Source organism: Odocoileus virginianus, chromosome 17, assembly GCF_023699985.2.
Source record: "Odocoileus virginianus isolate 20LAN1187 ecotype Illinois chromosome 17, Ovbor_1.2, whole genome shotgun sequence".
Lineage (NCBI taxonomy): Eukaryota > Metazoa > Chordata > Mammalia > Artiodactyla > Cervidae > Odocoileus > Odocoileus virginianus.
The window spans coordinates 30,428,697-30,717,054 of NC_069690.1; the positions used below are offsets into that span (position 1 = coordinate 30,428,697).

At 45.9% G+C, this 288,358-nt stretch overlaps 3 protein-coding genes and 1 long non-coding RNA gene across 4 annotated transcripts; 2 read left to right on the top strand and 2 right to left on the bottom strand.

The window, feature by feature from the left end:
- Positions 1 to 73,888: 73,888 nt before the first annotated feature.
- On the bottom strand, positions 73,889 to 77,867 carry LOC139039080 (uncharacterized). Its single transcript, XR_011492243.1, has 2 exons — positions 77,111 to 77,867; positions 73,889 to 75,233 (listed from the first exon to the last, which is right to left on the bottom strand). It is a non-coding gene; the product is annotated as an uncharacterized lncRNA (long non-coding RNA).
- On the top strand, positions 77,362 to 188,863 carry COX10 (cytochrome c oxidase assembly factor heme A:farnesyltransferase COX10). The gene is made up of 7 exons (XM_020878127.2): positions 77,362 to 77,487; positions 82,196 to 82,329; positions 84,071 to 84,392; positions 100,373 to 100,497; positions 158,155 to 158,225; positions 171,716 to 171,948; positions 187,051 to 188,863. The coding sequence occupies exons 1-7, from the start codon at positions 77,445 to 77,447 to the stop codon at positions 187,452 to 187,454; spliced, it is 1,332 nt and encodes a 443-aa protein (XP_020733786.2). The 5' UTR covers positions 77,362 to 77,444; the 3' UTR covers positions 187,455 to 188,863.
- On the bottom strand, positions 173,933 to 177,010 carry LOC110147949 (putative RNA-binding protein 15B). Its single transcript, XM_070479134.1, has one exon. It carries the CDS (start codon positions 176,977 to 176,979, stop codon positions 174,295 to 174,297), a length of 2,685 nt encoding a protein of 894 aa, XP_070335235.1. The 5' UTR covers positions 176,980 to 177,010; the 3' UTR covers positions 173,933 to 174,294.
- A 24,820-nt stretch (positions 188,864 to 213,683) lies between the features above and the next one.
- LOC110127765 (heparan sulfate glucosamine 3-O-sulfotransferase 3B1) lies at positions 213,684 to 257,044 on the top strand. The gene is made up of 2 exons (XM_020878122.2): positions 213,684 to 214,657; positions 253,225 to 257,044. The coding sequence occupies exons 1-2, from the start codon at positions 214,110 to 214,112 to the stop codon at positions 253,841 to 253,843; spliced, it is 1,167 nt and encodes a 388-aa protein (XP_020733781.1). The 5' UTR covers positions 213,684 to 214,109; the 3' UTR covers positions 253,844 to 257,044.
- The last annotated feature ends 31,314 nt before the right edge of the window (positions 257,045 to 288,358 follow it).

Genomic DNA, 288,358 nt, shown 5'->3' on the forward strand with positions numbered 1-288,358 from the left:
AGTTTTTCATTTCTTCTGTATCAGTGACATTTCCTTTCTTATTTCTAATCTTGGGTGCCTTTACTCTTCCTCTTTTTTTATAATCAGGCTCAAAAAGAGTCGATTTATTTTGTTGGCCTTTTCAAAGATCCAGCTTTTGAATGTGTTTATCTTTCATGCTATTTGTCTCTAACTCATTATTTATTTGTTGAACACATAAATGCTAGTTATCAACAAATAGGTGGGTTGAAGACCACTGGGGAGAATACGTGTTGAGTGAGAATGGTGAAGCCCTCTTAAGAACACCAGCATCTTAAGAGCTGAACAAAAAAAAAGCACAAAGATTTCAAAGACTCAATCTGATAAGTGGGAGAAAAAGCAGAGACCAGAGAACACAAGGTCACAGAAACCAAGATAAAAGTGCTTCACAATGAAGAACTTTGTCAACAGTTCTAAATGTCACCCAGGGGGGATCTCTTGCCAGAGGACTTAAACAAGTCCATTTCTAATGCCTGCAAGTAGGTTGCAGATGGTCCTTGCAAAAGCAGTTTTATGGTTTTACGGACTGACAAGAAAAAAAGTCAGATTTCAGTGGCTAAAAGAGTAAGAGAAAAGTGAGGAAGTGAAGATAATAGTCACAGACAACTTAAAAGACCTCTGGCTGAGTGCTTGAAGAGAGCAGGGACAGGACATGGAAGAAGTTAGGGTTAGGGTGGAGAGGCATTTTTATAAAGATGTAAAAGGCTCAAGCACATTTAAATGTTGACAGGAAGCAGCCAGTAAAGAGTTAGGTGGGAGATAAACAGGGGGAAAGCAATGCAGAGCACAAAGGCAGTAATGGACTCATATAGGAGGAATCATATTTTCCTGTGTTATAAGGCAGGAGGCTAGGATATCTGGGGGTGAATGTGAGTACACCCTCTTTTGTTGACCTGATGAAATGAAGTCATGGAACTTGGACTGTAGTTCCTCTAAGAAGTACCTTGGCTGAGTCTTTTGCTGAGAGTAAGTAGGAAAGTGGAGGTTGCAGGTATCTGAAAGTAGAGAAATACTGACACAGTCTCAGGAAGTCCTGGGAGAAAGACCCAGCTTGGGAAGTGTGGAAGAATTCATTGATTGTGTCAAGAGCCTAGTTGAGTTGAAAGTCACATAGTGCAGGGGCACCATGAACAGGAATGAGGCAAACAGATGGGTCTAGGTGATAACTAGTGTTTGTGGGGGATCCTCAAGCCCCGCTCTGTGTCACTCAAAGACTCCTTCCAGCTTTGCTATGGGAAGAAAGGAAATAAGCCTGTGTTAGACTTACTGGAACAAACTCTCTTTCCGTCTCTCAGAGCCTACATCTACATTAGAGAGTAAAGGAGTGAATAGGCCTGGGGTCCGCTTCCTCTTACTCACAAGCAAATCCTTCCAGACAGCACAGAGATAAGCACCTGCTATCAGAACTACCAAGACCAGGGTGAACTAGAGATAAGAGAGACTATGGCCTGATGTGGGTCTTGTAACACAAAAACCACAGTCTACTTTTAGATCCCAACCAAGAGACCCTGGAGAAGGGAATGGTTATCAATTCCAGTATTCTTGCCTGGAGAATTCCATGGACAGAGGAGCCTGGCAGGCTACAGTCCATAGGGTCGCAAAGTCAGACAAGACGGAGAGACTAGCAACTACACTTTTCGAGAGACTCAGAGCAGAATAAACTCAGACATTCTAGCTCTTTAGAGCATATCTCAAATACATGCATCCCTATGCTCATAGCCGCACTATTCACAATAGCCAAGACATGGAAGCAGCCTAACTATCCATCGACAGAGGAATGAATAAAGAAGATGTACATACATGCAATGGAATATTACTCAGCCATAAAAAAGAATGAAATAATACCATTTGCAACAAGACGAATGAAACTAAGGGTCATTGTACTAAGTGAAGTCAGTCAGAAAAAGACAAATACCATACAATATCACTTACATGTGGAATCTAAAATATGATGCACACAAAAAAATTAATAAAATATGACACAAATGAACTTATCTATGAAACAGAAACAGACTCACAGACATAGAGAACAAACTAGTGGTTCCCAAGTGGGAGGAGGGGTGGGGAGGGGTGGAGTAGTGAGTTTGGGATGAGCAGATGCAAACTATTATATATAGGATGGATAAACAACAAGGTCCTACTATATAGCACAGGGAACTATATTCAATGTCCTCTGATAAGCTATAATGGAAAAAATGTGTAAAGAGTATCTCAGTAAGAAAGTGGTTATATCTATTTATCATCTATCTATCTATCCACATATCTACCTCACAATGTCTTTCATTAGCTCCTAACTTCCCTCAGAACAAGAATCACATGATCCTCAACCAGCCAACCTCTTGAGCAGTATTTTAAAAACTGTGGCATTTTAAAATTACATGAAAATGTCTCCCAAAACATGGTCTTGGACTGACTGAATTAGATCCCTGGATAAAAATTCATTTAAAATCCTCCATAAGAATCTCCAGGGATGCTCCAAAGGCAAATACCTGGACTGGATCTCAAATCTTCTAATTCTGAATCTGGGTCATACACAGAATACTCTAAGGAGTATCCTGGGGCATTTTTAATGTGTTATTAAGGAGTAATTCATTTGTGATTCTGACGCACATCGAGATCAAGCAGGCTTTTCTATCTACATTGATTTACCTGTTGAGCTTTCACATAAATTTTATTTTGCATAAGGACTACTTAAAGGAAAGTGTTAGTCACTCAGTCACTCTTGGTGACCCCTATGGACAGTAGCCTGCCAGGCTCCTCTGTCCATGGGATTCTCCAGGCAGGAGTACTGGAGTGCATTGCTGTTTCTTTCTCCAGGGAATCTTCCCGACCCAGGATTGAACCCGCATCTCCTACGTTGCAGGCAGATTATTTACCAGTGATTTACCAGGGAAGTCCTGCTTAAAAGACAAGGGATGTTAGTTGCTCTGAAGCACCCAACAGGAAAATTCAGTGTGGGATGGGGTAGAAATGAGGAGAAATCACCAAGCCTTTAGAAAAGTAAAGCCAAACAGACATGGAGGCCAGCAGAATCGGCACATGCTGCTCACGGACATCTGATGAAGTCTAAGTGGGGGACCAAGAGTTATTTTATAGCCCTCAGGGTCAGTGCCCAAAGATTTCAGCCAAGCAGCAAGTTTGGAGCATTTTGGAAGCCTTTAATGAGCTGTCCAGACAGAGCTGAAAAGACGACATTAGGGTCCCACTGGGACCCTCTGAGGGTCTGTGCTGTTGTGCTATTCGATCAGTTGTGCCTGACTCTTTTCAATCCCATGGACACAGCCCACCAGCCTGCTCTGTCCATGGGATTCTCCAGGCAAGAATACTGGAGTGGGTTGCCTTGCCCTCCTCCAGGGGAGCCTCCAGACCTAAGGATCAAACCTGGGCTCCTTGCATTTCAGGCAGATTCTTCACCAACTGAGCCACAAGGAAAGGCCTTGAAGGTCTATACTTGTGTCCATGACATACCTAGACTGCCCTTAAGAATTTCTGCCTGATCCTCACCAGAGTCCCACTGAGCTGAGGAAAGAGCAAGAGCGAAACCTGAAGCTGGTGTTTGTCCTGCTCGAAGTCTCATATCCTCATCTCTAAAGCAAGGGGATGGGCCGAGTGTCTCCCTGTCCTCCTGCCTGGAGCAGCCTTCTGAGCCCGTGGAAAAGCTGCCAGCCCATCCTAAACCTCAGCATCCATGGATCCCATGTGGGTTTGAGAGCAAAGACCTTTCTGAGTTCATGGAAATCAGAAGAATAACTGGTTAGCTACCTTTTGGAAGTAGAGTCGAGGGGCTTCCCTGGTGGTCCAGCGGTTAAGAGTCTGACTTAAAAAGCAGGGGACTCAGGTTCCATCTCAACCAGGGAACTAAGAGCCCACATGCTGTGGAGCAGCTAAGTCTGTGAGCCGCAATTACTGAGCTTGTGCTCACCGGAGCCCACGACACAACAAAATGTCCCGCACGATGCAGCAAAGATCCTGCATCCAGTAACTAAGACCATATGCAGCAAATCAATAAGTAAATAGTTAACAAAATAAGATACATCTTAAAGAGAACAAAACTAAAAAAAGAAGTACTGTGACAACCTGAAAGTGAAAGTCGCTCAGTCATGTCCAACTCTAAGTGACCCCATGGACTATACAGTCCACGGAATTCTCCAGGCCAGAATACTGGAGTGGGTAGCATTTCCCTCTTCCAGGTGGTCTTCCCAGCCCAGAGATCGAAACCAGGTCTCCCACATTGCGGGCAGATTCTTTACCAGCTGAACCATAAGGGAAGCCCAGGAATACTGGAGTAAGTAGCTTATCCCTTCTCCAGCGGATCTTCCCGACCCAGGAATCGAACCAGGGTCTCCTGCATTGCAGGTGGATTCTTTACCAACTGAGCTATCAGGGAAGCCCTACAGGGGTGGGAAAGGGTGGGAAATGGGAGGGAGGTGCAAGAGGGTGGGGACATATGTACATCTATGGTCAGTTCATGCTGATGTATGGCAGAAATCAAACCAATATTATAAAGCAATTATCCTTCCATTAAAAATAAAAAAGAAGAAGATGAGTAGCGTATCAAGGATGAAACAATGTTTGTAGTCTTGCCTCCATGCATGATTCATTTAGGAAAAGATGACTGCTTTCAAAGACAAGGGGAGATTTCTTTCATGTCATAAAAAGCTTCCTGTCCATAGCGGGGGGGATGGAGAAGGTGGCTGTGGGCCTGTCCAGCTCCGAGCCAACTCTGTGAGCCCGAGGCTCTGTCTTGTAGGAGTTGGCTCCCTGACAGACACAGGCCGCTCCAGGAAGAGCCAGGGGTCTGTGTAGCAGCCTCGGCTTCCTTGAAGAAACCATTTTGCCCACTTCTCAGGAGCCAGATCTGGATTCCAGGGCGATTTTATGAGGTGCTACTATAAGGCAGGGAATAGATTTTAACCAAATGTTCCAGAACTTATCGAAGTGAGTGTTGAAAACACCCCTTTGGTAGAATCCCCAGAGCCTGAGGCAGAAATGAAGCCTTTGAGTGGGATGTGAGGTCGGTTAACAGGCGACAGACAGTTGGAGCCAAGCAAGGTGAATTGGGTCAGGGCCTAGGCCACTTCTTAGGGTCGTGGAAAGGGGAAGTTTCCCTGTAATGAAGACATATCACTTTTATCATATAGCAAAGAAAATTCAAAAGCATCAGCCGGACTTGGTATGTGACTCAAAGTGTTAGTTGCTCAGTTGTGTTGGACTCTTTGTGACCCCGTGAACTGTAGCCCACCAGGCTCCATGGGATTCTCCAGGCAAGAATACTGGAGTGGGTTTGCCATGCCCTCCTCCAGGGGACCTTCCCCACACAGGGACCGAAACTGCATCTCCTGTGTCAGCCCATATAATGTAGGATGATGGAAATATTGTCTGTCTTGATTATGATGATGGCCATACTCGTGTATTTATTTCTCAGAACTCATTGAATTGGATTATATCAATTACTGTCAATCAATAAATTGAAGGAAAAAAATGTCTTAAAAACTAAGGAAGAGGAATAGGTGAGGAAGTTTTGTTCAAGATTCTTTTGATGTGGACCATTTTTAAAGCCTTTATTGAATTTATTACAATATTGCTTCTGTTTTATGTTTTGGTTTTCTGACCAGGAGGCATGTGGGGTCTTAGTTCCCTGACCAGGGATCGAACCCACACCCTCTGCATTGGAAGGCAAAGTCTTAACCACAGGATCGCCAGGGAAGTCTCCAGTGAGGAAGCTTTGAATAGGTGTGTTAGTCGCTCAGTTGTGACCCCATAGACTGTAGCCCACCAGGCTCCTCTGTCCATGAGATTCTCCAGGTAAGAATACTGGAGTGGGTTGCCATCCCCTTCTCCAGGGGATCTTCCTGACCCAGGGATCGAACCCGGGTCTGTCGCATCTCAGGCAGATTCTTTACCGCCTAGGCACCAGGGAAACCCTTGAAAAAGTGAGAAGGCCAGAACTCTGGCCAAGAACTGAGCTGAGATGCCCTGAGGGCCACCTCTTCAGGAGCCATGAGGGCCTCTGGCCGAAGTCGAAGGTAGAGAAGAAACACAGATCACTGCTCCTTCCCCCCTCACAATATCACAGAGTCATGTGTCAGAGCTGGATCATTTTCCTCAAGTATATTCCACAGAGCACTGACTCCATGAGCTCCTCCCTGAATAAAAAGAATCTGAAGTCAAATAAATTCTGGAGACGCTTATATTGCATTCACCTCTCGCATGCAAGATACATGAGACCAGCACCAGCTAACAGGACTACAATGTCGGTCACATTTGTAATTTAAGATTTTTTTAGAGGAGTCGCATTTTGAAAAATAAATTTAAGTTTAATCATATTTTTATGTAACCCAATATATTTAAAATATTAGCAATCCAACATGCAATATATATAAAAATTATTAATGAGATATTTTTATATTCTTTCTCATAATACTAACCTTTTGAAATCTACTGTGTATTTTAAGGTAAAGCACGTCATCTCAACACAGACAAGCCATGTTTCAAGACCTTAATAGTCACGTGTATAAAGAGGCTGCTATATCAGACAGTGCAGCCTTAGAATATTTAGGGCTCCGAGAAGCCCTACAGTAAAGAAGTGTCTTTAAATTTGTTTAATCCAGTGTTTCCAAAATTTATTTGACCACAATATCCTTCCTGGGGGGTCAGTTCCATTTATTAGCATCTGGCTCAGAGGGTAAAGGGTCTGCCTTCAATGCAGGAGACCTGGGTTCGATCCCTGGGTGGGGAAGATCCCCTGGAGAAGAAAATGGCAACCCACTCCAGTATTCTTGCCTGGAAAGCCCCATGGATGGAGAAGCCTGGTGGGTTACAATTCATGGAGTCACAAAGAGTCGGACACGACTGAGTGACTTCACTTTCACTCTAAACAAAGCACTTCAAAAATATCATTCGGTTCAAAGATTGTAAAGTTGAGGTCCCAAAATTAGGTATAATCTAAAGACTGGTTGAGAGGGGGAGATATTCCATGGATGTCCAATAGTTAAGGCACTGATCTTCCATCGAAAGAGGCATGGCTTTTGTCCCTGGTCAGGGGACTAAGATACTGCATGCTGTATGATACAGCCAAAACCTAGAGAGAAAGAAGGAAGGAAGGAAGGAAAGATAAGCTTTGACCTGTCAGTAAAAGGCTTTTGGGTAATCTAAGCTGGCTTTTAAAAATTGCTTGTTATTGTTCAGTTGCTCAGTCATGTCTAAGCAGCCCCATGGACTTTGGCACGCCAGGCTTCCCTGTCCTTCACCATCTCCCAGAGTTTGCTCAAACTCATGTCCGTTGAGTCAATGGTGCCATCCAACCATTTCGTCCTCTATCACCCCCTTCCCCTCCTGCCCTCAATCTTTCCCAGCATCAGGAAAGAGTACTGGAGTGGGTTGACATGCCCTATTCTAAAGGATCTTCCACACCCAGGGTTCGAACCCGCGTCTCTTACATCCCCTGCATTGGCGAATGGGTTCTTTACCACTAGCACCAGTGAGGGAGACAGTCCCACATTCCTTAGGTAACCATTCACTCTTCTTGGCTGGACTTAATCAAAACAGCATGTCCACTGTACAGAACGGACACTGAGAATCTCTGAACAGAATCCCCGTACACGGCATTGGGAGACAGCGCCTCTGGGAAGGAGGCCAGAGCTGCCAGGGTTTTACTGCTCCCATGGGGAAATGCATTCCTCTGAGCATGACTCAAATCTCCTGTGGCTGATGCTTATCTTGGGGCCGAGGGCAACAGCATCCCTTTTTCTTTATAGCAACAATTAATTTCCCCAGGGAGTTTCAGCTACTTTTCATAAGAGAAAATTTACCCAAGAATGTGGAGAGGTGTGCGTCTGCGTGTTTGAGAATGTGTGGGTGCTCCTATACCTGTCTGTGTGTGACATCAAGTAGCCTTGAATGTGGCAAACTGTTTTCTCATATCCTTCGGGACTCCTGCTTAGTGGAAAGCTAGGAAGTGTCTGCAGAATAGAATAAAGGAAAGAGCTGAGGGCTTTATAAAGAGGTGTGCTCAGAGCAGGCTTCCCAGGTGGTGCTAGTGGTAAAGAACCCACCTCCCAACACAGGAGACTTAAGAGAAACAGGTTCGATCCCTGGGTTGGGAAGATATCCTGGAGGAGGGCATGGCAACCTACTGGAGCCTGGTGGGCTAGGACCCACAGGGTCACAAAGAGTCGGACACAAATAAAGCGACTTAGTATGCACTCATGCAAACTCATAGCGCCCCTCCTTTGCCTGAAAAGACAAAGAGCAGCATGCACGCAGAGAACGAGTCATCTGCAGCGGCCTTGCCTGGTCATCTCATGGACCTGTTAGCTAACTGTGTGCAGGGAGGGGGTCTAACAGAAAGATTCAGAAGTAGGGGCTTTCCTGGTGGTCCAGTAGTGAAGACTTCATCTTCCACTGCAGGAGGTAAGAGTTTGATCCCTGGTCGGGGAGCTAAGATTCCACACGCCTCATGGCCAAAACACCAGATCATAAAAAACAGAAGTAATACTGTAACAAGTTCAATAAAGACTCTAAAAACGGTCCAAATCAAAATATATATATATATATCTTTAAAAAGGAAAAGAGAAAAAGAGACACCATTGTTGATGACCAAGGAAGATTTAAGATGCCTTCAAACAGGACACCTCTCCTCCCAGACCCGACATCTGGCTGCGGCTGTCCCTGTCAGCAGGGAGTGGTGAGGGGAACTTAGACAAAGAGCTCGGAAGGGACCCAGTTAGGGATCGTGAGATCAGAGGCACAGAACGGACTGGATCAAGTCATGTGCAGCTTGTGAGCGTTGGACCAAAGCCAAGATCAGAGGAGTCAGAGGAACAGAGTCGCGTTTCTAGGAGGCAGGCTTCGTCTCGTAGATGCTGGGAATTGACCAGGCATTCAGAGAGCAGTCTCGCTTTATCCTTCTCCCTCGTGACAGAGGGAGGAAAGCACATGGGTGTGGGATGGACGTACCCTGGCTTCTTCAGTACGATCTTCTCCTACTTCTTCCTTCCCTCAATACAACAGCAAAGAGACAAAACACAGACGAAGCTACTTAAAATATATTTCTCTATGGTCTCTCTAGTCCTGTCTGTTTTTCCCCATTCAAGCAGAAAGGTCTCTACCCCATTCCCAGCTTTCATATAACTTTCTAAATGTTAAGAGTTTTGCTTAACATTGTACAGCACAGCCATCTCTGGTAGAATCCATATTTCAACCAGGGTCATGCCTTCCTTTTTCTGCATATTGAAGCAGAATATAAAACTATTTAGAAATAAAAACACACAATGGGCTTTAAATTCCTGCCTTATGAAATTGAGGCTGTCAGTTCCAGCTCCCCCTTATCTGAAGGAATATTCGGGCTACGCCAACAAGGAAATGAAGCATCTTGACAGCTCCTCGGGGGTAATGGTGCAGAACTACTAGTATTTAACAGTCCCACTTCGATTCCATTAGCACACTGAACTCAGTTTTCTCGATCTGCCAGAGAGAAGTGGAACGAAAAATCAATATCCCACCAAAAAGCATTGATGAGATTTTTATCTCCTCTCAAATCACAAAGGAATGTCAGGTCCCTTTACAGAGAGACATCCCTGGACAAATTGCGGGTTGTCGCCATGTAAACCAATGTCGTATGAAATTCAGAGTTGAAACAGGTGCCCACTCATTATATTTCTTTTTCCTTCCCTGCAGCATATATTTCATGTTTGCATTAGTGCGTTCAGATGCCAAAAAGATAAGCGCTTTAACAACCCTGAGACAGAAGTCTGTGGAGGCGCTTGTTAATATTAATAATAGCTTCAGAACATTTCCTCATGTTGTAAATTCCAGCTTTCATATCTTTCCAAGAAGTTCCTCCCTCAGTCTCGGCGGTGAATGATCTTGCCAGGAGGCCTGCCCCCAGCCCTGACTCTGGCCCGGCCTTACCAAAGTACAGCTTCCGCTGTAGTGCGGTGCTGGTGATTCAGCTCCCTTGGCAAGGCTGATCCTCTGCTTCTCCCAGTGGAAGACCTGTTCTCCTGGACCCTTCCTGGCCTCCAGGGCCATTCCTGCTTCAAATGCCTTCTCGGACTTGAGCTTGTATTTGCCTGGGCTTCATCAGCTGCCTCACTCTCCTACTCCTGCCCTGTCATCTGTCTGATTCACAGGATCTGCAGACCCCAGCCTCACCTGGAGACATGGCCAGCCCTGCTCTGTCCCTCCCTGCCTTTCAGCCTCACTGCTCAGAGCCAGGGCCTCCGGAGCATGTCCCCTGGGTTTTGAGTGTGTGCTTTTTGTGTCAGAACAGGAGGCAGCAAGCATTTCCTACAAAGGGCCAGAGAGTAAATATCTTAGGCTTTCCTCTACAGATAGATAGAGATAGACTAGATAGATGGATAGATGGGTGGATGAATGGATGGAGACGGATAGATATAGATAGAGAGATAAAGAGAAAGAGATCATTTATAGATAAATACAGATATGTAGAGAAGGAATGAAATGAGTATGAAAAATATCTAACCAATCCCAAGGGACTCTGAAAAATGTCTTTGATCATTTCTCTTTTTAATTCCAGTCTGAAGTTTCACCTTAGGACTCCCCTGCATCCTGTTTTTAACCTCATAAATCCCCCCACCACTCACTCATCCCACAAAGGCCTTCTGAACACCTGCTGTGGTACAAGCAGGCTTGACACCAGCCACCGAGGACAGACCAATGGATAAGAGAAGCCCCATGGGACCCAAGCTCCAGAAGGGGCTCTAAGATACGGACAAGGACTTATATTACATGTGAATGCCCATGAGACAGTCGAGGGCTCTGGTATCACAGGGGCTGTTACCAGTCCAGGAGGAATCAGGCTTCAGGGCAAGCAAGGAAGGTAGAATAAGATGGGGCAAGTGGACCCTCCAGCTTCCATCAAGACAGGACCAACCCCTTGCCTTCTGATCAGATCCAGCCCATGTAAAGCAGATGTAAATTCTGGAATCCTTGATAGGGTTTTTTATGGGATGAATGTCTGATATCTGCCCCAACTCCTATGTTAGAATACTAACCTCTAATGTGATGGTATTTAGAGGTGGGGTCTTTGGGAGGTGGGTGACTCATGAGGGCAGAGCCTGAATGGATGCCCTTTATTAGAAAAGGCAGGAGAAGAATATTTTTCTCTCACTCTCATGGAGATACAAGGAGAAGATGGCATCTATGAACCAGGAACTGGGCTCGCACCAGATACCATGTCTGCTGGTACCTTGGTCTTGGACTTCCCAGGCTCCAGAACTGTGAGAATTAAATGCTTACTGTTGAAGCCGCCCAGCCTGTGGTGTTTTCTTCGAGCAGCCCAAAGTGACCAGAACCTGCTGAGTATTCAGAGCACCTCTTGGAAGTTCCCCGAGAAACCCTCTCATTGTTCATTTGCATGTTCCTCGGTTATAAATTCCAAGGAGAACTTGAGATAAATTTTAATCTGAAAACACATGTAAAATATTTTCTTCAAACAAAGAAAACCCCAGCGGCCATATGTTTCTCTGAAAGATACAGAAAGTTTCTCAAAATGGATGTTTCTCACATGGCCCTTAGATAAAAGTCGGGGAAATGGCATTAAATCTTAACGGAGTGGAAGCATTTCTGAAGGGGACTGAGATAATATGGACCAGACACAGGGCTCACTGAAAAACTAACTCAATACTGACCCTGAGCTCGAAGAATGTGGATGAATGGATGTTTAACATGAGCCCTTGGTGCTCTTGAACACACGTCAAATGTCTCCAACCAGCTTCTGGCAAGTGCCGAATAGGAGCAAATTAATGATGGGTTCTCTGAGGCATTCCTGAAGTATCAGTGGGTCCAGCTTTAAGCATTGGAAAGCAAGGCCAGCCTTCCAGGAAGGTGGAGAAAACCAGGTGATGGGAGAGGCTGGAAGGCCCACAACCCTAAAAACATCTGTGTGCATCCAGGTGCCACAAAGACCATGTGCCCTTCCTGAGAGGGGACCTGATCGCATCACTGCCCTGGTTCAGCTCTCTTCAGGGAACTCCCCTGCCCACATGAACTTCCAAATAGAATCCACACTCCTTGGAGTGATATAAAGAGATCTTCCTTGGGAAAAAAAATTAATAAATTTGCGTTAGATCTCTACCTCATGCTTTAAACCAAAATAATTTCCAGATGGGTTGAAGAGTAAAAATATAAGAAATAAAACCTAAAAAGAACCAGGAAAAAAAAATAGGGAGAAGTACATGTTCTCTGATCTAGGGATTGTAAAGATATACTAAACGTGCCACCTAGAAAAGATGGGTAGTTTGGATCATATAAAAATGAGAAAGGCCTTTTGTATATCGCAGAAGCGAAACCAGTGAAATCGAAAGGCAAGCAGCAAATAGGAGAAGATATGTTGTTATTTGATGAAGAGTTCATGTTTTTAAAATGTAAGCAGGACTTTGCAAAAGAAGGAGAAAAAAAGATAAATGCAGCTACAGAAAGAAAAAAAATGGGTACAGGGCATGGACGAAAGAAGAAAGAGAAATTCAGTGATTTATTCAGCAGAGATTTGTGTCTGCTCCATGCAGAATGCTGCATTCGTCAATATGCAAAAGGCAAGTAGGCCGAGGGTGAAAATGCTCTGCTCTGTCCTCCAGGAGAGCCCAGCCGCTGGGAGCACTGGCTGCCTGAGTGCCTCGGTGGACCTTCCTCCAGCAAAGGCAGCGATCACTCCCAAGGTGGTGTCCCTCCCCTGGGACAGATCGCATACAGTGACTGGTCAAAGGAGGCATTACAACTCATAGGCCCCCTGGCCTTGAGCCAGGACAACTCTGAAGGTGACTCGGCTCTGCCTCCCTTCCTCCGCCCAGTCCTCCTCTGCTTTCCAGCTTTCAGGTGACGCCCCCAGGGTGCCTCCCCAAGTGACACATGGCAGCCAACCCATCTCAGGTCTGTTTCCAGGGCATCTTCCTTGAGACAGGGGTTCAGCTGGAACAGTGATCAAAGAAATAGAATTAAACTGTCTTGATTTCCCTTCCTGCAGAGTGAAAGGAGGGTCCATAAAGGAAAACGACAACCAGGAAAATGTAGCAACGAGTCAGAGATGTGGACAAAAGAGAAAGCTGAAAATTGGGGGTGATGATCAACTGTAATGAAGAATGCAGAAAAGGAGAGGGAGTTAAGGATTTTCAAAAGTGTCCCTTGAATTTACCAATAACAAGGTTTTTCACGACCTGGGAAAAGAGTAGCTTTGGGGGAATGAAAAATGTCAGAGCTTTCAGTGGGGAGTGGGATGTGAGAAAGAGGTGATGACAGGTAAAGGTGACCCCTCCAAGATGTAATAATAGTTTATAAATATGCAGGGGAGCGTTCATGCTCAAGATCACTCATCCATGTGTGTATGTATGTGTGCATGTATATGTAAATGTGTGTGTACATAATGGCCAAGTGAAAGGGTTGGCAAAATTTTTCTGTAGAGATTCAAATAATAAATATTTTGGTAGACCCTATGATCTGTGTCACAACTATCCAACTCTGCCATTGTGGAATTTTTACAACACATCATTTCGTGGTCTTTCATGCATCTCTTTGGAACAGGGATTCTAGAAACATTAGCTTGCATAAAGATCAGCTGGAGGTCTTGTTGAAATAGTTGCTGAGCCCCAACCCAGAGTGTCTGAGTAGGTTTAATTTGGAACCTGAGAATCTGCATTTCTAACACATTCTTAAGCGATAATGATGGGGTTGGTGCAAGGACCATGCCTGGACAAGCAGTGCTCCAGGCATCGCTGTGGATATTAGATCTTCCCACTAAACTGAACGGGCCCATGAAAGAGAACACATTCGCAGTTTCTTTTCAGGATCACGTCACTCTCTCAGGCAATTCCATACAGCTCAAGATGCAGAAAACAAGAGTCCACTGCCCCCAACCCCCGTGTATAACAACCTACCAGCAAGAGGTAAAATTGATATATAAGCATTTACTCTGGGTTTTTTTCTTCCCAGGAGTATGTGAGAAGGTTCCAGCTGCCAGAGCAGAAGGAAATAATCCAAATTCTTCAGTTCAATGATGTGAAGACAAATGTTAAACCACCAGCTTGCAAGAAAGTGTGCTGAATTATTGTCCTTGTTGTTCAGTCACTTCATTGTATCTGACTGTTTGCAACCTTTTGGACTACAGCACACCAGGCTTCCCTCTCCTTCACCATCTCCCAGAATTTGCTCAAACTCATGTCCATTGAGTCGGTGATGCCATCCAACCATCTTATCCTCTGTCGTCCCCTTCTCCTGACTTCAATCTTCCCTAGCATCAGGGTCTTTTCCAATGAGTCAGCTGTTCACATCAGGTAGTCAAAGTATTGGAGCTTCAGCTTCAGCATCAAGTCCTTCCAATGAATATTCATGGTTGATTTCCTTTAGGATTGACTGGTTTGATCTCCTTGCAGTCCAAGGGACTCTCAAGAGTCTTCTCCAGCACCACAATTCGAAAAGATCAATTCTTTGGCACTCAGCCTTCCTTATGATCCAGTTCTCATATCTGTACCTGACTACTGGAAAAACCAAAGCTTTGACTAAGAGAAATCTGCACACCACAGCTGGAGAGTAACCTTTGTTCTCCGCAACTAGAGGAAACCCATGTAGAAGCAAAGACCCGGAACAGCCAAATAAATATAATTTTTTAAGAAATACAAAACTGAAAGACAGCAATTTGACAACTGAGCTTAGAATCTGTGTCCTGTGACTTCCAGCCCAAAGCTCCTTCTGATCAATCACATTGGTTCTTGTGGCCTCAAAGGCAATGTCACTACAACTATTGGGCCTCTTGAACTTTCCTATGACAAGGGCTTGGGGACTCGCGTGCAGGGTTCAGCCCCCTTTACTTCCTTAAGGAAGTCCCTAATGTTTATGTCACAGGAAGACAGACAAGGCATGGCTTTGCTCCCCACCCCCATCTGTGGTATCAATAGTAAACTCTCTTGGAAACATCTTTCTCCTCAGTCTGAAAGAAAATGTTTTCCTGACTTGGCATGCTCACAAATACTACAAAAAAAAAAAAAAGAAGATTAAATTTACTTTTAAGTTACCAAATGCACCATGCAGGTCTGTAATTGACCATGAGAGTGTCGGGAAAATATGATCTATCCTCTATAAATCAGGAAACCTTAAACAGGCTCTCTAATCGTAAATGCCGATCCTGGCAGTGTCCAAAGAGGCTCATGTTTATAAATTGTTCCCTGATGTTTTAAGTAAGTGCACAAACACAAATCATACTAAGGAGTTCAGAAAAGACTTAGCTGTGTGGCAATTTATTATAAGCAGTGTAATTTTCATCAGTCAGGCAGCCCTAGACTATAATTACCTCTCCACCAAAAGAGTTACAATTGCTTTCATTACATTTTCCTAGTCATATGCTCGTCTGGATTGCCACAGAGACACTGAATGGAAAATGCATTTATTTATTGTTAGTCCTCCTAATGGCTTGTTACTTGGTTTCTAAAGATGTTATCAAGTCACTTGCTTTTCCTACCCCTCCCACCCCTACCGGTAGAGGACAAAAGAGGTCCAGCTTGAAAATCTCAACTCACGTGGAACATCCAGGAAGGGCCCAGAGTCTGCTGATACCCCAGCTCTGGCTGAGGAGTCGCCATCAGCCTGGCTAGAGCTCAAAATGCTGAAGATTAATTAAAACCACACGCCACTGAGCACAACGACCAGCCTCCCGGTCACAACTGAAAAGAAACCACATTTTGTTCCCTATAGTTAGAGCTTTACAGAAATGTTTAAAGGACTCAGAAGGTGACCCGACAGCCCAGTCTTCCACGTGGGTGGGTGGGTGTGTGAATTAGAGAGCATGGTTGCACCTTGGACCTCAAAACGAGCAAGAAGCAGCAGACATTTTCATCCCCCCACCATGAGCCTTTTGGTCCCTGATGCCGTGAAAGAAAAATCTGGAAACAGAGATCCCAAATTTGGAGGGTGGACGTGGATGGGAGATGAAGAGACCTGGTCTGCACGGTGACACACGAGTTTTATCAAGACCAAGCATTTCATCAGCAGATCAAGGGTTTGCATACTGCTCAGAGCAAGACTCAACTCCTGGCTGTGTCCACAGAAATCTTCCCACGGATCAGCTGTGTGCAGGCAACGTTGTCACTATGACCTTGTGCAAGAACCTGGACCTTCAAACTCTGCTCCCTGAAGGTCTGCTAAAGAACCAATGACAGGAATTCAAAACTTCGACTCTTTCCACTGTCACATCAAACTCTGGATGCATGAGAAAGGAAAGGGGCCATGCGTCAGCACCAGGAGAATTCCCTTCCGATGATGTTGGGTTTTTTCTTGTCTTCTCTTGTTTAAAGCCATGTCACGACCTAAAGAAGGACCAGCCCTGCCTAGGAACTCCCCGCTAGCCGTGTTGAGAAAGGATGCACTAAACAACCCAGAACCACAGAATGTTAACATTTTCTATCTCAGAAAGATGAGAGCAGGGTGATCTAGTTTGTGTTCCTATTTTACAGATAAGAAAACAGAGGTCCAGAGATGCTCAGTCACCCGTCAGAGTTCCAGAAGTGTTTCAGAGCCAATCTCCCAGTGACCAATCCCGAATCTGTCCCACTGAAATCTGTCTGTCCTTGGAGCACCTGATGAATGGCTTGCTGGGCATCATTAGGGAATGGCATTCCCTCGACTTTGCCCTGCACAATCCGGAGCAGGCACCTTCCTGAGCATGTTAGATGAAGTGGCTCAGGACAGGGGACCCAGTCATTGTTGTTTAGGCGCTAAGTCATGTCCGACTCTTTGGGACCTATGGACTGTAGCCTACAAGGCTCCTCTGTCCTTGCAATTTCCCAGGCAAGAATACTCGAGTGGGTTGCCCTTTCTTACTTCAAGGGATCTTCCCACCCAGGGATCGGACCCATGTCTCCTGCATTGGCAGGCAGGGTCCTATACCTCTGAACCACCCGGGGGGCCCACTGGACCCAGTAAATGCTGCTAAATCTGAATGCCCTGATTTATTTTTCTACTCTTCCTTTAGAATTACTCTCAGGTCTGTATGAGGGAGGGGCTTCCCCTATGGCTCAGCAGAGAAGAATCTGCCTGCAATGCAAAAGACCAAGGAGGCGTGGGTTCGATCCCTGGGTCGAGAAAATCTCTTGGAGAAGGAAATGGCAACCCACTCCAGTATTCTTGCCTGGGAAAGCCCACGGACAGAGGAGCCTAGTGGGCTACAGTCCATAGGGTCGCAAAGAGTTGGACATGACTGAAGTGACTGAGCATGCACTGGGAGAGGAATAAAATCACACTCTTTTCAGTGTGGACAGGCCCCGGAGACGCCATCCAGGGAGTGGGACCCCACGAGTGCAGTGAGTAGGCAGGTGTGTCCACCACATGTCCAGCTGCTGGGAGCTTGGAGCAGCCTCACCCCCATCCTGGACATCTTCTCATGAGAGTGGGGGACAGGCAGAGTTTCATCCCACCCCCAAAGGAGGCCAGGTTGGTTGTGCCACCACTGGTTAAAAACTCATCCAAAGTGCCTCCCACTGACAGCTGGGCACAAACGCATCCTTCACATGGCTGGCTCGCTCTAGGGAGAAATGTGTGCCGTGCACAATTTGTCGGCTAGAAGGGGTCTCGCTTTTGGATGAGCTTGTCACTTCTGCAGAAATCCTATACCCCTCATTTCCCCTCGCTAGCTTGCATTTCACAAATGGCCACATCATTTTGTCAAATTGTGGAGCCACTTGGAAATTGGGCGTAGAGTTTTGCATAATCATTCATGTCATGCCGGTGACACTCTGTGATTATATATAATGGTCTCCGAGGAGTCCCAAGGCAGGGGAACGCTACCTGGCTAGCCTCACAGCCAAGTTCCATTACCACCATTTCATAGAGAAGGACCTCGAGGGGGAAAATGTCTCCTTCTACACCGAGTCCCTGTGTCTACAAGGAGCAAAAGCAGGAGGCTCAGCTTGAGGCAGTGAGTTAGTGGCCGGAAAATGAAACAGTAGTCTTGTCTAAAATCAACCCTCTTGAAAACTATCTCAGTACAACTGACTTCTGAACCTAGATAGCAGAAGCCAAATTTCACTAAAATTTCACCAGGTAGGAGGGGAAAAAAGTCAAGTTTTGCTTCAAGACAATTTTTCTCTCTCTAAAGATAAAGTGGTAACCATTTCTTAGGAATGAAAAGAAGTTTGGGCCTTTTTTTTTTTTTTTTACTTTTCAAGTCTATGTATTTACAAAAATAATTTATATTTATTTTGGACTGCGCTGAGTCTTTGTTGTTGCATGGGTGTTCTCAGGTTGCAGCAGTAGCGGGCTAGTCTCTAGTTGTGGTACACGGGCTTCTCTTGTTGTGGAGCAGAGGCTCTAGAGCGTGCAGACTTCAGCAGTTGCAGCTCCCAAGCTCTAGAGCACCGGCTTCAGTGGTTGTGGTGCTCGGGCTTCGTTGCTCCACAGCATATGGGATCTTCCCAGACCAGGGACTGAACCCATGTCTCCTGCATTGGAAGGTGGATTCTTTACTACTGAGCCACCAGGGAAACCACTCTATGTATTTGAAGTTGAAATACAATTGATTTACATTATTGTGCTAAGAATGGAAAGAGATTGGGGCAGTGAATCTTGGGTGACACAGGTACACAGACATTCATTGCTATTCTCACTACTTCTCTGTTTGAAATGTTTCATATTGAAACGTTTAAAAAGTGAAACATGCGATGTTTCAGTTTGGATGTATTATGAAAACTTTTGCTGCTACTCATCAGTCACTAAGTCATGTCCGAGTCTTTGCAACCCACCAGGCTCCCTGTTCATGGGATTCTCCAGGCAAGAATACTCGAGTGAGTAGCCATTTCCTTCTCCAGGAGACCTTTCCAACCCAGGGATCAGACTCATGACTATGCTTGGCAGGCAGACTCTTTACCACTGAGCCACCAAAGAGAGTGCTGCTGCTGTTTAGTTGCTCAGTTGTGTCTGGCTCTTTGCAACTCCATGGACTGTAGCCGGCCAGGCTCCTGACCATACTATTAAATTCCAGACTGTTAGGGGAAAATATACACCCCCAGGAGATCCCAGAGAGAAGCAAACATCTCTAAAATGGGGCAAGATGAAAGGGGCAGAGGCATCTTTGGGGGGAAGAGTCCCATGTAGGCAGTAAATCCCAGGAAAGAGAAGGCTGTGTGTTATATCAAGGTGCATGCATGCGTGCTAAGTCACTTCAGTTGTATCCAACTCTTTGCAATTCCATAGACTCTAGCCCCCCAGGCCCCTCTGCCCATGGGATTCTCCAGGCGAGAACAATGGAGTGGGTTGTCATGCCCTCGCCCAGGGATCAAATTTGCATCTCTTATGTCTCACTGCATTTACCAGTGGGTTCTTTACCACTAGCACCACCTGGGAAGCTGCCTGTCAGGGTAGATCAGTTTTATACAGTCACACAGAGTTTCCTAGAGCCTGCCTCAGTCAGAGATGCAGAATGGGTCCCCTACATCCCAGAGTGGCATAGACATGATGGAAACACCTGCTGGACCAGCTGGAGCTGTGCAAGGGAATAAGGACTGTCTCAGCAAATGCTGTGTAAACAGGTCACATCAAGAGCATCATTCCCCGGAACCTCTGCAATGCCTGCTTCCTCCTCTCCCCAGGCATCGCATCCCCAATACTCAGGCAATAGAAACGGAAATTAATTGAACTCTAGAAAAGTCAAGTTGCATTCATCACACAGCTGAAATATATAAACGAAGATCCATACCTGCTATGAGCCTGTTCCAGAATGATCCTTTCCCATCATCGTGCTACCGGATTCTGAAGCCTCTGCCTAAAAATCACCCCTTCCACAGACCTTTCCCTAAAGATTCTAATGTGGAATTAGTCCTTAATTCTCTCTCTTGATGTCTGTAATACTTCATCTATGCCCTCCGGTTTTAAGGCTTCTTTATGAGTTGCTTTAGTCACTCGTGTCTTCTGTGTGTTTGACTTACCTGGCATTACGTGGTCTCCTTTTAAAGGCTTCCCCCAGCTCAGCTCAAGACCCGTCTTTACTAGGTGATCATGTCCAATGACTACAGCATTTACCACTCCTGTGTCTAATGTTTTTAACCTCTGTATTACAGTAAACATATTGGGATATTCTTGGCACTCAGCTTCCTTCTTTTATTTTTTGGCCACACCTCGCAGCGTGTGGAATCTTAGTTCCCCAACCAGGAATCAAACCTGTGACCCCTGCATTGGAAGTGTGGCATCCTTAACCCCTGGACCACCATGGAAGTCCCTTGGTTCTCACTTTCTATACCTATTTGGCCTTTCATTATGACAGTCTGTTTCCATGTTAATGAAATTACAGAGCAATAACAACCCCTGTGAGATGCCGTGAAGGAAAGGAACAGATACTTTCATTTCTCTAAGGCTCTTCTTGGCCTCAAACTCGTTCATCCTTGCCCACCTTCATTCTGGATGTGAGAAAAGCTCTTCTATGGCATCTTTGTGCCTTTCCTGACTGCCAGGAGTGGTCAGGAGACACAGCTTGGTCAATGAGATGGAAGAAGCTTGCTGGGACTTCTGGAAAGGCTTTCGTGTGGGCATGCTTAGTCGCTCAGTCATGTCCGACTCTTTGTAACCTTATAGACTGTAGACTGCCAGGCTTCCCTGTCCATGGGATTCTCCAGGCAATAATACTGGAGTGGGTTGCTATTTCCTCCTCCAGGGGATCTTCCCAACCCAGGGTTCAAACCCAAGTCTCCTGCATTGACAGGTGGATTCTTTACCAGTGAGCATCACCTAGCAAGCCAGAAAGGCATTAGCTTTTCCCAATAATGGAGACAAATGTGACCAGTGAAACCTCCTCTTTTCCCATCTTCCTGTCCAACTTGTGGATGCTGAATGTGGTTCCTGAATTTGCGGCACATTTACTAAACTAACTCAAGATTGTCCCTAATCTAGCTCTAAATTGCTTTTCCAATTTTCTCTCTTACAGTTTCCTTCCAGTTGAATCAAATTGACTTTCAAAACTTGTTCTTCTCAAGTCTGAGTTACTTTGGTTATTTTTTGTCTCCTCTCTGCTGAAAGATCCCTAGCCATTTTAACCCAAATTTTCAGACCCAGCCAAATCTCTGCCTCATTGAAAATGCTGCCCTTTAACAGAATCACCTCTTCTACCTGGAGTCTCATAGCCTTTCTGATCCGACCACTTAAATAGGCATTTGCAGAGTCCATACAGTACTTCTTATATTATTGCCTTTCTTTGATATTAATCCATACGAGTGTTGTCTCTCCAATTAGGTTATTAGTCCATTCAGATTGCATGTTCTATTTCTTTGTATCTCTGATAGCATCCAAAATCACTGCAGATGGTGACTACAGCCATGAAATTAAAAGATGCTTCCTCCTTGGAAGTAAAGCTATGACCAACCTAGATAGCACATTAAAAAGCAAAGACATTGCTTTGCAAACAAAGGTCCATCTAGTCAAAGTTATGGTTTTTCCAGTAGTCATGTATGGATATGAGAGTTGGACTATAAAGAAAGCTGAGCGCTGAAGAATTGATGCTTTTGAACTATGGTGTTGGAGAAGACTCTTAAGAGTCCCTAGGACTGCAAGAAGATCAAACCAAAAAATCCTAAAGGAAATCAGCCCTTAATATAAATTAGAAGGACTGATGCTGAAGCTGAAACTCCAATACTTTGGCCACCTGAGGTGAAGAACTGACTCATTTGAAAAGACCCTGATGCTGGGAAAGATTGAAGCCAGGAGGAGAAGGGGAGGACAGAGGATGAGATGGTTGGATGGCATCACTGACTCAATGGACATGAGTTTGAGTAAACTCCGGGAGTTGGTGATGGACAGGGAGGTCTGGAGTGCTGCAATGCATGGGGTCGCAAAGAGTCAGACACGACTGAGCAACTGGACTGGACTGAACTCAATATGTACTTACGGAATGACTGAATGTTGTTATGTTTGCAACATTCTTGCCTCGTCATGAGAAGTTCAAAGGTATAAACCTATCCATCCCTGGCTGGATAGAGAATGGAGGTCTGGCAAATGAGTAGAGAAATACAAGGGTAGTTGGCATGATGAGTTATTAATATGGGTTGTGGACTTGTCTAAGTAGGGTGCTTTCCAAGCCAAGGTGGGACAGGCTACACTATGGTAACATACATTTCCAAAATCCCAGTGCCTTGTAAAAACAAAGGTTACAATATAAGTAAGGGAGGAGAAACAGAGTTTTTGTTCATCAGAATCACTTGGAACTGAGCCAGACAGAGGCTCGGTCTTGCTACATTCACCCATAGTCACCATAGCCCAAGAAGGATAATTGAGAACCTTACACTGGTTCTTGAAACTTCTACCTGGATTGCACTCAGCTTTCACAACCAGAGAAAATCATACAGCCACACTTAACTTGAAAGAAGGCAGGATACTGCCAGTCAACCATATGACCAGGTAGAGGAGAACCAGATTACTTGTGACCAACACAGGTGCTAACCTTGCCTAAAAGTATATCAACCGAAGTTCTTTAGCTGCAGCCAACAAAAGCTGACTCTGGTTAACTTGAGCAAAGAATAAATCTATGGGATGTTGGGGGTGGGGCGTGGGTAGCCCACAAAATTAAAGGAAATGTACCTAGAAGAGAACAAGATCATGGCCACTTCTGAGCATACAGATGAATAACCAGATTGACAGGCTCTTTAGAGAACCTCCAACAATAAGACCCAGCTACAACAATATCTTTGTGTCATTTGTTTAACTGTCAAATTCTTAGATGAGAGCATCTCATGTGCTGAGCTTGGACCATGTGCCAACCTTGATCAGGGATGAGTAAGTACATGGAACAAGAGTCCCACTAAGACAGTGTGCAGTGAAAGAAAGGGTAGCAGTCAAAAGAGAAATAGGACGCTGTGAGAAGAAGGAAGAATAAAGGGAGACAAGAAAAAGCTACTCGTGTCCACTGTGCACAGACAGCTGTACAATAATTTAAAGGCTGGTGGAAATATGGCATGCCTATGCAGCAAGACCTCACACAAGGAGTGAATATCTCTATCCCTTATCCAGACACCCCTAAGACTGTGACTTCCTCCAGGTTCACTTCTCCCAAAGCAAAGTCTACCTCCCACTTTCCTCCTCAAGTGTGAATCCTATCTTAGGACATTAGCAACAGCATAATATGATTGTGGGGATAATTCATGGCTGCAATCGAAAGGCAAAAGTTTAACTGAGCAAAGTCATGTGGCTGACCTGAAAAGCTCTCAGTGAATCCATGGCTGATTTACTCCTGTCTTCCCTGGTAGGAACTGAGTCTGAGCACAGATGATGGGATGTGCAGCCCTCTGTATGACCAGGGAATGGTTTAACAGGTGACAGATCAGCCATCCCAAGAAACTCTTCAGATTTCCAAATGGTAGGAGCAGAAGAAGTAGCTCCAGGGCTGACAACTCAAAGCTTATTCGCCAGAAACAGGAATATTCTGGAATGCTATACATGAAACCAAAGACTCTCCACTTTCGACCATTACCCCCCAAAATACTCTGCTCCAACAAGAGCTTAAATGAAAGAGATACTTTTGAACTGTGGTGCTGGAGAAGACTTGAGACTCTTGGACTGCAAGGAGATCAAATCAGTCAATTCTAAAGGAAATCAACCCTGAATATTCATTGGAAGTTCTAATGCTGAAGCTCCAATACTTTGGTCACCTGATGCAAAGAACTGACTCATTGGGAAAGACCCTAATGCTGGGAAAGACTGGGACAGGAGGAGAAGGGGGATGATAGAGGATGAGATGGTTGGATGGTATCATCAACTCAATGGACATGAATGAGTCTAAGCCAACTCTGGAAGATAGTGAAGGACAGGGAAGCCTGGTGTGCTGCAGTGCACGGGGTTGCAAAGAGTCAGGCATGACTTAGTGACTGAACTGAACTGAAGAGCTAGTCAGTTCTTCTGCTGGGGTCATTCTGGCATCTGCAGTCTGCTGCCCATCATCTAGGCAGCTCTGCCCACAGGGTTTGGCCAGATGAAAGGACAACCACTGGGTCCCTCATCATCCTATGGATGTTTCTGGACTTCTTGTGGTTTCTAAGAGTCTCAGGAGAACAAGCCTTAATACACAAATGCTTTTCAAGCCTTTGTTTGTGTCTGGCTGAGACAAGCCACACAGTCAGCGAGTTCAGAGAGGAGAGAGACAACCTCCACTTCATGCAAGGAACTGAGGTGGTGAATTGCAAAGATATGGAGAAAGGAATATGTAAAAATCTATGGCCATCTTTTAAGCGTCCCTGGTGGCTCAGTGGTAAAGGATCTGCCTGCAATACAGGAGACCCAAGTTCAATTCCTAGGTCAGGAAGATCCCCTGGAGAAGGAAATGGCAGCCCACTCCAGTATTCTTGCCTGGGAAATCCCATGGACAGAGGAGCCTGATGGGCGACAGTCACAAAGAGTCAGACACGACTGAAGTGACTAAACGAGAACAGCAATGGCTGTTTTTCAGTCTTCCCCAGAAGGCAACTTCTGATACTCCATGGACCCAACCTTGGAAATCTCAGACTAAGCTACCCTGATGTGTCCACTCTCCGTCCAGCTGTCTGACTTCTCCACCTGAGTAATACTACAGGAGACAACTATGTCTAAATCTCTTACTACTTTCTGAAGGCTGCTAGGTGAACAGGTTAGCAGACGGATGCTGTGACCCGGCAAAATAGACATTTATCTTGCCTCGCCAGATGTGACCATCTGCCCTGACGCTGCTTGCTCCTTTAAAATGCAGCGTTAGCAGACAGAGACCCCTGTGCCATGCACAGACCTTGGAAAGACAGGCTGGCTTTCCGCGAAGCACATTCTGCTGATGGTGAGGCAGTTCAAAGTGGGATAAATTAAAGCTCTTATGTAACTCAAAGAATTCATTTGTCTTTTGATCCACCTTCCACTCTGACAAATGCTCCCTTCCCTATCACATTCAAACACACACCCCCTTCAGAAGCTGGTAAACGCGTCCCCTGGCAAGGAATGGATTTTCCTCATACTCCGCTATCTGAGTGATAAAAGGGTTTCATGTCCCAGGTTCATTTCTCAGTAACTAACTCAGATACACCAGACGCAGCGAAGCGCCTAAGCTCTTTCTACAGTTATTAAACTGTTATCCCTAATTCCTCTGGAGACTGAACCTAGCAGCGACAACTCTGAGGGCACTTTCCTATTAAATCTGCATTTTGCACAGAGAGATAAAGCAGGCCCATTCGACCCTGTTTACAGAGATGGCGGGAGAGCCCCTGCAGGCTGCTGGTGCTGTCAGCGCTTTTTCTCTGTCAGAAAGCCTGCACGGGGTAGACCCCCATGGCTCATGGCCCAGACACAGCTACAAACTTTGCAGACTTTTCTAAAACTCTTCTGGGCTTCCTTGGTGGCTCAGAAAGCAAAGAATCTGCCTGCAATGTGGGAGACCTGGGTTTGATCCCTGTTCAGGGAAAATCGCCTGGAGAAGGAAATGGCAACCAACTCTAGTATTCTTGCCTGGAAAATTCCATGGACAGAGGAGCCTGGCAGGCCATAGTCCTGGGTTCATAAAGAGTCAGACATGACTGAGCGGCTAACACACTCACACACACTAAAACACTTCCAAGGTGGGAGCTCAGAGTTGCTGGGTATGGTGAGAACATCAGAAAGCACAGCCAACTGTCAGGAGACAGATGTTTCTAGACATATGTGTATAAAGCCGTAAATGACTCTGGAGACAGACAGACAGGCATGGTGTGAGATACAAGCAGGGTCTCCAAATTGTGTGCACATCTCCAGAGGGGGTATAAGACAATCCACTGGTGTGTAGAAACAATACATTAGAATTATTTATTTTTGTTTAAAAAAAAAAGAAGACTTCCCCAGTGGTCCAGTGGCTAAGACTGCATTCCCAGTGCAGGGGGCTTGGGTTCAATACCTAGTCAGGGAACTAGATCACACATACTGCAACCAAGAGTTCTCATGCCTTAATTAAAGATCCTGCATGCAGCAACTAAGACCTGGAGCAGCCAAATAATTAATATTTTTTGAAAAGAAATTAAGGTTTTCTAGTTTCTAAGATACAGATTGCCTCTGGCACTCTCATGAACCTGCTATGTGAAATGGGACAAGTCTCCTAGGACACTGGTGTCCACAACAAGTAGACATCCTGTCCCTCATCTATGCTTTAAGCAGATTTTTCACATTTCACAGTTTACATGAAATGAGTAAAATTAACATAATGACTATGTGATTTATTTTTTATATTTTTAATTAATTTATTTTTAATTGGAGGATAACTGCTTTACAATATTGTGTTGGTCACTGCCATGTATCAACATGAATCAGCCGTAAGTACACGTATGTCCTCTCCCTTTTGAACCTCCCTCCCACCTCCTACCACATCCTGCCTCTCTGGATTGTCACAGAGCCCTTGATCTGAGCTCCCTACGGTAGATTCCCACTGGCTCTCTGTTTTATGTATGGTAATGTAAATGTGTCCATGCTACTCTCTCCATTTGTCCCACCATCTCCTTCAGGACATATATGCAATAGAATATTATTTAGCTGTAAAAAGAATCCATTTGAGTCAGTCCTAATGAGGTGAATGAACTTAGAGCCTGTTGTACAGAGTCAAGTAAATCAGAAAGAGAAAAATAAATTTCATATAGCAACACATATATATGGAATCTAGAAAGATAGTACTGGTGAACCTGTTTGTAGGGCAGCAGTGGAGATGCAGACATAGGGGATGTGATTTATTTCAACACTTGCAAAATAGACCAGTGGCCTAAAAGGATGCTTGCAAAAATACTAGAATTGAAGATAATACTGATTCTAGAATTGAAGATACTACTGATAATGTAGACTTAATAGCAACAGTGGCCAAGCAGCCAGTTTTCCAATTACTGTTTGATCTCTCTGTCACATACATGATGAGGGGGGATAAAAACATGAATGGGGCTAATTAGATTTGACAAAACTTTGAAATATGAGTGTACATGCACTATTGTTGATGACAGCCCTTGTGCAAAGTACCATGAGGTATGAGCTAATGAGGGTTGAAAACCTTCAGGATTAGAAAGACAGTTTATTGCTTATTGCTAATTTATCTCAGCCTCTTCTAATTTCTATTTTGTGCATATCACATAATCTAAATAAAGATGCATATGTTGGAATACATAGTAAAGCATTTTTAACCAATGGGGTACAGAGTCAGAAAGAATTTGGACTGAGACCACATGGATGGACCTAGAGGGCATTGTACCAAGTGCAATAAGTCAGACAGAGAAAGACAGATACCATATGATCTCACTTATGTATGGAATCTAAAATCAAAACAAAACCAAGTTCTTAGATATAAAGAACAGATTGGGCTGCAGAGGCAGGAGAAGGGTGGTGAAAGGGATGAATGGCGTCAACAGTTAGGAAATTCCAGTTATGAAATAAGTAAGTCTTGGAGATGCAAAGTGTACAGCATGGTGACTATTGTTAATAACACTTTGTTCCATATTTGAGGGTTGGAAAGGCCAGTTTAAGAAGAAAGTGAGGACAATAGCCAATATTGGTGTGGCCCAGAGAAAGCTGCCTATGAATTCATAGGTTTTCAAACTCCAAACCTTGTGTATTTCCCACTCGCCATTCAGTCTAAGAAAATGAAATTGAGTGTGGTTATGGGAATTATTTCACTTATGAACTATTATAGGTGTTTGTTTTAATTGAATTCTGTCATCCCAGATCCCCTAAACACTGTTTAGAGACTTTCCAAGAGCAGGTACAAGGTAGAGACACCTACTTCTGATGGTGATAACAACACTATCTCCACCACAACTGTCTTACTGCTTTTTGAGAAAGGGTCCTCTGCTAAGAGCTTGATGTGTATGAACTCACTTGCTTATTTACTCCTCACAATAACACTACAAGGCATAGTGGTGCTCAGACTCTAAAGGTGACCCTAGGACCCCCATCTCCTGGTGTTCATACCTTTGTGCAATCACCACCCCCTGCACCTTTGAGTGGTGGGTAGGACCTGGGACTTGCTTCTGCCCAATGGAATACAGCAGTGATGGTGTGATAACATGTATGTGATCACATTACACAATAGCTTGATTTCCTGAAGCCTCTTTCTCCCTGGCTGGTTTTGAGAAAGCAAGTGGCCTATGGTTGGCAAATGGCCAACTAGAAAATGAGGTCCTTAGTCCTACAACCACAAGGACATCCATTTTGCTAACGTCTTCGGTAAGCATGAAAGGGAATCCTCCCCCAGTCAAATCTCAGATGATATCTCAGCCCTGCCACACACTTTGACTTCAGTCTTGCCAAGGATCCAGCTGAGCTATCCCCGGACTCTTGACCCACAGAAACTGTGGACAAGAAATAGGCCGCTGTGTGTGTAGGACCATTGATCCTCTTCTTGGCAATAGATAACAATTCCAGTGGTGTGGATGTGTAGGCATGCTAAGTCCTTTCAGTTGCATCCAACTCTTTGTGACCCTATGCATTGTAGCATGCCAGGCTCCTCTGCTCATGGGATTCTCCAGGCAAGAATACTGGAGTGGGTTGCTGTACCCTTCTCCAGGGGATCTTCCTGACCTAGGGATCAAACCTGTGTCTTTTACACCTCCTGCATTGGCAGGTGGGTTCTTTACCACTAGCACCACCTAGGAAGCCAGAGACATGGATATCTGCACCCTACTCAACAGGAAGAAGGTCAAATAAAGGTTCACATAGCAAGTAAGAGGCAAGATGAAAAAAGTCTGGTTCTGGACAATCAGCCTTGACCACCGCAGGTCACTGCCTCTGCTAACATCAACTAGCCCACTTGTCTCACTCTCTCTCCCCCTGTCTTGAAACCACACACCTCATTAGAGCACCAAACTCCATGCCTCACAGCCCTGGTGCCAAGGCTTAAGAATGGCATTTGTGCCAGCACCCAAGAGAGGGCAGAGCAGGGGTAATGAGCCATGCATCTGGGAAGGAGCAAAGCTTGGTCGCACACCAAAGGCTCCAGCAGTCTGTGCTCTGAATAAACTCTGCCGGTAACTCGAGCATCCCCACAAATAAAGCAGGACAATAAGTCTGTGGGGGTCACAGAAAGAATCTTGGCGTAGAAGTTCACAGACTTAGGCTCTGATTGCTGTTCTGCCAACCGGGATGCCGTGGGAACCGGAGGAAGTCTCTCGACTCTTCTGGGCTCTGATCTCTAGTCTCTAGAAGGACGGTCTGGAATGGGGCAGTCTTTTGGGTTATTTATTATTTTTCTTTTCTTTCTTTCTCTCTCTTTTTTTTTTTTTTTTTTTGGAGTATAGCTGTTTTACAATGCTGTGTTAGTTCCTGCTGTACCACAAAGTGAATCAGCTATACGTACGCATGAGTGAGTGAAAGTCAGTTTCACCTGACTCTTTGTGACCCCATAGACTGTAGCTGGCAGACTCCTCTGTCCATGGGATTCTCCAGGCAAGAATACTGAAGTAGGTTGCCACTTCCTCCTCCAGGGGATCTTCCCAGCCCAGGGATTGAACCCAGGTGTCCTGCATTGCAGGCAGATTCTTTCCTGCCCGAGCCAGCAGGGAAGCCCATATGTACACATATATCCCCTCTTCTTTGGATTTCCTTCCCATTCAGCTTACCACAGAGTGCTGAGGAGAGACCCCACGCTACAGCCCGCTCTCTTAGTTACTATTTTACTATCTCGTTAGTAACTATTACACTCACAGCAGTGTGTGTACCTCAGTCCCAATCTCATTCCATCCCTTAATCCCTTCCCCTTCGGTGTCCATACGTTTGTTCTCTATGTCTCTATTTCTGAAGCAGTCTTAAAGTCTCCAAAACAAAGCATAATTTTAAGGTACTCTCTGGTTCAAATTTATTCAATGTCTTTCTCCTCCCCCTGCCCTGGACCTGAAAGGGCCTCCTTCATTTCAGTTACCTAATTTATAACCCAGGTAATAGATTTTTCAAAGGAGAAAAAGCTGAGGGGAGAAAAAGGAAATATCGTGGGGCAGCCACAAGGAAGGATGGCACTAATAACCAGAAAGAAGAAATTCTGACCCAAAGCTATGGAAACCCTGAGCCTCCAGCCTGAGCATTTTCTGCCCACCGTTCGCTCAGAAGCCAGGACTCCCTCATCCACACGTTCTCTGGTAGATTGAGTCCCAGCTTGATGACAGTCTTATTTTTTCACTAAATGCATGCAGTGAATGCTAAACCGTAATCTCTTTTGGCATGCCTCAGATCCAAATTCAAAACCGGAGGCGAGAGCCCGCTGTCTGAAGCGGGCGAGCTCTGTCGGCCGCTTCACGGGCCCGGCCAGGCAGTCCTGCAATTGCGCAACTTTTTCCCTGCTTCACACTTTGTCAAAATACATCACACGCAATGCAAAGAAATGGCTGCTGGAAACTCCCTGTTTTCCAATCCTTTTACCCTCTGATTGTTCTTCTTCTCTGAGGCTTGGCCATCCTCAGAATAGGCCAAGGTCCCCGCCTGGGCTGCTTGCATTTGAAATCAGGGTGCCTTCACCCAAGAGTGCGGTAGGGAGGTGTCCATTGTCCTGGGCCCTGGGCTGCCGGAGGTGCTGTTTTCCCACTACTCCAGGCTGTTCCAATACCATTAGTACTTGATCCTTCGAGGAAGGTATGGTAAAAAGAAAGTAAAGCAGGCATGCCCAAGAGAACCCTCTGCTGGCTTCCACTGCACTAGATGGCCATCTGGCTGCTGGCATGGTCCATGAGCCCGGGCCGCCTCTCTTTCTTCACCCCCAGCAGGCCTGGGAGGGGCAGTGCCCTCCAGCCACCCTGGCCATCACGTCCTTCCTCAAGAAAAGGGCTTTTGCACACATGGTTCCTTTGGCCTGAATGCTCTCCCACTGGATCTCTCCATGGCTACCTCCTTCCTTTGTCGTCTGGGGAATGAGACCAGCGAGGTCACCCCTGAAACAGCAGACGCTGCCCTGGTCAGTGCTGGCCGGACACATGGCATCGGTGATTCCAGGCGCTGGCACCAGTGTCTCAGACAGGTGGGATGCTCAGACCCACAGAGCATCTCTGAGCACTGGAGCCCAGTCTGCCCAGATGCAGGGACTGGCTGGACATGCCAGTGAACTCGTTTCCCTAGGAGCAGCCTCAGTGCACACACAGCATCCCCGCCCCGCAGCTCACATAACACTGGCTCCCCAGGACCTGTGTGGTCCTTCCTTTGGCCTCACACCTTTGCCAGTGGCATCCTTCCCTGTCCCACTTCCCTCTTCCATGCTGGTAACTTCCTGCCATGACCTCCCAGTTAGACCATTTACCCACACATCCTCACTGCAGAGCCATCACATTTCTATAGGTACGTCCGCACTCCTGATCCTTCCAGCGGCCTTTCCTATTTTCTTCATGGCTCTTGATCTCTGAAGATTTTTTCTGTGCATTTAATTGCTTGCTATTTTGTATGGACTGATTTCTCTACAATGAGAGAGAAAGCTCCACAAAGGGAGTGTGTCTGCCTACACTGCACTGAGCACAGTTGTTGCTGTTGTTCAGTTGTTTAGTTGTGTCTGAGTCTTTACAATCCCACGGACAGCCACACTCCAGGCTTTCCCATCCTTCACTGTTTCCCAGAGTTTGCTCAGATTCATGTCCATTGAGTGGATGACACGATCTAACCATCTCATCCTCTGCCGCCCCCTTCTCCCTTTGCCTTCAATCTTTCCCCGCATCAGAGTGTTTTCTAGAGTCGGCTCTTTGCATCAGATGGCAAAGTACTGGAGCTTCAGCTTCAGCATCAGTCATTCCAATGAATATTTAGGGTTGATTTCCTTTAGGATTGACTGGTTTGATCTCCTCCATAAATGTTTGTTGAGCAATGAATGAACTCATTTACAGCTCACCATGATTCTGAGCTGTCCTTTCTTTTGATGGAATTTTCCTCTTAAGGTTCAAGTTTTTCTACAAAGCCCTTCTACACATCTGGCACCCCCACTAAAGGAATTTAAAGACACTGGAAAATTCTTCCCAGTGCCTTAGAAATCACACTCCAATGGCCAAGAAGCCCAGTGTCCCCGGCTCTGGGCACCCCAGTCCTGCAGGTAAGACTGAACTTAAAGGGCAGTTAGACAGACAGTATGATAAAAATTAAATCAGTGCTTGAATTCTTGGGACAGTGTAACTGTTGGAACTCTGGACTCTTGCCTCAATCTGAGCTTGTTTATTTCTGGCAGATGAAAAGCATGCTTGTCCCTAGTGGCCATTCTTTGCCCTGCCCGGTTTTCTCTGTGGTTAGCTGGTCTTGCCTGACCCTTTTATCTAAACTTCCCTGGATACAGGGCACCAAAACCTCTCTCTGTTTGTTCTCCAGTGTTTACGGTAGTTACTATACACAATGGACAGTCAATAAATATACAGCGGTTGAATGAATGAATGGATAAATGCAGGAATCTCACTCTTCCCAGAGGGAGAACCACTAAAACCCATCAGAGGAACCCATCGACCAGAGTAGGATCTCAGAAGCCCCTGTGGAAGCAGCAGTGACAATGACTAGCCCACCCAGAGAAAGTCACAGGGTCCAAGGATAGAAGACACACAGCATTTAAGGAGAAACATGGGATTTCCTGTGACTTCTGCACAGGCAACTGTGAGTTAGCCTTAAACAGATGGGCTCTTCCCAAGAAGACTCCAGAATTAGGACCTTACTGCCAGAGCTGGGTTTTCTGCCAAAGAGATCTAAATCCCTTTTCTGACCATGTAGGGGCACATCCAGGCTCCTCTCTTAAAAGGCCAAGTGATGAAGTAGTGGTGAGATTGGGGAGACAGCTTGGGAGAGGTGCTTGGCCCAGAAAGAAGAGGCTGCAGAAACCACTCCAAGAATTAAATGAGATGATCATGGGTGGGGAAGATCTCCTGGAGGAGGAAATGGCAATCCACTCCAGTATTCTTGACTGGAGAATCCCCATGAACAGAGGAGTCTGGCGGGCTACAGTCTATGGTGTCCCTGAGAGTCAGACACAACTGAGCAACTAACACACCACAAGGAGGCATCTTGTAGAACATAGAACTCTTTATCTGCATTGTGTGTTTTGATGATGATGATAAGTACTGAAACTGTGTTCAGAGGATAATTAGTCTCAGACGATGTCCCACTGGGGAAAAAAGGGGGCGGGGGGAGGAAAAATCTGGGCAGTCAGAAAACCAGGGTGAAATCCTTTTAAAATGTCAGATCATGCTACACTCCGGCCCCCGCCTCACTCAGAGACAGACTCAGTCTTCATACCGTGGGCCACAAGCCAGACACGAGCTTCCTGCATTACCTTGAGTATGAGTCCCTCTTAGAACCTCCCTCAAGTGAAATCTATATAAGGCACACAGGAAAAGGTGCTTGACATCACTGGTCATTAAAGAGATGCAAGTAAAAACCACCACAAGTTGCCACGTCACGCACAGCACCAGGGCTATTGTCAAAGAAAACAGAAAGCAGCAAGTGTTGGCGAGGATGTGGAGAATTTGTGCACTGTTGGTGCGGATGTAAATTGATGCAGCCACTATGGAAAACAGTATTGGAGGCTCCTCAAAAAAAAAATTAAAAATAGAATTTCCATGAAGTGAAAGTATTAGTCGCTCAGTCATGTCTGACTCTTTACAATCCCACGGACTGTAGCCTGCCAGGCTCCTCTGTCCATGAAATTCTCCAGGCAAGAATATTGGAGTGGGTTGTCCTTCCCTTCTCTAGGGGGATCTTCCTGACCCAGGAATCAAAGCCGTGTCTCCTGCATTGCAGGTGGATTCTTTACCATCGGAGAATTTCTACATGATCCAATAATTCTGCTTGTGGATAGATACCCAAAAGCAATGAAAACAATGACTCGATACCTGCCCTCACTGCAGCATTACTGACAAGAACCAGGATGTGGTAACAACCTAAATGTCCATCAGCACATGAGTGGATAAAGAAAATGTGGTCTATCCATTCAGTGGACTCTTGGTTGTTGTTCAGTCATTTAGTCTTGTCCAGCTGTCTGCAACCCCATGACAGCAGTAGGCCAGGCTCCTCTGTCCTTCACTATCTCCCAGAGTTTGCTCAAACTCATGTCCATTGAGCCTTAAAAAGGAAGGGAGTTCTGACACGTGCTATAGTATGAACCTTGAAGACACTACGTTAAGTGAAATAACTAATCATGAAAGGACAGGTGCTGTATGCCTGCCCTTATATGATGTCCCTAGTGTTGTCAAATTCCTAGAGACAGAAAGTAGGATGGGGGTATCAGGGGTTGACGGAGTGGGATGGGGAGTTATTGTTTAACGAGTATCGAGTTTCAGTTTGAGATGATGAAGAGTTTCTAGAGATGGATGGTGGTGATGACAGAACAGTGTGAAGGTACTTAATGCCACTGAATTGTACACTTTAAACTGGTTAAAATAGGGACTTCCCCAGTGGTCCAGTGGCTAAGACTCCTTGCTCCCAATGCAGGGGGCATGGGTTCATTCCCTGGCCAGAGAACTAGATCCCACATGCCACACCCAAATTTTGCAAGCTACCATCAAAAGAACATGTATGCCACAATGAAGATCAAAGAACCTGCATGCTGCAATGAAGACCCAATGCAGCCAAATAAATGAATATTTTTAAAAAATGATTTAAATAATAAATTTTTTGTTGTATATGTTTTATCGCAATTAAAAACCAAAAAAAAAAAAAAAAAAAGAACTGAAGAGAGTTGAGGATTCAGCCCAAGCTTCTGGCTTTGGGGCAATAGACGAGAGCAACACGCCACACTAAAGGAAAAACAAAAGAAAAGAGCAGTGTTCCTGATGGCCACAAGCCCCCTGACTGGCGCTGCCTGGAGGAAGGATCACTGCTATGGTCGTGTCAACCAGCCTGCCCAGTCCGCTCAGACACTGGCTCTAATGATTCTCTCAGCAAGCTGTCAGCTTCTTTGACAAAATGAACTCTGCAGACAGATTGCTTGCTGCTGTTTAGACAAAAGCTAATTCTGCCAGAAATAATGAGAGTGGCCTGGCGTGGAAGCATCAGATCATGAATCACGGAAGTCAGAGTTCTCTCCAGTCCGTAGCCAAAAATCCCACCCCCTGGATTAAATAAGGAAGGAGGCACTGATGAAAGCAACAGAATGGATGAGTCTCAGAAGCAATCTGCTACATGAAAGAAGTCAGGATACTGAAGTGGTGATCCCTTTCAAATGAAGCTCTGGGTAAAATGACTCTCTGATGACAAAAGATTGGAACAGTGGTCACCAGAGTGAGGGGATGGAGCCTGGGGTGTGTGGCTAGCTGGGAAGGGCCATCAGGAAACTTTCAGAGATAAGGGACATGTTTTCTATCTTAATAAGGGTTTGAGCTAGATGATTCTATGGTTAAAACTCAAACTATATGCTGGATCTATTCATTTCATTGTGTGCAAATCTGACTTCTTAAAAAGAATGCACTTGGGATGGAGATGTACACTGTATTGTGCTAAGTCACTCAGTCCTGTCTGAGTCTTTGTGACCCCGTGGACTGTAGCCCACCAGGCTCCTCTCTCCATGGGGATTCTCCAGGCAAGAATACTGGAGTGGGTTGCCATGCCATCCTCCAGGGGATCCTCCCAACCCAGGGACCAAACCCAGGTTTCCCTCATTGCAGGCAGATTCTTTACCCTCTGAGTCACCAGGGAAGCTTGGACATGTCCACCCTGCCGTATTTAAAATGGATAACCAACAAGGACCAACTGTATAGCACATAGAACTCTGCTCAACCACATTATGTGGCAGTCTGGATGGGAGGGGAGTTTGGGGGAGAATGGATACATGTATATGTATGCCGGAGTCCCTTCATTGTTTACCTGAAACTATCACAACACTGTTAATCAGCTTTAGTCTGATATAAAAGTTTAAAAAAGAAAAGAAAGAACCACACAAGACATGGAACTCTAGTAAACATTTGTTATGTATGCAGAAGTATTGATGTCTACAACTGACTTTGAAATGAATTTAAAAGTAAGATGAACTGGTATGTTAATATATGGGCAGTGGTGAGACAGAGCAAAACACTGGCAGTTGAGTCTAGGTGGCAGGTGTTTATATTTCTTTCAACTTTTATCTAGAGTTATAAACTTGCATATAAAATGTGAAGGGGAATAAAATTCTAGTTAAGAAACCTTAAAACACTCAGTTCTTAGCACAGCATAGGATCAGAGAACATTAGAACTTCATGCCCATCTGATAACATCTAGAATTATGGTTTTTCTTTTTCTTTTTCTGTTTTTCATTTTTTATTATTTTGGCTGTACCTCATGGCATACAGGATCTTAGCCCCCTGACCAGGGATGGATCCCATGCCCCCTGCAATGAAAGCAAGGATTCTTAACTACAGAACTGCCAGTGAAATCCCTAGAATAGTGGTTGTTAAACTGTTCCCCCACAAAAATGTTTCATGGACTTCTTGCCTTTCAAGAAAAAAATAGCTCTCCTTAAATACATTTTACATATTGGGATTCTGTGTGAGATTTTTGCTTGAAATAAATGCTTCCACTACTTGAAAATGTAGCTGCCTCTCAATCCTGTGTCATCAGCACTTGGGGCTGGCCAGTCTTGCCGATGGCTGCCCCTCATGCCAATGTGTTTGAGCATCCTTCATCTTCAGGCACTGAAAGTCAGAGGCAGCCCAGCCTTATCATGGTAGCAATTAAAAAAAATTACTTATTTATTTTTGGCTGTGCTAGGTCTTCGTTGTGGCTTCAGCTTTCTCTAGCTGTGGTGAGCAGGAGCTGCTCTTTAGTTGCCGTGTGCAGACTTCTCAGCTCGGTGGTTTCTCTTGTTGTGGAGCATCTCTGGGGCGTGAGGGCTTCAGTAGTTGTCCCTCCCAGGCCCTAGAGCACAGGCTCGATAGTTGTGGTGCATGGACTTAGCTGTTCTGCAGCATGCGGGATCTTCCCGAATCAGGGTTTGAACCCATGTCTCCTGCACTGGCAGACATATTCTTTACCAATGAGCCACCAGGAAAAGCCCCGCTGTAGCAATTGTTAATTCCCCCAGTCATCTTGGCCCCCACCCACGCTGACTTGCTCATATCCCCTTGCCCCTACACCCAGCAACTAGCACTACTACATCTGAGAAGCTCAGGTCAGTAGGTCTGCCCTTTGGAGGAGAAAGCTGCTTACAGTAGCACCTTGTCTACAATTCTTCTTGAGTGTGAAAAATGCTAAAGGAACCCTGAGAGGCTGGTTTCTACCATCCAGGTACGGTTCTCCTTAGGAGAAACCATTGTTCTCCCGACTTTCCAGGCTGAGACACTGCTGGTGTCCTAGTAAACAAATGGCTTTAGATACTTTCACATCTTGACTCCAGAAAGAAAAGGACTGTCATGAGCATGCCAACAAATGTACATCTGGTCTACCCACAACTCTACAGACTGTCCACAATGAATAAATTGGTGTTCTGGTAACCAAAAATAAAATTGGAGAAAGACCACCAAGCCTAAAATCCTTGGTGAGATTCAAACAGAGGGGCGAATGCTAAGGCACATCTTTGGCTTATACTTTTGTTTCACCCTCTATGGGGGAAGGTAGCCCTAATAGCAAAGAGCCTGCCTGCCAATACAGGAGACGCAAGAGACACAGGTTCGATTCATGGGTCGGGAAGATCCCCCGGAGAAGGAAATGGCAACCCACTCCAGTATTTTTGCCTGGGGAATCCCATGGACAGAGGAGCCTGGTGGGCTACAGTCCCTGGGGTTGCAAAGTGTCAGACACAACTGAGCAATGAGCACACGCTAAGGGCATAGTGGTCTGGTGGCACCCTGTCTTCTGCAGACAAACTCCTTTCCCATTGTTTTCAAGTAAGAATGTGCAAATGGAAAACGAGTGGAAAGCGGAGTTGTAACAGATGTCTAATATCATTAAAGCTGGCTCCAAAAGAATCCAGATCTCAGATTGGTATATTAATGCTCTATTTATCTTTAAGCACAGATGGATATTTTTATTAGTATTACTTTGTTTATCTGGTTTCAGGAAAGGTTAGCCCAGGGGGCAGATGCCTGCATTACGAGAGCGCATTCCTGCCGAGAGTCAGAGGCGAGGGGTTGCCTTTCACTGGAACTTTAATTAGAAAAGCCGAAGTTATAAATGTTGGCAGCTCTTGCCCAATCTAATGAGGTCAGTTGCAACAACAAACAGAAAGACAAATAGGACATTGGCAAGCCAGTAACTCCCTACCTCTCTTCCTCAGCAACCCAAGAGAAAAACAACATACTACCACCTCATTCCCAGATGTAAAACAGACCAGGACAGAGTCCAAGTTCTCAGAAAACAGACACTTCATAAGCAGCTGTTATCAGCGAGGACAACCAAGAGCAACAAGGCTGTTACTGATGTCCCAGTTACGGATGCATGGACATTCCAGAAGCTTCTGGATGAAGCAATTTCTATTATGGACTTTGTGACTTTTATTATTCAGCAGTGTGGGATCCTGGGGGGAAGACCCAGTGTCCCTGCATGATCATTACCTCTCAGTTTGTTTTTCTCTAGAGTTGATTTCTCATTAGTCTCTCTTTTTAGAGGACTTAGTGGGATTATGGATCCACTTTCACAGGAAATTTCTCACTGGGTTGGATTGTTGTTGTTCAGTTGCCAAGTCATGTCTGCAACCCCATGTTCTATAGCACGCCAGGCTCCTCTGTCTTCTACTGTCTCCCAGAGTTTGCTCAAATTCATGTCCATGGAGTCAGTGATGCCATCCAACCATCTTGTCCTCTGTCATCCCTTCTCCTCCCTCCCTCATTCTTTCTCAGCATCAGAGTCTTTTCCAGTGAGTCAGCTCTTTGCATCTGGTGGCCAAAGTATTGGAGCTTCAGCATCAGTCCTTCCAATGAATATTCAGGACTGATTTCCTTTAGAATTGACTGGTTTGATTTCCTTGCAGTCCAAGGGACTCTCAAGAGTCTTTTCCAACACCACAATTCAAAAGCATCAGCCTTCTTTATGGTCCAACTCTCGCATTCGTACATAACTACATGTACTGTGTATTGACTATGTTCCTCTTCTCATAATAAAGTCCTCGAGGGCAAGTCTGGTGTCTGACTTGCTTTCTGGCCCCGCTGCTTCCCTTCTAATCAAGATGTGCCACCTGAGTACACTCCCCATTTCCGCGAGCCAGGCAGGTCTGGGCATGCCCGGCCTCCCTCGGCCAAGGTGCACAAGGCCCTGAAGAGCCCTCTGGAAGGAGCCGACCCTGAGAGAGGTGAGCGGCTCCTCACAAAGCCTCAGTCACGGTGCTGGGGCTCGGGTTTTGAGAAGAGCACAATGTTGGTCTTTCAGGGTTGCCTCCTTGCCCACCCCAAAGCTGTTTACTAAAAAAATCTAGAAGGTGCTGGAACACAAACAGCACAAATTAAAAATCCCTGGGAAAACACTGTGGGTGAAGAGAAAGCATTCTCCAGCTTCTGAGTGGCTCCCAAGGAGAGACACACGGCTGATGCTCTGGTGCCTTGAGGATCGTTGTTCTTGTTCAATCGCTAAGTGGAGTTCGACTTTTTGTGATCCCATGGACTGCAGCACTCCAGGCTTCCCCGTCCTTCACTATCTCCCAGAGTCTGCTCAAATTCATGTCCATTGAGTTGACGATGCCATCCAACCATCTCGTCCTCTGTCGTCCCCTTCTCCTGCCCTCAGTCTTTCCCAGCATCTGGGTCTTTTCCAGTGAGTCAGTTCTTCGCATCAGGTGGCCAAAGTATTGGAGCTTCAGCTTCAGCATCAGCCCTTCCAATGAATATTCAGGGTTGATTTTAGGACTGACCGGTTTGGGCTGCCTTAAGGACGCAGCTCACCAGAACCTCATGAGAGCAGCAGAAAAGAAAAAATTATGCAAATGTTACATGAGACCTAACCATATGTTAGGGAGCATATTCGAGGTATCACCAGAGAGTGCCCTGGAAGTGATTTGTGGGGAGCAAGGAACTGCAGAGGCTGGGGATGGGACAACAGCAGGTGGGGACAGGCAAATGTGGACGGAAACTCAGATAACACAGCAGGAATAAGGAGATAAGAGAACTGGCATGTTTACAAAAGAATTTTTCAGAGTATATACATCTCTCAGGTTCAGGTCACTGTGATTAATTGGTTCTGTGGATTTCTCTTGGTTGTATAAACACAGTCTCACAATCTTGAGTCTTTTTGCTCTAGGATTAACCTGTCTCCTGGGACCTCCATCCCTTCTTATGTGAAATTTTCTATTTTTCAATCCACCCCCACCTCCACGTATAGCTTCCCAGGTGGCACAGTGGTAAAGAATCTGCCTGCATGTACAGGAGATGCAGATTCAGTCTCTGGGTCAGGAGGATCCCCTGGAGAAGGAAATGGCAACCCACTCCAGTATTTTTGCCTGGAAAATTCCATGGACAGAGGAGGCTGACAGGCTTTATTGTCCATCCATGGGGTAGCTAAGAGTTAGACACAACTTAGCAACTGCACACATACCCCTTTGTATTACATCTATTTGCATCATCACTCAAAGGCTGCTACAAATAAATCTATTGAGCCAAGGGAGCCCACGCCACCACTCGTAAGAACCTTTTTTCACTGTCCATATTGCGAATGTCAGATACTAGCAGAGGATAAATCCCTGATGTCCCTGGCATTTTAAAAGCTGGTGGACATGGCGGCAGGAGAGAGGGAGGGCAACAGAGAAGCTAGACTATCCTATTTAACTGCTCCCCATTTCTCACGCCAGATGATTATTAATTACGTTTGTGCATTGATACAATTTGCTAGTTTTCTGAGTAGGCAAGTTGTGCTTAGTCATCCTGGCGTCCTTAACTATAAATGAAAAATCACCCAGCGCTCCAAGCCAGAAGCGAGAAAGATAAATAACACCAGGAAGCTGGTCGCTGCCCGTCTGTCATAAAATTTCATTAGTTCTGACAGCCTGTACAACATAAGCCGTGAGGGATGCTAACTGGACCTCCTCATCTCAGCTGCTCCCATAAGTCACCGGTGCCGCACAGGCCAGGGGAGGTGCCTCCTGCGGGGGTGCAGAGATGAGGGCCGCGTGAGCCTTGGTTGGCCTCAGGATGGCCACCCAGCAGGGGGATGCCACTCACTCGTGATTCCCACTCTAGGGGGTGAACTCAGAGCCCTTCTAGTCACGTGGATGGGATAGCACTGAGCCCGTGCTGGAGGGCTAGGACTCCATCTTTCCAACACAAGGGAATGGACAAGCCCAGGAGGAAAACATGCCAGGGAAGGGGGAGGAGCCCGGGCCGTGGCTGGCAACGGGCAGCTGCAAGTCGCCACAGTGACCTTGGAGCCTCCTGGGCACTCATGTCCTGGAAATCGGGGACACCCCGGGGGCCCTAAGAGGGCCCTGGGGACCCTGGGGGTCTTGGGATAACTTGGCATAAATTAGGATAATGACACCCTGCTTCCTCTTCCCTCCTCTCCTCTTCCCATCCCGAACAATTCAGTCTTAAAGCCGTCGAGGGGGTCAGAGCGAGGGCCAGTATCTGTGCAGAAACGGGAGGGAAGCTCAGTAGCCAGAGTCCTTCCGAGCAGGTGAGGAGGCCATCCCATGAGGGGAGGCTCAGCCATGGAGGGGAAAGGGGAATGGGTCACACACAGGAGCAGGGATCAGATAAGTAAATCAATTACAGAAAAGGGGGCCCGGCTTCACCGTCAAAGAAGAGGAAAAGGAGAAAGCTAAAATGAACTCTGTGGTGGGACTTCCCCGGCGGTCCGGTGGTTAAGGCTCCAGGCTTCCACTGTAGGGGATTTGATCCCTGATTGGGGAACTAAGATCCCACATATTGTACAGCCAAAAATTAAAAAAAATAAAAGCATAAAAATAAAATAAATCCTGTGCTGTTGGGTTGGAATTGTATGGAGCAAAGCGAACAGGTAGTTTTCAATTATTGAACCAGACACAGAAATAAATACAGATGTATATACATATTCCCTCACTGCATCAATAAGAGAGCTTGGGAGCAGAAGAACCAAATAAAGATAATTGCACCTTTCTTCTAGTGGGATGACAGATAACAAAAGCTTAAAGATGCCTGTGGCATTATTATCAGCATAAAGGAAAAAGCTGCCTGAGAATGAAGTGGATACCAAAGGAGGAAAGCAAAGAAACAGAATCCCAATGACTTCATTTGAACTCCTGGATCCAGCCATGCCTGAAGCTTACACTATAAGAGAACACATTTCTTCTTTCCTTTCTTGTTTAAGCTTTTACTTGAGTTGTTGTTGCTTGCAGAGGAAAGCATTCTGATTACTAATTCACTCAACAAATTCTTGATGATTAGTCTTAGTTAAATCACAACCTCAAATATTCCAAGCATCCTAGTTTTTTTTTCTTTTTAAGACATTTGCGTATACCTGCAGTCATTCATTTAGTAAATATTTATTTGGTGTCCACTACATGCCATTCTAGGTTTTTAGGATACAACAGTGAAAGAAAGCTGCCAGAAATCTCTGACCTGTGACACTGACATGCTAATGGAGTGAGACAGACAATAAACAACACACAAATAGCTAAATAGCTAAATAGAGAGAAGTGTGTAAGTGCTGGAGTGAGGGGTGTGGAAAAGAAAATGTAGAGCATTGGGACTTCCCTGGTGGTCCAGTGGCTAAGACTCTGCGCTCCCAACACAGGGGGCCCAGGTTCAACCCCCAGTCAGGAAACTAGATCTCATGTGCTACAACTCAAGATTCAACCTGCTGCAACTAATACTCCATGCAGCCAGATATATATAATTATATATTCATATATACATGCATGCATGTGTGTGAAGTTGCTTCAGTCATGTCTGACTCTGTGAACTTAGAGACTGTAGCCTACCAGGCTCCTCTGTCTGTGGGATTCTCCAGGCAAGAATACTGGAGTGGGCTGCCATTTCCTCCTCGACATGAGCTTCCCGACCCAGGAATTGAACTATCATCTCTTATGCCTCTTGCATTGACAGGCAGGTTCTTTACCACTAGCACCACCTGGGAAGCCTATGGGAAGCCTATATTATAGGTATATAAGGTAGAGCATATGAAGAGGGTAACAGGCATTCCAGCACAGGAAATAGCATGCACTATTTTAAACAGGGTGGTCAGTGTAGGACGCAGCCAGAGGTGACATCTCAGCGAAGCCTGGGAAAGGCACGGGTGAAATGATCAAGGAGAAGAGGAAACCTCCAGGACAGAGGCCCTGAGCCACAAGCAGGTCTGGGTGTTCCAGGAACAGAGCGAAGTCTCTGTGCTGGGGAGAGAGTTGGGAGCCAGGGGATCACAGAGGGAAAAGTCAGGGCGCGTCAAGTAAGACCTTAAGGGCATCTTAAGCCATCAGCTTTGACTCTGCGTGAAAGGAGTCAGCACCAGGTCATTTTCAGCAGAAAACTGGTGGTGTCAGGTGTTGAAAGGATCGCTCTGGCTGTTCCCTTGAGAGTGGACTTGGGGGAAGGGCAGGGGTTGGGGGGAGCCAAGAGAACAGGTGGAGCACCATGTGAGAGATGCTAGGGGCTCAGCCAGGGCCCTTCTAGGGACAAGTGGGATACAAATGGAGGATTCTGTGCCTAAGCAACCATCATCTCAAGACCAACAGGAAAGGTGGCAAGGTCTTCCCACTGCCATGAAAATGACTTCATCTCACAGATGCCCTCCAAGGGTCTCAGGGTCCTGAGGGTGACCAGACCACGTGCTGAGAAGCTCTGGTATGGAGAAAGGTTCCCATTTATGACCTTGAAGGGCAACACCCGGGAAGGAGAGGCCAGGAGTGGAGGAGCAGATCGGTTCTGTGGAGGCTGTTCAGTTGTGAAGTCATGTCTGACTCTGCCACCCCAGGGACTGCACCGCATCAGGCCTCCCTATCCTCCACTATCTCCCGGAGTCTGCTCAGACTCAGTCCACTGAGTCTACGACGCTATCTGGAGAAGCTGAGCAGCTGTTACATCACTGGCAAAGCACACAAAAAATTCCCAGGAAATAAACATAGAATCTGGGTAACAAAATAAAGCCTAACCTTTCTTTTCCTCTGTGCGGAATCTAGTCTCTCTTGCTCAAAGAGGGCCACGTGCAGAGGCCGCACACCTGGGTCTTCAGTCCAGAGATCTTGGTGTGAAATGGCTGCAGCCAGCACCTCGGCTCCAGGGGCAACGTTCAGAAGTGGCCTCGTGGGACACCTGACTCAAGATTGCAGCAGTGAACTGTGTGTAGAGATGAGGTCCTACTCTGTGACCTCAGGCTGCCTGGAGAGAATACCGCCACAGCCCATGAGATCCTACACAGGGGTCCCCAACCTCTAGGCTGGGGACTGGTACCAAACTATCAGATCAGTGGCAGCATCAGATTAGAAGCAAAGTGAAAGTGAAAGTCACTCAGTCGTGTCCAACTCTTTGCAACCCCATGGACTATATAGTCCATGGAATTCTCCAGGCCAGAATACTGGAGTGGGTAGCCTTTCCCTTCTCCAGGGGATTTTTCCAATCCAGGGATTTAACTTGGGTCTCCCACATTGCAGGCAGATTCTTTACCAGCTGAGCCACAAGGGAAGCCCAAGAATACTGGAGTGGGTAGCCCTTCCCTTCTCCAGAGGATCTTCCCAACCTAGGGATCAAACCCAGGTCTTCCACAATGCAGGCGGGTTCTTCACCAGCTGAGTCACATTAGAAGCAAAATGCACAATAAATGTAATGCACTTGAATCATCCTGAAACTGTATCTCCACTCCCTTCACCCATGTTCCTGGAAACACTGTCTTCCACGAAGTTGGTCCCCAGTGCTAAAAAGGTAGGGAACCCCTGAAGAAGCAGCCCCGCCCACCACCTTCAGGGAAGCACATGCTCAAGAGGGAGCACCCACCTCCCCATACTTTATGCAGAGAACAACGCTTGCCTTTGCTTCTGAACCCAAATCGATCTCTTTCTATTGGCTCCAAAAAAACTGAGCAGGAGGACCTTCATGGAGGTCTGACTCGAAAGGGTCTTAGTAGTTATATTTACCTTGGAGTCTCAAAGGTAAATTAAGATTTTATTTAATTTTTGAAAACTTTTACAAAGTTAGCTGATATTTAAACTGTTTATTGGAGGGTAAAATTCTAGGTGAAATACCATAAAGATCAAGACAAAGGATCTCAGAACCTTAGCTTGTAATTCTTGGCACTGACTCCTTCGCTGCCCATTTCTCCAGGGAGTGTGGTCTGGTCACTCCTGGGGGACCCTGAGACCCTCAGGGGGTGTCTGTGAGATAAAAACTATCTTCGTAATAATAGAAAGGTATGATTCACCTTTTTTCCTTCTCATTCTCTCATGAGTGCATGGTAGAGTTCTCCAGAGACTATGCGGCATGTGTTATCACAGTAAGCTGAGTACAGGAATGGATAGGAGAATATTGTGGTCTTCTGTTAAGCTGTGATATTGTGATATGTGTTCAATAGGTCGTGTCCAACTCATTGCAACCCCATGCACTGTAGCCCACCAGGCTCCTCTGTTCATGGGATTCTCCAGGCAAGAGTACTGAAGTGGATTGTCATTTCCTTCTCCAGGGGATCTTTCCCACCCAGGGACTGAACTCATGTCTCCACTGAGCCACCTAACAGGAAATATATATTTGGTTTTTGTTCCCAGCTTCTGGCACCAGACTTTTATTTTAAATCCTTGGGACTTCCTGAGTGATCAGGGTGAGAGGAGCAGCTTTTGTGTTACAGAACGAGCCCCTTTCAACCCAAGTTTATTCTAATGAGGTGACTCTTAGTGATTCCCCTCAACCAGCCTCAGGATGGCAGCTGGTTGTCAGAGGAACCAACCACGTGATTAAAGGTTTGGGATTCCCAGCGCCAACTCCCCAACCTCCAGGCAAGGGACAGGGCCTGGAGATTGACTTAATTACCAGCAGCCAAAGATTTACTCCGTGACGACTCCCTAACAGAACCTCTATTCCAGCTTTGGGATTGGTGAACACGTGGAGGTGGGAGGGCGATGTGCTCAGAGGCTCTCACATCCTCCTCCCCACCGGTCCCTGTTTGGCGGTTCATTTTTACCCTTTATAAGGAGTCAATAAATACAAGTGCTTCCCTGAGTTCTATGAGCCATCCTAGAAAATTATAAAATACAAGGAGTGGGAACCCCAGTTTATACCTGGATGTTAGACTACAGATGGAAACCTTGGACTTAATTGGTGTCAAATTTGGGGGCAGTCTTGTGGACTTTCCTGGTGGCTCAGTGGTAAAAATCTGCCTGACAATGCAAGAGACACAGGTTCAATACCTGGGTGGGGAAGATCCCCTAAAATAAGGAGGAAATGGTAACCCATTCCAGTATTCTTGCCTCGGAAATCCCATGGACAGAGGAGCCTGGTGGGCTATGGTTCAGAGGGTTGCAAAGAGTTGGACGCGACTGACTGAACAACAACTTGTGTGAAGTGAAGTGAAAGTCGCTCAGTTGTGTCTGACTCTGCGACCCCACGGACTGTACAGTCCATGGAATTCTCCAGGCCAGCATACTGGAGTGGGTAGCCTTTCCCTTCTCCAGGGGATCTTCCCAACCTAGGGACTGAACCCAGGTCTCCTGCATTGCAGGTGAATTCTTTACCAGCTAAGCCACAAGGGAAGCCCAAGAATACTGGAATGGGTAGCCTATCCCTTCTCCAGCATATCTTCCTGACCCAGGAACTGGGTCTCTTGCATTGCAGGCAGATTCTTTACCAACTGAGTTTTGAGGGAAGCCCCAGCTTGTGTGACTGAGCCTTTAACTTGTGGGGTCTGATGCTGGTACAGCGTAAGTAGTGCCAAAACTGGAGTGAGTTATGGGACAGCCAGCTGGTGCCGAAGAATTACTTGCTGTGTGAAAAACCCACACAACTGGTGTCAGAAGCATTGTGAGTGTGTGAGTCAAGGAGAAACACAGGAGTGTGTTTTTTCCCCAACAAGCCCATGATATGTTATATGTGTGTTTTCCCTTAGCTCTGTCCTCTGAGAGAAGCTTGAAGCAGTGACACTTCAAAAGCAAAATGCATGAACCGCCCAGGTCTTGATCTCTAAAAACCATTATGTGTTTGCTAACAGAAGCCAGAGATCCTTAGAGAATGGTCGGGGTGGGCAGCCTAGAAGGTGGACCTGAGAAATTCTGCTGTGATGAAGGGAGAGATGGATTCTAGTTGACCGGCTTGTGAGGGACGGTCATAGGAAGAGCTTGTCTTCAACTGGGGTGCCCCCAGCCACACACAGGATGACTGGAACCTGGAAAAGAATAATGACTGCCCTTAAGTAAAAATCCATGATTCCACACTGACGATAACAGAGAGGAAAGGAACAATTACTTTTGGTTTAGATGATACAAATACGATGAAAAACTTTAAGAAAAAGAATTTTCCAAATATCGGGGTAGTGGTTTTCTATAGGAAAAGGGGAAGGAGTTGACTAGTGATTAACACAGTTCACTTTATTTACATGTTTTGTGGATATTACTGCAAGCATCTTATTTTTAAAAAATAAACACACACACACACAAAATAAACACACAAAAAAAACAGTGACTTAAATCTGTCACAAAATATGTGTGTGTGTTAGTCATTCAGTCATGTCCAACTCTTCAAGACCCCAAGCTCCTCTGTGAGTGGGATTTTCCAAGCAAGAATCCTGGAGTGAGTTTCCATTTTCTTCTCTAGGGATCTTCCCAACCCAGGGGTTGATTGTCAGGTGGATTCTTTACCATCTGAGCCACCAGGAAAGCCCGTCACATATGACCCATCAAATAAAGGCCAGAAAGGTGAAAGATCAAAATTAATTACCTATGGAATTATAGATGATCTTTATATTCTCTTCCTTTTTCTAAAATTTTTTTTTGATGTGGACCATTTCTAAAGTCTTTATTGAATTTGTTTCAATGTTGCTTCTGTTTTGTGGGAGTTTGGGGGTTTGTTTTGCTTTTTTGGTCACGAGGCAGGTGGGGGTCTTAGCACCCCAACTGGGGATGGAACCTGCATCCCTTGCTTTGAAAGGCAAAGTCTTACCCACTGGACTGCTAGAGAAGTCCAAAATTCTCTTCCTTTTGCCTTTCTTTTTTCCTAATTTTCTGCAATAAATATGCAGGACTCTAGTAACACGAAGAGCACAAAGCCAGAAGATTCTGCACGTCCCATGCACAAGGCCAAAAGCATCTGCACAGAGCAGCATGGTGAGAATCCATCACTTTCATGATGGAACTGTTTGACCCCTATTTTTTCTTGCATAGAATCTTTCCACTTTTCCTTCTTTATTCTTCAAGAGATGTTGTAGAAGCAGAAATTTAATTACAGACGGAGCACAACTCTTTGATTGATGCACTTGGAATGCTTTTTTCAGATCAGTTTCATTTCTAAAACAATGGAAGAGAAGATATGAAAATGTATGAGGTTGGATGGCGAAATAATGAGACTTGGATCTTTTTTTTTCAATACCAAAATGTATCTGGAACTCCTCTTGAGTTCTTCAGAGTTAAAGTCACATTTCTTAAGGAGCCTCACTTACATAAATCTCTCAGCTTTGAGGGTGGATTTCATTCTGGAAACAACCAAAAATCACCCAGAGCCAACTCTGATGAATAAGGTGGTTGATCAAGCAGGAAACTATTTCTTTTTTTGTTGTTGTTAAAAAATGAGGTGCAATTGTAGAGTGATGAGATAGAAAATATAAACTAGCTCAGAAGTAATTCCAAAGTGGAATTCCTTAAGTGTTTTGAGGCAATTTTGTGAGAGGTAAAAATGTAGAGCCTCCTCAAGCAAGTATTATGAAAGAATAGTCATTTGTCATCATCATCTTTTATCCATTATTCTCACCAAATGAGGATGTAACAATCTCAGCCCCCAGATTCCCTGGGCGCATCACTAAACTCCCCCAGGAGGACCCCTCACTTGCTGTAACAGTGTGCCCTCTCCCATTCTATAAAGTGGTTTGAAATTCTGTTCTTGCCTCATAGAACCGAGTGCAATCATCCATAATTTTCCACACTTTGTTAAACTTACAATTTGAGGGTGGGCATCCTAATGTCTCTGGACAGAATCTCTAGCTGATCATTCCACCTTCCATCCTCTGAAACTCTGTCTTGGCAAGTAAGGAACAATTGTCTCTGGTTCACTAAAACACAGGGAAGGCCTTGTCGCAGTCTCTGGGTTGGGTTCCTCTCTGCCTTAGGATGACTGTTTGCTCCTGGGGTCATTTGCCACCTGGAGTCTTCTCTCTGTGCAGCTGGAGACTGGAAACCAGAGGAACCAGCACAGTGCACATCAGAACGTGTGTCTTTCCAGTTTTAGATGCTGAGTAGTTTCTTCTGTGGACTTCCCGGGTGGGGCTAGTGGTAAAGAACCCGCCTGTCAATGCAGGAGACATAAGAGACCCAGGTTAGACCCCTGGGGTCAGCAAGATCCCCTGGGAGGAGGGCATGGCAACCCACTCCAGTATTCTTGCCTGGAGAATCCCATGGACAGAGGAGCCTGGCTGACTACAGTTCATAGGGTTGCAAAGAGTTGAACACAACTGAAGCGACTGAGCACGCACAGGTTCTTCTGTATCACAAACCCAGGCCACCCCCATCTCAGGGTAACCTTTCCAACGGGACACTCTGAGGCTGCAGGGGGACCAATAGCCCTGGTTCCACAATCTTCTGGATCTCTCTTTTCTTGACTTTTATTGGAGCATGGTTGGTTTACTATGCTGTGTTAGTTTCTGTTGTATAGCAGTGAATCATTGACCTGTATACATGTATCCACTCTGTTTTAGATTCTTTCCCCATAGAGGTCATTACAGCATATTGGGTAGAGTTTCCTGTGCTATATAGCAGGTCCTTATTAGTCATCTGCTTTATGTACAGTAGTGTATATGTGTCCAACCCAATCTGCCCATTTATCCCTCCCCCACTTATCCCCTGGTAGCCATAAGTTCATTTTCTGCATCTGTGACCCTACTTCTGTTTTGTAAATAAGTTCATTTGTACTTTTTTTTTTAGACTCCACACATAAGCACTATCATATGATATTTGTCCTTCTGTGTCTGGACTCTCTTGATGAGAAAGTAACCCAGTGTCTGGGAGTGCCGCTGACCTGAAAAGAGCTAACATCAAGCCAAGTCCCAAGGCTCCGTCTCCCCCATTCAGAGCTGAATATCATGCCGATGGCAGGTTGGCACAAAATAGACAAATCCCAGCCTAAAAATTCCAGCGAACCTTTAAATAAATACATTTCAGAAAAATAAAGAAACGGGTGGGGAGTTAAGGTTGTGACAGCCGCGTTGGCTGCACCTTTCCTTAACCAGACTCGGTGTGCGCTGTTGGTGGAACTTGGTTCTCGTTTCAGCAAACAGTATTCATTTCAAAGGCCCCCTTATTTGTCAAACTAAGTTTATAAACACAGCTATTTGCTCATAAATGTGACCTTTAAATCGCATTGCTCTAAACACAGACTTAGCTTTGTGCAGGCTGAGAGGCGGAGGACGGCAGGGGGTTGCCTAGAGAAAAGCCTCTAGGGGGCCATACACAGACCATCCCCAGCCACTCAGACCTTAAACAAACCCCCCATGGCCCATTTCTGCCCACGACTTTACCAGCCTTTCCATCTAGTCAAAAGATTTATTTTAATCTACTGAGTGTGTTCTATGTGCAAGGTGCTAGGTGAACATAGCCAAGACATAGAACTTGAGAGAACATTCATTGTCTTTCAAGACTGCATGCAGGGCCATAAGACACCCACACAAACAGTATTAACTGTGGCAACTTTGAGAAGTACGGTGTGAAACGGGTCTGGATAAAGTCACACTTTAAGATCCATCTGCCCCGTGATGAGCTGGACAGGAAGCTTTTGAAGATGTTGACATCTAGTTGCTGCTGGAAGACAGTTACTATTTTGCAAAGCAGAGAAAACTTGAAGATTGTTCTAAGCAGAGCAAGCAACATTGAGTGCAGCCAAGGAGCAAATGAATAAAGTGAGTTATTATGTATTAAGCACCTCATGTGTACAAGACATTCTGCTCCCTCTCGTGGGGACAAAAAAAAAAAAAAAAAAGACAAGTTCCATCAGAGCACATTGTCCAATTATTTGGAAAGGGAAGGTTTATAATCTTAAATAGTTCATGTATCAGGACTGTAGGCTTGCCAGGAGCTCAGTGGTAAAGAATCCCCCTGCCAATGCAGGAAATGAGGTTTTGATCTTGGGTCGGGAAGAGCCCCTGGAGAGGCAAATGGCAACCCACTCCAGTATTCTTGCCTAGGAAATACCGTGAACAGAGGAGCCTGGCGGGCTATAGACCTTGGGGTCACAAAGGGTAGGACACACCTGAGCACATATGCACATCCGAACTGCACGAAGCAGGAAGTGGTAAGGTGATAGATTCCAGCACAATCGGACACCAGCTAAAAGGCTTTCAGCTCATTCGAAGGCATTATCTGTAGTCTCTGACCCACAATGCAGGAGTGGGAAGAGAAATAAGGCTGGAAAGGTGGACAGAAGTAAATTGCCAAAAAAAGAAAAAGAAAAAAAAAAGAAGTAAATTGACGAGGTATCTTGAATGCCCAAATTAGAGATTTACAGTTTGGTTTGAAGACACTGGGAGTCATTAAAGATTGAAAGGTGAACGCAACTGTAAACAATGTTTGGAAAGGGAACATAGCAACAAACTAGGCAGTAGATAAACCAAAATGAGGGAATATTGAGGAAAGGAAAACCAAGTAAGTTTTGGGAAAAGGCCTTTGTTTAACACTTATATATCAGGTAGTGCTCTCTTTGGGCTTCCCAGGTAGCACAAGTGGTAAAGAACCTGCCTCCCAATGCAGGAGACATCAGAGGCGCAGGCTTGATCCCTGGGTCAGGATTCCCTGGAAGAGGGCATGGCAATCCACTCCAGTATTTTTGCCTGGAGAATCCCATGGACAGAAAAGCCTGGCAGCTAGGGTCACAAAGGGTCGGAAACGACTGAAGTGACATAGAATGCAAGCTTCTTACTCAAGACCCACTTCATCAACCAAATTAACAGATATTTTTAACATACTGAAGATATGATTTCACCCTGACTTCTGGCTTCTGCTGGTGAGAAGTTAGGCTACTTTCTAGATGATCTCTTTTCTCTTCAGTTTCATTTAAGATCTTGCCTTTGACGTCCAGTGTTCCACAGTTTCACCATGATACGTCCTGGTAAGCTATCCTCTTACAGATCCTTTTTAGAACTTTCACTTCCTGAATCTCAGCACTGGTGTCTCTCATCCATCCTGGTCATTTTCTTATCCACCATCTACTCCTTCAAACATTGACTTTGCCCTCTCCCCCTTCATTGCCTCTCCTCCTTTTGCATTTCTGATTAAACTCTGTCCATCTCTTTTAAGCCTTTAACACTTATTTGTATCCATTTTCTAGCTCGTTAATTCTCTCTTCTCCTGGGTCTTATCTATTGTTAAGTTCAGAAAGTGAGTTTTAAAATTTCATTTATGTTATTTTTTATTTCCGGAGGAAGTTTTATTTGACTTTTCCAAGTCTACTTGATCATTTTTATGGCTCCTTGTCCCCTGCTCATAAGTTTAATCTCTTCTTCATTTCTTTGGATATGACCCTTTTACAACCTGTCTTTGACAATTCCAACATCTGAAATCTTCTTGTTTTTCACACTGATGTTCTTAGCTTCTGCGGCCTCTCCATCATGGTCCCTTGCTTCATTATTATTTTGGCATTTCTTGTACAAACTGGTATCTTATGGAATTTTTCCAAAGGAGTGTTTTGAGGCTTAAAGATGGGTTCCTTCAGAGAAACCCTCAAAGAAGGTTCATGTTTGTGTCTGCCAGATGCCAGCTGGCATGGCTAACCCAAGATCACTTTTTTTTTAAAGTTTTTTATTGAATTTATTACAACATTGCTTCTGTTTTATGTTTTGGTTTTTAGGCCATGAGGCATGTGGGACCTTAGGCCCCAACCAGGGATCGAACCTGCACTTCCTGCAGTGGAAGGCGGAGTCTTAACCACTGGACCCCCAGGGAAGTCCCAGCCCAAGATCACTTTAAATCAAATTCAAGGCTTGAGAATTTTTCAGAGATTTCAGTTAGTCTAAAATTTGCCTGTAAAATCATGTGAGGAATAGATGGGCATAAACACAATTTCAAAAGGGGCCTTTTATTTATTTATTTTTTCCTTTACTTGGTATACAGTTTCAATCAGGAAATTTTCTTTGATGTCCCCTGGGTGTCAAAAGAATTTAGAATTCAATTTTACATGGGTAGCCTTTGGACCAAGGAGTAATCCCGGCTTTAGAGATGGAGCCTGTTATTAAACACCACACCTTGGGCAGCTCCCAGGCCATGACTTCTGCCCCTTGAAGCTTAAAAAACAAAAGCTTTAGGTCACCAAGATCCAGCAAATATTCTTTAGTTCTCTGCTCATCCTTGCACATTTATACTTTCACTTAATTTTGGCCTCTAAAAAATCCTTATTTGTATAACAGCTTAGCAGTACAAGATTTTAAAATTTTGATTGCATTTTCACCAGACCTTTTTTGTTTTTAGAGGGACAATGGGTCAGAGCTGCAAGTCTGCCACCCTGTTGAAAATAACTGTCTGAAATATTTGTTTCCCTAACGGCCTCTCCTGATATTGAGCTATGTGTAAATAAGGGACCATGACCTGTTTATGCATCGCCATCTCTGTTATGAGGAGCTCAGTAAGGGTTTGCTGATTAAATTTAGGAGTGAATACAATTTTGATTAACGCACTCTTTCAAAAGGGTACAGGCTTCCCAGGTGGCTCAGTGGTAAAGAATCTGCCTGCCAATGCCAGAGACGCGAGTTTGATCCCTGAACTGGGGAGATCCCCTGGAGGAGGAAATGGCAACCCACTCCAGTATTCTTGCCTGGGAAATTCCATGGACAGAGGAGCCTGGTGTGCTTCAGTCCATGGGGTCTCGAAGAGTAGGACACAACTGACCAACTAAACAGTATCAACAACAACAAAATCAAAGGGATATACTTTTATTTTCTTTGATAACTGAAAATTGAATGAGTCACATTCTCAAAGTTTTTTCTTTAGCAAAAAATTAATTTTGCTGCAACTTACTCACTCTACTTTCAGGAAGAGAAAAAAACAATTTAAGGAAGGGTGGCAGTACACGCAAGGCAAAAGCTGGAGGAAAGAATTTAACATGCTCAGAGAAATTTCATGACTTATAAACCTCCAGAAAAAAAAGAACTAGAATTTCATTCTACCTCCGTCATTAGATAGCACCTTATGTTAAATCCCTGCTATCTTTTTTAATAAAAGAGGCTTAGCAAACTCTTGGTTATAAAATACGCTTGTAATGGACTCATACTTTAAGTGGACAAAACACCCCAGAGTTTTGTGATCGAATATTTTCTTATGTAGGAAGAACCCCCAAACCTTTATGTGAACACAGATCCAGTCCAAGCAGAAATGCCCTCAGATGAACACTGTGTTTCCAAACTTGGAAGAGACGTTTTCTCTGCTTATTCAGCTACAAGTGCCACAAATAAATCAATTATATGGCACATGGTGGTGGTGGTGGTGCTCAGTCATTTCTGACTCTTTGCAACCAGTGGGCTTCTCTGTCCATGGGATTTTCCAGGCAAGAATACTGGAGTGGATGGCCATTTCCCTCTCCAGGGGATCTTCTCTGCCCAGGGATTGAACCTGAGTCTTCTGGGTCTCCTGTATTGGCAAGCATGTTCTTTACTAACTGAGCCATCAGGAAATACACACACATACGCGCACGCGCACACACACACACACACACACACCCCTGCACAGACCTGTTTTAGTTTAGCCATTCTGGAATGAGTATCTAGGACCAGGAATAGTCACAGAAAGACCCAGAACTTGGGTAAGAAAAGGGAGGAGTAATATCAGGGGAAAGAATTATACCAACTAAAGGAGGCAGGATTTTTGGCTCTGGGAAGTAGCAGCCTTGGATCCCATGCATGGCCTCCCACTAATAACATACAGAAATGCAGGATAAAATATTATAGGTATTTAAATATCTATGACTTTCACAGTAGAAAATGGCATGATAGTTCCCCCCAAAAATAAACATAAAAATTACCATCTGATCCAGGAACTCCACTTCTAGACTATATCTGTGCCCAGAAGAATTAAAAACAGGAATTCAAAGAGATATTTGAGGGAGGGGGGACCGGGACGGGGAATACATGTAAATCCATGGCTAATTCATTTCAATGTATGACAAAAACCACTGTAATGTTATAAAGTAATTAGCCTCCAACTAATAAAAATAAATGGAAAAAAAAAGAGAGATATTTGCACATCTATGTTCATAAAAATATATTCACAATAGCCCAAAGGTAACAAAAGTCCAAGGGTCTGTCTGTGGATGAATGGAAAGGCAAACCATGATTTATACATACAATGGAATAATTATTCAACCTTAGAAAGAAAGGAGATTCTGACAACTGCTCCAACATGGATGGAGCTTGAGGATGGTATGCTAAGTGAAATAACTGAGGCTCAAAAGGACTGTATAAGGACTTCCTTGATGGTCCAGTGGTTGAGAATTCGCCTTCCAATGCAAGGGTTGTGGGTTCGATCCCTGGCCAGGGAACTAAGATCCCACATGCCTTGGGGTCAAACCTCCCCCTAAACATAAAACTGAAGCAATATTGTAACAAGTTCAATAAAGACTTTTTAAAGGATCTAGGTTTAAAAAAAAAATCTTAAAAAAAAAAAGGACTATATGATTCCCTTATGTGAGGTATCTTGAAGAAGGAAATGGCACCCCACTCCAGTTTTCTTGCCTGGAGAATCCCATGGACAGAGGAGTCTGGCAGGCTACAGTCCAAAGGATCGCATGAGATAGCAGATGACTGAAGCGACTTAGCATGTGCGGTACCTAGAGTCATCAAATTCACAGAGAGAGGAAGCAGGACGGTGGTTAAGGGGGTGGGAAGGGGAGTGACGAGGCGGTTAGTGTTAGGCAGCTGTGGGGTCTCAGTTTGGGAAGAGGAAAAAAGTTCTGGAGGTAGAAAGTAGTGATGGTTGCACAGCAGCATGAAAGTACTAAGGTGCCAACGACCTGTACACTTAAAGTGATTTAAGTGGTAAATGATATGTTATGGAAAATTGTCATAATAAAAAAAAATCTATGACTGTGCTCCAGAACAAGAAGGGAAAGCATAGAGGTCAGATGATGGGACGGCGGTGCAGGCCCCAGAGGTAGGGGCGTGACCCCACACCCTGGCCGTGGTGGTGCGGGTGGGTGTGGGTAGGGGCTTATCTTATCTGGCTAGTTAGGAATTCGACCCTTGATGGATTGCTAACTCAGTGAAAACTGGGACTCAAACCCTGCCCGCTGGTCCAGAGGCACAATATGGAAGTTGTCTCAGCCACGACTCTCACTGGAAAATCAGGAAACTGAATCAATAAATAATTCTCCCATGAAAACTCAGCATCTCAGGCCAGTGTGTTTAGTGTTTGCTGTGCCCTGAATTCATGGTGTGGGAAATCCCGGAGCTGAAAGGTGATGTGAAATTGCTCTTGGGCTGGGCTGGCTCTGGGGCGTTCAGAAGAAGCAAACAGCACATAGCTCAGGTCGCCAGGAGTCCCAAAGGAAAATAAAGTCCCTCTTGTAATCCCAAATTACAAAATGCACAGGAAAATGATTCACTGTGAATGAAAGTCAACAGAGAAAGGGAACATGAAAACTAGAGTCCAAACATGTAAGTGAAAAATAATCTGAAGGAGAACACAGTGTGACAGGAAGAAAGAAAGGTTTTAAACAGTACAGAAATAATAAAGTGGCAGGAGAATTGATGAACTGGAAGCCAAATCTAGGTGAACTGCCCAGAACACAGATGGGACTATATTAGAAGACAGGAAATTGAAAAGACAAGTTAGAAGACGTGGAACAGAGATTGAAAAAATTCAATGTCCGTTCAACCCTTGAAAGACACAGACTTGAACTGAGCAGTCGGTTTATATATGGATTTTTTCCCATAAATACATACTATAGTACTACACAGTCTAAAGCTCCCTGAATCCTTGGATGCAGAACCAGGGGTCTTGAATAAAGTCAGACATGAATTTTCAACAGCATGGAGGGTCAGCACCCACAACCCCTACTTGTGTAAGGGTCAACTGTATCTCTAATAAGAATTCCAAAAAGAGGGAATAAAGACAATGGAAAAGAAACAGTGTTCATAATGACAATAGCTGATAGTTGTCCAGACTTGATAAAAACAAATAAATTCTTCAGATTAAACAAGCAGGGGAAGTCTAAGCATAATAGATAGAACTACATTCATAGGTAGGCTCTTCACAGTGAAATGAGGAAGCCAGAATGCCCAGGAAGAAAAGATAAATTATCAATAACATAGCAACTTAAAGGGCAGCAGAATTTCTTACAGTAATATCGGAGGCTGGAAGATTCAGAGCAACAGTGTCAAAGAACTGACAGAAAATAATTGCAACTTAGAATTCTTACCAGAAGAGTAAAGGTGATGGGGAGAAAATTAACTATATGCTTTTTATGAAGTATAATGAAAAGGTGAGTGACAAAGGTCTGAAAGCTATATACCAGACAACTATTAACTGAAAAAAAAGCCACTGTGTTGACTTAAGTAACAGATAAAAGAATAATTAAGGCAAAATATGCCATTAAAGATAAAAAGGACACTACATATTAATAAAAGGAAGAATTTATCAGAATGCTGTATTAATCACATATGCACCTAAGAATTTAGCTTCAAAAAATATAAAGTGAAAATTTATGGAAAATAAAGGAAATTACAAACCAGTATAGTATAAGATGTTAATATTCCTTTCCCAGAACTGACAAAATAGGAGACAAAAAGTTAGTAATGATAGAGACTGTTTGCACAAACACAATTAACAAGCTGATAAAGAGATGTATGTGGAACCCTGAGAATTAAAGAATGTTTTCAAGTATACAAAGAATATTTTAAATAAATTGACCATATAGTATGCTACCAGTGAAGTCAGAACAAATGTGCAAAAATTGATATCCTACAGGTTACATCACTGTGAAGTCACTTCAGTTGTGTCCAAATCTATGGAACCCCATGGACCACAGTTCTCCAGGCTTCTCTGTTCATGGGATTCTCCACGCAAGAATACTGGAGTGGGTTGCCATTTCCTTCTCCAGGGGATCTTTCTGACTCAGGGATCAAAGTTGTGTCTCTTACTTCTCTGGCATTGACAGGTAGGTTCTTTACCACCAGTGTCACAATAACATTAAAAATCAACAGCAACAATAAGAATGATTCAATATGATTGGAAATTTTAAAAAAATGTGTCTTTAGACAACCAATGAGTAGAGAAGAAATAAATGAATTTTAGAACCAAACCATAATACAAACGTTAAATACCAAATCTGGAAAACAAGAAGCGTTGTGTGGCTAAATGTTTTCCAGGAAGTTCCCAGTGTTGGTGTGTGCTAGTGTATGTGTGTGTGGGTGGGGGCGGCAGGGATGGAGGGGGCAGGGGAGTACACTTGTAGCATTTGCCCATCCGTAGTATGAGTGTCCCACCAGGTCTATTTCAAATTGTCAACATCAAGTGTGGCATTGGGAAGAAATACACAAAATGAACTCTCACAACCCAAAATGAGCTGGCTACTGTTAGTTCCCGGACACTATTGTAAGCAACTGAAATGTAGCTTTAAATGTACAGATGTAACAAAGAAGAAGGATTGGAACAGATTAGACTGTTCTTAGAAAAAGAACAGGGCAGCAGAGTAAACCCAAAGGAATTAGAAGGAAGGAAATAATAAAGATAAGAGCAGAAATAAATAACATTACAAACAAAGACACAGTCAAAATGAGCAACGAGAGGGGGAAAAATGGCTTTTTTGGAAGACAAATTAAATAGGCAAACATCTGGCTAACAGGATCAAAAGAAAAGAAATTAAAGTAAAAATAAACAACAGTCTGATTTGAGAGAACATAATAGAGATGCGGTAGAAAAATAAAAGATAAATGTTACGAACAATGCCAATAAACCTGAAAATGCAGATTGAAAGGGCAACTTTCTGGAAAAACACACTGATGAAATTGACTCAAGAGGAGATGCAAAATGTGAGTGTACATGTTGCTGTCACAGAAACTGAATCAGCCACATGCCTCCTGCTGCTGCTCTCTCTTAAGATGCATGCAGACAAGGTCACCGAGCCTGGTTGGTTTTACAGGTAACTTCTGCCTTCAAAAGAGGGATAATTTTGCTGTTATCATAATATCATAAAATTGCTTCAGAAAAATAGGAAAAAATCCATCTGGCTCATTATATGGGGCTATTAAGCCTTGAGACAAAACTGAAAAGTTTAGTCTCCTTTCATGCATGCACCAAGAGACAAATGTAAGACATCACATATTGTTTTTAATATCTGCAAAGTAATTTATTAACTCCCTGCTAATTAAGATTTATCCAAGAATGTAAAGATGCCTTAGAAGGTAGATTAGTATTATCATTACATTAATAGATGAAAGGATACAGATCATTTCAAAAGATGCAGAAAAGACATTTAATACAATCCAACAATCATTCTTGATTAAACAAAGATACCTGCTCCAGATAAATAAATAAATCTTCTCAAGGAAACTAGGAATAGGTGGGAACTCTCTCAATTTGATGAAGTATGTCTTCAAAAGCCCACTGCAAATATTGACATTAACAGTGGTTTTTCCAGGAGTCATATATAGATGTGAGCGTTGGACCATAAAAAAGTTTGAGAACTGAATCAATGCTTTTGAATTGTGGTACTAGAGAAGACTCTTGAGATTCCCTTGGACTACAAGAAGATCAAACCCATCAGTCCAAAAGGAAATCAACCCTGAATATTCACTGGAAGGACTGATGCTAAAGCTGAAGCTCCAACACTTTGGCCACCTGATGCAAAGAGCCAACTAACTGGAAAAGACCCTGATGTTAGGAAAGATTGAAGGCAAAAGGAGAAGGGGCCAGCAGAAGATGAGATGGTTGGATGGCATCACTGACTCAGTGGACATGAATTTGAGCAAATTCCGGGAGACAGTGGAGGAGAGACAAGTCTGGCATGCTGCAGTCGGCGGGGTCGCAAAGAGTCAGGCACAACTGAGTGACTGAACAACAACAACAAAAGTGTTAAAAACAACATGATACCCCCTTATCCCACTTTAAATGTCAGACTATAGGTCCTAGCTAACATAACGAGAAGATAAAAGAAAAGCTAAAAACGGAAACATTTATCGCAGCCTTATTCCTAATGGCCCCAAATTCAAATCAACCCAATTCTATCGACGAGGAGATGGGATAACAAGTTGCAGGTGATCCAAATGATGGAAGATTATTCAGTCATACAAGGATGGATTCCTGATGCAGGCAACAACATAAATGAAACTGAAGACAACACTGTGCTGTGCAAAAGCAGCCAACCCCCAAAGAAAACATCCTGTGTGATTCCTTCAATACAATATTTAGAAACTGGGGAAACTGATTGATAATCACAAAAAAGCAGACTGTTGGTTCAGTAAGGTTGGGAGGAGATAATTGCAACTTAACTTCTAGGAGTGATGAAAATGCTCTGTATCTTGATTGGGGTGCTCACTGGACAAGTGTGTATAGTTGTTGGCAATAATTGAACCAAATAGGTAGGACCAATGCATTTTATCAGTTGATAGTTCAGTTCAGTTGCTCAGTCATGCTTGACTCTTTGCGACCCCATGGACTGCAGCATGCCAGGCTTCACTGTCCATCCCCAACTACCAGAGCTTACTCAAGCTCATGTCCATCGAGTCGGTGATGCTATCCAACCATCTCATCCTCTGTCATCCCCTTCTCCTCCCGCCTTCAATCTTTCCTAGCATCAGGGTCTTTTCCAACGAGTCAGCTCTTCTCATCAGGTGGCCAAAGTATTGAAGTTTCAGCTTCAGCATCAGTCCTTCCAATGAATATTCAGGACTGATTTCCTTTAGGATTGACTGGTTTGATCTCCTTGTAGTCCAGGCAGACTCTCAAGAGTCTTCTCCAACAATAAAATTCAGAAGCATCAATTCTTTGGCGCTCTGCTTTCTTTATAGTCTAACTCTCATTTCCATACATGACTACTGGAAAAGCCATAGCTGACTAGATGGACCTTTGCAGGCAAAGTAATGTCTCTGCTTTTTAATATGCTATCTAGGTTGGTCATAGCTTTTCTTCCAAGGAATAAGTGTCTTTTAACTGCATGGCTGCAGTCACCATTTGCAGCTATTTTGGTTGATCAAGTAATTAATTAATGATTAATTAATCAGTTGATAATTAATTTCAAATTTAAAAAACACAGTAGATACAAAAGCTAAAGTCTGGGGAGAAGGTATAAGTTAAATAGTACAAAGAATACACATTTACATAGAATATCCAGGAGAATCTGCAAATAAATATTAGTACTAATAGGAAAGTTCAGTAAGTTTGCTAGAAATCAATATACAAAAATCAATGGTTATTGTTAAAGGACGTTATTAACCACAACGATAAAAGCTTTTAAGGTGCCCAGAAATAAACCTGACAAATGATGTGTCAGATTTTTATGGAGAAAGCAACAAAACCTTATGAAAGGGGGAAAGAAATAAAGGATTTACTATAAACGTGGATGGGAGGGGTCAATGTTACAAAGAATACAATTTTCCCCAAATTTACCTATGAATTCAATATGATTTCAGTAAAAATCTCTGTAGAGTTTTGCAAAGAACTTGACAAGAATATGCTAAAGAACTGCAAAGAAAAAAGAGGAGGAGAAGGGGGGGGACCTTTTTGCAATATTGGTGCTCATTAAAAAGCCACAGTAGTAGTTTGAGCAATGTGCTGTTGCCACAGAGAACAAGGACCTTAGAGACAGAATCACTTAGATATGGAAGTCTGAAATATGGCTGAGAGAGCATTTCATGTTTATAGGCAAAGGATGAGTGATTCAATAAATTATGCTGGGACATCACCATACAGGAAAAGACAGGTCTAACTTTCACTTGAAATAGGGTAAAAATGACTATCTACCTCTTTGTTACACCCCCCAAATCATCTAAACATTAAAGCAAAATTTAGATGAAACTGGAGCCCATTATACAGAGCGAAGTAAGCCAGAAAGATAAAGACCATTACAGTATACTAACACATATGTATGGAATTTAGAAAGATGGTAACGATAACCCTATATGCAAAACAGAAAAAGAGACTCAGATATAGAACAGACTTATGGACTCTGTGGGAGAAGGCAAGGGTGGGATGTTTCAAGAGAACAGCATCGAAACATGTATATTATCTAGGGTGAAACAGATCACCAGCCCAGGTTGGATGCATGAGACAAGTGCTCGGGCCTGGTGCACTGGGAAGACCCAGAGGGATCGGGTGGAGAGGGAGGTGGGAGGGGGGACCGGGATGGGGAATACGTGTAAATCCATGGCTAATTCGTTTCAATGTATGACAAAAACCACTGCAATGTTGTAAAGTAATTAGCCTCCAACTAATAAAAATAAATGGAAAAAAAAATAAAGCAAAATTTAGAAAGAAAATAGAGGAGGCTATCCTTATGACATCTCTATACTGTCATTTCTATCTAAGGTGCCAAAAGTATAAATCATATTGAGAAAAGAAAATACTGAGAATATGACTGTATCATACTGCTGTGTATCAGGACAACAATGAAAAGAAAATCAAGAAAGAAAAGAAAGTCAATAGTCCCTATAAGGTGTATACAAGCCATGTAACTAGTTTGATGTAACTGAAATATAATAGAATTCCAAACAGCCAAGCAAACAGTACTAGCAAAGAAGCACAAATAAACAAATGGAAAGAGGTTTCAATCTCTCTGGTAAACAAAGCAAAATCCACACTAGAATAATAAAATACCTTCCTATACCTATCAACTGACAAAACTCAATAATCAATAACCAACAATCAGTCAATAATTTCAATACTAATAAGAACAGGTGGGGCTACTGGGAATAGCTTATACAGTGTTGACATGGCTACAAATTGATTCTACTACTTTGGGGCATTCCAGGGGTCAAAGAACCCACCTGCCAGTGCAGGAGACTCAGGAGACGTGGATTCATTCCCTGGGTTGGGATGATGCTCTGAGGAAGGAAATGGCATCCCACTCCAGTGTGCTTGCCTGGAGAATCCCATGGACAGAGGTGCCTGGTGGGCTACAGTCCATGGGGTTGCCCAGAGTCAGACATGATGAGCACACATGCACAAGGGAAAATGTGTGAGACTGTTCATTGTGACATGGTTCACAGTAGGAAAAATCTAGGAAAAAGCCACAAATGTTGTCAAATCATATACTATAAAGAGTATACAAATAAATCTCATGTGTGTTTATCGTAGACGCATGCATATCCAGAGGACGTATATACTGATCCTCAGCAACATGGGGATCGTGGTGGTACATGGGCCACCCAGATTGCCTGGGCCAGAATCCTGGCTCCTCTGGTCACCACCTGTGTGACCTGGGCCAGTGACTTAACCAATCTTTCCTGAGCCCCTCGGCTAGAAAATGGGGGATTAAAAATAGTATATACATCGTCCCATGTCTGTAGAACGCTTTAAGGGGGCTAATGTGTGCAAAATGCTCAGATTACGGCCAGCAGATAGTAGATTTGCAGCTTCTGTGGCAGTCATTGTCGTAATTGTCATTATTCTCCTCATCAAGGCAGTGCTTGTTTCCGGGGAGGGCGGGGAGGGATGCGGAAAAACCTACAGCTTTATCCACAAGGAAATCTGGCTACACATGAACACACATTCACCCTGAGTTTAATGTGAGTTTGTGGCCGAGAGTACCACGTACACGATTACTTGTCACAGAACTTTCTAGACTTTGCTGTGTGTTTCAAATAGTTCAAATATTAAAAGTTTTTTTAAATGACCCATGGAATATTATGCAGAAATATGTTTAAATTGCCTTGGGTCTGTGAGAGGAAGGTATTGTAGGATCGTATTTTTTGGACTGACATGACATTTCAGACATGACTGAGCGACTTAGCACACAAACACACCAGAATCCCTTACCACAGAAAAATCTCTAGATCCTAAAGTATGTTAGGAAAAAATCTTTAATTTCATAGGATAATCCTTCTTTTGAAATAGCCGTTCACATCTGAATAGACCTACTTTACCTCTAAGCAAACCGACAATACTCAGAGAAAGACAGAACATCCAATTTTTTTTTTTTAACTTGAAGTGTTTTATTGTGATTATGACTAATGACGATAGACTTGGAGTTAGTGGAGTCTAGTTCAGTGACTCTTCACTGCATTTGCCTTTGAGCATGGTGATTTCTGATTTGATGGTTTACCTTTAAATTTATTGATGAAAATAGAGTTACCTTGGAGACGATGGAGAGCAAGCTGACCTGTTCACACTTGATGTAACACATTTTGGGATTTGTGGACAGAGCGCCCAAGGCAAGTAGGATTCTAAGTCCTGGTGAGTGTGCATTTTGCCTTCCTGAGGACCCAGAGGGAGAGGAAGAGTGGTAAGCCTTGGCAGGAAAGCAGCAACCCAGACATAAAATGCCTCAGCTCTGAATGTGTCCACCAGAGCAGAAATTTATTAAAATCCTAGTTTAGACCATAAAGCACACGCATCAGTGAAGCAGCAGCTCCCGCCAAGTTAAGTCAGGTTTGTTTTGGGCTTTGTGAATGGTTGAGCAGCCCTCGCTTTAAAAGGAGCCTCTCAAGGACCCAGGCCATGACTAGTTGTGGCAGAGCAGCCAAGCTGTTGTCTTCTCCATAAAACCATTTGCAAGCTTCTCATTATGGTTGCGTTGCGCTTCCCTCTTCAGAAACCAGCAAGGACCAACTTGACCTGTAAATAGAATCTCTTCCTTCTTGGAGGATGGTCATTTCAGCTGAATCTCAAGTGGAAGAGTTTCATTAGATTGGGAAAAAGGGGGAAGGCAGGTGGAGGATGAAAGAAGCTTTAAGGAGAAAGAGGGTGTTTCTGCTTCTAAAACTTCTTCACCATCCCTATTACCAGTTACTGTCTGTAAGGCTATCTTCTCCTCCTCCCCACTTTTCATGGCATCCTGAAGTCCTAGAGGAGGGAATGAGGGCATTAATTTTCTAAATGAGCAAGTTGACTGTCAGGGTCATGAAAGACAGGCACAATGGAGAACCATCACATTCTGGAGGAGACAGAGAAGATGTGATATCTAGAGGCAGTGTGGGATCCTGGATCAAAGCATATGGCAGAGAAAGGACAACAGTAAAAAAACAACAACAAACAAACAGGAAGTCCAGGTGAAGCCTGTAGTTCAGTAAGCGATTTTGTACACTGTTACCTTCTTAGTTTTGATGAGTGTATCACAGTTATTTAAGATGCAATTGGTAGTGTGTGAGCTACAGAAAAGCAATCTTTGCCGCTTTACAACACATTTTTATTTTTTTCTAGACATTAAAATACACTAAATAAGACTAAAAGTAAAACATTCAAGAAATTGGTTGCTGTGTGACAGATATGCAGTGCGTTTTTCTCTAATAAAAATGGTTTGTTAGTGTTAGTTGCTCAGTTGTGTCAGACTCTTTGCAACCCCATGGACTGTAGCCCACCAGGCTCCTTTATCCATGAAATTATCCAGGCAAGACTACTGGAGCGGGTAGCCATTCCCTTCTCCAGGTGATCTTCCCAATCCAGGGATCAAACCCAGGTCTCCTGCACTGCAGGCAGATTCTTTACCATCAGAGCCGCCAGGGAAACTCAAAAATGAAGGTTGCAGAATGTTTATTGCCTGTGGGATCTGATACCAGCTATGCTGAAGAAATTCAGGGGATTCACTGGGCTAGTTGAAGATAAACATGATGTCCAGTGCTGGGCTATCTGCTCCTTGTCTCTTCAGGGTGTGAGGAGAAAATTCAATTATGTCCCTGGAGACACTGCTACTCATAACCCACTTTCTGCATGGCAGTTTATTTACCCGCAGTGTTTCGAGCCAGAACTAGAGTTCTGGGGAAGTCAGGCGGCAGGGTGGGCTTCCCATGTGGCCCTCGTGGTAAAGAACCCGCCTGCCAATCCAGGAGAGAAAAGAGACGCAGGTTCCATCCCTGGGTCGGGAAGATCCCCTGGAGGAGGAAATGGCAACTCACTCCAGCATTCCTGCCTGGGAAATCCCATGGACAGAGGAGCCTGGCAGGCCACAGTCCATGGAGTTGCAAAGAGTCGGACACGACCAGCGACTAAACAAGAGCAGCAAGGGGCAGGGTGTGGAGGTTCCAAGGAAGCCCATCTAGTGAGGTCACAGCCTTCCGTGAGCACTGTGAGTTCTTGTCCTGGGGGTTCTAGAACTCATTGAACTTTTTCTTTAAGTCACCATGATAAAAGGGCAGTGAACCCACAGTTGGCTAAGCTACCCCAATCTTGATAGAATAGAAGCTTGGATTAGGAGATAAGTGGTTATGAAAAAAAAAGGAGTAAAATACACCAAAGAAAGATAACATTTCTTGCTTGCCTGTCTCTGTGGCTTGAGACTCACACCTGCTATACTTTCTGCCCAGCTGTGTACTGTTACTTACTTTTGAGACAGATCTCTAACACCATGAAACATCATATTTTAAATCAGCTTGTTATTGTTATTTGGTCGCTCAGTCATGTCTGACTCTTTTGTGGCCCTGTGGTCTGTAGTCCACCAGGTTCCTCTGTCCATGGGAATTCCTAGGCAAGAATACAGGAGTGGGTTGCCACTTCCTTCTTCAGGGGATCTTCCTGACTCAGGGATCCAATCCGCATCTCCTGCACTGGTCGGTGGATTCTTTACCACTGAGCCACCTGCAAAGTCCTTTAAGTCAGCAATAAGCGCATATTTCTGTATTTCTTAACTTGGCAAATGAAGTGCTTTATTAAAAAGAAAGGTGGAGGTTTTGGTTTGTCTTTTTTTTTTTTTTAATGGCAGAATTCTCAACAACAACCTTGAAGGAGTTCTTAAGCAAATTCAAGCTTTCCTGACACTCAATAATGGATATATACCAAACTCGTATATTTTGGACAAAGTTTTCTAACAATATAAATATTTCATAATTTCTTGATAAAATAATAATCAGTATTAAATACTATTTTTCTGTGAATTTTTAAAACACCTTAAGGTACCTAAGTTCAGTGTGTTCATCTTCTTGTTTTTAAGGAACAAATTAGTTTCAGTTCAAATGAAATAGGACAAAATTAAAACAAAATAGGACATTTGACCCATTTTACAAGCAACAGCCCAGTAAATAAATGCAGGCATGGTAAATAAAGGTGTCTAGCTACCTGCTCTATAAAGCAATGGTTGGAAGCAATGAATCAAAAAATTTGTTTAATACAGTAGTTTTCCTATTTGGCTCTTTTTCTAAACTCTCTTCAGCTCCATCATTTGCACCAAATTTTCCCTGCTATAATTTGAAGGGGACAGTCATGGAAAAGTCCTGAGAAGTTATTTCCTAATTGAGACACATTTTTTTTTTTTTCTAGTATGGATTTTCTCCTTCTGTTTTCTGTGCTTAAAAATCTCTGGGGACATCTCCGGTGGTCCAGTGGCTAAGACTGTTCTCCCAGTGCAGGGTGCCTGGGTTCAATTCCTTGTCAGGGAATCAGAGCCCACATGTGCCAACTAAAAAGATACTGCATGCCACAACTAAGACCCAGTGCAGCCAAATAAATACACAAATAATTAAAAGTAAATACTTCTCAAAAACCCTCTGGTATGCAAAAGAACCTTTCTGATTTACAAGTAAAAAATAAGAAAAAAAAATACACATCATTAAAATTTCTCTTTCACAAAGATGTACATCTTGTAGATGCACAGATTCAAACATATACCCTGGAATCTAAAGTATCCAACTCAGATAATAGCATAATCTATTTTAAATCAGAAATGTTTTGCTTTTGCTTTCTTAGTTCTCCCACCCTGCGCTCAGGAATATGAGTAATGACCTCAGCAAATGGACAACGGTTATTTATCAGCCTGTTTGACAATTCTGATGTTACGGAGGACTTTCTCTGCTTTAGGTTTTCTCTTTCTTTGCTCTAGATAGAAGAAGAGAAACAGTAATAAAATGACAACTGAGGACCTCCTAGACACAGAGAATTGTGCTTGGTACTTTAACTGGACCACATGTTTAATGTATTTAGCTGCTCTGTAAGTTGTGTACTGTTCCCATTTCACAGATGAAGATCAGAAAGGGTAAGTGGCCTAAGACCGACCAGGCAGGAATCTGTCATGGTCAAGCCTGCTTCAGGTCAGGGCTGTCCAGCTCCCTCATCTTTCGCTCTATTCTCTCTCACCCCACAATTCACAGTTACGTAGCTTCTAACTTGAACTCCACAGCTGCAGTCATTGTGTCTAGTAGTTGGGATGGGAGAGTGGTGGGATTAGAAAGAGAATAAGACTGGCTGTGCGCTGATGGTTGCTGAAGCAGTTACACCTGCCCCTGTTTGGGTAGGGTCAGATCGCTCTGCTTTTCATATATTTGAAAATTTTCATAATAAACTGAGGTGTATAGGAATGTTCATGTTCTATAAAGACATTCAATGGATATAAATGTTTCATCCCTAACTGGGACATTACAAAGGGTCCCCTCACCCCAACTGGCCACACACACACATACACACACAGAGTCACACAGTTAGAAACTTCTTCTAGCAAGAGCAGGGCTTCCCCTCATTGCTCAGCAGTAAAGAATCCTCCTGTCAACACAGGTGATGTGGGTTCGACTCCTGGGTTGGGAAGATCCCCTAGAGGAGGAAATGGCAACCCGCTCCAGTATTCTTGCCTGGAAAATTCCATGCACAGAGGACCTTGGTGGGCTTCAGTCCATGGGGTCGCAAGAGTCAGACACGACTGAACAACTAAACAACAGCAGCAAAAGCAGGACAGATGTGAGTAAGTCCTGCAGGTACAAAGCAGGAGTCTGGAGATCTTCGTGTCTCCAACGCGGATCATGTAAGCACAACACTCAGCCCCACTCAGCGTCTCAGCTCCTCTCCGTTTGCTCAAGCCCAGCCAAACCCAAACAGGGATCACCAGCGGGGAGAACTGCAAATGTTTGCAAACTGTGAGCAAATTAGGAGAAAGCCCTCGATTTAGCTGTGAATGATGGCATGCAGATATAAATAAACATTGTTCCCAGCGCAGATTCTGTCAACACCTCAGCACCCTGGACGGACTCCTCCAGAGGTAAAAGAGAGAGTGTTCCTCAGCCCTGCCTAGCTCCAAAAACCACCTAAGGGGGCACACGCTGTACTTGGCTGAGCTTGTCTGCAGACTTCAGCCCTTGGAATAAAAAGCTACCACAAAGTATGTGGCCAGCTCTGAAATATGTGTGTGTTTTCAGGCAGCCATGAGGGCAGAACAGGCATTCATTTTTGATCCACACGTCAGAGTCTAGCAGTGACCACTCCGGGAGTCTCACTATTTTTTTTTTCCCCCTCCACCTTCTCCATTTTTTCAGTGATACATATTTAATGGACATGAATTTGAGCAAACTCCGGGAGATAGTGAGGGACAGGGGAGCCTGTCGTGCTGCAGTCCATGGGGCCTCTAAGAGTCAGACACATGACTGAGCAACTGAACAACAAAAAAACACTTGTTGTAGAATAGATGTATTTTGTAAATACAGAGAATTAAAAAGAAAATTTTAGATTGCCTTAATTCTATGAGCCAGAGATGACCGCTGCTCATTTTGAACAAATGTTTCTAGAAATTTTAGGGCATATATAAACTCCCTGAAATTAAAACAGGAACATACTGTAGGTAGCTTGCTTTATTCATTCAGATATAGCCTATGAATATTTTAATGCCTATAAACAACCTTTACAACCGTATTTACAATCTCTGTGCATATGGACTTAAAACAACTTATTCAGTCAAGACATGTTGGTTATTTACCAAGAATTATTACTGGAACTTTTCAAACTTTTGCTCCTGAAACTGAGATTGGATGATGATTTTAATAAATAATTATTTCTACAAATGTATTATTACTTCCTCAGGATAAATTCCTAGAAGTAGACTACCCAGTAGGAACGTATGGAGACATTTAACAAACTGTCCTCCAGAGAGTGCAGTCGTCAGTATTCCTGGAGATTGATTCCAGAACCTCTCTTTTCTAAAGTCAATGGATGCTCAAGTCCCTTATATAAAATGGTGTAGTATTTCCATAGGACCTATGCACATCCTCCTGTACACTTTAAATCATTTCCAGATTACCTAAAATGCATAATACAAGATAAGGGCTTTTCAGATGGCTCTGTGGGTAAAGAGCCCTCCTGCCGATGCAGGAGACATAAGAGACCCAGGTTCAATCTCTGAGTTAGGAAGACCCTCTGGAGAAGGGCATGGCAACCCACTCCAGTATTCTTGTCTGGGAAATCCCATGGACAGAGGAACCTGGAGGGCTACAGTCCATAGAGTCACAGAGTCGGACACGACTGAGCGACCAACACTTATTTACTTGGCTGCCCCCAGGTCTCAGTTGTGGCACACAGGATCTCCTGTCTGCATTGCGGCTTGCAGGACCTTTAGTTGCAGCGTGCGTATGGGATCTAGTTCCCTGACCCGGGATCTAACCCAGGCCCCCCCCAACCCCCATCCCGCATAGCGAGTGTGGAGTCTTAGCCACTGGACCACCAGGGAAGTTCCGGGAAATCATGCTTTGATTTATCACCATATTACTTTGTACCAGCTAGGAGGTCCACTTGCCTGAAGGTGAGGAAGGGAACACAGACGGGGTGGGAACTTCACCGCGGTGCCTGGAAGCCTCCATATCTGACTGTCATTCCAGCTCATTCTCAGCGAGGGTCTTGGGCAACACTCCAGGGCAGTATTTCCCGACTCAGACCCATTTCCTCAGTGTGAAGCCAGCTTCACGGCTGGCCTTCTTTCCTTAGAGCAGGAACTCATTCCAAGTGTAAATGCGACTGAACCCTTGAAGCAGCCTCTCTGTCTGTACCTGATATGCTGGCTTCCAGGTTCTGTTTGTCCTGGCTCCCGGCCCCTCTGGCTCTTGGCTTGGGGAGGGAGGTCCTGGTAGAATTTTGCTTGGCGGCTCCTCCTTTCTCCATACGTGAGTTTCGCCCTTTACATGCTATGAATCGCAGATTGATGGGCTCTTTTCTCACCTGGACTCGAATTTGCAGAAATGATAGCCAAATGGGCAGACCCTCAATTTGAAAGGCAGATGTGTTCTTTTACAGAGGATTGGGAGGGAGAAGTCATTAAATGGGCGAATGCAGATCATTATTTTAAACCAGTGATCCTTTCATGGCTGTTTTCACAAGAGCTTGAAAAAGATTGAGTGGAAATCCAGATGTCAGCCGAGGGAACCAGCTATCTCCTCCTCTCTGCTCTCTGTATGTGGAAGGGAGTAGCACTGCGAAGATTTACTTTCCCACTGCAATTTTCCTTAGGAGATGGAAATGATTATGGTCAGTTTCAAACCATATTTTTCCCCCCAGTGGCAAGAATCCTGAGCACTAGCCAGAACCCGCTTTCACTTGTCCTTCTTTATGTTCGCTCCCGTGACATCCTGGTTCTCAAACACCCATTCGTGGGTGAGATCTTATCTTCAGAAATAAGTTCTTCACTCCTCTGGGGTAAAATATATTAAATACAAATATTTTTTCATAAAGCTAAACTATTCCATTGAAGTAGCTATCAGATTATACCCTTTTTAATATTTTTGGCATTAAAATGGTCAATCTTTTATGAAGCCATTATGTGGACACGAGATGGTAGTTTGATTTGTTATAAATGCCTTTATGAAGTTAAAAGCTGGCAATCCCTATGTTGGTTTCTAAATTATTTTTGAGATTTTTTCCTAGTCTATATAATCCCAAACCCTCTGAACCACTGGAATGTATCTTCAAATAGTTTTTCAACACGTGGAATATTTTCTGAGCCCTAGAATTTCTTGAGAATGCCTGGCCCACTGGAAGACAAATTGCTGGGTATAAGGGTCTTAGCTCACAACGTTTCCCCCTCAAAATGCTGTGTGGGGTCACTTGGCATCTAACTGTTACAGAGGAAGTGTCTGAGAGTTGCCTGAAGTTTTGTGCTCTTGTAAATAAATTGTTACTGAATGGTTGCAAGAATTTTCTCCCCACTTATCACTTCTCCTCCTGCTCGAGGCAAAATGTTCCGAGTGCCTTCTCGAGACAGGATATGTGGTGGCTGGTGGCCACAGGGCTAGATTCTGCCATCACCCAAGATCAAATCCAGCCCTGCACCCATTGTATCCTTAAGTGTTATGGGTTGAACTGTGTCCCCCAGAAAGATATGCTGAAGTCCTGTACCCCACGACCTAGGAGTGTCACCTTCTTTGGAAATAGGATCTTTGCAAATATAATCAAATTAGGATGAGGTCATTAGGGTGGGCCCTCATCCAATTAGACTCATGTCCTTATAAGAGGGAAATGTGGACAGAGACCCACACAGAGCCAAGAATGCCTTGTGAAGACAGACACACGGAAGGAAGATCACCAGGTGAAGACAGAGGCAGGAAGGATGCTCCAGAGAGGCTTCAGACAGAGCATGGCCCTGCTGACACCTTGATTTCAGACTTTCGGCCTCCATAACTGGGGGATGGTACACAACTGCTGTATTAAGCCACCCAGTTTGTGGTACTTTGTCATAGTAGTCCTAGTACCAACAGATTTCTCAGACTGTGAGCTCCAACGTATAAATGTGCATAATCCTGTGTTAACTGCAAGATTGTTGCAAAACAGGTAAAATGTTATTAGATGAGACAAGGTATGTAAATCTGGGACACAAGAGGGGCTGTCTGTGGTGTTATCATCTTCATCATCACTACAACCACCACCCTCCTTGAGGGCCCTTTCTCCTGAGAAGTCTTGCTTTCTCTTTCTGTATTCTTGACATTTTTATACAAAGCTTATGTGATTTTTAAAATAACAATAAAGTCATTTTGCTTAACTGTGGATGCCCAGGCCCACCCTCAAAGGTTTTTGATTCACCATGTCTCTGGAATGAACTTTATTTGAAGGTGTCCAGACATGAACTGTCATTAAGTTTGGAAAGCGCAACAGAATTGATGTGGTGGACCTGGTATTGGTATTCCTGTTCTATAAACACAGAAACTGAGGTCAGAGGAAATTGAACCCGAGTCAGAAAACGCAAAATCGAATAATTTTGGGGGGCTAGACTTCAATAACTTCACTTGTTTGATGAAATGTGAAACTCAACTAGTAGGGAAAAGGCCAGATAATGAGGACTCTATAATACATAAAATATGGGAGACGGCCCAGAATTAGGATTAAGAACACATGCCTTGGAAATCAGGCAGGTTTAAAAACGCTCTAGTTGTGGTACATGCTTTCTAGCTATGTGAACTTGGAAAAATTATTTCTTTTAAAATCTTTTAAGATCTCAAGCTCATCTTCTGAAAATGAGATGACACAGATCTGGGTTCCTGTGAAAGGTAAATGTCATGTTGAGGAAGGTAATACACAGTAAGTGCTAAAGAAATAGTGTACTTTTGCAAACATGCATCAATACTTCAAAAAAATCAACATCTTTATCTTTTGCTATTGTTTTGAAGGTACAAATGTAGGGGGAAAGAAGGTCCATAGATGAGAACTAGTAACTAACTTTAGAAAAGATGTAATTGTTTATGTTTTCCTAGTAGCTTGCTAATTTTTTTTTTTCCTGAGAATAACCTTTCTGGGATCCTTCTTATTTACATTTTAGCGAATGTCCTTGTACCTTGTTATTTTCCAGTTTAACATCAACAGGTCACTTACCAGAACATGTGAGAACAATTTTTAAGAGTTCCTGGTAGCTAACAAAACCTACGTGTTTATGGATGCTCTTTATGCGTTAGGATTTTCCCAACCAGTAGTGCCTAACAGGATTTGTTCCCTGCGACACTTGGAACATCTTACTGTTTTCTTCACCAGGCTTCAAGATTCTGAGCAGGTGGAAACCCAGAAAGGAATGCTTTCTTGATGTGGACATTCTGACATCAGCAAAGGAACTGGGCACACATTCAACAGCCAAGAAACAAGACAGGAAGCCAGTTTGCACAAAATTGCCTCTTTTATTTGCATGTCATTTAAACCACTGTGGACTGACATCCTAGGGGAAACAGCCACCCTACTGAGTCTGTGCTACTTTTCTGAGACGTGATATGTGTCTCAGCCATCTGGAACAATCTGGGCTGTTTCTTCACATCATCTTCCTCACCAAGCTCTAGGGCAGGACCCTTGGCTCCCGGGTCCCACTCGTGACTGTATCATCTGGGATGCAATGAACAGGAAGCCCAGGAAGCGGCTTGAGCAGAACAGTCCACTTGCAGCCAAGTCTGCAGACACAAGCTCCAGTGATGCCCGAGCAATTTCATCCAGAACCTGGGCTCTCTCTTTTCCCACCCCACCTCCCTCAGCAGCTTGTTTCATCACTTCACAACTGCGAGGCTGCCTCAGTGCAGGGAATCTCACTTTCAGCCCTACTTCCTGGGGAGGAAAGGCTGGGGGAAGGCCCAGAGCCCCGCCCCATGCACGCCCAGCTTCAGCAGTAAAAGAGATTATTCCCAGCCACCCTGCCCAAGCGAGAGCTTTCTCTTTCTCTCTCTGGGACCAGAACTGGGTCACAGGGCCTCCCTGGCTGTCAGAAACTCAAGGCAAGTATGACTGAGATTTTCTGGCGGACTGGAGGGGAGGCACTCGTGACTCATCTCCTGGGCTGCCCTTACTGCTTCCCTGAAACTCAGAGTCTGCTGATTAAAGAGGTGGAAGGCCACAGCAGGGAACAGAGTTAACTCTAGTGCATTCCCCTGCTGCTGTTTCCTTTTCCTGCATTCCTGAACTTCTCTTTTCCACTTCTGATATCCTCAAGCTCCTGGATAGAATCAGCCCTGGGGTGGAGAGCTGGAAAAGGTCACAGCTGAGGGGTAATGTCTGACTCGAGTGACCTTGCACCAGGATCCCTACTGGTCACCTTGGAGGAATTAAGTGAAACGAGGAGCTGATCTAGGTTATTTGAACTTGGAGGAGGTGGATTTGTATAGACTTCCCAGGTGGCACAGCAGTGAAGAACCCGCCTGCCAATGCAGGAGACATGGGTTTTCCCTAGGAAGGGAAGATGCTCTGGAGAAGGAAATGGCAACCTACTCCAGAATCCTCGCCTGGGAAATCTCATGGACACAGGAGCCTGCATGGGGTCACAAGTCCGACACAACTTAGCGACTAAGTAGCAACAACCTGTACACCAGAACAGCTGTTCCTGGAACAGCGGAACAGCTGTTCACCTCAGAACGCACAGAGCTTCTCTGTCCTGGCTCCAAAACCTGATCCTGGGCCTGTGGTGCTATCATCGGGAGTCTGCAAACCAAAGTAGCAGGCTCGCCATGCCCACTGCTCTGCTCTGCCAAGAAGGGACAGTGATGCCTGAGGATGGAGGGGAGGGGCTCCCGGGCTCCTTCCTTCCTCCCACATGCGGCTTCAGGGAGCCTCCCTCCGCTGCTCCTTCACCCCATTAGCAGCGGCGGAAGCCACATGCAGCTTTCCTAACACCTGAAGTTCCTGCTTGGTCAGGTGGACATTGAGACCAGAGCACTGGTAGAGCAGCAATTCCTCTTGGTTTCTATACTGTGATAATCCGGAACTCCTTCCAGTCCCCCAGGCAGAGGCAGGAGCACTTCCGGAAGCTACTACCTGGGTGACACTTTAAGAGTTCTTTTTTCGCCCTTTCTATGACCTGGGTAACAACTCTGTATGTGTTCAACTCTACGTTAAATTATACTGGTACGATTTCCATCTCTGACCTGACTTGACTCAGGGGCATTACCGTGAAGCCACAGGCAAAGAAAAGGTCCTGAAATATCCTCGGTTCCCAACACTAGAGCTGCCTACTCTGGCAACAGTCAACTTTACTAAGCCTCCAGAGAGGGCAGGTGAAGCCACTGCTTACCATCACATTGAGGCCCTGAACACACACATAAACCCACATACCCACACCCCCCCCCCGCCCAGGATGCTCCCGAAGGACCTGAGCACCCACCTTTTCCCGGGGCCCCTTTCTAAGCAGGAGGCCTCCCTCAAACAAGAAGCAAACAAGGCCTGTCTTGTCACCACCTATTCTATTGGTGAGTTAGTATGTCTTCATTTCGCCATTTAGGAGTGGAATGGCTGAGTCATGTGACAGTCCCTTAACTTTCTGAAAACTTGCCAGACTGTTTTCAAAGACAGCTCCAACATTTTCCATTCCCATCCGTGGCATACTAGGCTTCCAGTTTCCCCACGCTCTCACTTCAGTGTCATCTCTTATCTGTATTTTTGACTGGAGCCACCTCGGAGCATGAAGTGATATCTAAAGGAGATTTTACATCATATTTCTCTTACTGCTAATGATGTACACCATCTTCTCATGCACTTACTGGCCACCTGTACATTTTCTTTGGAAAAACTTTATTAATATCCTTAGGCTTTGATATCTATTTTGCTTCTAGAAAGATAGCTCTGTGTCAACTAAGTGTATCCTGCATTTTAGGTTAGGATTTTGTCTACAGAAAGCTAGGTCTTTATCTATTGTAGTAAGTTTATCAAGGCTTTGAAAGAGTTACATCTACTCAGGTGACCCAACCGGCCACCTACAACCTTATCCATGAAGACAGAGAAGCCACCCTCCTAGAACCAAGTTACCTATTTCTCGCTCCTCTTTCAGAAACTGAATCTCTTTCCTTCAGGGCACTGTTACTTGCAGAAATCCAAAACCAAAAAGAGACGAAGCGAGAGCTGCTGACCACTGCCCTCCAAACCAGGGCACAGATGCTAATCTATTTCTTAGCCGTGGCAGGCTTCCGGCTGGCTACCTACTGCAGAGACAACATTTAATTCTCTCAACCATCTTAAAGAATATATACTATTAGGATCTGCGTCGTGCAGCGACAAAGCCGAGGTTCGGGAGACTTGGGCCATTTGCTTAACAGCCAGAAGGCCAGAAGGTGCAGCCTACAGAGGTCACTCCAGAGCCCGAAATCTTAAACTCCGCACGCACCTTTCTTATCCCGAGACGCTCAGACGATTCCTCGGGGTGGCTCGGGGCCCACGAGCCCGAGTTCATCGTTTCCCGCCTTAACGGCGACTATGGTAACGCTGTAACTGACGGCGCGGGAAGGTGCAGGCACCGTCCCCAGAAGCATTTCCTCCTGGCAGTCCAGAAGGACCAAAACTGCAAGCGGCCCGCGAGCAGCCCCCGGCCGGCCCAGCCCAGCCCAGCCCAGCCCAGCCCAGCACTAGTACCCTCTTCCCGCCAGGGATGCCGGCCTCGGGGCAGGAGGCGGGGGCTCGCCGTCGCCCGCAGCCTTTCCTCGGAAGCCTCTGTCACCCCCGGGTACCTCACGTCCCCGCGAAAGCACCTCAGACCCCGGCCCCTCTGCCCAGGTCGCTCCCATTTGCTCCGCGGTCTCCCTAACCCCAGCCGCAGCTCTCCGCTTCCGCCTCGTGCCCGCCGGAAGTGACGAACCGGACGCGTCGCTCTTCCCACGGGGGGGGCGGGGAAGGAAGATGGCGGCGCCCAGCAGCCGGTGAGGAGAGAGGACACGGGGCTCCCAGGGGGCGGCTGGATTCTTGCGAGATGGCCGCATCGCCGCATACTCTCTCCTCACGCCTCCTGACAGGTACTGCACCCCACCTCGGGCACGGATTAGGGGGAATTCTCTTCTCGTTGCCACGTGCTACACCGTGGTTCCGCCTGTCTGCAACCTTGGGAGCCCTTGGCGAGGTCGGCTGGGGCATCGGTGAGGGAAGTGACCTTCGGGGCGGCCTGAAGTGAAGGGGCCTCGGAGCTAGGGCCTAGTCTTGCATTGGGGTTCCGGTGGTCCGCACACCGCGTCCGTCTCCTCGCCCCCGGAGGTGGGTAGGGGACGCGATGTCTGGTGCTTCTTTCAGTTTTCAGAGGCTGGAGGCTCAGGACAGAGGAACCTGGGGGGTCCCCGAGCCTCTTGGCTTCTCAGGGCCTTAGGTTCTAGCGATGTGCAAGTTACTCGTACGTTGCACTTGTGAGGACCTGGCAAGTGCTTTGCTTCCCCGCCGCCCCCCGGCCCCCGCCCCGCGCCGCCCCAACCCGGAAGCCTTGTTCCAATATAAAGGGTCATGATGACAATAATAAAAACGGTGATCACCTCGGACTGCGGGCCATAACCATCCCTCGCCCCCCAGGCTTTTGTCTTTCTACCGTTAGCGTGGTCCCTGATATAATCCCACCAGGCCAAGGACCTGTCACGATTACATGTTTAATGTAGATGTGCTTTCTTGCCTTTTGGCTGGGTCTCAGCTCAAATGTTTCCTGTTAAGAGAGTCCTGAGCACACTATCTAGGTAGAACCCCCGCCCCTCTCTTATCACATCACCCCGTTCCTTCATCATGGTTAGAACAGCCTTTAATTGCTTACTTATAACCGATTTACTGTGTGTTTCTCCCAACTGCAAGATTGAATCTTGTAAAGGCTGGGACAGCTTCTCTCTGGTTCATCTCTGTGTCCCCAGTGCCTGAAACAATACCTGGTGTGCATTGTTGGTGCTGAGTAATTATTTATGAATGAATGAAATTTGTCCTGATGGAGACATTAAAGTGGAGGTTGGGCATTCTTTTGTCCCCAGTAGTTTAGGGTGATAACTGATGTGTGAGAAATGTGTCACTGGTTGTCCGTATTCAAGATGGACTCCCTTTGGAAATCCCAGAAACTTTTTTTATTGGCTGAGCCACGGGACTTATGGGGTCTTAGTTGCCCAACCAAGGATCAAACTGAGGCCCATGGCAGTAAAAGAATGGAGTCCTCAACACTGGAGCTTCAGGGATTCCCATCTGGCAATGTTGATCACAATTACTCTGAAATTCCTTTCTCTTCTTTTCTCCTAATATTGTTATTCTGTGTGTCTCTTTTGGCTGTGTGATCTCAGGGCATAGCAACTGTATTATCTGGAATTGAGTTTACTCGTCTATAAGTAAACTGTTCAGCTAGGTGCTCTCAAAGGTCTCTTCTGGTTCAAAGGTCGCGAGGAGGGTGAGAAGTGGGAGTGTGTATAGATGATGAAAACAAGATTGGCCAAGATTTGAGCATTGTTGAACTTGGGGGATCAGTAATGGGGGCTCATTGAATTCTTCTGCTGTTGCATATGATTGGAATTTTCTACGATGAAACATTTTATTTGAAAGGTCTGTGGTTCTTTTTGAACTTGTTACCTTCTCCCATCCCTCACTGTGAATGTTCGATTCTGACCCTAGACAGTCAGTCTCAGACCTTCTTCCATCCCTGACTGTGAGTGTTCGATTCTGACCTTAGATACTCATTCTCAGAGAGCTCATCCATTCTTAGTGCTGGAATTATCTCCTCTGTAGGGAGGTTTATTCCCAGCTTGCATTGCTCAAGATGGGGTGCTTTTCTGCTTTCATTTCTGTATTTTCAGCTTCCTATAGGATAGATCTACCTCACTACTCAGAATTTCCCAGTTTAGGAAGTGGGCTGCTTATGGTTCAAATGGCTTGTTGCTGGATCTGTCTTTTTGATGCTGGTGTGGGAGGAATTAATAGACAGCTTGGCTTCCTTGAAGCTATGAACCAAAAGATCACCAAAAGATCTGCTATTAAGTGGTCTGTGCAGCCTGCTATGATACACTTGGAAGATGTACTCTAAGCGCTTGGTATGGAAGCTGCATGGTGGGAAGTGGGCAGAAAGGTACACTGGGACTGTATCAGGTGTCTACATGCCCTCCTGGGTTTGGTCATGCCCGACTGTTCTTCCAAAGCTTAGCAGTGTTTTATAGCCGTTGAAAACTTTCAGAACCTTTCCGTCTCATATCCACGCACTTCATTTTTAAAGCCCTACAATCTTGACTCAGTGTTGATGGTGAATAGTGGATGTGATCGTTTGTGTCCAGATTTTTAATGCATTTGTTATAAGCCATGTATCTTCAAACCTATATTTCTTGGCACGCGGCCAAAATGTCTTTAAATTTCTGCACACTGATTGTTGTGACTAAATGAATTGTTTTCATCATATAAAAGTGCTGTTTCCAAGCTGGTTTGTTTTCCATAAAGTCTAATTTTTAATCCACATAATCTCGAGAGATATTTTCCAAGATGGTTCTTTTCCTCCCAGGAACATACATTTCTCATTGGACCAGTGGAACTCACAACTGGTTTTGAAATTGAGGCATAGAACGGTGAAACTTGGTGTCTTCTTGACATAATCTTTTAATATTGAAATCCTATTATCCCAAAGAACAATGTCAAAGCAAGAAAGGAAAAATACATACCATCAAAAAAAAGATAGACTATCAGAGGACTAAATTCAAAGGAAATTTCAATCAGTAGACTGATTTCAACACTACTGTTCTTTCCTATTCATGTATACAGATGTATACATGAATCCACGTATTCATGGATGTGGAAAATAAGCATGTCGTATTTACCTGAGTGCTGAGGATATGATTTCAGTGAAGAGGGGACTTATCTCCAGTCTAAGATAATTGCCGTGGTTACCATAGGGTGGTGATAGCTCTCCTTCCCCCTGTCCAGGTGAGCTATGTGGGCGACCCAGTCATCAGCCCTTATCTCATTCTTATATGGAAGACAGTCTGCTAGCTGTTGTAGCAGAGGTCAGGACAGAGTCCCCGCTTTCAATGAACTAAAAAAAAAAAAAGATGTAGAAACAGTCTGCATTAAGAAGTGCTACAAGAAAAAGTATAAAATGATAGAGTACTTGAAAGAAACTCTATTTGACAGGCAGAGTGGAAACAGGATGGTGCAAGCAAGGAGATGCATAGACAAAAATGAACAAACTGAAATCGTGGGGGCAGGGCAGTGAGTCACATGTACGTGTTTGGGCAAATGATGTGTATTCTGGGCTTCAGAAAGAAACCCTCTGGTTCTGTGGGACTGGGATTGGAGAGGAAAGAAGTTAACCAAAGTCAGGACGAGTGGTTTGTATCCCATAACTCTACAGTATCAAAGTGTGAGATGATAAGGGTCTGTATCTCTCAGCGGCAGGGAAAGAAGTGGACAGATTTGACCAGTGTTTCCGAGTTGACTGCAGCTGATGGTTATTAGGTGATGAAGGAAGAGTTCAAGGTGGTCTTGGAATCTCAAGTAGGCGATGGTTTTATCTGCAGTAGAGGGCAGAGTAGAGATAAGGGTGAGACTAAAGTGTTCTGAGAGACATATTACAAGCCATCCACGTAGAGATCCTCAGCAGATGGAAACAGGCATAGCAACTCTAGAAATGGCTTGAAGATTAAAAATTACCCTAGGGTTTCAGGAATGGAGAAGTGATGGGTGGCTGAGAACCAGGAGTCCTTAGGGTCATGGAAGTCACAGGAGAAAAGACTTAAAAGAAGGGATGGTGGGGGTGGGGGGTGGGGAGCTGTCTGTTCTGTGTTCCTGTTGGAGGCTTTCCCAGGATGGGGCTTTACACAGAAGCACTGGGTTTGTTGATGTTTGAGAGAAGGTTTAGAGATGAATGACTAAAAGCCACATTTAGATACACCGAAAATAGCTTCTTCCTAACTAGCTTGATAGAGTCATACTTTAGTGAGAGCAGTTTCCTCTGTCTTTTAGTTGACTTACCCAATATGGCCAAAATATTAATCTGAAATTTATCTTCTGGTTTACTCTTATTTCTTGGAGGAGGAAATGGCAACCTGCTCCAGTATTCTTGCCTGGAGAATCCCATGGACGGAGAGGACTGGTGGGTTACAGTCCACGGGGTCGCAAAGAGTCGGACATGGCTGAGCGACTTCACTCACTTTACTCACTCACTCTACTTATTGAGAAAAATTTGGCTTCTCATTTTATCCTCGTTAGAAAGTGACCAAGCTATTCTCTAAGAGATTGATGGTTTGGTCATTTCAATGTTTGATGTAATAAAAGCATAATTATCCTGAGGGCTTCCCTGCTGGCTCAGACAGTGAAGAATCTGCCTGCAATGCAGGAGAGCTAGGTTTAATCCCTGGGTCAGAAAGATTCCCTGGAGAAGAGAATGGCTACCCACTCCAGTATTCTTGCCTGGAGAATCCCTTGGACAGAGGAGCTTGGCAAGCTACAGTTCATGGGGTCGCAAAGAGTTGGACATGACTGAGTGACTCACACTTTCACTTTTAATGATCCTGAGATGAACAAGTTCCCTAACTGTGCTGGAGAATTATATTCGGACAGTGCGCAGGGCCAGTTGATAACCGTTCATTCATGAGTCTGGATCAGATCATTTCCGAGTTCTGACCCACCGCTCATGCACTGCCCACCGTGTTGCTGACTCTCCTTCTGGGCAGGTCCACACATCGCTTGGTGAGACGTAATGGCTGTTTAAATTTTTTCCTCTTTCTTTGACAGGCTGGGGAGGAGGATGCATCTGGTATCTAGAAAGAAGAGCCACGCGGCAGTCCCCTCGTAGGTTCCTGCATCTTCTCAGGAACGTCAGTCAGCAGCGGGTCACATTTCAACACTTTAACTTCCTCCGGCGCATGGTAGGTTCAGAAGACCATGTTCACTGGGCTCTCTGCCTTCACTTTCCCTGTACGAGGGGATTTCAGAAATTCCTGTTGTCAGAAGAGCTGCAACAAGTACTCTATGAAAAAGACTTTTATTTCCTGCCCTCTTAAGTTTTTCCACAACGTTAATCCCTTGTTTTGATTATGCTTAACTGAAACCAGAATAACTCTGGTGTCTTGAGTTTTAAAGTATGGTCTCAACCTTATTGATTAAGTCTGGAGAAAGATGGAAAGCTGCTGGCATGTTTTGAGTAGGCCACAGTTAGGAAAAGCTGAACTGTTATAATTCATCTTTTTATATTCTTTAAAGTTCTGTGAATACATCAGTAATACAGAAATAATTGCTTCAAGAGTAGGACCTCCCTGTTATCTTACATCAGCAGTGAGAGTCAAACATGCACTTCTGAACAGATTCAAACAAATTGAGTTCTTGTGATTTTCTGGCATTTTACAGTGGGCATTCATAATGTAGCTCAATCTGTTTGTAGACCTTGGACCAGGTTGACTTCATGTTGTCGTCAGCATGGTAACTTACATTTGCCACTTTCTCAGATCATAAAGTATTGTAGAATGAAGAAACCACAGCTAAAAACTCATAATTTCAGTGCATGAAAGAATAGCAAATTCATAATCTGAAGCCCTATTTGACATTTCTTTTATCTTTTTTTTAACCTTACAATGTCCATTTTAGCTTTTAAAATCTTTTAACTTAATAAAACTCATTTTGATGAGAGATTTTAATTTCCAATAATAATCAAGCTTGTAAAGTTGGGGATGGAGGATAATGGATATTTAGAAGACAAACTCAAATACATAGGATGCTTTTTTTTTTATGTAAACAGAACTCTGAATTCATTCCTGAGTTAGTAACTCCTTCCTCAGACAAGTGTATGTAATTTCAAGCCTTTGCAATGTAATTGGAAAAGGTCACTTAGCTAGTTATCAGGAAAGGGCTTTAGTCCTAGGAGCACCTGTAACTAACTAGTTTTCTATTCTTGGCTCTGTCAAGTTGTTTCCAAGCCTTGGTTTCCTCATTTGAAAATTAAGGCACAAGATACTAGTAACGATCTGTCTTCTTTCACAATTTTTGAGAAGACTGAATGAGATATGTCTCCTGTAAACTCTAACGGTGTATGTTGTTTAAAACTGTAGAGTGCCTCATGGATGTTAGCCACAGTTACTCCTTTTTGCTAGTAAGTGACAGAGGTTGTCTGAGTCTTCAGCCCAATTCTCTCCACACACCCACTGCCCTGATGGTCCTGAGCCCTGAGTTGTGGCCCCCTTGGAGCCTCTCTTTGCATTGCTCGCTGGGCAACAAGGAAAGTCAGCAGGTTGACTTGGGCTTTTGAGTCTAGAAAACGTTTGCACTGTATTTGGAATTTTAAACCTGCAACTTCTGAGTCTATGTTGGGGCAAATCCTGGGGGAGATGAATAAGAAATCAGTTTATCTTTCTTTCAGGGAACTTAAATCCCTAGGATTTTTTCTAAGTCATAGAATCTGAAAACCAGTTAATTGTCCTCTCCATATCTTAGTAGAGTGATCCCCACGTAACATACTCTAATAGGAGTTATTTCAGCAAGTATTTATAAAGGTGCAGGAAAATCTTTCTAAGTACTGTAGAAGTCGGACTGATGTAAAGTGTTACTGAACAACCACTTAAGAGCATTTTGGGTCGCAGTTTCATAAGTTATGTGTACTTTTTTTTTTTAATTCAGTATGTCACACAACTAAACAGAAGCCTCAAGCAGCAAATAAAGCCGAAGCCAGAACCAACAGAATCTCCTTTCCTTGAAAAAACTTCCTTGGATGAGGCCAAAGCCGAAATATGCGAGATGAGACCTCTTGTACCCCCCAGCCTGCCTCTGTCCAGAAAGCCAAGTGAAAAAGCGTTGATAGAACTAGAACCCGCCTCAGTAACTGAGGGCTCCATAGCTCTGGGGAGAGAGACGAAAGAGGAGAAGCAGTGGAAAGAGATGAAACTGCGTGCAGATGATCTGCCAGGAATCCTGGCCCGGCTGTCCAAAATCAAACTCACAGGTACTTGGGATTTCTTTTGGTCTCGTCAGTCTTACTTGAAATTCTTCTTTTAGTTAAACAAACTACTAATTTTATTACTGCCCCCAAAGGAATATTTTAAACTGCGGGTCCTCTTTTAGTATTTTTTCCTCTCTTCAACTTAATTGGGATTTGAAATCAAATTTTTGGAATTTTGTTTATGCAGAATTGTGAATAGTATTACCCTGAATATATTGTGGGCTTCCTTGGTGGCTCAGTGGTAGAGAATATGCCTGCCAGTGCAGGAAACCTGGGTTCGATCCCTGGATGCAGTGGATCCCCTGGAGAAGGGAATGGCAACCGGCTCCCAGCATTCTTGCCTGGAGAATTCCTGTGGACAGAGGAGCCTGGTGAGCTACAGTTCATGGGGTCGCAAGAAAGTCATACACAACTGAAAGACTAAACAACGACAAAACATTGTCCTAAAAAGAGTCTCTCTTTTACTTGCAGTTAAACAGAATATCTGTCCTGTTTGTTTCCTTGTGTTTTGTGTGTTTACACCTGCTGTCCTATAAAGACGCAGTAAGAGAATGCATCCCGATTCAGTTCTGAAACCAAGAAGGGCCGCATTGCTGGGCTTGATGGGCCGTGAACCCACAGGCGCTGGGACCCCCAGCTCACTGCTGTGGTTGCTTCTCATAGGGCCTCTGGGATTGTCCCACGTACCCAGGGATGTAGATTGCTTCTCTGCAAAGAGGTTTGGTACCTGATGTTTTTGCCAAAGCCTAGCAGACTGCACCAAATTTTATTGTATCTGCTTGGGTATTAACCCATGAGTCATAGCGTTTGGTTGTTACAGCCACCCTGGGAGTCTGGCCGAGCTTTATTGTCACCTCATCTCATAGTTCAGCCTCAAAATGGCTTATTCTGTGCTAATCCTGTTAGAAGGCATGTTCTGGCCCACCCTGCAGACTGAACACTTGGTCTCTCCTTTCCTTCTTGGGTAAGAATGGTGGTGGTTCAATCGCTCAGTCGTCTCTGACTCTGCGACCCCATGGACTACAGCCCACCAGCCTCCTCTGTCCATGGGAGTTCCCAGGCAGGAATACTGGAGTGGGTTGCCATTTCCCTTCTCCAGGGGATCTTCCTGATCCAGGGATCAAACCTGCGTCTCCTGCATTGCAGGTGATTCTTCATCACCAGAGCCACCAGACAAGCCCTTGGATGATAATAAGGTGAAGAATATAGGTGGGGAATGGGTGGATAATATAGTTAAACTACCTATTCTTCGAGGACAGAAAGTGGTCAGTAATGTTACTGAAGCAGAATTGGGAAAGGAACAGATGAGACAGAACATTTTCGGAGTAGAGAACATCAGGGAGAAAGTAGTGCTTGTTTGTTTTTCAAGAGAGTTGAGCCTGAAATTTAGGGTAGAAGGAGGTAAAGAGATGACTTCTTTCCTCAGCCACCAAGCTCACTTTAAGTCTTTTTGGGGGGATGACAAATAGACACAGGAATTTGATGAAGGAGCCGAGGAATCACAGTAAGACTTGCACAATGTAACTAACAGTGAGCTTGATCGCAGGTGCTGTCTCTGTGTCTCATGATGGCTGAGCAGTCATCACATTCCTGCAGAAGTTATCTTGTGTCACTTACACAAGCAGTGTGCGAATCATGTGTTGACATGTTAAGAATGACCCCAGATAGATCATAAGGATGTCACCCCCAAGATGAGACTGCTTTGTCTGCAGGTGTTGGAAGTGAGTTCCCCCAGCAGCAGGACCATCATTCTCTGTGTGCACTGCAGTATTTCCCTCCTGCCCGGCACATTACTTCTCTTATCACCCCACTTCTGTCAGTAATACCAGCATTCTTCACTTCCCCCAGATGGGAAACCCTGGAGTCAGGCTTAATTCTTTGCTCTCCATTGAGAGCATCATCTCTCGTCTTAGCTCCTCTGTTAGCCCTGCGAGGTTCCGCACCCCCTCTCCGCAGGCTGAGGTCCAGAACCCCTGAGGCATCTGGTCCTAACTACCCTCTCTGTCCCATCTTCCTGCCATACTGACTCTCCTTTTCTCATCTACTCATAACCCACTCAAGAGTACCTTCCCTTCACAGTGCCTCCTGCCTGGACTCTGCTCAAACTTAAAGGAACGTGGTAACCTGGAATGATTAAGCTCCTCCCCAGAGAAAGGCTTTTTCCCTTTCCCCTGTCCCCCATTTCCACCCCTGTCCTAGCAGCTGGGCAGGTCCCTCCTCCCCACTGTGCTCCGTCCTCCTGCCTCCTTGGGGACCAGTCTGCACCCATATCCAGTCAGATCCTTTCAAGGGTTTTCCCTTAGTCCTGCTCTGGCCTGCTCTTGGCAGTCAATAAAGAACATCAGCATTTCATCCATCATATGCATGAAAATATTTCTGTCATTTTTTGCTTTTCCTGTTTATGATGTTTACTTGGTGATGCTTTGTTCTGTTTTATTTTGCCCCATTGGAATTTTTAACTTTCATGTATTAAGCCTTACTAGTTTTTTTAATGCTTAGAAATATTTTCACCACCCTGAGGTTATAGAAGCCTTCACTTGTGTTTTTTTCAGGCACTTCTGCATTTTTACTATATTCTTTTAAGGTTCGGGGACCATGTCAAAGGTATTTCACTCTAAGGTGTAGGGGTGATTGAGAAACTGGTGATAGCACTGTTGATCGAGGCTTGCCTCTTTTTGTAAAAAAAAGTTTTATTGGAACATAGCCACAGCTGTTGGTTCTGTGCTCATGGCACACTACCTCCGCAGACTTGAGTCATTACCTCAGAAAAGTCATGACCTGGAAAGTGAGTGTAGTGACCTCTGGGCCAGAGTCCCTGCTCTCAAGTCATTGCTCTAACTAGTTTAGTGACCTTGAGCAAGTTCCATATGTCTGTGCCTCAGTTTACCCATCTGTAAAGTGGGATTAGTAATGATAACTTACTTCCTAGGGCTGTACTGAGTGTTAAATGGAATGACATCTGGAAACTGCATAGAATCGACCATGTTAAAACCTATACACTCATTTCTTAAATAAAAAATAAATTCATCACCCGGGTGATGTAACTTGCAGGCCCTTGAGTTTGCTGCTCTGTCCTTGGAGAACTTCCAGCCCTCTGCTTGGAAGACTGGATGGATGGTTGTGTTGAGACTTAAGAATGGCAATACTGAAGGGAGAAGAACCAGGTGTGAGGGGAGCGCAGCACTGGACACACAGAATTGGAGTTGCCCAGGGAGCGCTAGCCGTGAAGGATGGGACCCCCAGGCGGGAAGAGCCTGGGGTCTTCAGCACAGGGTTGACCTGAAGCCATGGTGGTGGGCAGGTCAGGTGTAAAGTGGCCAGAGCAGAAAGCCAAGGACAAGACTTTGGGGCCTGTTCGCTTTTAAGGACTGGGCAGAGTGTGTAATGGGGCCTGCAAGGGAATATGTGGTCAGAGGAAGGGAAACAGGAGAGGGCCTCATCACGGAAAGGGCCCATAAAGGAAGTGATCAACACTTAGATGCTAGAGGTCTCCTAAGAAGCCTGGCCATGGAGTTGTTTTATCTGGCAGTTAGGAAGTCAGCATTGACAGGCTGCTAAATCAGGAACTAATTATCTGTGTTTCTTCTTCTTAGAGTCTTAATTTTAAATGACGTCTTAAAGTTTGTTTTCATAATGCTTAGTTCTGTAAGGGTGTACGGGAAAGGGTGCCAGTTGGTTTAGGATCAATTTGGGGGGCCAGCGGGGAGCATCTTCCTTCCTTTCGTGTCAGCTGTTAAATTGCTTTTACTGTTCCGTACCTTTAGAGTGTTGTGAATCCAAGCAGGGCTTCATCCTTAGAACATGGTCTGAAATCTCCAGCCATGACTAAATTGCTCTTTTAGTGGCGGTTGTGCTGCATGTAGGGTGTGTGTTGACTCATCAGTCTGCTGAGAAGCATGCATGGCACATGGGTGTGTTCCCATGTGGTGCTTCCTGGACACCGTCCCCAGGGATCAAATCCTGGAGCCCGGGGACGGGACCCAGAGGTCTGCACCTTGGCACGGATGCAGATGATCACATGCAGGTGGTCCTGGGCCACCCTTCGGGAAAGCGAGGGAGGCGCCGCGCTGGCAGAGGGCCGGCCCAGACCCCTGTGGTCTGGTGGGCGTGGGGGCTCGCCGCCTCCTTCCCGTGAGAGCCTGAGCAACCCTGGCCGGGATTGGCATGGGGCAGCTGCGGGGGTGGGGTCTGGACCACACAGGAGAGGTGTGCAGGGGTGAGAGGCACATGTGGGTCGGGGAGCAGCCTCCCCTGCAGCCACAGATGGAAAAGTCCCGGCAGTAAATGTCTCTCGTATCATTTTATATATTCCCTGCCCCCCAGTTTCTGGATGAGCTAAGTGAATTCAAGTAATTTTCTTCTGCTTATTCCATTTAAAGAGGCAACACCTTTCGAGTGACCCCAACTCTCTTATTTGACCTCTTACCGCCCTGTTTATTTTATGACTTGAATTCATACATGTCTTGGAGTCAGCAGGATTTTTTTTTTTTTTTAAAGAAAATCCCTGATGTTTATCAATTGGTTTCTTTTGGACTCTTTACATCTTGGGCAATTCATTTATAGCTCATGATAGCCAAGGCAGAAATACCTGGGAGGCAGGGATCACTTTGCTAGAACCTGTCTTTCTTCCTTTGCCTCGCTGTAACACACCGAGGATAATAAGCTGTAGACTAAGGAAGAACCACGTGGTGACCGTGTGTCCTATTCATTTGTAGGACAGCAGAGTGGCAGCAGGATGGGGCTTTTGCATTTATACCAGGATCTGGGCCAAAGTCTGCAGAAGCTAATGCCGTTTAAAGATTTGTTTTTTTCCTATGAAAGGAAGTAAGACTGAGTTTATAAAGAAGTTATAGTGTGTCTCCCTTGAGTTTCTCTTGCCAGCTGAGCTATTTACAATATGTTTTTGGAGTTTGTTGCAGGGACCACACTGGGGTGAAGAAATTTTATTTGGATTAGGATCATAAGACACTTTGGTGACTCAACCAAGTTAACACTTAATATGGGTCAATAAAAAGCAGAAATTTTTTCCTGAATAATGTCTGTGCTGAAAAGCTGCAGCACGTTTTTTTCTGAAACCAGAACATTAAAATAGTTTGTTTATTGAAGCCAATAGATTAGGCTGTTGACAGAACTGATGTGAACTGTAGCCTGCCAGTTTTTGGACTTCTTTCTCCAGAACCTGGAATGCTGCTTTTTATTAAAAGGAAAAAAAAAAAACCCCAAGAATAGAAGATGCAGTTTTATTTTAGGTTGCTTATGGTTTTTAAAGGTCAATGTACTGTAATTATCAGCTCTCAGATACCACATAAAGGATTTTTCATATTTTCCTAAAATTATTGTATTATGGTTTCTTAAATTTTAATACATATTTTTAAATAATTACCTTAATATTTGTATACTTGATAAATGTTAAGGCAGTATTTTCATTACTGAGCTTTACTTTTAGAACAAATAGAAAATACAGAGAAGCCAAAATGGGAAGGATGGGACTCTCCTTATAATTCTAAATATAATCATCCAAGTGATACCTGTTTTGATGATTTTGGTGTATTCTAGAATGTTTTCCTGGGGCTTCCCTGGTGGCTCAGGAGACCTGGGTTTGACCCCTGGGTTGGAAAGGTCTCCTGGAGAAGGGAATGGCTACCCACTCCAGTATTCTTGCATGGAGAATCAATCCCATGGACAGAGGAACCTGGCGGGCTACATGGGTTTCGCAAAGAGTCGGATACAACTGAACGACTAACAGGCACACACAGAATGTTTTTCTATACATGCCATTCAAATACTTTTGCTTTTTAAACGAAAATAAGATCATAATGTGAATGTTTTCTACAGTTAAAAAAAATCCTAATTCTGTGAATATCTTTTTGTGCCACTGTTTTTGGTGGCCTTTCCTTTTAATAAGTGGTGTTTTGTGAAGATACCGAAGTGCACGAGAACACCCCTCCCTGTGTGACGTGGCATCCCTGGGTGCCTCTTTTGCGTTTTCAGCTCGAGGATGGAGACTGTCAGTCTGTTACTGGTAAAACATTCTTGTGGCCTGAAGGAGATGCAGGGGGAGCTACCAGCAAGGGAACTTCTGCTCTAAAGCGGTTTTTCCAGTGTGGTTTTGAAACCACCGTGCCAGCGCCCTGCTTCCCAAGTCTGGTTTCTCTCATGGCCTGCCTCCACTCTCAGCACACAGGGTGTCTGTGCTCAGCGTTTTCTCCAGCACCCCTGCCAGGCATACCCGCTGTGGGGGGCCGTGTGGGTGGGGGCCTGCCCGTCGGGTTGAGGTCCTCTGGGTCATCTCTGCCTCGTCTCGGTGAGAACGTCATCAAGGAAGGCTCTGCATCCTCTCTGTTCCGGCCCCTTCTCTCTCCTTTCCAGGAGGCGCAGCTGCCCCAGCACAGTCCTTCTGTTGGATAAAGTGGGTCCAGGTCACCGCGGTTCATCCTGGCCTCTGCTCTTCACTCCTCACCCTCCACAGCAGCAGAAAGACAGCGTCCCCTCAGATAGCCTTTATTCCCCTCCCAGGCAGCATTAGTGATAAAGGACCCATCTATCAATGCAGGAGGCATAAGAGACTCAGGTTCAGTCCCTGGGTCGGGAAGATCCCCTGGCAAAGAGCACGGCAACCCACTCCAGTGTCCTTGCCTGGAGGATCCCATGGACAGAGGAGCCTGCTGGCCTACAGTCCATAGGGTCACAAAGAGTCAGACACAACTGAAGCAACTCAGCACACACACACATCCATTTTCTCACCCCTTGGTCATTTTCTGCTATTCAAAGTGAAAGGCACAAGTCATCCCTCAGCATCTGTCTTCAGTTTCATCTCATCTGCACTGTATTTAACAAACATTTCTTGAGGGTTTTAGTATCCACTCTTTACCCAATTTATTGCTGATGTAGGGTTTTTCTCTAATTTTCATTTTTATTTCATCATTTCAGTTGGTTTCTGGTGGGAGTGGGCCATGTAGATGCTTCAGCCAGTGTTCCAAGTTAGATGAAAACTATTTTTATCTGGGCTATTCTGTTTTCTGATGATGTCATTGCTTTAAATGCAGTTTGAGATTGATTCTTTCCCAGCTGAGCTACCAGAGAAAGAGCCCAAGATTAATTGGATTGATTTTAAGTATAAGATGGGTGGTAGATGCTAGAGGAATGTAGGGCTAAATTTCATGAGGATGATAATCATTCTCAAAAATGCATTGACAACTTTTATGAAGAGAGGGAGAAAAAGCTATGAGTTGAGAATGGGCTCAGCTGCGTGTAATTGAAAACTTGAAGAAGAGTGACTTAAGCCGATGAAGGGTTTATATACTCTCTTGTATCAAGGAGTCTGAGATTAGGAGTTGAGAGCTAGTGCTCAGGGATTTTGTTAACATAGTTGGCCCCTGCCCTTTGCTCTGTTATCATTAGCTTTTGTCCTCAGGACCACAAGGTGGCTGCCACTCCCCCATAATCATGTTGTATTCCAGGCAGAAAGAATGAAGAAAGGGGATGATGTGGAACGGCAGAAACCTCCTTAACAAGACTTGGCCTTTTTAGGGAATTCGCTGGTGGTCCAATGGCTAGGATTCTGTGCTTTCACTGCCAAGGGTGCGGGTTCAATCCCTGTTCCAGGAATTAAGATGGAGCAGGCCAGGGCAGGCTTGTTACTTAGGAGGGGAAGGTTCTGATAGGAATATCTCCTTACATGTCCCTGCCCAGGGCTGTACAGTAAGCACGGTTTCCCAGCTAAAAGGGATGGGGTAAAAAATCCCTCTATCATTCATAAAAAACCAGAGCATCTAGGTTCAGCCTGGCCAAAGCTGTCTGTAGCCAGCTTCCCTATGTCCTCACAGCGCCACCAGGCCATCTTTTTATGCAGCACATCCCCTCCCAGGAAGAGGATGTGGGCTGCCCGGCTTTCCACCCCCAGTTTTCCAAAGACAGTAGAACCGCACCTCTAGATCTGCTGTGGGACCACACCACACATGCGCTTCCCGTGCAGCGTGTTTAAATAAAGCTGCTTGCCGCCTGGACATAGACTTTCCCAGGGGTGGTTGTGGGTGTGCGCCTGTCTGTCAGCAGTCTTCCCCTGCCGTCTTGATCATCAGGTACATGTTTGAGACTCCTCCTGTGTACTGGGGAATTGTCTGCACTGGACTGTGCCATGGAGGAAGACCAGCTGGCCCAACACTACACTGAGTAGTTCAGGTTGATGGCGAAACTTCACCAGAACAAAGAAGCGAGCCAGGCGGCCCCTCTTTCCCTCTTTTGTTACACTTAGAAGTCACTGAGGGCCTGGCATCCTCTTAAGGCGTCTTCTTTGCCCCAGATTCCATTATCAGCCTGGAGAACTCCACTCCTTTCAGTGGTTCTGAGTCGCCACGTGTGGTCCGAGCTTCTTGGAGTGCTTGTTAAAATGCAGATTCCTGTGCCTCGTCTCCATAAACTCTTTCACCCTAGGTCTGGGACGGGGGCCTAGGAATCTGTATTTTAGCGAAGGGCCCTGGTTGGCATGGTCCCCAGAACCTACTCTGAGAAACTGTTATCCAGAGAACTCACTCAACACCCTCTCCACCACCTCGGCTTCATTTTCGGCAAACCACCCTGCTCCCCATTTCAAACAATAGTAGAGATTTGGTTTTCATCAAGTGGGAGCTCTTGGTTTATCTGGATTCTCATAGGTCATTGCCTTTTCTCGTCTCTGCCTGTCTCTTCTCCCTGCCCCTCCTCCCGCCAGCAGCCAGCCGCATCACTGTGGACCCGGGGAGTTCTCTTAGGTTCTGCACCCATATGCAGGCCTCCCCCCTCCCTGGCGGCTGTGTTAGCTGCATCTCTGGAGGGGACCTGACGATGGCTCCCCAGCCCTGCAGATGCCTGATTATCATTCTGGGATGTCCTCTAGGGCTTAGTTTCTAGTTCAAAGTGAAATATGGTAGCATATTCTCACTTATTAAGGTTAAGGAATAAGAAATTTACAGAAGTGAATTTAAAAGAATGCTGCCAGGTTATCTCTTTAAGTGCTAAAGTTTTCACATAGTAGCATTATTTTTTTTATATCTTAAGCAGGGGATGGTAAATTAGGAGGTTAAGAATGAAAAGAGGAGTGCTAACATAGCAGTGTTTTGTTAAAACACAAGGCATGTTTTTTTATCTGTATTCACATGGGTGGTGCTCTTTTCAGAGGAGGTGTGCAGGCTGTCTGGTGCTCCCTCACCCCGTGGCCCTGTGTCACTGTTTCTTCTGCCTCTAGCACTCACACCTAACCCTCCTCCCCATTCCCAGGCCAGCTTCTCCTCATCCTTCATCTTCACCTTTGACCTCAGTTTGAGCAGGTGTCTAGATCGGGAGCCTTATCTGTCACAGCGTCCGTGAATTCACCCTCGACATGCTTTTGCACTGTGTTGTTGTGCCTGTTGGCTTGTCTGAATCTCCACCAGCCTGTGGGCACCACGAGGCAGGGACCACATCCATCTCCTTGGCTTGTTTCATTCCCAGGGCCTCACTCCTGCCATGTACATAATAGATGCTCAAAAAATAGAAGCTTATGGGGAGAAAAAGCTGTAATGAACTCTCTTGCGAAAATTTGTAGAATTTAAAACAGCTTAGCTTTTTAAGTACATATTATCATTTTCCTGTGATGTAATAATTGAGTATTTTGTTGTTCAGTCGCTAAGTTGTATCCAACTCTGCGCAACCCCGTGGACCATGGCATGCCAGGCTCCTCTGTCCTCCACCATCTCCCCGAGTTAGCTCAAATTCATGTCCACTGAGTTGGTGATGCCATTCAAACATCTCATCCTCTCGTCTCCCCCTTCTCCTCCTGCCCTCAATCTTTCCCAGCATCAGGGTCTTTTCCAATGAGTCGGCTCTTCGCTTCAGGTGGCCAAAGTATTGGAGCTTCGGCTTCAGCATCAGTCCTTCCAATGAATATTTAGTGGCAGCTGTAAAGTATTGTACCTGCAACAGGTGACCTTGGGCCACTGTGTTTCATATTTCTGTCTGCTTTTCACGTCACCTTCACCTGTTGTCATTGATATGAAACTGAGAAAAATCTTCATTATTTTAGTAAAAACTGCTCCACTAACTGTTTCTTCTTGCCAAACTGATTTTTCAAAAGGACTGTTTTTACTTTTTAAAAGTTTAGTAAGCATCAGTTTTGTGGAAACTTTTTTTTAGTTAATTACAAAGATCATGAAGTGTTGGTTATTGAATATACTGAGAAGAAATGTTTTTTTGTTGAAAAGGAAAACTAAAAATAGGATGACAAAGTAGAAAACTTCGATGGTTCAAGGAAAAACTGTGATTGAAAGAACAATCTTAGGTTCTCACTCAGTGTTGCCTAATTAACTTGGATGCAAACAGCTTTTCTGGATGTGTTTTTTTATACAGACCTGATAGCTATTTCATTTCCTTCTTCTGAATGCCGTGGATGTAAACCAAGTGCTCCCTGGCAAATTTCCTAGGGACTGAACTTAGTGCTTCATTTTGCTAATAGTGATGCTCGGTAAATTTGAAGTTAGGAGTTTCAGTGTGGTCCTGGATTTTTAAGACCACCTCTGGTCACTGAGTATGAAAAAAATAAAGAGGAAAACTGGAAGGCCCTGCAAGTTCCTAGTTTTGCAGCTGTGTTATTAAAAATCTCCATTAGAGGTCTTTATCTTTTAATCCGACGTGGTCACGGTTTGTAGTCAGTTACTCTCTGATTGATTATGTTTAATGTAGCTTAGGAAAAAAGTACCCTGTCTCTCATCAATTGACTTTTCATCTGAACGGAACAATAAGCATAAGAATTACCACCTTCCTCCATACGTCTGTGGGTAACAGAATTGTCAGAAGGTTCACGGAACGCAGCCAAGCCGTGAAGCCTACGAGACTCACTTAAATTAGAAATTGAGTCATTTGAAGCTTATGGTGTTAACAGAAATGAAAAGAGAGGAAGAAGTCATAAGTACAGCTATCAAGTAAAAAATACATGTTCGTTTGAAAATCAGAAAAGACCTAACTCCCGCCTTTTAATTAAGTTGTATAGTTTTGAACTTTGAGATCCGTTAACGAAAACATTCCATTGCTTGGAGCCACCGGTGAACAAAGCCACACACAAATTCATTAACTGTCTGTTCTCTGGCTGCTTTGTATATAAAAGAGATCTGAAGAGAATACACCTCAGGTCTGTAGGATTTGGGTTATAATATTGCATAGTCCCTGCTCTCAAGGATAATGAGATATAATAGATCACAAGGATAATTTGAAATCTATAGAGAATCTCAAGCTCTCATTTAGTCAGCGGTTTCCATCTTTCAAGCAAATCTTTTATCAGAGTTGATAATTATCTGAATTGATTTATTGGAGTTTTGTTTTTCACTCTTAATTCTTTTAGGGGCCAGAGCTGAAAAATAGCGAGGCAGTGAAAGAGAGAGATGAAGCAGAATGTAGATGACCAGTTTTTTAATATCATCTTTATAGTTATTTTTAATGGATGATCTCAGAAAAGAGATAACGTTCTTTTTAATGGATGATCTCATCTCAGAAGGTGCATGAGCACCTTCATTATGCTTGTGCTCAGAGACCAGCAGTTCTCAAAGTATTGAGCCTTTATCAAAAAAAAAAAAAAAAAAAGAAAAATCATTCTTGATTAAGCCACTGCTTCAAGAAACCCTCTTGCGTACTGGAAAAGGGAAAACCTTTCAGCGGTTGCTTGCTGCTCTGGAAGCAGACCGTGAGCTAGCGCTGGGGCGCCAGGACCCGCAGAGCCGCCATCTGCAGGGACAGAGCCCCCTAGGTGCAGAAGCAGGGGCATGTGCCCAGTGGGTGGGGTGAGGGGAACTTCTCCCCTCAGTGTGGGCTCCCTGCTCGGGGACTTGTGGCCATTCCCCTTAGGATCTCTGCTGCAGGAGCATCGTGGCTCATGTGCAAGGATGTCCTGAAAGCGCAGCTGGCCTGCTGGTGGTGATGTGATCAGCTGGGTGGTGTGTGTGTGTGTTTGCTCAGGTGGCTCAGTGGTAAAGAACCCGCCTGCCAGTGCAGGAGAAGCAGGTTTGATCCCTGGCTCGGGAAGATCTCCTGGAGAAGAGAATAGCAACCCACTCCAGGATTGCCTAGAGAATCCCATGGACAGAGAGCCTGGCAGGCTACAGTCTATAGGGTCACAAAGTGTTGGACACGACTGACCAGCTGAGCACAGCTGGTCTTCCCTTCCTTCAGTGGAATTTTATTCTGAACATGTCTTTCTTTGTAGGACTTGTTACAGTATAACCAGTATAGCAGAGAGCCATATATAATGTGTAACTCACATGACCCTTGGTCAAGCCAAGGGTTGAGTTCACCGCCCTTGGCTGGCTCCAGGATCTCCACATATAAAATCGGACATGCTACCCACCAGTGCTTGCCTTGCTGCTTATTTTAGAGCAGGCCTCTCCAAAGTTTGTTAGTCGTGTATTTTATCAGTAAAAAAATTTTAAGTGCATGTGCATATATTTATAAAGTATTTATGCTATTGTATATAAATGCCATATGTAACAAGAATGTATAGTTACTTGTAAATAAAATTCATGTGCTCTCACCCCAATGTATTATATTCATTTTATGATGTGCAAAATATGTGTTTTAGAAGAAAGAGTTAAAAAGTGAACTATAAATGAAAGTTCTCATGTTTTCTTCCCATAACCCTGAAGTATCCACACCCTGCTTTAAAGTGCAGTGTTTCTGGGGTTTAAATAAATGTAAAAGCACTTTGGCATTGCAGAGTGTTTCCCAAATGTATGTTTTGTTTTTGTCATCATCATAGTTAGTCCACAGTTATTAAGGAATGAGCTGTGGTCCCTCCCCTGGATGTTATAAAACTGGGGCACGTGGAGCTTGTGTGAAGTGTTCTGTTGCTTGTCGAAGTTCCTTAAGGCACTGCTTTGAAACACCAAGTCTAAGCTTGGTGGCTGGAAAAATAGATCGTCTCGAACCACATTTTACCGGTTACCAAGAGCACCACTTTTTAGGCCCTGAGGATTTGCCAGGCACTGGCCTGAGTGCTCTTGTTATGGTAGAAACTAGTGCGTCTCTGAAAGGTGTCACTCGGTGTGGACAGGAGCGTGGAGGTCCCATGCAGCTGGTCCCTGTGGATGCTGTGCCAGAGAGACAGGGGCTGGGGGTGGTGGCATGTGCATGACTGAAGGTTGTGCAGTGTTGCTCCAGAGATAGGAGTTATACCCAGAGCTAGGTATTTCAAGGGAGTTGTCTTGACTTGGTCTGCAACAGAGGGACAGAGAGACTGAGACCCGTCCCACGGGAGGCTTCCCCTGGTGAAGCTTCCGTCCCTCCATCAGGACAGACGTTAGGCTAGCTGACCCCGAGTTCCCTTTGACCTTTTGCGGTCCTTTTGTTCTCTGAGTTCCTGAGTTGTTTGGCTCCTTTTGTTTAGCTGTAATCTCTTCGGTTTATTCCCTGTTGAAGGCCTGTGCCTGCAGCTGATTTGCCCTACCTCCATCTGCACCGTTAGGCCCTTGTCCCTTCCCTGGGGCCCTGCAGGCCTCTCTGTGGTCCCTGAGCCATCTTCCCTCCACTCCAGCCCATCCTGTGTGTCCTCAAGTCTGTCTTCCTCAAATGCCAGCCTCCTTACAGTATTATTAGTTTTCTCTTACTGCAGAACAGGTGAGCCCAAGCTCTGCAGGTTAATACAGCACAAAGCGATTATTTCATAGTTTCTGAAGGTCAGAAGTCCAGGCACGGCCTGGCCGGTTCCTGCTCAGGGCGCCTCCAGGCTGAAGTCACTGCGTGGGTCAGGGCCTTGCTTCTCACGTGGGGCGCCGGGCCACTTCTGGGCCCGCGGTTGTTGGCAGAGTCCGTCTCTGTGAGTCTCTGGGCCTGAGGTCCCTGGACTGCTCTGCTCCTGGGGGCCGCCTGGGCTTCTCAGGCTGCCCACTTCAAGGAGGTTTGCTTTCTTCTGGGCCAGCCAGGGCGTGCCTGCTTGTGACTGTGTGAAGTTAAAAAAATATTTTTTTTAATTATAGAGAACACAAGAGCTTCTCCCAGAGGAGGCAGGCATAACAGAGACCATATCTGGCGGCTCCTCGTCAGTGATGCTGGCCAGTGGGAGGAGGCGGTGTCGGTTCTGAACAGAGTAGAGGGCAGGGCTGCAGCTGTGCTGGGTGTCTGGGCTGCCCTCTCACCCCGCATCTCCCCAGGTGCCTGCAGAGTCTGTGGGGTAGACTCCCATCCACGAGCGGGGTTGCTCGGGGGGAGTTCATCGGAGTGGGGGTGTCCCTCTTCCTTGGGTCTCCAGAGTACCCCCTTGGGACTACAGAACAGCACTCCTGGGTCTCTACTGGACGGGTCAAGCTTCATCGGCCACATTGATTTTCTGTTTATTTGTGAAGGGACAGAATACGAGATTACCAAATAAAATATAATTTCCAGTGTTATTAATGAAAGACTATATTACATTCACTTTTAATGAGATCCTGGTGTTGCAAAATGATTCCATGTAATGAATCCTCTGGAAATCAATGAAAAGTTTAATTACCGTCATGGCAGTGCTGTGCGAGAATATTGCTTCGGTCAGTTTTACAATTTATCAATTTTCTTTCCCTTTCTCTTTCTTTAATTGCTTTGATGAAGTGAAAATACATTCTTTGTTAGCTTTTGATCTTTTTTGGAAATGTGTTACAAAATTCAGATTTCTTCCTCTCTAGTAATAATGGCCCCTGTCATTTTTTTATCTATGTTGCTATTTACAATTTGTATATTTTTAAATGAGGCAGTATTTCCATTTTGTAGATTTAATCATTGTTAAGTCTTACTAAAGCATTGTCCTTTTTTCTCTGTCAGTTTTTTTGCAAACTACTTGCTATCTCTTCTCAGCTCAAGAGTTGACCCATTAGTCAAAAATTCGATGTTCTGTGTTTATTGCTCATCACCCAGTCGAGCTCTGGGGGCAGATAAAAACAAAAACCATTGGTTTTGTGCAACTACATACCCTTTTTGATTTCAAAAAAAGAGAATTTTCTTCTTAAAGTATTTTTAGTTTGACATTTCACTGATTATAGTACTGTCTTTTCCACCATGATGGTAATTGATTTTTTAAACCTGTTTATAAAGCAGAATGCAGAATGTCAACCTGGATTTTTGGAAAGATCTAAGGTCATTTTTCTATATTGGTAACTCTGGATTTTGCTGACGGTATACTGAGAAAGTCATCCCCTCTGTGTGTCTGGTTCCCCATGGCGCTGCCCTCGTTCCCCGTGGGTTGATAGTCAGCCTCTCAGATGGTCCCTCTGTGTTGTAAGTCAGGGTGCCCACTGCTCCTGGTTAAACAGCCAGTGATAGAGGACTTCTCGACCAGATGAGTGCAGACTCCTCAACTTGCCATTCTGCAGTCTGACAGCCACCACCCTGCCTCCTCAGCCCCCAGTAAATTCTCCTCCTTGCCTGGCGCAGTGGGATCCCCGAAAGAGGCAGCAAGCTAGAGTCAGGGCGCCTGCCTCCGTGGAGCTTATATTCCAGGCTGAAGCCAGAGAGTGACAAGCGCCAGAAAGGAAGCCCAAGGATGCTGTCAGCCTAGAGGGCTTCCTGCTCATGAGAGATGGGGCAGTTCTCCCTAAGCCATGATCTCTAAGACAGGACCTGGAAGATGAGGAGGATCCAGCCATGGGAAGAGGCAGAGGGAATAAAAAGTACAAGGACCTCGAGGCAGAATAGAGCCTAACCTGCTCAGCACAAGGCTTCACGTCCAGCACGGTACTGATTGTGGACTAGGTTCGCAGTGAGTGTTTGTTGAATGAATAAGTGACTGACTGGATCTGAAACACCCGTCTTAGTTTTTACTCTTGAGTGTAATGGCATTTTTCTATAATAGAATTTTTATAATCGGAGTGATGTTCTGTAAAGCTTAATTTTCCAATGAAAGGTCAGCCTGCAGGCCGCGCTGTTGCCGTGGGGATTGGTCGGCCTGGAGGTGGGCTTGCGAGGCCGGGACCCCCCCACTGCCTGGTGACAGCCCCTGCTGTGTTTCTGTCTTGCAGCCCTGGTCGTCAGCACCACCTCAGCTGGCTTCGCCCTGGCTCCAGTGCCTTTTGACTGGTCCTGCTTCCTGCTTACGTTTGTTGGAACAGGCCTGGCTTCCTGCGCTGCCAACTCCATCAATCAGGTCAGTGCAGCACCTTTCAGCCGGCTCAGGCTATTGTCGCTTCTCCTGAGATTGTCATATTGTGGCATTTAAAAAGAAAAAGAACCCTCCCAAATCACACCCATAGCTGGGAAGGTCCTGTGAGCCTGGAACACTGTGTGTCCTGCAAGGTCTGGGGCCCAGAACCAATCTGTCTTTTTCTTTTCGGGTGAAAGGTTTTCAGGTATATTCAGAATCGAGAGCAATAGAGTATCTTTCTCAAATGACCAGGGTTTGGTGTTGCAAAGTGTTTTAGAGGGACTTCCCTGACAGTCCAGTGGTTAGGACTCTGTGCTTCCAATTCACAGGGTGCAGGTTCGATCCCTGGTTGGGAAACTAAGATCCTGCTTGCCACATGGCACAGCCCAAAGAATAAACTAATTAATTCAATTCAATTAAAATACTTTATTTTTTAAAAATCGCTTTAGAGCTGTCAGACTCTCCTCTTTCCCACTTCAGGCACATTCCCCTAAGCTTACATTATGATGTGTTGTTCTTACTTTGGTTTGACTCGTTTGCATTTTAAAACCTCCACTATGCAAAACAGTGTATTTTAAACAAGCACATCCACCTTTAAAAAAAAATTCTTTAATTCTGTCCTCTGTAAACTTGGCCTGTGGAATCAGAATATAATATATCAAAAAATTAATTAGCACATTATTGTTAATGCTTCTTCCCCTCCCTATTATTTTAAATGTCAAAATAATTCTCTAAAATGCCTGCCCCGCCCCCTCCCCAGCCTGGTCACTGCAGTGTGTGCCCCAGCCTTGGGGCTTTCTCATAAGATATTGTGGTGGAAACGTCTTGGCTAAAACGTAAAGAAAGTCATTCTCCTCACCAGAACACCCAAGAGGAATTGGCACGGTTTTAAAACAGGAATTGAAGTTACCAGCAGGAAAACAGCTTGGCCAAGTGGATGCATGCGCTGGTAGTCTGCAAAGCAGCAGTCTTTTCATTCGGGAACACCTAGAACCAGTGTGCTTTTACCATGTGTTATCAGCTGCTTGGAGAGGGGTCAATCCATTTCAAATAAGCTTAATTTCCTGTTTCGATTTTACGTCAAAACAGCGCTACAGGAGGTTCAAGCAACCCTAGCGCGCCCCCCCCCCCCCCCGCCCCGCCCCGTCCCTCCTGTAAACCACAAGCCATCTCTTCCTGTTGCACCCTCCCATGTTCCCCAGCGAAGAGATTGATGATGGTTTCACAATGAACACATTTTAATGACGATTTAAATAAAAAGCAGTATGAGCAAATTGGGTTTATGTGACTATTTGTGGGTCTATTTTTCAAAATATTTTTTAAATTATCACTTGTATGTATTCAGTAGTTATAAATCCGGGTCATAAGATTAAGCCAGGGAAGCATTCTGGTTTTCAGGCTCCTTTTGAAAAATTGAAGACTGTGTTTATCCTTGATAATATCAGTTGCTGTCTCCTGTTCCACTTATATAGATTTTAAATAGAGACTTTGGACTAAAGTGTGGAAACTCAGAAAATAGCCACACAAGCTCATAAACATCAACTGGTTCCTAGATATTATAAAAGATGACGCAGAGTGGGGGACTCCCCTGGCAGTCCAGTGGTTAGGACTTTGCCTTCCAAGACAGGGGGTACGAGTTTGATCCCTGGTCAGGGAGCTAACATCCCACACTCCTTCAGGCCCAAAAACCAAAACATAAAACAGATGTAATAGCTTCAGTAAACACTTTAAAAATGATCTACATCATCAAAAAAAAAAAAAGATCTACATCAAAAAGTCTTAAAAAAATACAGACTGGCCTTGAGTTGGAGCTGCCTGTCCCCCCTACCCCCCCACCACAAAAAGGAATAAAAAGGTGGTCAAAGATTCAGTTGTAGCAAAGAAATATCTGGAGGAAATAAAGTAGAATGATTTATATTAGGCAGAAGTTTATTATGGAAGCTGAACATAAACCAAGGTTTTAGAAATGTTTTAAGTTAAAATGCATTTAGATGGCCATGTTATTTCACAGTTGATAGGAAGTGTGTTTGCTCCAGGGGCTGAGTTGGGTTCTGTAGGTTTTAAACTGCTGGGGAAGCCACAGCCTCCATGGGGTGATTCTTTCTGTGATGACAAATGCCAGGAGCCTTGTCCTGCCTCCTCCTCAGGCTAGTGTCCTAGCCCTGCCTGCCTCTCATGCATACAACTGTCCCACTCTTCTTCTAGAACTTTCTCATACCTCCCACAGGCCTCAGCAGTGTTGGGCATGGCATCCACCCTCAGTCAGGGAGAGCTGTTGGGCCCACAAATACTTTCCTCATCCTCTCGTGTTGATACGTATTGCTTCCCTCCACTTGTCTTGGGCTCTGATTTCATTCAGAAGCCTTGTAATACTTTAAAAAATCACACTGATTTCCATTGTCGGATTTCATCCTTATTACAGTGTCAGTTAGCTTCTCAGATGATGGTTTTTTCTGGATAATGTTGGGAGTATTTTAATTCTAGTGTTGTTAAGCAGTCTCATAAAATTAAAATAAAGGAATGCGAAGACATTTTCATCAATGCTTTTCTTTAGCATCAAAAGCATAAGGCCACAAGGATTTGCATGAGCTTTTGAAAGCAGGCAGAGAAAGAAACAGTTGAAAAGGAAGAACTTCCTGCTTTTTTAAAGGATCTGGCATCCCACTAAAAAAATGCAGAAGTGTGGTTGGTGTGCAGGACCAGTCTCCAGCTTCTGGTAGAGTTCTGTGGGGAGAAAATGTCCCCTGTCACATTTATAGAGGGATTCAAGTAACATTTCATGTTTCTTTAAATACTTCTCATTGCTGTTATTCATTTAGTTCTGAGTGTTTCTTCTTTATACCCTACTTCTGTGATCTCTGTGTAAAAGTAGGAAACATAAAGCTTTGGAAAACAGTTCTTAACCTTTCTTTTAAGGAGGGAAAATGAGATTTAGCTTCTGATTTATGAAGTCCTGACTAATGCATAAAGAGATACATGTATATTTAAGGAACCACTAACATGAAAATGTAAAAAGCAATTACACCCATGTTCTGTAAACGTGCTTCATTTAAAACCATAGGGCAGCTTGAGAGTGGGAGTGCCTTCCAGGGATGAAAACAATCCATAAAATTCAGCGACTGGAAAATAAAATGTTATAGATGGCCTTGACTGATCTAATCTTGAAAAAAGAGAGGCCAAAAGGAAAAAAATGAGTGAGCTCAAGTAGAATGGATTAACAAATTGAAAGATAAAAATTATCAGAAAATTATCATCACAACCATTTTGATTGCTTGACATGACAGATACTGTTTTAATAAGCTGTCAGTGGGATTATAATTGCACTCATCTCACACGCTAGTAAAGTAATGCTCAAAATTCTCCAAGCCAGGCTTCAGCAATACGTGAACCGTGAACTTCCAGATGTTCAAGCTGGTTTTAGAAAAGGCAGAGGAACCAGAGAAATTGCCAACATCTGCTGGATTGTCGGAAAAGCAAGAGAGTTCCAGAAAAACATCTATTTCTGCTTTATTGACTATGCCAAAACCTTTGACTGTGTGGATCACAATAAACTGTGGAAAATTCTTAAAGAGGTGGGAATACCAGACCACCTGACCTGCCTCTTGAGAAATCTGTATGCAGGTCAGGAAGTGACAGTTACAGCTGGACATGGAACAACAGACTGGTTCCAAATAGGGAAAGGAGTACATCAAGGCTGTATATTGTCACCTTGCTTATTTAACTTATATGCAGAGTACATCATGAGAAACACTGGGCTGGAGGAAACACAAGCTGGAATCAAGATTGCCAGGAGAAATATCAATAACCTCAGATATGCAGATGACACCACCATTATGGCAGAGAGTGAAGAAGAACTAAAGAGCCTCCTGATGAAAGTGAAAGAGGAGAGTGAAAAAGTTGGCTTAAAGCTCAACATTCAGAAAACTAAGATCATGGCATCTGCTCCCACCACTTCATGGCAAATAGATGGGGAAACAGTGGAAACAGTGGCTGACTTTATTTTTCTGGGCTCCAAAATCACTGCAGATGGTGACTGCAGCCATGAAATTAAAAGACACTTACTCCTTGGAAGGAAAGTTATGACCAACCTAGACAGCATATTAAAAAGCAGAGACATTACTTTGCCAGCAAAGGTCTGTCTAGTCAAGGCTATGGTTTTTCCCGTAATCAGGTATGGAGTTGAGAGTTGGACTATAAAGAAAGCTGAGCACCAAAGAATTGATGCTTTTGAACTGTGGTGTTGGAGAGACTTTTGAGAGTCCCCTGGACTGCAAGGAGATCCAACCAGTCCGTCCTAAAGGAAATCAGTCCTGAGTGTTCATTGGAAGGACTGATGTTGAAGCTGAAACTTCAGTACCTTGGCCACCTTATGGGAAGAGCTGACTCATCTGAAAAGACCCTGATGCTGGGAAAGATTGAAGGCAGGAAGAGAAGGGGACGACAGAGGATGAGACATTTGGATGGCATCACTGACTCAATGGACATGAGTTTGGGTAAGCTCCGGGAGTTGGTGATAGACAGGGAGGCCTGGCGTGCTGCGGTCCATGGGGTTGCAAAGAGTCGGCCACAACTAAGCGACTGAACTGAACTGAAGTGGGATTATTTTACTTATGTTACACATACATGAATTTTTTAATAAAGATCAAGAGTGTATGTCAATAAGTACATATATACAGGTTGACTTTTAATAATGACGTACTGTTTCATTTCACAGCTGTGCCACAACTTTCTGAGCCAGTTCTCTACCGTTTTAACTTTTTGCTCCTACAAGTAATGCCACACACACCTTTGTTGTTAGAGGACAAAATACTGGAAGTAAAATTGCTGGGAGGAAGGCTACCAACCAAAGCGTGTGTGAAAATGGTTTAACTCTGAAATGTATGATTTTAGCAGAATAATTAATTTCTAACATTCATGCAGTGCTTTAGCGTTTACAGAGTGTATTTACACGAATTATTATTTAAACCTTACAACCCTGTGGGATAGGTGGCATTATTTCCATTTCTATTGTTAAACATTATGTTTTACCATCGAATTAATATTTTTTAGAAGCAACATTGAAGAAATTATTGTGCCATTATATTGCAGTAAAAAAGTTGAATCATTGTAAGTAAAAATGTTAAATAAATACCATTGCTTTATGTATGTGAAAAATAAGTCACAGGAAGGAAGGGACTATTATTGCAAATTAAGCATTTATTGCAGAATCTGTAAGAAACTATAAATAAGTAAAAATGACATTTTAAATTTTGTGTTTCACCTGTGCCTGGCACTGTTCTGTGTTAGAGATCCACTGCTTAACATTTGATTTATGTTATTGCTGTATAGGCCTTTTTCACACACATACCTTCAGGCATATATTAATATCTCACAGAAATGGTTTATGTAATATGCATAGTTTCTATATATTTTTTCCTTTAAGTAGTATATCACGAACATCTTTCCATGTCAATATTTGCCTCATAGCATGATTTTATGAGTCTTCTGTAGATGTACCATGATTTGTTTAATCAGTTTCTCTTTGTCTGACATTTTAGGGATTTTCAGTTTTTGCCCAGATAAATAATCCTGAACTGAAATTCTTGTAGCTGAATCTTTGAAACCCGTCCTTCACTATTTCTTTAGATAGATTGCTGAAACTGTGTGATTTAGCTAAAAGAAAGTTAAAAATTAAAACGATGTGTGTTTTAAGTGCAGCTAAATTTCTTCCTGAAGGTCTTGTTTTATTTGCTTTAATCTGCTTATACTTCCATTTGGTGCCATGGGACTTCTCATCACTGATACTAAAATCTATGCTGGGTTTACAGGTGTCCTTAGATGTTGCCCTTTTAATTCAAGGTGTTCTGATTACTCAGGAGGTAGAGTTGGGTTTTTTTTTGTCGGGAGACTTTTTAAATGCTTATTTGCTGTTTCTGTTTGTCAGTGTTTGCCCATTTTGCTGTTGGACATGTGCCTTTGTTCAAGAGGTCTTGCTGTCTTTAGACTGGATTAACTTTTGTCCTGTAGGGTTTGAATATGTTCTGCAGTTTTGGGGAGGTTTTGAAGTGCAGATGTTTCATATGTTAACTCAGTCAGATCTTGTAATTTTTAATAGAGGAATTCTGAGTCTCGGTACTCGTGACGGTTGGGCTGGAAAACTGTCCTCAGCACCAGGGGGTGTTTCCCAGTGTCGCCATCTTTTTCATCGGGGTGCTGTTGGCACCGACCCCCCCTAGTGTGACAAATGAAAATGTCTTCAGACTTTGCCAGGTGTTCCTTGGGAGCCACAGTCCCTCTGATGAGAACCGCCGCTTTGACTCTTTTTTCCTTCTGATCTCACTCGAGATGCCGGCTATGGTTTGGGCCTCAGGCAGCCGGGCTTGCGTTTCTCCTGGAGTCACTGCCCACTGATGGCCAGGCTGACCGCACGGCCTGGTTCGTGCTCTTCCTTGTGTGACTCTTCATGTCCCTCTGATTCTCAAGTGTTCCAACTCAGACAGGAAATCACGTCTCTCTATTCATAGCCCACCCACACTTCACCTCTTTCACTAAATAAGTGAAAGTGAAAGTCGCTCAGTCATGTCTGACTCTTTGCGACCCCATGTCCATGGAATTCTCCAGGCCAGAATACTGGAGTGGGTAGCCTTTCCCTTCTTCAGGGGATCTTCCCAACCCAGGGATCGAACCCAGGTCTCCCGCATTGGGGGCAGATTCTTTACCAGCTGAGCCACAAGGGAAGCCCATGAATACAGGAGTGGGTAGCCTATCCCTTCTCCAGAGGATCTTCCTGACCCAGGAATCGAACCCAGGTCTCCTGCATTTCAGGCAGATTTTTTTACCAGCTGAGCCACAAGGGAAGCCCTGCACTACAAATGAGCTGTGCTAAAACATCTTCATCTCAAAAGATCGGGGCTCAGGCACTGGCTTTTCTCCTCTCAAGTGCACTGACTGGACCCAGACCGCCTGGCTTGCCTCACATTTACCCTCTCTGTAGGCACCTGTTGGACCTACTGTCACGCCAGTTGTGGTGCTAGGTGTGAGCACCTACAAATCAGACGAAGAGTATTTCCCTCCGTTACTACTCTGCCATCAGTAAACTGTTCAAGAAGTTTGATGAATTCTTTAGTTCTTACAGTATCCCTGGCAGAGATCGATTACTACAGTTGTCGCTTGCAGGGTGCATTAGTTCTCAGTTGTGTCTGACTCTTTGCGACCCCATGGACTGTAGCCCACCCTGCTCCTCTGTCCATGAGATTTCCCAGGCAAGAATACTGGGGTGGGTAGCCATTCCCTTCTCCAAGGGATCTTCCCGACCCAGGGATGGAACCCAGAGTACCTGGCTCTATCGATGGGCAACCTGGTGATTAGAAATGTCTTCTTCCTACTGAGCGGAGGTCGGCCTCCTCCTGCCTTCAACTTGTGGGTCATCTTCTCCTGTCTGTGAAAGCGCAGTGTCCCTTCATCCACATGACCGTGCTCCCAGTCACTTTCCAGCTGTGGTTACAGGCACTTGTGTTGTTGCGGGGGAATGCTTAACTCCAGTAAGTAGGATTCCCTGATCTCCAGCAACCATCCCTCTTCCCACAGCAGAGAGTGGGCCAACAGGGTGAAATTGCCCAGGAAGTCATATTGGAAAAAAGGAATATTTACGGGGGAAGTGAAGGGAAGTAGCAGGAAGTTTCCATCATAACAACAGTCACAGCTGATACTTATTTCACACTTGTCAGATGCCAAGTCATGTTCTAAGCATTTCACTTGTATTAGCTAGGGTTTGTTTAAATCTAGGTTTATAGGATTTCAGAAACTGACTCTTTTGAAAGATCAAATGGATGACAAATGAATGCATAACCTAGACTTAGCTCTAAGAAGAACTATTGATGTTCTCTGAGACATTATTTTGGAGAAAATTACAAGAAAGGCCCAAAATGTAAGTCAAGTTTCAGATCTGAGGGGTAGGTTATAATTAGAAAGGTAAAGGTGATAAGGCTCTGTTATCTTTGGGGTCTGGTGTATCTGTGGATGTTGAAGAATTTTTATAAAAGGAAATGAAAGAGATCAAGAGGTGTGAATGAAATGGGGTCAAGAAGAGACGTGTTTTTTGTTTGATACTGACAATACTTGAGAGACTTTTCACGGCTGAAATAAGGTAAAAAGGAAGAGCTTTGGATAAAGAGCTCTGAATTATAGGGTGGGCAGGGCAGAAGAAAATCCACAGGCTTTTAAACTGCAAGAGGGGAGACAGATAAAGATTTTCCTGTTTTCCCAGCGAATACGAGATTAATATCTAAAGCGTCTCTCTCCATTTTCCCTTTCTCTGATGTTTCTTTTGTTTTGACTCTGCAGTCCGCCTTAAGCAATAGGAACTGACTTTCATCTTCCATGGTGGACAGAAGTGGTTAGGGAACCTGGTGTTGTATCCTGGGCGAGTCTGACTGATGTCAGCGAGCGCCGGCTATGTGATTTACAGAGCATCATGTGTATAAGAAAAATCAATATACGAGAAATGTATTTTTCTCCCAAATGTTGTGACTCGCTGGACTTTGATGTTTTAACTGGTGGGCAACTCGCATTCCCTCCAAGACCTCTGAAATCCACAACTTGTGGCTCATTCAGACAACCCGGATTAGCTACTGCACTGGGCTGGGTCTGCAGGGTCTCTGAGTAGCACATGGGAGTCTCCAGCTAAATGTGTTTTTCATAGACGGCAAATGATGAGCATTACTGAGCAACATCAGAAAGAAAACGCATGTTCAATGCCGAGTCTCTTTTCCTGCATTTATATATATGAAAGCTCAAATAGTTCCTAAATTGCATTTGATTCTCTGCTCCAGAATGATCCAGCCGAGTTGAGTGAGTTTGGCACTGGAATTCATAACCTAAATACCTCCAGGTGAAGCTCTGCCTGCAGATGTAGAGACGACAGTAGTCTGAACATACGTGCATCAACGGTGTTTGTGATTTACGTGCCGCATTAACTGGCCGTGCGGTGGCACCATCCCATTGTGTTGTAGAAGAATGAAGTGATGCTTAGCTGTGTTGTTGATCACACACCTGAACCTGGTGGGGTTGAGAGCAGAATTTGTGGATGTGACCCCCAGCTCGCTGCTTCCTCCTCTCACTTGGAATGTTTTAGTCTCAGCACCACTCAGATGAGGGCCGTTACCACTGAACAAGTCACCTTTGCTCAGGTGACTGTTGGCATTCTCACTGTGGAGCCCCGAGGCAAGGGGACCTTCATGGGCGGGTGGCATCTCCATCTCTAGTGAGATGGGAGGATTTGAGGCACTTATCTCTGTGAAAGCCAAGTGCTCCGTTAATGTTAGCTGTTGTGATTGTTGTTAATATAAAAGTTTAGCCTGTTTTAGGCCCACTTTGAGAATCTGGTTACCATCCATTTGTCTCCAGTTAGGGTCATAGTATAGAGAATGGCAAGGAGACGTGTTTGTTTTCCTCACTGCCCTGAGAGCCCTGGGTTAGCCTTGCAAACTGTGTGTGTGTGTGTGTGTGTGTGTGTGAATATGTGTATTCATTTATTCCTAGTGTGTAATGCCTGCCCACGGTGTTTGAACATGTGGTGATTTAGGCTCAGCAGGTGTCATCCGTGCTCTGCCATTTCAGAGGCCTGTGGAGTTGTGTCACCAGTTCCAGTAAATCTAAACAATATTGGTGAAAAAATATTGGGTTTCCCTGGTCTCTCAGATGGTGAAGAATCTGCCTGCAATTCAGGAGACCCGCCTTCGATCCCTGGGTCAGGAAGATCCCCTGGAGAATGGAATAGCAACCCACTCCAGTATTCTTACCTGGAAAATTCCATGGACAGAGCAATCTGGCAGGCTACAGTCCATGAGGTTACAAAGAGCCAGACATGACTGAGCAACTAACACTTGTACTATTGGTGAAAAAAGGTTGATAAATCAAAAAAGCAGATATTTGAGACTGTCCTGGAGATTGCAGCAGTGAGGCTAATCTGGGTTTCTGGAGCTGGGCTTCATGGCTGCATCTCTGAGTAGTGGGTCGTGCTTGACTGTGATTTGGGAGATAGAAACCTGCTTCCTCCCTGGCTGGCTCCATCTCACCAGCCGGCAGGGGTCAAGTTGAGTTTCTTCCCAAATTGTCTTTCTTTCCCTCAAATCTTCAGTTATATTTTGCCTTTCCCAGTAGCTTGTTCTGAATCCTGTCACCTTTTCTGTTCTCTGCTCTGAACCACAGACCCCCCCCCACCCCCACCCTGCTGTTTTCTAGGTTAAATGGACTCTTCATTGATGACACTGATGTCGAACCTGACCATGTAGACTGACCCTGGGAGACCATCTCATACTCTGCCTTAGTCACTGCTTTTAAAGTTTAACACATGAAAAAAAGTGAATGGTTTAGTATTTGTAATTTAGAATTGGAGTCTTTTGCTGGTTCTGAATTCTATACCAAACTCCCAGACTCTTGAAGAGGAATCAAGGTGTCCGCAGTGGACAGTGGAACAGGTCTGTGAGACTTGTGCTCTTGAAAACAGACTGACTTCTGAGAATCCTTTGTCTCCTGGTATTTCTAACCAGTAAAGGAGTTCCATACTGCTTTAGGCAAGCTATCAGACCTTTTAAATGTGTGTGTAAGTGATTAAAGTAAATCCTAAAATTCACATTGCCACGACCACCCAGCCCTGTCTTATCGATTTTCTAAGAAGTTTTAGAAAATACTGTTTGTCAAGAAGGGGAAATTGCTTACCTGTGTGATTAATCTTAAGGAAAAGCTCGTGCTGGCGTTTCCTTTAGATGCTATGCCAGATTTCTCCCGGAAGCAGCAATCACAAGGGGGAACAAAGACATTTTGAAGGATCTGAGTGATGGAACGTAAAGATAGGATGAAACAAAAGAGAAAATTTAGTAGTTAATAAGATTTATGTATACTTGTAACATAGAGTATCTTTGTACCTTAGAATATACTGTGTAACCTTACAGTGCTAAGATAATATGCTTTTATTCCAATGAGATTCCTTTAATCCTAGAGGATGTTTACCTGTTAGCTCATAAAAAAGGAAATTAACGCTGAAATGAAAGTCTAGTGTAACATCCTAATATCTTCATTAATGTATCTGAGTAAAAGCTATGTTAGTCTGGTGTTGCTTTTAGCAAAACTATGGCTGATGATCTAGAAAATTGCAGTTCATATTACTGTTATTAGGTGAACTAATAAGAAGGATTAAACAGTGCTGTGTATAATTACCTTAAACAGCTTTCTGAAGATATGTGAATAAAGATTTCTCTCCCAAAGTTAATGCTGTCAACTCCTAATTTAAAATAATGGGGATTAACCAAAACATCGGGTGTTAAGAATATAAAAGTACCTTAAATCCAGATTATCAGTTCTTATAAAAAATATTCAGGGGTTTGGTAAATTAGGGTATTAGTAAGGGACTGAGCATGGGTTCTACCCCTACCCCTTTGCTTTTCACTTACTCTTGAATAAATGACTGAATGGCAAAATAGCTTATTTAAATAAGCATGTGGTTAACCTGGAACAATTAGACAGGCCTTCAATTCAAAGTCTGACATGTTTTCACAGAAGAAGAAAAACAGTTCCTAAGTTTTTTAGCAGAGAGATGTTTAGCCATCCTGGCTTAAGTACAGTCAGCTTGTATTAAAAAATGACCCTTTCCCTAAGTGCTCGGTGAACATTTAGGCTTCAAGACTTTGCTTTAATGCCTTTGAAAGTCAGGAATATGCGACTGAACTAGTTTTCACTTGCACAGAATTTTGTTTATTCTGCTTAGTTCAAGTCAGAATTATCAAGGGGGGGAAGGCTGTTGAAATCCCCTTGATGTTCCCCTGCCTGGTGGAAAGAAATTCTTTAGGTAGTAGGAAATGCTCATTCAGTGTGGCCGTCTCTTCTTAAAAGTCATGTTCAGGAAGGATCCTCACACGTGTATCGACTCCCTTCACGAGTGATCAAAAAGAGCAGCCCCCAGTGTGGCAGAGGAAGGCAGTTGTGTAAATAAGTTCAGTGGAACAATACAGCACACTAGCTCTGCACAGGGCTAGAACTCAGGCCGTGCTGCAGGTGTTCAGGGAGGGGTCGAGAACGGTCATTTCAGCCTCTGGAGGTCGGGACAGCCTCCTGGAGAAGGGGCCAGAGCCTCTGAAGGTCAGGTGGGCACTTACCCGGTAGATGCTATGAGGGGAGACCTTTCTAGACCCAGAGATGTGAAACGTCAGCCAGAGGATGCGTGTCCATCCCAGCATAGCAGAGCCTGAGGCGTGGGGTGGGGAGGATGCTGTGAGGTTCCACTGCAGGACTTTGGAGCGGGGGTCGTCAGGCACCCAGACTCCCCTGTAGGGTGGTCATAAAGCCATCACACCCGTGCTGGCTCTCAAGCTCTTGAGAGGGTAGAGAAGAAAGTACTAGCTTTGACCCCCAAACGCTGTGTGGCCCGGTCCCTCTCCAGCCCCCACCTCCTTCCACCACAGGGATCGCAGTTCAAGTGCCAGCCACACGGCAGACGCCCCCTGGGCGCCTGTGTCCTGTGCTGGGCTGACAGGAAGGCCGACTCTCTCTCGGAGTCTAAGTGGAAAAGCGAAAGATGGCAATAGATATTCTAACAAGGAAACACCACCAGGCAGAGGGGAGGACCGCAGTGAACGGAGGGCCAGGCGGTGCAGTGGCAGCGGGCCCCACCCATTCCCTGACCCCTGACCTGCCTCACGCCCGCAGCGTCCCTTCACGGTGCTCTTCACGGTTTGTAAGGACGCGTCTGATTGATTGATTGTAAGCTCAGTGAGGGCAGGGCCCTCGTCTGTTTATCTGGCGCAAGAGAGGTGCTCAGAGAGGTCAGTAGGCTGAGGGCAGAGCCCAGGCTCGCTGCCCAGGCTGATGTGCCAGCTCTGTGTTTGCCTGTGACTTGGGCACCTAACCTTCTCAACAGGAGGTTGCTGAGAAACTTAGACGACATATTTGGTTCTTAGAGAAGGGCCTGCTACTTAGAAAGTAGGCAATTGATGTTAATTATTATTACTTTTTATTGGGCTTCGCTGGTGGTTTAGACAGTGAAGAAGCCACCTACAGTGCGGGAGACCTGGGTTCGATCCCTGGGTTGGGAAGATCCCCTGGAGAAGGGAATGGTTACCCACTCTACTATTCTTATTAATAGGAATTTATTGAATGAGGAAAGGAGGTAGGCAGATTTTCTTTCTATAAAAAATTGATTTAGCCATTCTGTGAAGCAAAGCTTGAGGACAAACCCATTCAAACAGGAAGCAGAGACCATGAGAGCCTGAAAGGGCGCCATTAGGAGAGATATAAAGTTAGAGGAGTTGATCCTTAATTCAGTGTCCTAGTGCTGAAAAGAAAAAAGTAAAAATGTAGTTGCTCAGTCATGTTTTTCATCAGGTGGCCAAAATATTGGAGTTTCAGCTTCAACATCAGTCCTTTCCTTCCATTGGATATTCAGGGTTGATGTCCTTTAGGATTGGCTGGTTTGATCTTGCTGTCCAAGGGGCTCTCAAGCGTCTTCTCTAGCATCACAGTTCAAAAGCATCGATTCTTCAGTGCTCAGCCTTCTTTATGGGCCAACTCTCACATCTGTACATGACCACTGGAAAAAATAAATACTGGGTAGAGGTGGAGAAGGAAATGGCAACCCACTCCAGTGTTCTTGCCTGGAGAATCCCGGGGATCGGGGAGCCTGGTGGGCTGCCGTCTATGGGGTGGCACAGAGTTGGACACGACTGAAGCGACTTAGCAGCAGCAGCAGCAAAGGTGGAATGGTGGGTAGAGTGCCATCTAGTGAGTGGGGAACACAGAAGAAGGAGCAGGTCTTGTCAAAGAAATGATCGTTCAGTTTGGGCTTTTTTGGGGGGAGGGGTTGCATATTTTGGGTAGAGATGGGTAGAGGCAGCAGGAGACAGAAGGAGAACATGGAGCTGATACCGGAAGCTGGCGGTTGGCATCAGACGAGAGTGAAGGCATTGGGGTTGGGGAGAGCAGCCTGGACTTGAGGACAGTGGAGGGGCGGCAGTCTGTGGGCTGGGAGTGGCGTGAACATCCAGAGTGTTTTCTGTGAAGGAAAGATAAACGTCTTGGGCAAACAGAAGGAAGTTCTGTCAGAGACAGGTGATGGATCAACTCAGAGTAAAACCCCAGGTACCCTCTAAGAGTTGCCCTCCTCTCCCTGGCAGCGTTGCTCACCCTGCTCCAGCCATGCAGCTTTTTGCCAGCATCCCCTGCCCCTGAGGAAGTCTCCTGCCCAGGAGTCCTGCAGGTTCCCGCACCCACCACCTCCTCACAGGTGTCCAGGCTTCATTCCAGCTTCCGCTTCGGTAAAGGGCACGTCCGCCCTCCGCACTCCTCACCCCTCCTGTGAAGAGTCCTTTGGCTCTTTGTCTGTTTCCCCCACTTGTGATGTCGTCACCACGAGAACAGAGCCTTGGTTTTTTATCCTTAAAAATTGGCTGACACATCGTAGGAGCTCAGCATATGAATAAGTCGGTGATGAATGTTGTTTGCTGTTTGGCGAGAGAACTGATGTCAAAAAATGACACAGAGACTTTCCTGGTGGTCCAATGGCTAAGACTCCACACTCCCAATGCAGGGTCCCAGGTTCCATCGCTCGCTGGTCAGGGAACTAAGATTCTGCATACTGCAACAAGATCAAAGACCATATGTGCCGCAACTAATACCCAGAGCAGCCAAATTAAAAAAAAGCAAACAAACATTTTTTAAATGACACGGATAAATGTAAACTTACAACTGTGGTGAGCATTTAAGGCGTTCAGGACACACAGAGGAAAGCGATCAGGGGTGATGCTGGACCCTGTGCTTGCCCTCAGCACTCACCTGTGTCTTCTTGTGGATGGCATCTGGGCCTGAGGAGGGACTTCCCTGGGCACAGATCTGGCTGGCCAACCCCCTTCCCGATAGGCTGCCTAGTTCCTAGGACTCTTAACGGTGCTTGTAGGAAGCAGTCTTACTGGAAAGTGAGTAGAGACGTGCCTCAGAGGTGAGGGATTTTTTCTTAAAGCTGTTCTGTGATTGCAGGGAACCCATCTCAGTTACCCTCAGCAATTTTTTCCATTTTCAGAGTCAGATGCTTTGGACTCTTCTCCTCCCACATTTTACTTCCCGTCAGGCTGCCTGGTGGCCTTGATAAGCTGGAAGGCGAGTACCTGGATGAGGGAGCAGCTGCTACGTTTGGCCCGAATCAGAGCAGAACCCATGGAGCTAGAACCTCTGTCTTGTTTTCAGTAGACACTTGGGTTTTCTGGGAAATTTCCTGAGCTTTCAATGTGAAATGTTGGCTCTTTTTTTTTTTTTTTTTTAATCCCATGTAGACCGGACAAAACCTGCCAGTGGATTGAATTTTCCCTGAACATTTAAGGAAATTCTTTGGTCACCCCCAAGTCTGGCCTTTGAAATGGGACATAACAATTTATATATTATCATTTATCAACACTTTTTTTTTTAAGAAGAAGAAAAAAAAATCTGCCTTCTGAAAATAGAATTCTTCATAGCTAAATGGTGGCGTGTACTTTTCTCCCCTTATTTTCATCACGCCAAGAAAAGCGAAGGACAGAATATCTCAGTAGGTTAGATAGAATGAAGCCACTGAATCTTTTGTTGTTGTTTAGTCACTAAATCATGTTCAATTCTTTTGAGACCCAATGGAATGTAGCCTGCCAGGCTCCTCTGCCCATGGGATATCCCAAGCAGGAATACTGCAGTGGGTTGCCATTTCCTTCTCCAGGGGATCTTTTTGACCCAGGGATCAAACCCATTGGCAGGCAGATTCTTTACCGCTGAGCCACCACTGAATCTTAGCTTGGAGATGAAGTGCCTGGATTTCTTGAACACCTGTGTCTTTTCAAACTGTACCATAGAAGAGCTCATTATTTTTAATTTAAAAAAAGGGAGTGTGGTACTGCTTTAGCATCCAGAAGGTAGAGTGGAGGAAGGTCAGCTGAAAATTGCTTCAAGAAACAGTTTGAAATTTTTCAAATTGAAAATTTAAAATGTGTTTACAATTATTTCTCCACCAATGGTGGTGGTGGCATTATGTTTCAGAAAGTGCCATTAATTGTAAGAGAGTACCACACAGCATTCTATGAAATTTAAGTCCGTTGAGCACCAGCACCTTCAAAGACAATAAAAATTCCAGCCTACATTTATCTATCCCCCTGTGAGAAGTTACTACAATGGATATTGTATCATTCCATGTGAAATTCTTTACCTTAATCGTCTCTCATTTATTTGCAGTTGTCTGAGGTCAATTTTCCATTTTGCAGTTGTCAAACAGCTGTCAAATTAAAAGACCAGATACTGTGTTCATTTACATTTCGTGCCGTTCCATATTAGTACATTTCTTGGCTTAAATATTTAAATAGTGATCCACATGTCTTAATCAGCCTTTCCATGATTAGCCCATTTTTTTTCCCCACAAATGTCCACCTACAGATGAAGTATGATACTTTTAAGTATCTTTATTCTTTTCTAAGCGTAGTTTTAAACAATTTGCATGAACTTTTAACAAAATCACTTGAATTAGCCAGTTAATTACTCTGTTCCTTTCACAAGAAGAGAAAATCAAATCAATATAAACATGTCATTCTTACTTTCTTTGTCATGCCTGTTTGCCTCCTTACTTTTATCACTTCTGTCAAATTTAAATCTAAACAGTCATTGAACGTAGAATTCCGGACTTGCTTTCTGAATGTCTGCATAGGAGAGTGTAAGAGTAAAGAGCTCAGCATTCATTAATAGTTCATTGATCAAAGACTTGTCTCTGGATGTGTGATTGATGTTTTTACTACAAAGTGTCTGAGGCTGCCAGCAAATGACATTGACACTGTCATTCTCTGTGAAAGAGGTGTTAAAAGGTAAAATGGGGTGTCTTCAATATTTTAAGTTTATTTGAGCAAAAATTCATGCAAGTTGGGCGACATCAAACCAGAAGTGGTTAGTGATGCTAACCACTAAGCAAGAACCAAGGAGAGACTTTGCACAGACAGACGCCAATAAAACCAGGAAATGGTCTGATTGGCTGTGGCGGCAGGGGTCACCTAATTTGGGAACCTGGCTGGCTGTTTGTGATTGGCTGTTCTTAGGTGTTGAATCCTTCACCTTGAGACATTTACAAGCTTAGGTTCTGCTTGGGGTATGCATGCTGCTGAGATATTAGAGATATCTCAGTCTAATGGGCTCCTTGTTTATTGAATTCAAAAGAGATCCACTCTAGATGTTTGAGGAGTATGTCAAGAGTTAAGTAGTTTGATGGAAGAATCACAGTCATAAATAATATATATAACATATATAATTCTTAGTGACTTGCTAGAAAACACCTTAAATGGTTTTTCTTAAGCCATTAGAGATTAGTATGTGGTAGCACAAAAATATTCCCATATTATCAATATAATTAACCTTTTACACTAAAATCATTTTTTCCAATCTCTTGTTTCATCATTTTTTATTTTTTCCCAATCTCTTGTTTGTTTTCTTTTCAGTCATTTTACTTTTAATGGAAGATAATTGCTTTACAATTTTGTGTTGGCGTCTGCCGCACATCAACAGGAATCAGCCATAGGTGTACATATGACCCGTCCCTCTTGAGCCTGCCTCCCACCTCCCTCCCCTTCCCACCCCTCTGGATTGTCACAGAGCTCCAGTGTGTGTGCCCTGAGTCACAGCAGGTTTCCACCGGTAAGATCACTGTAATCAGTATTCATTTAGCCCATGTTTTCCATAAACTTTTGTGTTAGGACTTCATTTAACCTCTTCTGGGTTTTGATGCCTTCTACTCTCATCTTATAATTCCTCCTTGCTCTCTGTAACACCATTTTTTAGGTTACATGTTATGTTTTACACATCCGAATGTTCCCAAGCTTTTGAGCCCCCTTTTGGCTGTAAGGGCATTTTTTATTCATCTTAATCCCTGGCGCCCGGCAGTCACTGAAGGCTGTTGAATGAGAAAATGAGCTGGCAAATGATCAGGTAGCTCAGTGGTCAAAGGGGCCTAAGTCAACATTGTTGCCCTGGGCATTTGTTATTCTAACCTCATGGCAGCTGTTAGTTAAAAAATCACATTTTACAAGGTAGAGAAGAGTATAATCCTATTGTTTGTATAGATTGTCTCAGAAACTTATTAGTCATCTTTGAAAGGGTTAGCATTAAGATTGTGATAAAACAAGTTATATTAAAATTGAGTAATACTGCAGGGGCAGATAGAATCAAGCTTAAGTTAATGATGATGTAAAAGTTATTTCTAATAGCACAGTAGGTTTTCTCACACAACAGTAAAGAGAGTGTTTATTCCTTTCATCTTTGTCATTTGAAGGCTTTTAAAATTATTCTTTACCAGTTGGTATTACAAAATGATTTGGAGGTCATGAATTACGTGTTCTCTGTGCTTACAGCAAGTAGCTATTAGTGAAAACCTAGTCCACTGATGCATTTCCTCATAGAAACTTTGTGGGGCCTGCCCTGGCTGTCCAGTGGTGAAGAATCCACCTTGCAATGCAGAAGACTTCACAGCAAATGTTCTGGGTAGTTGAAGGCATCCAGTTCACTCTCAGCCTTTAATACACACAGGGGTTCTGTCCTGGTCTGGGGGACTAAGTCCCCACATGTTGTGGGGCAGCTCAGCACACATGCCACAACTAGAGAAATCCATTAATTGCAACAGAGACCCAGTGCAGCCAAAAAAGAAAGAAAAAAACTTCATTACCAGAGGGAAAAATTAGATTAAAAAATATAGAAGCCCAGACTCTTCTCATATCCTGCTGCCTGCTCAGCAGTTCTGCTTGGATTTCTGTGAGATGCCAACAGAAAGGCAACTTCTAAAATCCAGCTTCTGATTTTTCCCCAGAAACCTGCTCTGACTTCCCATCTCAGCTGCTGTCAGTCCAGTTGATGGTTGCTCAGGCCGGAGACGGAAGTCATCCACGGTCCCTGGTTTTCTCTCAGACCCCAGATTCTGTCCATCAGGACGTTACGCTGATTGTGCGCGCACGCGCAAGCACACACACACAGCTGTAGAGGTTGAGGAGTGGCTGGCGGTATGACTTGCCTGGGTTATGCATAACCTCTCACTGGGGTTTGCTGCTTGTCCAGCACAACATTCCGATGCTCAGTAATGTCTGACTCTTTGTGACCCCATGGACTGTAGCCTGCTAGGCTCCTCTGTCCATGGGATTCTCCAGGCAAGAATAGTGGAATGGGTTGCCATTTCCTACTCCAGGGTATCTTCCCAACCCAGGGATCGAACCTGAGTCTCCTGCGGTTCCTGCATTACAGTCAGATTCTTTACTGCTAAGCCACCTGGGAAGCCCCTGACCTCCCAGGGTGACCTAAAACCCGAGTGAGATCAGCCATCCTCTGCTCCAAGCTTGCCAGGGACCCCCCCCCCCCCCCCCCCACAGGCCCTGGTGAGCATTCCACCTCCTGCCCCAAAGTTCAGTTTCTTCACATCAACCAACACACTTTTCTCATCTTACTTATCTTGAAAAAAATGAAAGTGAAAGTCGCTCAGTTGTGTCTGACTCTTTGCGACCCCATGGACTGTATAGTCCATGGAATTCTCCAGGCCAGAATACTGGAGTGGGTAGCCTTTCCCTTCTCCAGGGGATCTTCCCAACCCAAGGATCGAACCAGGGTCTCCTGCATTGCAGGCAGATTCTTTACCAACTGAACTATCAGGGAAGCATCTTAGGGCTTAAGAAAAGGAAACCAGTCTTACATTTGTAATGTGTTAATTACAAGTATTTATTAGTCATTGTACTTTCTCATTTGTCAGTGGCCAAGGTTGTCCTGTCATGTCTTTTGTCTATTTTAGCATGAAGACATTTTCTTTTCAAATGACATGTAAAGGCCTTTGGTATGTGTAATGATTTGTTGCAGATATTTTTCCAGAACTGTCCTTGACATTGCCCTTTATTTACATTTATTTGTTATTTTGGAGTATAGGGAAACCTTACACTTTTAAATATTCAAATCTGTCATTTTGTGATGGTGTCTCCCTTGGGAAGGCTAACTAGAAGGGCCTTCTATCTTAAAAAAAAAAAATAGCTTATGAGGTGGTGATTTAACTTAATATGGTTTTAAATTGTTAGCTTGTCCTTCCAGGGATCACTTTGAACTGCCAGTCTTAAAATAGCTACCATTCTATTTTATTTGGATTTATTTCTATTTCACTAATCTGTTCCTTCTGTTGTTTCCAAAACCACACCCTTTAAAGAAGCTTATCTTTGTAATGTATTTTGATATCTGTGGGGTCACGGGCAACTCTCTTGCAGGGCAATTCTTTTTTCAAGACTTTCTTTGGGTGCTTCTCATCAGTTTATTATTTCAGATGAAGTTGAGAATCGTTGTTTTGAAGTATTTTTAAGAAATGGGGTTTTCATTAGAACTGCGTTGTATGTGCAAATTTATTTGTGGAAAAGGCATCTTTGCACTATTTAGTCTTATCCAAAAGCATATCCCAGCTCCTAAGACTGCTAATCTGCTTACAGTGCAGGAAACCCAGGTTTGATCTTGGGGTCGGGAAGATTCCCTGGAGGAGGGCATGGCAACCCACTCCAGTATTCTTGTCTGGAGAGTTCCATGGACAGAGGAGCCTGGCGGGCTACAGTCTATGGGGTCACAAAGAGTCGGACACAACTTAGCAACTAAGGGCAGGAAGGTATGGATATAACATGAAATAGCGTTAGCTAGACCAGCCAACGTGCAGATGGATCCCAGCTCCAGAAAGTTTAAGATATAGGGGAGAAAAGCACATAGAAGAATCAAAAGAATACACAGGGTTGTTGTTTTTGTTTGTTTTCCTGTTTGCTTACACTTTATATTCTTAGTAAATGTAATTTCTAAACTTTAGAACTTTTCCCTTTTTTTAACGTTCATTCCTAAGTTTTCTCAGTCAGTTCTTAGATTTTCAGTTTCTTTAAAATCAAGTCCCAGAACTTCCCTGGTGGTCCAGTGGCTAAGACTCTGTGCTCCCAATGCAGGGGGACCAGCTTTGTCCCTGGTTAGGGAACTAGATCCCACATGCCACAACTAAGACCCAGTACAGTCAAATAAATAAAAAAATCAAGTCCCATTTTTTCCATTTTTCTCTCTACATCTGCCTGTACTCAAGCAGCTTTTCCCCCCACTCAAGTATGTTGTCGTGTCTTCTTTTACGTATTGAGAGTAAAAAGCAAACGGTGTCCAAAGATTACTTTTGTTATTACTGGTAGGATTTTTTTTCGAACATACATTCTACCACCTCTCGGTACTGTTTCCACGGTTTGTGTGGGCAGGTTCCAGCGGCCCCACTGGTATTTCCCCTGTTTATTCCCCACTCAGCTAGCAGAGGTCTGCTGTGGGTGTGCAGGGTTTCACTTGAAACTGCAGGTGTAGTGATTTGCCACCGTGGGTTGTCTCCCCTTCTCACCAACTCTGCTGTTTGGGGCTCTTCGTCTGCCCCCGGGTGGTATCTCGGGGTCCCACTTCCCATATTTTATGTGTTTGTAGTTCATACCTTTATGGAAGCAACTGGTTCACATGTTCAACTTATTTTCAGCCCTTTTGTCTTGTATATATTGATGTTGGTCGCTGGTAAAATGGAGATGGTAATAATGGCATCTGCCTGTATCATGTGCTGGCATTGGAGACGGGCAAATGGAACATTATGTCTGTTCTTGCAGCCTCGTGGGACATAGATATGCCTGTGCGTGCGTGCTAAGTCGCTTCAGTCATGTCTGACTCTTTGTGACCCCGTGAACTATAGCCCCCCAGGCTCCTCTATCCAGGGATTCTCCAGGCAAGAATACTGAAGTGAGTTGCCATGCCCTCCTCCAGGGGATTTTCCTGACCCAGGGATCGGACTTGTGTCTCCTGCTCCGGCAGGTGGATTCTTTACCACTAGCGCCACCTCAGAAGCCCAGGAAGTAGATACACACAGGTAACTTAGGTTGAAGGTAGAAAATAAATAAGAGAAATAAAGTTGCATAGGATGTCTCAGAAGAAAGATGGTCTCAGGCTTCTAGAGGTTTAGCTTGGTAGAGTGTGCAAGATTTGAGGCTGAGGAGAGGATGGATCCCAGTTGGAAGAAGTAATCTGAGCCCAGGCATCACACACGTGACTGGGCCATACGAAGTGGGGGGCCTCTGACGGCAGGAGACAGAGGGGGAGTCGCTGGTCGCAGACCGGAGCCAGGCCATCAGGTGTCACAGTCTTCAGTCGGGTCTGCTTCAGAAGCAGAGTCACGGACCGGGAAGAGCCTCGAGGCGAGTAGCCAGTTAGGGTATTGTCACCACGGCCCGGCGACTTAGGAAACAGGAACCTCCGGACGAGGAAATGGATTTGAGGGAAAAACGGGCCTTCGTTCTGAGAAGTTAGTTCACACCGAGCTTTGTGCTAGCATGCAAATGCATCTGCCGGCCTGGGTGGCAGGCACCGCTCTGCGACCAGAGTCCCCTTCCTCCAGGGACACGTGGGGCTCTGGCAGCCTCCAACCTGAAGTTGCCGTCCTCCCACGGAGCCCATCAGTAGCTGCCATCTGTGACATCTCCACGTCCTTGCTCCCCCACTTTTCATAGTTCATCATAGTTTTATCATAGTTTCTTTGCTTGACATTTTAAAAATGATGTTTAATACAGTTTTTAAGACTGTATTGAGAGGAAACATTTTTCCTGGACTTTTTTATGGTGAGGAAACAATCAACAATGGCTTTTCATAAAATTGGGGAAAAAAGTTTTTTCTTCTAAGAGATGCCAAACTTTCTCTTTGACTCTCTTTAAGTAGTTAATTCCCTAACTTCTGCTTTCATGGAAATTTTGAAAATGTTAAAATTAGGCTGTGCTAATTTTAGGCACATTTGGTTGCCTGAAGATCATTTCTTACACATTCTTAATCTCATTTGACGCTCCAGTGTGGTGGTTGGGGGACCACGAGCTTGTTAGTTGCTGGTTTGATGAGAGTGGGTCACATCAGTGGGAAATGAACCTGGTTGGCTGGCATCCTTCGTTTTGGAAGATTTTTCTTTCTGTAGATGTTTTTTATTGGCACGTGTCCAATTTGACGAGGGAGTGGTGAGGGAGATGGTAGGAGGCCTGCTTCCCTAAGGGGCCTTGTGCCTGTGGGTGTCCATGAGCCGTTGTGAAAGCTCACCTCCCTCTAAGAACCTTGCCATTATCAGAGCTGTAAATATGGGGCTAACATTTAACTGCTGGATGCTGCCCCTTTTCGCATTCCACACAATTCTGTCTGTTCGGGTGTGTTCCCAGTAATCTGCTTTCATCTTCCATCTGAGCTGCTTTTGATGTTGTTTAGTTGCTCAGTCCTGTCCACCTGTTTGCAATCCCACAGAATGTAGCCACCAGACTTCTGTCCATGGGATTTCACAGGCCTGAATTCTGGAGGGGGTTGCCATTTCCTTCTCCAGGAGGTCTTCTTGACTTCATGGATCGAACCTGTGTCTCCTGCATTGCAGGAGGATTCTTTACCACTGAGCCACCTGGGAAGACCCTCTCTAATATGTTACTAGATTGATTTTGAGGGTTGGTTCCTGTCCCCACTGGGGCAGTTTGAATGCCATATGCCTCAGGCCAGGGGTCACCCTGATTCTGCCCCTGTGCCCGCCCAGGTGTACCTCCACCCCTAAGTTCTTGTGACTCCTTCTTCCTTGTCAAGTAGGTTATGCTTTAAATAAATGTATATTCAGATATATAATTTAAATATGTATATTTTTTTGCTCTGCTTGTGGCCTGCCAGGGCTCCAGGTGACTCACTGCTTCCTCTGACTTCAGCTTGTTGCTCCACAAATAACCATGATCATAATGATGCTAATAATAGCATCACTTTAGGTCACCAAGCACTTTATGTCCATCATCTGATTTTATCTTCATAGCAACCCTGTAAGCCAAGTCTTGTTTTCACCACTAGGCAGATGAGAAAATGGATATTCAGGAACTTCCCTGGTCGTCTGGTAGTTAAGAATCTGCCCTTCAATGCAGAGGACTCGGGTTCAATTCCAAGTTAAAGTAGAACATTTAAAAAAAGAGCAGATGCTCGGAGAAGTTAAGTGATTTGCCCCGGATCACTTGGCCAAATGACAGAACTGGAAGTCCTTCCAGTTTTGACTGAGTTCAGAGCCCTCTCTCGACCCTGACTCACCCATCAGATTTCCAGCCTTGCTTTGACCAAACCTCAACACCTGAACACCTGGTCCCAGAGTCTTGCCGCCCCTTCACCAGCAGTGGTCTCTGGATCTGCCCTGCTCCTCTGGGATTTCTATGTGAGGACCAGAAGCCTTGCCCCATCTGTCTGCTTTCCACTCTGTTCCTGTAGTCGGAGGTCTTCTAGGCTCAGGGCTGACTGCAATCTTGGTTGGTGTCAGTGACTCTCAGGATGCTCTGAGGAAGAAAGACGCCCTTGGCCGACTGAAGGAAGTCCTGCCAAGTGACCGGGGTGGCTGAGACTCAGCCTGTCAGTCATCACGAAAGCCAAGTGCTGGATGGTCTACTGACCAGCATACCACTGATTCAGTAAACCATGTGGAATTAAGTATGCATCTGCCAGAAACCAGCTAAATCCTCCCTGAACCCTAAGAAGTTGAGCTAATGTTTCCAGCACTTGCCTTTGGGGGAGCTGCCCCTAGGCAGCCTTCCTGCTGCAAGAAGGTCTTGAGTGCAGAAGCCAAGCCCATCCAGCTTCTGGGGAGGATGTGGATGGAGAGAGGGCCACGGGCGAGCACTGCCTGGCTCTTCGGGGGCCCCTCACTGTGCACAGAGCTGTCTCCTGAGCCCATCTTTGGTCTCCCCCCACACACCACCAGGTGCAGGGAAGGGGGCTGAGCAGGAGCCCAGCTTGGGATCCTGAGACTCAGAGTTGAACTCATCGTGCCGGGGGCACCAGAGCCCAAACTTGGCCTTCTAGTTTGCCCCATCACAGCACCTGTCCACCTGTTCACAGTGCGTGCAATGAACATTTGATCTGGGGAGGCGACAGTTTCAGAGCTTTTCTCTAAGCTGCAGACTCAAAATCCTTCATTGTGAATCTGAATTTCCCCAATCGTAACTCTCTTCTCAGCAGCCTCAATGCAATAATTTTCTTAAAACTGTTGGGAGTCTAGAAATGGACTCACATAGGTCATATTATTGATGCACAAGCTGTGAAAATGAAAGCTTTTCTCAGAACTCAGGCCTTTTTTCCCGGAGCGGATAAAGTAGCCCGGAAAAGGATGGAGACATACGAAACTAATTTGTCTGATTAAAAAGAAAAATTTTATACCAATCATAAAACTAGGAAGGCAGTTTATAAGGAAAGGCATTCAATAGAGAATGTGAATGTTATTTCTGTGGTCTATTTGGTATGACATGCTAATGCAAATCGTGTATCCCAAAGAAACTGTGAAGTTGAGGAAGAAATCCGCTCTCCTCCAGGTTAGGCAATGTGAGACGGTGGGAGCAGGGCGTGCTATGCAGAGAGCAGAGTTATGCTTACGGGGGTGAGGAGGGGCACCAGCCTGCGAACAGCAGGTGCCTGCAGTGTATGTGCAGAGCCCTTTAAGGATCTCTCATCAGTCTGTTTTTAAGTCAGATCATACGATGTGCAGACGTGGGCCATTGGCCCTTCATTGTCAAGTGCTTTTCGCTCTTCTCTTTTCTCCGTGCCCACGTCAGTGGTACCCAGCTGTGAAGCCCGACTTGCCCTGTGTTACTGAAGAGCAGATCCAGTGTTTAGAGCGGTTACAGTTGATTGCATGGGGTTGGTTTCATGTCTCTCTCTCTCATGCTGCTGCCACAGTGGGTCTCTAAAGAATAAATCCGGTTTTCTGCTATAAATAGGTCAGTTGTTGCATCAAATACTGCAGAGTGACCACTCTGTTAGACTTGGACAGCTCCATGCTAGCTGCAGAAAGAGCTGCTTCATCTCTTGAACTTGGCATCAACTTTGTGAATTGGGGGCAGCCCCTTTAGAGAGGCTGGTATTTAATGTTTATTACACATCAGTCCCATTCCATCAAGGATGGAGCAGTGGGGGAAAGTTTCAGTGAAGTGCGCTTTCTTCTAAGAATCCAGCAGTAGTTTTCCCCCCCTGATTTCCATGAATGGGGGATTACCATGAGTTGATCTAGAGTTGATTATTTTTTTCTCACTTCACTCAGAACATGAACTTGGAGGTGTTGCCGCCTGGCCTGCTGGCCTTTGTTGGTGGCTGTTGGTCCCTGTGGTCCATGTCACACGTGTAATTTGTTAATGGGCCTCTTGATACTTAGGCTGGTGATTCATCTCGTGGCACCCGTCATTAGATGATTACTTGTGGGCATTACATGCAGAGGGGACGTGCCCGTCGGGGCCCAGGGCCCGGCACCCTGCCTGCTCGGGTGCCCCTCGGCTCCCCTGCCCACCTCTCTCTGCACTGTCCAAAGTGGAATCTCCACTCTCATTCTTAGCAGTGCTCTGAGGGTTGGGTTTTCATTCTGTGCATGTGGCAAACACCAGGGATTTTTTGTTGTTGTTGTTTGATGTTGAATCAGAACCAGTGTATAAGTTATACGTGAAACAAGTGTTCCCCAATTTTAGAAATGTTCCTTTTCGTGTAGAATTGTTTCAGTCTCATTCTTTCTCCTACTGCGTTATCAGTTTTCACTTTGGTTTGAAACCCAATAGAAAATGGCCAGTAAAAGCAGGTGACAAATTGATTTATGAGACGCTGGTTGGGTTTCTTCCCCCCTGAAATGTGAACAATGAAACGTGAACTTCATCTTTAAATGTATTTACTCAGGTTGTCACTGATGAATGCACGTTGGTAAAATAGCTCCAGGAATGTTTTTATCCTGTCACCTCCAGTTGAAACGTTTCACGGGGGCCATAGTTTTCAACACACACTGAAAATAGCAGGTTCTGCTCCTGCAGCTGATAGAAGGTGACAGCGTGCCCTTCTGGTACCACGTTGTCATCTTATTAATAAAAATGTAATAAGGTTCCTGAAACCATCAAGAGTGGGCTTTTAGGTGCTTATTGGTGATTCTTACAGCGTTCAAGCCATTCTTTGCCAAATTAGCCTTGGACCAAGGAGGTTCATTGAAAGAAAAACATTTGGGCTATTGAAAAATAAAGTTTTACTTCCATACCAAAAACCACATTGTAAAATTTTAAACGTGTTCAGAGGCCAGCGTCCAGAGCCAGACGATGAAACGCAGCTCTTTGGGGAGGAAAACAAACTGGAGCGGGGATTACAAAGGGAAATGCCTAGACTTTGAAGAGCTGAACCAGGCCTCGGGAGCCGAGGGCTGTGCGTCTCCTCGTCCATTGTCCAGCCCCTGAGAAGACTTCACAGCGAATGTTCTGGGTAGTCGAAGGCATCCAATTCACTCCCAGCCTTGAAAATACACGTCAGCCCTTAAGTCGGGTAGACAGCAGCACTAATCATATTAAGCACAGTGTCTGAACTCACAGCGAATGCATAATTAACACATTGTTTTAGGAGACCCGATGTTTGAGTCAAGGGCAGGCCTCCACTCACAGTCCTGCGGGTGAGGAGGGGGCCGTTCCCCGGGCCGGCCCTACCACCACGGCCAACGCCGGGCGCTAAATCTATTTTGTTACACCTCTAATACGAGCCAAAGCCATCAGACAACCTCCATTAAAGTGTTCACCACGGAGAGCCCTCTCTGGGATAGTAAATGCTAATTCAGTGTCAATTAGAAAAATGCTCCCAACAAAACACCAAGATTAATAAGGGGGTACTTGTGTTGATTCATCACTGGGTTTTTTTTTTTTTTTTCCCGCCCCTCATTCCTTATAAGGATGCATCTTTCATTACTTTCTATTTATTATTTTAAATATGTTTAGCTTGAAGGCACTTTACCATTTTATCTTTCTTTTAAAACGTAGCCAAATGTTTACTTCTCCATCAATATCCATTTAAACTTAAGCCATTTGGGTCTCACTAATTTAAATTCCTTTAGTGGGCCCATTGAATAAAAGGTTCAGTGTATAAACTCTTGAATTAGGCATTCAAACACACTTTTAGAAGTTTTTGATTTCTATAATCCTCTTCCCCGTTTTGAAGATGTGTAGTGTATATTTTTAAAAAAATAAATCCAGCTTTAATAAACATCCTGTTACCACAACTAATTAACTGAAAGTAAATCTTTTTCTCTTTGCAACTTTCAGACTTTATACAGATGTGTTTAAATGTTAATAGGGCATTCTATACTTTTATTGGTATACATTTTTTAATCCATTTAACCGAGCCAAGTGTATTTAATGGTGACAGTGGTTACAGTTCTGTTTTTGTTTTTTTTTTTGTTTTTTTTTTTTTTTATGAAAATCATCTTTATTGAGCTCACTATTATGAGAGTGTTTGTAGGGGGCTGGGGGTTGTTGGATGGGACGTGCAGTAGGGTATAATTCAATGGGGTGAACTTGATAATATTCCTTTGGTAACTTAGTGTTTAATTCTCTCAAGCTCTTGCAGTATTAAAATCTATATATATTTTGCTCCCTGTGATGTTTGATTAGTTAATGTTTAAAATTTCAAGGACATATTTAAGTATTATTCAGTATGGGCATTAACTGAAATATGCTAAATAATATTGGTTTGGTTTCTAACTTGTTTTTAACTTTAGAAGAACTAGATTGTTAATAACTGTAATTCATCTTTCCTTAAATGATAGAATCCTATGTCTGGTGCAGAGGACTGAAAGTCCCAGGCTCTGTATTTAAATCTTTGAAATATAATCTTGAAAGAAAATAGTTTAATTTGACCAAGACTACAGTATAAGTTTTGAATTAACTTCAGTTCTTTTAAAGAGAGTTCATTTTAAAGTAGATTATGGAGCAATGTATGAATTTAAGCTATTTGCTTTGTACTATTAAATCAACTTCTCTACTGTAGGTATATGTTTTTGTGAGTTTAATGTTTTGAGTAACTTATTTTCTGAAGACTGTTCTTCCTGTATCTACTTTCCTGGTAGTAAAGTTATACCATTGAGACATTCGAATGGGATCGGCTACAACTCTGCCATAATAAGCATATTTCAGCTATTTATTATTCTTCCCTCAGTTTTCTGATGTTTTTACATACTGATGGTGAAGAGGGAGAGATAAGATATATTCTAATGTAAAGCCTTAACATTTATAAATGAAAATAAGCCAGACTCACTTTAAATACTCTCTCCCTAGAGGAAGTTTTAAGATTATTGAAGAAAAGTTCAAATGCTGTAAATACATTGTACTTCTTATATTCAGATAGGTCCAGACTAAGAACTAGTTATTTGAGCTAGTGAGTTCTATTAAATAAAAATGTTATGTGTGTGAGTGTGCTTCACTGAGAATTTATGCATTTTGCCCTATGTTTAGATTATTAATATTCTGTACTTAAAGACTAATTTTTTTTTTTTTGTCTTGCACACTTAGGTATTGTTCTATTAATTAGATGCTACTGAGAAGTTACTCTTTTGCCCTCAGGTACCAAAACAGTCTGGTAACAGGGCCACATCAAAGTTAGCACCACCTTCAGAAGTATTTTTAATTTGTTCAAAAGTTGCATTTTTAATAGTAATTCAAATCTTTGTGTGAGTGTGTGGTTTTTAAATTATAGCATGGAACCTTAAAGCCCTAGCCAGTACCTCAAATTTGTTGCAGATGCTGTATATAAATCTGATTTATCTTTTTTTTTTACAGTGTAAACATTTTCTGTTTAATTTTACTCTTTTTGATACCTCTCATAGTTTAATAAGCAATTTCACTTAACTGAATTTTTAATTAAAAAAAGATATGAAAAATTACCATATGCTTATGAGTAGGTTTTAAAACACAAAAGGGTTATAAATTAATGTTGTTTCATCTACATTTTAATGCTATAGTTTTGAGCATTGGCATTTTCAGCTGTAATCTTTTTTTCCTTTAGTTTGTCATATACTTATAAGATAAAATGCTCATTTGACAAAAAGCTTTTCCTTCAGTCATTAATAAAAAACACTAAGTGTCAGCTATCTTTGTTTCAGCTGTGACTTGATTATTATTCATGCTTATTATACTTCTTATACTGTTTTATATTTCTGGACAGAAATCACTTCACAAATATTCTTTTGGTGAGAATAAACCATCAAAATTGAGTGACTTATGATACAAATTATGAATTCTCCAAATAGGGTGTGCCTATTTGGGGATTCTCTAATTTTTCTTTTTCTTTTTTTGCATGCGTGAATTCTTGTAAAAATGCTTTCACCTCAAATATTTAGATAATTAAATAAAAAGGTTCTTGGAGGAGGCGGGCAGGGTGCTTTGAGAGGGGTCAGTTAAGTACATTACGGATGGATTTATGATTGTACAGCTGGACTGAGTTACGGCAGGAGTACAGAACCCAAACAAAAGTGTTCAGCTTTAAGAAGAGTGTATCCCAAGGTGCATTTCTAAAATCTGTATTTCTACATTTATTTTCTTTTAAGCACCCGTTTTGCATTAGTAAAAATAAATCTTTTTCTGTAGATTTAAGATATAGCCAGGCACATCAGGCTTCAGTTTTAGTTTGCACAAATGAAATTTCTTCCCTTTGATGAAACAGTACTTTGTTTTTCTGCATCATTGTATAAATAATGTAACCTTTCCTCAGCCGATGAACCCCTTGCCACGAAGAGCTATTTATTCAAGTTCCCAGTTTCTCCTACCTGAATCCCGTTGTTTGATTTCTAGTTATACACATACTGTCTGAATCAGCTTAAAACTTCCTGTGGTATTTGCATCCTTTATAATCTTGGCCAGGACCTTACTCTTTGTGGTTATGTAGGAGAGCTATTTTTATTTTAGGCTTATCTGGGTAAACCAGCTTCTTTCAGCCTGCTATATTTTTGTTTGCCTTTACCCTGTTTCTTCAAGGCCCTTTGAGAAAACCACTCATAGTCACCTCAATCATTTTCTTCATTGTGCTGTAAGCCACGTGCCCCTTAAGCAAAAGAGGTGAAGATGCAGGCTATTAGTGCTCAACAAAAACAAACTTCCTTACGTGAAAAGCACGTCTGCAGGAAAGTCCACCTTTGCAAAACTGTTTTAGCAAGAGGTCAGGATGACTCTGGGTGAAATAGAGCCAAGTAGGATCAGTGGCTTTGTTTTTATTTATTAAAAAATGAAGATGCCTCCTTCTCCTTTTTCAGCCTGAGGATCGACTTGTATAGGAAATCCTGTAGTCGCATATTGAGAAGCCCACATAAATTAGCTTGTGATACCCCTTAGTCCCAGGTGTGCACACCTGTGAGCCCGGCATCTTCTCGCATCTCCCTTCTCCTGGGGGAGTGGAGCGGACATGCTGAGGTCAGCCCTGCCACTCAGGTGTTCCAACAGAAGTCAAGGAAGTAAAATCCTCTGGACATAAGTGGAGAGTTTTTACCCCTCTGTTAAATTGCACTGAAGAAATAAGTATCCTGTGAATGAATGTGTTGTACCTCCCTCAGAATAATTCCTCCCTCCTGGGAAAACAGGCTCCCCAGGTGGCTCAGTGGTAAAGAACCCACCTGCCAATGCAGGCGACTCAGGTTCAATCCCTGGGTCGGGAAGAGCCCCTGGAGAAGGAAATGGCAACCCAAGTATTCTTGCCTGGAGAATCCCATGGACAGAGGAGCCTGGTGGGCTGCAGTCCGTGGGGTCACAGTGTCGGACACAACTGAGTGACTAACACTTTCACTTTTACTTTTCTGGGAAAACATGGCTCCCATAATTGTAAAATATTATTATAAGTCAAGGCACTATTATATTCTTGTTATTGAGTAATTTTGCCTCTCTTAAGATAAAATCTCAGTAATGCTCATCAGTGATTGGAAGATTTGAAGCCCAATCACTGCCTCTGTAATGAGCACCTTGTTTCTAATAGACAAAAGCCCATGTAATCATATACTGGTGAAGGTCACATGTTTGGGAGCAGAACAGGCCTAGAATCAAAGGCCAGCTCCACTTAATAGGGGTGTTGATATGTCTCTTCCCATGAAACCCCAGTTTTCTCACATAGAAACCGAGGCCTTTTTAACGTCTATGCTGTAGAATTTTTCTCTAAGAATTATGTGAGGTCTGTTGGTTTTAGAACTTCCTCCTTGGTCGTCATCCTCATCATCACACTTGTTTTCTTGGCCATCGTCTCTGTGATCCTCACTGTCTCAGCCATCTCCCGTCTTAAAATTTTAAACATCTTCCTCACAATTAAATACACCTCTCAGCTTAATCCAATAAATAGAAGCCAAAGGGTGCAAGTTTTAGGCACAGATTTTCCTTTAAAGTTTCTCTGGGGATTTCCCTGGGTGGGCTGGTGGACCCTGTGCTTGGGGAACTAAAATCTGCATAGCACACGCTGCAGTAAAAAAAAAAACAAAGTTTCTCTGATCACTAGGAAAGTACATACGCTTTCCATACACATGCAGACACATTCACTCACTTGGTAAATATGCGAGAAGACTCAATAAAATATTTAAGTATCTTTAGTAGTAAAAACCTAATACTACTGTTGAGACAAAAACAGCAGTATAACCAAAGTCAAATGCAAGAAGGTAGAAAACCACACTTGGTAACAGCTCAGATATTTTATTTGTCAGCTGATGTACAAAAGTTAGGGTTTATATCACAGAAGACCATTTTGGGGGCATCAAACATGTATAACGTGTACAGACGTCCTTGGTGGTCCAGTGGTTAAGACTCTGAGCTCCCAATGCAGGGGGCACGGGTTCGATCCCTGGTCGGGGAACTCTGATCCCGCATGCCTCTTGGTGCAGCCAATAGAAAAACCTGTATAATGTACAAGAAGGGACATCAAGGTGTCCAAGGCCGTGTGTGAAATTAGAAGAATGAGTTCTCAGGACCCATTGGTTCCCACAGAGCCAAGTGGTCCACTTTAAAGGTAGGGATAAACACCTTGTATGCAAGGCTGCTAGTTGGCAGACACTGGCTGTTAACCTATGGGTTGGTAGATAAGGCAGCCTCTCCCCAACCCATCCCCACCAACCCAGGACTCCCTGGACCTGAAACCTGAGAGTGGATGGTGGGGGGCAGCATCCCTTTGGATTGGCCCCAGACCCATGAAATGGGCCCCAGGTTCATGCTGTACTGATGCTTAGATATTTTGAATTGCCCCCACGACGTATCACTGACATGTTGTGGTTGGAAACTTGGCATCCACAAGTCTTTATAGCAAAAAGGACCTGTGTTTTATGCAGTTAAATCTTAGCCCAAGAGAAAATCTAGAAGCAACCAAGCAGGATATGATACAAAGAGACGAAAAATGGCACAGACCTACCCATCTTCGTTTTGCCTAAGGTTTGTAAAAATGTGTGTATGCAAAAACACTTCCAAGTGAAATAATGTACGTGAAAACATTATGTAAGCTGTGAAACGCCACTTAAAGGTAATTTATTAATAAATCTGTGAGGCTGAAAAATTTCAAACATTCCGTGAGAATAGGTTGATATCAAACTAAAAAACTGTTGAATGCCGAGTTTAGGGTGAGGATAAATAAGCACATAGCATATGCCAGGCGAAGATGCTATAACTACACACTTCCTTAGCTAACCCTGCAGCAGTTTGGAGTGCCAGGTATGGTCCTGTTACAGAGCCCAGGAGACAATTTGAGGAGACACGGAAAGCCCTGTCTTAGCTTGTTTCCTCTCTGTTCCCCGGCTGATTTCTTACACCCGGAGGAACTCCTCTGCCTCTGACTTTCCTCCTTTCTTGGGCCCCTTTGTTGTGGTTTAGTCTTTCAGTTGAGTCTGACTCTTTGTGACCCAATGGGCTGTAGCCCACCAGGCTCCTCTGTCCATGGGATTCTCCAGGCAAGAATCCTGGAGTGGGTTGCCATTTCCTTCTCCAGGGGATCTTCCCAACACAGGAGTCGAACCCGAGTCTCCCGCATTAGCAGGCGGGTTCTTTACCGCTAAGCCACCTGGAAAGCCCCCTTGAGAACCTAGGGAGACATTAAAACTGCCTCCATGTCTGGCGGGACCCCTTAGCAAAAAATCGAGGGAGTAGGAGAGGGAAGCTCCAATTCACAGCTCATTTTCCTCAGGGAAACTTAAGTCTCTACCCCTGGGAAGGGGCTGTCTTCTGGGCCCAGCTTTTCCCAGGGAGTTAAGGTCGCTGAATGTGACCAGGTGATCACATTGTACCATCAGATATGCTGGATGGAGCTAGGGGCACAGATGGCATTCCATTGCAAATACTCGAATGGCAGTAATTCAGAAAGCAGTGGTATTAAAAAAATTATGAAACAGGTTTTTCCCTGAAAATTATTATACAGCATTGTCATTGACAGCAGTAAATGCACAGGAGTGTTTAGACAGCCTCAGTGCAGTGAAGAACGCTGCTTTGTAAGTTGCAGTGCTGACGGTCATCAGCGGGAAGGGTGATTACAAAGGAGATTCTGAAACCAAAGTCAGTAGCTTGTTGACAGAGCCCCTTTCATTCAGAGGGTTTTCTAGCCCAAAAAAATTGGGGGGATTAAATGATAAAATGAATAACCAATGAGTTGTTTACGACTTCCTTCTAACTAGACATTTCCTTAAGGATCTGTACATCTTCATCTATTGTATATATGTTTAAAATGCTTAAGCCTGCTTTTGTCTGGGTTTCCTTTTCCATAATATTCCTCTATCCTGCAGTAGAATTTAAACATGAACAAAATGCCACATCATTCTTTATCCAAACATAATGAAATCATTGCAGATGAGATGAGGAGATAAAGTAATTGGATTAGAAATGGGTGGTTTAAGTTTACACCATTTTATTATATCAGGAATTTTTGATATTTGAGACGTAGATTTCCACAGCTGCGCGATCACTTGTGCCTAAGATACTTGTATGAAACCAGGTTCTGTGCTTTTGTTATTTTAAATTCCGAGGGAGGATAAGTGTAGATGGTCAAACTATTCACCTGAGAAAGTTTTATCTGAAGTTAAAGCAACTGATGTATCAGTTTTAAACAACGTGGAGGTATGATCCTTTATACTTGATTCCCTGCTTTCTCTTACTTTGGGTTTATAAGCAATTTAATGAATGGTCGTCATGGTATACGAGCATAATAGTTTTGTTTTTCTTTTTAAATTTTCCATCCATAATGTTCTCCTGATCTTAAAAAATATATTTTATGTATTGTTTTCCATCTTACAATTATTTTGGCCTATTGTAGGATAGTTTTTTGATAAAGTGTTGCCATTTTCACTTAATTTAACCTCTAACCTATTAAGTCATTTGAGAAGGAAAAAAAATTGTTTGTTGCCTTAAGAAACTATATCAAAGAATAATCCTGGTTATTTTTACTTATTCTCTGCTTATGTTGATGCTAAATCATAGCATAAGAAACCTTTAGATAATAGGTAAAAATTATGCACTGTTACTATAGACATTTAATAATCTAATGTTGAAAGAATTGTGTCATTAGAACTTTTTAATCACTCTTATTTTGAGCTTAGTTTATTTTCGATTTAGTTCCTAAACAAAGCAGCACAATTCAGTCAACTGGAGATTTTGTTGAACTATTTTTTTAAGCTGGAAATAAATATAAATTTACTTAATTCTTCATAATATTATTTTTTATGTATCTTCATAATATTCTTAATTGAAAAACTAAAAAAGATTATCTAAATTTTGTAAATATGATTACAATGAATAAATTATTATGGGAAGAAAAGATATGTTAAAAATAATCCTCAAATATAGCTTTATTTGTACTTTTAGCTACCATCTTATATTAAACAGAGACTAAAAAATGGAAGGAGAGAGGACTGTGGAGTCTAACCTAGCAAATCCCTTGTTTTAGATAAAGAGAAGTCAAAAAAATCTTATTCTTGATTTTGATAATTAAAAAAAATGTAACTTAAAATTTTTTTGTGTAGTGAAGATCATCAGGCAAAGTGGGGGAAAAAAAAAAGAAATAGCAGTGAAGCAAATACAAAGGACAAACAGAAAGACTAATAATTTCTCATGTTTTCTTTTTCCTTTTATGTAGTTTCCTCTCAGCCTCTTGCAGGTTAGTTGGTTAGACTGCAGTGCCAACCATGGGAAAAGCCAGTTTTCTTTTTTTTAATTTATTTATTTTTAATTGGGGGATAATTACTTTACAATATTGTGTACTTTTTAAGTTAAAAATGTGTAGTGTGGTAACTCCTGTAGCTTCCCCCTCTGTTGAGGGGATGTGTGGTGCTTGTAAAATTCTTTCCAGAGGAACCAGGTGAAGCTTGGGTGAATGTCAATTTGAAAAACTATCCTAGAATTTCCCAGGAACTTATTAAAAATAAACCATTTATTCACTAGGTTTCTAAATTAGAAATGATAGAATAAAACTTTAAAACTTTGTATTTTAGTAACTAGACTTTGTATCCATCTAGTTGGATCAGGCTACAGGTTACTTTTGTACTTTCCATGAAAATAAAAAATCAAAGATGTCATAACTGTAGTTTGTTGAATGTATTTTTTAAAGTAACTGGAAATATTTTAGAAATGCCTATTTAGAACTAAATAAGTGAATTGTTAATAAATTACTTCTGTGACATACATTAAAGGAAGTTTTGAGGGAACCTCTGGTTATCCATTAATCTGTATTATTGCAGCTACAGTTAAAATTGTACTAATTTGTACTAGCTAGATTTGTGAAATGGAATATTTCTGAAGAAATCCAATATTATTTTTCAAATTAAATCAGAATAGTAAAGTGCTTGAAGAGCTTCTTTTAATTAGGAGTCATCTTTGAGTATGGGTACTGTGTCTTTCTTTGTATGCCCTTATCACAGCTAATGGTGTGATTCATTGAATTAATAAAAATGGTCTGTAATTTTACTAGATGTGTAATACAGAGTACTTGACAAAATATTAATATATTTGAAGACACTTAAACAGTTGGTATCAAGTATTTTAAATGCCTGTTGTCACTACCAACACCAAATATTATTTAAAATGGTGTTCTATAGAATGAAAGATTTTTCTACATGAATGTCAGTTTCACCCTGATTCCAGGATGGATGATGGAAATGACTAATTAAGTAAAGTTTAACTTCATGAGACTTTTATCATAGTTGAAATCAAGGAAGGAAACATCCTTTTTTAAAAAAATTTGTCTGTAATTCAGATTTTCCATTAATTCTAATAAAATCTTAATTCATGAAGTTTTGATCTACGTTGTGTTTGGAGGGCATTAAGTGAGGCTCTGTGTTACTACATAGAAATATTTTCTTTTTGTAAAACATGATGTAGATACTGAATGACTAACTTTTACAGAGAGGAACCTTGGTGTTCACCACGGTTCTCTGAGTCAGTGTTAAATTGTAAATATTAACAATAATTTTTCATTTACTTGTAATTAAAAGATTTCATGATACAGACTACATAATGTCTTCAAATTCAACAGATGTTAATGTCTGAAGGGAAAAGCAATGATTCTTCACAATCCATTCCATCTAGATCTTTAAAGAGTATAGTTTTTCACATTTCATCCAGTCGTCGCTGACACTTTTGACCTTCTGAAATATTATTGATGATATGCTTACATGCTTGTTAACAAATTCTTAAAGAAAACCGAGATAAAAATACAAAGTTACAGTTTCTGTTTGCTTTAGTAAACAACTCCTGTGTTAGAAACTGTCTGTTTTCTGGAAAAAATTAACTGGGTCTTAGAATTACCTTAGTGGTTGCTCATATTGGGAGATGAAAAGCATCGCATTTGTCAGATAGGGTTTCAGAGCACAGAATGACTCTGTAGGAAACCTAATTTTGCTTTGTATGTGGGACACAGATGTTTTCACCTTTAAAAAGGGATTGCAAGCACATAAAAAAGAAATTAAACCTGCTCCCAAGGAATATGTGTGGTGTAGCACAGTTTCGGAGAGAAGTTTGAAATCAGCTGGCTTAATAAGGGCTGAAAAACCCAGCAATGCCACTTAACTTCAGAGGCAGAAAGTACAGCTTTCAAAGTGATAGTTCTTGGCTAAATTAAATGCCCTTGGAGGTTGGTTGGTTTGTTTGCTTTTAAATTAAATTCTTTACCTTGAAGTCATCATAGACTCACATGCAGCTGTGAGAAATGATACAGAGAGATCTCATATATACTCCACCGGATTCCCCTCCATAGTGGTGTCTTGTAAAACCGTCACAACATCAGAGTCAGGATATCCACTCGCCTTTGTTTTCAGAATGCTTTTTGGTCCACACAGCCAAATTATAGCACTATTTTTTCCTTTCATTATAAATAAAGAGCAGCTGTGCATAGATATGCATATAAAAATTATCTTTAAAATATATATATGATGAGATGTCTGTTCCTACGTTGTGGGCACAAAGATCCATACTGTAAAGCCGTTCATTTGTTAAGAGGTGACTCTTATAGATAAGTTTACGTGAAATGCTCCTTTTTTTCCTGCAGTTTAGTTCATTGGTTCTGTTGACACATTTTATTTTGTTTTTTCTTTTTTTTAATCAGAGGAACATGCAGATTATATTAAGTTGAAATCTTTGAATAATTTTGGCAACTAGCCGTTACTGTAACGATAAAAGTTGCTTTGGAGCTCATGCAGCTATTTCGTTGGGAACAAAAACATATTGGCATGTGGCAAGCACACCACTGGTCTTCGACGCTAGATTAGTAATTTTCAGGTTTTATGGATATAAAGAATCACCTGCAGAGCTGACGGAGAAGGCAGACTCCTGTCCCCACTCCTAGATGCTCTTGTTTTGGAAGGTCAGGGTGGGTCCTAGGGCTCTGCGTTCGTAATTAAGCATCACAGAGGGTTCCCATGGACACGGCCTCTGAACTGCACTTTGAGAAAGTGCTGTATTAGACATGAAGGCTCTCTAGCGTTGTCTTGTAGAAGCAATAGAATATTTATACTTTTCTGTAAATGTATATAAAGAATATCATCTGCATTTTTCAGAGTTCTGTCCAAATTTGGAATTACTGTTTCTCATCATCTTACTACTTAACCTATTGGAATTTTTAGATTTCTTATAAAGCTGAGATATAATTGACATGTAACATTATATTAGTTTCATGTGTACAATATAAGGATTTGATATTTATATATATTACAAAATGATCACCCTACAGTTTTAGATTTGTTTTCCTTGTGAAGAGAATTTTTAAGATCTATTCTCTTAGCAACTGTTAAATATACAACACAGTCTTATTATAGTCACTTTGTTGTACATCAAATCCCCAGGATTTATTTCTTCACTGGACGTTTGTACCTTTTGACCACCTTCACCCATTTTAGCCACGTTGAAACTTTTAGATTTCAGGACTGCAAGTCAGTCACACCTCTGATTGAAATCTTTTTTAAACTTAGAAATGTTTGGCATTTGCACAGTAAACAAAAGAGGTTGGAATAGAGATTGAGAACTACCCTAAAAGCTCTGCCTTTGATAATTGCATTTAATCAAGTATATAAAATATAATACTTAATCAAGTAGTTTGGTTGGTTGGGTTTTTTTTTTTTTTCTTTCCCTTCTAGTCTTTTTTGTGTTTTTTTAAGTAAGGACAGAAAATTAAAAGTAGTAAGTTAAGGGTTAGAGATGAGGATAAAGAAGAAGAAAACGCTGGTGTTAAACAAAAAAGGAAAACAAAGGTGATATATATTTAAAAGCTGAGGAATTAGAGCAATCTATAAAGGCAAGCACCCTCAGTTACTGCAAACAGTGTCAGACAAGGCTCAGAAATAAATTGTTTTGAAAGCTCAGAAATAGAAATTTTAGAAACATTTCCATCAAAATTTGACTTTAATTTTACAAACATTCGGCTATTCAAAATAGAAAATTACTCTGTTAATCTAGAAAATTAATTTGTGTGCAGCAGTTTCTTTTTCAGATATGACAGAAAAATGAGGTGTGACTTACTCACTTGACCTTTGAGTAATGAGCGTCCTTTCAAGGAAAGACTGGGTAATTACGTAGACATCTTTCTAGACGTTTCTCTCGCTGTTAACTTAAATGTCTAGATTTGCTTTCATGCATTACCAATCTGCTTCACCCTCTTTTTTGCAGTTGTCTTGGCTGCAGCTGTATACTGATATTTTCAGAAAATGTCTCACCCTAAAGCCCAGTTGAATCTTTGGTTGTTCGACTGCTGTACTTACTTGTTTTCTAGATATGTGCATGTCAAAACTTAGAGTGAATCTCCTCCTTCAAAACACAGACTTTGCCAGGGTGTTCTTTTTTTTGTAATTATCTTATTTATGAGGTTAGCAGAACAAGATGTCTACCTTGACTCACAATGTTAGGAATTAATTTAGGAATTAATTATAGTGAAAGAAGACAGAGAAAAACATGCATGACTGTAGCCTGTTCATTCAGATATTTGCAGGTACTGATGGCATCATTTTCACAATCAGTGCTTTATTAACTTAAGCCTTTTTATAAAGTTGTAAAGTTTAGTTTATATCCTATGTTTAAATTTTTTTTAAATCAGTGAGAAGCCACATGTGGTGATAAACAACTAAATAGGTAAATATGCTTTTGTTTTGTTTTTCTCTTTTTTTAAAAATTGTTTGACGTAATGTTAGGGAGAACACTGGAAGACAGGCCCTCTCAGTGTTGTGGAGAATGAAAATTGGGACAGTCTTTCTGGAGGGAAATTTTGGTGGTTTAAAATTGTTAAAAATGTATATTCTCTTCAACCAAGAAAGTCCATTTCTAGAAATGTTTTAAAGTCAATTATCAAGATACCTGCAAATATGATATGTATTAAAATCTGTTGGACATGATTTCAACATACAGAACGGACTCAGTTAAATTATGTTTTATCCATGTAATGGCATACTATGAATATCATAGATGTCAGCATCTCCAAATAACACTTAATGACATGGGAAGTTTGTGAGTATTATAAAACAAATATTGGATTCTTAGAGTGAACACAATACATGTATGTCTGAGTAGCAGATCTGAAAGTATTTATAGCTTCTAACCTAGTAATTTTCCTTCTGGAAATGAATATATACAAAGCAAAAGTAAACAATTAACACTTCTTTTAAAACGTTGAGCAAAGATAAGGAGAATAAAAATAATTCTCCCTGCAAGAGTTACCATATATTTAATGTTTTAATACAGACAATCTTAAGGATAGTGTTAAGAGTGTGATTAGGAGTCTGATCCATGCTTATCTATAGACTATGAGAGCTTTCTAAAGCAAATCACTTTAAAATAAATAAGTGAATGTAGGGAAAACTAAATAGCATTAATGTAGACTGGAAAGGCCATGCTCTGGGTGTCCGAGGACAGGGGGATTTAAGTCCTGACATTCTGGGCAATGGGGCGGAGTGGGGATTTTTCAGTCCGATATTGGGAAATCACCACTATTTTCATCTGTCAAGTGCAGTTTATGTCTAGATTCATCAGCATGTTCTTAAATAAATTGCTTATATTTCTGGGTTTGTTTTTTTTTTTTCACTCCATGCAGACCTACAGTTTTGTGATTTTTATCAGAGCTCTTTAATTCCGAGACATTCAAAACATTTTTTTAACATATTTCTGCAATCTAGCAATTGTACTACTTTATTGTTTAGCCACTAAGTCTTGTCCCACTCTTCTGTGACTCCATAAGCTGTCCATGGGATTTTCCAGGCAAGAATACTGGAGTGAGTTGCCATTTTCTGCTCCAGGGGATCTTCCCGACCCAGGAATCGAACCCACGGCTCCTGCCAAATCTCCTGTATCACAGGCGGTTTCTTTACTCTTGAGCCACCAGGGAAGCCCTTTACTACATTAAAATTAACTAAATCACAATTCTCTAATTTCAGTTCTTTCAAGTATTTCATACAGTGATGACCATTAAAGGGACACACATGAATAAAATTTCCTTTCAGTTCCATTCAGTCATGTCTGACTCTTTGCGACCCCATAGGCTGCAGCATGCTAGGCCTCCCTGTCCATCACCAACTCCTGGAATTTGCTCAAACTCATGTCCATTGAGTCGGTGATACCATCCAACTGTCTCATCCTTTGTCATCCCCTCCTCCTCCTGACTTCAATCTTTCCCAGTATTAGGGTCTTTTCAAATGAGTCAGTTCTTTACATAAGGTGGCCAAAGTGTTGGAGTTTCAGCTTCAGCATCAGTCCTTCCAATGAATATTCAGGACTCATTTCCTTTAGGATGGACTGGTTGGATCTCCTTGCAGTCCAAGGTACTCTCAAGAGTCTTCTCCAATACCTCAGTTCAAAAGCATCAATTCATCAGTGCTCAGCTTTCTTTATAGTCCAACTCTCACATCCATACATGACTACTAGAAAAACCATAGTTTTGACTAGACAGATCTTTGTTGGCAAAGTAATGTCTCTGCTTTTTAATATGCTGTCTAGGTTGGTCATAACTTTCCTTCCAAGGAGTAAGTGTCTTTTAATTTCACAGTGCAGTCACCATCTGCAGTGAATTTGGAGCCCCCCAAAATAAAATCTCTCACTGTTTCCCTGTCTATTTGCCTTGAAGTGATAGGACCAGTTGCCATGATCTTAGTTTTCTGAATGTTGAGCTTTAAGCCAACTTTTTCACTCTCCTCTTTCACTTTCATCAAGAGGCTCTTTAGTTCCTCTTCACTTTCTGCCATAAGGCTGGTGTCATCTGCATATCTGAGGTTATTGATATTTCTCTCGGCAATCTTGATTCCAGCTTGTGCTTCCTCCAGCCCAGGGTTTCTCATGATGTACTCTGCATTTAAGTTAAATAAGCAGGGTGACAATGTACAGCCTTGATGTACTCCTTTCCTGTTTGTTTTTCCATGTCCAGCTGTAACTGTTGCTTCCTGACCTGCATACAGATTTCTCAAGAAGCAGGTCAGGTGGTCTAGTATTCCCATCTCTAAGAATTTTTCACAGTTTGTGATGATCCACACAGGCAAAGGCTTTGGCATAGTCAATAAAGCAGAAATAGATGTTTTTCTGGAACTCTCTTGCTTTTTTGAGGATCCAGTGGATGTTGACAATTTGATCTCTGGTTCCTCTGCCTTTTCTAAAACCAGTTTGAACATCTGGAAGTTCACCGTTCACATACTCTTGAAGCCTGGCTTGGAGAATTTTGAGCATTACTTTAGAAAGGAGTATATATCAGTTTATAGCTCTTATCTAATCTTTTTCAACACATATACACACACAGGCATTATACTATATATGGCATGTCATAATTTTATTTTTTCTCTTAATACCAAATCATAAACTTCCCATGTTACTAAATATTATTTGCTTTTAAAAGGTTTTTTTATCAATTTTGTATGTTACTGTTTTATCAATTTTGTATGTTGGCTGTTTTATAAATAAAGCAAAATTTGCATTAGCTAAGCCCACATTGTTGGATATTGGAATTGTGTCCAATAATTTATAACTGATCCCACTGCAACTGAGCATATCTTTGGTTCTTTTTGAAAAGAATAAGATCATTTGAAACGTATTCTCCAGATTATTGTGTTATACCCCTAACAATAACTGCCATATTGGTGACAAGAAATGTTACTTTAGGTTCTTATTTCTTACTTGTGAAGGGTTATTAGCCTGACCATTCTTCAGCAGTAGCTGGACAAGTAAACATAGACTTTTAAAAAGAATTTTTTGGAGCATAATTGCTTTACCGTGTTGGTTAGGTTTTGCTATACAGCTGAGTGAATCAGCTATACGCATAAATGTATCTCCTCTCTTGGATTTCCTTCCCACTTAGATCACTGCAGAATATTCGGTAGAGTTCCCTGGGCTATACAGTATGTTCTCACTAGTTACCTATTTAATGCATAGTATCGAGAGTGTAAATATTTAATGCATAGTTATCGATAGTATCAATCCCAGTCTCTCAATCCATCCCACCTCCCCCCTTCCCCCTTGGTATCCATACATTTGTTCTCTATGTCTGGATCTCTGTTTCTGCTTTGCACATAAGTTCATTTGTTCTATTTTTCTTGATGCACTTATAAGTGATATTATACAATATTTTCAACATAAACTTTTGCTAAAAGTTCTCAGGAATCTTGTACCCCAGCCCTGGTGGGCCAAATTTTGGACATACCGGTCTTGCGACTCAGAGTCTCTCCTCCCCTTGAACCTGACTTTCGGCAGTTATCATCTGCATTTCTGTGAATCTTACCGTGCTGCCCATTATTGAATTATAAATTAAGGATCTTAGGGTTGGATGGTATCACCAACTCAATGGACATGAGTTTGAGCAAACTCCGTGAAGGACAGGGAAGGACAGGGAAGCCTGGCATGCTTCAGTTCTTGGAGTCGCAAAGAGTCGGACACAACTTAGCATTTGATCTGGAGCCAGGGCCTGTGTCTCACAGCACCTTAGAACTCCTCATCCCCGGGGTGTCTCATGCTCAAGCCTCTGGTGCCGGATGGCATGTAGGACCATGATTGAGCACAGGGACTCAGCTTGCCCGGTTTCAAATCCAAGCCTTACAGCCTTGGTTAATTCCTTGTCTGGGCCTCAGTTACCTCATCTTTCAAAGGAACACAATGGTAATACCTTACCTAACAGAGGTAAGGCTTGGGATTTCCCTGGCGGTTCAGTGGTTAAGACTTCACCTTCCAATGCAGGGGGTATGTGTTTGATTAATCAAGACTTGAAAAACAATCCATGATTTTTTAAAAAATATTTTAAAAAGAAGATGGGGAGGATGGGGGATGGGATAAGTCAATGCACAAACCACTGAGCCCAGACGTGAAAATAGTAAACCCCCTGTGAGTGACAGCCACTAATAGGACGTTATTCCTGATTTGTTCAGAGTAAGTCAGTGCATTGCTTTAGCCTTATCAGTATTAAGAAGGCACTATCCCATTGCTGCTCTACATTCATTTGGTTATGAAACCTACTCTAGGTTTTCACCTGCCTCGGGTTGTGACTGGTTATTATGAGAAGTTAACATTTGAATGAACCCTCACAAGATTAGCCAGGACCTGTCAATTATTTCTTTCATAACAAATTTTAAGAATGTTTCAAATGGAATTACCTATCTATTTTTGTAGTATCTAAACATGACAGTGGTTTTTGTGAAAGTAAAATAAATTACATAGTGATTACAGACTTAGATATTTTGTTCCTCAGCATCACAGCTCAAAGTGGGAAACTGCAGGTGTGCACACACGAGGCTTTCTGTTGACACCTAGAAGAATCCCTCTGTCACCTCTAATATTTAATATTGGAAAAGGTTTTGGCTTGTAGTCCTAGCTTGCTGGTCTTAGTTTCTGTAAATTCTTGAGCAAATTAGAGTATGCTGTAAAAGTAAAAAATAAAAATTCTAAGAAATATGACCTTAGCAAGCTACAACCATGAATAAACAAATAAAGCTATGGAAAATATAATTTAAAGGAGAGTTCTTAAAAGTGAAGAAAACTTTTCTAAAAGGAGTTTCTTCTTGAAGTTTGTTTGACCTGCCATGTTTATAAAGACTTTCTCCCTCAAACTAACCTTCAAAAGCATTTATGATGAAACTTCTACGTATCTAATATGTTTTAGAAAACCTAAAAGATTCAGTGTGGTTGGGAAAATATAACATGACATTTAATTTTTAAAAAATATTCGCAGACCATCTGCAAATCTTTTTAAATGTAGCCACATGTATCTGTATAGTTTATTCTCTGTGCTTATTATTTTTCTCATTATTATAATAAAAACAAAATTTGGAAAATGGAGCAAAAACCCATAGACCCAGCATTTCTGGACAAATTATAAACTGCACTGTTAGTGCTTGAAGCATTTTTCTGGACTATTAGAGCCTTAATTATCATTTTTAATGAGTGCCTGATAGTCCATAAAGTTGTCTTACCACATTTTAACCATTTCTTTAGTTTTCTTCCAGTATTTATCTGTTAGAAGCAACTGCAGCAGACACTTAACTTTGTAAAAATATTTATTTATTATTTACTTATTTTGGCTGCATCAGGTCCTAGTTGTGACATCTTATGTTGCAGCTCTTGGGCTTAGTTACCCCGTGGCATCTGGGATCTTAGTTCTCTGAACAGGGATTGAACCAGTGTCTCCCCTGCATTGGGAGGTGGATTCTTAACCATTGGACCACTAGAAACCGTTTAAATTTTCATCATGTAGTTTTCTCCTCTACTTCTAGATCATTTCCTTAATATGTTGTTTCAGAAGTGGAATTTATTTAAAAATGAACTAAACTCATTCAGTTTCGAGTTCCTTTACTGTCCTTCATAAGAATGTTTTCTTTTTCTTTTGTAAGTGATATTCAAATAATATATTCTTATTTTCATGTTCCTGTTTGTTTTTGTTTTAATTTCAAGCATTTTATATTCTTAATAGTAATTTCATTGACATGTTATGAAGCAATACAAGATTTAGATTATTCAGTATTAAGTAATATGTGTGGCCATTAACCTTCAGCCAGCCTGTTCATTTAATTGCAATATTACATCTGATCTCTTGGTTGCATAGCTTTCAAAATCTTGATTTGTGATGGTAATTTTCTTAAAAAAAAATAAGCTTCTAATAGAATTTACTTTAATCTTTAAAAATTAAAAATGTTTGTCAGTATGATAAATAAAATGATGTCTCAAATATATTTAATTATAAGAGCTGTCATTTTGAAAAATATGTTAGTATAAACTAGATTCTGCTTTATATCTGTTCTTCATACATTCTTTCAAGAATTCATATGCAGATAGTGTCTAGGAGCTTTAAGCCTAGCTGTAAGTCATAGTGCTGATTTATCTGTTAAAGATCAATTAACAAAATCCCAACCCTTTAAAGAATGACTTGTCTTAGTGCTCGGGCCTGATGCACTGGGAAGACTCAGAGGGAGCAGGTAGAGAGGGAGGTGGGAGGGGGGAATCGGATGGGGAATACATGTAAATCCATGGCTAATTCATTTCAATGTATAACAAAAACTACTGTAATGATGTAAAGTAATTAGCCTCCAACTAATAAAAATAAATGGAAAAAAAAAAAAAAGGAAAAAAAAAAAAAGAATGACTTGTCTTGTTATTTTGTATTATCCCTGTGAAGACTTCCTTTTAAAGAATGAGAAATATGTTAGTCACGTCTCATTGAGGAATAAAGGTCACTGTCAACTGATAAACTAAACTAAATGTCTTAACAGTTAGGTAGTTTGGCAGACTTTTTTATAAAGACACTTATTCTCTAACATTGATTCTTTATCATTACAGATTTAATTATAACGGGTTTGTTTACTTTTCCATTTGTTGTAGATTTTGAGGGGGTGGTCGTCGTTTTTGTTACTTACTATTAATATTTTATCCTGGCTCATAAATGTAGGATTTCAGTACTTCACAGGCGAGAAGCAGTACCTGATATGGAAGATTTTTTAAAACATAGAATTGCGGTCCATTTGGTATTTCTAAAGTAAAATCTCTGATTGACTGTGCATTCAAAGAAGTTCTTACGTGTTTTCTGTGTAAACTATGACCCCGGGTACTGGTTAGCATTTGCCTGGTGCCAGCACCTCGTCATTTGCTATTGTACTCATTGCCACATGGAGGCTTCCTTCTGCTACTGTCCCACATCACCAACATTAAAGAGGAAAGGACACACATCTCTTAGAAAACCTGCCCTCCCACGTGCTGTGCCAAGTCCCTTCAGTCATGTCTGACTCTTTGCAACTCTGTGGATGGTAGCCCAGCAGGCTCCTCTATCCATGGGATTCTCCAGGCAAGAATACTGGAGTGGGTTGCCATGCCTTCCTCCAGGGGATCTTCCTGACCAAGGGAGCGAACCCATGTCTCTTACATCTCCTGCAATGGCAGGCAGGTTCTTTACCACTAGGCCACCTAGGAAGCCCTCCCACGAGAGTGTATTTAAAAAGAAACTGGAAAGAAGAAAGGTTGTCATTAAAGTCAAAACCTTTTCTTAATAAGTGTTTCATTAAGACATTAATGCTCTTAGAAAACTAGATTGCCAAGTCACACAGATAATTGTGCAAACATAGAGAAACATGTATATTCCCGATATTCTAAGAATTGCCTCTGAGGCAATGATACAAACAGAAAATACATGGACATGTCGTCAGCTACAGTTCTTTAAGTATTGGAATCTGATGGCCGATAAGTGGCTTCTCGATTCATCTAAGCTGCATAATCATACTAATAAATTCACGGACACTAGTCAACTACTGTAATTCATGGGCATTTTTAAATGTTCGCCTGCTTTCTGGGATTACATTAGTATTTAACAGAAAAGTTAGTCATATTTAAGTTCTCTGTATGCTGTGTTTAATTAAGTTAAAACTTTTAAAAAGTTTTCATTGAAAAACTCGAAATGAACTTCAGAACTCTATTCTACATTTTCTTCCTAGAAACTCTGAGTAATCTGGAATTTTTATTCACATATCTTAGAAAAGGAAATTCCTAGTCTGCTTTTAACAGGAGGACTGAAGGTATTCTGTGTACAGATGGAAAGCTTTTCTCCTGTGGATCAACCACTGTGTTATTTCGGGGTCATTCTTTAAGGTGGTCGGTGCCCGTGTTCTGCTCTCAGAAAATGGAAACCATGTTGCATCACTAGCATTTGTTCAGCTTCTCAGGAAAGAAGTTATATATACTTCAACTTTTGAGGGTCCTGGGAAGTTACCCAATATCCCATCCTTGTGCATGACAGGTGTCTTGCCCTACCAAAAGGATTTTCAGCCGTTTCCTGTCTTTCAGCAAAGGAACCATAGGCCCAAGTCTGTGCTGAGATATATATTATGAATATATCAGACACAGAATTGAGGCATGTCCAGTCATCAGACTGAAAGAAAAGCAGTGGGAATAGAGAAGAGAAAAGATTGTGAAAAGCTGTCTAAAGTATTCCACTTAGTGACAACTTATACATATAACACCTGTATTCCCTTCTTAAGGCTTTGAAAATGCCCCAGTATATTTTATGTGCTATTTTATTTTTTGATACAGGTATTTTATCTCTATTACTATTTTGATGTAATAGTCATTGTTTTTATTCACCATTTCAGTTTTTTTTTTTCTCTTTCACTTAAGCTCCTAAAGAAGCACATTTTGTAATACACCTGCTTTCAACAAAGACTTTCAAAAGCTTATTTAAAAATAATTTTAGCTAATTGGCAGGAGACTATTTGAGAATCATCCGGGAAAATGGGCAGCAGGGAAATTTTATTAAAGTTGAAATGCAACTGTAATTGTACCCCCATTGTAGAATCTCAGTGACAGAAGGAAACAGGGTCATTCAAGAGAGTTTCAAGTCACTTTGCTTAAGATAATATAGTAAGTAAGGCAGTTGCTTACTCACAAGCATCTCCCTTTGCACCCTCTAGGATCTGAAGTTCAAAAAAATAAACCGTCATCTTAGAAGAAATGTGTTAATCTTCTAACACGTTACTGAACATTTACAGAAAGCACATGAAACTTTTTTTTTTTTTTAAGGTTTACATTCTCTGATAGGCAAAATGAATAAGACCTATTTTTCCCCATTCCCCTGGCCGCCTCCTCTCCGTACCCCCAGCCGCCTTGGGTGTCTGGAGTAATGCGATGATTAAACCAACAGGTGCCCGGGTGCTGGCGCGGGCTGGCTCCGGGCCACATCCAGTCAGTTGAGATTCTGTGTCACTCCAGGTTTCGGCGTGTCTCTGCGTCCTCACTGGAGAAGGGATCACCCAGTTGAAATACATACTGCAACTCCTCAGGGATTAAGTGTATTTCCTTCGCTTTATAGTTCAGAATTTTACAGTTTCTTTGTTTGGAGCGTCTCAGATGGCTTCATGATTTCTCTGGCTCCCACCCCTCGACCCCGCTGGGACCAGATGTTATTATGGCAGCATCTGAGCCTTTGCAGATTGGCCAGTTTTATTGCTCAACTTGTGATACCACCTTTTATTGTCGAGTACCATCATTCTTCTGCTGTGGATTCCTCTATAGACAAAGGTGATTTTACTTAATCTTGCCTTTTAAAATGTTCATCTTCTATGCTCTGGGTGGCATTTAAACTCTGTATGGTATTTTAGAGGACTATTTCAGAGGTCAGACTGTTGTCATATTATCACCATTAATGGTTTCAGTGACCATGCCTGTTTTTTTAATAGTTGTGGAGGAATCCACAAGAATTTATTAACTTGCTAGTCTTGTGTCCTCATTAGATTAGGATGAAGTATCACTAGTTGAGGAAAGGTTTTTTTTAATCTGTGAAGTCTGAGTTCAAAGGTAGGCTTCAAGAAAATATTTGCGATTTAGTCTGTTCACATTAGTCTTCTTTAGTGGACATTCATGCATTTATTTATTTATTGTTCTTCAAAGCTGGCCATCAGAATTAACCATTTTAAAAATGGTTTCTGCAATGATAGGATTATAGTCTTTGACAGCTGTTAGAATAGAAATTCCTTGGAGCTCATTGGGAGATTTCTGGAGGGTTCTTAACCTTGCCACAGACACCTCCTGCTACTAATCATGCTGGGGCTAAGACGAGGGCCCCAGACTTCACGTCGTGTTAGAGACCATTTCCTTTCGTTTCCAAACGCTAATCTTGTGCTCACATCAGCTGATGATGTCAGGAGATATGCAGGGTTGGAGGAAATGAAGCACATTGAGGTATGAATAGGAACAATGCAGCTAAAAGACGCAGACCGGATGTGCTACAGGGAAAGGGCTGACACGTGGATAGGTGTTTCTGGGAGGTGGGAGGGAATGGGGTCGCCTGCCCAGGTGGAGGGAAGGTGGAGGTTGCATGTGGGTTGAGAATGCATCCTGCCAAGTCGCTTCACTCGTGTCCGACTCTATTCAACCCTCTGGACTGCGGTCAGCGAGTCTCCTCTGTCCATGGGGAGGGTTAAGAGCGAACCAGACTAAAAACCAGCTCTGTGGAGAGGAGCAGAGCCAGCGGGCTGGAGAGGTCAGAGGGGCTGGCCCGGGAGTGAGTGTTAAGCCCCTCTGATGCTGGTGACTGTGAACTTGTAGCGATCCTTATGGTCCTGTGGGTGGTTGTCGGGCAGAGCTCCCCCGCTGAGGCCCGCACAGAACACCAGAACGAAGGGCAGACCCTGCCCCGGTCCTGAGCTGGCGACAGATGGCGACAGCGATGGGCCCCTGCAGAGAAGCGTGGCAGGCTGTGGGAGAACTGACAGCAAACCGGGGACCCAACAGAGGTCAGGCCCTGAGAGCAGAGCATGTCAGGGGAGGAGAAGAGAAGGGTGGGCGAGGGAAAGGGGCCGGAGCGTCTGTGAAGGGCTTTCCATGCCATGTGCGAGGGCCGGACTTGACTCCCTGGGCAGCAGGGAGCCGTGGAAACTTCTGTGCTGGGAACTAGAATGATCAGGTCTGCACCTGAAAAGATGGTGTTGACTATTGTGTGAGAAATTGATGGGAGGTGGCGGGGAGGGTAGTGGTCAGTACTACAGACAGGAAGTGTTGGGAGGCGATGTAATCTTGGCCAAATGATAAAATAGTTGCCTGAATGAAAGAAGTGACACAGAGGATGGGGAAATGGGGGTCCCTGGGAAATATTTAGGATCCACTTTTCACCATGTGGTTCTGTCTGGGGGGAACAAGGTTCTAATTGGCTAAGGCTCCACTAATATGAGCTTTATACTGGATACATTTGGTAATTCTTTATTGGTTAATCTAAAGAGAGTCTGTTCAAGTTTTGTATTTGTCTCATGTAGGTAAAAACTTTTATTACTTTTTTTCCCCCTAGGAAGAAAATATATGGTCTTTATAGACAGCTGTAAGATACAAAAATAGTAGTCACCCCTCCATGCTCTCCACCTAGTTGTAAATGTTTCAGTGTACTTTCCTTCCATCTTTTTTTTTCAGAAAGCAGTGTTGTAAATTGAGAGCCCTCTGGTAGGGGAAAGGGTTGACCGAGAACACCATTTCTGAAGCTCCTCAAAACCAGTGTGATTTTTTGAGTTTTCTTTTACTCACAGGATGTGGTCATTTAGGGTTCTAATAAGTGTTATGTGACCTTTTGGGGTGAAGCCTTAAAACACAGCTTAATGAGTGATGACTTGAGTAGCAGATTTGGAGGAGAACTTTGCCCCAGTCACCATGTGTGAACGCACACACCTAATTTCAGATGCCTCATGGGGAAGAATCAATGGCAACAGTGAGTCCCACTTAGTCTGTTGGTTCTTGGTGTGGCAGTGGGACACTGGTACAACCAGCGAGCCAGGCTGAGTGCATATCTTAACTGACTTGTGAGCTGCAAGCAGTAGTATGTGAGACCCTGCTGGATAACGTGCCCCTCCCAGGACTTTAACTTATTTATTTAACATCCCTTTTAACTTGGTCTGAGACATTATCTTGGACCTGGGAGGCTTTGGGCCGTTGACACTTGTTGACAGCTTTGAGAAGATGGATGGAAAAACAAACCCTGACAAGGTTCATGCGTTTGTTTTTCTTTTGGGTCTTTAGAAGAATGTCGCCCCCGTTATTTCGCATAGAGAAAGAAAAAAGTTGCACCTCGTTATCAAAGTCAGTATTTCCCTAGCCTGACTTAAGGACAGCTCTAGAATATGTCTACTTTTTGCATAACATATAATTAATCAGAGTGGGAATAGGAAATTCATCACATGGGCCAAGTTCTATTTCTCCCCACTTTTGGTGCCTGTTTCATTTTAGCTCACAAAAATTCAGTAGTATCTTAAGTATGTAATTATCTGTTAGAAAGGTTAATAGGTATGTTTTATATCAGAGCATCATCTCTTTGGAGTAATAATAATTATCTACTAATGCAAGGAGATCCAACCAGTCCATCCTAAAGGAGATCAGTCCTGGGTGTTCATTGGAAGGACTGATGCTGAAGCTGAAACTCCAGTACTTTGGCCACCTCATGCGAAGAGTTGACTCATTGGAAAAGACCCTGATGCTGGGAGGGATTGGGGGCAGGAGGAGAAAGGGGACAACAGAGGATGAGATGGCTGGATGGCATCACTGACTCGATGGACATGAGTTTGAGTAAACTCCGGGAGTTGGTGATGGACAGGGAGACCTGGCGTGCTGCGATTCATGGGGTCACAAAGAGTCAGACACGACTGAGCAACTGAACTGAACTAATGTAAAAAGCATGGTTATAATAGAAAAGTGAGGATCTCATGTTTGTTGTTGTTTAATCACTCCGTCATGTCCGACTCTTTGTGACCTCATAGACGGTAGCCTGCCAGCCAGGCTCCTCTGTCCATGGGATTTCCCAAGCAAGATTACTGGAGCTGGTTGCCATCTTCTTCTCCAGGGGATCTTCCCGACCCAGAAATCAAAACCTCATCTCCTGCATTGCAAGCAGATTCTTTACCACTGAGCTAACCAGAGAAGCCCATGTTAGACATCTAATAAATATTTATCTATTGGTATAATAGTGACTTGTATCTGCATGTGGCTGTGAGGAGGAAAAAATGATCCATTTACCACTCTATTAAACAGATAGAACTATTGATTCGCAAACTGATTCTGAGACAAGATTAATATAAGTTATTTATTACATTTCTATTGATTAATGCCTCTCAGTCTTAAACTAGGACGAATGTGGGCAAGTTATTTTATAGGTATGATGTGTGAAATGAAATGATTTGGGGCTGTTAGCTTCACAGTGAGTTAGAGATAATTTCAGTTCATCTGTCTGTCTGCCGTCTTCCTGTTTTCTTCTGGGGATAGAATTTGTCTTGGAGAAGGCAATCCGTGTCATTTGAGCGGGGTACTGTGTCTTTGTGTCTCTCCACCTGCTCCCTCCCTGTGGTCACATCACCCCCTCATCCCTAGAATTCATGGCCATGGTGGTTCTGGACTTCTGTTTTGGAGCTGTCAGGAAATTAACTTTTCTGCTGGGGTCACTAGGAGCTTGAGCTTCTAGGGCTGCCAGGGCCATTTTGTTTCCTGGACGACTTCTGCACGCAGGAGCACCCGGAGGAGACTCAAGAGATAGAAAGAGCCAGAATCACGGCAGTACATGTGGCGCCAGACTCAGAAATTCCTAAAGCAGGCACAGCCCTGTTGCAGGACATAAAGGCCTGATTTTCTCTGAGCTGGTTTCGGTTGTGTTTCTGCCATTTGCAACCCCAAGAGTCTGCCTCGTAGAGCAGCTCCTAGAATAGTGGAGGGCAGGAAATGAGGAGGAGCATCTGAGAGATGGGAAAGTGGATGGTGGGGTCGGGACCCTGGGTAAGAGAAGAGATTTTCGATGAAAGGAGTTCCAAAAGGTTGATGGGTTTTTATAAGGGAAAGAGACTGGGACAAAAACTTACTTTGGCAATGAACATAAGTGGAAAAGAAGTTGTTTGCTGAGGAAAAAGCACATATCATTCCCTCCTGGACAATGCAACTGCTCTCATGTTTGATGTCCTTACAGTCCTCTGTTGGGACATTGGAATTACAGGGATAGACCCATACTGGGGTGGCTTAAGCTAGAGATCCCCTGGAGGAGAGCATGGCAACCCACTCCAGTGTTCTTGCCTAGAGAATCCCATGGGTAGAGGAGCCTGGTGGGCTACAGTCCATAGAGTCACAAAGAGTCAGACGTGACTGAGCGACTTAGCACGCATGCACGCAAGGCTAGAAAAGGTGGAGATAGAGCCTTGGAGGTAATAGATCCAAGGCGTCAATGTGGGACCTCTCCTCCATTTCCATTTATCCTGCTCCGTGGCCACGGGCAACCCAGGAGGAGGGAGGACATACTTTCCTGGGCTTTTGGTTTGTTAAATCCCCAGGCAGAGACTGTTTGAATGAGATGCCCACTCAGTAAACCAGCTACTGTGTCCAGGTATGGGGTAAGGCACGGGGTGACATGGCCATTTGAGACCTAATGACCGGAGCTTTCACAGGAGGGGCCTGAGATCGCGGGTCTGGGCTGAGCGGTTGTCCACGTGCATTCCCCAGAGCAGCGGACCACTGCCGGTGTTATTCAAAGCAGGGAGGATGCATAAAAAAGCCAGTGAACAGTATGTTCTAAGGGCTGGTAAGACTGCATTGATATTTTATTTTCAATACCAGTTGTAGGAGTTTTACTTCTCTGGCTCCAAGTAGTTGGAGCCAACTGAAATGATAATTACATTATGAAAAGATGGTAAAGCACAGGGGGAAAAAATGTGAGTAGATGAAGCCAACTCTTATGTTCTAAAATGCTTAAATGTCTCACCTGAAGATACACTGCTTTATGTTCTGGGAACATGGCTTCGAGGCCAGACCAAAGCCGTGAACCTCACTGAAAGGCATTACAGAAAACGCATGAGAAGCAGCTCTGATCCCGTGGTGCTGGGAGGACTTGTCGATCCCTCCCTGAAAGGACCCGAAGGTCTTGGTTAGCTGCTGTTGCTACCCAGATATTGCTTGTCCTGATACATTTCAGCATCCGTGAGAGTCGGAAACTGGTGCCAAGTTGTGGCATCCTGGGGTTCAGTTGCTGCGTTCTAGGCCTCAGTTCCCATCTCTGAATGGCTGACTTGCCAGGAACATAGAAACAATCATGTCTCTTTTTCATCCGGATGAAATAATTCAGTAGAATTCCTGAACTGAGTATGTGTGTGGGTGCGTGCGCACAGACACTCGAGAACTGCCAAGAAAGTTATTTACACAAGAGTTTCTGTGTTATATTGGATAACACCTTACCCACATTTAAATAACATGATTTGTAATTGGAATCCTCATTAGTCCTGTGAAATCAAATTAATAGGTCATGAAGGAAAGATTATTAGAAATACTTACAGAATGTGTTTGAATAATGAGGGAGGGAGGGAAGGTGAGCAGACGGGACGTGTGTAACTGGAACTCCTTCAGTAGGGAATATAGACTCTCATAGGCAAAGAATTTTTTAACACTTACAAATCATTTCAAAGTGTAACTCACTCTACAAATAGATTTATTTTCAGGGATGGTTTATTTACTATGTCGTTTATTGAGTGCCTATTTGTATAGCTCTCTTTGACATTAAGGATGATAAATTCACACTTCTTAGGAAGCCTGTCATTGAGATCATAGATAAGGTGGACATATTGAACAGTTTTGTTGTGCTGTTGTGCTGTCGCTCAGTTGTGTCCGACTCTTTGCGACCCCATGGGCTGTGGCCCGCCAGGCTCCTCTGTCCATGGGATTCCCCCGGCAAGAATACTGGAATGGGTAGCCATTCCCTTCTCCAAGGGGATCTTCCCAACCCAGGGATCAAACCCACAACTCCTGCGTGGCAGGTAGATTCTTTGCCACTGACCCACCATTAACTACTTTTTTAAACAGTGGCCCTGTTGAAAGTTGTAGAGAAGAGGTCTGTATCAGTTAAGGTTTGATCAGGATGCGAGAACCACTGTGAGCGATACAAGGGTCTACCATAGGGGTCAGGCCTGGTGCAGATCCCTGGTAAGGATGCCATGGGCTGGTGCAACCCTGGGTGTGATGCAGGCTTTGTGTCTGGTGCTGGGCCTGAGGAAGGCAGAAAAGAGCAGGCAGGAGTGACCCAGAATCCGCAGGAGGATCCTAAATGTAGGAGAGCAGACTGGACCACGGTGTCCGTTACCCGCTGCTTTCACACCTGCACCTTTGATGATGCAGATGGCCTGCAGGAGAGCGGCGCACTTGGCCATGGAGCAGCACGCAGACGTGGCCCGAGGTCCCGAGACGTGGACGAGCTCGGGCGTGGGCTGCAGCCCGGTAGGTGCAGCAGGAGCCGGGGCAGCTGCGGGCCCAGGGTGCCTCAGGGCCAGCAGTGCGAGCCGACAGGTCCCTGCTGCTGTGTGTAGCCACAGTCATGCCTGACCTCATGCCAATTTTGCAGGTGTAAACATGGCCACTTCTGCACCCCCAGCTTCCAGGTGCTTCTGCGGGTGCCCCAGAGCCAGAGCTGGGAGGAGGGGGCGTCTGGGTGGCCTCGCTCCCGGGGAGCTGAACAGACACGGCAGTGACCCCTCAGGGCTCGCGCTGGTTGGCCTGGCGCTCGGCACGCCCTTCAGTCGTGTTTCCAGATAAGGTGGTGGCAAAAAATTACGTTAGTGAACAGGATGAAATTCTCCCCCTTACAACCAACAAGTCACTGACGGACTCCTTGAAAGAGGAGGCAAAGCCCCTTTATTCATCTCTAGGGCATGTTCATTTCTCTTCCAGCTGAGTCACAATATCCCTTGGTTCTCTGTCACTGTCATCCTATAGCACAAGAGTAAATACTATTAACATATATTCAGTGGTAGGAAATGGGGGGCTTCCCTGGTGGCCCAGGGGTAAAGAATCCACCTGCCAAGCAGGAGACACAGGTTCAACCCCTGGATTGGGAATATCCCTTGGAGAAGGGAGTGGCAACTGACTCTAGTATTAATAGGCAAAACCTGGAAACAACCCTAGTATTCAGCACATGAATGGATGTACAGCTGAGTCATGGTCTCCCTCTATCCTTTGTAACTTCAATACTGAAATGTGAGAGTAAATGCTATTGACATTTATTCAGCGGTAGGAGAATGGGAGATGATTAAATGCTTGTATACAGCCCCATCTGACTTCTTATTAATATTTCCTGGCCTTTGACTCCAGCAGCCTGTTTTCCGAGGTCAGCTGATTCTTGGTTGATTCAGTCTTCAGGATGCCTGAAAGATTCTGAAATCGTATATGGCACTAATGCTCTAAACCTGAAACAGTGGCTTTGAAGAACGCAACCATGTACTTAACCTGTGGTTTTCAAAGTATTGCATGTTCCCGACTGAGAATTTTTCTCTCAAGAGTACCAAGAGTATTCGCAGTATCAAAATTAAAACAAAATTTGGAAAAAAAAACTGTAGAACTAAAGCAAAAAGAAAATAACTATTTCATGCTGTATTTAATTTTTTTTTCAATCTTTTTGCAGTTTTTTGAGGTTCCGTTTGATTCAAACATGAACAGGACAAAGAACAGACCTCTGGTTCGTGGACAGATCAGGTAAAATCTCGAATGTGTGTCTCTTCCATGTTACAAATCGTTCCCTTGCGTGTCCGTGCCAGATCATTTCCCTGTATTTTTTAAAGTATGTATTTATGTGGCTGCATCAGGTCTCGGTTGTTTCCTGTGGGATCTTTTGTTGCCGTGGTCTGACTCTCACAGTGGCACGTGGGCTTAGTGAGTGCACAGCGTGTGGGACCTTAGGTCCCCAACCAGGAATGGAACCCCGGTCCCCTGCATTGCAAGGCAGATTCTTCACCACTGGACCACCAGGGAAGTCCCCTTTTCGCTGTATTTTGCCTTGAGTAATAAAGAGAGAAGAACACTGCCGCGCCCCACCCCTGCCCCTGGCCTCATGAGCACAGCCAGAGTCCATGCCTGTATCATCAGCGTGAAGACTGAAGGGCGTCCACCCACCACCACCACCCCCCCCCCAACATAGAACCCTCTCAGTTCTCCACCTCTTGCCTCTGCAGAATTGTCTTGGAGGCAGATACTCTGAGGGCCCAGCCCTGTAAATACAGACTTTTCTTTTGTTCCCTCTTAATTTAACTCAGCCATCCTCAAACTTCAGTCGACCTAGTCATCGTTTCCCAGAACTGTACATGCATAAGCCTGTGTGTCCTGTATGGTGACTTCAGGGGATCCTGGAGGATGACTCTGAGCTGAATCCACTTCCACGTTAGGGCTGACCTGCATGGGCTGAGTGTTCTGCAGCTCGCAGCGTCTTGAGAAAGTCATCCTGGGGCTTTGTTCACCAGACTTCGTGCTCAGGCCTTGCTTTTTACTGAGCTACTGTTTGTCTCTGACACTTCAGATATTGGAAAAGCTGACACTGAATACATACTTGATAAACAAGGCATATTGAAATAACTGGCTAGTTTTGAAGTAGTTACAGTAAAAGCACACCCTTTACATCTTAGGCCACAAAAATTTCTGTAACATTTTTGAGAATCAAAGGGAAAAAAAATCTTTACAGCTAAAATGCCATTTCATGGCCATAAACATCCATGACATTGCATTATTCTTTGCTTCGTTTTCCCAAGGAGAATACAGAGGACAGCTCTTTTAGCTGTCTGTCGGTTACCTACATAAAATGCCAATTCTGCGTGTCTAAAATTTTTAAGGTATAAAAAAAAAGCAGTTAAAAAAAAAAGCATTAACTATTTGGGAAAAGACTGCTTCTTCTCTCTTTAGCGGAGGGAAGAGGCATTTTTATATTAAGATGACATGTGCGAACCCCTCCTCACTCTCGCAGGGCCGGTCGTGAGTTCCTCTGGTGGTCTCGTCTGGAAAGCAGTAATTGCAGATGACTGGTTCAGTTTCCTGTGGAAACACTTGACCCCGAGGCCCTCTGCTTTTTACTCTGGCTCCAGGCCTCTGTGGCAGAATTATCTATCAGAGTCTTTAATGGCTCGGGGGCCACCTGGTGAACTTGAGTACAGTGTCCTCCACATCACTGAGGAAGCATTCCTGAGGCCCGAGGCTGGACTGGAGTCTCGGTGCATTTGGTAGAGAGCTTGGCGTCTGCATCTGAGGACATCTGGAGATAGGAGCTCCAGGGTCAGGATGGCGCTCATCCCCCCAGGATCGGCTCCTCCCCGCAGACCTGACCTCTGTTAACTGGGGCCCACACCCCCGCATCTGTGCCCCTGAGGCTGAGCGTCAGCATGGCCACGGCTGTGCCCAGGGGACCAGGGCTCTGGAGCCTGGATGACGCCGGGGGAAGGGGGGTAATGTGGGGGGAGCGGAACTTGTCCAGGGCAAAATCAAGACGGAGTTTGACGCTCCGAGCCGCCTGTCCTTCTGTTGTTTTACATCCTCACGAGTATCATCCTTCCTTCTTGCTGCTTACCTGTCACACACGTGTCCAGTGTCCCTGAATGCCTTCCGTGTGATGAAGCTCTGTGTGTTGCTTGCAGCGCTGGTCCTAACCGGATAAAGTGGACTCCGTGGTTTTTGAGTGGCAGAGGGGAGGGGTCGGAGGATGAGGAGTGGTCCAGAGTAAATGTCCTCAGAAGCTCCTCCTCAGACAGCCCTTGTTTCTTCCGGGAGGATGGGACCAGGTGTTGTCCACCGCAGGTTATCGCTGCCAGAATCTGACACCTGTTTTTGGCAGCTGGTGACCCCGTTTCTGCCTTCTGATCTCCAAGCTCGGGGCCTGGAGAGCAGCTTGCAGAGTGAGGGTCCTCGGCTCAGCCTCCCTGGGCCTCCAAGCACCTCTGCCAGCCCCACTGCCCCCCTGGGTCCTTCCCCTCTGACTTCATATCTGGATGAGCAGTCCTTCTGTCGCAGAGAAGAGCCTGTTCAGACAGCTGCTCCATCTGGTTTTTCTTCTCTTCTCCTCTTTTAACTGCTGGTCTTCTAGAAGGCGTGGTCCCCTCATCGCTTCCACCCCCGTGTCCAGGCTACTGTTTACTTCCACCTCGTTCCTCTCTGCATGTTGGGTCTTCAAACCCCAACCGTGCGTGCTAAGTCGCTTTAGTTGTATCCGACTCTGTGCGACCCCATAGACTGTAGCCCACCAGGCTCCTCTGTCCATGGGATACTGGAATGGGTTGCCATGCCCTCCTCCAGGGGATCTTCCTGACCCAGGGGTCAAACCCTTGTCTTTTATGTCTCCAGCATTGGCAGGCAGGTTCCTTACCACTAGTGCCACCTGAGAAGCCCCTTCAAACCCTGTTTCCACTTAAATTGACTCATCATCAAACTGGGAACCTTGGCCTTGACCCCCAGGCCTGCTGGCCAAGTCCTCTGTGTCAGGTCCAAGGCCTGGTGAGAGAAGGTTTGCTGGCCAAGCCCTGGTCCAGTGCCAGGGCTGAGGGCAAGGTGTGGGGGACAGTTAAGCATGGGTGGGGGGTCACGGGGGGATAGCACCCAGGCCACTCCTACATGGCTGCTTTTTCCAGTAGCCTGCTTTTTCCAGCAGGGCCCTTGGCCCTGATTCTACTTGATTGCCTTCTAACTGGGGTCCACTCCCCAACCCAGAAAATGCTCTGCACGTCCCAGTCCTTCTCTGATTCATAGTCAGAGCCTCGGGGAGACGTTCTGAGGGCTGATGTTAGGTGCACGCCTCCTGGACCCGGCCGCTCTTCTGTAGGTGTGTCTCCTGGTTCTAGTTGGGGTTTTCTGTCTTCTCTTCACTCTCCTCTTAGTTTTCAGACAGAACAGAGATATACATCTTTCTCTAACTTGAAGTCCTGCAGACTCATATTTCTAAGATATATATATAGCTTGTGTATTTTTTTTTCTAAGTAATAACCTTTTCTTCCTGGTCTCTCCTAACTAAAATTAATCTTAAGGATGTCAAGACCAAACGTTTCTCTATATTTTAGAATTAAATAATTCCCTTGTTTAATTCAATTCATTAAGAATGTATTGATTACCTAGAGTGGAACCAGCACGGTCAGTTTTATTGTTAAATCATGCTCAAAAGGCATCGAATCTGGGTGGAAAAATTATGCCAAATGCATAAAATGCTTAGCAGATGAGATGGGGGCAGCCCATAAACATGGATCGAGGGAAATGGAATGAGGTATAAACGAGAAGTTCTCTGGGAGGTCAGAAAGGGAAGACTCAGATAAAGACCAGCTGGGCAGTGAAAGCTCCCTGAAGAAATCAGACATGGGCTGGGCCTTCTCGGTTATTTTCATTCCATCTCCTTTGAATTATCCATTTTCCAGCTCCCTCATGTTGACAGGGAAAGAATACATGTCAGAGTTACTTTTCCCAACTTAATGGATCCAACGAGAGTGATCCAGAACTTGTAAGCTTTAGGTGTGGGCTGTGAGCAGAGAGATGGAGTGATAAGAGCAGAGAGGAAGGTTATTCTTCGAGGGGATAAATTAAAACACTCGGAATTGGGGGCAGCCCATACCTGGTTGTGAAATGAGTGATGAAGATTGAGTTTTCGAAGTGAAATGAATGGATTGTTTAGTTGGCATTATTAACTTAAAGAACGAGGTTTAGCCAAAGTATTATAGGGATTTACAGGAGACATTTTTCACATTTACTGAAGGTTTTACCAGTAAGCACTTAAGCAAATGTAAACATTTAGCGGGCTGCAGGGGACCTGGGAATGTTATTCATCCCCCTGTCACGCTGGTCTAGTAGACACGTACCGGCCCGGGTGAAGCTCTGCAGGGTCCGGGTGGTTATGATTAGTCTCTCGGTGTGTATATACTGCAAATGTAATAAGAGCATAAACATTTTATAAGTGTAGAAATTTCTTTTTCTTTAGTGTTCACCAGTCATTAAAAGTGGCAGAAAGAATAGATTTGGTCTCAACTTTAAGAACAGTGATGCTAATGTCCGGAACTTTGTCCTTAAAATAAAATCATTCCATCTTGCCGAACCAGAGTAGGAAGAACAGGCAGAAGAAAGTCTGTTTTCGTATCATCATTCAGAGTCATCATAGTTTGTCATAAGAAGGAAGAAGGCATTCATGACTATTTGGAAGCATTGAGAGTTGTGAATATTTGTTGACAGCAGTCCTGGGCATGGGAGATCCTTTGGCCCCCAGGCCCCTGTTTACAACCAGAAAATACCTACAATATTCTAAGAACCATGAATATAAAGAGTTAACTATCACATCACAGTTACACAACCAATCCCTTGCAGTCACGTGAGAAATAAGTCATAGGAGCAAACACCTTTATTAATAACCTGGAATCATTTGGTCTAACCTCCTGTCACTTCACTTCCTCTCTTTTCACATGTGCTGTGCTAAGTCACTTCAGTTGTGTCTAACTCTTTGCAACCCCATGCACTGTAGCAGCCAGGCTCCTCTGTCCATGGGATTCTCCAGGCAAGAACACTGGAGTGGGGTGCCATTTCCTTTCAAATGAGACGACGTGAAATGATTTGCCAGCATTAAATGCTATTCCCCTTGACTGATGTTATGGGAGCAGTCATCTTAAGACCGCATTCTCTGTCTTGTCTGATTTGTAAGTGTTTATTTCAGCCAACATTTTGGGCCCCAGCCTTAGGCACAGGGCATATAAAGATGAATGGTACAATGTCCATCAATAGATGAATGGATAAAGGTGTGGTACGTATGTATGATGGAATACTACTCAGCCATAGAAAGAAGTGAAATTGGGCCATTTGTAGAGACGTGGGTGGACCTAGAGTCTGTCATACAGAATAAAGTGAGTCAGAAAGAGAAAAATAAGCATCATACATTAACCTATGTATTTATACAGAATCTAGGGAAATGGTACTGATGAACCTATCTGCAGGGCAGGAAGAGAGACACGGGCATAGAGAAGGGGCTGTGGACACACTGGGGGAAGGAGAGGAGGGTACGCACTGAGGTAATGGCGTTGACATATATACAGTACCACGTGTAAACTGGATGGCTAGCCGGAAGCTACTGTATAGCACAGGGAGCCGAGCTCGGTGCTCTATGATGACCTGGAGGGTGGGGCAGGGGAGGGATGGGGAGGAGGCGAGAGAGAGAGGGGATATGTGTACAGAGAGCTGATTCACACTGTTCCACAGCAGAAACTAACAGGGCACTGTAAAGCAAGTATGCTCCAATTAAAAAAGAAGGTGCAGTTTGCACCAAGGTTCTGAAATTCTTACGGAGAAGATTCCTATTGTTCATTTCTGTCCATGAAAACCAGGTTTCCAGTGCAGTGGTCCACTCTCAGTGTTTCCTCACACCCGTGAGAGCAGGGACCACCTTCTGAATTCCTCTGTCACCCCCAGGTCCCTGGAAGATCCGGGATCCCTGTCTCACCCGTTCACCTGCTTTTATGATCTTTCCTTCATAAATTCGTTTCAGCAATACCCACTTACAGAGATATTAATTCCTCAGTTCTCAATGAAACCCATCACAGCTAATGTGGTAGATTTGTAAGAGCACCTCTTTTCAAAACAGTTATTTGTGGCGACTTCCCCCAAAAAACTCAGGTCAAAGCTCAAATGTGGGATTTATTCAGGAAATTAAAGTTAAATTAGCTTGGTTTGATTACACTTTTGAGTTTCCTTTTGTTTTTGAAGAAAGGGAATTTTATTTTATAATTTAAAAATCATTTATTCTGGAAAAATGACCAAGCAGTATGAGATTAGTTTTTGTGTAAACCAATTATCTGCAGAGTCGCTTAGAATATAACACCTTCCTGATTTCATATAACATTTCATAGACCTCTCTGACACATTGCTTAAACAGAAAGGCCACATTTCTCCAGTAACTCATTTAAAAGTCAGGCAATTTAAATTGTGTTTAAGTGGAATAAGTAGGTATCAAATTAAAGCTTGTATATTCTCATTTGTTCCTAATTTCTATAGAAAATTACACTTTGATAGAGCTACTAAAGGTTGGTGTTTAGTAAACCAAGAAATACTAGATTTTATGGGAAGAATAAATAATTCATAGAAACGTGTTAGCAAATTTCCCCCCACTCGGATCTATTAGTTTCTTTTCCGTAGTAGCCTTGGGCAGGAAACGCCAGAGTAGAAAGACCTCACACTGGTGCTCAGTAGAAAGGTATCTCCATTTAAAATGTAATTCAGTTTTGGATGTGAGTTTGGAAATGAACCATCATTCCACCCTCAGCATGAGCCGTGAATCTATTTGCATGAATGAGTAAACGGATATGAAAGAATTTTTTTATTTTAGTTCAAGAAAATTGCTGGTCCTTTTCCCACCTCTGTTCCCCATCCATCAAGTAATGCTGTTTTCCTTATTTGTACTTTTGTTTTTCCTGTTTTATTGACAATTAGAAATGTTTGCAACGTCATCACGCCCATTCACCTGCTTTTATGATCTCTCCTTCATAAATTCGTTTCAGCAGTATCCACTCACAGACATATTAATTCCTCGGTTCTCAATGAAAGCCATTACAGCTACTGTGGTAGATTTGTAAGAGCACATTTTAAAAAAATGTTTTTCATGTGATCAACCTAGTTTTTCCTGGCTTTGATTTATATTTTTGTGATTTGCTCTAATAAAATAAAATTCTTGATTTAAAGTTATAATCAGAGATAGAAATATTCTTCCGTTATAATTGTTATCTTTAGAAACATGTTTCACTCCATCATGCCTTTATAATTTATAATTAAGAATTGACATTCTCGAGGCCCTCTTTCTCTGGGGTCACCCCCAGCCCAAGGAAACCCAAGGAAGCTTCTTTATTAACCTTCCTCCCAGTCTTAGGTCTCGAAATCAGGCCTCAGAGTAGCACTTGAAGTGGAGATGAACTGCTAAGGAAATTAAATGATGAGTGGAGCAAAAAAGAGTGATAAAAATGTAAACAAAAATTTTGAATAAAGAATAAGTGATAAAAGGAGAAATAACGGGGCAGAGGGTGTCCTTCTCCAGGTTCACGGTACTTACTAGAACCCATAGGAATGGGGAGAGGAGGTGGGTCTTTTGATCAAGGGCTGAGCAGTATGATTAAGAGAAAGAGTATGATAAATAACTGACCTAAAATAACAAGAAATCGGTGTTTTACAAAATTTCTCTTCAAGTCTTTGAGATTTAGCTCTGAGCATATTTTATGAGAGTAAGGCAGAAAACCATAGTTGTGTGTAACCAAGATGAGACATGATCATACTTTTTTAATCTTTCTGTATATCAAAAACAGATGTCTTTATTAAAACAGATAAACCTAAGCAACTTTAGTATCACCATGATATTTAAAGATTTCATGGTAAATCAGAATTTAAAAAAAATAACCCAGACACCCCACTTGATTTATTTTCTCTTTATTCTTGCTCCTCCTCTTCCTGTTTCCAGTCTCAAAAAGAGCCCTTTGCTTCTTTCACTAATGTATTTTCACTGTAAACAAAGACTCTAACCAAAACTCTCACTTTTCTTTTATTTAACTCTTTTATTCTGCCTTATTTCAAACAAGGCTTCCTTTAACTTGTAAGGTATATAAAATGTAACAAAATTGTCCAGGAAAAAAAAAGTCAAAGAAAAAGAAGCCTTGAAAGAGACAGCCCTGGTGTCAGTCTACCCAAGACCACTGGGCAGAAGCGGGTCCCACTCCCTGCCACCCTCCTTCTCTCCACGTGGGTTTGGGGGCGTCCAGCCAGTCCATCCTAAAGGAGATCAGTCCTGGGTGTTCATTGGAAGGACTGATGCTGAAGCTGAAACTCCAGTACTTTGGCCACCTCATGCGAAGAGTTGACTCATTGGAAAAGACCCTGATGCTGGGAGGGATTGGGGGCAGGAGGAGAAGGGGACAACAGAGGATGAGATGGCTGGATGGCATCACCGACTCGATGGGCATGAGTTTGAGTAAACTCCGGGAGTTGGTGATGGACAGGGAGGCCTGGAGTGCTGCAATTCATGGGGTCGCAAAGAGTCGGACACGACTGAGCAACTGAACTGAACTGAACTGGAGGGTAGATTACAGGCTGTTGTTTGTTGTTGTTTAGTCAATCAGTTGTGTCCAACTCTGCAACCCCATAGCCTGCCAGGCTCTCTGTCCATGGGATTCTCCAGGCAAGAATACCAGAGTGGGTTGCCATGCCCTCCTCCAGGGGATTTTCCTGACCCAGGAATCAAACTTGAATCTCCTGCATTTTAGGCAGATTCTTTACCATCTGAGCCATAGGAAGCCCTCTCTCAAGTGAGCGTGTGATAAAAATTGTATAGTGTGGTGATGGCAAGTCACTTTCCTCAAAAAAAGCACCTAATGTGGACTTCTTCTGAGAGGGAAGTGAATGGTGTCCCCCCTAGCAGGCAGGGGGCTCCTTCTCAGAAGCAGGTCAGACCCTATTCTTCCTTAATTTAAGCAGCAGAAAGGACTTCTGCCCAGAGGCCTCCCCATGGCCTCCACAACCTATGCTCTCTGACCCCTCCCACCCCTGAAACACGCTTCCCCACCCTTTGCCTGCCCCCCATCTGTCTATCCAGGCTTGGCTTAAAAGTCCCTGAACCTCCTGTGTCCACCCCAAACCCCTGCTACCCCAGAACTGGGTTCCTGCTCCCTGGCGGCTTTCTCCCCACCCAATTGTCCTGCCTATCTTATTGTCTCCCACCCCAGAATAATCACCCCCAGGATGAAGACCATGTCTGTCTTGCACAGTGTATTACATCCCAAGTCTGTCCCTTTTTATGAAAATAATTTGTGCCTCCCAGTCATTTCCATCTCAGGGGACGCAGTAGGAAGTTAGGCTATGTATGCAGTGGTGTGAACTAAAGGAACTGTGATTCCACAGGAGGCTGCTCCAAGCCAAAGGCCACCGCCTAAAGACCCCAGCAGACCCCAGAAGTGATCAGTAAGTGGCATTAGACTAGTGTCCCCCACGTACTGGTTAGAGGGGAACCCCCAGGGTACATGAATGAGCCCATAAGGAAATCTGAGTACAGGTCCTGGTTCCGAATCTGTTTTTATCTATAAAATGGGGATAAGACTGTCTCAGCGAATTTGTTTGAGTTTGTTGTTTTGTTTTGTTTTGAATCTCACGCCCAGTGTTGATACAGATCCTGGGAACAGACTTTCTCATACACCGCTGGGAGGGAGACAAAGAGTATAAACTCTCGAGTACAGGCTGGGGTACAAGTCAAAACCCCTAAAACTGTGCACGTCATCTGCCCCGGTGACCTGGGAACCTAGTCTCAGAATTTATCATAATCAGAACTGTAAACACTGACTTGTCTGTAACATATTCATCCCAACATTATTTCTAATTAAAACAATGGAAAAATACTAAGTAGACATACTGATTGAATTTATCACGGCCTGCCCACCAAATAGGCCATGTAGCTATTAATGATAATTGCAGGAGGATTCTTTACCAGCTGAGCCACAGGAGAAGCCCAAGAATACTGGAGTGGTTAGCCTATCCCTTCTCCAGTGGATCTTCCTGACCCTACTTTGCAGGTCTCCTACATTGCAGGCGGATTCTTTACCATCTGAGCTATCAGGGAAGCCCCATTAATAATAATGATGTACAGTAATTCTTAATGGCATAGGGAAATTATTAAGAGATATTGAAAATAGAATAATAAAGCCACAGTTCACTGTATTCTCAGTTGTTTTTAAAGTAGACATATCATTGGGAAAAAAGCTAGAAAGATATAAACCAACATGTTTCTTTGAATAGCTAATTTAGAATATTTTGTGTGATTTTCTAAATTTAGTTCTAAATGTTCTGAAGTGAATATATGTTACTTTTATAACATGGTTTTTACCCCCCCCCCCTCTCAAATGTAGGGTGAGAATACATACTTTTTCTTTGATTTTTTTAAAAGTTTTCATTGGAGTATAGTTGGTCTATAATGTTGTGTTAGTGTCAGGTTTACTGCCAAGTGAATCAGGTATACATATACATATATTCACTCCTTTTTAAGGTTCTTTTCCCACATAGGCCATTACAGAGCCCTGGGGAGAATTCCCTGTGCTGCTCAGTAGGTTCTTAGGTTACCCAGCTTACATACAGTAGTGAGAACATGTCAGTCCCGGTCTCCCAGTTTATCCCTCCCCCTCCATCCCCTGGCGACCATAAGTTTCTTTTCTACCTCTGTACTCTATTTCTGTTTTGTAAATAAGCTTGTCTGTATCATTTTTTTTTTTTTTAGATTCCACGTGTACGTGGTATCGTATCGTATTTGTCTTTCTCTGTCTGACTTACCTCACTTAGTACAATAATCTCTACATCCATCGATGCTGCAAGTGGTATTCTTTTATTCTCTTTTATGGCTGAGTAATATTCCATTGTGTTTGTGTGTGTGTGTGTGTGTGTATAAAGCATCTTCTTTATCCACCTCTCTGTTGATAAACATATATGCTTATGAAAAGTAAACCACAGGAAAATAAACTTCACAGAATTAGCCACTGGAGCACCTTTGCCCACAGCATGAGCCCACCCCGGCTCCTTGGACCAGCAGGAATTGGGTCCCCCAAGGATCCAGGTGCTGAGAATGGTCATGGCTTCCTGGGTAAATATCCTCATTCTTGTTTACATGTCTTGTCAGCCTCCCCAGTTTTCATTTGTGCCCCTGAGCACAGATTTAAACACAAGCTTGAACCTCATGATTCTCTGTGATTCTGACAAGGGTCAGAAACTAAACTTCTGGGTAAAATCACCTATCTCAATCAATTAAATTCAAATGTGCTTTAGTGAAAGGTCTTTTCATAATGCTGCTGCTGCTGCTGAGTCGCTTCAGTCGTGTCCGACTCTGTGTGACCCCATAGACGGCAGCCCACTAGGCTCCCCTGTCCCTGGGATTCTCCAGGCAAGAACACTGGAGTGGGTTTTCATAACACTAATACCTTTGAATTGATGGGCTTCCAGAGCCCTTGAAGAAGGAGTGAACAGTCTTTTTTCCTTTTTTTTTTTTTTAACACAAGGTCCAACTCAGGAAAAATAAAAATGTTTATGAGCCACATTTTTCTCCCACCCAAAATAAAATTAGCTTTTTAGAGTGCCATTGGGGAAAAAAATATCTTTCTTATAAGCTATAAATTGCCTGATTGAAAGAAGAGCAGATATAATGCTTGCCCTGCTTTTCAGCCATCTCGGGTCTTCTTTCTAGAGCGGTGTGAGAAGTGACCCCAGGCAGCCCCCTCCCCTTGCCTCTGGAAGGCTGTGTTTCCTGCCCGACAGGAACACCAGGGAGTCCAGCTCCATGGTGTGGGGACCAGAGGGTGTGCAGCAGGAGAGGGAGGCAGCAGGGGGTACAACAGCGGGCACAGTCGCTCTGTGGGCAGGCTGGGGCTCGGAGGGGATGGCCAGATCCCTGGGGGATGGTACACAGGCCACTGAGGTGACGATGCAGGTGCTCAGCAGCCGTGGAGGCAGAGGGAAAAGCCGGACCAGGGAGGGGCTTACACAAGAGCAAAAGTGGAGAGTCTACCTTGAAAAGTGAGAGAGAAAATGGGGGGAAGAAGTTGAGATGAGGGCATCTGTCACTCTTACAGGAGAGCGAAAGCTGCCTCCTGAAGGGCCGGAGTCTGAGAAGGCAGGAGAGGCGCTGCCACCATCACTCTGAGGGCCAGGAAGGGAGATGAGCCCTGGAGGAGCCCCAGCTCTGGGTCTTTGGGTGGGAGGGACGGAGGGGGGACAGGGCAGCTCGAGCGGCCCCTCGGGGGCATCACAGATGCGAGAGGCGAAGGAGGTTGGGGGAAGGGGATGGCCATTCCCTCAGGTTGAACACGCTCCAAGTCTCGGGTGTGGTTAGAGGGTCTCCATCACTGTCGCCAGGACAACAGCATACCCCTCGGGTATTCTCTGTTTCCATCAAGACTCCCATTTCATTGAGTTCCACCTGCAGGCCCAAGCAGTCATAGCCTGGGCGAGAGGGGTCAGTGCTGCTCCCCAGGTCGGCGTGGGAGCCAGGGCTCTGCGAGGGTCCTACCCCCTTCACATGTCAGCACCTCGGCACCCTGGTCTCCGGCAGGTGGGTTCTGCTGCCCTCCTGCCCACCCCAGCTCGCCTTGTCCCTTGAGAGGCAGGTGGGCAGTGTCCAGGCATAGGCCATGCCTGCAGGGGACAGACAGCCGCCCTCGCCCTGATGGCCTCGCCAAAACCAGAGACCCTCGGAGCTGCGCACTGGCGACTCCCAGGTCCCCGTGGGCACATGCTGGGGCCGGGAGTGAACTGTGGCTTCTCCTCGGGGAAGCAGGCTCGAGCACCGGCTTAGATTGTTTCGGGCAGAAAGAGGACAGGCAGGTACTGGTGGACCCAGTTCATCCATGCTCCCTCAAAGCCTTTCAAAGATGCCACACAAAGTCCACTTCAGAAAGCGGACTCTGATGAGGACCAGGCTTGCGGTCATCTTTATGCTGTAGATGTTTATTTGACATACAGCCTTGTGCCACCTCTTTTGAAAGTCCCATGTCCATAAACTGCGCTCTGGCTCAGGAAGTGCTGTCACTGCAGACAGCATCCTCGCTGCATGGAGCTGGTGCATGTCAAGCCTGTAATTTATTACACAGAGGTGCACTCAGACACGCTAGTCTTACCCATTATTGCTAACTGGGCGGTGTTTTTAAACAAAGGATAAATAAATGGGGAGAACTCTGCCAGAAGTAAGATGCTGGTTGTGCCCAGATCTTAAATTCTGGGTTCCGAGGGCTTCATCCGTCACAACGACTTGCTTCCCACCAGCTGCCCAGCCTAACTGTGTGCAGAACAGGCATGTATCAGGCGGATCTCCCCTCAGCCCAGGGAGGAGGGGGCCGTCGTCGCTCCTGCCCAGATGAGCGTGGCGGGGTCAGGACAATCCCCGGCCAGGGAGGGGTGGGGCAGGGCCTCCCTTCAAACCCATGGTTCGGAGGCCTCCACCCTCCTCACCTTGTGAGCCCCAATTGGCAAATACAGGAGGAGCAGCCGCACTCTGGCAGGCAAGTCCCTCCTCGTGTTAAATGACATCCAGCGAATGTCCTGGGCCCAGGCGGAGGCCAGGCCAGCACTGCCCCCAGCTTGCTCCCGGCCCCGGGCCCGATTGCCCATGCTCGGCTCTGACCCACACGCTGGCCGCCGGAGCTGACCCCTGACAGCGCTGTGTTCTCTGCTCTCTCTTCCAGCCCGCTGCTTGCCGTGTCCTTCGCCACAGGCTGTGCGGTTCCCGGAGTCGCCCTGCTGACCTGGGGCGTGAACCCGCTCACGGGCGCCCTGGGCCTCTTCAACATTTTCCTATACACCTGCTGCTACACCCCGCTCAAGAGGGTCAGCATCGCCAACACGTGGGTGGGGGCGGTCGTGGGGGCCATACCCCCCGTCATGGGCTGGACCGCGGCCACGGGCAGCCTGGATGCTGGTGAGTGTTTCAGCCTCTTTCTCCACAGGCCCAGGGTGTGGGTGCCCCCCGCACCAGCTTCCACAGGCGGCCACCGCAAGTCAGAGCCCGCATCCTTCCCTGGGCTGCGGTACTTGGTGGTAGATGTTTTATTCTGTGCTAGTTCTTTGCCAGGGGCTTCCCCGGTGGCTCAGTGGTAAAGAATCCACCTGCCAATGCAGGAGACACGGGTTTGATCCCTGAATCTGGAGGAGGAAATAGCAGCCCATCCCAGTATTCTTGCCTGGAGAATCCCATGGACAGAGGAGCCTGGTGAGCTACAGTCTATGGGGTCGCAAAGAGTCGGAGAGGACGTAGCAGCTGAACAACAACAGTGGTCCTTTGGCAAGAGCACGAATGTGGCCGTGGGAAGCGCTAGTGCAGAGCTGCAGGGCGACCACGCGGCCTGGCTGCTGGGTGAGCAGACGCTCTCTGTATAGAGAACGGCTGAAAGGGAACAGGACGACACGTAGAATGAGAAGGAAGTGCCTGAAAGTCAGGAGCCAAGTGAGGCCTGTCTGCGGCGGGTCGGCCCACATCCCGAGGAGGTGTCGGGGTTGGGGCCCCCGCCCGCCTGGCTCAGCAGACGCAGCCCCGTCAGCAGGTTCCTGCCTCCCCCAGAACCAGGTCACTTCCCCCTCTTCAGAGAGGACAGACTATTTTCATTAGTTTCTAATTTATTTTTATATGATTTGCTTAAATTGTTCATGCTGTCTACAATAAAACCATTGAAACGCTCCTCCAGGTTTTTGGCTGGGATGTCACTCACGGCTAAATTTGTGGGGTGAAAATAGGTCCTTCTTACCATCTGTAAGGGAAGTTTCACAGTCTAATTAGTCAAGTAATTAGTGTTCCTGACCGACACTTAGGAAGGAAGTGGTGAGGTTTCTTGCCGTCTGTGTAAGTACATATTTTTCAAATGAGCGATCAGAAGGCCGGTGACCATAAACCGTTGCCCCAGAAGCCACATCCCTGAGACTTTCATAAAAGCCCTTACACTCCATCCTGGCGAGCTCACAAAGGCCAGGACACCTTCACTGGATGGTCTCTTAGAGAGGCTTTAATATCCTGTAATGGCGGAGTCTCACGAATCTGCAAATATAATATCCTAACGTGTACTTGCCGGTCTGTTCTGTGACGAACCTGATACCAGAGTCTCTTGCAAGTGGGAGGCAACAGTGGCCCTGGGGAAGGGGGCCCCTGGGTTTGGAACCCAGGCGCCCCCTTCCCCGCTTAGCTTTTGCCCTTCAGAACAGAACCTCACCTTCTCAGGCGGCCATCTCCTCGCCTCCCACATGAGGCTGTCACGGCCCGTCTCTCCCGGAGCTGTTGTGAAGACTCAGTGCGTTGTTGTTAAGTCTTCCTCATTCATAGAGTTGGTGTATTAGTGCAGATGAAGGAAGGTCATGAGATTTCATTCGTCTGCAGACTCTGAGCAATTCTTAGTTGTGACTTGGCTGTGGCTTTGCAGACAGGGAGATGTCTACTGGCTTAGTAGGGAAGAGCGCTGGGGTCCATTGTTGTTATTCAGTCGCTAAGTCATGCCCGACTGTTTGCAACCCCATACCATCTCATCCTGTTGCCCCCTTCTTCTTCTGCCCTCAGTCTTTCCCAGCATCAGGGTCTCTTCCAATGAGTCGTCTCTTCACATCAAGTGACCAAAGTATTGGAAGCTTCGGCTTCAGCATCAATCCTTCCAATGGATATTCAGGGTTGATTTCCTTTAGGATTGACTGGTTTGATCTCCTCGCTGTCTCAAGAGTTTTCTCCAGCGCCACAGTTCGAAAGCATCAGTTCTTTAGCGCTCAGCCTTTATGGTCCAGCTCTCACATCTGTACATGACTACTAGAAAAACCAGGTCACTAACAGGATCCAATAGTGACCTCTGTCTTGGGTGAGGGAAGAGGGAGGGGAGGGCACAGGTCTGGCACCCCTGGATTGGATGACATGTGAGCTTCTCCCCCCATTTTCTTTTTTTTTTTTTTTTTCCTCTGACAAAGGCTTTACTGACAATTTTCCATACAGTTAGTCAAAAAATAAAAAAATACAGAACACAGCAGACAGTATTTCATACACTAGAAGCCAACATGACAGGAGTCCCTTCTCATCACGGTAAAAAGAAAAAAAAAAAAAAACAAAAAACCCAAAACTAAGAACTTAGTTTTTGATGGGGAGATAGGACTTTGGTCCCCTACCAAATGAAACAGGGTAACCCAGCAGAGAATTCAAATCAAGGGTGTAAGATGGGCCAGGGGGTGCAGGGCGGCGGTGGTCAGATTTTAAAATAACTGCTTTAGTGACGAACAGGCTGCAAAGGCCAGGTCTGGGCTAGGCTGTGTCTCTCACTATAACTATCACCATGTGCTCTTCCTCTAGCTTGCCCAATGTCCTCAGTGCTGACTGGAGGTACTGCTGTGAGAAGTCACAGGGTGGGAAGGCGTAGAGCATGCCTGTGCTGTCTCTGCCCTTGGATCCACCCACTGGCAGGCTGATCACCCCTGCAGCCTGCTTCTGTTTCAAGTAGGAGACCAGGTTCCTGAGAAGCCGCCTCTGTAGGCCAGGCTCCACCGCGGGCGTCCCCTCGGAGCCGGGCCCGCCGGGGGCCGCCTGAGTGGCCAGGAGCACTGCGTAGCCGTTGGGGCTCCCCTGCTTGATGCGTCTCGTGACCTCATCGAGCTTGGGCTGGTCCAGGCGAAGGCGCTGGGCAATCTTCAGCTGGGTCAACTTACTCCCGGAAGTATGGTCTTTGAGGAGACTGCTGATCACCCCCTGGTCCCCCTCTAGGATGTGCATAGATGTTGGGAAGCAGCTGTTTTTCAACACCAGGAGCCCGTTCCAACCCAGCTGCAGCGTCTGGGCATACTCCGAGAGACTCTTGAGCTTTTTGGTCTCGTGTTTTGGCTCTTCCAGAGGCTTGGGCTCGGCCTCAGTGGTCCGGTGATTGCGCTCGCTCTCTCGGGTCTTCTTCCCGTGGGAAGAGTCGGGAGCCTCGTGGTGGTGGTGGTGGCCCCGCTCCTCCGCCCCGTGTCGGCTGTTGCTGAGGGAGTTGCTACCGGACTCCTTGGTCCCTTCACTGGAATGGTTTTCCTTGCGGCCACGCTCCGGGGTGCGGTCGGAGCCTCGGCCCGCAGGCTGCCCACCACCCTTGGTCCTGCTCCGTTCCTCATAAGGGGAGTGGGTGGCCCTTCCGCGATCACTGGAGAGGCTCCGACGCTTCCGCCTGTCCTCCCAGGCCTTGGGCAGGCCCCGGTCCCCATCTCCTCCCCAGCGCTCACCACTCCGGCTGCGCACTGAGCGGCTATAGCCCTCAAGGCTGTTTCGGCGGTCAGAGCTTTTACTGGGGCTGGTCCAGTCCCCTTCCAAAAAGGTCCGCTCTCGATCTGAGTACAGGAGGTGTGGAGGGGTCCTGTCCCGCACCCGCAGGTCGGCATCCAGGTTCCGGTGCCGGGTGTACCCGTCTGGGAGCAGCTCATAGTGCACAGGGAGGGGGGAGGGCTGGTACTGCTGGGGATACCGAGTCTCCTCTGCTTTGGCAAAATCCACGCGCAGCCTGCGGTCCGGACCCCCCAAGGGAAAGCCCCTCATTTTAGCACAGGCGGCCTGGGCAGCGTCCAAACTCTCGTACTGGATGTAGGCAAAGCTATCTCCCTTGACATGATCAATGGTCCGAATGCTCCCAAAACGGTCAAACTCCCGGGCCTGAGCCGCCAGTGAGGTGTTAGGTCCCAAGCCACCCACCCAGAGGCGCGTAGTGGGGTTGGCCTTGCCATACCCTATCTTAATGGGATTGCGGCCTATCACCCGACCCGACATGCCCACCTTGGCCCGGTGGGCCATGTCCAGGTTCTGGAACTTCAGGAAGGCATACGCACCGCCCTGCCCACGGGCGGGTCTCTTGATGACCACCTCCTCAATGATGCCGTACTTCTCGAAAGCCCGTCGCAGCTCCACCTCTGATACGCTGTGGTCCAGGTTCCCAATAAAGAGGTTGCGCGTGGCACGCTGGTCATCCTCGGGCATCAGGTCCTCTTCGCACACGGCCGGGTAGCCGTAGGGTCGCCCGCGGTCGTCATATAGCCCGTAGTAGTCCAAGGCCCGCTCCCGAGACAGGCCTACAGCGGCGGCGGCGGCTGCCCCATCCAGAGCAAAGGCTGCGGCAGCGTGGCGGGCGCGGGGCTCCCGCAGCGGAGGGGCGGCAACCGGGGACAGCGAACGCTGCTTGTACTGGTAGCCGCCGTGCAGCGGGAGGTAGCCGAGCGGGTCGGCGGGCGCGGGCGGGCCCGTGGGCGGAGTGGAGGCGGCGGCGCTGCTGCTGCTGCTTCGCCGGCTGCTCCCGCCGCCGCCGCCGCCGCCTCGCAGGTACACGGGCTCCACCTTGAGCGGGCGGTCGTAGAGCAGCAGCTGGCGGGCCAAGGCGTGCTGGCGGGCCTCACGCGCGTCCTGCGGGTGCCGGAAGTTCACGTAGGCCACGCGGCCCAGCTCAGGCGTGTGCGACAGGCGCAGGCTGATCTCGCCGAAGCGCTTGAACTGGTGGAAGAGCCGATCTTCGAGGTGCTCGGCGGGCAGCGCGGGGCTCAGGCTGCTGATGAGCAACGTCTTGTACTCGGGTGCAGCCGCTGAGGAGCCGGGACCCGTGGGCTCGGCCCCGGGCGGCGGCGGAGGTGGCGGTAGCGGAGATGCGCGGGGCGACGCGCCCGAAGCGCCTGGGTCCTCTGAGGCCTTGCCACCGCGTCCCCCGCCGCCGGCGCCCGAGCCCGAGGAGCGGCCGCTGCTCGCACGGTGATTCGCGTCCCCGGCGCCTCGGCCGTCGCGATGCCCACCGCCGCTGCCCCCGCTACCGCGAGGTTTGTCGCGAGCCCGCGTCGGAACGGGGTGCTTGGCGCCGCCCGAGGCCTTGTGCGCCGCCCGCCGCCCGCCCGCCTCCGCCTCCCGTTCGCGCTCCCGCGGCCGCTTGGCCGACGATGACGAGCCGCGCCCGCTCGGGCTGGAGTCTCGCTCGCTCTGCCTCTTCATGGCGCCGGCGCGGCTGGCGGGCGGGCGGCCCGCAGGCTTCTCACAGCGGCGGCGGCGGCGGCCGAGGAGGCAGCGCCCCCGGCGCCGCCATCTTGGACCTTCTCCCCCCATTTTCAATTGTAAACTTTGAAGTGCACATCTGGGCACCTCCTGCTCAGATTCCTGCTGCTCAGCTCTGCCTGAAGCCCCAACCTTGACCCAACTAGCCTCTCCTGCCCCTCCCCTCCAAGCCTTTCCAGTGATGCCCAGACATTTGAAAGCAAGCAAGTGGCTCCCCGGCTCTGCCTCCCCCATATATTCTGTTCCCACCTGGGTCCTGCTGCCCCAACACGTGGACGCCTATGCCAGGCCACCCGCCCATCTGGTGGACACAGCCCCAGGTCCTATTCAGTCTCCTCAAACCTGGCACAAGGAGCAAGGCACCCCAAACTGCCTTTTCTGTCTAGGGAATCCCAGCCAGGGCTAGGGTCAGGACCAAGTGTGACAGCCCCAGGGGCAGGTCACCTCTGGAGGGATGCGACGGCAGTCAGTCCGGGGCCATGGAGAACTCGGCCAGCTCTTTGTGCAAGGTCCAAGGACCCAGGTTCCTGCTGAAAGCTGGAGGCCCCATCATTGTCCCAGCAGTTTCCTGTGAGGAGCTTGGGCCTCGGGACATGTTGGCTCGAGCTGTGTCCCTGGAAGCCAGAGAGCAAGCACTCCTCAGGTCCTCCCAATTAGGATGCATGTCCAGGCAGAGCCCTTGTTCAGCCACAGTCTGGGTCTGGCTAAACGGCTAGAGTCATATTTAAAATAATTTTTTTTCCCCTTGAATTTGAGTTATAGTTGTTTCTGCAATCCAGATCTCATCATTTGTGTACAGACTCATTCACACAGAGCAGCTCAGGCCAGGCTGTGCTTTGTTTAGACCACAGCCCAAGAATGCACGTTCAATCTTAAGCAACAAGCCTTCGACTGCCTGGACTGACCCTGGTGTAGCACAGAGCAGCCTGACAGGCTGTGTAACCACACATGCAAGGTCCTTCTGTGGCCTTTGAGACAGACATCCCTTCACTGTAGATCTCTAAAATGCACTGAGGGGAACACAGCAGTGGCATGGTTTACTGCCCCCAGAATCCTAATCCACCACAGATCAAAACATACACCTAAAGCGCCGTTGGGCTTTCCCAGATGGCTCAGTGGTAAAGAACCCACCTGCCAATGCAAGAGACACGGGTTTGACGCCTGGGTCAGGACGATCCCCTGGAGAAGGAAATGGCAACCCACTCCAGTATTCTTGCCTGGGAAAGCCATGGACAGAGGGGCCTGGAGGGCTACAGTCCACGGGGCTCACAAAGAGTCAGACAACTTGGTGACTAAAACAACAAAAAGCCTCGTCAGGTTTGTACAAAAAGAGTAATACTACTTCACGTGATGCTGCAGATTGCTTCAAAAGTTTCAAAATATTGATTTGGTAGGCAGAGCCAACTCAAGCTAAGCCATAAATCTTTGAATGAATTGGATAAATGAAAATGAATCAGTGAATAAGTACCTTCCATTTTAGAGATGGAAAAATTAACATATTCCGAAGTCAGCCACCAGATATCGATCGACAAGTATCTCTGAGCATCAGCTGTGAGAACAGGAGGACATGAGACACAAACAATAAGGCAGAATCTGAGAGAATACAATTGAAAGATTTGTATTCCTGGGACTTCAGGTACTAAGTTGGCTAGCATTTTATATAGTTTTGTCACCTTCTAGAACTGCATTTTCTAACACGGAAGTCACCAGCTGGAGTCCAAAATGATGGTTCTCAAACTTCAGTGCATATCAGTGTCCCTGGATGGAGGGCTTGTTAAAACTCAGGTTCCTGGGCCCTGCCCCCAGAGCTTTGCTTCAGTAGGTCTGGGATGAGGCCTGGGAACCTGCATTTCTAACAAGTTCCCACGTGATACTCATGCCCCTGATCCAGGGGCCACATTTGAGAACAGCCAGTCTGAACAGACAGAACCAAAGAGCGTTCTCACTGCTAGAATGCCCTGGAAACACTAAGAGATTTGGACCGAGGGCATGGCAGATGGTCCTGTCACTGATGCGGTATCAGGGTCATTTCTGTTATCCACCGAGGTGGTCATATCTCTTCTGGGTTCTTATCTTAGGGGTCGTGTTTGTTTGAAGGAGCCCTTCTGAGGGGAAAAAAAAATTCTCCTGTGGTATCTCCAACCCTTCTTGTCTTTAAACCTCGGAAGACTGATCACCGTGGAGCAGCCGTGAGGACAGAAGTGTTTAGAAATCTCTGCTGAACTTGCTGCCGGGGGGCATGGGAAGTGGGGGCGGCATTTGCGGAGAGGGGCTAGGTGGTGAGAGAGAACCCTCTGCTGGGCTCACCCCCTGCTGAACCGTCCCCCCAATCGACTCCATGCAGGGCCCTGAGAGATGCAGTCACCGAAACCCAGTCCAGTCCCACGGACCCCTCCTGTCTCAGCATCTTCAGGGACAGGCAGGCAGGCGATCACTGAGCAGAGAGCTTTAGCGGGGCCTCTAGATTTTCTTTAATTGGCCCCCCGAGGCTGTCCACGAAGACTTTGGAGCCAAGTGACTTCTGAGATAAGTCACGGCCAGTTTACTTGAAGAGGGGAAGTGCTTTCCAAGAAGAAGAGAGCGCGTGCACGGGGCCCGCGAGGCATGAGCGCCTCCACGGGGACGTCATCCATGCCCTCCCCACTCTGGCTCACCTGCCCCAGCTGGTCAGCGAGGACTTCACACTCCAGCCCTGGCACTCTATAGACACTGCCCCTGACCAGGCAGACCTATGCTAAAGACCTTTCCTGGGGTTCGGTGGACAGTGATCACAAGTGAGGGGCCACAGCTGGGGGCCATGTGCGATGAGGATCCCCAAGCCTCACCATGAAGGTCCTGCCTCGAAGGAACTGGCCACCCCATTGGGAGGAAAGATACCAGATTAAGTAGCTGCAGAAAACTGAGTGCTTCGCAGAAGGCTGACAGAGTAAAGAAATCCCATGTTTGGAATTACCCTTCCCCCTTCTTAGCATCTGGATCTTTCTGTGGTTTTGTGGTGGCCACGGGGCCATCAAGACCTCAGGGCCCCGAGCGCTGAAGGGCCTTCTGTCTGGCCTCCAGTGAAGATTTGAGATAAACGTGAGGACAGCCCCAGGCTCTGGCTTCTTTTCCCCACGATGGCACCGTTGCTGTCTGGTTTGCTTTATCACACGTGAGAGAGAACTTCTCCTGGTGGTGGCCTCGATGCCCCAGTGGTGAGGGTGCCCGTGCTGACCCGCCCCTTGGGCATCCAGCCCAGGGAGGGAGGGGTGACTGTGAAGCAGGACTGGGGGGCCAGGTGGAGGGTGAAGACACACAGATTAATGGGTGGAAATTGTAAAAGCTAAACAAACAGTAGGTGTTCTTGGTGTCTGCTGTTTTGCAGCTGCACAAAGAACGGTAAACAGGTGGCTCTTCTCTCCCAGGGGAGTTTTGGTTTTAGGGGGCCAGCCCTGGCCAGGGCTCAACCTGAAAACACTCTTTTGTGTCAATAAAGGTGACCATGACAAGGGGTTTTTCCTGTGTCCATTCCCCTCGGAGACCCTTCCTCCCACCTGCCCAATGACTTTGCTGCTTTTTTTTTTTTTTGGCTTCACTGCTGTTAGCAGAAAATATTAAAAATGCTTACCACCTAAAACTCAGGAAGACTGAGTAAGAGGGCCAGCCCCTAGCACAGCCAGCTCACTGCCTGAGGTGTGGAAGTGCTTGCTGTGATTCTGTAGGCAGTGGCCAGCAGGAGAGTGGTGACCTGCGGGCCATAGGGAGGGCCGGGGGGTGGGGACCGTGGGTAAGGGCCCGACAGCAGACACTCTGGCTCTGGAGCCACACACATTAGCCTCTCGACAGTGTTTACCTCCAGAGACTGTCTATTTATCTCAGGGGCTTCAGGCTAAAGTCCCTGCCCTCCCCTCCTCCTCCTCCACACCAAAGCCACCTCTCTTCCCATTGCCCCCCCATTTCTTAAAAAGGCTCAGATTCTGTTTTGTTTTTTCCCTAAGTCTGCGTAAGTCCCAGGTCTTGAGAGTTTATGGGATGGGTCTGGTGACTGGCTCATAGAGGTTTGTGACTCGCCTTTGGTCTGTAATTCCAATGTTGTTGTGTGGTCGACATTAATTATGTCAGCCAACTTTCAGGTACAAATGAGGACTCAGGAACAAGCTCTTATCAGGAAGTGATACTCGACAGATGGATGGTTCTAGAAACAAAAAGAGAATGAGGATTTTTAGCCCCTGCTGGTAAACTACAAAATGTTAGATACTGTCTCACCTTATTTACCTCCTTCATTCCAGGATGAGAAGCTAGGACAGAATTCATTCACTCATTCATTCCACAAATATTTATTGAGGGCTTACAAGTACCAGGCGCTGTTTAACCCAGACATTGAAGATTCTCTTTAAAATGCTGCCTCGCTTCAAAATCAGACTAGAAAACGAGTAAGCTCCTTTCGTGTGAGATTTTTCCATACCTAGCCTTAGAGCATGAGATTGATTAAGATAAATGACATTTCTAAAGACAGGGTTAACAGGGAACATTATGGGAATATTAGCAAACCAAACAATACTTAGAGCTCTATTCTCTTCAAAGCCGAAAGAACAAACTCCTAAGCAGGAAGAGATGAGAAACACACCGCGAGCCGGAGGTCAGCAGTGTAGCTGGTGACCGTTGGGTACACAGCGTCCGGCCTTGTCACCCCTGGGTCACATAGCTGGTCAGGATCACAGGAGCTGGGCCTTGGTGGACGCCACCCAGCCTGGAGTACAGAGTTAGTTCTGTTCAGCAAACAGATTTGTATTTGTGTGATAAAGAGACAGACCTTCGAGTGTGAACTGAGGCGTGGGGAGCAGGTGAGGAAACCCCAGGGACCAGGAGAGGAGGGAGGGAAGCCCTGACTTCCTGGGACTCAGGGCTCTGTGCTGCCTCTGCTTTTGACTTCGCTTCAGACAAAATTTCGAGGGGCTGCTCGTGCATGGCGGATGGGGACCATGACGGGGTGGGGGGAAAAAAGTGAGCATCTCCCTTGCCTCACCTGTCCATCCCTCTCTGTCCCTTCCAGAGAACCTTCAAGGGCAGGCGACCATTGCCGACCCCGTTTCCTATTTTCAGGGGACTTTTCACCTTCCCTGTGTCGCCGTGCACCTTCTGTGGCGTCCTGGAGGCTCGTCACGCAGGAGAGGCTGATCGGTCTCCCAGGCACCTTCGTGTTCACCCTCGGAAACAAGGCTTTGAAATCGCTGGCCGTGAAGCCTCAGGCTTGGCCAAGCCCACCCCTCAGCCAGCCCCCAGTTTACATGAGCTCGTCACCCCGAAGCTCCCAAGGGATGGGGGGCCACGTGGAGAGGGAGCCCATTGTCCGGGGAGGGAGGACCCCGAGCCCAGCACAGGCTGGGGCCGCGTCTCTCCCTCCTTTTCAAGGCCTTGCGTGGACAGCGGCTGGCAGTGAGTGGCTGGGGTCGGAATGGGAAGGGCTGAATGTGAGCCCACAGGGCAGCAGAGAGAGCGAGTGAGCTGAGATCACTGAAGTCCATTCCGAAGGGACTCGTTTCTGGAAGACTTCTGACAGAGTCGGAGCTCTAGCTTGGAGCGTCTCACCTCCCCTGTGTCGGGAACTCGGCCGGGATCACCTTGACTCGGTTTCCCACAAAACGTCGGGAGTGCCTCATGCTACGGGCCCGAGCGCAGGGTGCGGCTTTCCGCTGTCAGGGCGGTGTGGAGGTGGCTGAGAGAGGTGTTGAGAGTATTTTCCAGGAGTGGCTGGGAAGACTCTGGCTGGCCTTGCTCACCTAGGTGCTCCCCTAATCGGGGAGGGGCCGGGAGTTAGGGGTTCTCCTCACGTCCACGCACAGCACAGCAGGCGAGCTCCCGTGTGCTCTGTGTGTGCAGAGGGAAGGAAGGAAGGCCCCCGACCCCCGGACCTTCTCTGGAATTGCCTGCAAACAGGATCATGGAGTCGTCCATCCTCACCTATCCTGTGGAGAGTCATAGGCACAGTTGCGGCAACCATCGCAGACTGCTGTATTCTGCATATTCATCGACCCACAGATATTTGATTAAAAGAAAGGAAGCAGACTTGCCTTCTGGATACAATTAAACCCAGTAGATATGAAGATTCTGCAGCTGGGCAGGAAAATGAGGAAATACGTTGAAAAGAACACACATGGCTTATGTGAATGGACTGAAACTCAAAGAGACCAGATCTCAGGTCACATATCACCTCTTCCAGGAAGCCCTCCCTGACCTCCCCAGGGCCGACTGAGGTCTTGCTCCTGTGAGCTGTCCTCAAGCCCTGCACCGAAGGTGACATCCCCCGGGCTGTGCCTCGAGTGTTGTCTCTGTCCTTGGACAGACTCTAGCAGAAAGAGGGCCTCGAGGGCAGACCAAGCCTACCCTACAGTGGGTGTGCAGTCAATATCTGTTGTCACAGAACACAGGCCCAATACAAGCTGACTGCTCTGTGGGGGCGAGGGTGAGCAGAGGCCTTCGAGTCAGGAAACTGAGGGCTTTATGTTTTCCCCACAAAGAAGGTGGGTTCCCCCAAGGCCCCCGGACTAATTCCAGGCTTCCTGTGCTCGCTCGCCTTATCTCGATGGAGACAGTCATTTGTTTCACATCTTTCATAGGAGCTGAGGCCGCTGCAGCCGGTGGAGGAGAACTGTGTGGGGGTGGGGACGTGTGATTACAATCCATTAAGGCTAAGCTGTGATTTCTAAAGCTCTTTTCATTTGTGACAGGAGCCAAACACCCCTACCCCAATTTCCTCCCCCCCGGAGGAAGCAGCATGCTACTCTTAGGAAAATGATTCTTTTTTTAAATTATGTTATTTTAAGGAGAAGCATAACTGAAAATGTGTATTGAGCAAAACGGAACACTCCGGCTGGCACACGAAAAAACAGGACTTTCGAAAAAGACAAGCAAGACTCCACGTGGGAGCCTAATGTTTCCCCCGTTTCCAGCCTGGTTTCCCAGCTGCACTGGCTCTTTCTCGGCCATTTCAAGAGCAGCCCAGCTCCTGAGCCCTGGCTTACCTGCCCCCTCCCCCACCTCTACATGATCTCGATGCCGGTCCCCAGGGGACACAGCTTGTTCCTGCTGGTCCCCTTGGGCTGGCGCTGTGCTCAGAGCCTCCCAGTGGCCAGTGCCCCAAGAGCCAGTCACACTGCCCCCTCCATGCTGGTCCCTCCGACATCCAGAGATGGCTCTAGTTTGTCATCAGACCACGAGGGAGAAGCGGGCCTTCTGTCGCCCTGTTTTCCACTTCACTTGTACCTGGGTGGTCCACCCTTGCCTTCTGTCTCGGCTAATTCCCTGAGGGTGCTCACTGTCAAGAAGAATATCGTCTGTGTGTTTGTAGGAGGACAAACTTTTTTTAAGGCACCAGCACTCTTATCTTAATAAACAGACAAGCCTTCCTTGTCCACCAAGCCTTCCTCTCCTCCCAAATGTGGCCAACATTCTGATGACCACCAGGCATGCGTGGGTGCTAAGTCTCTTTAGTTGTGTCTGACTCTTTGCGACCCCATGGACTGTAACCCACCAGGCTCCTCTGTCCGTAAGATTCTCCAGGCAAGAATACTGGAGTGGGTTGCCCTGCCCTCCTCCAGGGGATCTTCCCGACCCGGTGATTGAACCCGCATCTCTTATGTCTCCTGCATTGGCAGGCGGGTTCTTTACCACTAGTGCCCCCTGGGAAGCCTGACCACCAGGCAGAGTCCCCTGCCGCCAGTGTCAGTCGCTGTTTGGCAACAACTTTGTAGGAGAAGGTGCCAGGGGTGCAGAAGAGCCTCAGGCAAGTTGATTAATCCTCATCTGTGAGGTGAGGGCAGCCCTGCCCGAGGAAGTGCCGGGAGCATGAGAGCCCGGATGTTTCCTCTCCACGGGGCCTGTGGACGAGCCACCACGTCTTCACGGGGCAGATGTCTGATGGGCAGACTTAAGACAGCCTCCAAGAGAACCTCCACATCTCCACCAAGAACTGTGTGTGTTCCCCGCCTGCAGGAAAGGCATCAGTGTCTGCCCCTGTCACCTCCCTGGTGACCCCTGCACTGGGGGCTCCGCCCTCACACGCTGTCTCCACACACACACACACACCCCTGCACTGGACGAGATGCCCCCCACCCCCATCTAGGGATGCAGGTGCCCCGTGACCCAGCCCCACCCTCAGCAGCCTGTACACACACACACACTCTGGGCCACTCTGCGCGGGACACACACACACACTCTGGGCCACTCTGCGCGGGACACACACACACACACACACACACACACACACACACACTCTGGGCCACTCTGCGCGGGACACACACACACACACACACACACACACACACACACACTCTGGGCCACTCTGCGCGGGACACACACACACACACACACTCTGGGCCACTCTGCGCGGGACACACATACACACACACACACACACTCTCGGCCACTCTGCGCGGGACAGTGGAGTTGGTCGTGGCTCTCTGTCACTTCTCTCATGGGAATCTCTTCCCTGAGCAGTCACTCCCAGGTCACGCATCCTGTCACCCTGTTTGATTCTCTGAGTCGCAGCCGTCAGGGTCACTGCATTGCACGCTCCCCACCCACTGGACTCCTTGCTGGCTGCTGCCTCTCTGGCATCCAGGGTCGTCCCCAGTGGGTGACAGGCACCATCCTTTCTTTGCCAGCAGATTCAACAAACAGAAGTTGCTGCTTTTACTGTTCACATTGGAGAGTGTTCGCATGAACTAAGATGTATATGTGCTAGTTAAGATAGAGTCAGAATGGACGGGGGGACTTGACAGCCTGCCCAGACCATGCTGGCCTCTTAGTAGGCACTCGGGGAACACGTCCTGTGTGCGGAGAGGAGGAATGAACCTGAACTGTCTTCTCAGGAGTGGCTGCAGCCCCCTCGGGAGACGAGGCCCCAGTGCAGCGGGGAAACCAGGGTGAAAATCAGACAGGCTCCTGCCAAGTTCCTCCTTCACCTCTTGTTAGAGTACTTAGCGTCATCTGATTTGTTTGCTTCATGAGGATTATGTGTTATTTTATTTGCAAGTGTCCAACTTTTGTGACTCTGTGTGCTGTAGTCCACCAGGCACTTCTGTCCATGGGATTTCCCAGTCAAGAATCCTGGAGTGGGTTGCCATTTCCTTCTCCAGGAGATATTCCCAACCCAGGGATTGAACCCAGGTCTCCCACATTGCAGACAGATTCTGAGCCACCTGAGAGCCATCATGAGTATTATAAAATCTGCCTAAAGTCCTGCAGTCACATTAAGTCAGGTGACAGAGTGTCTGTTAGTAGGAGGTGCTCAGTAACTGGTAGCCTTCACCCCAGGGTGTTTTAGGGAAGACCCAGCTCCAGAGAAGAGATGCTCAGGTGTTCACCTGTCCTAAAAAACTGCAAATGACAGGCAGGTGACTGCCCAGCGATGAGGACCGTGTACCCCTGCGCCCCGTCTGTGGTGCCCACCCCCCACATCTCCCAGGCTGCCTAGGGCACTCCGGTTCTGTTGGTGGTGCCCAGTAGGGAGCTTCCAGGAGGGTCCTTCCAGCTCTCACCCAAGCCCCTCACTCGCAAGCCAGCTGGCGGAAGGAGAGAGAAAAACGCAGCGCAGCGTTCTCACCGCGACAGTGCTGCCCTTGAACATGTCTTTCCTTGTCGTGGTGTGGGCACGTGGGGGGGGGGGGGGGTAGTGCGGGCAGGAGCCGCAGGTGCTCAGCCCCGTGGGAACCCAGGTGCCCAGCCTCCCGCCCCAGCGGTGAGGACGTGAGATGCAGGAGAGGATTCAGCGCCCCAGCCCGTCTCCTCCATCTCCATCTCGGCCTCTGAGCAGAGGACCTGGGTGAGGCTGGGGATGCGGTGGGAGGGGGCGCAGCGGGAGGCTGGGGATGCGGTGGGAGGGGGCGCAGCGGGAGGCTGGGGATGCGGTGGGAGGGGGCGCAGCGCTTAGGCTGGGCCTCCGCAGTCGGGGGTGCGGAAGGGATGCCTGTGTAAACCTCTGACGACAGCCTGTCTTGCTTCCCCGTCTCCCCCGCCTACCCCTCCATGCAGGGGCCTGTCTTCTGGGAGGAATCCTCTACTCCTGGCAGTTCCCTCACTTCAACGCGCTGAGCTGGGGCCTCCGTGAGGACTACTCCCGGGGCGGCTACTGCATGATGTCCGTCACCCACCCGGCCCTGTGCCGGCGCGTCGCCCTGCGCCACTGCCTGGCATTGCTCGCCATGTGTGCCGCAGCGCCCGCCCTGGACGTCACCACTTGGACCTTCCCGGTCATCGCCCTGCCCATCAACCTGTACATCTCCTACCTCGGCTTCCGGTTCTACCGGGACGCGGACCGGAAGAGCTCCCGGAAGCTGTTCTTTTGCAGCCTCTGGCACCTGCCGCTGCTCCTACTGCTGATGCTCACTTGCAAGCGGCGGGTCGGGGAGGAGGGCGCGGGGGCGCCGCGGAGCTGACGGCCGCCCACTCTGGGAAAATAAGAAGACGTCCAGGGAGACGCGCAGGGTTTTCGTTTTTTTTTTTTTTTTCACTCTGCTGTTAGGCGACAAATATTTTGGTTATTCCAAAGCACCAGGAGCAAAATAGCTGCGTTTGAAACGAGGCTGTAAAATAATTTGGTGCTCAGTGACCACTGGACAACTTTTTTCATGGTGATATCCAAAATGTTCCCCAAATGAGAATCGGGGTGGCTCTGTAGATTGACACAAGAAGAGGATGGGGTCTTTGTTTGCTTGCTTGTTTTCCTTTGAGGGTTGTTACAGAGGCCTTCCTCCGACCACCACTTGGTTCGTCTTCTCCCTCAGGTCGAAGTGCAGGTTCACCTTGCTTCTCCGAGCTCCCCACCTGCCGGCTGGGGAGGCCAGACGAGGTACTCACTCGCACGCTGGTATCTGTGGTTCCGTGGCCTCTGGTCCCTCACAGGCTGCGTCAGAGTAAATGCAGCTGCCGGCCGCAGCCCGCCTGCTGTGAATGAGCCGGGCCCAGCTCCCTCTGCCCCGCACGTTCTCAGCCTCATGCCCCCTCAAATGCTAATAGGACTCCAAGTACTGGCTGCTGCCCACCTTCTCAGGGAGGATTCAAACGGTTGCCTGGGAATCTCAGACTGGCCCTTGTCCCCATCCTGTTAGGTGGTAGCATTTCAGAAACTCCAGGGAACCGAGGGCATCTTTGACATCCACTGTACCACACAGGTGGTGTCAGAGCGGTTCTTTCTAGAAGGGGCATTCTAGACTTAAAGCCAGAAGCCCCTCCAACTCTGATCCACCTCTCCTTCAACCACTGCAGCAGGCATGAGCTGGGCCAGCCAGCTGTCATAGCTTTCCTTGTTCCTTTGGTGAAAAACACATTTCCACCCTGCTGTCTTCAGGACTCAGAAATTATCCTCCACACAGCCAGCGACTTGGAGAGCCAGAAGCAAGAGCCAGACCTCTGGTGGGGATGATTCTGCCCCCCCCCCCCCAAGGGGTGCACAGGTCCCCGCAGGCAGGGGTGGCCTCTGACACCAGCGGTTCCCCCAGCCCCCCAAGTCTGCCTCATTATCCAGTTACCGGACGTCCCATTTGCCCTAAGACCTTGAAGCTTAACAGGATGTTTTAGTTACCTTGTCTCCGGGGCACTGCTGCCCTGGAAAGAATTTATTTGGGACTTTAAGCCACATTCAAACAACCCTGGCAACATGTCCCTTCTCTGAAAACTGCCCAAAGCAATTGGAGGTAGCATCTGATTTTCAACAGCACTTACTCAGCTGTGTTCAGATTGCGCTGCGAGAACTGACAAAGTTGTGTCTGGCTGGCGGTCCCCAGCCCGCCGATCTGTAAGGCGCGTGGGTTCTCTCTGCTGCAATAAAACTGCACCGTGAGCCGCAGTGTGTGTGGCGTCATTCCACTCCGTCTGCGGCTCCTGGCAGAACGGGTGACACTTGCCTGGCTGTCACTCGCGGCTATGGGACCGGCAGGCGCGGGGGTGGAAAGGAGCAGCCGGCGTACCTGAGGGGAGCCTCTGCCCCCCACTCTCTGCTCAGAGTCACCCAGTCTCCCTTCCATCGCCCTGGAAGTGGGCCTGGGGGCCTCCCTGACCTCCTGACCTGTTGTTCTCCTGCTCGGAATATACAGTTCCTGCTGCATGGTCTGCACAACGAACAGGGCCCCTGCCCCTTGGTGCTCAGGCCCCAGGACGAGAGAGAACCTTCCGCATGAACCCCTCACCTCCCCGCCCTTGTCACTCTCACACCTCCCTAGGGCCACCCTCCGAGGACCACCTTCCCAAACCCTGTCCCCTGGTCCTCACGAGAATGTGGAATTCACGCTCCCAAGAGCCCAGACCGCTGCTCGCTCAGCCAGGCCTCTGGACATCCTGGTGCTTCATCTGCAGAGCCAGGGTACTGGCCCTGACTGCTGACCACCAGCTCTTGCCAAGCAGATGAAGCCCGGGCACCCGAGCATCCTCCCGGCAGGTCTCTGGGTAAGCCTGCCGTCCATTCTGGGGCGGCATGACCACATGCAGATGGTCTCCTGAGACTCAAGGCTAAAGACAGGAAGGTCTGAGTTTGCTCACCCTAGTGTTTCCCTGCCCATGTCGGGAGCGCAGCCTGGGATGCACGGTCTGGACGTGAGTGTCACTCAGCCGTAAGGCCATCCAGCCCCCGGCTGCCAGGGCAGAGGAGGAGGAGCCTGAGCTTCGACACAGGATTGCACTTGAACTTGGGTAATTTCATGATACAGCAAACTAATGACAAGCAAAAGGGTCGTTCCAATTCCCTATTTAGTTTTTTAAAAAACACAACTCAACACAATATTCCTTCTGACTCGGAAAATTGTACCAGCTTCCTTTGAGTAAAAACACTGTATCCATTATGAATGAAACCTAATTGTACCCAAGGTCCCTCTCGGTGGGCCCACAGTGAGGCTGCCTGTTCCCACAGTTGGTTTGTCTTTTCAAACAGAAAAATGGGATGCGTCTTGCCCAATACAAGTATCTTCACTGCACTTTAAATACATTTTGAGTGCCCCAGGCCCTGATGCTGGAGGAGAAATACAAGGCTGTTGGAGACTGCTTTGCTCTGAGGATCTGTGGAGTTGAATTTCACTCTGACGGTTTATTTTTCTGTCAATCCATCCTCATCTGCTGTTTGTTTTGCTAAGAAAATAGGTTGGGACTCAGGGCTTCCCAGGTAGCACAGTGGTAAGAAATCTGCCTGTAATGCAGGAGAGATAAGAGATACAGGTTCCATCCCTGGGTTGGGAAAATCCCCTGGAGGTAGGAAGTGTCAGCCCACTCCAGTATTCTTCCCTGGGAAATCCCATGGACAGAGGAGCTGGTGGGCTCCATGGGGTCGCAAAGAGTCAGGCATAACTGAGCACGCATGCACACCCAGCACTCCTGAGCCCCATGCAATGCCAGGGCCTGAGCAGAGCTTGTTCTGCTTGCTGACTTCAGTGTGATGGGAGACTCACACCTCCGAGTTTAGTGAGAGCTGGAGACTCTGTCCTCTGACACCCACCCACCCCTCCTGGACACACTCAGTAGGACCCTTGTAACTGCCCGCAGGAGGAACTCGGGGAGAAAGGGCTTGGGGAAACGTCCACTTGGCCTTTCTAACAGCATGCTCAGAGCCCAAGAGAATGCACTTGACTTAAGAAGTAGGTCAGAGTGCTGCCACCTTGGTGTTTTCTCTGCCATGATCGGCCAGCTAGTGATCCCCCACAATGCACCTCATCTGTCAAGGGCACACTTTCTCCATCCGTCTTGTAGGATCGATGGTGACAACCAACAGGCAGCTAAATGCAAAGCAAGTGGAAGACAAACAGGGTCCAGCGATTGCCTTCAGCTTTGCCACACATGCTTTTGGTCTTCTCCCATCAACTGTCAAACATTTTAAATAAGTTTATAAACTGCCTAGAGGAAAAGTTAAGTGGGAGCAGTATACTTTTGCTTCTTTTTTTTTTTTGGCTTCTTAGTTACCCAACCGGGAATCCAACACACACCCCTTTGCAGTAGAAGTGCAGAGTCCTAACCACTGAACCATGAGGGAAGGCCCTACTTGCTTCTTTTTTGTTGAAAACCCACTCATAATTGACCTCATGCTGGACAGATTACAATTTCCAACCAAATGTAAGAGGTAAAGAGGTGTTCTGGATCAAAGAACCTCCGACACTTGCTTGCTAGTTCAGGTTCCGTCACTCTGTTGCTGGTCCCCACTGTGCACATTATAGGACATCTTGGAGGCCCAGCGTCCAGCCACAGCTTGAGCCCCCTGTAAACATTCTTCATGTCTGACCTGCCCTCACTTCCTCCACTGCCCCCGTCATGACCTCCTAATTTCTCTCTCCCTTGTCCCCACGCTGAGTCGTCCACGTAGCAGCCATTGTGATCCTGCCAAGGTTCCGGGCAGATCACAGCACGGCCCCTCTTCTCCATCCCCCGAGGGCTTCTCTCCACTCCATGAATAAAATGCAGAATCTCTACAGGGCCTGTGAGGCCCTCCATGATCTGGCCCTGCTCCCCACTCTGATCTTAGAACCATCTGCCCCCCCCGCCCCCACGCCCCCCACACCATCCTGCCCATTTCTCCACAATTCTCAAATGCCAGAAGCCTCTCGTTCCCTCTTCCTGGGCTCCTCTCCCACCCCTCCCTCTGGATCACCCCCTAGCCTCACTGAAATGGCTGTAAGGCACTCTGTGTCCATCTCTGTATTTATCTCATGACTAGTTCATTATCTGTCTCTCTAGAGCATTAGCCCTGTGGAGGCAGGGCCGTCATCTCCGCAGCACTTTCTCCAGTATCTCAAGTGATTCTCAACCCAGACTACATGCTCAGGAAATGCTTTCTTTTTTTTCTTGTTATAAGCACATTATTTGTTTTCTCTTAAATGTTTTATTTTGTATTGGGGTATAGCTGATTAACAATGTTGTGATAGTTTCAGGTGGATATCAAAAGGACTTAGCCATACATATACATGTATCCACTCTCCCCCAAACTCCCCTCCCATCCAGGCTGCCACATAACATTAAGCAGAGTTCCCTGTGCTATATAGTAGGTCCCTGTTGGTTCTTTATTTTAAATATAGCAGAGTGTACATGTCCATCCCAAACCCCCTAACTATCCTTTCCCCCATCCTTCCCCGCTGCTGGCAACCATAAACTCATTCTCTAAGTCTGTGAGTCTCCTTTTGTTTGTAAGTTCATTTGTATAATTTCTTTTTCGATTCCACATATAAAGGATGTCATAATGATAGTTCTCCTTCTCTGTCCAACTTATTTCCCTCAGTATGATAATCTCTAGGTTCGTCCATGTTCCTGCAAACGGCATTATTCCATTGTCTTTAATGGCTGAGTAATATTCCATTATGTCTATGAACACTTCTTCTTTATTCAAGGAAGTGCTTTTTGAGTGAATAACCCCTTCTTGGCTACGAGAGTCCCCTGTAGTCAGTCTGTTAGCCCAGGATCAAGACAGAACTGACTTGGAAAGCCATTTATAGCAGGTGAGAGAAGATGGCTTGTAAACCACCCTCACCCCACTGCCGGGGCGGTCCCTGTTCCCACCCCCACCCCGCACGGGACAGTCTGGGGCTGCACTAACCAGAGGCCCTCCCCTGCCTCCAGGCCACCACCCACAGCGTCTCTCGTTTCTGGGATCCGCCTTCTCTAACTGCAGACCACCCCCCACCCAGCGCCATTCCTGCGGTGTCTCCTGGAGCGTCTGTCAGCATGTAGCAGGCAGGTGTCACTCACCGGTCCGCTCATGGTTTCCCCACCTGCCCTCCCCACGACCATCAGATCCCAAGCTCAGTGAGGAAAACCCGTCAGCTTCTCATGGCTGGGTCCACCCGCACCTGGAATGGAAGGGACTCAGCAGCGACCACATGCTGGTGCCTCTTCAGTGAGCAAAGGAGCCAGCGGGTGGCTTCAGGGAAGGGGCCGGAGCTGGAGGAACACTTGTCTCTGCGCCACTGGGACCAACACGAGGTGGGGGCGTGGGGTACAGGCCCTGTGAGACTGAGTCCAGGGCAGATACAGCTCTCGCTGTTTCGGGAAGAAAATGGCCAGAGTCCAGCCAAGATGAGTCACTATCATTCCTTCCTTAAGTTACTCAGTCTTTGTTCTCCAAAGTGCAGTATATGTTCACTCTTTCCTGTATCTGCAAGGCTGTCTTGGCCCAGCGACTTAGCAGCAAGGTGTTCTTAATCAAGTTGGCTTCTTGGCCACAATTTCTCTCTCTCTCTCTGTTTGCTTTTTCAGACACATTCACAGAGACTCTAGTGTCTGGCTCCATCTTCTCCCTTCATTATCACCCACTTCCAGCAGGTGAGAGCCAACATGTGCATCCAGGTCAGCTTAAAGAAACGAGACCCCCAGCCTGGCTCATAAGTTGGAGGTGCTGACTAGGAAGTGGAAAACGAAAGAAGGAGGACCCCAAGTGCAACACAGCAGGTCGGCTAGACTGGGGGGTTAAGATGGCGCGTCAGGGTCTCGGTAGAAGCCTCAGCAGACGGCTGGCTCTACCCACGGCACTTCTCTCTAAAGCCAAGTCCAGAACAGAGCCGCAGAGTCTGTTCAGGGCGGAGCTGGGGGGTGGGGGAAGCGGAAGTCGAGACAGGAAACTTTGAAGGGGGCAGAGAGGAGTGCCTGGCAGAGTAACCCCATCCCAAACATCTAAAGAAGGGCCAGGTGACAAGACAAACAATTCCCAGAGCATTAGCCAGGCGAACACAAACAAGCCCCCACCCCAGCTTCAACAAACAGACAAACACAAATCAAACAAAGCATCCTCGAGGGAAGAAGCCTGCCCTTCTCGTCCACTGAGCAAGTGACCACCCAGGTGCCATGAGCTGGGCCTGGTGTGGGACAAAGGGGCAAACCCAGCCTCAGCCCCGACCCCAGGAGCTTATGCTCTGGAGAGTTCTGGACCAAGAGGGGTTGGGGATTGTGGCAGAAGCAGGAAGTACACAGACAGGCCATTCCTGCTTCTGCCCTGGAGTCCTCAGATTCTAGGTTCTTTGGCCAAATAACTAATTGGCCATAAGGCACCTCTGCTAGAAAAATAAAAGCGGGACTTTAAAAAGGACATAATGAGAAATGAATAACAAAATTAGACTATTGCAAAATCAAAATACCTGAATACATTTAAAAGATCTGTAGGGAATTCCCTGGCAGCCCAGTGGTTAGTTTTTGGCATTTTCACAGCCCAGGGACCTGGGTTCAATCCCTGGTTGGGGAACTAAGATTTTGAAAGCTGTGTGGCATGGCTAAAATTTTTGAAAATAAATAAAAAATTTTAAATTAAAAAAGTAAAAGATATATAGATTCATGACAATACTGTGCAAATAACTTAATTTCCTTTGTGGACTGGACCTCAGTGCTAATCTTCCAAGTCTTTCATTCATAGTATTAGCCTTTTTTTTTTTTCTTATCTTGTTTGTGGATTCATCTCATTTGGCATCATGCTGCTTATTTTTCACTAAAATTTCTCCTTGCAGTAAGAGACATGTCCGTTTCCAGACCTGAGTTTGCACCAAGCTCCGCCTCATGCTGTGAGCTCCTCTCCTGCTCGGTGCCCTGGACACGGGGTTAGGTGGCCTCTGTACAGACGTTCCAAGTCCTACAGGAAACCGGGGTCCGGCCCCGCACCTTCAAGACCCTCAGCCTCTCTCCCCTCCAGTGCGGCGAGTGTCAAGATAAGAAACCAACTCAGGACAAAGTACTGTGATGCTTTGTGCTTTAGAAAAAAGGCTCAGGCCTTGGAGTGACAGGTAGTTGGGAGAATGGAGGAGGGGAGACCCCAAGGGGATCTGTGCAGAAGAGTGCGGGGCACAGAAAGAGGTCCACACCGTGGGAGGGGGCGGGGAGGGTGACTGCAGAGGGAAGATCCGGGCTGTTCCCAGGCCAGGGAGGCAGGGTGGTGCCACTCCCCAAGAGGGGGCCCCCCTTCCCCAGCTCATGTCCTCTTCCTGTCTGTAGTCACTGTTGACTCAGACTGCTGGGCCTACCTTCTGTGGGAACCACCCCCCCCCCCCCCACCCTGTCCTCCAGCCCCGATCCACATGAAATCCAGCCTCCCTGAAACAATCCTTCCCTTGTGGCTTAGATGGTAAAGAATCTGCCTGCAATGCAGGAGACCCTGGTTGGACCCCTGGGTTAGGAAGACGCCTGATGGAAGGCACAGCAACCCACTCCAGAATTCTTGCCTGGAGAATCCCATGGACAGAGGAGCCTGGTGGGCTACAGTCCATGGGGTCGCAAAGAGGTGGACACGACTTAGCAACGAACACTCACTTTTCACTGATCCCCTAAGCATGATAGGATGGCCTAGGATCCTAAGCCTCTGCCCAAAAGTTTCCAGAGCAGGAATTACTTCCCCACACTCCTCCCTTCCCTCCTTCTCCCCACCGGCTGAGTCCCTGCAATCTGAAAGATCCAGTGACCTATCCACCCAGAGGACTTGAGCTCACTTTGCAAATAATGGAACTGTTTGCCCTAAAACCTACCTAAATCATGGCAGAGACTCATTCAGGCCTCTCAGACTGAATTTGTCATTTGTTCACATCCAGATGTAGATAATCTATACAGAACTGGGAGAAGAATTTACAGCTTATGTCATAGCAGAGTGTGTCCTCATTAGTTAACCTTTAACCTACCTTCCTGTACCAATTTAGATTCATAATTACCAGTGACAGGAAACTCGACTGAAACTGGCTTACAAGAAGTAATGTTTTGGCTCCTGTAATTGAAAGATCCAGAAACAGCTGACTTCAGACACGGCTCGATCCAGGTGACAGAATGTTCTCTCCGCTTGTCGTTGGCCCCACTCATAGCAGGCTCTCTCCCCTTAAGAAACAGACACCCCCTGGACACTCATTCATTCCTTTATTCACAAGTATCTGTCTATTGCATACCTTGGGCCAGGTGCTGGGGGCGCCACGGTGAACAAAGCAAACCTCCTTGCCTTCTGCCTGCCACACCTTGAGAAGAAACCAGAAGCCCTGGTAACTGTGCTCCCCTCTGCGGTGGGCTGCTGGGTGACTAGTGACAGCTTCTTGTTCAAGACTAGAGAGAAACGAAGTCTTGACATTGAGATGATGGCTCTGATTAGCCTGACTTAGGGTTTGGGCTTATTCCTGATCCCATCAGCCTGGTTCACGTCCATCAGCCCATGTACAGGACACAACTGTTCCCGCCCATCATGATGTTTTGAGGAACCTGCTAAGAGGGTGGGCAAAGGGGAATTGCTTTGCAGTTTGGTCCTCAGAGAGGCCTTGGGGTCCCAAAGATGAGGAAATGGACCCCAGGAGAAGCCCAGCAAAGGCAGTGCCCAGCGACTGCAGATCTTTAGATGCCCAGCACCATGAAGGCAAGCCTGATCATATACCACCTGTGGTCCCCAACTCATTGTAAGGAAAAACCTTGTTATATACAGGCATGGGTGAAGGTCCGTTTATTCCAAGGCCATTAACAAGGTGAAAACCCAGGGCATCTCACTACCTGCTCTTTACAGCAAGTCAGCCAGCCACACCCGCGGGACTTCCCAGGCCTGCATCCTCTTCAGAGAGGTGGAGCCATCCTTAAAGCTAAGTCAGTTCCCGTCAAGACTGTTTGCATCAGCACCTTTCAACTTCAGCTGCTTTCTTCTTCAAGTAAAGTGCTTCTTGGAAGACACTTTCACATTCTAAAGAAATTGTTTAGGGAACACTTTGGATGGAAAAGTCAGGAACGAACCAGGAGGGTCCGTCTTCGAGCTGCTCTGACCCTGAGCTTCTGTGAGCATCAGGTTCCCCTGTGCTCAGCTCCTGCCCAGATACTCAGGACAGGAAAGCATCTGCTGAGAGCCTGGCTCCCCCACCCCGGGCTGTGGTCCCCTCCCTTGGAATTGTCCCCGCTCCCTCAGCTCGAAAGGGACACTGGGCATTCTCCGTGAGGCATTTTAATGCTAATTTATTGAGTACAAAAAGAGGAGCCCAACAGACATGATCCACTGGGCGGGATGCTGTGCGTTTGTTAGGCAGTATGAGAGGTTCCTTGGCAGGATATTAAATATTACCCTGGCTATTCACAAGCACTTCATATTTCAAGAAAGGAAGGGAGGCTAAGGCTGCATCCCATAAATCAGCCTTTCAAACAGGCAGAAAGAGGCAAACATTTGATAAATCTATGTCATCATGCTCGGAGATCAAAGGCACTGACGTCTGCACTCACGCACCCGGAGCTCCGGCAGCAGCTCCAACACTGAGCCTGGACGACTGGGGAGGGAGGGCTTAGCTGGTTCTGATCTGTGATCAGCCAGGACTTGGGAGAGGAGGAGGGCCTCCCGCTTCAGACTCTCGGTTGGGACCGTGGTCCCTCTGCTCCCCGAGCCCACTACCCTGTGGGATAAACGAGACCAGGGATAGACCCGCAGCCGCCAGCATCGACAAGGTGAAAACATATTGACTGCTGGGCACAGTAGGAGGCCAGGTGGCCAGCCCCCTCTAACGAGAGTCCCATCCAGCCCAGGGCTCCCTGGGTCTCAGGCTACACTCGCCCCACCCCACGCCGGGCCCCCAACCCCTCCCATCTAGCGCCTCCCCCACAGTCCGGTCCCTTTTCTTACTCTTGCATCCCTTTGCTTCCCCCCAGCTTCTATTTGACACAAAGGTACTATTGGGAGCCCCACGGAATGAATGGGCTCCAGAAGCTCTGGCACTGGCGCCCGTCTGGACAAAGGGACAGTAAGTGCAGACAGGTGGATAACTTCCTTCAAACACTGCAGCTTAGAATTGATGGGAGATGCTGAGCCACTTGGCTGGGCTTCACCAAGACCAGCAGGCCTGTGCCCACCGTCTGGTGTATCAACTATCGCCCAAGATCTAGATTTAGAAGCTGGCCACTAGGATTGTCCCACCTCATTACTTGAGACCTAAAATGATTCCTTCAATGATTGTAATCCCCGATTCACAGATGAACAGTCTGGAAGCTTGACTTCAGCTCCAGGAGAGTTTTAAGGAAGCAGGAGGGACCCATGGCTTCTTGCCGGCCTTGAAGTGCCCGCAGGTGTTCCTAAGCTGCTAGACTGTGAGCAGGCTCAGCAGACACGGACAGAAATCTTCTTTCTTTGCAGGACACAGATGACAGCTCCTGTGGATGTATTCTAGGTCTTAGAACGAAGCTCATCCTCAGCTCGACTGACGTGTGTATGTGCTAAGTCACCCACTCATGTCCCACTCTTTGTGACTCCATGGACTGTAGCCTGCCAGGCTCCTCTATCCAAGGTATTCTCCAGGCAAGAATACTAGAGTGGGTAGCCATTCCCTGCTCCAAGGGATCTTCCAGAGCCCGGGAATGAACCCAGGAGATTTTTTTTTTTTAATACCATTAGCGCCATATGGGAAGCCCCAGGTTTCTGGTTTCTCCACCTTTAGGCAATTCTTGAGGATGTTTAGGGCTTGAAGGGTGAGGACTGGAAGGGGAATTCACTGTAGAGGAAGTGGGACCCTCTTCCTCTGGGTCTGGAGAGTAGGGTGAACCAGAGGGTAAAGAAGCAGATGGTGTGATGGTCAGCTTCACGTGTGTGTATGTGTGTTTAATTGAATTGAAGCACAGCTGCTTCACACTGTTGTCTGAGTTCTGGGTGTACAGCAAAGTGATTCAGTTATGCATATGTATTATTTTTCAGATTCTTTTCCCTTACAGACTATACAAGATATTGCATATAGCTCCTTGTGCTACAAAGGAGGTGCTTGTTTACCTGTGTTATAAGTAATAGTGTATGTCTGTTAATCCCAAACTCCTACTTTATCCCCCCACCCCATGAGACCCCTGCCCCGTGTGGTGGTTAATTTTATGTGTCAACTTGGCTGGGCTGCATGGGGCCAGATATCTGTCTGCTTAGAGGTCATTCTGGGTGTGTCTGTGCAGATGTTTCTGGATGAGATGGACATTTGGATCAGTGGACTGAGTTCAGCCGCTCACCCTCCCCAGTGCGGGGTGGTCCCCTCCAGCCCGTGGAAGGCTGGGAATAGGACACAGAGGTGGGGGAGGGAGAGTGGCCCTCGGCACCCTGTCCTTCACCTGGAGCATCCCCGGACTTTAGACCCTGTCACCGGCTGTCCTGCATCGACCAGCTCTGCAGGTCTTAGGACTTATTCTCCATAACTGTGGGAGCCAATTCCTTACCAACCAGCCAATCCATCAGTCCTATTGGTTTTGCTCCTCCAGAGAATTTAGGCTAATCCAGGTGGGTTTTAGCAGAACAAACGTGTAAGGAGGATATCCTTGCCTGTCACTGACTCAAGCTTTCTCTTCTTCACTCATCTGCGCTTCTCTGATGTAGAGGAGGCTGCCAGTTTATTTTATTTTATTTTATTTAAATAATATTTATTTGGCTATGCTGGGTCTTAGTTGTGGCGTGTGGGAATCTAGTTCCCCGACCAGGGATCAAACCCTGACCCACTGCACTGGGAATGCGGAGTCTCCGCCACTGGACCACCAGGGAAGTCCCCATCCTGTTTACTAACCTTTGTCACCTCACTAAGAAGGGATCCTAGCAGTTTAGAAAGTTTCAGTGAGATGAGCAGGGCTGTAGACACAAGGTTGTAAAGAGTTTTAATAGAGTCTTTATGTAATTGTCAAGGACTTGGCAACTTCTGGGTTTCCTTTCAGGGGGCAGGTTTTATATCTTTGTATCACACCTACATGTGACCAGAACTGCCCAGACGGAGGCTGCCGAGACTGAAAAATAAAACAAAAATATTTATATGTCAATTTTATAGACTTTTCCCAAAGCACTGTCTTTATTTATGGGTTATGGGCAGCCAGCTAGATTTAGGAAGACTGATGGTTACTCATAACACTTGGCACAGTGTCTTATGTCTAGAGCAGTAAGATTAGTGTTTTTTGAGGCTCCCATAAGAGGTAACGCCATTGCCACCTAGAAAATGAACCCATGCCACTACAATTCTGCAATTTTGGAGGGTCCAAGCACCCCCCTGGTCTCTAACACAGGGCATGCATGCATTTGTGCCCACTCATGTCTGACTCTTTGCGAGCCCATGGACTGTAGCCCACCAGGCTCCTCTGTCCATGGAATTCTCCGGGCAAGAATATTGGAATGGGTTGCCATTTCCTTCTCTAGGGGATCTTCCCAACCCAGGGATGGAACCTGCATCTCCAGTGCCTCTTGCATTGGCAAGAGGATATTTTCTCACTGAACCACCTGGGAAGCCCCCTAATACGTGGAGGTGGCTCTTAAGAGATTTTCCTTCACGCTTTTCAAGTGTCTTACTTATGCTGACACATGTTTCATCTCTGGCTGACGGCCTCGGAGATTTCCAAGACCATATATATCCATTCCATCCACACACTGATGGAGAAACCGCTGAACGTGAACCCTGGTCTGCCCCCTGGGCGCCGTGATGGCAGGGGTGTGTTCCCACCTCGCTGGGCTCCCATCTGTAAAGTGGGCACAATTCCTGCCATTTCAGAAGTTGCGGGAGGGGGAACCACGGAGTAAAGAATTCATATGCTTTGTTCTGTACTGGGCTGCCCCGTGGAACTGTTTGACGAATGATTTCCCTGAATCGCCCAGTTGTTCTGGCCTCGGGCAGACACTGCCCGAGTGAAGTAGAGTGAGACTGGAAACAGTGCCGCAAAGCCTCCCTCCAAGTGTGGGTGCGTGTGTCTGCCCGGCAGGGCGTCTACCTGAGTCTCCTCGTTTGCACCACCCGCTCCTTGCAGGCATCTGGTCCTCTCTGTTTCTATTTTAGTGCTGAGTTCACCTTCACACAACAGTGCCTCCTAAAGGGACCTCAGTCTTCCACGCACCCCACCTCCTCCTCAAATCTCTACTGCGCGTCTAGTACTTCATATTTCTGTTCTCGTCTTTCAAGGCTGAGGATGTGCAGTTCACAGTGTCCAACAGCATCCGCTACAGAACATGTTTACAGGGTGGAATCCTCGTCTCTCCACCCCCTGCTTCCCTTTCCTCTACACGAGCCCCCAAGTCCTCCAGGCCCCTTCCTCCTGCAGGAGCCATGACTTACGGCCAAACCAGCCTTGTGTATTCAGTCACTTCAGTCGTGTCCAACTCTTTGTGACCCTGTGACCGTAGCCCGCCGGGCTCTTCTGTCCACGGGATTCTCCAGGAAAGAATACTGGAGCGGGTTGCCATGCCCTCCTTCAGGGGACCTTCCCAACCTAGGGATTGAAGCTGTATATCTTGCATTGCAGGCAGATTCTTTTCCACTAGCGCCACCTGGGAAACTAACCCTTACCTCCTCCCCACGTGTATGAGATTCCTAGGGCTGCTGTAACCAATGACCACAAACGGAGGGGCTTAAAAATGACAGAAATGTGTTCTCTCACAGTTCTGAAGGTCCAAAGTCTGAAGTCACTGAGCTGAAATCGAGGTGTTGACAGGAGTAACCACCCTCCGCAGCCTCTAGGGGAGGCTCCTTCCTCACCTGCTCCAGCCTCCACCTCTCCTTGGTTTATGGCTTATGACCATCACACTCGTCTCTGCCTCCTCGGTCACATTGCCATCTCCCGTGTGTGTGTGTGTGTGTGAATCTCCCTGACCGCCAACGTCTCTCATAGAAGGACATGTACATCCTAAGCCAGAACCCACCCAGACAACCCAGGTCAGCCTCCCTGTCTCAACACCCTTACCTTAATCACATCTTTTGCTGTCTAAGATATTAGTCACAGTTTCTGGGGGTTGGGGCCTGATATCTTTGGGGCACATTTTTCAATGTCATCATCAGCACCTAAAGCTCCAGCCATTCATTTATCTGCTCAGTTCTTGCCAGATAATCCCCGTCAACAGTCCCCTCCCACCCTCCTTGGGTCATCTCAACCCTCTATTTATGTCTTTTTTTCTCTCCCCATCCTGCTACCATCTGCATGGACAACAGCCTCCATTTTTAATGAGCCAGTGACGCCCTTCGATCTCACAGCCCCCAGCCTCCACCCACTTTTCTTCCAACCTCACTTTCCACCTGGCGCTTGCACGCAGACCTGCTCCTTAGGTGTCCTGCCCCCTCCACGCAGGTCTACAGGAGGAGCTGGGACACGCAGTTGCTTACCTGCCGTCTCCTCAGCTGCCTCTTCCTTTCCCGGTCAGCCTTCCTTCCACGGACAGCCCCGTGGGTATATTCATTCATATGCGGTTCCTAGAGCCACTGTCACAAATGACCACATGCTTGGTGGCTTAAAGCAGTGAAATTTACTCACTCACATCCTGGCACTCATGGCATAGGTGGCCTCACTGGTTCTGGAGCCACTGGTGGAGGATGGGTCCCTAGCTCCTCTAGCTTCTGGGGGCCCACTAGGCTCCTGGCTGCAGATTCTAGACTCAGCCTCCAGCTTCATGTGGCCTTTTCTCTGTCCTCCTCTTTCCTCTGAGGACACTTGTCATCAGATGTAGGGTTCACCCTGATCCAGAATGATCTCAACTCAAGAACTCAAATCTCAACTCAATGAACTCAACATGAAGGATCCTTACCTTCATGACATCCGTAGAGACCCTTTATCCAAACAGAGCTGCATTCTCAAGTTGTGGGTGGGCATTCCTTCTGGGAGACTGCCACGCAGACCTCTGCACCTGTCCAACTTCAAATCTCCAAAACACAGCACGCTGCAGTGCTGCAGCCAATGAAGAGCCAAGTGATGCAGGCTGGAAGGCTGAGGAGGTCACTCCCAACTGATGAACCTTGACCAGTGTGGGACAAGAGAAAGAAGAACCCCCCTCCAGTGGCAGACAAACCTCCATCCCATCCCGTGAACCTCTTTTCACTCTTCTGAAGATGGCTGGTGGGAAATAAATTAAATTAAAAATAAAGAAGTCAAAGGAGCCAGTCTGCCTGTCTCTTTCAGCTCTCCTCTAAGTCGCCACCCACAGAGTACTGGCTCTCCTCTCCTTCCCTGGTCTCGCTTCTCGTGGCCACTTGTAAGAAGGACATCTGCATTTGCTATTTGGATTCTGTACATCTTATAGATTTTTCTGGTCCCTCATTTCCTCCATTACTACCATCTTTACATTTAGTTGATTTTTTTGTAGTGAAACACTTCCTTTTGTGTATCTTCTGTAGATCTTTTCCTTTTTAAAAAAGAAAACTTTTTATGTTGTATTGGGGTATAGCCTATTAACAATGATGTGATAGTTTCAGGTGAACGGCAAAAGGGCTCAGCCATACATACACATGTATCCATTCTCCCCAAACTCCCCTCCCATCCAGGCTGCCATAGAACATTGAGCAGAGTCCCATGTACCTATAGATCTTTTCTTGATGGTTACTTTGACACATTTAAAGTCTTAAAGGTATAACAATCTAATTGCAATTGCTATCAACTTAACTTCAGCAGCACATTCTCTGATCTCATACAATTCCTTATCCACCGTTTTAATGTTACTGTTGTTACAAAAGATTACGTCTGTACACTGTCCAACATCATATGATATTGATTTTTATGTGTCTGTCTTTTAAAACATATAGAAAATAAAAATAATACTGGCTTTTCTACTGGCCCATGTTTTTACTTTCATTGAAGATCTTTATTCATCCAACTTTAAGTGGCTCTCCAGCATCCTTTCATTTCAGCATGAGGGATTCCCTTTATCATTTCTTATAGAGCAAGCCTGAATTCACCAAAACAAACTTTCTCTGGACTTCCCCAATGGGATCCAATTGCTTGAATCAGTGCTAGGTTGTATCTGTGTTTATACTCAGGAGTCCTTGAGGCCAAAGACAGATGGAAGGTCATGGAAGGCTGCTTTCAAAGGTCGTTAATTCCTTCCTGGATGGAGCCAAGGGCTCACCAGAGCCTCTTCCAGATCTTTGCTCCTACAACTCCAACTTGCAGTATAGGAATCATTCAGGCTTCCTGAGTTCCTTTAGGGAATAACTGTTTGTCTCTGAGCCACCAGTTAGGAGGGCCAGGAAGTGGGGAGAGATTCCACGTCTATGGCTATCTGTTTCCAAAGGAATTCACCCTTAGTGTCCATGTTCTAAGCTAATCTGTCTTCTTCATTTGTATAATGAATAGAAATCTTTGTTATATCTATATTTAAAGCTATCAAGATGGTTCTGCAGATTGTGAGTTGTGTGAAGGCATGTACTACATTTCTATGTATTTATTTTTGGAAAAGATTTATTTATTTATCTTTGGAAAAGACCCTGCTTCTGGGAAAGATTGAAGGCAGGAGGAGAAGGGGACAACAGAGGATGAGATGGTTGGATGGCATCACCGATTCAATGGAGATGAATCTGAGCAAATTCTGGGAGATAGTGGAGAGGCTAGTGAGCCTGGTGTGCTGCAGTCCATGGGGTCAAAAGAGTCGGACACAACTTATCAACTAAATGACAAATTTTTATTTTTACATTTTTTTGGCCTCACAATGCAGGATCTTAGTTACTTGATCAGGGATCGAAACCATGCCCTCTGCATTGGGAGCATGGAGTCTTAACCACAGGCCACCAGAGAAATCCAATGGACTGCATTTCTGTTATTAACACAGGGACTAGCCAAAGAGGTAGCTCAAGAAAATACAAATACATGAATGAATAACGAATGAATCAAGACTTCGAGCTAGTGGAAGATCCAGAAACTCACTCACTTTAAAATGCAGGAGCTCTAAAGCAGACCACAGACAGACATTAAAAAGTATTTAAGTGGGCCATTAAGTAAGTTATTACTCTCATGCAATAACCCAATGTGCTTAATTACTTTAATTACTTTGAGTAACAACAATTTGTTGGCCACTGGCTGTCAGTCTAGGATGGTGCCGGGCGCCAGGGCAGGGTTGGAGGAGGGTTTTCACAAAGTGGGAGAGTTGGTCTGTGGATAATGATGAAATGTACCAACAGGAGAAAGTGAACCATCGACAACAGTGAGCCATTCACAATGAGGGAGGCTGGACTGGGAGTCTCTTGCACGGTGGAGTGGGGGCCATGGGGGATGAAGCTCCGTCTAGTCCCTTTTGCTACAGCTTAGATGACCTTCACTTTGTTGGAAATCAGTGTTCACTTCTGCTAACGAGAGTCAGAAGTCTTTTTGACGCAAACACTGTCATTTCCCGCTTGGGCTCAGGAACTCTCTGGAAGAAATAGAGGTTACCAGTTGGAGTTTCTCAGTCTGATCTACTGATGTTTGGCTTGATGACCCCCAAGGCGCTTTTAAAACTTTATTTCAAACATATAACTTTTTTAATCCCCTCCCATATAAAATGCAGGCAATTTCACATAAAAACCCAGTTTTCTATTTTAGCTTTGCTGGAAAAATTAGAAGATCTGGCAACACTGACCTACCAGCCCAGAGTGCACCTGCTGCTCTTCTGTTTCCTCAGCCTCCCCTCCTCAGCCTTCCTCTCTCACCCGGCCAGGCGTGGTCTACACTGTCGGCCAAGTTTCAGGACACATATCTGAACAGGAGGCGTTCAAGTGATGCTCGTGGGGGAACGTCCGTGGGGGTGGAGGGTGGGAGGGTGCTCCCTGGGGGGTTAGATCAGAACATCTGAGTGTGTTTTCAGCTCCAGAGGTTCTGAAGGCACCCCCTCTCTACTTGCTCATCTGAGAATCATGGGCCATCATGAATTACAGAACAGAGGAGGGCATTGTGGCAAGGGATAGTGAGGTGACAGTCATTTACTTCTGATGCAGAGAGGCAGCATATCCTAGATGCCAGGATGGGGCTGGGACTCTCTAAGCCCTGATGGCATTACCACCCATTTTACAGAAGGAAATTGAGGCACAGAGAGATTACTAACTTTCCAACGAGTTGTGGGAAAGCAGGTGACAGAACCAGATAGTCTTGTCCAGATGAAATCAGAATTAAGAGCCACAAGTGCACACAACCAAGAACCACTCTTTGAGCAGGAGAGGGACAGGCAGAAATTAGTGATGATGAGTACAGTTAATTAAGATGAGCACAGCAGAGCCTGTGGGCTAAACGCCCATTGAATTAATGATAAAAGCGATTTCCTCAGAGAGAATTTTTCTCCAGGACAGCGTGTTACTTTCAACACATGAGTAACTTCCTCAGGACACAGAATTAGGGAAACCAAGCAAGAAGCTGCTGTGGGTTTTACAAAGTAAGCTGGTTCTTAGGTAGATTCACTTTTGTACCTTCCAGATGGAAATGGGGTTGAAAGTCTGATGCTGGGAGTTTAAGAGGTGGGCAGACCACTATGGGAACGTAGCCCACCTTTCAGGCTCAGAACTAATTGTCATGCATGGATGATGGAAGTCAGCATCACTATTTTATATTCACACTCTTACTTCACAAAAAGTACCAGGCATTCCTATTTCAAGTGGGTTTCCCAAAAGTTCAAAATTCATCAAGCGCTAATGGAAGTCAACAGGAAATCCATCTTCGTTGGTTGTACAGCCAGTTTTTTCCATAATACACTTAGCAAAGCCAGGGAGACGGGGCAGGGTGGGGTGGAGAGTGGTTTATGATGATGGGCAACTCACTTATCTGTTATGTCTGTCTGTTTGGTGACTGTTGGGAATTGGAAATGAGGAATAGGTTACAAAGGTGATTTCCAGAGGGAGAAGTGGAAAGCAGAAAAGAACGGTCAGAAACAAAAGAGGACAGAGCGTCCATCATGAAGTGGGTGTGACACTGGCATGAGACTAAAGAGACGGTGAAGCAGAGCTGGAAACCCCTAGAATCAGCAGCCTTTTGGACACAAAAGAGAACAAGAGGTAGTGTGCATCTACATTTATTAAAAGCAAGCTGGAGAAACTGGTGATGATATGCAAAAACAGGGTCACAAACGCCTGGCTCTGGGGACAGTTCCAGACTAAACATGTCTCAGGATTTAGAAGGGATCGCAAGTTATATTTCAGCGGCTTTGGTCTGAGAAAAATCTGTGTGTGATACAGCAAGTCTATGGCTGTTGGTCCACATGACACCATGTCCAGCGACTTCCTGCCACTTTAACAGGAATCAGTGGGAAATATCTGGAACCATATACAGACCTTTGGGAGATAAGTTATAGGAAGCACTGGTGCCCCCAGACACCGCTGAGGATTCTCAGGGTTCCTCGTCAGCCAATAAGCAAGGAGAATCTGCTCAAAGGTTTTCAGGTGGCCACCCGCTACTTGAAAAGCTCTTTAAATTCCCTGAGCTGATGACTGTAGGGCATTTACACTCTTGGGTGTGCTGCTGCTGCTGCTAAGTCGCTTCAGTCGTGTCCGACTCTGTGAGACCCCATAGACGGCAGCCCACCAGGCTCCCCCGTCCCTGGAATTCTCCAGGCAAGAACACTGGGGTGGGTTGCCATTTCCTTCTCCAATGCATGAAAGTGAAAAGTGAAAGTGAAGTCGCTCAATCGTGTCCGACTCTTTGCGACCCCATGGACTGCAGCCCACCAGGCTCCTCTGTCCATGGGATTTTCCAGGCAGGAGGACTGGAGCGGGGTGCCATTGCCTCCTCGGCTCCTGGGTGTGGTTTCTACCATTCTCTCCATGTGCTCCTCTGCGTGCAGTGAGAAGCTGTGTCTCTGAAGGTGGGTTTCAGTACAGACCAGATGGGTATCTGAAAAAGGTCCCATTGTGATGGCTGAAAAATACAAGTAGGCCAGGATTTTAAGGACATTGGTAAGGAATCTGGATTCATGTTCTATTTTTAAAATTAAATGCTGACATGATTGAAAATTCCCCATCTGTATTACATCAGATGCCCCCATCCATTCTATAAGCGGGGCTTATAAACTATAAAAACATTATCCTATGAATGTGTAAAAATACTGCAAGGTGCACTAATTATCAAAGAAATGTAAATTAAAAAACACAGTGAGATCTCACTCATTAGGATGGCTGCTATGAGAAAAAAATAAGATAACAATTGTTGGTGAGGGAGTGGAGAAAGTAAAACCTTTGTTTTCACTTTGGTGAAAGTGAAACATTCCTGCCCTGTTGGTAGGAATGTAAAACAGAGCAGATGCTGTGGAAAACAGTATGGCTGTTGCTCAAAAAGTGAAACAGAATTACCACAGGATCTAGCAATTCCACTCCTGGGTAGATATTCAGAATAATTGAAAGGAAGGTCTTGAAGAAATATGGCTATACTCTTGGTTATAGCAACATCATTCATAATAGCCGAAAGTGGAAGCAACTCCACTGTTCATTGATGGATAGGATAAACAAAGCGTGGCTTATACGATGGAATATTGTTCCATCCCTAAGTCATGTCTAACACTTTGCAATCCCTTGGACTGCAGCATGCCAGGCTTCCTTTTTCTTCACTATGTCTCGGAGATTGCTCAAATTCATGTCCATTGAGTCCATGATGCCATCCACGGTTTAAGGATGGAATATTATCCATTCTCAAAAAGGAAGGATATTCTGACACATGGCACAGCAGAGAGAGGGAGGCTTGCTTGCTCGTGTGCTGGGTCATGTCCTACTCTTTGTGACCCCATGGACTATAGCGTGCCAGGCTCCTTCTGTCCATGGGATTCTCCAGGCAAGAATATTGGAGTAGGGCTGCCATTCCCTCCTCTAGGGGATCTTCCTGACCCAGATATCGAGCCCACATCTCTAATGTCTCCTGCATTGGCAGGTGGGTTCTTTACCACTTGAGCCACTGCGGAAGAGCTAGAGAGGGAGGGAGATACGTCAGGTCTGGCTCCTGGACAAGCGTGCAGGTTGCCCTGGGACCAACACCTGGAGGAGGAGGAGGCGAGGCAGGCTTGGGCAGAGGGAGACTCCAGGGGCAACTCGAGCCCCACATCCTCTGCCCACCCAGCAGGAGGCTCACAGAGACGCCTGGAGCTGGCTAGGATGACCAGGCCTTATCCTCCTGCGTGGTCTTTGGATGTCCCCACCCCACCCCCCAACCCCCTGCCCCTGCCTGGGAAAGGGCATGACCTCCCGCCTCTGCAGGAACCCTCTGCAATCTGGAGGGACTGACAGCTGGAGGCTGTGTGCCACCAGCACACTAACAGCTGAGACAGCTCATCCTTCACTGACCGGGACTGGGTGGCCTGTCTGTGTCCACACAGGAGGGCTGATGACTCATGGGTGAGGAGATAGGAGGTGAGAAAGGCTGAGGTTCAGAGTAGGCCTGGGGCTCACTCTGTGTCAGGCTAGCTAGCCCGCAGCATCCTCCATTGTGACAAGAGGGGGGAAGGAAGGGTCGGGAGGAGTCAGGTGGGTGGTCGTCTGGTGGTGTAAAGGTGTGGACATCCATGTTTTCAAAGAGGTTTTGAGAAATGCCAGAGGGATCATAAGAAATGCTGTCTCAGGGGCTGGGGAGGTGGGCCTCCTGGGGAAACTTAGGAGAGTTGCACCCTTACATGTCCGTGGAAGTTTGTGGAGGAAAAGTTAAAGCTGGACCCATCATCTCTAAGACATGACCTCCTCCAGCTCGGGCCCGGAAGACTGAAGGCAGGACCGGCCTTGGAGGATTTCCACAGCCAGGAGACCTTGACGGAGAAAGAGGGGCTGACGGCATCTGGAGCAGAGGCGTGCAATGACAGCCAGTGGTACTGAGGTTCAGAAGGTGACTTATTCAAAGTCACACAGCTGGTAAGGGGCTGGGAACCAGATTAGGCAAAGTAATGCAACCCTAGTGACAAACTTCCCTGCTGGCTCAGACGGAAAAGAATCTGCCTGCAGTGCAGGAGACCGGGTTTCTATGCCTGTGTCGGGAAGATCCCCTGGAGGAGGGCAGGGCAATCCACTCCAGTGTTCTTACCTGGAGAATGCCATGGATAGAGAAACCCAGTGGGCTACAGTCCATGGGGTTGCAAAGACTGAGCAACTAACACTAACGGTGACAAAGTCAGGGTCCTGGCAGGAAAGCTGTGGGACATCACCTGAGTAACACACAGGAAGGACCACTTACAAAGATGCTGGAGGCAAAGGAGAACCTGGGGAAGGCACGTATTTGGAGCTGGAAAGGGGAGGTGTCATCACCGTCCTAGATCTGCAGAGGTGAGCAGACAGCCATTCCAGAACCTGGAAGCAAGGCAGTGTAGGAGGACTTCCCGGCAGGGGCTGTGTCTTGCAGAAGACGGAAGCTGCCAGTCTTTGATGAACGGCCCAGAGGGAGCCTGAGGACAAGGGAAGCTGCAAACCCAGAACACTGGGGCCACGGGGAGGGAGCTGGAATCAGCACAAGACCATGAGTCCTCGGGACATCAACTACCAGAGTTCTTTTCTGGTGTTTTTGGGCACCAGAGTTCTTTTATCCTTAGGACAGGAGCAGTCATCTCTCTTCTGCGATGTACTGAGGGTCCTCCTGGGACCTCAGACAGCCAGAGCCCCGGCGCCGGGGTGATGGATCCAACTGAGGTCGCTAGACACATCGTCCCCCAGGTGCAGCAGGAGCGCAGCCTGGGAAGCCTTTCCACTTGGCCGTTTCCCTCCCGCCACTCTTTCAAGGGGTTTCTGATGGCCGGTCTGCTAGCCTGCCTCTAGCCCTTAGCTCTGATTGGGGCTTTCCGCTAGGACAGGGGGGCTCCGAGGCGTGCCAGGGACAGCCCCCTGGGAGTTGGGGCGCCGCGACCCCCGCCCCCATCCCGCAGCTGTCGGAGCGCCCCCCTGCGGGCGGGCATCTGGGCGCAGCGGGGCATAGGGTGGAGGGAGCTTGCAGCTGCCAACTCCGGGGTCGTCTGGCTGCGGGGCAGGGAGGAGACATGGGTTCCGGTGACAGGAACCGGGCTCCGGGCCACCAGCTCAGGCAGCCCAGGAAGTGCGACCTTTGCGGCAAGCAGCTGGGGGCCCGGCCGGGGAGCCGGAGGGTGGGCGGGATGAGCGGCAGGGGCCGGAGCCCAGAACCAGAGAACCTTCAGGCGGAAAAGACCACGGGGATCCTTTGGCGCAGGTCCCCTTCTTTACAGATGGGGGGTTTTAGAGCCAGAGGGTGAGCCGACAGGGTAGTAGGCAGCAGGAGGTGAAGAGGGACAGGAGGTGGCCTCTGGGGCGGTCTGTGCGTTTCTAAGGGGAAGAGGCTGCCTGCCAAGTTAGACCGTCCGTGGTCCTAGGTGAGCACCCCATTAGGTAAGCGCAAAAAACCAACCCAGAGAAAACAGCCCTTCCACGGGTGCTGAAATCCCATTCGCCCCTCTCTGGGTTTCCCGGGGGTGGCAAAACTTAGGCATAAATGTATCCAAGGGCGGCCTTTCTCGCATCTGGGTGGTCGCGTGGCGTGGGGACCCAGGACTGCTGAGCACTGGTTAAGGGCAGCAGCTCCAATTGGGTTCACGGTCGGGCGCGCCGACAGATCCTTGCAGGCTGACCTCGGGTTACGCATCAGCTGATTGGGACGAAGTGGGGAGATGGCTTTGACCGAGGCAGCCGCGCCCGGGGATTTCGGGGAGCTCTTTGGGGCTGACCAGCCGACTGGGAAGAAGGGTCAAAGAGCAGGGTCGCGGGGCAGGGCTGCTCCGCCAGGCTGAACTGCCCGCCGGGCGCTGCTCAGGCCAGGATCACCGCGGACATCAGCTCAGCGCGGCCCTTCGCTCGGCGGTGGGGATCGAACGCGGTCGGCTGGCTTCGGCGGCGAGTTGGCCCGGGGTCGCTCGGCTCCGCGGCGCTCTCCTGACAATTTCCGATGCCCAAGTCTTTGCTTCTACCCCCTCTTTCCCTCCGCCCCCGGAAAAAAAAAAAAAATCCTAAATATATCCGGCGAACTTTTTTTTCTTCTTTTACACTGGACTTTTACACTGATCCCTCGGGACAGGAACCATTTTTAATTAGAATTATCGATTTAGAAAACCAAAAACAAACTGTAACATTCACACCCAACCACGCCCAAAGTTAGCCATGTGGTAGCTACAGTTCGTGTGAACACGCACAAACCATAAACCACTATCACCCACCCCCAAATCCACAGACGTCCACAAATTCAAAGCCGCCTAGAATATAGTGACTTCATTTCCCGAAATAATATGAATTTGAGGAAATGCTTCGGAGACACTAAGATTTTCCCTCTTGCTTAAAAAAAGAAAAAGTTGGCCTAAGCTAATGCTCAGAAATACACTCTCATGTTTCAGAACTTTAAAATAAATTAGTAATAAATTAATGTAATTAAAAAGTAAGGCGAGATAAGTCACTTCCGACGGAGAGGGGAAAGGAGCGCTGGGAATAAAATTTCCCTGAGAATATAAAAGGGGGGAGGAATCTTCTTCCTAAATTACTTCCGCCGCAGCCACTCTACTAGAAAATGTCTTGGGCTCCAGAGTTACCAGGAGGTCGCCCGGAGCACAACTGGGCCTGGGGGCCGGGTGGGGGCCGCAGGGTCACCCGAACCCTCCGGGGTCGCCGCTCCCGCTCTCCAGCAGACTTTCCAACTTCAGAAGCTCACGACCGAGGGGCGTCCTCGGTGTGTTCCCGGCGGAGGGGAACAGGACCCGCGGCGAGACTACGGGACTCGGGGAACTTCCTCGGGAGGGGACAGCGCGGCAGGGGGACCGGGGCTCGGCGGTTCCGCCGCCCGCCCGCGCGCACTGGGAAGGCAGCGGGGGCCGCGCTCAGCCTGGGGCCGCGTGGAGGTCGGGATCGGAAGGAAGGTTCTGTCCCGGAACCACGCGGGGCCAAGCGTGGGAGGCCCGCTGACCCCTCTGGGGCCGAGTCTTCTCATCCAGAACTTCCTGAGTGCCGCCGGGGAGAACCGAAGCTTCCAACCGGAACGCGGCGCATCAATGCAGCAGCGAGGCCGCCGCCAGGCCGGGACTGGTCACTCTACGGAGGAAACTCTTGGAAAGAGACTTGGAGCGGACTTTAAGTGCAACTCCGGGATCGATTTGCTCCGAGTTGACTTTTGGCATAGAAAAAACACCTAATACTTGGTGGAACAGGTCAGCAAATCAAACCGACTTCTGATGCAGACGAATGTTGGCTTTGATATTTATTCATGGGAAGGGAAGAGAACGTTTTCCAACGTCCCCAACAACTCATATCCGCACAAAACTTTCACACTCACTTTTCGGCGCCGGGAAAAATTCCCATAGCCTTTAACTCCATGTTAATTTCTCCCGACCTTTCACCAGCACTTGGGGAAGCCAGGGAAGAATTTTTATTAAGGACAGTTCCTCAGGAACTATCTAACGATCCATCGATCGCGTTAACCTGCTGCCCGGGAGAGAACAACTCCCAGCAAAGAGTAAGAAGACTTTAAAAAAAAAAAAAAGAAAAAAGTTCGACAGCGTTTTCCACTTAAACTTCCTAAACCATGCCAGTTCCGGAAGGGCCCCCCTCCGAGTCCCGGCGCGAGGTGGGCTGGCATCTCCCGCCAGACTCTCGCGCTTCCACCCCTTCCCTACTTCTAACGCGCGCACACACCACGATCCCGCCCGCGAACCATCTGCATGGGGACGCGTGTCCGCACACAGGGCAAATGCAGCCGAGCCCGGCTCCTCGGGAGCGAGTGCGGAAGTGCGCGCGGGCGGCGAGGTGCAGGGATCGCAGGGTCGGTGCTTCGCCTGCGTGCGAGGTCTCTCCAGCATCCTTCCTCCCAGCTGCGCCTGTCACCAGCCCCTGGTTCCGCCCCTCCAGGCCCGCCCCTTGTCTCTCATCCAATAGAATCCCCCGATTGCTCTCCACCGCCCCCAAATCCTTTCCACACCCCCATGTTCCGGGAGCTGGTTGGCTGCCGAACCCTCAGCTAAGCGGCGGGATTTGCATGGCGCCTCGGGTTTCTGGTAGGTGGAGCGACCCATCACTCCCGGTGGCCGGGCCCGCCCACTCTGCCTCGGTCTCCGGCGCTCTTCCTGCGCAGTCCTCCTTCGCAGCCTCCGCGGGGGAAGCGCCGGGGCTGCGCTCAGAGCTCGGTTCACAGGACCGCGACGAGGCAGCCCCGGCGAGCGGCCGTGCGGCGCGCACAGTCCGGAGGGGTGGGGACGCCGGAGGGCGGAACTCTGCCGGCCCCGAGCGCGGCGTCGCAGCCCCAGGCCGGCAGTTGCCACCACCCGACCTTCGTTCCAGTTGTGGCTCCTCCCGGCAACATGTCAAAAGCTGCCGGCCGTGCAGCTGCCGCCGCCACCTGGGGCAGAGCAACAGCGGCGACCGCGGGCGCGCGGGGCCAATAAGCCGAACCGCCCGGCGTCCAGGGAACTCTCGCCGCGCTCCCTGCTCCCGCGGGCCCTGCGCCATGTGCTGAGCCATGCCCCTCGCTGCGCGCGCGGGCAGCGCATGGGGCAGAGCCTGAGCGGCGGCCGGTCCTGCCTCGATGTCCCCGGCCGGCTCCTGCCGCAGCCGCCGCCGCCCCCGCCGCCGGTGAGGAGGAGGCTCGCGCTGCTGTTCGCCATGCTCTGCGTCTGGCTCTACTTGCTCGTCTACTCTTGCGCCGGCTCCTGCGCCGCCGCGCCCGGGCTGCTGCTGCTGGGCTCCGGGTCCCGCGCCGCCCACGCCCCGCCGGTCCCGGGTCCCGACGGGCCTCCCCAGAGGCTCCCGTTCCCGGCGGCGCCAGCCACCCAGTCGGCTGCGGGCGGAGAGATGGCCGAAGGCGCCGCGAGCCAGGAGGAGCAGAGCCCCGAGACGCCGGACTCCCCCAGCCCCATCTCTAGCTTCTTCAGCGGGTCCGGGAGCAAGCAGCTGCCGCAGGCCATCATCATCGGCGTGAAGAAGGGCGGCACGCGGGCGCTGCTGGAGTTCCTGCGCGTGCACCCCGACGTGCGCGCCGTGGGCGCAGAGCCCCACTTTTTCGACCGCAGCTACGACAAGGGCCTCGCCTGGTACCGGTGAGTGTCCCGGGAAGGGCCAGGGGCTCCAGCCGCGATCCTGACGGGGAGAGGACGCGGACGTGGCATGCACGAGGGAACTGACAGGGGTACAACTTCAGACCACCCGGGCGGGAAGGGGAGTCGAGCGACGACCGCGCGGTGCTGCCCCACAGCGCCGTACGGGGTGCGCTGGGCTCCGCTCTCTCCCCAGTCTGGAGACACTTCACAATATCTGGCGGCTCAGCGGCCCACAGTGCCCAGGGATTAATCCGGCGATCTTTCCTCAGGATGGAGGCCAGCCACTGGGAAGGTGCTCAGAAAAGAGCGCAACCCTCTAACGGTGGCCGCCTCCCAAACGAATCTCGTGTTTTATTTTTCCTCTCGGATCCGGGACGGTCTCCGCCCCAGACCAACTTCTAGAGCAGCTTCTGCTGTCCGGATGGGGATGGGGTGGGAGCGACGCCGTGCTGAGCAGGCCTCGGGGAGTCCGTTCACTTTCCTAAGGGGGTCAGACCGCTCGCGGCCCGGCAGCTTGGGCTGCGGAGGGCGAGCGGGCAGGCGCGCGGCGCGTGGAGCGGTGCTGGTCCCTGTCGGGCAAAGGCGCGCACTGCAGCCGACGGGAGGCGCGCAGCTTTGAAGGCTTCCCGGCGCTGGGGGCACGGCCCACCGGTTTCCGCCTCCCCGGCCCGGGCGCTGAGAGACCCGGGGGAGGGACGCGTGTCTCCGCGGACCCTTGACGCGCCGGGGTGCAAAGAATATTCTGGGTGCATGGATTTGAGAAATGCGGGTTGCGTGGGCTTCCGTAAACTCGGTTCTCGGGTCGGCTTATGGGTGCGGTTCCAAAGGGACATTGTCCCCCACCTCCCTCCGGGAGTCATAATCACGACCTCTTACCAAGGTCTCCCGCAGTCTTTGGGGGTGAGCTGTTGGGTTGGTTGAGTTTCCGGTGAGGCTCGGGTGAGCAAGGGGTCCAGACTCCAGCCTCGGGAAGTCTCGTCGCCAACCAGAGGTCCGGCCCTTCTCCCCGGTCACTACCTCAGACCCCCACAAACATAACTCCCTTGACTCGCCGGCACCGCTCCAGGCCCAATCAGCCTGCAAGAGACTGGAGATTTCGGAAAACAAAAGAGGAGAATCGAACCAAACCCCATCCCTGCCCCCATCCCCTCTTTGGGGACCGGGAGAGCTCGAAAGATAAAAGGGGGCTGGCCGAGCGGATTAAAACCGCTCTCTCCCCAGCCTCGCCCTCCCCCTCCCTTTTGTCCTAACATTTTTATTATTGTCAGGAGTTGCCCAAATCTCGAGGTTTAGCCAGCCGTAACCGTCACCCTTCCCACCGTCCCCAAGCCCTGGACACCGGTTGTTGCGAATGGTGGCTCTGGAGCCCGGCGCCTGGATGCTCGTCCCGACCCCGGCAGCTAGCAGGGGTCCTCGGCGCCCTCACCTGCGCTCCGGGTGGCGCGCGGAGGAGCGACTGCGCCGGCGCGTGCGGGTGCCTGGCTGGCAGATGGGGGCCGCGCTAATTGCCGGCTATTGTCATCGACTGTATTGTTGTCATTATTCCAGCCACCACCGCGCCTCCTCCTGGGGGATAACGATTCCGGGAGCCCGGACTGGCAGGCTTGTTACTAGCGCCCTCCAGGTAGAATCCTTCGGAGGCCAGAGGCAGTCTGGCGTTTTCGGAGATCAGACGCGCCGGGGGCCGGGCTGGGAGGAACTGGCAGGAAAAGAAATGAATCCTTAAAGTCGGGCGGTTCCAGCAGCACCTGGGCAGGCAGTGGAAATCCCCACAGGAAGACTCGCGCAGGCTCCTGGGCGGCCGCCCTCCACCTGCCACGTTCCTTTTGATTGACTCAAACTGCTGAATAAAGAACGAAGTCGCCCTGGAAAGGCTGGCCGCGCGCCTGCAGCCGCTAGTATCGTGGCCCCCGGGGCGGCTGGACCTGGGGGGCGCGGGGGCTTCGCCGGGCCTCGAGGCGGGAGGGGGTAGAGGGGGCGGGCGGGAAGTGCCTTCTCCCCCCACAGTCACCTCGCTACACTGATGGGCCGAACTGTCCGGCCCGGAGGCCCAGCGCTCGCGGCGATGACCCCGCGGAACGCGGCGCGAGGAGCGAACTCTAAACGTCGCAGCTCACCCCTAAAGCTGGGTTCCAGGGCTGCCTCGATTCGCGCGGGGCGTGGCCGCAGGGTTAGTGGATTAAGGAATCTTTTCAATGCCATCTGCTTACTTACAACTTTTAAATTAACTTGGAATATTCTGAATGTCTGCGCAAATGTGTGGACTTAATTATTTTGAAGGCGGCCGTTTTAACTTGAAAAACCGACCACACCGGGAGAAGAAGCCTAACCCAGAAGGCTTTTCCTAAAATCGGTGTCCAGGGAGTAAACCCCGCTTCTTGCCCTGCCTCTCGGAGTTCTGTCCGCGGGCCCCAGTCTGCTGCTCGCTAGAGGAGCTCTGCTCGGCTCCGTCTATGCCATCAGACACTGGATTGAAGAAGAGTATAAATAATAATTAGCCAGCGTTTCAGTTCAGAAACAAGTAGTTAAAACAAATCCTCAAAGCTGGAAAATAGGAAACAGGGGAGACATTCTGAAGGCAAGGATGGATGGTTGAATCCAAGGGTCAACATCGGTCATGGGTTGGAGAAGGAGATTCTGCCTGAGTCTGAGCTAGCAGTTAGTAAATTTCAGGGATTGATACACAGCCCGGGTGCCGGCCTAACCGGTAACCCAAGGCCTAGGCAGATTTGCTTGAAGGCTCCCAAGTTGATTGTAGTTCCTTTCACGTGGCAAAATGAGACACCATCAGCCCCAACAGGCGGGATCGTGGTGGCATGGAGCCCACAGTGGTGGCGATGCGGAGGTGACCTGCCATCCGCCAAGTTTGCCACGTCGTTCGTGCGGTGCGTGCTTAGTCACCGCTTTCTTCACTGCTGCCCTTCAACCTCAGAGTTTGTTTTAGTCGGGGATGCATACTCTTCTGGGTTTACTTTTCCAGTTCATCACTCAGCTTACTCTTGAATCTGGCCTCCCTAATTTAGCAGGTACTTATGAGGATCCCACGGGAGGGGCTTAGCAGGACTTCTGGTGAAACGCCCTTACCTTCTGTTGCAGGGGGTGATAGTGTTTGAAAAACAGAGACAGGTGGTTCAAGAGAACCTCATACTTGCCAAGATGGTACATTTAGGCTTTCAACATTGATTTAAACTGTGACCAGTCGGTCAGCCCTGTCTGGCTCTTTGCAACCCCATGGACTGTAACCCTCCAGGATCCTCTGTCCATGGGATTTCCCAGGCAGGAATACTAGAGTCGGTAGCCATTTCCTTCTCCAGGGAATCGTCCTCATCCAGGCAGATTCTTTATCATCTGAGCCACCAGGGAAGCCCAAAATTAAGTATATACATTCTTTAATAAGTTTTTCTTTTTGATTTGGCTTAGGCTTCGTAGATTGTCACAAATTTGAATGACCTCAGTTTGGGATTTAAGTTAGCCAAATATGGTGTAACTATTTTTTTCTTTAATATATAGAAATATTCCTTAGACTTTCCACCTAGACTCTTCTTTCCATGTTTGGCTATAAAAACTAAACTGACACTTTAATGCTGTGGCCACATTAAAACAAAAGTGCAGTGTGTGTGTAATTTACTAAGGTTGGCAGCTAACACTTACTGAATATTTTCCCTATGTGCTAGGACCTGTGTCAGGTTTTACAGGATTAGCAAATTTAATCCTCATCATGATCCTGGGAAGTCTGTACTTTTGCAGATGAGGAAACACAGGCACAGAGAGGTTAAGACACTGGCCCGAGGTCTCACAGCTAGAAAGTGGCAAAGCTGATACACCAACCCAGGCAGTTCTGCTCCAGAGGTCACTCTGTGCCATTCTCCCTTGTTTAAGTGATAAAACGTGACATTGGTCATATATGATGAATTCATAACTGAGTTGCTGAGTTTTGTGTTTTTTTTTAAGGGTTTGAGTTTTCTGTTGTACCTCCAGTGACCTCAATGAGGGTTGCTCACTTTCTCATTCAGCGTAAAAGAAGACCAGTTCCAGAACAGGACAGTAATAGTAAGGACGTCCAAAGTTGGTTTATAACCAGAGTGAGGGTAATTACATTACCCGAGCAGTTTCCTTTCTCTGCCTGCACCAGACAGTGAGAATCAATGGAGTCATTAAAATGACAAAAATATCCCCAAGCATAAAGACTGAGAAAACATGGCAAGTGTCCCCACTGAGAGTAAATTTATTCTCCTCCATTTGTCCTCTTTTAAGGCTGGCAGACGTGGGAGAACACAGGGTTAAATGAGATGTTCCAGAAACTCCTGGAATGAATTTATTCATTTAAAAAAGTACAGTGGTTCAAATCAAGACTGAAAACATGGACTTCTTAACCAGAAGACCATTACAAAACTTACATTTTGAGTAGAGTGCTTTAGTTTTAGAATCTAAAACCCAGTAACTTCAGAAATCTCTGTCTGGAAAGCTTATACCTGAAAATAGCAACTTTCCCTACATTTTAAATTTAACAAATGCTGAGAAAACTAATTTCTCCCCTCTTTATCTAGTCTGTTTTCAGAAACTTGGTGGCCAAGACTGTTTCTGTCTTCCCTAAGGGAACTTTAAGATAAGACCTGATTGGGGATAATCTTTTTTGAAGTAATTGCATTTTTTCATTCCACGAGTTTAAATCAAATATGCAGCTCACTTCAAGCTGCTGAGTGAAGATCAGAAATCTACATTTATATGCAACAATTTGAAATACAAACCATCTTGTTACAAAGCTGTCAAGATTTATTAGCAAGACAGTGTAGCATGTGTTGGACTCTGTTTTCAATTAGGCACCTAAATTAGACCATAAAATGGTTGATTAATCTTTTACAAGTTGAGGGGAAAATATAACATAAATTAACCTAATCATAAGTGTTTTCCCAGATGCTCTGGGTTAATAAAATAGTCAATATTAAATAGCAACCTATTTGTTTTAGGTAAATAAAATGCTGAAGTTCATGAATTAAATTACACTTATTATTTTCCAAATGATATGCTATTATTGAACTCGTCTCTAAAAATCAGGTTGCAACCCACGTCATTAAAAATAATGTATCAGAATACTGCAATTTGACTAAGCTACTAAACTAGATTTTACTTTTTTAATGGAGCCAGATTATTGAAAATTTTCAACTTAATGTAGACTAATATTTATAAATACTTATCTTTTATAAATATAAATATCTTTTATATATAAAAGATATTTTTCCCAGCTAAAGTTATATTTATTGCTAGATATTTTTTAAAGTAACCCATCACAAGCTTCTGGGTTTTTTTTTTTCTGCTTTGCTGTTATTATTTTTTGTCTGAAGGAAAACTTTTAGATAGTTTGAAAAATCAAACTATCAAACATTTGAAAAATCAATATGCCACAAAAACCTCACTCCAGATATATATGCTGATGTACTGTTTTGTTGAAAATGTTGTAGGACATAAGGTTTTCTGATTATATGAGATGACTCTTTGAATCACCAAAATTATCTAGAATTAAAAGCACGCCAAGAATTAAAAAAAAAAAAAAAGGCATTTATGTAAAGCTTCAGGACTGAAATACATGACCAGGGCTGCCTGCCTATGGCTTTGGATGTCAGAGTTTTTGAATACTCTATGCTCTCAATTCTGTGAACATGGAAATTAAGTTGATTGACAGAAACACAAAATGTCCAGTCTGGAGGCACAGCATAATGAGCACTTCTTTTGCTGTGAATAGACTTAGTTCCCAAATAGGGTGCTACTTCCCTCTTTTAACAGTCAGTGATTCCAGATAGTAAGGGAAATTTCAGTGCTAAGCTGTTGGGATAGTCAGGCATCTCAGCAAAATGAATTCCCCAAGTATGTGGCATATTTTCAAGGGTAATGAATACAATATGCTGCCTACCTCAAATGAAAACATTTACCATGACCAAAAAGAAATAAGATACTGATATCTTTGAAAACTCTTCGGGAATAGAACGTAAAACTTTAAAATATATATATATATATATTTAAAAGATGACCTTGTTAGAACTCTCCTATTCTTCTCAAACTATACCAAAATAAAATTAACATCAAATAAAACTGATATTAGTGTATGTTGCTTTTTCTTTCAGATTTTAGATTTGGGGGAAAGTTTAGGATGTGAGGAGCAATTACCAGCTTACTGATATGTTAATAAACAATTTTCGTTCCAGTCAAAAGACTGTGAAAATAGGTCTAATGCTTATAAAATCCCCCATTAATTTTCTCCGTATGGAGATGAGTGACATTGGTTTCCTTTATATTATATCTGAAATTCTTCCCTTAAATACCAGTTTTGCGACTTGAAAAATATTAAAAGTAGCCTGAGTTTACCGGGGCATTAAAAAATTGTGCTTCACTGTGTCAAGTATGAAGCATTTTTAAATTGCAAAGCTGAAATGCAGTTTGTTGCGTCCCAAAGAGAACTGCTTTTAAAAATAATGAGTCCAGGTCTGGAGAGAAAGAGCTGGCATAAAGAGTACTGCCAGCAAGGCATTTATATTTTCTGTTGCATTTTAAAAGTGTGTGTGTGTGTGTGTGTGGACAAGAATTTGCTGTGACTATAAGTTGATACATTTGTTACAGAACAGATAAACTCTTGGCACAAAATATTTTTGTCCTAACTATAGCAAATGTGTTAAGACTCTAATTTTTGTACACTGCATTTCAGTCCAAGCTAGACTATTGCCAAGGGGTCACTTCTTTTAAACTACCCTTTGAGTAGATGTGAATGATGCCATATGCGTTCATCAGGCAACTTGGGGGCACATGATCCAGAATTCCTGTTGTTTTTTTTCCCCCAGATCTTTGCCTCACAACACTTAACAGGATTATACTTGCTTAGAAACTCACAAAATGTGGAAAGATAGTTATGGGCAACATGAAGCTTGGGGCTACAAATGGAGAGTGGGAGGAAAAAAGGTACTTATACATTGGGAAGAGAAGATTTTTCAGGCACACTCGACATAATGAATGGGGGCGGGAGGGAGGGTCTGGTGACAGAAGTGGCCAACAAGTCCCAGCAGGCCCGACAGGCCACGTGTCTACTCTGGAAGCCATAGGGGCGTTTGCGCGGAGACCCCAGATCTAGAGGGGGTGGGTGATGAGCAGTCAAGGGCGCGAGACGCGGCTCCTCCGTCCGCTGGCCTCGGGGACTAGAGCGCACGGCCCCTGGGTCGCGTGGGACCCCCGCATCTGGTCGGAGGAAGCAGATGGCGGCGCCGCCTCGTGTCGGGGGCGGGGCCCGCGGCCCGGCTGCCTCTCGGCCCCGCGGGTCGCCGGCCGCGGCCACGTGACCAGCCGAGACGCCGCGCTCGGGCCTCACCTGTTGGGCGCAGCTGGGTCAAGCATCCCGCGCTCGCAGGGGGTGGTGCCGGCGGGCCTGGCCCTACGCTGATTGGCCCGAGCGGGAGCCGGGAGGCCAATGGTAGCCCGCCTTAGGGATGGCCCCGCCCAGAGTGGGGCGGGCGGGGCGCGGCTGGGCCGGGCTGGGCTTCCTCGCTGCTGCGCATCCTTCCTGCGAGCTTCGCGGATGCTGTGAGCCGCTTTACAAACTGGGCTTCTCTGCTGATCTGTGTCTCTTTGAACGTTTGCCTCTGTTGGGTGGAGCAGTGAGGACGCCGGAGTCTGAGTCTGCCTTTCCTGCGTCCGCGATGTCGGACGTGCGTCTGAATGAATGAATTCTGTAGATCTGGGTGTGGAAGCTTTGTCTTTTTAGGGCCTTATTGTGGGTAGGGAAGAGAGTGGGACCGTTTTCAACCTGCATGGTTCTTTGCTTTCTCCTCCTCACTACCACTCCTCACCTTTCTCTTTTGGGGGTGGGATGGGCTAGGGTGGGAAAGAAATATGTAATCCTCAGTTCACTGACTTCTATAAGGGATACTTAAAATGCAATTCAGCACGTAGAAAGCCAAAAGGAGGTTCATTTCTATAATGTGACCCTTTAAGTGACAGGATGAAGAGGAATGGTGGAGAAGACTCCAACGGACAGGAGAGGAGGGCAAGGAAAAGCCAGTAATTCTCAGCCCCTCTTGCGAATCCTGGGTCTCTGCTGCAGAGGGCAGGGCCCGTCCTCCCCAGCCCATCCCCGCGGCGCCCTTGGGGTCCCCGGAGACACGCTGTCCCAGGCGCCCTCGGTCTTTCTGACCCGTGCCCGCAGCCTGCAGCTGCCTCTGCCTCTAAGGGGAAGGAATGTCTTCACCGACAGTCTGAAAGCTGCATTTTTGCTCCTCCAGCCACACCGGCGGGCATCGGGGGAGGGGGGGCGGCACTAATAAGCTGACCCTCCCTTGTTCAGGCAGAATCTGAGCTCCTCTCGGGATGAGCTTTACACGGTGGCACTGAGAATTCTGCTGTGGGTTTGGATGAGGGCAGCTTTGGCTTTCCCAGGTGGTGCGCGGTTGGTAAAGAATCTGCCTGCCAATGCAGGAGATGTAAGAGATACAGGTCAGGAAGGTCCCTTGGAAAAGGAAATGGCAACCCACTCCAGTGTTCTTGCCTGGAAGATTCCATGGACATAGGAGCTAGTGGGCTACACCCCATGAGGTCGCAAAGAGTCGGACAGGACTGAGCGCACACAGCTTTGTCCTGAAAGTTTTTTCCAAGGTGCAGGAGATGACCTGTCCTAAAAGGGCAGGAACTCATTTAGGACATTGCTTACTGCCACAGGAGATGCTGAAAGAACACAGAACTTGGCCCACATGTCCATTAAAGTAATCTTCCTGAGGGAGACCACACACTCAGCTGACAGAGAAAGGTAACCTACACATCACTCCTGGTGCCTCTCCCTCATCCCCAGCTAAAAGGTCTCTCCCTACTAGTCCTTCTCCTTCTGGCTGGAAACCCTGCCCCCTCACTGGAAAGGCACCCTGGCTCAGCATGCCCAGCCGTTCTACTCGTATGCTGGTCCTTGCTCTGACTGTTTCATTCTCCAGGCACTTAGCATGTGCTGGTTCTGCAGTTAACACAGATCCACAAAGATACAGACATCCTTTCCCAGCAAAGAGTGTTTATAGATGCCCAAGTATGTGTGTGTGATCCGGGGTAGGAGAGCAAGGTAAGGAGCTCTCCTCACATTGTCATGGACTTGAAATGCTTATTGGAAGAAGGGAAAGGTGACCATTTTAAGTCTTTTTCTATTGTCAGTGAGGGTTTCCCAGGTGGCACTTGTGGTAAAGATTTTGCCTGCCAATTCAGGAGACACAAGAGATGCAGGTTCAATCCCTGGGTTGGGAAGATCCCCTGGAAAAGGAAATGGCAATCCACTCCAGTATTCTTGCCTAAATAATTACATGGAGAGAGGAGCCAGATGGGCTTACAGTCCACAGGGTCGAAAAGAGTCGGACACGACTGAGCATGCACTACTACTACATGGTCAATGAATAATACATTCTTATAAATCATGTGTACCTTTTAAAAAAACTCACCCAGCAAACACTTCATTGTTGTTTAATCGCTAAGTTGTGTCTGACTCTTTTTGACCCCAGGGACTGTGGCCAACTAGGCTCCTCTGCCCAAGGCTTTTCTTAGGCAAGAATCCTGGAGTGGGTTGCTATTTCCTATTCCAGATGATATTCCAGATCGAGCCTGCAGCTTCAGCCTCATTTCCTGCATTGGCAGGTGGATTCTTTACCACTAAGCCACGGCACTTACTTTATATATATATAGAGAGAGCTTGCATTTATTTATTTGTTTATTTGCCACACTGCGGCATGTGAGATCTTAGTTCCCTGACTAGGGATTGAACCCATGCCCCTGCTGTGCAAGTGTGGACTTAACTTCTGGACCACCAGGGAAGTCCTGGTTGAGTACTTCCTTTTAACAATATATACATAGTCTATTTTTTAGAGCAGTTTTAGATTCACAGTGAAATTGAGTGAAAACACTGTATACGCCCTGCCTTTCACAAGCACCACACACTCCACCCACCATCAACCTGCAGCCCCAGAGCTGCACCTTTGTTCCCACTGATGAACCATCATTGTCCAAAATCCTTAGTTTGCATCAGGATTCACTTCTGATGTTACACATTTTATGGCTTTTGACAAGTATATAATGAGACATATCCATCTTACACAACAGCATCAGTGGATATGAGTTTGAGCAAACTCCGGGAGATAGTGAAGGACAGGGAAGCCTGGTGTGGTGCAATCTATGTGGTCAAAAAGAGTCGGACATGACTTAGTGACTCAACAACAGCAGAACCGTATCAGTGCCCTTAAAATGCCCTGTTTGAGCACTTTTATCAAGGGCTTTCCCAGGCAGCACTTGAGGCCCCAGGGAAGATCAAGAGACATGAGCTTGTCCTTGAGGGGCCCATGTTTGTCAGTGAAGTAAAATCTACAGGTTCAAAGAGCTGTCAGAGCAAGTTCAGGGCAAAAACCATTAGTCCTGTTGAACCACTAATACATCTAAAAACCTTTGGAAGGAGACAAAGGAGTGTGTAATAAAATAGTGAAAATTAAGAAATGTGATTTTGTATTTCACTTTTCTGGGATGTCCCAGAGAAAGCTGAGAAGAAGGAAGGAGAGGGGATGTGCGTTACGAGGTGGCACAGAAGGCGGGGAAACAGCCCCTCCTTAGCGAGCAAGGTGCGCTGCATGCTGGCCAGTGGTTGTAGCCCGTTTCATCTTTAGCAGCCTGTTTCCTGTGTGATTTCCCCCAGTCTGCAGAGGAGGAAAGGAGCGCTCACAGAGATGGCCATGGTCATCCACCTGTCTGTAGGTGGCTCAGCCCCTTGAACCCAAGGCCTCCTTGAGGGCCCTTCAAACTCCACAACTCGGAGCTTCTCTCCCGGGCTGAAATGCAACAGGACATTCCTTCTGGAGCAGATTAAGCCCTGTCCTTTGTTGTTTCTTTCTACCCACCCCACTCCAAACACAGGTTTTTCTATATTAAAGTGTCACCAAGATTAAATTTTTTTTCCTCTTTTTCTGCCCCAATTTATGCTCAGTCTCAGCCTTGTGTCTGTTGCAAAGACATTTGCATGGGTGCTGGTGGATTTCATGCATGTCACCCCTGCACTGACCCCAGCCTCTGGCATCATCCCCCGTGCCCTTCCTTCCGAGATAAGATCTGTATCTCTGTGATGCCCCTTTTCTGACCTCAGCTCCCCTCCATGTCTTCATTCACCAGCCCATCTCTTTCTCTCACCTGTTCCTGGAAGCTGCCCACCACGAGCAGGACACTCAGGTTCTTAGTTCTCAAGATGACACTGAAACCCTCTGTGATCTCCTGCTACCGCATCATCTGACACCTAACCACCCTTATCCCCGCTCTGCACACTCCCTGTTGTGTATCATCCCCAGTAGCTGGCAGGAGAAGGTCCTCCCCCAGAGCATCCCTGGCCCATGGAGTTCCTACCCTCCACAAAGAACTTGGACCTTACTCTTCAGGTCATTAACCCTGCTGTCACCACCCCTGACCCATGCCAGGACTGCCATGTGCATTGATCCTTCTGAATGACATCCCCTGCCTGCAAGAACCTGTCAACACATCTCACCCCAACCCCAACATTGGGAGAGACTGTATAGAAATTGAAGCACCTAAAGGAATTCTGCTGTTTCAGCCACCTCTCTGCATGGCCTTGTTTCCTGTATACTTTATCTAAAACATCCCTCCATTCTTTGCAGGAAGTGTACTCTCTTTTCTATATTATTTGAAGAAAATAATATTTAAAGAAAATAAATTTTATCTGTATATCTGACCTATATATATGTGTATATATACATATACATACTTAGTCTTGCCAGGTGGCTCTAGTAGTAAAGAACTCACCTGCCAGTGCAGGAACCACAGAAGATGTGGGTTCTATCCCTGGGTTGAGAAGATCCCCTGGAGGAGGGCATGACAACTTACTCAAGTATTCTTGTCTGGAGAATCCCCATGGACAGAGGAGGCTGGGGGGCTATAGTCTATGGGGTCTCAAAGAGTCGGATATAACTGAAGCAACTTAGCACACACATGTATACATATATATGTATTTCTTTGGTAACTTTTGTTCATATGCCTATGAAAAAGTGTACCGATCATTAAGTGTGCACCCTGATGAATTTCACAAGCCACATCCCTGTGTAATGGTGGTTCCAGAGTCCCCAGGGCCACACCCATACTTCCTTCTGAACACTGTCCCTGTCTTAGGGATGACCACTGTCCACCTCTCACCACTACTGATTGGTTCACCTGTTGATGGACTTAAATTAAATCCTTGAATGAATATTTATCACAGTTCAGTTCAGTTGCTCAGTCATGTCCAACTCTGTGACCCCATGGACTGCAGTATGCTGAGCTTCCCTGTCCATCACGAACTCTTGGAGCTTACTCAGGCTCATGCCTGTTGAGTCGGTGATGCCATCCAACCATCTCATCCTCTGTTGTCCCCTTCTCCTCTTGTCTTCAATCTTTCACAGCATTAATGAGTCAGTTCTTCACATCAGGTGGCCAGAGTATTGGAGTTTCAGCTTCAACATCAGTCCTTCCAATGAATATTCAGGACTGATTATCTTTAGGATAGACTGGTTTGATCTTGCTGTCCAAGGGACTCTCAAGAGTCTTCTCTAACACCACACTTCAAAAGCATCCATTCTTCGGCACTCAGCTTTCTGTATAGTCCAACTCTCACATCCATACATGACTACCAGAGAAAGCATAACTTCGACTATACAGACCTTTGTCGGCAATGTTTTTAGTGTTTTAAAAACATGCAAATTCATTGCCGATGTTGACAGATTTGGGGATTGCACATACAAATGCAGATTTTCTTTTCTTTTAATTTTTACTTTATATTGGAGCATAGTTGATGTGTTAACAATGTGTTAACAATGATGTGTTAGTTTTAGGTATACATAATGATTCGGTTATACATATACATGTACCTATTCTTTTTCAAATTCTTTTCCCATTTAGGTTATTACACAGTGTTGAACAGAGTTCCCTGTGATATATACTAAGTCTTTTGGTTATCTATTTTAAATATAGCAGTGGGGGACTTCCCTGGTGGTCCAGTGGTTAAGAATCCACCTGCTAAATGCAGGGAACACGGGTTCAATCCCTGGTCCAGGAAGATCCCACATGCCGCGGGGTGGCTAAGCTGCTTAGAGCTGATGCTCCACAACAAGAGAAGGCACTGCAGTGAGAAGCCTGCGCACCCCAACTAGAGAGCAGCCCCCGCTCGCCACAACTAGAGAAAGCCCACACACAGCAATGAAGATCCAGCACAGCCAAAACAATGCTCCCCCAAAAGCCCTTCCCTTTAGAAAAATAAATATAGCAGTGTGTACATATCAATTCCAAATTCCTAGTCTATCCTCCCACCCCGTTTTCTGTTTTTGATGAAGGATCTGACAGTTCCGGGCTTGCCTTCCTCACGGCAGCAGCTGAAGAACAGCTGAGTCTGAACTGGGGTGGGGCAGGCATCTGTCCCTCCCTTGAACACAGTCCACACTGTTCCTTATTGTCTCACAGTTGGGTCTGGCTACCAACTTCTTTCGCCAGCTTCCATCACTGTGCCCTCAGCAGGCTAATTGCCGGTTCAGCTTTCCAAGAAGCTTATGATGTCTGTTTTCAAAGGTAAGGGCTCGTCTCTGTGCTGTTTATACAGAGCAGGATGTCTGATGATGCTGGGCAAAGGGGTGAGGCTGTTTTGCACCCTGCCTGGTCCAGGGTCGCCCCCGGGGTCTCCATCTGTGTTACCATCACTCCAGGCTGACTGCTCTCCCTGCACAGAAGCCTGAGAAGTAACTGCAGGGCCAAGTGGAAACACTGGCAGCCTTGAGCCGCAAACAAAGCCAATAGCCTTTTTTCCTTAACATGCATTTTCCCCTCTTTGTGTCCGGGCCAAGGGGGGAACACTTAGAAGTGTTCTTTGGTGTCACAGCACTGGAAATGAAGGAAACTTTCAGATTGGATGTCGCTGGCAAGGGAGATGAGTGGGACCTTTTATGGAGTGAGATGGGGATTAGTTTCCCTATTGGTACAAACCTTGGGTTACAAGAGGATGGATCTGCATTTCCCTCCATGCGCTCTGCTTGCTCCAATGACTTTGTTATCTCCTGATGCACTGAGCAAGGACCCCTCCTCGTCTTGGGTGAAATCCGAGTGCCTGTGTGCGTGGCCCCCTCACCCCGCCTGGAGGTGGGGGAGAAGTCTGGCTAGGGCATTTCCCACGGTCTGGAGGTGAACAGTTTCACACCATAGTGGGGTCCTCAATGGTGTATTCTTGACTAGCTTTTCACTCTTATCACACTTCCTTTCCTATAAAGTTACGTATCTTTTACCAGGACACTTAATACCCACCTTTTCTTTCTATGGGGCTGTGAGCATCAGGCAGTAATGACACAGCCTTCCTGCCAAGTCGTGACCCAAGCATCTGGGTGGCCGTCCTAATGGGACTTCCTTCGTGATTTGATTGCATCCACCAGATGGTTTGGAACAACTGGGATGGGCCAAGAGGTGTGAAAGTACTTGGAAAATCAGATGTTAAATTGTTGTCAGTCACTTCAGGGAGCTCATGGTCTTATGCAATGGGTTGTAGTGATAGATAACATAGAACAAAACGAGAAATGCCAGAGGAGCAGAGAGAAGAAGGCCCAAAGGAGAGGTCACCATTGAGCTGGGCTTTGATGTATGCATAGGAGTTTGCTGGCTGATTATCCCAGAAAGCATTCAGAGTAGAGCCGCTCTGTGAAAAGGCCCAGAACAAGGCCTGGTCGAGTGCTATGGACATATCAGGGATGGGGAGAGGGTGCAGGAAGCTGGCTCAGAGGCAGAGTGTTTTGTTGAAGCTGGGCCTTCAACTCACTGGGAGATTTTGGGGCAAACAGAGCCTCCCACACTGAAGAAATTCAGATTTTATACAAATTATGCATTTGAATCATATTAATGTATTTTTAAGGAAAATGAAACGATGTGGTCTTTCCAAGGCAGAAAAAGCAAGAAATGTGTATGGATGGTTTTCTGGGGTGGACAACACACAACCAACCCCACTGGATGGTTTGTGCGAGGCTCTTGGAATTCCAGGACGAGCCTGTGTCTCCGTGGTGCTTAGGAGGAAGGACAGAACCCAGCATTCATCTCTGGGGACTTGGATGACTGTCCCAAAGGGCTCTGGGGGAAAGACAGCCCTTCTTCCCAAGTCCCAACTGGGCTGCAGATGTGGGGAAGGAACAGATGGCCGCAGCCCACGGGCAGAGCTGTCTGGCCCCTCCTCTGGTCCCTGGTTCTGCAGCGGGGGCAGCCCTGTCATTCCTCTGGGGTGAGGTTCTGAGCAAGCAGAGGAAGCCAGGAGAGGATGCCACGTGGCCCCTGCTCCCTGGCCCTGCCGGGCAGGGCTGACCCTGGCCATTGTCTCAGAACCTGGGCAGATCCAAGAGAAGCACTCTGGGCTCCTGGTTGCCAGTGTCCCCAAAGTGATATAGTCCTATTCCCACCACTTACCGTGGAGGAACTCAGTTAAACTTGGGAGTGGCCCATCTTGGCTTATAAAAGTGGTGGGAGTTATTGATCAAGCCTGGCTTAGAATTGCATTTCCCTGATCCAGAGGCTGAATATTTCAGTTTAGAAGAACCAGAGCCAGAGGTCATGGGGTGGATCCAGGAGAGTGTGGCCAGGGGCTCTGGGTAAGGGGGCTGCCAGCGTGACCAGTGTCGGGCCCTGTGCCCCAGCCCTGTCTCTCTCCATCCATCCCCTCTGGGGGGATGTTCTGTCACTCTCCATCCATCCCCTCTGGGGGGATGTTCTGTCACTTGTGGTTATTTTTAGGGTTGTTTTCTTCCAGCCCCAGCTGGAAACAGAAGTAGGGAACAGACTGGTGGCTTTTTTTTGTGTTCTGTTAAAGGAGCATTTGTGCAGGAGGGAGGATGAATGCCAGTTTCCCCGAGACTCAAGCTTGCATTTGTTTTGAGGACCCTGATCAAAGCCACCTCATCCTACCCCAGATGGTGTCTTTGGGGGACTCTTCATTGGGGGATGGGAAGTGCCAGGGCTTGGCACGCAGGGGCGTGTATCCTCCATGGTTGCTCACCCTCTAGCTGTGGCAGATGGGAGGCAGGTCCCAAATGCTGGAGCTGTGGACCCAGTGCTAGTGGACAGTGGAGGTCTGGGCAGCAGGGAAAGATGCTCTCGGGGGACAGCATCATTCACTTCAGCCCCACTCATTTATAGCACGTGACCTCCTTGAAGAATTTTCCGGCTGCTGGTTGCTTGTCGATTACATTCTAACTTAGATTTGGGGTTGTTCTGTCTTGACTCTAAAATCCTTTGGCTTCTCTTTCCTCAGTGAAATCTCTCAAGAGGACAACCTGGGGGTGGCAGGCATGAGGGGTATCCCCACAAACCTGATGCTGAAGCTGAAGCTCCAATGCTTTGGCCACCTGATGCGAAGAACTGACTCACTGGAAAAGACCCTGATGCTGGGGAAGGTTGAGGACGGGAGGAGAAAGGGGCAACGAGGATGAGATGGTTGGATGGCATCACTGACTCGATAGACATGAGTTTGAGCAAGCTTCGGGAGATAGTGAAGGACAGGGGAGCCCGTAGTGCTGCAGTCCACGGGGTTGCAGAGAGTCGGACATGACTTGGCAACTGAACAACATCAGCATAAATCCTGTGGGTTGTGTCCTTTGAAAACCAGCTATGGGGACAGAGAATTGCAGACAAATCCAGTTGGTTTCACTTAGCTCGTGGTGTCCCCGGTTTAGAATGGCCACAGATGTCAGCTTTGTTCCTTAGAGTTGCATATTGATTTTATTAATTTGCTGAGCAGCTATTCCGTGCCAGGCTCTGTGGATGCAGCACTTATTGACCTCACAAATATTATTGAATGCCTATTTTGTCAGCACTGATCCTGCCTTCCTGTCGCTTACATTCTACTAGGGAGATGGGCGAGGGGCCGATATGCAAGCAAACTACTAGAAATAGAAGATCCCCTGCAGTGATAGGAGCCATGAAGAGATGTAAAACAGAGAGGGGATGGAGAGTTGTGGGGGAGAGGATGATGGGAGAAAAGGGCTATTTTAGGCCTTTTTAAAGGAGTGATGTTGGGCAGAGACCTGGAGGAAGAGAAAGGATATCTGGGGTCCCTGGCGACAGGAGCAGGCCCCTGTGAGCAGCCACTGTGATCAGAGACCAAAGAAAGAGTGCAGGTTAGGGGCAGAGAGGAAGCTCTCTGTGTTCTTAGCCTTGTTCTTAGTGTGAAGCGGTGCCCGCTGGGGGCTCTGTAAATGAGGGCGGGGACAAGGCTTAGCCTACGATGTGGATATTGGGTATAGAGTGTGCGAGCAAAGGCTGGGGGTGAGGTGGCTAAATACAGTCATGTGTGATGCAGGCAAAAAGAGAAGGATGCTCAAGGCAAAGAAATATTGCAGAAGAAGGAGTGATTAAATCCAAGTGGGGAAGGATCTTCCCTGGAAAGGCTTCAGAGAGGAGGGTTTTGATGGGGGGTTTGATGGATGAATAGAGTTTGTGTGCAGACCAAGTAAGGAAGGAGGTCTTCTTGGCAGAAGGAACACACGTGGGGACACAGTGAGGCTTGTGTGAAAAAGTGTCATGGGTGAGGGAAGGACCAGCAGAGGAGAAAGGAAGGCGAGGAAAACACCATCAAGGGGACTGAGATCTTTGGTGAGTGAGTCTTTAACAAGCAGGGGGCAAGTAGCACAGTTTATCATGCATCTTTCTTTTCCTCTCTGTCAAGTATTTCAGCTTGGAAGAGGTATTTACAAGGTGCCGCTCAATAGTATGAAACAGGAATTGTTTTGCTGGCGATCAGAGAAGATGCCATCCAGAAAAAAAAAAGGCAAGCGTTAGAAGCCTCTCAGGATGAGCTTGAAGACCTATATCCTCTGAGCTGCGGGCTTTTTGCCTGCCTGGATGGAGCCTGTCATTAGGGTAAAGCCCAAAGCCATGTAATTAGAAATTCTACTTCTCGGCTCACGGACCCACGGCAGGAACAGCCCTGCAGAGGCTGGTTCCTGAAATCTTAGGATCTGCGCGGACCTGGCTGCCAGCGCCCAAATGCCAAACCCGGTAATTACGAGGTGGCTTTGCAAGCACACACCTGTTGTGAAGGTACAGGCAGGACCTGCTGCCCCCTCACTGAGCAGACGACTGTGCACGGAGCATCCCCGAGGATGCTAGTTGCGTGTGTGTTTATCCTCTCCCTCCTCACCCTCCCCTGCCTCTCTAATCTTTCTTTCTTTCTAATCTGCACACTTCTTACCCTGTCTCTTTCTGAATGCTACGTTCCTGACTGTGTCGTCTCATGAAGCCACCTCTTTCGTTATTTCCCTAGGAGCAGCCCAGGTGAACTGTGCTTTTCTCCGAAAACCAAAACCAAGAAAGTAGTCTTGCCCCTTTGGCTGCGTTGTTTTCCTCATTGTTCAGAAAAGGCACTGCACCGGAGGGCCCAGCTGGGAGGGTGGGAGTAAGCTGCTTGGGGAGTGGTGTTGGGTGGTGGAGTTTTTTTTTCCCCAGGATGGCTCATCAGATACTTTCCACTCGACATTCCTGGTTTATAGTCAGGCTAATTTAATTTCCAGCCGAGAGGCAACTCCCCACACGATGGTAATCTCAAATAGTTAATGAACTAGAAGAGGAGGCAGCCTATTGAGTTGATTCTTGGGGGCTCCGCTCTGTGGCTTCCAGGACTAATTTATCAGCCTGTTTTCCTTGGTTGGAGAGACTTGTTCAGCCTGGCACAGCCTTGTGTATCTCCCGGCTTCTAAAGATGGATTGAGCCGTGACTTCTGGCCTCTGGACGTTTAGAACCAGCTCACTTTGCCTTCTGCACCTGGTTTGTTTAAAGAGAAGGAGAGCAGAGTGGATGCAGCCTCTGTCTGTGGTACCTGAAAATACCTTGTGAGAAATCCTAGTTCTTTCTTTGTCCCCAGCAGAGTGGGGAGCAGAGCCTTCTGGGTGAGCCGTATAGAACCATTTTGGTCTTTGAGGTTGGTCTTAGCTTTTGGGGCAAGTATTTTTTCTCCTGCAGAATGCTGGAATTTTGAGAGATTGCTTTCTTTATTGGCCTCATTGTGTGGCATGTGAGATCTTAGAGATTCCAGAGAGCACAGCCCTTTCCCAAAATTCTCTGCAACCCCTAAAAGTGGGAGCACTCTGCTCTGAGGGCACAACTCTGAGATTGGCATGCCTGTCTTGCAGGCAGCAAGGGTAACATTCTGTAATGATAATTAATAAGCCCCATTTCTGTCCTGAGAGGAGAACCCTCTCTCTTCAGAGGAAGGGGGGTCCTCAGGAAAAGGGGTCCTTCCCTGGATAGACACTGTATTTGTCTCGTAAAGAAGTCTCTCAGAATTCCACATTCATGGAGACAGCTTAAGCAGATGTGGTGTATATATATGTGGTATATACAATGGAATATTACTCAGCCATAAAGAAGAATGAAATTCTGCCATTTGCAACAACTTGGATGACCCTGGAGGGTATTATGTGAGTGAAATCAGTCAATCAGAGAAAGACAAATACTGTATGATATCACTTATATGTGGAATCTAAAAAATAAAACAAACACATGAAATTAATAAAACAGAAACAGACTCACAGAGAACAAACCAGTGGTTACCACTGGGGAGAGGGTGGGGGGAGGAGCAAGATAGGAGGAGGGGATTAAAAGGTACAAACTACTATGTATAAGATAAATAATCTACGAGGATATATTGAACAGCACAGGAAATCTAGCCAATTTATAATAGCTTTAAATGGAATATATGTATGAAAATATAGAATCACTATATTGTTTAGCTTACATGATATATATCAACTATGCATGCTAAGTCATGTCAGTCGTGTCCGATTCTTTGTGACCCCATGGACTGTAGGCCACCAGGCTCCTCTCTCCAAGCGATTCTCCAGGTAAGAATACTGGAGTGGGTTGCTATGACCTTCTCCAGGGGATCTTCCAACCCAGGGATCGAATCCCCATTTCTCTGTCTCCTGAATTGACAGGTGAGTTCTTTACCACTGGCACCACCCGGGAAGCCCAATACTTCAATTTTTAAAAAAGGGAAACGAAAAAAAGTGGTCAGGACTCCAGTTCTTGGCATCATTACACAGTCAGTTGATTCCATGCCTTGTTTTGGTACCTGGCGGTCCTGCCTGCCTCCATGTGACAAGTTAATTGATGTGCGTTCAGCCAACCCAGGGAAACAGTGTCCTTGGGGGGAGTGGGGGTGGGGGAGGTGTATTAACTTCCCAAATGTGCTAATGGGGCAGCAGAGAGGAGTCTCTTGTTCTCTTCTTTAGGAGTGTTTGCTCACGGGCTTAGTGCTGTGTGTTCCCAGCCCTGGATTTGGAAGTGGATTCATTTGGGAAAGTAGCATCTTAAAGGTCTTTATTTGGTTTTGTCAGTGAATGGAGGGCAGCGCTGAGCGTTGCAGGGAGAGGCAGTCGTTGTTCACGACCCCGGCCTCTGACTGGCCTGCCAGGGAGCCTCGCACCCCACCCAGGCTAATCTGTCTGGACCCAAAGCTAGCTTAGAATCTGGCGTCATGTTCACCTTACCTCCATTTCTGCTTTTTACATAGACACTGAATCCTAAACCCTTTTGTGTTTGTATCATTTCTGGGCTGAGCGCCTTCATTGTGTCCTGACTTCCATCCTGAACACTGGGTTAGAAGCCACAGTTTCTGTGGGTGAACTCAGAACCCATAAGCGTCCCGCCCTCGATCCATCTTGCTTAAAAGACTGAAGGTCTTTCCTCGTCTCTAACCTGCTTTCCTTTTCCGCTTCCTTCCGTGTGTCTTCCAACCAGCTGTCCCATCCATTTCACCCCCACACCCCCCTCCCGTTCAGATCTACGGAATTGCATTTATTCTGCGTCCACCTTCTTGAACATGTACTTCAGGTGGTTTTTGAAGGATACTTAAAGGGCCACGAACACATAAAATGTGAGAGTAAGAAAGGAGAATCCATAGTGGGGGCCACAAAGTGGACATGACCTTCAGCTTCATGGCCGCCTTCACAGACAGACAGGCCTCAGTTACACAAGTCATTCAAACAGGCTGTTTGCTCAGCAGAAAGCATGACTGTTCTGGGTACTGAGATGGGAAGGTGGTTGGTATCAAGAGGATGCTATGGGGTAAAAGCCGCTGGTGTGGATAGCACTCTTTTCATATTTATTTTATTGAAGTATAGTTGATTTATAATGCTGTATTAATTTCTGCTGTACCGCAAAGTGTATATATATATACATTCTTTTTCATTTTCCTTTCCATTATGGCTTATCACAGGATATTGAATATAGTTCCCTATGCTATACAGTCAGACCTTGGTTATCCATTCTATATGCAATAGTTGCATCTGCTAACCCCAACCTCCCACTCCATCCCTCCCTGCCTCCTTAGCAACCACAGGTCTGTTCTCTATGTTTGAGTCTATTTCTGTTTCATAGATAAGGTCATTTCTGTCATATTTCAGATTCCACATATAATTGATATCATATGGCATTTGGCTTTCTCTGTCTGAATTACTTCACTTAGTGTGATAATCTCTGGGTCCTTCCATGTTGCTGCAAATGGCATTACTTCATTCTTTTTTATGGCTGTGTAGTATTCTATTATATGTATGTATGTACACGTATGAAACTGAAAGTGTTAGTCGCTCGCTCATGTCTGACTCTTTGTAACCCCATAGACTGTAGCCTGCCAGGCTCCACTGTGCATGGAATTCTCCAGGCAAGAATACTGGAGTGGGTAGGCAAGAATACTGGAGTGGGTAGCCATTCCCTTCTCCAGGAGATCTTCCCAAAGCAGGGATTAAACTCTGGTCTCCTGCATTGCGGGCAGATTCTTTACCATCTGAGCCACCAGGGAAATCCATGTGTGTACACACACACACACATACGCACACATAAATACCACATCTTCATTTGGATAGCACTCTTATGAAAATCACATGGCTAATCCAGGCTTTTGGCAAAGGATAATTTTCTAAAGGCAAAAGGTAAAATCATGATTCATTCACTTACAATGTTAAGGATTATATTTCTTTAATGACCATGTTAAGGATTTTATTTTACTTATTATTAATGAGAAAACCTGACAGCTATTACCATTGGTCCAAAGAAGTCAAAAGAACCTAAGTTTCCTTGGAATAAAGGAATGTTGAGATGACTTTACAAGTGGGCAAAATTGACTTTTCCCATGTAGTGGGTAGTGGAGAGGGAAACCCACAGAAGTTCCACTAGAAAGCACTTATTTGCATGCCTGTGGTCAAGAATCATATTGCCTTGCTGGGTTGTTACTTATAATTTACAGAGTTGCAAAATATCTCAAAAGCAATAAGAAAGCTATCTCCAGATAACGTGTTGTTGAGTTTTCCATTGGAGATGCCCAGTATTCTTTTCTGCTTATTCCAGTTTTCTTTACACCTTCTTGTATCAAGCTTCAGTAGCCTCACGGAGTTTATCATCAGCTAACAGCCCAGATCTGTCACCCCCACTCCTGATACACCTTCAAGTCACTCACTGCCATGTTTGATGTGGCTTCTCACTGTCTGAGATCAAATCCAACGTCTTTCTAGCAATTGTTCGTTTATTTATGCACCTTTCATTCATCTAAGAGCCATTGATTTTGGCCACAGTGCAAATAAGGCAGAGTCCAGGCATCAACCCCCTGGAAGTGGATAATAGCAGATAGAGAAAAGGTATGCTAACTTGTGTGCGTGTGTGTGCACGCACGTGTGTATATTTGCAGGGAGGCTGATGGCAGGGTGGGATCATAAGAAGGGAGCAAGAATTGCTAACCCAGCCTAGGGTCACGCACGTGTGTATATTTGCAGGGAGGCTGATGGCAGGGTGGGATCATAAGAAGGGAGCAAGAATTGCTAACCCAGCCTAGGGTGGGAATGAGCGCTGTAGGAACGTACGAGAAGGAGGGGGACTCTGCTTGCCCGTGGCTGGGGTGAAGGGTAAGAATGGAAGAAGGGGACTAGCATGTCCTTGTGGAAAGGCAGGGAGATTCCTGGCCAGGAAACCTGAACATCTTGTTCAACATCACGAGAAGCTGTCAAGTTTTCTAGGTTTGGCTTCTGGAAAAGATGTTGGGGAAGCAGTGGGGGGAGGGCTGGGCAGAGTGGAAAGCGGGCCACTCCAGTCATTTCCTAATCATTGTAGTCTTATTTCTCACCATTCCTCAAACAAAGAAACAAACTTCAGTCCAAGCCCAGTGTCTCAACCACTGCCTTATGTTCCTACACTTGGGTATCTTTTCTTCTTGACATCTTTGTTCCCCTTGGCCTTGGCACCAGCTCAAGGAAGCTGCAGACGTCCCGAAGAACATAACTTTTGGATGCTTGTTTTGCACATTTCAATACAGTATCTATTAGGGAGCTTCCTGGATGTGGAATTTCTCTCCAAATACACAGTGAGCCCCCGGAGGGCAAGAAACATCCCCGTGAATGATACCTTCATGCCGTGTCACTGATTCCTTAACCATCCACAAGCCATCCCACCCACATTCCTAGTCCTTCCTGATTCCTTAACCATCTGTGAGAGATCCTGCTCACACTCCTAGTCTTTCCTCTTATGATCAGGGGAGAGACATCTGGGGTCTCTCATCCCAGCATCTCTTGGAGAATGCAGATGAATTTTAATAATTAAAGCAAAATAATAAGTAAAATGACAATGAGTATAAATCAACTCATTAGAGTCATTTTTTCTCCTGTTAACCTCTGCAACCACTTATTATTTGAAGAGAAGGCGTTTTATTAATTGTTGTGGTTCAGTTGCTATGTTATGTATGATTCTTCTTTGAGACCCCATGGCCTGTAGCACGCCATGCTCCCTTGTCCTTCACCATCTCCCAGAGTTTGCTCAGATTCATATCCATTGGTGGTTTATTACTGCTCTCCCCCCCCCAAAACTCTGGGGCATCCAAAGTTCAGAAGTGAGAGGAGCTCGTGGATGGCGTCTGTCCCTCAGGTGGAATAAGGGACTTGTTCTTTGCTGTAGCTTAGCATGCAAGGTCAAGACCTTCTTTATCTGGATGGCCTCCTGATGGAATAGTGCCACTTAATGTAATGGGTGTGAAGGTACATAAGTGGTGCTCTAGCATTAATTACTTTGGGCATTCAGATCCTGATATGGTCACCATTTTCAAACCTTCCCCAAATGGTAATTTATCATCCCAGGTTGCCCCCAATTCTCTTTACATATTTGCCCTGTGACCCCCAGTCATTAGCTTTAAGTACTACAAGTTAATTTCCTTTCATTCATTCATGTGTTCATTCAGCAGATTATTTTCCAGTGCTTCCTATCCCAGGTTTTTTGCCATTTTTCTTGTATTTCTTTTGAAGATGTACCGTCTTACGATGTACCGTCCAAAGAAATGCAAAACAAAACATGGCAGGCCATAAGATTGAACCAAACATCTTGTTCTTAGAAATCATCATTAGGCTTAAAAGTAGTTACAGGGTTAGTTTTTCACTGGGGCTAATGCAGGGTAAAAGGCTAATCTCACTTGTAATTCTTAGCAGCCCTCTCACTAACCATTTGGTTATTTGATCTCCCTGGTGCTTACAGTTTTGTTCCCTTGTGGGAGTTGTGGGGTAGGGGGAGGGAATGCTTTGTGTCAAGAACAGAGAAAGGCTGGAAGTTTTAAGACTCACCATCTACCAAAAGGTTCTCACAGAATATGAACAGTCATGAGGGAATGTGCTCAAATAATCCAGAACACTTAAGCAAAACTTCAAGCCTCCAAGACTTTCCATTTCTCCTATCCTCGGACGTGAAATATACAGGCAAGTTGGACTCTGCTTAGCAATCTGTTACAGATATATTGATGTTTTATAAAAAACGGTGACTGTGACAATAAGTGGATGAGACTCTAAGGAGGTTGCACTTACCTTTCTCCCCCTGAAAATTGGCTCTTAGAAGCCTCCATCCTTTCCAAACTGACAGTCTCCATAGGCGTAGGAGAGCGTGCACTTTGATGGGTATCTCTTTAGAGCTTCCATCAGCCTTGCGCGTCACTTCCTGTTTCAAGGCACCTTCTGATGAGCTTCAAGCACTAGGTCAGACTCACTGGAAAGAAACGAGTGCTGCTGCTGCTGCTAGGTGTGTGGGATAAGAAGCTGCGGGTCTTCTTTGTCTGCAGCGTCTGTCTCCAGCTTAATGCACTCCCAGGGATGTTCTCTATGGGCAGAAAGCACCTCTTTTCTTCTCTAAAATGTTCTTAGCTATTTAGAGCCTGTGATAAGGGGAGTTTATTTGTTCTCATTTCCCATCCGTTGAGCTTCCCTCAAACTTATGTCTGGGGTTTTTATTGACGTAATTTACTTTATACTGTTTTCAGCTGATAACCATAAAATGGGGTTCTGTTTGTCAAGTGGAAGGGGAGCGGGGAGCAGGATGGAGCCATTGTCTCGGACTTAAGAGTTGACTGGGGTTTCTCTCAACCCCAACTCCCGCTGGCTCCGCAGTCAGGGGGCAGGAAGGTAACGGATTATGTCAAGTCTTCACTCTGGATCTGGTTTCAGCAGTTGGGTTGTTTCTTTTCATCAGCCTCAGATGGCTCCTGCCCCTAAACGGGCTGTTTTACTTCATGTAAACCTCATTCTCTGCCATGGAAAGAAGAAAGAAAGAGGGAGACAGAGAGAGGTGAGGAAGGAGAGCAAGAAAGGAAGAAAGGAAAAGAGAGGGAGGGAGGGAAGGAGGAAAGAAAGAGAAAGAAGGAATGAAAGAGAGAGGGAGAGAGAAGGGAGGGAGGAAGGAAAGAGAGAGAGAAGGAAGGAAGGAAAGAAAGAAAGAACCTTCCAAGGCAGGATGTGGTCATATGAAAGACCGCCTCATTTCCTGCTCCTCTTTGGCTTGGATGATCACATCCGTTCAGTGATGTCAATGCAAGAAGGGGGAGTTTGGTTTTTCTTGGTTGCCACGGTCCTACCATGGGACTAAGAAAGAAGGTCCAAATATGGGATCCTTCCTGGCACAAGTGAGAATTTCAGGAAATGGAGACTCTTTCAAATACTTGTTTCACAAGAGACTTTGAATGTGAGAACCAATGTGGAATTTCTTTTTCCTTAGCAATATTTCCCTAGAAATCTCCCTAGTACCTAGAGTTGAAAGTCAAAGGAGATAAAGTGGGGACATGAATGGGGGTCATCCCACATTACCCTTAGGTAGGGTTTTGCTGTGTTAGGAGCTTGTTCACATATGAACTACAAGTGAGTCTCGTTTTTGTTTTTTTTAATAAACAGGAAAAATGTCTCCATTTTACAAATGAGGAGAGACAGCTCAGAGATGTTAGAAACTTGCCTGAGGACCCACAGCCTGACCTTGAGCTCTCCTTTCCTTTCTGTCTCCTCAGGCACCAGGTTGCCGAGTTTGAGGGTGCCCTTTACAGTAACCTCCGTCTGAATTACATTCTTGGGGTTGACCTGTATCCTCAAGCGTGCCTGAAGCACCCTTTGTACCTATTCAATCATTAAATATTTATATAGATTCTCTTGTACCGACTTGTGCGAACCTACGACTGGCTGGGGAAGGAGGTGGCATGAGGGTGTGGTGGGAGAGATGGAGATTGTTAAGGGTCCCCTTATAGAATTTTAGAGCCAACCACCCTTTTAAACCAGTCCATTCGCTTTTTAAAAGATTTTTGATGTGGACCATTTTAAGTCTTTATTGATTTTTTTTTTTTTAACAACATTGCTTCTGTTTTATGTTTGGGGTTTTTGGCCATAAGGCATGTGGGGTCTTGGCTCCGCGACCAGGAATCAAACCTACACCCCCTGCACTGGAAGATGGACTCTTAACGACTGGACCGCCAGGAAAATTCCTATTAATTTTTTTTTATTAGTGTCAAAGTCAACTTTTTTTATGATTAAACTTTTTATTTTGTATTGGAGTATAGCCAGTCAACAATGTTGAGATAGTTTCAGACAGCAGCGACTCAGCCATACATATACATGTATCCATTCTTCCTCAAACTCCCCTCCCATCAGGCTTCCAGGTAACACTGAGCGGAGTTCCCCGGGCTACACAGTAGGTCCTTGTTGGTTATCCATTTTAAATACAGCAGCGTGGACATGTCCATCCCAAACTCCCCAACTATCCGTTCTCCCTGTCCTTCCCCCTGGCCTCCAGAAGTTGGTTCTCTAAGTCTGTGAGTCTGTTTCTGTTTTGTAAGTAAGTTCATTTGTATCACGTCTTTTTACAATGGAGTACCACTCAGCTGTCAGAAAGAATGAAATCAGGCCATTTGCAGCATCACGGATGGACCTACAGGTTGTCATACTGAGTTAAGTAAGTCACCCACTCATTTTTCTACACTGAGCCCGAAGCTTTGAGAGTCAGGTCTTGGGCTTTTGTCAGTGGCTGTGCAGGACCCAGAGCCCAGGGCTTCAAGTGTCCAGCACCCGGTAGACTCCACTGTGTCGGGAAGCCCCCTCCCCTTATCCTGGGTGCAGGCGGTGGGGGCGGTGGGTGGTGCGCTTCCTTGGGTGGGGAAGTGATTTCCATCCACTCTGTGTTGACTGGCGGTGCTGAGTGGTTCAGTCTTGAATGAGGGTCTGTTTACTAACATTTGTACCTGGTTGCCAAGAGCACAGAGATGGGGCGGGGGAGGAAGGAGCCTTTCTTGGGGTGAAGCCTGAGCTGGGAGAGGATTTCAGGAGCCTATGAAACATACCAGCCAGTGCAGCCGTCTGAGGGCTGGCCCCTTGTTCCTGGGGAGTCACCGAGGCGGAGCCAGGCTTCCAGCACCCCAGGGAGAAGAAGCAGATTTCAGAGGGGAAGCCCACACGGATCAGAGGGGAGGGCGGGGCGGGTCTACACAGAGAAGAATCTGTCCAGGGAGGGACAGCCTTCCCACATCTGGCTGTGCTGCTGAGGTCTCCTCTCCCTCTGGGTCCTGAGCTCTGCCCCCACCCCCCGGCCCACGCCACGGACAGGCTGATTTTACTTTCTAAAGACTGCGCTTCCCAGAAAACTTTTTTTTTCCTCTCTTTCTATTGATCAAAAACAATTTTTTTTTCCAGGAAACGGGGGGACACAGATTACTCTGATTTCACATGGTTTGTGCCCGCACACAGTGAGGTCTAATAAACACGAGCAGTGCCCCAGAGCGCCCAGACACAAAAGGCTATTAGCTTTTAATTGAAACCCTCCCTCCGCCCCCCACCCCCCACCCCCAGCCCCTTCCAGGAACAGGAACTCAGGCCTTTGTGAAGCAGGGTCTATAGTGTAGGATTCTGCCAAAATGAAAGGAATCTTGGGTTGACCCAGAGCTGCAAGATGCTCTTTTGAGCACCACCCCCTTATGGCACTCAAAGGCTTTTCATTTTCTGAGCAGTATTGAAATTCTCATACAATGGAGGCCAAATCCTTGCGGTGGGGGTTGGGGGGTGGGAGGGGCGAACGGGGCGAGGGCTGGCAGAGGAGGGGGCCTGGGGGAGTCCATCCTTTGTTATGTCTCTTCTTTCCTACCCCTTACCTTTAAAAAAAAGTAAGTAAAAAGACCCAGTAAACTTTATAATGAATAATGACATCACTTCCGGGAGGCCAACTGCTCCAGGGACCAGAGAAACAAGGAGAACAGTAGACTATTTACAATTTCATTTTAAGTTATTTTAAACACTCCCAAAGGAGTTCTTTGATATGCAAACATCTCGCCCAAACGGAGATAATTATTTATGGAGATGAGTGGCCCTTTCAAAGGGCACTCTCAGCATCCTTGGGCTCAGAGACTTCCTACAAAGGAAGAAGGTTCCAGATAAGAAGGGGGGGAGCTGATCCCCACCTTCCTCCCAGCCCTCCTCCCTCCTCCCTCCTCCCCAGGGAAGAAAACTGCTTTAAAGATGAAACTTCCCAGGGTTACCACTTACAGCTCGAGTTACAAGCCTCAGGAACAACCGTGTCTTCTTGTCCACAGTCGAGGTTGCAAGAAGGGTTCCTTTCTCATCTCTTCGGCTCTCATCTTCTGGAAGGGAACAGAAGCCACAAGCCTGGACCATTGTCTTTGTCCCCCGTCCACCTGAAGTCCACTGTAACTTACAAACTCACAAGGGAGAAGCACGCTGCCCCGGAGACAGTTTGGGGTACTCACCCAGGACGGAGGTTCAGGGCTGGTAGACAGGCCTTCGGGAAAGAGGACCCCAGCTGCCCACACTTGTCACAGCAGAAACCCCTCTGATTAGGATGGTAATGACCCTGGAGACTGCTTTTTTTCTTCCCCCTGGTTTTCCTTTTTTAAAATATTTTCTTTTTTTACTTACTTTTGGCTCCGCTGGGTCTCCATTGCTGCGTGGACTTTGTCTAGTTGTGGCGAGTGGGGGCTACTGTCCAGTTGCGGTGTGTGGGCTTCTTATTGCTGTGGCTTCTCTCGTGGAGTACGGGCTCTACAGGGCGCATGGGTTCACAGGCTCAGCTGCTCCGTGGCACGTGGGGTTCCCAGACCAGGGATTGAACCCACGTCCCCTGCACTGGCAGGCAGATTCCTAATCACTGGACAAACAAGTAAGCCCCTCTCCCCAGTTTTTCTTTTGAAAATGCTCTAACTCCAGAGCACCCAGTGCCGGCTGAAGCCTGGGGACACGTCCCCCTGCCTCTCCCCGCAACCGGTCAGCATCTGTCACCTCCTGGACTGTCAGCAGCTTTGCGCTCTTCCTCCAGGCAGCATGGCCTCCCCTCCACGCCCCCAGCAGCCCTTTCTGCCCTTTTCAGGTTGGCCAACTCGAGTGCTTCCCTGGTCCCAGTGATGGGAGGTTGAGGCACTCAGCTAACCTCAGCGTAACTCCCTCCCCTGCGGACCAGGCAGGGCAGTGGGCCTCTGAGCCCAGGAGGAAAAGCTAAAGGAGGGGCCTGGGCAGCGAGCAGTCAGATCCCAGGAACCCAAAGGCATCCTTTCCTAAAAGAAGGCTTGTTATTTTTTGTTTTCTGAGTTTATTTTTTGTCATATATTTTCAAGGCAGGAAGTTGGAGATTTAGTCCCTTATCATGCTGCTTACAGGTTAAGATATTCTACCTGTGTTCACAGGTCAAGATATCAAGGACAAACCCCAGGAGGAAAGGGTTTTCTTTCTTCCTGAGTGGTTGGGGGCGAAGGAGGCAGCATAGAGAATGCAAAGGTGCCGTGAACCCAGCATCCCAGGAGGAGCCCTCGGTCTGGAGTCGCAGGTGGAGGCGAGGGTACAGGAAAGACTCACGTGAGCACGGCGCATCAGTTCTGGTGGCCCAGGCTGGGGACACAAGGGTGCGTGACCCCATCCTTCCCAAGGAGGAAGCCATAGGCCACAGACAGGAAGAGGACAGACAGGATCTCAACCTTCTTCTTTTTCTTCTGTTTTTAAGCAGTTTTAGGTTCATTGCAAAAATCAAGCAGAAAGGGCAGAGTTCTGGAAACCAAGCTTGGGCATTCATATTGGGGTTCAAGAACATTCCCATGTGCTTCCTGCTCCCCCTCAAGCACAGCCTCCCCCACCATTAATACCCCCCATCAGAGCGGTGCACTGGTTATGATGAGCTCATACTGACACAGCAGGCGTCATCATGCCAAGCGCACGGTTCACAGCAGGGTCCACCCTTGGTGAGCTGTGTTCTGTGGGTTTGACTGTGAGACATGGTGCCATGTGTCTGTCATGATGGTATCGTTCAGGGTGTTTTCACTCCTCTGTGCTCTGTTCAGCGTCCCACTCCCCACATCCCTGGGATCCCAGGGCTTTTGAGTTTTGCAGCTGATACTTGCGGGTTTAACAGCTATTTTTAAAAAATGGCGCCTCATTTGTTTAACCCTTCTAAGGGGGGACATCCTTATTTCCCACACTGATTTGGGACTGTGAGAGGAGGTTTGACTATTTACTATCTGTCTGCAGGGTGGGAGGAGAGATATAACGTTCCTAGAGATGCTGATAGTTCTGTTTGTAAAGGTTTCTCCTGGTCTCACCATGGGCTTTTGAGCTCTCAGAGGCTGGATGTGGGCTTTGAAAGTGAAAGTGTTAGTCATTCAGTCATTTCTGACTCTTCAGTGATCCCATGGACTGTAGCCTGCCAGGTTCCCCTGTCCATGAATTCTCCAGGCAAGAATACCCGAGTGGGTAGCCATTTCCTTCTCCAGGGGATTTTCCCGATCCAGGGATCGAAGCCACGTCTCCTGCATTGCAGGCAGATTCTATACCATCTGAGCCACCAGGATGTGGGTTTTGGGAACAGCTAAAGATGATGCGGCATTGTCGCTTCCTGGCCTGTGCTCCCCAACCTGAGTTTGTCCTCAGAGCAGTTTATCAGAATTCAACCTCCTCTGTGTTACTGATTTACAGACCAGGACGCCGGGATGTGGGGGTGGGGGTGGGGGTGGGGAACAAGCTAGTTAGGAGCTAGAACTGGAAGACAGACAGAGACCTGGAAACAACTTGTAGCTTCTTATTCTTCTTTTAAAGCAACGGTAAATAGATTTGTGATGTCAAAACGTCTAAGTCTGTATTGACCATTTTCTCTTCTCAATCAATATTTCCATCCCAATGGTATCAACACAAGGATTTGGGCTGCCTAGGGCCATTTGTAAGGGGATTTGCTTTGTGCACAGTGTTCGATTTTAGATTTTGATGGAAAGGAGCAGTGCAAGAGGAAGAGTGGAGAGGGATGGAACTGAGCTGGATTATGACTGTGATGCGGGCTCTTAGACAATTCTGTGCATTTGTCCAAAGTCATAGAACTGGACAGTATGATGATTTATGTATGTAGGTTTAAAAGTAGGTTCTAAAAAGGAAGGAAAAAGATCTTTACTGGAGGTCAGGAAACATGGGAATATTTCATTTTTTTAAAAAAATTGGAGTATAGTTGATTTACAACTAATTTATGTTAGTTTCAGGTGTGTAGCAAAGGGATTTAGTTATACGTCTTCCTGTCTCTATTTAACTATATCTTTCTTCAGATTCTTTTCTCATATAGATCATGATAGAATATTAAGTAGCATTCCCTGTGCTATCCAGCAGATACTTGTTGATCTATTTTATCTATACTAGTATATACATATGGGGTATTTCTGGAACTAAACAGAGAGATCATCCTCCCCTCGTTCTAGTTTTCCTCAGTCCCAGAGGGAGCTGGGCCCACCCCACCCCATTGTGGCTTGCAGCTTTGTCTGCTCTCTGAAGTTCGAGTTCATTCACTTCCATCATCTGTTTTGTGTCAGTGTCTCAGCATCTGTTTGGCTGTAGTGTGGTGGGTTACACCCATCTCAATAACCTTCCTCTTTTTTCTCGTGTAATTTGCCAGTTCCAACAATAAGTTCACTTGCTGGACTCTGGGAGCCGACATGCCATCCAAAGAAAGAAAAGAAGCAGAAAAAGAAAATTAGGGCAACGTTGGCTGCTGAAGAACATCAGAATTACAAGGCTTTTAGAACTTGTCTGGTTCATTCAAATTTCCTCTGCCTGTTAGCTTGAAGGTTTATTTTTAAGAGTCTGCTTTCCGAGGTAACACATAAGAGCCCCGGCGAGACATGGGCTGTTCACTGTAAACACTGGGCTTCTCCAAAGCCCATGATGGCCATGCCCCTGGGGAGGCTGAGTCCACAGGTCGGCTCTCAGCTACTTCTGAGTCTGGCGAAGGCACAGGTGCAGGTGAGCGCCCAGACCTGGGGCTGAGATTCTATATCCTCAAACCTGACTCGAGACATCCTCCTGGGTCACCTGCTACAAGCCTGTGAAAGAGGAAATGGCCCAGTGGTCATTTTGACCTCAATTCATCTTAGTTTCATGAGCTTTTCAAAAATGAAGAGACCTTAGTTTCATTTTAAGCCATGAATTTGGCAAAAGCATAAATCAGATAATTCGGGGCTTGTACTATTCTTCACCTGTTTGTTTTTTTCTTTCTTCTGTTTATGTTGATATTATCTAACTTTTGATGATGAAAGAGTTAGATGCATCTTTTAGTCTCTCATCACACGAGTTTCTTCTAGTTCTTTCAGTTGGCCTCATTCTGTTTTATGGAGAGCCTGATTTGTGTTTGATGATTAGCTCGGTGTAGTGTGTGTGTGTGTGTGTGTGTGTGTGTGTGTGTGTGTGTGTGGTGTGCATCTCTATGCATCTGCACAGATGCATGTCTTTGTTGTTGTTTAGTCGCTCAGTCGTGACTGACTCTTTGTGACCCCATGGACTGTAGCCCGCCAGGCTCCTGTCCATGGGATTTCCCAGGCAAGAATACTGGAGTGGGTTGCTATTTCCTTGTCCAGGGGATCTTCCTGACCCAGGGATTGAACCTGTGTCTCATGCATTGGCAGGTGGGGCATCACCCTCCCTTTGGGGCCTGGTCTGCTTTGCACGGGGAGGATATGACCCCGAGTTCTCTAGACTTCACTCCAAGAATTTGGTTCAACTCCTGCCTTGGATTAGTTGAACAGCTTTTGTTCTGTTAACGATATTGTTTTCTTGATTTTTTCCACCACGGGGGGCCTCCAGCACCAGCCAGCACCACGCCCCCCCGCCCCAACCCATAGGTGCACATGGCATCCGCAGAATAAGGGGCTGAAGTGCAGGGCGGCTGCCAGGCTCATGGATGCCCCAGGGTGACAATTTCCAGCCCGGCTGCAGGTTGGCATCATCAGAGAGATCCCCATGTTGGGACCCCACCCACAGGGGCCTGATTCCATGGGTCTAGGGCGGGGCCCGGGCATCCAGCACCCTCTGCATCAAGGCTGAATCCCGCCACCGCCACGGGGCCCATTGCTTTCTTTTGAGTTTCCTGAAATATGTTGAAAGCCTGAAATACCTGCTGCAAATCCCCAGTTTCCCAGGTTCCTGCTCCGTGGTCCAGGTCTTTGAGGGCCCTGGTGTTCCCAGACTGGTCATCCCCAGGCCTGAATGTCGTGGGTGTCACCTGAGACCTCTGCTTAGCACCTCTTCTTCTTGTCCTGAGGATGGGTGGGTGGGAGCATACATCTTCCTGAGACTTGCCCTGGAGAGACCTCCAGGTCCACTGGCTTCATAAGCACCGTGGGGAATGTATGCCAGGTGGGGAAGAGTGTCCCTTCCCACCCACGTGGTGGAGAGGGGAGGATGAGGTTGGGGGTGGCCTCTGGCAGGAGGAACTACTGTTCCATCCTGTCTTGACCCCCCAGCCTCATCCTATGCAGTTAGCAGAAAGCGTGTGTGAGCCTAAGACATCTGTTGTTTCAAAATCTGACTCATCTTTGAACAATTATGATCGTAGTCATGTGATCCTAGCCCTGGAATACCTATTATTATGATGCTAATCTCCAAATGAGAAGAAGAAATACAGGTATCTCTTTAAAGAAAGGACAGGTGTGTAGCTCTTTGTACATTTCATCATAGTAGGAAAAACACAGAAGGCTGGGTGGAGGAGGTGTGGTGTTGGGGGTATCAGAGGGCCCTACTTCGGGTCTCAGCTCTTGGCCTGCTGGCAGTGGGTGACCCTCCCTGCCAGCCCCAGCTCCCTCCTCAGTAGGTTGGGGCTGGCAATGTCCCCTCGAAGGCTTGTGCACGAGGTGAGGCACAGTATGTGAAAGTTTCTCTGGGAGCCCCAAAGTGCTGCCTAGATTACTAGCTGTGGCTATCAGTTTGAGAAACTGGCTTTCCTAATGAGCTGCTCAATTAAACTGCAACCCGCCTGCTGGCTTGGGAGGCCGGCCTTTAGCTGGAGCCACCACTGGAGGGGTCACTGGGGTGAGCTGCAGGGCCCATGTAAGGGGAATCACCCTCGGCCATGTCTCCATCTTTTCTTCCTGGAGCCACTGCTACGCCCGGAGAGGTTCTGAGTGTCCGGACAGGAGAGCCTGGCCAGTAAAGGGTGAGGGTGGGAGGGAGTTGGGCCCAGGGAGTGAATGGAAAAGGGCTTTGCTCCAGGGCCAGGGGTGCTGGGGGTCTGGTGGGGGAGAGGGTGACAGAAAAGCTGACGGAGGCAAGAACAGGGTCTTGCCTATAACTGCCCAGAAGGGTCAATAGCACACTTCTTGGGCCACGCTAGGGAGGTACCCCACTCTGTCTGAGCCCAGGCCCCGGTGCCAGGGGAGGGGAGGAAAAATATTCCCTCCTCCCTTCTAGGTTCTTAGCTGAGGAACCACCCCCCCACCCAACCCAGATGCCTGTAATAAAAGACAGTCAGCAAAAAAAAAAAAAAAAAAGAAAAAAGAAAAAGACAGTCAGCAGAAGAAAAACAAATAGTTTAATAACATGTGTCCCTCCTGTGTACAAGGGAGATGCCCAGGAAACCTGAGCAAGTCTTGGAAACAGCCCAAGCCTCCATCTTAAATGCCATCTCTAGCTGGAGACAAAAGATTTTTGGAAGGGGGAGGCCAGTTCTGGGAGGTGGCGGGGAAAAGCTCAGTAGATAACGGCACAGCTGTTGGGCAGACTTAACTCCATGGATACGAGATTCTAGAGATATAGTCAGTCTTCTCCTGGTACAGACAGGAAGACACTTTGTTATTCAGTTGCTCAGTCGTATCTGACTCTGTGACCCCGTGGACTGCAGCATGCCAGGCTTCACTGTCCTTCACTATCTCTCGGAGTTTGCTCAGACTCATGTCCACTGAGTCTATGATGCCATGCAACCATCTTGTCCTCTGTTACCCCCTTCTCCTCCTGCCCCCTATCTTTCCCAGCATTTCCCTTATAAATATAAATATCTCTTACTGAAAGTTAGCATTAACTGGTTTTCAGAGCTTTTCAACGTCCATTGTTTCTTAAAAATAATCAGCATAAAATAATCCTTAACCCAAAGAGACATATTTTGTGTGGCATATTCTACTCCCCTCCCCCCGCCACAGAAATGCACCTGGAAACCCATGGAGAGGACTCAGGGATCACCTGCTGAAATGATGGAGAACCCCGTAGCATGTTCGCCCATCAGCTGCTGTGTGTCCACACCACGCACACCCAGGGAAAGGTGTCTGTGGAGCCTGCAGTGGACGGGGACTGAGACTCGGTGTCTGCAGTTCCCCAGCTGTTATTTGATAAACAGAGAAAGTCTTAAGACCCTGAGTGCTTGCTGACATCCGTGTGCAACCTCTGGACTGTCCTTTGGAGCTCATACTGCAGCGTGCCAGGGGTCACCCAAGAATCTGACCCCGGTCCAGACATGCACTGTGGCCGAGTAGGCTGTGCCTTTGGCCTGTAAGATGGTGACTATCTCCTGTTCTTTTTCTGCTCATCCTGGTATGGCCTCTCTCACTTGGCCATTTTGTTCCATGATCGCCAGGCCTTTGTTTAGGGATGGTGAGGGGATGCAGGCAGCAAAGGTTCAGAGGTGGTTCTGGAGCCCAGGTGGGCAGAGAGCCACGTCCACTCTTCCTGAGGCTTTGCCTGTCCCGGGGGCATCCCCGTGGCTCCTCTGCAGGTGAACCAAGGCAGTGACCAGTCCCTGCGTGCAGGCCTTGCCTCCTTGCACCCTTTCCCTGACGCTGTCAGCAGTAGGGAACTGACAACCTTTCTTTGGCACCAGTTAGCTCCCAGGCTCGGTCCCAAGGAGAAACTCTGGGTGGCGGACATCATCCTTTTTCTAATGGACCAAATGAGAGAACGGAGGCATGGACAGGTGAGGGGCACACACCTCAATCCACGGGGTGCTGAGAGTCCGACCAGGGGCTGGACTTCAGCATCTGTATTTGGTCACTCAGAGCCTCTGCAGACAGACCCCAAAGCTGCCGCACGTGCATGATGCTGGAGAACGTGGCGGGTGGGGTTGTCTTCAGTCATAGGGATAGCACTTGGATTCTGACTATTGAACCCTTTCTTGTAGACTCGGTCTAGATGTAGTTGGCTGAACACGGGAAAAAACTTGGGCTTAATCAGACTCGACCTGCTTTTGAGGGAAAGGCAGAAGAAGTTGAAAGCCAGGCCCTCTTTAATCCTCCATCGAATTAGCCTGATGACAGGGCTACCTTCATCTAAGTGGTAAATGGGCAAAGTGGGTCAATCCAGCTTTAGCTTAAGCTGGGGCTGGTTGCAGGGTTGCGGGGCCACCCCCCATCAGGGAGACGCCCGCTTCCTCTAACTCGCTGTGAAGGAGTCTGTTGCTCTTTTCTGGCTCATGTGATAGAGTTTATATCATCATTTCTGTAAACATCTTCATAAAGCAATTTGGGTCTCAGTAGATTAGGGATGGCTTGAAGCTGGACGTTTAGAACATCCTGAGTGTTAGCTGCTCAGTCACGTCCGACTCTCTGCGACCCCATGGACTGCAGCCTGCCAGACTTTCCTGTCCTCCACTATCTCCTGGAGTTTGCTCAAGTTCTGCCTGTGTAGTTACATTTAAATTACGTGGCAATAAATAAATATCATACAAGTCTCTCTCTCTTTAAAAATATTTATTATTAATTTATTTATTTTGGTTGTACCGGGTCTTTTTGTGGCATGTGAACATTCCCTGACCAGGGTTCAAGCCCAGGACCCCTGCATTGGCAGCGAGGAGTGAGTCTTAGCCACTGGACCACCAGGGAAGTCCCTGTCTCTTTTTTAATTACTTATTTTTAATTGGAGGATAGTTGCTTTACAATATTGTGTTGGTTTCTGCCATGTATCAACATGAATCAGCTCTAGGTATTCACATGTCCCTTCCCGCTTGAACCTCCCTCTCACCTCCCACCCCATCCACCTCTCTAGGTTGTCACAGAGCATTGAATTTGAGCTCCCTGCATCATACACCAGGGATCTATAAAAATTAGATTTCCACCAGCTATCTATAAAAAATGGAATCTGAAGTAGTTTTGGAGGCTTCTAGAGTTGTGTCTCAGCACATTCTCTCTTCGCATCAGTTTATACTTCATCTGACTCCTCCGGATTTTTTGGCAGCTATGTGCCTCAAGGCCTTCAGGGTTGTTTTTCATGGTGAAGGCATTTGGTCGGTGATCACTGTGACGATGCTAGTATACCCTGACTGGCTCAGGGGACATTTTCGTTCCCGTGTCCACTGGGCTTTTGTCCCAACATGATAAGCACAGCAGAGCAGGATAGGGAGGATGTGTGGATGCCAAAATCTCCAGGAGCCCCAGGTGATATTATTTTGAAAGGCACATACCCAGAGGTGAGAGGTCTCTGTGTTCTGAAGTCAGATATTCGGGGCTATCTAAAAGCTGGATACCCCCCAAAATAAGGGAGAGACACCCAGGAGAAGATCTCAGAGAAGGTCGAATCTTACTCCTTCTACTCTAAAGTGCCTTTCCATCTTAGGTGGAGAGCATCTGGCCTCCGACCTTCAGATAGGACATACCTGTATCTCTCAGCTGTGAAATTCGACTTGCTTTTTTTTTTTTTTTTTATGTTTCTACAAACTGAAATTAGATGGAGCTAGGATTAGAAGTGCTGACATTGCAGCTCCATGCTCAGTGATGACCTAAAGGGGTGGGATGGGGGGATCGGTGGGAAGGAGTCGGAAGAGGAAAGGGATATATGTATACATATGGCTGATTCATGGGTGTTGTACAGCAGAAATTAACATATTGTAAAGCAGTTACCCTCCAATTAAAAAATAAATCAGAAAAAAAAAGCAAGAATAGCAAAAAAAAAAAAAAAAGTATTGCTACTGAGACGTGTGGCCAAAGAGCTGTGACCTCTGACCCGCCCTGGTCTGTTTGCTCGCGCAGGGACCTGATGCCGAGGACCCTGGACGGCCAGATCACCATGGAGAAGACGCCCAGCTACTTCGTGACGCGCGAGGCGCCCGCGCGCATCTCGGCCATGTCCAAGGACACCAAGCTCCTGGTGGTGGTGCGCGACCCGGTGACCCGGGCCGTGTCGGACTACACGCAGACGCTCTCCAAGCGGCCCGACATCCCCAGCTTCGAGAGCCTGGCCTTCCGGAACCGCTCGGCGGGCCTGGTGGACCGCTCGTGGAGCGCCATCCAGATCGGCCTGTACGCGGAGCACCTGGAGCGCTGGCTGCGCCACTTCCCCGCCCGCCAGATGCTCTTCGTGAGCGGCGAGCGCCTGGTGCGCGACCCGGCCGGCGAGCTGGGCCGCGTGCAGGACTTCCTGGGCCTCAAGCGCATCATCTCGGACAAGCACTTCTACTTCAACCAGACCAAGGGCTTCCCCTGCCTCAAGAAGGCGGAGGGCAGCGGCCGCCCCCACTGCCTGGGCAAGACCAAGGGCAGACCCCACCCCGAGATCGACGCGCAGGTGCTGCGGCAGCTGCGGGATTTCTACCGGCCCTTCAACCGCAAGTTCTACCAGATGACGGGCCACGACTTCGGCTGGGACTGATGGCACTCCCTTGGGCTTAGGAAATATTGAGAGAGATTATATGTATGTAAAATGTACAGAAATCTATTTTATAATAATTTATTTTTAATTCATAAGCAATTAATTCACTAAGCTGCCTAGCCACACTCTTTTAAGAGAGTCACGTAATCTGTTAACATTCCAAAGTGTTTTCTAATATTTCCTTCTTGTCCTCGAAATGGATGGTGCTTCCATTTTTTTTTTCCTTTGAGTTTTCTTTCTACCCATTGTATTTAAAGAAAAGAAAAGCACAACTTGAGATTTTTGTTGTTACGGGTATGCAGCCTTCGATCGCTGTCTGGATGCATTTGCCATCTCCTTGTTCTGAAACTCCGGTCTCCCTGGCTGCCTGGCCACCTCTGGGAGCTCTGAGGTGACAGACCGCCACATGGCAGCTTCCTCGGCCGCTTTCTGACACGTCCAAGGGCGCAGACTCCAGACCACAGTGCTAGGTCCACCCCCCCACCCCCACCCCCCCAAGTCCACTCAGCGCTCGGGAGAATCACTACCTTGGCTGGGACATCCACATCCTCTTAGAGTCTGCTGGTGAGGGGATCAAGGTCATGAACTTTAGCTTTTGATTTTGAAGGCTGCCCCCTTGCCTCCTCTTCTGCCCCATCCCCAGTTCATCAGCCGGCTTGAAGTGTATGCAGATGTCAGTCCCCTCCCCTGACTTTCCCAGGTCCTGTGCTTGGCTGCTGCTTTAGAAATAAAGATGTTCCCTTCTAATTTGCATGCGAGTGCATCCTGCGTGCTCCGTTCTCAGGCAGACAATTTCTGCCTTAACACACCAAAGAATCCCCCCGGCTAGCAGAACGACCAGCACAAACCAGGGGTGCTGGGCGTCGAGACCTGAAGGGGTCAGGTGCCTCCCCTCCTGACTCCACCAAGATGCCAGGACCAGCCCCTGTTTGGGGTCTGGAATTCCTCTCCCTGGAATTTCTAGCTCATCTCAGACAACATGGTCTGTAGCCAACAGCCAGACAGAACCAGGAGTGGCTCTTATAAAAAGAGACTGGGAACACTGGCCCCGTGTCACCTGTGACGCTCGAGCCTGGGCTGTCTCTTGTTCTAGCCAGGCCCTGGCAGGAGAGGTACCAGCCTTGTAGCTGCTGATGTGGAATGCTCTCCTCTGCTTCTCTCTGGAGGGAGCGGTGAGGTGGGAAGGCCGGGGGAGTCACTTGATGCTGACCAGCTAGTGGCTGTTGGTAACCCTATAGCAATATGACATAATAATAGTCTCTTCACTTGATCCTCAGTTTTCTAACCCAGAATGGTTCTACCATCAAAGAATTGTCATTTGCATTATACTTTCATCAAGGAGTATATGGGAAGATGTTCTCAACCTGATTGGGTTGCAGTAGTTACAAAGGACACTTTTGTCTATTCTATGGGATAACTCGCTTGCTAGAGAAGCAAAACACTGGTCTTTAAGGGATGTCTTGTGGATAAGCTGGTTTGTCTTTGCACACGTAGCTGCTTGTGCTTAGCAGCAAACTGTCATCATGTAGGTTGGGTGTAGGAGGATGGACATGGGGCGGGGGCAGGGAGCTGTGCATTCCTGAGATGCTATAATCATTCGGTAGCTTTGTTACTGCCTCCACTAAGCCGAGGAGAACCTGCGCTTAGGGGAATGCCCATAATCACAGGGTGGTTCTCCCTTCTTGCTGCTTGGGTGTCAAAGACATCCTTATAAGGGTGCTAAGTGATCATACATTTCTCCAATCAGAAAGCTGATTGGAAATAAAACCAGGAACACCTCCTCTTTTCCGTTACAGCAGAGCATGGCTTCAAGTCAGAATCAGTCCACAGCCACCACCTGCTCCTGCCCCGTCTGCTTTCTGGCCACTCTGGTGCCCTGCCGTGGCACGTGATGTCCAATTGCAGAGAAGTTCAGAGAAGGGCTTGCCACAAAGCAGAGGGGGAAATGCACACAAGCTTCTCCTTCCCCTCCGGGTCCCTGCTTGTCTTTCTAAGCTGGACCATTTTTGATTAAGTTGTTTATTCTCTGCCTTAAAACTGAAACAGGAAATCCTCAGCTTGAAGGAGGGTCATTTAGTCATGAACACTGAAGTAAGTCAAGGTTCTATTCTAGGTCAAATCCTTGAATCCAAACAGATGTCAATAATTAGCACTGAAGGACTAGAGTGAGTTTTTCCATGGAAGACAAATAAATCAGATTTCCTGTGCATCTCTTCTGAGGGGTCTGAGGGCTTGCGGTTTCTGACTGTTCCTGACGGCTCCCAAGGTTACACCCCATCGCGTGATACTTATTACAGGGCCCACATGTCTTTCTCCTGGAGAAGTCAGGCAACACATAAAATCAGACCTTAACTTTCTTCCTGTTCCAGCCATCTGCAAGACCACCAACTTAACTTTTTCGCTGCTAGAAGGCAAACACCATATCACCTCTTGGCAAATTTTGTCCTAACGCACGTTTTGGGTTTCTTCCGGGTTATAGGAAAAGCTCTGATATTCATGGGGTACTCTTTGCTCCACTCAGTGTGTTTAAAAGCAAACAAAAGTGCTGAGAAAAAAATTGGAGGTTTCCGTTGTTCCTATCTAGCCCACGCTGTCTTTGAGGTGTTTGTCCTGTTGTCTGTGAACTTGGTACGTGGGACCTGGAAAGGTGTTTAGGTACACTGCCTGAATCATAAGCATCTAGTTGGAAGATGAAGGAGGAGAAATTGTCTCCTTCCTCCTAGGAAGTCACTCCGAGTGACAGGTACATTATAGACATTGGAGAAATAGAGTTTCCGATCCTGCCAGGATATTTTCATAAGAAAGGAAAAATGGAAGAGTCCATTCAACTAGAAACACTCAGTGTCGAAAAGGCCGAGGTGGAAGTCGATATCTTTTTCTTTTCAGTTGATCAAGAAAGATGGTCAATAAAACTTCAAGGTGTGGTTAGATTTTTTTTTTTCACTTTTGTAACATTAATTTATGACTGAGTTTCATTCCACCCAGTAATCTGAAATACTGTGCAAATTCTAGCTGTTTCCTCTATAACCTGGATGTTAGAATAGCCAATATGTACAAAAAGGAAAAAAAAAATTAAATCAAGTATTTTGTCCTATGTATAACACAAATTAATTTTACACAGAAAAAGATGTTTCTAGGAAAATGAAATTCTGGTAATTCATACTATTTCTTTGTATGAACAAATAAAATATATTTTACCAACTTGTGGGCACTTCTATGTTTTATTATGTGTTGTGGATGGACAGGGAGGTGGTGGTTGCTGTTTAGTCACTAAGTCGTGTCCAGATCTTTGTGACCCCATAGACTGCAGCCTGTCAGGCCCCTCTGTCCTCCACTTTCTCCTGGAGTTTGCTCAAATTCACATCCATTGAGTCCATGATGCTATCTAACCATCTCATCCTCTGGCACCTTCTTCCTTTTTCCTTCAGTCTTTCCCAGCATCAGGGTCCATATCGTTAGCAAACAACCTGTTTTCTTTTAACAAGGCACACCATCTCCATGGTTATATGGATTATTATTTACCACTTAAAAAATTCGATTCATTCTTCTACTTGATATTTTTAAATTTTCAATTGAGATTTACTTTCTGGTTGCATTGTATTTTATTATTATTTTCTAAAAATATTTATTTTTTTGGCTGTGGTCTTATTTGGTCTTAGTTGTGGCATGTGAGATCTTTAGTTTTGGCATGTGGGATCTGGTTTCCTGACCAGGGATGAAACCTGGCCCCCTGCATTGGGAGATGGAGTCTTAGCCACTGAACTACCAGGCAAGTCCCTCTGGTTGCATTTTAAAGTAGTCAACACTAAGTTAATAAATTAAGGCTCAAGAATCCTGACCTCTTTTTTTTGTTTGTTTTATAAGCCACTTTATTGAGGCGAGATTGGTATACAAAAGTGTGCATGTTTAATGTATATCACTGAATGAGTTTAGTGTGAGTACACACCTGTGAAACCAATGTCATAAACATAGCCATCACCTCCAAAAGTACCCCCCCACACACCATTTTTATTTATATTTTTGTGGTAAGAACATTTTACAAAAGACCCACGCTCTTAGCAAATGCTTAAGAATTCAGTATAGTATTGTTAACTGTAGGCACTATGGTGTATATTAGGTGTCTTGGATTTAATTCATTTTGTGGAACTGAAATTTTATTCAATTTGAAAAGGAAACATTTTAACAGTTCCAGGTGAATAGCCATTCTCTCATGCCATAAAGAAGCAATCTTAATTAAAAGCATAAATATTAATAGAACAAAAACTAATTGATGCTAATAATTTCTAATTATGTATAACTCAAGCCATGCTTGCCATAAGCTAACCTCTGCTCCTGGCAAAGGTCGCTCCTGTTGAAGGTTCACACTTAACCTGAGATGTGTGTCTTGCCATGAAGGAGGGGAGAGAACTGAAGAGGGAATCGTTTGCTTTTTGGGGTTGAGTCCAGCTTACCATTTTGGAAAGGCAGTGAGAAGAGCACCCCTCCAAATGGGCGGATGCCTGCTGCTCAGCCAAGAAACAGGTCTCCGGTTAACACTTGGTGTTGAAAAGCCTGCATTTTATAGAGCTCGCTCCTTCAAACGCAGGAGTATGCCACTGGTTGATGTATTCGTGGGTCTTGAGTGCTGACCTGACCTCACACCCCAGCCCATCAATTTCTTGCTTTTTCTACAGAAAGGTAATAAAAGGGACCTAAAATCTACTCATTAACCTGATGGCACAGTTTAGAGCAGTATTTCTCAAGCTTGGGCAAATACTCAGATGACCTAGAGAGGTCTTAAAAATTACTGACGCTCTAACACACCTCGGAACAATTACATTAGAATCTCTAGGGGACAAGGCCCCGACACTGGTACATTTAAAAAGCTCCCTGGACTTGGACCTGGAGGGCATTGTGCTTAGTGAAATTAGTCAGACAGAGAAAGACAAATACTGTGTCATCTCACTTATGTATGGAATCTAAAAATGGCAAACTCAGAGAAACAGAGCAGAATGTGGTTACCAGGGGCTGGGAGTGGAGGAACTGGGGAGATATTGGTCAAAGGATACAACCTTCCAGTTATAAAAGCTTGAGTATTTAACATATAGCATGGTGATTATAGCTTATAATACTGTATTCTGCACCTGAAAGTTGTTAAGAAAGCAGATCTTAAAGGTTCTTTCCACAAAACAAAAAAAGAAATGGCAGTTATGGGACAGGATAGAGGAGGTCATGAACTGTATAGCCAGTCAGGCTCCTCTATCCATGGGGTTTTCCAGGCAAGAATACTGGAGTGGGTTGCCATTTCCTCTTCCAGGGGATCTTCCCCACCCAGGGATCTAACCCAAGTCTCCGACATGGCAGGCAGATTCTTTACCTTCTGAGCCACGAAGGAAGCCCAGCTGATACAATGATGGTCATCAAATTGCAGTTTATTTAATTAATTTATTTATTTGGCCATGCCGCATAACCTGGCAAGTGGGATCTTAGTTCCCTGACCACGGGTCAAACCCATGACCCTGTAGTGAAAGCACAGAGTCTTAATCACTGAACCACCAGGGAATTCCCTAAGTTGCAATTTATAAACATATTCAATCAAGATGTAACACCTTTAACTTACACAATGTTATGTGTCAGTTATATTTCAGTAAACCTGAAAAAAATTTTTATAATATGAAAATCTCCCCAACTGACTCTAATATAGAGCCAAAGCTGAGAGCCTTGGTTCGCTGGGTGTGTTTCTTGGACCACATCAGCATTCCCTGGGAACTTGATAGACACACAAATCCTCAGGCCCGGTATCAGACCTACTGAGTCAGAAGCTCTGGGTTTCACGAGCATGCCACATGATTCTGATTCCTGCTAAAGTCTGAAAACCACCATGTGAGAGCCTAGACGTCACTTCAATTTAACACTGGAGAGCTTGGATTCCTCCTCTTGGATACCTCTTCTTTTCCTCTGCCCTGTGTTCTTTACCAAGAACAGCACTAAGCAGTCACCCCTTGGAACTCTGGGTCTTTTCTAAGGGAAAGTCCATCTGGCAGCTTTTCAAACAGTGGTCATGCCTGCCTGGCATCCCTCACTCCACTGGGTCCTCTTTGATGGGGCAGCCCTCAAGCTATCATCACTAACCTGTTCCTGCTGCTGCTGACAAGCGCTCAGTTGTGTCCGACTCTTTGTGACCCCATGGACTGTAGCCCTCCAAGCTCCTCTGTCCATGGGATTCTCCAGGTAAGAAGACCGGTGTGGATTGCTCTGCCCTCCTCCAGGGGATCTTCCCGACCCAGGGATGGAACCCCGGTCTCATGTCTCCTGCATTGGCAGGTGGCTTCTTTATCACTAGCGCCATCTGGAAAGCCTGACCTGTCCCTGAAACTGCCCAGAAGTGGGATGACAGATTTATCATCAGGGATTTTAAAAAGAGAGCTCAAATCCTTGAAATCCCTATTGTCACTGTCCGGTCTCGATTCAGTCTTCACCAATGTATTCCTGGCACTTTGTATGGGATCTATTGTTATTTCTCCTTATCCTTCACAACTGAATACACAGTTAACTTCCTCAGGGACACTGATGGGCCATTCAAAATGGAAGATTCCCCCAGGGTCACCTTTTCAATTACAAGAAGCTCATCTGAACAGACAGTGCCCATCACTAACATCTAGTTTTATTTGTTTCATTCCCACTCCTGTTTATTATTACTGGGGGTTAAAGTTGATCAAGTGCTCATGATACTGCCCAAGACCTGCTGTAGTCATATGTCTGTGGGCTCAAGCCTGCATTTTCCAGTTGAGAGCCTGGGATCGTCTGTCTTATGGGAATGAAGAAGGGCTTCAGGACCTCAGGGCATAGAGTCCTGAGAAAGGTGAGTAGAATACACTGAGGCTCCTCCCTCCTGCCTACATGCCTGTGCAGGTGTCAGAGGCTCTTCTTCATCTTTTAAAGATGAAGCTGTGACCATTCTCCACAGATCTTGACCTCAAAGCATCTCAATCTTGCGTGCTTTCTCTTTAGCAGAAGGAGCACTGGAGGCCACCACATCTCCATCGGAAGCGTCAACAACAGAAGGCTCCGGAAGTCGTCAGGAAGGGGAGTCGTCTGGTGGGAGGGAGGTTCAGAGACGCCGGAAGAGGCTGGGGGCAGAGATGAGTTTATTCATTCAGTAAATATTTACTGAGTGGTTATGGCTGCTCCGGACACGACCTAAACAAGACACACTTCCTGCCTCTAGGAATTTCTGGGGGAGGCAAAGATGTGTGACAAGTGTGACAAGGGGCCGTGAGGAGGTACTGTGGGAAGCCAGGACAGTGGGGGTCCAGCCAGATGTCAGGTGGGGGAAGGGAAGGGCCAAACCCTCCCGACCGGTAGGATGCTGCCAGGTGATTGGCTGGACGGTGGTCAGGAGGCAGAGGGAGAGAATCAATCGATGCAAGGATGTAGATGTGCAGGAATCCAGCCAATTGGGTACTGCAGGCGGATCCACGGGGATGTGCTTGGAGTGTGTGGGGGGGACAGCAGAAGATGGTATCGCAGGCAAGTTCAAGCAAGCAAGCTCACTGCAGTCCAACTACTTTTGAGCTGCAAACTCCTTCAGCCAGTTGCTGCCACCCCCCCCAACCTCCGACATCTATTTGGACGTCTCCCTGAGCATCTCCAATAAAAGCATGCCCCCAGTTGAAATCCATTCAATAGGTTCTCCTTCCTAAATCTTCTCCCCTTGTCTCGCCTGCTTGCAGCGCTCAAGCTAGAAAACTTGGAGGCTTTCTTGGCATCTGTTCCCTGCACATTCCTCGCGTCCAATCCATCATGAGTCCTGCCAAGACGACTTCCAGAAGTCTCCCACACCCATCCACTCCTTCCTCTCTCCTCTGACACCTGGTACAGGCTGCCATTGCATCCGCGCACTCCTGCAGTCTCCCTGCACCTGGCCGCCCACGCGTTTCCTGCTGCTACCTGCAAGCTCTTCTGTGAGCGGAAGTTGGCAGCATCTTTAAACTCAACTCAGATTGGATGGTGCACTGCTCTAGCTAAAAGCACTTAAACAGCCTCCCGTTACATTTCAGATAAACCCGGACTCCCTCATTTGTCTTGGACATCCCTCCTTGTTTCCTCCTTGGTCCCTGTGCTCTAGCTGCAGTAGTTTTCTTTCTCTTTGTGGATACTATTCTCCTAACTCCTTGCCGTGCTAACCAGACACTCATCTTTCAGATCTCAGCCCCCATCTGCTTGAATTCCTCAGGGAGGATCTCTTCTAACTGCCTGTGGTGGATGGTGACCCCTGTGAGCCACACCTCTTGGCATTCACATACTTGGGTATCATGCTGACATGCTGATGTGGCTGCTTTAACCAATAGAATGAAATCTGGGTGGAGATGGGAAGTGAAGAAGGCCGCACCTGTTGCCATGGTGATGTGGGGCATCAAGAATGAGGGCCTGGTTGGATTGGTGGCTGGGGCAGATCCTGGCTTGCTGACTAACCCCTGCCTTTCCAGTTGACCTGCTTCCCAGATATGACACTGGGCACCACCAGTTCGAATGAGCTCTTTAAGTATCTGGGAGTCTGGAAGGGCAGGTTGAACTGTTGGAAGTCAGAGAAGATCTTAGCCAGACTGGGGACTCTGGGGGAGAATGGTATTATTCCACTGAGTTTTCAAATAATAATTGTTTCTTTTTTAAAGAGTTTTATTCTGATACTATTGATATGTCAATTGAACTGTTTTTCCTCAATGACCCATGAATGGAACCAAGTGTCCAATAATAACTTGGTCAATAGCTGTGGAACATTCTCACCTTGAATGTTTGTTCTTTAAGGCTTTTTGGCCTCTTAGGGATCCAGGTATTTGCATAGCATCAAAAAATCTACTGGGGCTTCCCAGGTGGTGCTAGTAGAGAAGAATCTGCCTGCCAATGCAGGAGATGCAAGAGATACAGATTTGATCCCTGGGTCAGGAAGATCCCCTGGAGTAGGAAATGGCAACCCACTCTAGGCTTCTTGCTTGGGAAATTCCACAGACAAGAGGAGCCTGGTGGGTTACTGTCCATGGGGTTGCAAAGAGTTGGGCACGACTCAGCACACACACACCCATACGTAAACAGTCTATTGCGTGAGGCATCAAGTGTTTCAAATTGCTGATTGATGACTTGGTTTAATGCAATATATCATTAAAATTTTTTGTTTATTTGCTAAGTCAAGTCTGACTCTTTGCAACCCCATGGACTGTAGCCCACCAGGGTCCTCTCTCCGTGGGATTTCCCAGGCAAGAATACTGGAGTGGGTTGCCATTCTGAACTTCCCATTCGGGGGCACAAGTTGGATCCCTGGTCGGTGAACTAAGATTCCACCTGCCTCAGTCAAAAAATACAAATAAAAAAATTAATGAAAACAAAAATCAATGGCCAAAATTGCAGAAGTTGGAGATTTTTTTTCCACTGTTGGAAGAATCCTTATCACCATATGTGTACTTAGTCACTCAATCCTGTCTGACTCTTTGGGACCCATGGACTGTAGCCTGCCAGGCTCCTCTGACCATAGGATTCTCCAGGTAAGAATACTAGAGTGGGTTGCCATGCCTTTCTCCAGGGGATCTTCCCAACCCAGGGATCAAATCTAGGTCTCTTGCACTGCAGGCAGATTCTTTACTGTCTGAGCCACTGCGGAAGCCCCCTTATTGCCATACCAGGGACAAACTCAAGGCTATCAGGAGAAGTGAAACAAGTGTCTAAGCAGTTACTCACCTTTCAGGTGGTTCATCCAGGACTTACCCTCCTGTCTGACCCTGAGTCTATGTCTTTTCCAGTAGAATAATCAGCCTCAACTTTTAAAGCAAATGTGGACAGAAACAGTGCCTCCCTGGGGCCGAGAGTTGCTTCCTTCCTCACGGCCAGCTCAACAGGCCCTGTTCAGGGGTCTGCTCTCGCCCATGGCCTTGTGGGTTGGCCTGCTTGGAAACTCTACTACTGATAAGAAAACCCATTTAAGCTCTTCATGGAACATTAGCATCTTTCCCTTTGGCAGGCTGTTCTGTGCATGGACTGCCCTGTTCCAGAGACAAGAAACATAAATATGTCCCTGAAAAAATAAATTTTGACTTGAAGAGTTGGTAAAATTCAATCCTCTACCGTCTCGATCATCTTCAGCCCCTAAGCTGGTGAAATAACATTTCAGAAGTGTCATAAAGGAAAAAAAATGTGGTCTGGAAATGCAGTGATTGATTTGGAGGGCCTGACAGCTCTAGTACTTAGCTTGGAATTTATGAAGCAAAAGCTTTAAAACTGAAGCCAAGAAAGTTTTTTTAAGTACTACTATTTCCACCTAATTAAGGACTGTCATACAAGTATGATTTATCTACAGTTATCACTCATGTATAGTGTAGAATTATCCAAGTCTTTTTTTTTTTTAATTTCTAATGACTTTTCTGCATTAACTCAATCAAGAAATTTTCTTAAAATATTATCTTTCCCCTTCTGGATAAGGAAATTAGTGCCTACTTATTATGCAAAATTTAGAAACTATAGAAAAATATAATGGGAACATAAAAATCACTTGATTCCTACCACCTGGAATTAATCATGCTGAACACCCATAGGTCAAATATTCAGTTTTTTCTGCCCATAGTTGTATATAAATTTATTCATGTATATTATATTGACTAGATAAAAATATATAATTTTGTATCCTGCTTTCTTTATTTAACAAAACTTGTTCAGTCATTAAACATGCTTTTAGCAATACACATTGTTAGAAAACATCATTTTTAATGACTGCAAGGTAGTCCATCTTACACATTTATCATAATTTCTTTAGCCTTTTTCCTGTTATTGGAAAATCTGCCTGTTTCCAATTTTTTTACTGTTACAAATAATGCTTGAGTGAAAATTCTAGACATAAATACTTATCCATTTTGGATTATTTTCTTAGTCTAGATATAAGCAGAATTAGTAGACAAACACAGAATCAAAGGCTATGGCCTTTATAAAGACATTGTGGAATTGCTTTCCCTCTTTAAAATTTTTTTAAATTTAATCTTTCTAAAATATTTGTTTATTGGCCCTAATTGCAACACTAGAATCTTTTTTTCTATTGTTGAGGCAGGAAGGTTTAGTTGCTCCATGCCATGTGATGCCTTAGTTCCCTAACCAGGAATTGAACCTGTGTCTTCTGCATTGCTAGGCACATTCTTTAACCACTGGACCACCAGGAAAGTCCCACTTTCCCTCTTTTTTAGCCATAGTTATCTGGGGGAAAAAATGGATTTTCTGTAGTATCAGATGAAAAAGACTAGGATATGAAATTTTGTCTTCATTGTTATTGCAATGATTTAAAACACATTAAAATATTTGTTATGCAAGAATATTGTAGTGATTGCCTCCGAGTAGTGAATTCTTTTACTCACTTCTTTAGACTTTTAAATTTCTGGTGGATAGTTTTTCTGCCCTGCCCCCCATGACACGTTTTTATGGGCCACCATAGTAAGCTGTGTTCACCTCTAATCATTCTCTGCCTTCGTTTGCCTTAAATTCTCTATTCACCTTTTTCTTTTCTTTTTTCAAGATGTTTGGTTTTATAAATGAAAGTTATGCACGCAATGAATTCCAAGGCTTCCAACCTAAATGATGTATCCCTGAGTCACCTGCCTCTTCCCACGCCTCAGAAGGCACTCGGTTTCAACTCGTTTTGGGAATTTTTTTTACATTGTGTTTCCTTCAAAGCCTTCTGATGCCATATTACTCCAAAATCACATTTTATTAGTAGACACACACTTAGTGCTGAAGCCTTAAAGTTTTCTTCCCATAATTCATGTCAAAATAAAGGTTCAAGGTAAATTAAAATGAGATTTTCTCAAGCTTGGTGCATGGCCAGGATTAGATCCATCCATGATTCAGAACCATTTAATTTTAAGGAGAAAAGTATTAGATTATAAGTACAATTGCAATTACCTGAGTTGCATGTAATTACTAAAGAGTTTTAAAGCATACTGCTTTTTAAAAGGTCTTAGTTATTACAATACACATATTCAGAATACATTTAATGATGACCTAGATGTTCTGACAGTGGGTGTGATCCTTGACCTCATGCAGGTAAGACTCTGTTGAGAGGTAAAATGATTCTAGTACTGAATCCGGTATGTGGGTTTTCCAGCACCACCAAGGAGATGGCATCAGATTCATGGGTGAGGTCTCAGTCTGATCAGATTGTCCTGCCTCCCGCTCCAGATGCCAATCATAAGTCCAGGTTGTCACCCGGCCTCCTGACCACCTGGCTATAGGTGGGTGGTTCTTACAAATCGCCTTTGTGGGTTCAATTAATTTGCTGGAGTAGCTCACACAATACAGAGAATTTTAGTTACTAAATTGCCTGTTCAGGCTTCTCTGATAGCTCAGTTGGTAAAGAATCCACCTGCAAAGCGGGGAGACCCCGGTTCAATTCCTGGGTTGGGAAGATCCCCTGGAAAAGGGATAGACTACCCACTCCAGTACTCTTGGGCTTCCCTTGTGGCTCAGATGGTAAAGAATCTGCCTGCAATTTGGGAGACCTGGGTTCGATTCCTGGGTTGGGAAGATCCCCTGGAGAAGGGAAAGACCACAACAACCTGTGGAAAATTCTTAAAGGGATGGGGAAATCAGACCACCTGACCTGCCTCCTGAGAAATCTGTATGCAGGTCAAGAAGCAAAGTTAGAACTGGACATGGAACAACAGGCTGGTTCCAAATACAGAAAGGAGTACGTCAAGGCTGTATATTGTCACCCTGCTTATTTAACTTATATGCAGAGTACATCACGCGAAATGCCAGGTTGGATGAAATACAAGCTGGAATCAAGATTGCTGGGACAAGTATCAGTAACTTCAGATATGCAGATGACACCACCCTTACGGCAGAAAACGAAGAACTAAAGAGCCTTTTGATGAAAGTGAAAGAGGAGAGTGAAAAAGTTGGCTTAAAACTCAACATTCAGAAAACTAATATCATTACATCCAGTCCCATCACTTCATGGCAAATAGATGGGGAAGCAATGGAAACTGAGAGACTTTATTTTCTTGGGCTCCAAAATCACTGCAGATGGTGACTGCAGCCATGAAATTAAAAGACGCTTGCTCCTTGGAAGAAAAGCTATGACCAACCTATTAAAGACAGCATATTAAAAAGCAGAGACATTACTTTTCCAACAAAGGTCCATCTAGTCAAAGCTATGGTTTTTCCAGTACTCATGTATGGATGTGAGAGTTGGACTATAAAGAAAGCTGAGTGCTGAAAAATTGATGCTTTTGAACTGTGGTGTTGGAGAAGACTCTTGGACTGCAAGGAGATCCAACCAGTCAATCCTAAAGGAAATCAGTCCTGAATATTCACTGGAAGGACTGATGTTGAAACTGAAATTCCAATACTTTGGCCACCTGATTCAAAGAACTGACTCATGGAAAAGACCCTGATGCTGGGAAGGATTGAAGGTGGGAGGAGAAGGGGACAACAGAAGATGAGATGGTTGGATGGCATCACCGACTCGATGGTCATGAGTTTGAGTAAGCTCTGGAAGTTGGTGAGGGACAAGGGAAGCCTGGCATGCAGCAGTCCATGGGGTCACAAAGAGTCGGACATAACTGAGCAACTGAACTGAACTGAACTGACTGAAATTGCCTATTCAGGAGGTCCCCTACATATGAACCTTCAAGTTGCGAACCTTCAAAGGTGCGAACGTGTGTTCCATCCACGTCAGGCATGAGTGACACTGAAGCTTGTCCTCCAAGTCTCCTACTGCTGACGATCCTTCAGACCTACCATCTCCCACCTACTCTCCCACCTCCAGTCAGTAACTCTTCCTGCCTGCTCACGGATGCCAGCCCCTGTCTGCCAGCTGTTGTGCTAGACTACTGTACTCTTCAAAGTACCATGTTGTAAGATTAAAAATATCTTCTTTGTTTTCTTTAATGTATTATTTGTGTAGAAAGTTTTATAAACCTATCACAGTACAGGGTTTCCCAGGTGGCTCTCGTGGTAAAGAACCCACCTGTGATTTCCCTGGTAGCTCAGTTGGTAAAGAATCTGCCTGAAAACAACAAAACAAAACAAACAAAAAACAAACCCGCCTGCAATGGGGGAGACCCCTGTTCAATTCCTGGGTCTGGGCGTTCCCCCTGGAGAAGGGATAGACTACCCACTCCAGTATTCATGGGCTTCCCCTGGTGGCTCAGATGGTAAAGCATCTGCCTGCAATGCAGGAGACCTGGGTTCGATCTCTGGGTTGGGAAGATCCCCTGGAGGAAGTCATGGCAACCCACTCCAGTATTCTTGCCTGGAGAATCCCCATGGACAGAGGAGCCTGGTGGGCTACAGTCCTTGGGGTCGCAGAGTCAGACACAACTAAGTGACTAAGCACAGTACAGCACAGCCAATGCAGGAGTTGTAAAAGATGCAGTTTCGATCCCTGGGTGGGGAAGATCCCCTGGGGAATACCCACTCCAGTGTTCTTGCCTGAAGAATCTCATGGATAGAGGAGCCTGGTGGGCCACAGTCCATAGGATCACACAGAGACCGACATGACTGAAGCAACTTAGTACTCATTATGGTACAGAACTGTATAGCCTGTTGTACTGGTTGGGTACCTAGGCTAATTATGTTGGACTTATGAACAATTCAGACTTACAGGCATGCTCTCAGACTGGAACTCATTCATATCTAGAGGAGTTGCTGTGTTGTAAAAGATATCACTCCCCAAAGGAACTACCAGATGGAAAGAGGCAAAGAGCAAAAAGTGGGAAAAGGATGCATGGATGAGGTTAGTGTCATTTAAAGCAGACTGCACAGAGCCCCTCGTTTCTTCCCCCAGCTAAGGCAAGAAGTCCATGACTTGGAAGAAGACCCTTTCAGGACCACGCTAGCTCCCTCATCTCAAACGTCCAACCTCCAGAACTGTGAGAAATAAATGTCTGTTGTTCTGAAGCACCCCAGAGAAGGCTAAACGCCAGAGAATTGATGCTTTCAAATTGTGGTGCTGGAGAAGACTCTTGAGAGTACCTTGGACTGAAAGGAGATCAAACCAGTCAATACTAAAAGAAGTCAACCCTGAATATTCATTGGAAAGACTGATGCTGAAGCTGAAGATCCAGTGTTTCGGCCATCTGATTCGAAGAGCCTGCTCACTGGAAAAGACCCTGATGCTGGGAAAGATTGAAGTCGAAAGGAGAAGGGGACGACAGAGGATGAGATAGTTAGATATCGTCACTGACTCAATGAACATGAATTTGAGCAAACTCCAGGATAGGGTGAAGGTTAGGGAGGCCTGGCATTGTGCAGTCCATGGTGTCACAAAGAGATAGACAGGACTTAGTGACTGAACAACAACTGTGATATTTTGTTATAGCTGCCTGAATGGACAAAGACAGCCTGCCAGTTTCATTGTTTGAGCTACTTGCCTGATCCCTGGAGGCACTGAATTTCTAAGCCCTAGTGTGGAGGTGTGTGCTTAATTTTTTTCTAATTGTTATAAGATATACATAAACTTTACCACGTTAATCATTTTAAAGTATAAGTTCCGGGGTATTAAATTCATTCATTTTGTTGTACACCCGTCACCGCTGTCCATCTCCAGAACTTTTCTCATCTTCCTAAACTGAAACTCTGAGGGAGGAGCTAAGATGGCGGAGGAATAGGACTGGGAGATCACTTTCTCCCCCACAAATTCATCGAAAGATCATTCGAACGCTGAGCAAACTCCACAAAACAACTTCTGATCGCTAGCAGAGGACATCAGCCACCCAGAAAAGCAGCCCATTGTCTTCGAAAGGAGCTGGAAAAAGTTTTGAATGCACAGGAGCTTCAAAGTGAAATAAAAGGAAACAAAACCCATGATGAACATCTTTTTATCAAGTGCTGTATGGATGGAGAAGTCTTGAGGCTACTGGAAGAATAAGACTGAAATCCAGAGGCAAGAGGCTTAAGCCCAAAACCTGAGAACACCAGAGGACTCCTGACTACAGGGAACATTAATTACTAAGAGATCATCCAAAAGCCTCCATACCTACACTGAAACCAACCACCACCCAAGAGCCAATAAGTTCCAGAGCAAGACATACCATGCAAATTCTCCATCAACGCAGGAACATAGCCCTGAGTGTCAATATACAGGCTGCCCAAAGTCACACCAAACCCATAGACCCATCTCAAAGCTCACTACTGGACACTCCATTGCACTCCAGAGAGAAGAAATCCAGCTTCACCCACCAGAACACTGATGCAAGCTTCCCTAACCAGGAAACCTTGACAAGCCAATCGTCCAACCCCACCCACTGGGAGAAACCTCCACAATAAAGAGGAACCACAGACCACCAGAATACAGAAAGCCCAGTCCAGACACAGCAATCTAAACAAGATGAAAAGGCAGAGGAATACCCAGTAGGTAAAGGAACATGAAAAATGCCCACCAAGTCAAACAAAAGAGGAGGAGATAGGGAATCTACCTGAAAAAGAATTTAGAATAATGATAATAAAAATGATCCAAAATCTTGAAAACAAAATGGAGTTACAGATAAATAGCCTGGAGACAAGGATTGAGAAGATGCAAGAAATGCCTAAACTGAAACTCTGCCCCCCTTATACATGAATCACCTGTTCCCCTTCCCCAGCCCCTAGCAACCTCCATTCTACCTTCAGTCTCTATGGATTTGACTCCTCTACAAACCTTATAAAGTGGAGTCATACATTATGTGTGACTGGCTTACTTCTCTTAGCATCTATCCTCCAAGTTTACCCATGCTTAAGGAAATGAAAACCCTCTTCTTTTATTGCCAGAATATTATTCAGTTGTGTGTATGGACCACATTTTTCTATCCATTCATCTGTTGCTGGATCCTGCAGTAGCAACCTTTTGGTTGCTATGAGTAAAATATCTGAGTCCCTGCTCTCAATTCTTTCCAGGTATTTACCTTTAAATATTCTCTTGTGTCTAGAGAAGGGCCTGGCACCCCACTCTAGTATTCTTGCCTGGAAAATCCCATGGACAGAGGAGCCTGGCAGGCTACAGTCCATGAGGGTGCAAAGACTAAAGAGACTTAGCACACACACCACAGCACCTTCTCTGGTGTAGGTTCACATAAGGAAGTTGTCCCCTCCCCGGGGTTTGCATGGGTGTTTGACTCCCAGCTTGTAGGTTCAGGCAGCCAAAGGATCTTTTTTCCTAATGAATCTCGAGGGTGCACCATGAAACAACCTGCAGGGCAGAAATGGGAACAGGATTTCATGGCTGACCTCCACCACCTCCCCACTAAATGGTTGTAAGAATTCGGGAGTATGTGGGTGAGGGATTACTATTACCTTAATTATTTTTGAGTCTTGAGAAATTAATCAGTGTCCCAATGATTGTTTATATTCGGCCATATAAGAACCAATCCCAACTCCGTGGGCTTGTCCAGCTGTTCACAGATGTTGAAAGCAGCCACCAAGAAAATTAGGAGACTCATGAATGGGGGAAGTGAAATATCTTCCTACTGATGTGTAACTAGTCAAAAGTGACCTATGTAATTTCTACCCCATGACCTTTATTTGCTTGGAAAGGAGGGAGATCAAAAATACACTGTGACCATGGTGGTCCTTTGAAAATGGTGGTTCTCTTCCTGGTTGGAATGATTGCTTCCCTTACCTGGAAAAACATGGCTACAATACTGTGGCCTGGGTTTTGGGGAAACATGCTTTATTTATGAACACAAATAACTTATATGTGTGCTCAGTTACTCAGTCATGTTTGCTTCTTTGCAACCCCATGGACTGTAGCCCGCCAGGCTCTTTGGTCCATGGGTTGTACAAATAACTTATATAGCATGAAATTGTTCTATGAAAAGAAGGAGATGCAAGTTTGTCCTTAAATTTCTTTGTGTCGATTCTTTTTTACCACAGGCTGTTTAAGGTAATGATTTCTCCCCCTTTTTGAGAAAAGGATTTGCCAGACACTGTTAAGCCCAAACCGGGCACAGTGAGAATTTATTCACTAATCTATCCAATCCAGAAACATTTACTGAAAACCTACTGTGAATCAAGAGTCCCCATTGGGCTCACTTGAGAGCCGAGCCTGAGGCAAGGATGTAGGTGCAGGTGTTTCCCATTCGAGGTCACCCCAGAAAGTGGGAGAAGTGGAGGGGTACAGGAGGCCGGGAAGGAGAGAGATGATGGAGGGTATGCCAGTGAAGGGGACTCAGTCACACTGTGGGCCCTGCAGAAAGAATTGTCCATGTCCAGGATAAGAGGAAAGTGAAAGTTCCTCAGTTGTGTCTGAGTCTTTGTGATCCCATGGCCTGTAGCCCCCCAGACTCCTCTGTCCATGGAATTCTCCAGGCAAGAATACTGGAGTGGGTAGTCCTTCCCTTCTCCAGGAGATCTTCCTGATCCATGGATCAAAACTGGGTCTACTCCGTTGCAGGCAGATTCTTTACCCTCTGAGCCACTAAGAAAGCCCTATATAAACCTATAGGGCTTATATGTATATATATAACACATATATTTACATATATTTAAATTTAATTTTAATTAATTAATAAATATTAAATATAATTAATATTTAAATTAAATTTAAATTAAATTACATATATTTACTATAAGGGACTTCTCTGGTGCTCAGACAGTAAAGAATCTGCCTGCAATGCAGGAGAATGTAAAATAATAGTAGCGATTTTATATAATATTTTATTTATTATAATAATCAGTTCAGTTGCTCAGTCATGTCTGACTCTTTTTGACCCCATGGACTACAGCAGGCCAGCCTTCTCTATCCATCACCAACTTCCAGAACTTGCTCAAACTCATGTCCATCAAGTTGGTGATGCCATCCAACCACCTCATCCTCTGTCGTCCCCTTCTCCTCCCGCCTTCAATCTTTTGTAGCATCAGTCTTTTTCAGTAAGTCATTTCTTCCCATCAGGTAGCCAAATTATTGGAGTTTCAGCTTCAGCATCAGTCCTTTCAATGAATACTCCGGACTGATTACCTTTAGGATTGACTGGTTGGATCTCCTTGCAGTCCAAGGGACCCTCAAGAATCTTATCCAACACCACAGTTCAAAAGCATCAATTCCTTGGCTAGTAGTGATTATATATATGTTCTCTCTCTCTATATATATATGTATATATGTACATAATATCACTCCCAAGAAAAATGTGTTGTTTAAGGGTAATTTCCCTCCAATCCTTTTTTTCTTCAGTCCTTTTTATTCATATGTATTTGCTGAGTCATTGAGTCATCGACTGAATATTTGGTTTCCCTCATCCTTGGATATTCCTGAAAATTCATTGCATGTTGTGAGTTCTAAAACCACAGAAGTGAGTAATGGAATCATGTACTGAGTGAATGAGTCTCACCAACCACCCCATGGGTAGGGCTTATTTTATTAGAAAAGTTCTGTTCTCTGTAAAGTTGGGGAAACACAAAATTTCCAGGCCTCCTGCCGCTGTGAACATCATCAGCGTGTCAGCTGTGAATGACAACATCACATGTATGTGTGTGTATTGCTCATAAGTTAGTTGAAATTACACCAACTATGCAGTTTTACATCCTATTTTATTTGACATTACTTTTTGAGCATTATTACAGTTTTTTTCACTGTGATAATTTTCATGATATTCTATGGCATAAATATATCATAATTTGGTCTTATGTCTAATTCTAATAGTGGAATGTAAGTTGCTTCCAGGTTTGTGTTATTATAGTCAACACTGCAACACTGCCCCCTGAGGTGGAAGCAGGAAATCCTAACCACTGGACCTCCAGAGAATTCCCCAGAATAAGTATTTTTAATGTTTCTTTTGAATTTTGTCAAATTACTTTCCAGAAAAATTGAAACATGGATATAAATTTTTTAAAAAAATTACTCACATCTTCAATTATATTGATGAAACTGTTTTGTCAAAATAATCAATTGGTTTATGTATTCAGAGCTTTTAGATGCTCTTATTTTCATTGTAAGTGGGATGTTATTGTTGGTTTTAGTCACTAAGTCGTGTCCGACTCATTTTCGACCCCATGAATGGTAGTCCACCAGGCTCCTCTGTCCATGGGATTTCCCAGGAAAGTATACTGAAGTAAGTAGGTTGCCATTTAAGAATTAATTAAATGATGCTGGGAAATAAAAAAATGAAAAACATTGCCTTAGCTGTACCCCAACAGATGAAACATCAAGGTGTGTGTTTTTCTTAATATATTAAATACATTTTAAAGTATTTCTATTTTTCTTTTTGGGGAAATAAGTCCCAGTTTTTTTAGGTGACTGATACATAAGCCTTATTTGGGAGTTTACAGGGAAAGTGTGTACCTATGTGCACGTATGTGTGTGGCCAATGGAATTCTGGACTTTCCCCCCACTTTGTCCCCTCCACTGTTGTTATGTTTTTCTTTGACGATTTTTTTAAAACCAAGACTTTCCAGGTAGTTTCAGGATGACCTACTTATCTGCTCAGTGAGATCATCTTAAGGCCTAACATACTACCCAAAGCATGGATGCCTTTGGGAGAAATTTGTTTTTATTTTTCTAGAAGAGATTTACAGAATGTTTTTGAAACCCCAGAGAAGATGAAGCTGTGTTTCCTCAAACATGACTGTTTCATGAAATAAAGAAGGTCTATTGACAGCAAGAGCTTGGAATCACGACTTCTTTGGTCTCAGATCAGAAAGAAGGAAGGTTGGGAGGCCTTGAACTCTTTGCTTTTCCCCATTTGTTTACCCAATTCTATCAGGTTGACCGTCAGAACCGATGAGTCGATTAGGTCAAATGGTTGACCAATGCAAGTTAAACAAGTTACTTGCTTTTTTAGAAAAAAGAAATAAAAGCAACCTCTTTTCTTCTTAACCACTCAATTGACCACATGAAATGCCCCCTCCTTCTGTGTTTGTGTGGTGATGACGGCCGGTTCAGTCGGTCAGGACAGAGCGGAGATGAGGACAAAAGAGCTTGATAACAGTTGAAGTTTGGGCCGACCGAGGGGTCAGGGGCCAGAAAAGCAAAGTGAGATCAAGGATACACAGCGGGTTGGGAGGGGAGGCTCAGGGAAGCCCGGGGTCACCGCACAGAGGCCGGGCTGCGGAGCCCGGCGGGCGGGCCCACAGTCACCCCGGGGGGAAGGCTCCTGGCAGAGGCCACTGCCGGCGGCCCCAGCTGGGCTTCGTCCCGCTCCACCCTGGTGAGAACCCCTTCTTCCCCACATCTGCCTGGGGACCCTGTAGGTGCAGACAACTGAAAGCAGCTGGCAGGGAGGAGCGTGGGGCAGAGCAGGGTGCTGAGGTGGGTCGGGGAAAGGATGAGCTTTGTTCTGCTTGTCCACTGTGATTCTCCCTGAGAGATGATGTGGGATGCCTGGAGCTGGGTCTCAGTGTGGGAGAGATGCTCAGCTATGTTCCATGAATTCTAAGGGGAACCAGGGAGAGAAACAAAAATAATGTAAGACTCAACTTTTGACATGTGCTTCTTTTAAAAACGTGTTTATCTTATTGAAGGATGGTTGATTTACATGCTTCCCAGCTGGCGCGCTGGTAAAGAACTTGCCTGGCAATGCAGGAGAGGATGCAGGATCTATCCCTGGTTCGGGAAGATCCCCTGGAGGAGGGCGTGGCGACCCACTCCAGTATTCTTGCCTGGAGAATCGCATGGACAGAGGAGCCTGGCCATGGGCTCCATAGTCCATGGGGTCACAAAAGTGTCAGACATGACCTAGCAGCTGAATAACAACATAGTTGATTTACAATGTTGTGTCAATTTCTGCTGTACGGCGAAGTGATTCAGTTAAACATATATATATATACATTCTTTTTCATATTCTTTTCCATGATGGTTTATCACCGGATATTGAATATAGTTCCCTGTGCAACACGGTAGGCCCTTATTGTTCATCCATTCTGTTTATAATAGTTTGTATCTGCTGATCCCAAACTTCCAACACAACCCCCCTCCGCTTGGCAACCACAAGTCTGTTCTCTGTGACATGTGCTTCTTTAAATCGAGTCCTAGTTTGGGTTTCTCAGAAGCTGTCCTCAGGTGACAATTTTGTGTAAGTAGTTTGTTTGGGAGGTGATCCTAGGAAACATCAGCTGGGGGGAGGTGTGGAAGGAAACCAGTGCTCCAAATGGCCTGTGGACACAGCCGGGGAAGAAGAGGGTGGGACGAACTGAGAGAATAGCGTTGACGTATAATCCACTACCATGTGTAAAACAGGTAGCTAGTGGGGACCTGCTGTCGAGAACGGGAGCTCATCTCGGCGCTCTTCGATGACCTAGAGCAGTGGGAAGGGGACTCGGGGGAGGGAGGGAGATCCGGAGGGAGGTGATGTATAGAGAGATAGATAATAGGACTGACTCACACTGATGTACAGCAGACACTACCACTACATTGTTAAAGCAATCATCCTCCAATTAAACATAAATTTTAAAAATGCATTCATTATTGAGCAACTCCCACAGTGAGTACCTGAGTTCGGTACCTCTGGGGAATCCCCAGGAGACACTACAGAGCAAACTCCAGAGTTGCCCCACCCAAGAGGAAGGAGAACAGAGCTGTCCCATAACTCTTCCCAGCCAAGGGTTGAGGAGTGCCCCGGAGCCATTATATCCCTGCCTCAACTTCACTCTGGCTGAGGGGCTCCCAGGAGCCAGGCAGAGGCCGATGGCAGGGGCTAGTCAGGGTGAGGGCAGTGGGAGTCGTTCCAGGCAGTGCTCATGGCCATGGTTGATGCCGCGGGACATGGAGGAGATCTCAGGGTGAAAGCTACAAAACCCAAGTGGGTGTGCTTAGCCATTGAGAAAACTCAGCATTCCACTCACAGAGACAGATGAGAACCAGCCAGGAATGGCCTCATCTCTTACTCACCTAACCATCATTCCATCAATTTCACTGATCCAAAGAGGCAAGAATGCCCTTCCTCGGGCAGCCCCAACTCTGGCCTGTCTATCTGGATAGTTTTTGTTTTAAACCTCAGGAATGTGTCTCAAGTAATGACAGTAATTTTTTTTTAGTATTAATTACCCCTTTGTACAAATCTGGGATTATAAGACAGTGCAATAAGCATTACAACAACTAAGGCAGCAAAACCCTGGATAAAGCAATCTGAGAGAGGACTCAGTGTATAGCTGTGGGACCACATGCATCTGCTTGGTAAGTTTGTTAATCTGTGAGCTAGCAGCCTTCTGACAGTGTTGGTTTGTGTTTTACAGAATCATCTGTTACCTTAGTGTTTAAGGTTTCTTTTAAACACAACCCAGGGCACATTCTTTTCAGAAGCTCAATTAATGTGCAGTTGATTGTTTGACAACACTTTTGGCAAATGGTTGTTATGAGCGGAGGAACTGTGTGTTTGATGGGCAATGACCAGTGCCTTGGGTGGGGACTAGGCTGTGAGAACCACCCTGCAGGTGTCCCACCAGACGTACTGTGTTCATCAGCCTGGAGACCTAGGAGTCTTGGCTTTTTACTCAGATCTCAGCAAGGAGTGGAGAAGGGAGGGTCACCGACAAGTATTTGTTGAGCATTTGCTATGTGATTCTTTGGGATTCAAAACCACTCTTGAAAATTATCAAAGACAAGGAGGTCAAACCAGTCAAAGGATTGACTTTCCTGGTGGCTCAGTTGGTAAAGAATCTGCCTGCAATGCGGGAGACCTGAGTTTAATCCCTGGTTGGGAAGATCCCCTGGAAAAGGAAACAGCTACCCACTCCAGTATTCTGGCCTGGAGAATTCCATGGATTGTATCGTCCATGGGGTCACAAAGACTCAGACACAACTGAGCGACTTTCACTTTCACTTTTCCCTTTCCTAAAGGAAATCAACCCTAAATATTCATTGAAGGGACTGATGCTGAAGCTGAAGCTCCAAGGCTTTGGCCACCTAATGCAAAGAGTTGACTCGTTAGAAAAGACCCTGATGCTGAGAAAAATTGAGGGCAAGAGGAGAAGTGGGTGGCAGAGGATGAGGTAGAGCATCACTGACTCAATGGACATGAGTTTGAGCAAATTCTGGGAAATAGTGGAGGACAGAGGAGCCTAGCATGCTGCAGTCCATGGGGTCGCAAAGAGTCAGACACGCCTTAGTGACTGAACAACAACAAACTATTCTTGTGCCTGAAGTGTTGGGTGTATACTTACCTTTTCTTCCTGACTATAAATTCTTCTAAGTGGAGTTGGTAGATATGAGATCTTCAAGTTTTAAAAGTAAAAATGCGTTTTATCTAATTGTCTTCCAAAAAGTTGTCTCTACTGTAGGAGAAATCTGTTGCCCAATGCTGTTCTATGACCTCTGACCTGCAGTGTAGTCTCCTTGGCCCTGTGTTTATCTCTGCCCTGCTCACTTGTGCAAACTCACCCCGTCCCTTCACACACACACACACACAGGCCACAGCCCTGCGCCTCCACTCACCATGATACCTGGGGTCTGGTTAAGGAGTAAGGTGCTGGATCAGAGGAACTGAGTTCAACCATTTGGAAGAAAATTAAGCCCAAACCACCTTCCTCTACGTTTTCCGGCTTGAATATGGATTACATTCAGCGTTTGCAGGGACAGAATGGAACTCACTGTGCTGTTGTTGTTCAGCTGCTCAGTCATGTCCAACTCTTTTTGAGTTCATTGTGGTTCACTGTTTTTTTTAAAGTTCCTTGTTGTTCCATTGCTGTTGTGTCCAACTCTTTGCAACCCCATGGACTACAGCATGCCAGGCTCCTCTGTCCTTCCATATCTCCCAGAGTTTGTTGAAATTCATGTCCATTGAATCAGTGATGACATCTAACCATCTCATCCTCTGTTGTCCCCTTCTCCTGCCCTCAATCTTTCCCGGCATCAGGGTCTTTTCCAATGAGTCAGCTCTCCGCATCAGGTGGCCAAAGCATTGGAGCTTCAGCTTCAGCATCAGTCCTTACAATGAATATTTAGGGTTGATTTCCTTTAGGATTGACTGGTTTGATCTTGCAATCCAAGGGACTCTCAAGAGTCTTCGAACCACAATTCGAGTTTTTGTGGTAAAATATATGTAACATAGAATGGACCATTTTAACCATTTTAAAGTATATAATGCAGTGATATTAAGGGCATTGACACTGTTATACAACCTTCATCATCCATCTCCAGAACTTTCCATCTTCTTCAACTGAATCTCTACCGTTAAACAATAATTTGTCTCTCCCCTCCGCCAGCCCCTAGCCCTCACCCATCCTACCTTCTGTGTCTATGAATCTGACTCCTCCAGGTCCCTCATACAAGTGAAATCATCAGTATTTGTCTTTTTGGCCCTGGGCTTCTTTCACTTACCTTAATTGACCCCCTGACTTTGATAAACTCTTTTTACGAGCCTCTGTCTGATAGCATCGGGATAGCTGGATTTGAGAGTGTTTGCACGTGGATAGCATCAGGATATCCATGTTCCTGAGTAAATTTGCTCAGGAGAGGAGAAATATAAACAGAGTTCTTGCTTTTGAGAATGATCATTTATCTAAATGCACTTTTAGAAGAAATGATCCAGCATTACTGTTGACGAGGCTTTCTTGAAAGTCTATTGATTTCTTTTGAAGTTCATTTATTTATGCATTTATTTTTGGCTGTACTGGGTCTTTGTTGCGGCACATGGCTTTTTTTCTAGCTGCAGCGAGCAGGGGCTGCTCTCTGGCTGTGATGCACGGGCTTCGCATTGTGGCGGCTTCTCTGGTTGTGGAGCACTAGCTCTAGGGTACGTGAGCTTCAGTAGTTGTAGCTCCTGGACTCTGGCGCACAGGCTCAGTCATTGTGGGCTTAATAGTTGTGACTTAGTTGCTCCATGGAATTGGGATCCTCTCAGACCAGGGATCGAGCCTGCATCTCCCACACTGGCAGGCAGATTCTTTATCACTGAGCCACCGGGGAAACCCCAAATGCCTCTTGATTCAAGCAACGAAACTAGCTTTTCAGGCACATATTCTCTTGCCATTTCTGAAACAAGGAATATTTCACATCCATCCTGGACCGGGAAGATTTCAGAATCACCAGGAACTAGTTGTCTTTATTCCTCCCCTAAACCGGAAGCACGGCTCATTCCAAAGACTAGTCTGGACCTACTGTTCTTTTTCTGATGCAGTAGACAGTGGAATGTTGCAGAGTTGGGCTTGTCTTTGTGGAAGTCCATGTGTAGTACAAGCATTCTCACACCAAAGCCCTGTCAGTGGTGTTCCGGTTCTTCCTTCAAGCTAATTTAAGCTGTCAGCAAAGTCTACAGCAGCATGGATGGACCTAGAGATTGTCAAACTGAAGGGAGTCAGCCAGACATGTAAGGACAAATATTGTATGACATCACATATGTGGAATCTAAAAAAACGGTGGTGGTTGTTTTTCAGTATCTGAGTCGTGTCCAACACTTTGGGACCCCCATGGACTGCAGCACGCCAGGCTCCTCCATCCTCCACTATCTCCTAGGAGTTTGTTCAAATTCATGTCCCTTGGGTCGGTGATGCCATCCAACCATCTCATCCTCTGCTGCCCCCTTCTCCTTTTGCCCTCAATCTTTCCCAGCATCAGGGTCTTTTCCAATAAGTCAGCTCTTCGCATCAGGTGGCCAAAGTATTGGAGCTTCAGCTTCAGCATGAGTCCTTCCAATGAATATTCAGGATTGGTTTCCTTTAGGATTGACAGGTTTGATCTTCTTACAGTGCAAGGGACTCTCAAGTGTCTTTAGATTGCTGAGTATTTATTAGATTCAGCTATTGAAGAAAAAACTTTTTGAGTGACATAACCATATTATTTACAAATGTTCATAAAGTATGAAGAGACGGAAGTGATATTTTTGTGATTATGTAAATGTACAATAAAAGATTTTTTTAAAAAATGGTTTCTCAAAATATTTTGGATGGGGCCCTGCCAGCAAAAACATTTGAAAACTGTTTTGCTTATAAATGATTTTGGAAAAGGATGATAAAAATAATTAATTTCATTAGAAATGAGAAAAGATTAAAAAATTGTTTAAATCTAATAGATGAAAAACAAGACTTTGAATATTATTTTAATTATCTGGGGTACACTAACACAATATTAGTCAAAGACAAAATAAGGGACCGTTTTCAATATAGTACACAAAAATGACTCACACTATGAAAAATAGAATCCATTCTGAGAACAATGTTATTAAGCAAAGCAAGTGTGTAAGAGAGGCGAACAGTGTATTATGCCCAAATGACCACAAACCCAGAGAGTGTAAGTAAAAATTGTAATGGCCTTTATTCCTTGTTAATAATGATATATGAAGCTATGCACTACTTTTTCAACCAAACAATCAAAACCCATCAGGAGAAGCCTATGCTTTTCAACCAGGATTCTGACAGCAGATTAGGCAAGACCCACAAGGAGGAGGCAGTTGGTCATATGACTCCCAAACACCTATTGAAAATTTGAAGGCATTTTCTGCTTTTAGATCTCTATCACAACCCCTCCTTCACTGAAAGAAGTAGGTGATTACTGTCCACCAAGAGCTAGTCAGAGGGACTTGCGGGCAAGAGGTTACTTGATTTGAATATTTGATGGCTATCTGCAGGGAGCTCAGAGCAGTGTGGCTGAGGACAGTTTTGGGGCCTCAGAAAAGATGGAAAAGATGATGGCTTAGTTATTAAGGAGTTTACAGTCTTTTTAGGGAAAAGAAAAAAAAGCCATCAAGTAAAGAGAGAGCAGGGGGGGAGGGAGGAAAATGGAAAGTGAGGGTGTAGTTAGTAAGAGTCTGGGAGAGAGGGAGAGAGAGAGAAGGGGCTGTGTTTGGAGATGTGAAACCCAAAGTGTGCAGCCATGGTTTCTGACCTCAGGATAACGTGAGTCTCCAAAGAAACAAGCAATGTGATTTGCTCAGAACCAGTCCATTGGATTGCTAAGAGTCGGACACGACTGAGTGACTTCACTTTCACTTTTCACTTTCATGCATTGGAGAAGGAAATGGCAACCCACTCCAGAGTTCTTGCCTGGAGAATCCCAGGGACGGAGGAGCCTGGTGGGCTGCCGTCTATGGGGTCACACAGAGTCGGACACGACTGATGTGACTTAGCAGCAGCAGCAGGAACTATAAAGCAAGAGAACATTCCTGAAATACGACAAGATTAGAAACTACACATTGAAATTCACCATGTCTTTGACAATATCAACCCAGAATGACCAACACAGACACATATTCTAGCGAAGGAAATGGCAACCCATTCCAGTACTCTTGCCTGGAAAATCCCATGGATGGAGGAGCCCAGTAAGCTACAGTCCATGGGGTCACAGAGTCGGACATGACTGAGCAACTTCACTTTACTTTACTTTTTGAAACATGTGGGATCTAGTTCCCTGACCAGGGATCGAGCCTGTGCCCTTTTGCTTTGAAAGCATGGAATCTTATTCACTGGAATGTCAGGAAAGTCCATCTCTTTGACTTCTGAAAAATTCATGTTATATCTGGGAGACAGTTCCATATGTATGCATAAAAAGTTTCCATGTTTGCTATGACTGAATATTGTACACATTTACAATAACATATTTTACCAGACACTTAGGTAATTTCCAATCTTCTGCTGGTTGAACAAAGCTACAGTGACTAATCACATATTTAGGTGATGCCATAAATCGGAGAGTGTGTGTATCTGTAGGACAAATTCTGAGAATCGAACTTCCTGAACAAAGGGTGTATGTGTTTGTGATTCTGAAAGATTTTGCTTTACTGCCCACTGTAGAAGTTGTATCAATTTATACACTCCAACTTTTCATGACAGCTCTATAATCACCTTTAATGGGCATTTGGGACCTCATATGTGCCCAGGAGGGGACAATTAAAGCACCAAAGACTTGGACGTTATCTCCACCTAGGTGACCACAGTTTGGGAATAAAAAATAAGGACTCGGGCAAATGCATTTATGGGAAAAACAGGCTGGCATATTTCTACTTGAGAGCCCTGTGAATTTTCTGGAAGGTGTCATCACATTGCCAAACTCAGATACACATGTAAGTGTTTGTAGGAGCTATAATTCATGGAGTAGGTAGGTGTATACCCTCTAAAGTATATCTTGGCAAAATTTGTAAGAAGACATTTCCGAACCTGGGAGGCTCAAGCCAAGAGCTCTTTGACCGCTGGACCAATGGATACTGAGCTGATGTTATTTTGTTTGAAAGAAGGTGGCAGGGAGGGGCCACGTATCAGAAAGTGATTGTTGTATAGTCGATGAACTCAGCGGTGGCATGGGTCCAGTTCCGTCATTAAGGCCATGTGTACATGACGTGAAAACAACCTGTGAATTCCCTGTGTTCAGATATTGGGTCTGTTCCATGGGGAAGGGGCGGGAGAGGTGGGGAGATCAGTTAAACTGATGGTTAGATTTAATTGACTGACTGTTTGGATGGATGAGACAATTCCATTAAAATGATTGATCCAATTAGTCACGTGGGATGATTGAAATACTGGATCAATTGCTCCATTCAAGGGAGGCTTCTTGGTGGTAGAAACCAAAGGGGTACATGCAGTGGTGGAGGGGCCTCAGTTTAGCACCTGGGTGGCCAAAGCCATGACTTGGGCTTCCAAAGTGTGCCATTTAATCCTAAAAAAGCCCAGGCAATGCAAATAATCTGCCTCAATAATAATAGCAGTAAGTGCAGTTTATTATTATTATTTTTTTTATTTTGAATCACAAAGAGATGGCGGAGGGCAGCATAGTCTTTCAAAGAGTCTAGGCTCTCTAGAGTTCTTCAGTCAGCCCTGTAAAAACAGTGATGTATGTGTTTGTTGTCCTTATTTTATTGGTGTATGCTCCTAAGCTCATTGCCCAAGAAACTCTTGGTTCATTTCCTTAAAATGTAGACACAAGCTATTACCAGGAGTGATACAAAACCATGCCATTTGTCAGGGGTTAGGGGTGGTAGTGTGCTCAGTATCTGACTCTTTGCAACCCCATGGACTGTAGCCAGCCAAGCTCCTCCATCCATGGGGTTTCTCCAGGCAAGAATACTGGAGTGGGTTGCCATGCCCTCCTCCAGGGGATCTCCCCAGCCCAGGGATCGAACCCAGGTCTTCTGAACTGCAGGTGGATTCTTTACCACTGAGCCCCCTGCGGAGGTTAGATATCAATAATAAGCATCTCAGGGTAATCTGAGAAACAGGTCAGAGTGGGCTTTTTCATTGTGTGGGACCCTACAATTGGAAATAGAACCTTTTATTAAAAACAACTCATCTTAGCAACATTCAATAACATGTTATACATCATAGGAATGCTTTTTGATTGTGGAAGAAAATAGCCACACCAAATTGGGAAAAGAAAGAAAGAAAAACCCTCTCGGGTCTATCTCTCCAGCCAAATTATGAATTTTAGGGGGTAGCGGGGAGAGGTGGGTAAAAATAACTAATATCAAATCTGCATTTTAGGATTATTTCCTTCTTGTAAGAAAATTGAGAGTTAACTATCAATAAAGCACATAGGTGGGTCTTCCCTGGTGGTTCAGTGGTTAAGACTTCACCTTCAAATGCAGGGGGTGCGGGTTTGATCCCTGGTCAGGGAGTTAAGGTCCTACATGACTCTCGGCCAAAAAACCAAAACATGAAACAGAAGCATTATTGTAACAAACTCAATAAAAGCTTTAAAAATGGCTCACATCAAAAAAAAAAAAAAGTCTAACAACAAAAAGCAATCTAGGTACAAATTGGTGACTTTCTAATCCCGATTGTATGCACATATTTTATTAAAAAGTTGAATCTAAGGTAAAGCTTTTTCACTGCTCTCAATCTGCAAAACAAAATATTTTGTTTCTGGGATTTCACTCTCTCAGGTGTAAGAGTTTATTTAATACTCCTTTTTACAAAAGTGAGGGAAAAACCCTAGTTTTTGTTGCTAGTGTTTACATTAACTCCTCAAGCTTAAGAGCTGCTGAAACTTTTGTCTCTGTGACAGGTGTGTGTACAAGGCAGGTGGGACCCCACTTCAGTCTTTGGGTCCCTGTGGTAAAAACTGTCAATCAGACAACTGGTCTGCCTCTAGAATCGGGGATGATATGAGTTGCTTTTCTCTTGGCTCTTTGCTGCTGTCTCTTATGGGCTGAATTCTAAATAAATCATCCTCTTAATAGGCTATTTTAAAAGCCTGCTCCCAACACTGACTGTGCTGTGAGCATATCTCAGTGTAGGACAAGAACACATTCTGAAAGAACCAGACTCTCTATCAGTAAAAGTAATTTTAAACACTTTTATTTGAAAGAAAAAATAAAATCAACAAGACAGAAAGAGAAACAGATAGCAAACTTGTGACATCTTAGTCTCACTTACACACAGTCATGGATGGGAGGAAAGACCATTTAATTGAGCATCTGCTTTGGGCAGGCACTTCTTCTCCCATCCCCATATTTAAGGATGACATGGGAAGCTTAGCATTCCATTGGAGAGGAGAGGAGAAACAGGGTAGTTTAAGGAAGGAGGGAGGAAAAAGCAGAAGAAAGATTCCTGAAGTGAATTTTCCCTTACTTTAGGGGGTATTTTTATTGTCATAAAATACATAATACATAACATAAAGTTGACCATTTTAACCATTTTTAGGAGTCTAATTCAGTGGTATTAATTTTATTCACAACATCATGCAACTGTCACCACATCACGAAAAAATTATCTATTTACAAATGTTTTCATTCCTCCAACAGAAACTGACCATTAAGGGCTGACTCTTCATTCTGTCTCCATCCCAGGGCCTGGTCACCTCCCTTCTACTCTTTATCTGATGAACTTGACCATTCTGGGGACCTCATGTGAGCGGACTCATGTATTATTTGTCCCCGTGTGTCTGGTTTATTTCACATGGCATAATGTCCTCAAGATTCATCCATGTTGGAGCAGGTGTCAGAGCTCCATCCATTTTCACAGCTGAGTAATATTCCGCAGCATGAAAACACCCCATTTTGTTGATCCATTCATCCCTTGATGGATGCTTGTAGTGCTTCTACCTTTTTTCTATGGTAAATACTGATATGAACACTGGCATACAAGCATAATCTGTTCCAGTCCCTGTTTTTTGATTCCTTGGATGTGTATGTGCACCTCAGAGAAGCATTTGCCTTTCAAACCCTACCTTCCTGGGCTCTCTGTGGATAGACGTGCTCTCTCTGGGGAGACGTGCTCTGCCTGGCAGTAGTGGGAAGAGTAGAATCAGAATGCGGAGAGCAAACCAAGAATTAGCAACAACAGTGTTCTCTACATCCGCATCTCTATTCCTGCCCTGCAAGCAGCTTCATCAGTCCCATTCTTCTAGATTCCACACATATGCATTAATAGACGATATTTGTTTTTCTCTTTCTGACTTACTTCATTCTGTCTAATGGGTTCTAGGTTCATCACCTCACTGGAACTGATTCAAATGCTTTTCTTTTTATGGCTAAGTAATACTCTCTTGTATATACATAGCATAATCCTGTATCCATTCATCTGTCGATAAGGAGAGGGTGGGACAAAATGAGATAGTAGCACTGAAACTTATATAAAACTGTATGCAAAATAGATAGCTGTGAGAATTTGCCGCATAACACAGGAAGTTCAACCTGGTCCCCTGTGATAATCTAGAGGGGAGGGATGGGGTGAGGGGTGGGTGGGAGGCTCAAGAGGGACAGGACATATGTACACTTATGGCTGATTCACTTTGTTGTATGGCAGAAACAACATTTAAAGCAATTATCCTCCAATGGCAAATAAATTTTAAAAAGAATAAGCCATGATAAAGACCACTAATAAAATAAATATACTGAAAAAAAAAAAGATTTAGCAACAAAGGGTTGTTATTTTGTGTTTTAAACTGGAGGCAGAATTTAAGGGGAAAAAAAATCCAAGTAAACTTCAGGGCCCCATCTCCCCTTCTCTCTACTCCCTCCCCCAGCACAGTACAGGCGTCCCCCTCCCCTCGCAAGCATGTGAAGAGTGACTGGAGTCCCGTGTTTATAAGGCCGCTCTGCGATGCAATTGCTCCTCCAGGACTTTATTAATGACATTTACGATTCCTGGAATAACTAAACCACGCTGTTCTCCCAACACTAGGCCTTAGAGAAGTCATTACCCTGGTGATCACAACAAAACTGAATTCTAAAAGGGCTGCCTGCTGGTGCAATACGCCGTGAGTCACTCCCCGTGTTCTGGCAGTAAAAACAAATTAAATTAAAGATCCCCATTCAACAAAGGTCTAATTCTAATTTCTGCAAAGTTTCCATTAAACAGTACCATCTACAGAAAGTACACACTAACTTTCTCCCAGCCAGGAACTCAAGGCAAAGAAAATTCCAATAGAAGAATTATTAAATGTTCCCATTAATTTTGTGTTATACCCTCTTAGCAGTTATTAATCATATTAGGAAGATTCAGCAATCTGTCCTCTTTGAATTTCGTAAAGCATTTATGGAAATTAGATTTCACTGGGGAGATGAGATGTGAACTGCTAAAAGTCAGAAATGAACAAAGGAATAGATATAAAGGGAGTTAGTTTTGGTAATAAAGATAGAAAGGGGGTTTCTTCCTCTTATGAATGACATGGAAACATTTCAGGGGATATTTTAATACTGTTTTCTCCTGTACGAATCTCAGTCCAATTTTTTTTTCTTCCCCTATTTAATGACAGTGATTTTCACCTTGCCTTTGATTTAGCAGTCCATGAAAACGATGCCTCGTGTCTGAGAAAACCAGGAGAGGTTCCCACCTGCTGGGGGAGGTGTGTGGGTGGGCTTCCCGAACCCATCAACTGGTTGGTTGATTGGTTGACTGTTACTGTAAGACTTCAGTGAATTGCTCATTTTTTAATACTGTACTTCATTTGACATGGATTCCAAGCTACTTGGTATTTCCTGGGTATGTGTAAGCAGAGTTGTGCAAAAATGTGGAAAAACTGGCAGAACAAGAGAACATTTATTGAGCACCTTATCAAGTACCTGGGGACTGTACACCAGTTACTCTTAACAGATTCTTTTAAAATTTCGGTTCTCACAGCAGGCCTTTAAGGATGTTGCTGTTCAGACACTCAGTCATGTCAGACTCTTTGCAGCCCCATGGACTGCAGCACATCAGGCGTCCCTGTCCTTCACCATCTCCCAGAGTTGGCTCAAACGCAGGTCCACTGAGTCAGTGATGCCATCCAATCCCCTCAGCCTCTGTCGTCCCCTTCTCCTCCTGCCCTCGTTCTTCCCCAGCATCAGGGCCTTTTCCAATGAGTCAGCTCTGCATCAGGTGGCCAAATTGTTGGAGCTTCAGCTTTCGTATCAGTCCTCCAATGAATATTCATGGTTGATTTCCTTTAGGATTGGCTGGTTTGATCTCCTTGCAGTCCAAGAGACTCTCAAGAGTCTTCTCCAACACCACACTTCTAAAGCATCAATTCTTTTGGCGCTCAGCCTCCTTTATGTTCCAACTCTCGCATGCATACATGACTATGGGAAAAACCATAGCTTTGACTATATAGACCTTTGATAGCAAAGTGATGTCTCTGCTTTTTAATATTCTGCCTAGTTTTGTCATAGCTTTCCTTTCAAGGAACAAGTGTGTTTTAATTTCATGGCTGCTTTTACCATCTGCAGTGATTTTGGAGCCCAGGAAAATAAA

Excerpts from the sequence above, each read along its gene's own strand:
- COX10 (XM_020878127.2), top strand. The coding sequence starts at position 77,445 with ATGGCCGCATCGCCGCATACTCTCTCCTCACGCCTCCTGACAG. Across the intron at positions 84,393-100,372 it reads GTCCAAAATCAAACTCACAG|CCCTGGTCGTCAGCACCACC; the intron begins GTACTTGGGATT and ends TCTGTCTTGCAG. Across the intron at positions 100,498-158,154 it reads CTGCCAACTCCATCAATCAG|TTTTTTGAGGTTCCGTTTGA; the intron begins GTCAGTGCAGCA and ends ATCTTTTTGCAG.
- LOC110147949 (XM_070479134.1), bottom strand. The coding sequence starts at position 176,979 with ATGAAGAGGCAGAGCGAGCGAGACTCCAGCCCGAGCGGGCGCGGCTCG.
- LOC110127765 (XM_020878122.2), top strand. The coding sequence starts at position 214,110 with ATGGGGCAGAGCCTGAGCGGCGGCCGGTCCTGCCTCGATGTCCCCGGC. Across the intron at positions 214,658-253,224 it reads AAGGGCCTCGCCTGGTACCG|GGACCTGATGCCGAGGACCC; the intron begins GTGAGTGTCCCG and ends TTGCTCGCGCAG.